At 52.8% G+C, this 269,916-nt stretch overlaps 20 protein-coding genes across 51 annotated transcripts in view; 11 read left to right on the forward strand and 9 right to left on the reverse strand.

Annotated features, from left to right (window-relative positions):
* The first annotated feature begins 12,018 nt into the window (after positions 1-12,018).
* Positions 12,019-43,014, forward strand: LDLRAP1 (low density lipoprotein receptor adaptor protein 1). 9 transcript variants are annotated; one of them, XM_063355702.1, is made up of 14 exons: positions 12,019-12,166; positions 12,419-12,546; positions 13,018-13,126; positions 13,815-15,405; positions 16,012-16,142; positions 20,285-20,474; positions 26,796-26,938; positions 28,537-28,649; positions 31,317-31,431; positions 34,789-34,861; positions 35,301-35,384; positions 36,736-36,866; positions 38,532-38,566; positions 40,342-42,458. In XM_063355702.1, the coding sequence occupies exons 7-14, from the start codon at positions 26,843-26,845 to the stop codon at positions 40,484-40,486; spliced, it is 792 nt and encodes a 263-aa protein (XP_063211772.1). In that variant the 5' UTR covers positions 12,019-12,166; positions 12,419-12,546; positions 13,018-13,126; positions 13,815-15,405; positions 16,012-16,142; positions 20,285-20,474; positions 26,796-26,842; the 3' UTR covers positions 40,487-42,458. The 9 variants fall into 9 exon arrangements, 6 of the variants coding, with proteins under 6 accessions (XP_063211772.1, XP_063211775.1, XP_063211776.1 ...); XM_063355705.1 differs by lacking the exon at positions 12,019-12,166 and having other exon boundaries at positions 16,012-16,102; XM_063355706.1 differs by lacking the exons at positions 12,019-12,166; positions 16,012-16,142.
* Positions 43,015-61,098: 18,084 nt separating this feature from the next.
* On the forward strand, positions 61,099-129,630 carry MAN1C1 (mannosidase alpha class 1C member 1). Its single transcript, XM_063355707.1, has 13 exons — positions 61,099-61,433; positions 62,159-63,176; positions 83,938-84,034; positions 106,906-107,021; positions 109,240-109,320; positions 111,498-111,592; positions 115,938-116,061; positions 118,543-118,636; positions 122,213-122,328; positions 122,522-122,741; positions 124,894-125,066; positions 125,904-126,019; positions 126,694-129,630. The coding sequence occupies exons 2-13, from the start codon at positions 62,604-62,606 to the stop codon at positions 126,809-126,811; spliced, it is 1,923 nt and encodes a 640-aa protein (XP_063211777.1). The 5' UTR covers positions 61,099-61,433; positions 62,159-62,603; the 3' UTR covers positions 126,812-129,630.
* A 5,346-nt stretch (positions 129,631-134,976) lies between these two features.
* SELENON (selenoprotein N) lies at positions 134,977-150,728 on the forward strand. Its single transcript, XM_063356082.1, has 12 exons — positions 134,977-135,169; positions 139,902-140,019; positions 140,832-140,962; positions 141,457-141,669; positions 142,509-142,633; positions 143,456-143,593; positions 145,261-145,342; positions 146,334-146,522; positions 147,579-147,684; positions 148,491-148,603; positions 149,287-149,388; positions 150,555-150,728. Exons 1-12 carry the CDS (start codon positions 135,062-135,064, stop codon positions 150,723-150,725), a joined length of 1,596 nt encoding a protein of 531 aa, XP_063212152.1. The 5' UTR covers positions 134,977-135,061; the 3' UTR covers positions 150,726-150,728.
* Positions 150,729-151,361: 633 nt separating this feature from the next.
* MTFR1L (mitochondrial fission regulator 1 like) lies at positions 151,362-165,385 on the forward strand. 5 transcript variants are annotated; one of them, XM_063356094.1, is made up of 8 exons: positions 151,362-151,501; positions 153,857-153,982; positions 154,911-155,015; positions 155,693-155,802; positions 156,537-156,748; positions 159,770-160,082; positions 162,707-162,899; positions 164,319-165,385. In XM_063356094.1, the coding sequence occupies exons 2-7, from the start codon at positions 153,968-153,970 to the stop codon at positions 162,882-162,884; spliced, it is 933 nt and encodes a 310-aa protein (XP_063212164.1). In that variant the 5' UTR covers positions 151,362-151,501; positions 153,857-153,967; the 3' UTR covers positions 162,885-162,899; positions 164,319-165,385. The 5 variants fall into 5 exon arrangements, with proteins under 5 accessions (XP_063212164.1, XP_063212168.1, XP_063212167.1 ...); XM_063356098.1 differs by having other exon boundaries at positions 162,707-162,786; XM_063356097.1 differs by lacking the exon at positions 162,707-162,899 and having other exon boundaries at positions 164,319-164,444; positions 165,203-165,385.
* Positions 165,386-167,061: 1,676 nt separating this feature from the next.
* AUNIP (aurora kinase A and ninein interacting protein) lies at positions 167,062-170,773 on the reverse strand. The gene is made up of 3 exons (XM_063356083.1): positions 170,531-170,773; positions 169,733-169,868; positions 167,062-167,990 (listed from the first exon to the last, which is right to left on the reverse strand). Exons 1-3 carry the CDS (start codon positions 170,621-170,623, stop codon positions 167,062-167,064), a joined length of 1,158 nt encoding a protein of 385 aa, XP_063212153.1. The 5' UTR covers positions 170,624-170,773.
* Positions 170,774-171,732: 959 nt separating this feature from the next.
* PAQR7 (progestin and adipoQ receptor family member 7) lies at positions 171,733-176,877 on the reverse strand. 9 transcript variants are annotated; one of them, XM_063356092.1, is made up of 3 exons: positions 175,364-175,433; positions 173,867-173,982; positions 171,736-172,995 (listed from the first exon to the last, which is right to left on the reverse strand). In XM_063356092.1, exon 3 carries the CDS (start codon positions 172,971-172,973, stop codon positions 171,933-171,935), a length of 1,041 nt encoding a protein of 346 aa, XP_063212162.1. In that variant the 5' UTR covers positions 172,974-172,995; positions 173,867-173,982; positions 175,364-175,433; the 3' UTR covers positions 171,736-171,932. The 9 variants fall into 9 exon arrangements, with proteins under 9 accessions (XP_063212154.1, XP_063212162.1, XP_063212161.1 ...); XM_063356091.1 differs by having other exon boundaries at positions 173,867-174,783; positions 175,364-175,419; XM_063356086.1 differs by having other exon boundaries at positions 171,741-173,012; positions 175,364-175,439.
* Positions 176,878-177,809: 932 nt separating this feature from the next.
* On the reverse strand, positions 177,810-182,210 carry STMN1 (stathmin 1). Its single transcript, XM_063356100.1, has 5 exons — positions 182,089-182,210; positions 180,592-180,662; positions 179,699-179,871; positions 178,700-178,891; positions 177,810-178,312 (listed from the first exon to the last, which is right to left on the reverse strand). Exons 2-5 carry the CDS (start codon positions 180,602-180,604, stop codon positions 178,244-178,246), a joined length of 447 nt encoding a protein of 148 aa, XP_063212170.1. The 5' UTR covers positions 180,605-180,662; positions 182,089-182,210; the 3' UTR covers positions 177,810-178,243.
* Positions 182,211-193,327: 11,117 nt separating this feature from the next.
* On the reverse strand, positions 193,328-198,495 carry PAFAH2 (platelet activating factor acetylhydrolase 2). 3 transcript variants are annotated; one of them, XM_063356074.1, is made up of 11 exons: positions 198,366-198,495; positions 197,257-197,362; positions 196,956-197,106; positions 196,649-196,745; positions 196,423-196,491; positions 196,198-196,312; positions 194,882-194,995; positions 194,429-194,520; positions 194,144-194,314; positions 193,874-194,022; positions 193,328-193,649 (listed from the first exon to the last, which is right to left on the reverse strand). In XM_063356074.1, exons 2-11 carry the CDS (start codon positions 197,344-197,346, stop codon positions 193,555-193,557), a joined length of 1,143 nt encoding a protein of 380 aa, XP_063212144.1. In that variant the 5' UTR covers positions 197,347-197,362; positions 198,366-198,495; the 3' UTR covers positions 193,328-193,554. The 3 variants fall into 3 exon arrangements, with proteins under 3 accessions (XP_063212144.1, XP_063212145.1, XP_063212146.1); XM_063356075.1 differs by lacking the exon at positions 198,366-198,495 and adding an exon at positions 198,204-198,310; XM_063356076.1 differs by lacking the exon at positions 197,257-197,362 and having other exon boundaries at positions 196,649-196,843; positions 198,366-198,400.
* Positions 198,496-200,992: 2,497 nt separating this feature from the next.
* On the forward strand, positions 200,993-209,101 carry EXTL1 (exostosin like glycosyltransferase 1). 2 transcript variants are annotated; one of them, XM_063356102.1, is made up of 12 exons: positions 200,993-201,535; positions 201,728-203,013; positions 206,045-206,138; positions 206,222-206,329; positions 206,753-206,872; positions 206,964-207,096; positions 207,177-207,295; positions 207,667-207,762; positions 207,866-207,952; positions 208,156-208,316; positions 208,390-208,561; positions 208,643-209,088. In XM_063356102.1, exons 2-12 carry the CDS (start codon positions 202,079-202,081, stop codon positions 208,826-208,828), a joined length of 2,211 nt encoding a protein of 736 aa, XP_063212172.1. In that variant the 5' UTR covers positions 200,993-201,535; positions 201,728-202,078; the 3' UTR covers positions 208,829-209,088. The 2 variants fall into 2 exon arrangements, with proteins under 2 accessions (XP_063212172.1, XP_063212171.1); XM_063356101.1 differs by having other exon boundaries at positions 208,390-209,101.
* A 491-nt stretch (positions 209,102-209,592) lies between these two features.
* On the reverse strand, positions 209,593-212,590 carry SLC30A2 (solute carrier family 30 member 2). Of its 2 annotated transcripts, XM_063355880.1 has the most exons (8): positions 211,792-211,950; positions 211,422-211,651; positions 211,060-211,206; positions 210,601-210,754; positions 210,346-210,502; positions 210,058-210,163; positions 209,836-209,970; positions 209,593-209,743 (listed from the first exon to the last, which is right to left on the reverse strand). In XM_063355880.1, exons 1-8 carry the CDS (start codon positions 211,839-211,841, stop codon positions 209,598-209,600), a joined length of 1,125 nt encoding a protein of 374 aa, XP_063211950.1. In that variant the 5' UTR covers positions 211,842-211,950; the 3' UTR covers positions 209,593-209,597. The 2 variants fall into 2 exon arrangements, with proteins under 2 accessions (XP_063211950.1, XP_063211949.1); XM_063355879.1 differs by lacking the exon at positions 211,792-211,950 and adding an exon at positions 212,463-212,590 and having other exon boundaries at positions 210,346-210,754.
* Positions 212,591-212,929: 339 nt separating this feature from the next.
* On the reverse strand, positions 212,930-216,547 carry TRIM63 (tripartite motif containing 63). 2 transcript variants are annotated; one of them, XM_063356120.1, is made up of 9 exons: positions 216,339-216,547; positions 216,052-216,218; positions 214,700-214,865; positions 214,296-214,391; positions 213,923-214,156; positions 213,783-213,805; positions 213,487-213,611; positions 213,296-213,373; positions 212,930-213,186 (listed from the first exon to the last, which is right to left on the reverse strand). In XM_063356120.1, exons 1-9 carry the CDS (start codon positions 216,495-216,497, stop codon positions 213,176-213,178), a joined length of 1,059 nt encoding a protein of 352 aa, XP_063212190.1. In that variant the 5' UTR covers positions 216,498-216,547; the 3' UTR covers positions 212,930-213,175. The 2 variants fall into 2 exon arrangements, with proteins under 2 accessions (XP_063212190.1, XP_063212189.1); XM_063356119.1 differs by having other exon boundaries at positions 214,700-214,868.
* A 3,792-nt stretch (positions 216,548-220,339) lies between these two features.
* On the forward strand, positions 220,340-229,379 carry PDIK1L (PDLIM1 interacting kinase 1 like). 2 transcript variants are annotated; one of them, XM_063355681.1, is made up of 3 exons: positions 220,340-220,410; positions 221,529-222,983; positions 225,697-229,379. In XM_063355681.1, the coding sequence occupies exons 2-3, from the start codon at positions 222,699-222,701 to the stop codon at positions 226,435-226,437; spliced, it is 1,026 nt and encodes a 341-aa protein (XP_063211751.1). In that variant the 5' UTR covers positions 220,340-220,410; positions 221,529-222,698; the 3' UTR covers positions 226,438-229,379. The 2 variants fall into 2 exon arrangements, with proteins under 2 accessions (XP_063211751.1, XP_063211752.1); XM_063355682.1 differs by having other exon boundaries at positions 220,345-220,410; positions 222,682-222,983.
* FAM110D (family with sequence similarity 110 member D) lies at positions 220,353-238,046 on the forward strand. Of its 4 annotated transcripts, XM_063355687.1 has the most exons (3): positions 235,150-235,262; positions 236,517-236,941; positions 237,050-238,046. In XM_063355687.1, exons 2-3 carry the CDS (start codon positions 236,627-236,629, stop codon positions 237,611-237,613), a joined length of 879 nt encoding a protein of 292 aa, XP_063211757.1. In that variant the 5' UTR covers positions 235,150-235,262; positions 236,517-236,626; the 3' UTR covers positions 237,614-238,046. The 4 variants fall into 4 exon arrangements, with proteins under 4 accessions (XP_063211755.1, XP_063211754.1, XP_063211757.1 ...); XM_063355685.1 differs by lacking the exon at positions 235,150-235,262 and adding an exon at positions 220,353-220,410 and having other exon boundaries at positions 236,517-238,046; XM_063355684.1 differs by lacking the exon at positions 235,150-235,262 and adding an exon at positions 234,828-234,958 and having other exon boundaries at positions 236,517-238,046.
* Positions 238,047-238,346: 300 nt separating this feature from the next.
* C19H1orf232 (chromosome 19 C1orf232 homolog) lies at positions 238,347-239,273 on the reverse strand. Its single transcript, XM_063356250.1, has 4 exons — positions 239,187-239,273; positions 238,992-239,078; positions 238,805-238,902; positions 238,347-238,605 (listed from the first exon to the last, which is right to left on the reverse strand). The coding sequence occupies exons 1-4, from the start codon at positions 239,271-239,273 to the stop codon at positions 238,347-238,349; spliced, it is 531 nt and encodes a 176-aa protein (XP_063212320.1).
* Positions 239,274-240,003: 730 nt separating this feature from the next.
* On the forward strand, positions 240,004-241,684 carry ZNF593 (zinc finger protein 593). The gene is made up of 3 exons (XM_063356179.1): positions 240,004-240,264; positions 240,964-241,026; positions 241,212-241,684. The coding sequence occupies exons 1-3, from the start codon at positions 240,068-240,070 to the stop codon at positions 241,351-241,353; spliced, it is 402 nt and encodes a 133-aa protein (XP_063212249.1). The 5' UTR covers positions 240,004-240,067; the 3' UTR covers positions 241,354-241,684.
* Positions 241,685-241,782: 98 nt separating this feature from the next.
* Positions 241,783-244,268, reverse strand: LOC134525394 (collagen alpha-1(I) chain-like). Its single transcript, XM_063356228.1, has 2 exons — positions 243,695-244,268; positions 241,783-243,364 (listed from the first exon to the last, which is right to left on the reverse strand). The coding sequence occupies exons 1-2, from the start codon at positions 244,266-244,268 to the stop codon at positions 242,940-242,942; spliced, it is 999 nt and encodes a 332-aa protein (XP_063212298.1). The 3' UTR covers positions 241,783-242,939.
* Positions 244,269-244,604: 336 nt separating this feature from the next.
* CNKSR1 (connector enhancer of kinase suppressor of Ras 1) lies at positions 244,605-252,304 on the forward strand. Its single transcript, XM_063356160.1, has 21 exons — positions 244,605-244,681; positions 245,077-245,234; positions 245,985-246,175; positions 246,260-246,344; positions 246,610-246,651; positions 246,749-247,048; positions 247,134-247,193; positions 247,609-247,671; positions 248,225-248,344; positions 248,509-248,594; positions 248,966-249,099; positions 249,186-249,349; positions 249,626-249,656; positions 249,776-249,948; positions 250,031-250,104; positions 250,495-250,566; positions 250,664-250,737; positions 251,014-251,078; positions 251,155-251,269; positions 251,508-251,689; positions 251,776-252,304. Exons 1-21 carry the CDS (start codon positions 244,630-244,632, stop codon positions 251,974-251,976), a joined length of 2,442 nt encoding a protein of 813 aa, XP_063212230.1. The 5' UTR covers positions 244,605-244,629; the 3' UTR covers positions 251,977-252,304.
* A 639-nt stretch (positions 252,305-252,943) lies between these two features.
* On the reverse strand, positions 252,944-253,501 carry LOC134525395 (claudin-7-like). Its single transcript, XM_063356229.1, has one exon. It carries the CDS (start codon positions 253,499-253,501, stop codon positions 252,944-252,946), a length of 558 nt encoding a protein of 185 aa, XP_063212299.1.
* Positions 253,502-254,179: 678 nt separating this feature from the next.
* Positions 254,180-267,469, forward strand: CEP85 (centrosomal protein 85). Of its 3 annotated transcripts, XM_063355639.1 has the most exons (14): positions 254,180-254,241; positions 255,914-255,985; positions 256,591-256,743; positions 258,987-259,702; positions 260,326-260,459; positions 261,295-261,412; positions 261,796-261,981; positions 262,345-262,497; positions 262,756-262,910; positions 263,430-263,550; positions 264,013-264,063; positions 264,149-264,256; positions 265,285-265,513; positions 265,791-267,469. In XM_063355639.1, exons 2-14 carry the CDS (start codon positions 255,931-255,933, stop codon positions 265,952-265,954), a joined length of 2,343 nt encoding a protein of 780 aa, XP_063211709.1. In that variant the 5' UTR covers positions 254,180-254,241; positions 255,914-255,930; the 3' UTR covers positions 265,955-267,469. The 3 variants fall into 3 exon arrangements, with proteins under 3 accessions (XP_063211709.1, XP_063211708.1, XP_063211710.1); XM_063355638.1 differs by lacking the exon at positions 254,180-254,241 and having other exon boundaries at positions 255,874-255,985; XM_063355640.1 differs by lacking the exons at positions 254,180-254,241; positions 255,914-255,985; positions 256,591-256,743 and adding an exon at positions 258,446-258,625.
* Positions 266,070-269,916, forward strand: part of SH3BGRL3 (SH3 domain binding glutamate rich protein like 3) — a 4,245-nt gene continuing 398 nt past the window's right edge. Inside the window, exons 1-3 of the mRNA XM_063355641.1 lie at positions 266,070-268,449; positions 268,822-268,989; positions 269,380-269,916. The exon at positions 269,380-269,916 is cut by the window's right edge and continues 398 nt beyond it. Of these exons, the coding sequence (XP_063211711.1) occupies positions 267,838-268,449; positions 268,822-268,989; positions 269,380-269,445 (846 nt within the window). The 5' untranslated portion in view covers positions 266,070-267,837 and the 3' untranslated portion in view covers positions 269,446-269,916. The remainder of the gene's footprint in view (positions 268,450-268,821; positions 268,990-269,379) is intronic.

Below are 269,916 nucleotides of genomic sequence, written 5' to 3' on the forward strand. Positions count from 1 at the left end.
GGGCAGTTCCTGCTCGTAGCTGTGACTACACGAGCGCGGGGTGAAGCAGCCTGTCCGTGCTCTGCCAGAGCCTACAATTAAGCCTCTCAAGCCTGTTTAAATGATACCGAGGCACGGCTCCAGTGAGAGGTCTCTCCCTTTCGCTACCCTAATTTACGCGTGCTGTTGATCACTTAATATCCCCCATTCGAGCATTTCACTCAGCAGAAGAAGGGTCAACAAGGGAGAGCAGAGTTCTTGGCTCACACGGCTGCGATGCCAGGCTCCTTGGGAAGTGTCCGAAGCTTGTGGATCTCTGCGGTGTCTGGTGAAAGGTGTCAGGATTCCAGCCGTGGAGTAGGTCAGTGTTTGTAAGCTCTCTGTGGCAGAGCCTCTCGTTTATGGAAGGATGTGCAAGGTCCTACACTTGAATCAGGACAACCCTCGTTATCGATACAGCCTGGGGGATGATGTGATAGAGAGCAGCCCTGTGGAAAGGGACTTGGGGGTACTCGTGGATGAAAAGCTGGACATGAGCCAACAATGTGTGCTTGCAGCCCACAGAGCGAACCACATCCTGGGCTGCATCAAAAGCGGCTGCTGGACCCCAGGATACAAGTGTGCTCTCAGACACCGGGAAGCAATCCTGACATGGTAGGCAGCAGCCGGAGGTGCAGATATCCTGGGGATACTTTCCAGCTCCACCTCATCGGTGGCTGAGCACCATCTCAGGAGCGGTCCCTTCCTGCCCAGGCAGACACATCTCCAGGGTTACAAGCTGGACAAGAGCCAACAATGTGTGCTTGCAGCCCAGAAGGCCAGTCGCATCCTGGGCTGCATCAAAAGAACCGTGGCCAGCAGATCCAGAGAGGTGATTCTGCCCCTCTGCTCTGCTCCGCTCTGGTGAGACCCCACCTGGAGTCCTGCGTCCAGCCCTGGAGCCCTCAGCACAAGAAGGACACGGAGCCGTTGGAGTGGGGCCAGAGGAGGCCACGAAGATGATCCGAGGACTGGAGCCCCTCTGCTGTGGGGACAGGCTGAGAGAGCTGGGGGGGTTCAGCCTGGAGAAGAGAAGGCTCCGGGGAGACCTTCCAGCCCCTGAAGGGGGCTCCAGGAAAGCTGGGGAGGGGCTGTTTGCAAGGGCCTGTAGCGACAGGACGAGGGGCAATGGTTTAAACTAGAGCAGGGCAGGTTCAGATCAGACATGAGGAAGAAGTTCTGTACACTGAGGGTGGTGAGACACTGGCCCAGGTTGCCCAGAGAGGGGGTGGAGGCCCCATCCCTGGAGACATTCAAGGCCAGGCTGGATGAGGCTCTGAGCAGCCTGATCTAGTTACAGATGTCCCTGCTGACTGCAGGGGGTTGGACGAGATGGCCTTTAGAGGTCCCTTCCAACCCAACACATCCTGTGATTCTATGTGGACAGCAAAGTGACAGAGAGGGACCCAGACTTCATAAGCGAGTGCATTTCAGAGCCTATGAAGGTGACAATGTCTTCCCAGATTGATGCTCGTGGGGTACAGGCCAGGCTGAAGGGTTGGTGGGGTTTTGTTGGGTGTTTTGGTTTTGTGTTTTTTTTTTTTTTTTTAAGAGTCTAGTCGGCAGGCAAAAGGGCCAGAAATACATCTCAGCAGAGAAAAGCCTCCAAATCCTGTATCCAATTGAAGCTGCAGAAAGAACGAAGGTTGGCAGAACATAATTATCTAAATTGGAATTCAGTCAGGACCCTGGGGCTCACCCTCCTCCTCCTGTGAAAGTGCCATTGGATATTTGATAGCTATATTGGGTCCAGCTGCTTGGTTTTATGTATCCCTTGAAAGGCTGGAGTTGCTGGAGCAGGAAACCCCCTTGGCTTCCTGCTGGAGCTAAGACTATGTAGTAGCACCTACCAAATCTTTCCTAGCTACAGCTTGCAGCACCTGCGTTTTCTTTGGCAATCCCTCTCCGGGTTCTGCCGGCTGAGAGCCTGCTCCTTCGTGTGTGGGATCAGGCAGGATGGCAGCCCAGAGGCGATACACTGCAGGCTCCGCTCGCAGCTTTGTCTTTATTACCGCTGTGGTAGGCGACCGCATCTTTGATCCGCTTCTCCCCCGCGCCCTCCCACGTTCAGCTGAACACTCCCCCGGAGCCTGCAGCAGGGAGAAGGCGGTGAGATATGCAAGTTCTCTCTGCCTAAGCGTTTTGTTGGTGCGAATCCCCTCGCTTTTGGCCGCGTCTAGGCACGTCAACACAGCGTGGCAAGGTAGGGCAGCTCGTGTTTGCCAGTGCGTGAAGAGGAGAGTCCTGGATTCCCTGCTGTGACTGTAAAAGCCCTGCCTTGTTCCATCCTGGTGTGATCAACTGGACCGGGGCTTCTCTGGCTGCCCTGTCATCGCGTGGGAGGGATGTCATTTATGGGAGGGATGTCATTTATGGGAGGGATGTCATTACGGGCTCTGCCCAGCTACTGTCAGCAAATGTGCTCCCGCCAGCTGGGTTAGCAAAGGGGTGATGGAGTCTCTGTGTATCACGGCTTTGTCCCAGCGGCCAGAATGCACCAGAAAAGTTCGTTCTTCTGGTTCTTTGGTGTAAATATTTCGTGCAACCCAGGAAAGCCCCAGTAGGGGCTGTGCCGTGCGCTCTGAACACGGGCCACGTGAATAGAAGTGGTGTATTAATTATTATGAAACGGCTCTGAGAAACAAATGCAGGTTGCCATGGAAGCACCGGCAGTGACAATGTCACCTCATTTTTAAGATGCTTTCAATGTTCCAAACACAATTTCCCTTCTTTTTTTTTTTTTCAAAACAGACAATGGCAAAATTTCCCAGCGGAGGGGAGATGGGGCTGTTGGCCACAGGCGGTGCAAAAACTTGACTCCTTTTTATAAAGAACAGAGAGATCAACTTCGTGCCTAAGCCATGGGGAAAGGGCACAGGCGGAGCAGGTGATCCAGGAGGCGAAGGGAGGTGGGGGAATCGGCCGTTCCTTCCCCGTGCAGAGTTGTGAGGGCTGGGGAGCCACAGGGCAGCAAATCTTGTGACCCCTGCTCCTTGGGAGGTTTGGGGGGTACCAGGAGAAGAGTTAAACATTAAAAAAGGGTGAGAACAGGGACACGGGAAGCTGCCTCTGAGGATTTGAGTGGAATAAATCGAGATCTTGTATGAGAGAGGAAATGAGGCGAGCGGTAACGTTGAGAATTGATAATACTGATTTAATGAATGCAAAAATTCAAATTATTGGAGAGCAATGAAAAATACAATAGTAAGTGCCTGGAAGCTGGGTTCTCCCTGCCCTTTTCAGTCATCTATGCGAAGCAAAAAGGTGACCTTTTAACCCACTTTATTTTAATCAACCTTCTGTTGCCTGACTTGGCCCAGGAACTTGTAGTTTTAGTGCGTGTAGCCAGGACGGGTAAATCGAAAGGAACGATCGCTTGTAGCCGAGTCTTGGCTTGCCTGCTCTCAGGTAGTCCCATCTGCAGGCTACAAGCACGCCCTTGGAGGCAATGGTGTTTAACTGGTGGTGTGGTGCCGCCTGGCAGCCAAGCCACCCTGAGCGATGGCAGGCGGGGTCTGCCCTGGCTGAGCAATGGCTCCTCGCTGCCCACGGCCTGGCAAATGGTTCCCGGTGAGCTCGGGCTGCTGGGCGTCAGCCGGTGGATTTACTGAGCCACTGAAATGTGATCACAAGCCAGTACCCTGCACACTCAACGGCTGTTAATCGCAGAGGTGCACACGTTTCTCCTATTCCGGCTGCGCTTGTCCTGTAGCGTCAACTGGTTCTGCCTTCAGAGCTGTGCTCGGTTTGATCCTGCAGTTAGTCTCTCACTTCACGTTTCTTCTTTTGCAATTACCTGATTTCTTGGTTCTGTGGTCCCTGCCTCTCTCTTTTGGGTTGTTCTTGCTGTAGTAGCACGTGTGTTTAGGAGCCTGCACTGTTAGCCACCTGGACAAGGGCCTTATGGATATTTCGGCGGTGCTCAAAGCATGAGTAGAAATAGATTTACTGGACCCACGCCATTCAAAACTGGTGGAAAAAAACCCCAAACATTAAAACTTCATAGATTGCTAAGACCCAGCCTCTCTGCTCTCTTGAAACCTTTCAGTGGGAGGATTTCTGCTGCCTTAAAAGATCTTTATGGAGACGCCAATTGCTAACACTGAGGGCAGCAAGTTCCATCCAGGAAGGCTGGAATCACGGCTGGGGGGTCTGGCTCCGGACAGTCCATCTTTGTATGAAGGGGATTGTTTCCTTGCGTTTTTCACCCAAACCTGGAGAGGGGCTACTCCACCATTCGTGGTTGGCCTTAAAATCTCTCTTGGACTGAAAAGGAACACTGCAACCCGCTGTGTGTTTGAAAAAAATCTCACTTGCTCAAATAGACTTACTAAAAAAAAATGCATTTTAACCGAATAACTAATGACATAACTTAGCTCAGCCTGCGTTTGGTGTCGTTTACTTCTGAGATAAAGAGGTTTTATTCTCGGCCAAAAGAAAAATCAAAACGTAAAACCTTGCAATGTTTTTCAGTGACCTTGGCTGACCACGTGCAGAAAGAAGACTGCAATATTCCAGCTGTTAAATCAAGCGATTGTGGATTTGGGTTCTTTGCTGACAGGCAGCGGTATCTCCCTGCAGTAACAGCCTGAGCCAGAGCCAAGCCAGCGGGCAGCAGGCGGGCAGGGATGAAAAGTAAGTACTCTACTTAGAGTCGTTTTAATTCCCTCTGTATCTTATGATAACTGTTAAATCATCAGCACCAAGAATAGCATTTGCGGTTATTAAAAGCATCCGTCAGTCCACTTAGCCGCTGTAGCTGGTGCTAACCCCAATCCGTCTGGTTTATGCTCCTGCTGTGTTGACTCTGCACCTCTGCGATGATAACGGGTGCTGATTTAAAGGGGAGGATGGCAGGCGGCCTCGGCTATGCCGGAAAGCAGAGGAAGATGCACAGAGACTTCGAAATTCTCTTCGTAAAGGAAAAAAAAAAAAAAAAAAGAACAGAAAATTGATTTCTCAAAGGTTTGGCCCTGTCAAGCCTTAGCTCTTACCCAAAAGCGAGCTGTGATGCTGCTCGCTGGACTTTAGCTGCAAACGCGTCTCGTTTTTGTCCGTGGCTGGCTGGTTAGCGGGGTGGAATCAAGGAGACCCCGGCGCATGGGCTGGAGTGTGTGGAAAGTGGGCTTCACAGCTGGGTCCCTGACTGTTCTTGGTTGTCTGGTCCCTGCCTGGCACATCCCATCAACCGCAGTGAGACTCGAAAGCTCCCAGCATCCCTTCACGAGCAATTCTAATGCCTTGGCAGCTGGGCTTGGGCACGCGGGTGAAAACCCCTTCTCCCAGAGTGGTGAAGATGGCGACCTCCTAATCCTAGAAAGCAAATGTCAGGCTGAAGCTCAGGAAAGGGAGGAGAAAAAAAAAAAAAACCAACCCCAAAGCATCACAGGGGACACAGATGGTCGAAAATTGACGGAGAGCACAGGTCCCTGGCAGGGAGCCTGGAGGCATTAGTATGAGAGCAATTGTTCTACAGATGCGCAGTTCTTCTGATAAACCAAGTTCTAGCAGCTCATGACAAGACCGGCGGAACCATTTAACTAAACAGCAGGCAATACGGATTTTCCAGTACGTTTCTGATGGATTTTTTTTTTAAATAGCAAGGTTTATGCAGTTTGGGTATGTTTTGTAGGTTGGTTTGTTGTTTTTTCTTTTAAAAAGCCTCCTTTCGTTTGAGTTTAAAAAGGGTTCCTGTATTTCCTATCCCTTCCATCCCCAACCTTAATGTACAGCAGCTGCTGAGAGGTTCAGCTCCCTGTCTGGATGCCACGCAAGTTTGCTGTGCCAGCAGCGAGCGGTTTTGAACAGCCGGAGTAGTCAATGCCTTTTGTGTCTGGTCCTCGGTCGCTGGCGGTGCCTGTGCTGCTGTAATGGAGCCTGCTCACAAAGCCAGGCCGGGTTCCGCGCACGGATGGGTGAGCTGGATGGGAAACTGGCTCCAGCACCGAGCCACTGGCAGCGGGAGGAGGTTTGGGGCTTGCTCCTCACCCAGCCCTCCAGCATGCGGCGAGGAGAGCACGGTGGCCTGAGAGAAAATGTCCTGAAAGTCTGTACCTTGAACCCTTGCCATTGGTAATGAACCGCATAATCTCCCTCTCTGATGCAGCGCGCTTCATCAGTTCGTTTGTCTTGTTCTCCTCGCTTGGCGGATGGGGAAGCTCAAACACAGAGGACCAGCGTTGTGGCCAATTGTCACCCATCGAGCCCATCCGCAGAAGCCAAAATAAACCAAAGCTCCCCAAATGCCAGACCAGCGCGCTAACCGCAAGGTAACACTGCTTCCATCCTCTTCTCCCGATAAAATTTGATAAAATTAGTCTTATTTATCTCTTTGATTCCTCTTGAAGTGCTGGAGTGCTACACTCAGCTGATTCCCAAATGGTTCCCAACCTGCCTCAAAACTTTGTGCCTCTCGCTCTGTGAAAGAGCATGTCACTTGATGTCCCGTAAGTGACGCAGGACGAGCAGAGCCACAGCGACTGGAGCGCGGGGTCGGGGGATTTGATGCTCCTTTTTCAAGAGTGGGCAACAGGGGCTGTAGCAGTTAGCCCCCGTGTCAAGCTTGTTGGTGCCAACAGCATCCTTGGGGAGGAAGGTCTGCCCTCGCCACGGCAACGCTCTAAATTTCTGCTTGCTAATACCCAGGCACGGACCAAAGATGGAATTCTCACTGGGCAGACAGTGGGCTGGAGGAGAAGCAAAATATCCCTTCTCATGCCCTGCACGGCAGCTGGGGATGTTTCTTCTAGCGTGGCACCCTCCGCCCGCCTCCTGGAGACTGCAGCAGAGCGCTGTACCCAAAATGGGAGGGTGATGCAATAGGAGCCCGGCACAGCCCCTCTTCAGCAACTGGAGAAAACTAACAATGACAAAAGGTGCCCTTAAGGGTGTTTGCTTCCCAGAGGAATGCACTTAAGGGCTCTGTGAAGCACACTGACGTTGCGCGCGGGGGAGCGCTTGTCAGCCCTAAGTGAGATTGATAAAAAGATGTTTTATGCAACAGGCTGTATTTAAATCTAAGGGACAATTTCAGCTGCTTTGTGGGTAATAGCAGCTCTTTGATTGAGAAGCCGTGTTTTAAATATGGAATTAGTGAACGTGAGCGTGTTGGTGACCCTGTTTTCGGGGAAGGCACTGTTATGCATGTTGCAGCAAAGGGACTTGAGGCACAGTGGAGTGACTTTAACCCTTTCGTGGCTTTCACCTGGTTAAGGACAAGCCCCTCGGCTCTTTCCTGGCATGTCAGAAGTCTGGGTTTGGTCCCTGGCCACTGTGCAGTGACTGCTCTTGGTTGGGAGCACCAGATTTGAGAGGAGAAGTGCAAATGCCCAGCTGCAGGCTTTTAAAGGGCTGACAGCAGAGAGGCATCTACGCCAGCCCGGATCTGAAACCCTCTCCTGCTTAATTGCCTTCTGCCTGTGCAAGATCAGCCGCTGTTTCAGACGACTATCACATTCATTATCGTTCCCTTTCTGAGCTGTCATCCAACGTTACTGTTCCCCGCCGCACTCCACCCCAGATCTGGCTCCTTTTCAGTGCTCCCTTGATGCAGTTTGGCATCTCTCTTGGTGAGAAGTGCTATTGCTGCCACCTTCCCCTATCAATATCCCTTTCTTGTAGTGCCCTTCTGCCTTGGCGCTCAATACCATCAACTCGGTAATTAGCATTGCATTGTAATTGAATTGTCAAAAGGAGCTTGCATCAGAGCTGAGTAAGTCAGCAGGGTTACTGCTGTCTCCTTTGGTCTTTCCTCATCTTTTTAACATCTTTTCTTCATCGCTTTGTCATTTATTAGTCATGATCACGTCTGAGGATTAGATGGGGAGCCTTTTGGGGCAGGCTCTGTGTCTTCATGCTCCTCCTGCAGTGTTCCTGCAGCGTTCCTGCAGCTCTGCAAGCAGCTCTGCAAGCAGCTAGAAAGCTGTCTCAAGGACTGCCGTTTGGTCCCTACCCCGTCACCGGCTCGCATCCTCTCTCCTCCTGCAAGCTAAATCTCCAAAGGAACTGAGGGGGGACTGTTTCTAGAGGAGCTTCAAGTGGCAGCAGATGTGCAGGGGCTTCTCCTGCCCAGCCAGGTAGAACCAGCTGCTAAAACAACAGCTGGTAAATGCTGGGAAGCAGCTGAAGTGGCTGCTAAAAAGGGATAAGAAAGAGTGCGCACGCTCTTGCTGCGTGCTGGTGCCCCTCTTGGGAGCTGCCCCCATCCTCCTCCACCCAGTCCCACTCACCCCAGACTCCGCTTCTGTCTCAGCCTGCCTGCCCTGCTCCTGCTTTCGGCACTGGCAGCGCGTCCAGGAGAGGGCTGGGTGCTGAGCAGCTCTGCATCTCTGCCAGGACAACTCTCCCGGCTGCTTGGGGCAGCACAGGGGCATCTACGAGCCCCCGATGTAGCAAGGGGGGAAAAAGCCCACGGCCTGGCACAGCTGCGTGCCGCAGTTAAATACAAAACAACTTCCCTGCCGCTGCAGCTCATCCTCTTGGCCACGAGTTTTGGGTTTCCCTTTTGGCAGCGGCATCAGAGGGTTTGCGGATGAAAAGCTGCGGAGCAGAGGAGTGGGGCTGGAGCAGGAAGAAACACCCCGCTGCGGATTTGTCTGGCCCCCACTGAACCCGCTCTCCTCTTGTCTCGCTGCCACCTCCTGCAAGATTAATGCAGAGAGCACGTAGAAAACGCCTTGGCAGAAATAAACACGTCTTCCATCCATCTGGGAATCCCGGCAATCTCTGTTGATGCTCCTGCTCGTAGCCAAGCCACGAGCTTTCAAAACACCGTTGGGACCCGTTTTCCAGTAGCATTTCCAAATAAAGAAGGCAGTTCTTATGCAGCGGTTTGCGGGGCTGAGACAGGAAGCAAACCCATGTGTTGTCTCATTTGCAGGTGCTTTGACCTCTTTTTCCTGAAACTGTTTTGCAGCAATACTTCTGTTCTCCTCTCCCTTCATCTCCTCATTCTGGGATGCTCCACAATTCCCCAGGGAGATACTGTCGCGTGAATAAAGGCTGCGGAGAAGAGCCTACATCAGGACCCACAGGCTGGTGAGACTCGGGCACACGGCTGCAAAGACAGCTCGGGTGCGGTTCCTTTGCACGCCAGCAAAGTTTGCCAGCAAAGCTGGGCTCTTCCAAAAAGGTTAGGCTGACTTCCTAGCCAATTTACGTGCTGATTAAGGGTGGATCTGCGGAAAAGCAGCTGGGAAGGTAGAAACACCCAAGGGCTAGAGCAGGAGTTGTGATCCAGGAGATACTTTCTGTGCTGGCGGCTGGCAGGCCAGGACAAGTCCCATCAGTGCTCCTGTCTACACAAGCAGATGTCGAACGCCCCGGGGAACCTGTGAGGAGCGGGATACAGTCACTCACGTCATGGCAAGGGAGGCTGGAGAAGCATCGCTCCAAGAAACTGCACGTACACTGGATGTCAGCGGTGACCCCAGTGCTCTCGTTGGGTGGCTCTGGCCGGAGAGGGCTGTACGACCCTTCCCTTGTTGTTGGTGGCTATCAGCTTGAAGAAAGGCCTCATGTTCTCTTGCAAATGGGGCTAACGTGGGGCCATCAGAGCCTGGTGGCACCCACGGCTGGGCTCTGCGCAGCCCTTGCTTTGCGCGCAGAGCAGCGATTCCGCAATCAGTGCCAGCAGCGTTATTGCAAAGGCCACGTGGGTGGGGGTTAGCGCGTCAGGATGGCGGCACTTCATCTGGTCCCGCTTTCAAGCGGACGAGGTACTTTGCTGATCTGTGGATTCTACATCCCCCCGCACACGCATCAACTGGCCAGTGCCCCTACAAGCTTCTCAGCTGCTGTATTTCTTTCCTCATTAAAATTAAAACGCCCAGGCCTGCATGTTTCAAAGTCCTTTCCTGTTCTTGCATTCACCGAGCTTACCTGTCCCTGCCCTTCCGTTCACCCAGCAAGGATTCGCTCAGGAGCCGGGGCCTCTTGCTTTGCTGTTGACTGCAGGAAGAGTGAGCCGATAAACTTCTGGAGGACAAGAGTGTGCTGAGAATAATCAATATTTTATGATACCTTCCCAGGCAGGCCGGGGGTTCGCAGCCCGGAGGGAGCTGTGCTGCCTGACCTGCAGCTCCCGGCACGTGGAGATGCTACACCCAGAGATAACCAAACACCGCAGGACTTGGGCAAAAGGGAGTCAAGCGCTCCCATCGCCTGCTGCGCAGCCCCGGCTTTCTCCGGGATCGCTGAATGAATGGGAAAGACATTTCTCCCTGCGACGGTGGGACCTGCTTTCATTTTGTGCAGCAGCAGTAAAAGGAGCTCCCTCCTCCCGGATGGATGGATGGATGGATGGATGGATGGATGGATGGATGGAAAGTCTGCTGGGCTCCTGCCTGCCGGACCCTGCATCCCTTTCCCCGAGGTCAGCAGAGAAACCTCCCAGCATGGTTTTGGGGGTGTCCCCAGTGTTTGGGGGCACCAGGGTATGGCTCAGGGTCGGCACTTTTGCCACTGTAGCTGTGGGACAAATGCCCGCGTCCTGCTGCTGCTGAGGGACTGGTTCCCCGCGGGCTTGTGCCTTGCGGACTCTGGCATCCGAGAAGAGGTGAATCCACCCAACTTCCGTGGGTGTGTGAAACTTGTAGGAAATGAGTAACTTTGGGACCTCATTGCTCTGCCGAGCAGGGGTGAAACCCGCTGCTGGATCCGGGAGCTGCTGGGATGGACACGCTGGCACAGAGAGTGGCTGTGTACGTCTTCCTCAGAACAACCACCTCATCCCTGAGGACTGGCGTGCAGGTATTTTTTGTATTCCTGAACTAAGGTGCCACGTTGCCTTTTTCACTGAAGAAATTCTTTGCTGTGAGGGGGGTGAGCCCCTGGCCCAGGTTGCCCAGAGAAGCTGTGGCTGCCCCATCCCTGGAGGGGTTCAAGGCCAGGCTGGACGGGGCTTGGAGCAACCTGGGCTGGTGGGAGGTGTCCCTGCCCAGGGCAGGGGGGTGGAATGAGGTGATCTTTAAGGTCCCTTCCAACCCGAACCATTCCGTGATTCTGTGACAGACCATCCAGTCAGCTCTGCCCTTTAACTAGAAGCAGCACCTGATGTAGCAACGTCTTTTGGGGCTGAAGGGTGGCCGGTGACCCCCTGTAACCCAGAGCTGGTGGCCAGAGAGAGGAGAGCCAGGGCACAGCTCGCGCACCGCTTCTTTCCTCTCCAGCCAGAACCTCTTAGCCGAGCACACAGCTGAGGACTGGCTGCCAGCACCCTGCCAAATGTATTTCCCGATTTACGCTGCATCTCAATTTACATGTGATTAATTGAAACCTCTTGTTGCTATGGGGCTGCCATCTCCCTGCCTCACCTTGGCTTTCACTTTTTTTTTTTTTTTTTGGTTTGGTTTTTCTTCTGTTTGTTTCTTTGTTTTGCAGGTAACTGCTCTTTGTTCTTTTATTTTCCTGCTGAGATGCGGTGGAAAAACTGGGACTGGGGAGAGAGGTGGGAAGAGGGAGCTGTAGGTTGTAATATGATATAATGGACTTTTGTAAATACGTAGACGGCTTTTGCGTACAGCACAGCAGAAATAATCTGCTTTTCGGGGATCAGGAGACACGCAATCGGACTGAGGCTGCCGGAGGGACATCCCAGAAGAGAGGCAGCAGAAGGGACCTGGAATGTTGGGCAGGGGGGCCGGGGAGGACCAGAGGGTGCACGTTAGTCCCTCCTTGTTCTCACGTGCTCTGCTACATCCCCAAACATCTGAGTTGTTTCGGGCAGCCCGAGCATACCGTAAGGTGAAAAGCCAGCTTTTGGCACCAGCCAGTTTCAAATTAAAGCTGTTGGGGTGGTCACGCATTTGTCGCGTGATGTTATTATTATTATTATTATTATTATTATTATTATTACTATCTTTCCTGGAAACAGCACCATAAATAGCAGCAGGGCTTAACACACGCCTTCACTGCCCCAAACCACTTACAGCGTGGCAGATCCTCCCTTCCCTGCCGGAGAGCAGGAAGGGACCTCCCGGGAGATGGGGGCTGGGGTCTCCAGGGCCTGTGCCAGGGTGGCCGATGCCCCAGGGCTGCCGGTAGCCAGGGGACCGGCTTTCCCAGGCCGGGACTCACATAGGGTGGCTGCTGTGTCAGCGTGGTGGCAGAGCGAACAGCTGCAGCGGGGACCATTCCGCCTTCCCTTGGGGTTAGTAAAGCTCCTGTTGGTCTCCGTGCTGGAGGAACGACCCAGAGTCTGGCCCCATCGCTTGCCGTGGCAGAGGCAGGACAGGGTCCGCGCCTCTGTGCCAAAGACGTTCATGAGAAACGTGATAATCCCTGCCCTGGGGAGGTCGTTATTCTAACATCTTCTGTCTTTGCTCAAGGACAGTTTTCTTTCTTCTTTTAAGTTATTAACATGGAATTATCAATACCCATATTCTGTTATACCTCCTAGCAGGGTTCAAAGCAGATGGATTTCCAAAAAGCTGCAGTTGATTCAGTACAAACGGGAGCAGAATGACATCCAGCATCGAGACGGAGTACGAATCGGCGCTATCCGAGGCACGGGATGGAAAAACGACGCAGGTACCAGCAGCCTTCGGAGGAGCAGTTCAGGGGCACGGGCAGATGTGTAGCTCTGCCATATGGCCAGGAGACCAGCAGCCGCAGGAAAAGGAAGCTGGATTCAGGGCAAACTGATTTATCAGATGTACCTGGCGTGAAACAACCTGAAACCCAGCGTGCAGCCAGTTTAGCGAATAAAAGGTCAGAGGGGAAGGCTGGGATTGCCACTGTGAATTCCTGATTAGTAGAAGCCACAGGACTTAATTCTCCCTTTCAGCAGGACACCCAGGCTTAGCTTAAGTTTTTCCACTGCTAGAGGATCCAACCCAGTTCTTGATAAACTGTTTCAATGGCCAATTATCCTCACTTTAAAAAAAAAATAAATAAAAACACACTCAAAACACCAACCAACAACAAAAAAAAACCTCAGACAATCTGTTCTGTCAAATTTATCCAGCTTCGATAATTGGATATGATCTCTTTGTCTCCCAGGTTTTGGTGAAGCTGCTGCTCCCTGTAACGCTGCGCTGCAGATACAGGGGATGGATTTGCCCTCGGCCGAGTCCGTGGTGCCGCTTCCCATCGCCGGCTCGGCTTGCGGGTGAGAGAAAAGGGAACCAGGCTCCTTATCGCTGCTGAGCGCTGCACCTCTCACACAGGGATCGCAAACCACTTTAAAATCAGGAAACGATTTTGCTTTGCGACGGTGGGGAGAAAAAAAAGAGAAACCAGTAGAGGCCAAGACTGTTTTCCAGAAGAGGATTCGGTGACTTTTTAGAGCAGTCAGTGCCTGCCCTTGCCTTTGCGGTCAGCTGAGACCCGAGCGCTCAGCCTCCGGAGGGCCAAGCTCATCAGCCCCGTGGCCAGATTCCAGTATTACTATTAAAAGCTCAAAAACCCAGAGTCAGCGCCTCCCAGTCTAAAGATTTAAAAAAAAAAAAAAAAAAAAAAAAAAAAGTAGTCCAACTTCTCTGCTTGCTGTCTGGGTTTTTGAACTTCTGTTCTTCATATTTTCAATATTTTTGACCACAAAAATCTAGAAAGCTCATGTTTTAATGGAAGGGAAGGCTTGTAATCCGATAACATAACCCCAGGGGCAGCCTGTAAAACGAGAAGGCTGGTAAGAGCTGGCCACTCCAAAACCTCCAAAGCGCATCCCGAGCAAAACCGGGAATAAAATGTGACCCCTGTTCTCTGGATGCACTCATCATGAAATGTTTATTTCTTTTTTTAACTTGCTGAAAACTTTCAAACTGCCACGGCTCTGCCTGCCCCTTTGTCATGGGAAGGATGAAGGACCTTTTGTTGGGAAAGAAATTCCTAACGGAGTCTTCGTCTGGATGGTTGGGTGCGGGTCTGGCAGAGATGTCCCGGCTACAAGGAACGATCTCAGCACACGAAGAAAACACCACTCTGGACTGGAGGGTAAGGAGATTATAAGGATTAAACAAGATGGAGAGAGACGCTTACAATTATTATTAGCTTCCAAATCTGCCCAACCAGAGCAGCAAGGCGCTGCCCATCTGTTGTTTTACGTCCGCGCGGCCCTGATGGTTTTGTTCCTGTCTGCACCTTAAACGTGATGTTCTGGTACAACCTGACCGTAAAGCAACGCCACCAACAGCAAAACCCGAGACGGGCGATGCAGCGGTGAAGCTGGCTGGGTGGAAGCAGCTGGGGGAGAAGAGCCCTGCGAAAACAGCTTGGAGAGAGCGAGCGAAATGGCACCTGAAAGGCAGTGCTGTAACGGGAGAGAGGGCAGAGCCCGCGCCGCTGGGCAGAGACGAAAGGCAACACAGAGTTTTCTTAAGGAAAATCTCAAAAATGGTTATGATTAAGAACACATTAAATTGAGCTGAGCGGTAATATCACATGAAGTGGTCGTGGCTTTTCGCACCGTTCAGATCGACTCCCTTGGCATTTGTGTTACAAATTCCCTTACCCACCTCTGCCGTCACCTGACGGAGAGATGTTGCTCAGGGCTGCCCCAGCAGCACAGGGCGTGAGATGAGGGGGATGGAGAGTCTGCCAGGAGCTTGCTTTAGGGGATGGGAAGAGGATGAAACCTTTTTCAAAGGAAATGCATAAGGATGGATTTTGCAGACTTTTTCCTAAGAAATCCTCATCTGAGCAATGGGGCTATTTTCTAGGGGAAGATTTGCCTCTGAAAGGGAAGGATGCTGGAGGCAGCGCAGTCTTGGAGGGTTGTATGTAGGGGAGGGGGTGTATGTGCAGGGGAATATGTGTGTAAACCATTCCCGAGACAGGAATTCGTCGCTGTTCTTCAGCTCACGATATTCAACTCTCTCACAACACATAAACACGTCCACATGGGTGCAAGGTGTGTCCATCTAAGGCGCATCGTCAGGGTGCCAAGCCCTAACGGTTAATCCCAAGAGCCACGACACTAACAGCGGCAGCCAGCCTTCGGGGGAGCAGAGCAAGGGCAGCCCGAAATCCCCGCGATCCGGGATGTGCCTGCAAACATCCTCCATCCTTTGGGTCGAACAAGGGGAAAAGTTTCAGCTGGAAAGGAAGGGGGACTTTCAGTGCCTGGATGGTTTTTTTGGATGCTGGGTTTTTTTAGGCAGGGCAGTTCAAAGTGTTGTCTCAAAATGGAATTTTGTGTTTTGTTTTGTTCCTGGTGAATAATTTAGAAGGTTTTTAAAAGCCCTAAGAAAAGACCATTCTGAAATGACCTTTGTCTTTTTCTTTCTCCCCAACGTTGCGGAAAACCTGAGTGAGCCTTGATTGCGTTTGGGAGCTGTGTTTTGGCTCAGCCTGACGTGGAAACCTGCTCCTGGTGCATTCGTATCCATGGGCTCGACAGGCAGAAGCAAAACGAGCAGCTCAAGTGACTGGAGCAAGAACCCCATGCAGGTAAGGGGCAGAGCTGGAAATATATCCCCTGTCGTCTATCCCCGCTCTCTGCCGAGCTCTTTCTGTCTTTAATCAAACAATCACAAAGGTTGTTTCTGTGGCGAGACCGTGATCGGCCTCGCCGCTGATTGGGGTGAGTTTTCCCCACCTGGTAGCACCAGGGAAGGGAGACGCTTTCAGCCGCTGTAAATCAGCGCAGCATCGCTTTCCCTTCCAGGGAACCGCGCTGATTTATGTTGGCCTCACGGAGGTCCCCGGCAGACGTGTGCCGCTGGATGAAAATCAGGCTGTCGGGTGCCCCGGTCCCACTGATGGATGTGACCACCCAGAGGCAGGGACGTTTAATTTAGGGTGGCTCAGGAGCCGTTGCACCAGGGGATGCGGTGGGTTTGCCGGGGTGGCAGTGCCTGGCAGAGGGACAGGGCTGCCTGCGGTGGCTCCGGGTGCCTGATTTTAATCTGCTGCCACGTGCCAGTGAGAACCTGAGTCACATTTTACAGCCTTTTAATCTCACAAAATTCTTAAGAGCGAGCACCTGATGCTGGGGGACCACCTTGGGATGCTCTCCCCAGCATCGATGGGAGCACCGGGCTTTTTATTTGGCAGGGGAATAGAGAGAGCTGAGCTGTAATCCCGGTGAACAGAAGCCACAAGAGCATCAGGGAATGAGAAGACCGAAAAGAAACACTTAGCGAAGGTCAGCCACGACTGTTTACGTGGGATATACACATGACATGGTAAACTTTGTGCTGAAATACAACCTTTCCCCGCATATTGACTGCACAAAATCCCATTTTGATGCTGAAGTGCTTTGAAATTGTTCTGTCAAAAACTTTCTCGACATCAATATGCTCCAGCAAAATGCTTCAATCTTGGTGAAACAGCCTTTCCTGCTGGAAAACTCTTTAGTTTAAATATTTCCTTGGCTCTGCTGCTGCTTCCTGGGTTCATGCCCTGCTTCCAGCATTGTTCTCTTCTGTGACCAGCATGTGACAAGGCTTAAATAAGTAATGATTTGTAAAGTGCTTTGATATCCTCTGATAAAAGATGCCCCGGAACACACTGCATTACGGTACTGTGACTTCTCTCCCCATTTCTTCAGAACGCATTAAATGTGTGGGCGCTCCGGTTATTTCCTCTAACGGTTGATATTTTACCCTGATGTATTTTTATCTTTGCTGTATTATATAACTAAGTTTTATGTTGGTGTCAATCTGAGAGCTCCAGCACTGTCAGTAAATCTCATCCAGTTTAACACAAGCCTAAGACGAGGATTCCTGGTGATAAAAAGTAGAATTAACCCAAATAAGGGACAAAGCTCCTCAAAGAGGGCCTGGTCCCACTGTCCTTACCCTGAGAAAAGTTAATTAAAATCAACACAAGCTGACTTTCACTCTCAGGTACATCCTTGGCATACACCAGGAGAATTTGTAGCCCATAGTTTTAGCCTCCTGAAAGCTTTGAACCTGGTGAAGCCCCCAGAGAAGTCGCACAAGGGGTAACTCCTCCTCTCCACCTGCATTAAAGCTGAGCAATCTTCTTGGTGAATAATAAATTCACCATGAAATAAGTCGTTTCCTGGGGAACTAAACTATTCATGAATGAGATGCTCATTTGGCAAATCGCTTTGGCCAAACAAACTGTGAAGAAGAGAAAGCGCGAGGAGGGGGGCGGTGAGGAGGCTCCCCGGCACGGAGCCGGCGTGCACCTCGTCGCTTCGGTCAATACACAAAATGCGTGGCCTGGGTGGAAAATCAACCGGAGAAGATCGACCCCTCCGAGGAGCATTCATCTCCTCCGAGGTTTGGTTTGCCCTCTGGAAAAAAAAAAAGGTCCTCTGGGACACCTTATAGCAGCCTTCCAGTCCCTAAAGGGGGCCTACAGGAAGGAGGGGGAGGGACTCTGGATCGGGGAGTGTAATGATAGGATGAGGGGTAACGGTTTCAAACTGAAAGAGGGGAGATTTAGATGAGATATCAAAGAGAAAATTTTCACTCTGAGGGTGGTGAGCCCCTGGCCCAGGTTGCCCAGAGAAGCTGTGGCTGCCCCATCCCTGGAGGGGTTCAAGGCCAGGTTGGCCGGGGCTTGGAGCAACCTGGGCTGGTGGGAGGTGTCCCTGCCCAGGGCAGGGGGGTGGAACGGGATGATCTTTAAGGTCCCTTCCAACCCGAACCATTCTGTGAAATGACACTTTTTCCTTAACTACGGAGGGAGAGCAGATAATTAGCTCCAACCAGACATCTCACTCCCAGGCAGCAAAAATGAGCTGAATCCTTCTGCGGTGGCTACAGCCGCTGCTGCCGCTCGGTATTTTTTGAGCCAAAGTCTCTGAGCGCTGGATGCCAGCTCTGACCTTCCCAGCACATCAACATCTGCAGGGGTCAGATGGGCGGCAGCTGGTGCTGGCAGCCGGGCAGCCCCCTCTGCCCTGCGTGCTGGTGGCCCGTGTGCGTGACAGGGGCTTATCCCCAACACCACGATGCCAGAGCAGCCCATGGCTGGGGACCAGTGTCTGCGGTGTGCTCCTTGCCCAGCTCCCCATTGCCCTCCATGGGGCCGTGCTCAGTCCCCCCGTACATCAGCTGCTGCCTGCTGAAATCTGGGGGAGCTCACACGGGGCTGTCCCCTGGGAGGACGTGGCATGCAGGAGCTGATGTAGAATCACAGGTTGTGTTGGGTTGGAAGGGACCTCTAAAGGCCATCTCGTCCAACCCCCTGCAGTCAGCAGGGACATCTGTAACTAGATGAGGCTGCTCAGAGCCTCATCCAGCCTGGCCTTGAATGTCTCCAGGGATGGGGCCTCCACCCCCTCTCTGGGCAACCTGGGCCAGTGTCTCACCACCCTCAGTGTACAGAACTTCTTCCTCATGTCTGATCTGAACCTGCCCTGCTCTAGTTTAAACCATTGCCCCTCGTCCTGTCGCTACAGGCCCTTGCAAACAGCCCCTCCCCAGCTTTCCTGGAGCCCCTTTAGGGACTGGAAGGGGCTGTAAGGTCTCCCCAGAGCCTTCTCTTCTCCAGGCTGAACCCCCCCAGCTCTCTCAGCCTGTCCCCACAGCAGAGGGGCTCCAGTCCTCGGATCATCTTCGTGGCCTCCTCTGGCCCCACTCCAACAGCTCCATGTCCTTCTTGTGCTGAGGGCTCCAGAGCTGGACGCAGGACTCCAGGTGGGGTCTCACCAGAGCGGAGCAGAGGGGCAGAATCACCTCTCTGGATCTGCTGGCCACGGTTCTTTTGATGCAGCCCAGGATGTGACTGGCCTTCTGGGCTGCAAGCACACATTGTTGGCTCTTGTCCAGCTTGCAACCCTGGAGATGTGTCTGCCTGGGCAGGAAGGGACCGCTCCTGAGATGGTGCTCAGCCACCGATGAGGTGGAGCTGGAAAGTATCCCCAGGATATCTGCGCCTCCAGCCGCTGCCTACCATGTCAGGATTGCTTCCCGGTGTCTGAGAGCACACTTGTATCCTGGGGTCCAGCAGCCGGGGCTGTGCCGTGCCACCCCAAGGAAGCCAGGGACGATGTGCTGGGTGCGCAAACGCTTGTTTGCACAGGGAAGAGAAGCGAGTCTGCAGGGGAGGAAACCACAAACACACACTGCGAACAAGCGCAGCTTCCAATTTCCCTGGGCGGCATCGATGCTGATGTGGATTTTCCATCCCTCACCCCTCCCGCCACGCTCAGCTCCCCAGCTCGGCTTCCTCCGCGGTCACAGGAGCCTTTCTTCCTCCTGAAGGAGGGGATATGTCTCGGTGACAGGGCGTACAAGGCACCTACTGCCTCCGCCAGCAGCGGGGCGGCGAGGGACGCTGCCTTTCTCATGAGCTCCTGCCTCATTTGGCAGTTGCTGTCAGGGCAAAGGACGAGAGCTCCTTCAGCGTCACGTTTTTTGAGGACCAGCCCTGGCCATAGAGAGGAGCAAGGCTGTGAGGTTTCCTGTACAGGACGTTGTTCAGACCAAAACGCGTGCAGAGCTTCAAAAAAGAGTGAGATTTTACTTCTTGGTACGCAAAAGCCTGCAGAGCCGGGCTGATTAACATACGAAATTTGGTAAGAGACGTTAAGTCTTATGCTTTAAATTTTAAGCCAGCCTCCAATTACTAGGGATTAGGAGACTTCCTGAACCATCCTCTGCAGCGCCTGGCGCTGAGCATCCCTGGAAGCGCGATGCTGGTGTGCGCTCTGCAGCCTTCTCAAACGCAGCTCCCGGCCCTGGCCTGTCAGCTGCAGCTCGTCGGGCACGCTGACGAGGCTGACAGGCCTTGATTGCAATTAAGTTGCTGCTGCTCATTGCCCTGGGCCCATTTTCCATCAGCAGGGGCAGTCCGGCGCGCGCAGCCGGATTTTATGGGTGACGCAGGCGGACGCAGCCAGGCTAGGGAGATGTGAGGATAGCTTGCGAGCGCGGTGCGAAAAAAAAGGTCGCAAAAACTGGAATATTCAGGTCATGGTGTTTAGGAGGGGAGCACGTGAGGATGGTGCTAGCAGTGGGGATGGTAATTAGTATGTTAATTGGGCATCGCTTAGGGGTGAGCCCACCTGGTGCCCCTCTGCCTTGCGGGGGGTGTAAGGGCGGGGGCGGCAGCTGGGGCTTTGTCCCCCGGGTTTGTGCAGTTGTGCAAAGCAGAGTGAGAAGCACCGCGAGCCAGACCGGGGGTCTGGGAGGGGGAGACCCAGTATCCCTCGCTCCAGGAGAGGAGGAGCCTCTCGGTTCTGGCCTGGATGCAGCTCCAGGCTTCTTAAGGATGCCTAAAACCTTACTTTTTGGGTGGCAAAAACTTCAGGATAGAAGCACACCCCCCCACCGTGCTGTGTTTAACAGATGCCATTTGGCTGCTCGTAAATGAGTGTCTGACGCCAGACTTTGTTTCCCCTCTCCAGCCTGGTGCTGCGTTCCGACCGACGCTGATCCCGGGCATCCTGGTGTCGTGGTGATGCTGGAGCCGGTCCCATCTGCGCTCTCCGGGGAGCCCTTTGCACGGGTGACACCACGACTGCTGTGACCGATCCCCCGGGGCCGAGCAGGTCCATACACTCGTCGCAATCAGCAGCAGCTCCTGGCTGAATCCTGGTACAGTCACATACTTATTTCTGCAATATTTCATACTATGCATATTTATAATGCCCTTTCTCCATAGATCCTAAAACATAGGATGAGGGGGAGCGGTTTTAAACCAAAAGAGGGAGATTTAGATGAGATCTGAGGAAGAAATTCTTGGCTGTGAGGGTGGTGAGCCCCTGGCCCAGGTTGCCCAGAGAAGCTGTGGCTGCCCCATCCCTGGAGGGGTTCAAGGCCAGGTTGGACGGGGCTTGGAGCAGCCTGGGCTGGTGGGAGGTGTCCCTGCCCAGGGCAGGGGGTGGCACTGGGTGGGCTTTAAGGTCCCTTCCAACCCAAACGTTCTGTGATTCTACATTAGTTGACTCATTAACAAAGTGGTAACGACTGTGGTAATTTAAGACCTAAGCACGCCTATGAATTAGAAGTTTTACCGAGGGACTGAAGTGATGACGTGAGGTGTGGGTTGGTTACGGCTCAGCCTCCGGGCCGTGGGGTGATTTTTGGTGATTCCCTGCCCGGGGGAGCTGACGGGGGTGGGTGGGGGCTGCGGCTCAGCCTTTTCTGCAAAGCCCCAAGACGCTGCACGGCCGTGGGAGGACTACGGGGAGTTTTGTCATCCTGGTACGTCCCCCCCGCCAGCTACTCATTTAATCAGGGCGGCACACGACATTATGGCCAACAAACGCCAATGAGAGCACATTTGTAGTTGCTGGTGTTATTTTCTCCTTAATGAAATGTCAAAGGAAGGGAAAACAGCAGCAAATGTCAGCAATTGGTCTTTTATCCCATAGACGGTTAGACACGGGCCTTCTCAGCAAAGATGCCAATTTATTAGGAGGCAAACCTCGGATGGATTTGACAGAGTGGAAAGAGCTCAGATTTCCATTAGTGATCACCTTTTAATCAGCCCCAGCTCTGCTAATTTGCTATAAACACACTTTGCCATAAATATAAAGGCAGTAAAGTGAAGGAGCACAGCCTCGGGGCGCGCACTGTCCCTGGCCGGGGGGGACGCCACGGCTTTGCTGACTTGATTAATAATGGCAGGGAGCAAATGAACACCCACCCTTGCGGTAAAGCAGAATGACGGTCACTGAACTTACGTCCGCGCCGCAAAGATTGCTCCAAAGAAATCAGGGACGGCTCGCTCGGCTGTGGCCCCGCCAGCTGGGAAAACACATCAGCGTTATAAAAAAAATGCAGAAGTTTCACTGAAAAATTGCGGTTTATTTCGTTGTGATTCGTGGATGCAAACAGCGTGGCAGGGAGGAACAGGGGCGAGGATTTCTTTGTATTTTCCGTAGAGAAAAAATGATGCTGGATGTTAGAAACGGCGGAGAGGAGCAGCCCCGCTGCTGCAATCCTGGAGACGCAAACTTGTGTGTTTTGGTGACGCTGCAGAGCTGAAAATAACCTTGAAGAGAGTACGTGCGGAAAGGGCCGGTGGCTCGTCAGGAGAGACGACAATTAACGGGGAGATGGACGGGCGGCGATGGGCCGAGCACGGCGGGGGCTGCAGAGGTCAGGCACGCGGTGCTCGCAGCGAGCGAGAAAGCGAGAAGGTTTCCAAAAAAAATCGCTGCTGTGCCTGTGCCATGCTCAGCACTCAGAAATAAATAAATAGGTTTGACTTTGCTTGTCTGACCCGCAGGACGCATCCGCCCCTGGGCTCCTCTTGCGGGGAGCGAAGCCCGGGCTGCCCAGCACGGTGGCAGGTCGATGGGTGCGGAGCTGCAAATTTTTACTGCCTGATGCTCTCCCCTCCTGGGGGTAGATGACACTAGTAGTTTTTTACCATTACAGGGATATTTTAAACTCAAATTATGACTTTCAGGGAGCCTACCTTGGATGGCGCAGCCACGTTTGAGCCCTTGATTTGATGACTCCTCTCTCCCAGGCTGCTGTCACGGTCCTTCACTCCCTGACTCGAGTGGTGACACTCGAAGAAACGCGTTCTGCCGCTCTCACGATGCAACGCCCACCTGAGAGGGCGCAGGCAGCAAAGCGAGGGGCAAACGCCGACACCAGTGGGGGAAACTCAACTGGGGAAGGCAGCGCTGCAGCTGGGGGTCTCTTCCCCTTTGCAATAACAGAGGAACAGGGACCTCGTGCCCCTGGAAAGCAGCTGGAAAGGTCGGTGTGGGAGCGGCTGACCGGGATTGTGGCCGGTAACTGCCCTGTGAAATTGCCGCGATGGGGAGGCAGCAGCAGAGCAGCGCGCAAGGGCAGAAGCTGCTGCCCAAGTGAACCCGAGTGCGGCGTGATATATTTAGCCCAGCGGTGGTGCAAAATACAGAAATAGGAAAATGAATCACGGCCGTGTCTGATACCTGCCGGGTGGCTTTCTCGGGCTAGTTTGTCAATGAATTAATTGCAGTGGTGTCGGCCTTAACTCATCAGATATTGGCAAGCGGGAAGTCCTCCGGTGAAATGCAGGCTGCTGAGTTCGTTGCCGATTTAGTGAAACATTTAAGCGTGTGCTTAAAACCCCCGACTTCGGTTAGGTCTGAGCATGTGCTCAGATGCTTAAGTGAGTTGCTGCAGGGAGATGGATCTGTCTATATGCTTAAATTTGTTCCCGAGGCGGTGATTTTTCAGGTTTTTTGGTATTTTGCGTGCTGCTGCCCTTAGAGAGCAGCTCCGGTGTGGTTAGCCCTGGGGGGGAAGTTTCTTCGTTCAAGTTTCGGTCACGGGCCCCAGCTCTCCCCCCGCCTGCTCAGATTCAAACCAGGCGGTAAAAGCAGGCGTACCCGTGGCACCGTCCTATTTTAGGCTGGGCTTTTTGGAAGAGAAATTCTCCTCAACCCTTCCACCACCCGCTCGTGTCCCGTGGAGGGAAACTGGCCACCGCAACCTCCTTCCCCGCGGCTTGGCTTCGTGACTCCTGCGCCTTGGCTCCTGGCTACCAATGCGAGAGGGGAATGTTAAAATTTAACTAAAAAGGGATTTTCAATTACACAAATGTTTCTGTGAATAGTAGGCTTTGCAAGGCATTATTCCACAAATCCTAAATATGGGGTTTAACCTCCTCGTTATTATCCCTTTAATTTCGGAAAGCCTTTGAGGGCCTTAATCTGCCACACAATTATGTTCAGGCTGAGTTAAAAGCCCGCTGGCAGCCGCGGTGACACGGAGGGGGCGGCTCAGCCTCACCTTTATCAAACGCAATATTAAAATATCACGTTTCCCCTTCCCAGGGTGGGGGCAACCAAACACCTTTGGGGGCAAAAGCAACTTGTTTTCGGTGTCACCCGAGTTATGCCGAAGCGGGGAGATGGGGGGCGTGCTACCGTGGAGCCCCGGGAGGGGATTCCTGCCGGGAATCTGGGCGGGGAACCCCCGTGGGAAAAGCGGGAACCCCCGTGGGAAAAGCGGGAACCCCGTGGGAAAGGTGGGACCCCCGTGGGAAAGGTGGGACCCCGCGTGGAGCTGCTGTTTGCGGAGTGGGCGTGGCTTGTAGGCGTGGTCTGTCTGACGTCACTGATTTGCATACGGGCCCCGCCCCCGGACGCGGTCAGCGCTGGCGCCGCAGGAAAGTTTGCGGCGGGGCCGGGGCCGGGAGCGGGGCGCAGGGCGGGGGGCGCCGGCGGGATGGACGCGCTGAAGTCGGCGGGTCGAGCCCTCCTGCGGAGCCCCAGCGTCCACAAACCCTCCTGGGCCGGCGGCCGACACAAGAGTGAGACCCCCCCCGCCCCGCTTCCCGCACCCCCCCCCCCCCCCACCCCGCTTCCCCGCACCCCCCCCTCCCGCCTTGTCCTGCACCCCCCGCTTCTTCCTTCCCGGCTTTATCCCGCTTCTCACCCCCCCTGCACCCACTTTTCTCCTTCCTTGAGTTTCCCTTTCTCCCTGCTTTACCCCTTTTTCACTCTGCTTTACTCCGTCCGCTCTCCCCCCCCGCCCTGTTTTCCTGTCCCCCCTTTCTGCTTTACTCCTCTCCCACCCCCCTTTTAGCCCCCTTTTTGCCCCTCCCGTTTCTCCCCCCCGTTACACCCACCTTCCCCTGCACCCCTTCCCCTGTGCAGCGGTGGGATGGGGCGGGGGGGGGGGTCTGTCCCCGTCATCCAGTGGGTGGGTGGGTGGGTGGGGGCCTGTCCCCGTCACCCGGTGGGTGGTGGTGGTGGGAGGGGGGGGATGTCCCTGTCCCCCGTTGGGGGCGAGGGACAGAGAAGCCCAGCGGGCTCTTTCTGGCCTCGTCCCACCGCTGGCTCCGTCACACGATCGATAGCCCCGTGGCAAGCGGCTGCTCGGCCCCTGCCGGGCGCCCTCCCGCTGTGGCCGGGGAAGGGGGGGACCAGCCCGGCCGACCCCTGCCCTGCCACGGAGCCCCGAGCATCCCGGCGGGCAGCAGGAGGGTGCCTTGCCCTGCCTGCACCCCTTGGCACCCGCGGGCGAGATCAGACTTCTAGATTGTACTAATCTGATGAGATTGACCCGGCATCATTCCACCTTTTTGCTAGAGTTAAGGGCCAAGAGCTGCGGGACGTGAAGGGGCAGCTCCGGGGCTTGGGGGCTGCACGGCAGGTGGGGGGTGCTGCCCCAGTTTGGCCTGGCGGGACGTGCCGGGCAGAGAGGCCCTTGAGACGCAGCAGCCCTCGGACTTGCCATGACCTTGCAGACCACCCCCGTGCCCTTCGCTGGGTGGGGGGCATCACAGGTGCACCCCAGGCATGGGCGCAATCGTTTGCGTTAACGGGAGGGTGGGTGAGGTGGTGGTGAGTGGTGCAGAGCAGGGTGCGTGGCGTGTGGAGGAGCGTTTGTCTGTCTGTCTGTGCTGCTTCAGCTGCTCCTTCCTTTCTGAAAGCACTTCAGTGGCTGCATTTAAACCACCCGTTTCCGTCCCAGCCTGGCACGAGCTGTAGCATCGTCCCAGGCAGTGTGGGGTGCTCGGGGGGGTTCCCATCCTTGGTGAGGCTCTGAGCAGGGTACAGGACCGGGGGGCATGTGTGATGCCTTGCGAGCGAGGCCGGGAGCGTGGGGTGGCCAGCTGCCCACCCATCACACGCGAACTGCCTTCACCCCAGCATGCGCGCCCGGCTTTGGCCGCTGAGGATGGGAGAACAGTGGCAGCACCCTTGGCTTTTGAGGAACACAGGGTCTTCACTGGCACCCCCTGTTCCTAGCTGGGACACGAGGTAAATGCAGCATCTCTCCTGTCCTTGGTTTTTCCTTTTCCTCTTCAGGGTTGGGACCTGCTGCCGTCTGTCGGGCGCGGAGTCCCTGCCCTCCTGGAAGCTCTTGTCTCCCCAGGAGACTGCTTCCACCCGCCTTCCGTCACTTCCACCTCAGCCAGCGCCGGGATGGTTGACCGCGCAGCACCCACACCCGGCGCGGGGAGTGGTGCCGGGGTTTATGGCTTATCTCCCATCTCGCCTTTGCAGGGAGGTTGAGTCACCGGGGGTTACCCCAGGGCCGCCTCTCGCCATCCCCCGTCTCCCGGCAGCCCTTGCAGGGAGCTGCAAAGTTTGTCCCCGCTGCTTCGGAGGCAGCCGAAGGAGGCTGAATACAAGGCAGCGAAGCCTTCAGGGATATGTTTTGTTTGCAGCGAGTGGAGACTCCTCTCCAGGAGCCCTGTTGCTCCCAGGGCCATGGGACGCCTCGGGAGGGCTTTGGTTTGTTGCCTCCTGCTCAAAGCAAAATCTTTAAGTGTAAGAGCTGCAGGTCCTGGGTTACCAGCTCCATGTCTGGAGGTTGGATCCTGCGGTGCAATTTCAGGCTTAGAAATACCCACACGACTTCCAGTTTGGTCCTAAGTTTATCTCTGTATTTAGGACCCTCCTTCCCACCCCCCAGCATGCCAGGGAAGAGGCTGGTGGCCTCCTTGGCGATTGCAAGGGAGAGCAGAGACCTCTCCCCGGCCAAGCTTCACCCGCGCGATGGGCTCCTCGGGGCTGCTGGTGGCCGATTTAGCGAGTCGCAGCCCATCACCTGAATCCCTGCAGCTGTGCGTGGGCTTAGCTAGCGGCAAATCCCGTCTTAGCCTCTGCGGAGAGGTGATGGTTGGCGCAGGGTAAGGTTATTGCCGTGCGCAGGGTGGCACCGAGCCCTCCCCTGCGGCTGATGCCCTTGGTTATGGTGTGGGCACTCACAATTAAACTGACAGGTCTTAGGGGGTCGCTACCACTTGCTGTGGCTCATGGAAAAAAATCTGGGGGGTTGTTTTTGTCTCTGCCGTGTCTCCTTCCCCCAGTACCTCGTGAGAGCTCCCAGCTGCTTGGGCACGGGGGCCCAAGCAGTAGCTAAATCAATACCCTGCTCATACCCAAACGCTCCCTCAGGGCTTGACGGGGGTATCCTTGTGCATTTGGGAATTCAGGAACCTCTTTGTCTCTCTAGAGCTCCCGGAGAACTGGACGGACACCCGTGAGACGCTGCTGGAGGGGATGCTCTTCAGCCTCAAGTACATGGGCATGACGCTGGTGGAGCAGCCCAAGGGAGAGGAGCTTTCCGCGGCCGCCGTCAAAAGGATTGTTGCCACCGTGAGTGTCCGTGCTGGAGCAGAGCCCTGGCTCCTGCTGGCCAAACAAGTCTGTCACCAGGGAGAGTTTCAAAAGCCGCCGGTCTGGAGGCAGTGCTCTCCGTCTGCAGGCTGGGGGGTGTCCGGATTGCAGGTCCGGCCCTGCCAGGGGTGAGCAGGCATCTGGTGGTGCAGGTAGGAATGCATACGGCGGCACTGGGAAGCCCTTGAGACCAGCCCTGGCCCGCGGATGGGGCAGGCTGCGGAAAGCTGGTGTGACGTGTCTGAGCTCTGGCTCCCCTTGATAAGCTTGGGTGACCCTGGGTGTGGAAGAACCCTCTGACCTGGTGAAATCAGCCTTCCCCAGGGCCATCTCTCCTCTTGCAAGGCAAGGAAAGCGGTTTGAGTGCAGCCAGCACGTGACTAGGAGCTGGCGTACAACTCTGGCTTCTCCTTCCCGGGATTGGGAGGGTTAAGAGGAGAAGGGAGCAGGAAAGCTTGCTCCGGTTCCCAGCCAATACAGCCGCCGTCCTGCTGTAACCTCTGTTACAAGAGGGACTCATTTTCAGCCATCCTCTTGCACCAAGCCTCCCTGGAGCCCCTGCTCACCAGGCTCCGAGTAAAATTAACGCTCTTTAAGCCCTTATAAAACTGAATGAGGCAAAGACCCAATCGTACAGTTAACCGTCATAAAACTCAATGGGGTGGCGAACTGCGTCGGGTAATGACGGATCCATTCCTGGCATGTGCTGAGCAAGATGGGAGGGGAGCGCTGGCATGAAACGGGAGCCGCTGGCAGAGCCCTTCACGTCTGCTCCGATCGGCCCCGAACGGAGCCTTTAAATAAAAGCCCCAGGGCTGAGGCCAACCTCGGAGGGGCAGGACCGACCGCCCGCCGCCCGCCCTGGATGTGGCTCAAGTGAGTTCCCCGGGGAGCAGGGCTGAGGATCCAGGGCTGCAGCTAGCTACCTCTGTATTTTTTATTTTTTTTTTTTTTTTTTTGGAGAGAAGCTAGGCAGTGAGCTGAACGTAACCTGAAGGCTGAAAGCACAAGACGAGTAAATAAGAGAAAGTGGCCCCTAAAAAGTCTAGTTGGTTTTTAAGCCGGTGTCCTGACCTTGGTGCGGGGGATGCTTTGCGGCTGGAGCCGGGTTTGGCAGCACAGCTCCGATCCAGCTGCCTGGGAGCCCACATCCCGCAGCAACGTCCTCCTCCCATGTTGGTGCTGGTGTCCCCCTCTCTCCGGAGCTGGCCCTAAAGACAAAACTCCCCGGGGTTTCACCCGAGTTTCTGCTCGGCCAGAGCAACCGCTGCTCCATGCTGGTGGCCGGGGGGAAATCCTCATGGAAGTGCTGGGCTGGAAATACCTCCAGGTGGGGTGGGGTGGAGCGTGTGTGTCCTTGTCCCCTTAATGCCAGCAAAAATCACTGCTTCAGGGAAGGAAAAGTTTTAACAAGTGCCTTATCGCACCTGGTAGTAAATTCAGTTTCTAGCACTAACGAGTGCTATTAATATGCTTATTAGGTAGCGTGTACCTGGAGTCTCTGCTCCACTTACGTACCTTTGGACGTATCGGTGTTAAAAGCCTGTAACTTTCCTCTCCCCCTTTTCCGTCCAAAGGCAAAAGCAAGTGGAAAGAAACTGCAGAAAGTGACTCTGAAAGTCTCGCCCAGAGGGATTGTGTTAAACGACAGTGGAACAAATGAGCTGATAGAGAACGTCTCCATATACAGGTGGGTTATGGGATGCGCTTCGGCGAGTGCCTGCCCCGAGGGTCCCCGATGGCTCCTGCCGGGGTGTCGCAGCCCCTCGCCTGGGCGGGCTCCGGTCCCCCCCTGGGCTGAGCTGACTCTCGCTGGCCACCACGTCTTGCAGAGGGGCGGGGAAGGAGGTGGTTGCTCAATTTAAGGTAAACTTACGTCTGGTGCACTAAGTGTTCAGCTGGGGGTAAGGAAAGACGTGACGAGCCTGGAGGCGTCGTGCGTGTGCAGACTGCAGCCGAGTGCTCCATGGCCACGCGTGGCTTTACCGCCTGTTCTTGGCAATAGAAACGCCAAAGCATCCGGGGCGGTAACACGAGTTGAATACGGAGGGTGGTCAGAGCAGCTCCGAGCGGGTGAGGACGCCGGAGCCGGGGCTGCCCTCCCCTCGCTGGCCGCTCTGCGCCTCTGATGTGTTTAAATAGCTCTGACGAAGAGCCGGGCTGGGCCAGCTGCTGAGACCCAGTACCGGTGTGGGGAGGGCGAGGAGGGGTTATGCCATATCCGCTCCTTGGGCTTTGGCAAGTATTTCTTCCAAAGAGGCTGGAAGCAGGCGCTCACCTCAGATCTGGCCCTTTCCATCTCCTCCTTCCCTTCTCCCTCTACATCCCCCACACTCTGCTTCTGTCCTTCGCCTGCTGCTCTCTCCCCCTTTGCTAAATGTGGGGTGGGGAGCGCTGGGTTGGGGCACGCTCTCTAACCAGATGACTAACCCGCTCGCTTTTCTCCAGTTCAAACTAAGCAGCCGCGTACGGCCAGGGGTGCTGAGCCCCGGGAGATAAACCCGCTGCTAAAGAGCAGAGCTGGTGGGATCACTGCGCTGGTGTGGAAGAGGCAGAGCCGTGGGGCCGGGGCTTTTAGATCCTGCCTTAAATTCTGCCCGGATGCTTTAACAGCGGGGGATAAAGCTGTTCCTCCCGGTCAGTGCTTGTGTACGAGCATCCCCTCGATTCAGTTGACTGAAGTCAGCGTATCCTGTTGATGTGGGGACCGATGCCGCTCCCCGGAGATGCTGGTGCTGTGGGGTCACGGCGAAAGCCGTCTGTGTGCATGGGGGGGTCATCTCGCCGCTCTGCGAGCATGGTGCTCCCAGGGCTTTCCTCTAACACCTCTGCTGCCTTCTCTTTGGCTCTTCTGCTCACCGGGGAGATGCCAGCTCTGAGCTCTTGCCCCGGATCAGGTGCTTGGGCAGGACGGGGTGGTCACGGCTAAAATGCAGCCACCGTCCCCAAACGTGCCGCGGCAAAGGCCTCGGTCCTAAACACGCTTCAGAGGCGGGTGAGAGTTGTCCTTTCCCTGGAAATTCGTGGCCATCATATATCGAGCTGAGCCTGCGCAGGTGACCTCCCGTGGCTTTGTCACGGTCGTTAGAAGAGTGGCCATGGCGCTTTGGGAACAAATGGGAGAAAGGAGTGAGCATCCAAACGCCTCTTTAATCCAGAGCGTGGCTCAGCTCTGGAAAACAAAATATAGGCCATTGAGCAGAGGCACCCTCACACACAACAAACCATTAATGCGGTGTAAATAAATTTTGAATGTGGCTTTTTAAGTCCCAGCATCTGCTGGGAACTGGGACCTTCCCGTCCCCTCCCTGCAAACTCTCAGGGGCAGCGAGAGCAGGAGCTGAAGGGGCAACGTGGGGTTACGGGAAAACTTTTACTGAAGTGTCCCACTTTTTCCTTGGGTTTTCTCTTTCCTTAACACCTGTGTGATCTATCGTGTGCCCCGGGAAGGAGCTTTGCTCGCTGCTAGCGCCTGACACCTTGCACTAAACCTCCAGGGCTGCCCCGATCCGTGCTGGCTGGCTTCAGACAAGACGCTGAGTCCTGCAGCTCCCGGCGTGGACCGAGCCCTGGGAGGTGGCAGTGGCCGATGCTGAGGGACCCGCTGCCCTGCAGAAGGGAGCTGAGCCCTCGGCCGCAGCCTGGTTGCCCCAGGCAGGTCAGCCCGTTGCTCCTCCAGAGCCTTTTTGGGCATTCTGGAGTCAGCTCTGCCCTGCCCGGGGCTGGGAGAGACGCAGCCACCCTGGGGGTGCTCTGCTGAGGAGGCTGAGCCTCCTTCCCCACGTCCCGTGTGCTCAGGGGTCTCGGAGCATCCCGTGCATCCTCTGCATCTGCTACTGCGGATCTCAGAGCCTGAATTTCAGCCTTTCTGCCGCTTTTCTTGGGCACCCCTGCCTCAATTTCTTTCCCTAGTTTAAACCTCGGGATTAAATCATAGGCTGGGAACAAGTCTTTCTCTCTCCTTGTGAGCTTATTCTCCGAGGAAGATCTTCCAGTGTCTCTCTTTGTCAGGCGTAGTCCCAGGCTGGCCCTCTGCAGAGCCTTTACCTCTTCTAACCTGTCCTTTCCCACAAGGTGAAACGTTTTCTCTTCTCTCCTGCCTCTGTGTGTGATGCACGTGGTTCACGCCATGGCTGCTCTGGGCTTCTCTTAGCGCTCAAGCCAGTGGCATCGACTCCTCTGCTTTGGGAAGGAGTCGGATTGAAGCCTTTTAACGCTCCTGTGCTCCCTCTGCCTTCCCTGCTTGGCCCCGGAGCTGGAAGCCCAGGGGCAGGCGCTTGCTGCAGGTCAGAGGAGGGTTTGGTTGACCTCCCTTATGCACAGTGCCCCGGACAAGACGTTTCGTTCTGTCTTTCAGGATATCCTACTGCACGGCAGACAAGATCCACGATAAAGTGTTTGCCTACATTGCCCAGAACCAGCTCAATGAGAACCTGGAGTGCCATGCCTTCCTCTGTACCAAACGGAAAATGGTCAGTCCAGAGGAAGAAATGGGGATGTGGTTGTAGGAGGAGGAAGCAGAGAGGGGCCGTGCCAGGGAGAAGACACCCTAGTTAGAGCGAGGGGGTTCCCTGCCCCTGCGGACGGCCGCGGGAGAGCACCCACCCTCCTGCCGCCGTCACCGCAGGCCGTTTAATCCCGGCAAACGCTGCCCGGTGCCTGGCCATCGCTCTCGAGCAGGCACGACTCCGGGCTGGATTCAGCCCATTGTTTTGCAGGTAAAAGCCTTTCTGCCCCAAGGTTTGGGGCGGGGGGTGAGAGGACCTGGCCCTGCACTGGCACCTGAAAACCCCCACCGTGCTGCGTCCTGGCTGCTGGGATTCTTCCCTGCTCGGCATCCGCTTTCCCGGGCTGAGCCCGGCGTGGAGAGAGGCTTTGGCAGGCGGGGGAGGTCTCCGGGGAGGCTGGCAGCGAGATGCCTGGGGGCAGCCTCATTGATGGGAGGCATTTAGCCAGTGGTTCTGGGCTCCCCGCCCTGGCTTCCATCCATTTCTTGCCGTTTGAAGCTCCCTGTCCAATTCTTAGTGGCCTCTTTGCAGATGGGGCTGTGTTCTCCCCGCGGGAGCAGCACAGGAGACCCCGCTGCGTGCCGAGGATGGGGCTTGGAGCAGAGACCTGCGTGTAGAAAACGGTCGCTGGCTCTTGCTTTCAACCCGCTCGTGGGACTTTTTTCCTGCTGATTCGGTGCATCAGGATGGGCAGGACCAGGAGAGAAATGGGTCGCTGGGCACCAGCTGTAAATGGGGCAAGGAGAGCCCTGGGGGTCTCTCCAGTGGAGCCAGAGCTGGGGCTGAGCCCCCTCCCCGCAGCAGGAAGGGGATTTAGGGATGAGGAAGGGCAGGTCAGATCCCTCTGCCCCCCAGAATCCTTCTCCTGGATCCTGATAGCGGGATATCCTGGATCTGCAGGGAAACAACCTCCCAAGAGCCATTCCCACCCGGTGCATCCCGGCGCGGCAATTCCTGGGTCCTTATGAGCATCCCTGTGCCCGGAGCGCGGCCACCGCAGCTCTCTTAATATTCTGCACTTCTCCCGGCTTGGTCTTTTTTTCTGGGGAGAGAATAATGGAAGCTACAAGTTGTCTCTCCTTTTCTCAGCGTGCGCTCCCATCCTTGCACGGCGAAGATAAGCCTCGCTCTGCAAATTAAAATTTAAATCTCTCCAGTGCTAAAAGAATTATCTCAGTGGTACATCAGCTCAGTGCGTCTCCCTCCAAAGAAACTTCTCCGAGGCCTTTTGTGGCAAAAACTAGACTTTTTTTTTCTTTTTTTTTTTTTTTTTCCTTTGTCTTTAAAACTCATGAACATCGTGCTGGTGAGGTGATGCCCCGCTCCCAGGCCAGGGGCCATCCCTGCCCCAGGGCAGGGTCGTGGATGTGCGCACAGCTACCAGTCACGGGCATATAATTAGTCCATATTTTTAGTTCATGGGTAATTCTCAACGGTAGCTGGGTCTATTAAACTTGATTCAGATGTGACAGCTTAAATTGTAAACAGCTGTGAGGAGTTTCATACTTAATTACCATATTTAAGTTTTTGCCATAAAGCGTTTGCACTTCCATCAAAGATGTAAATAGCTCCGACATTCAAATGAGCTCTCCTGCTTTGCGAGCCTTAATTAGCAGCGGTAGCTTTGCCGGGTCCCCTCGCCCCTCCCTGGCTTTTGGGGGACGCCTGTGCTCCCTTCGCGCTCCCCCCACGTCTCCATCCTCCTGGCTATGGGGCGGGGGGGGGTGCTGCGGGTTACGGACCTGGATCTGGGGTTTGTTTAGTTTTGCAACTTCGTAAAACAAACCCAGGCCTCCAGGATCCTGCGGCGCCCCAGCCTTGCGGAGTGTTACTCGTTATCTCCTCGCACTTAAACTGCTCGTGAGCTCTGCCTTCTCCTAATGAAGCTGGCATTTATGTCACTATTTATACATCTCCAGCAACTCGGGCTATTTAAGGCGGTGGGGTTTGTTTTTTTTTTTTAATGCTGCACGAGCTCTTGGCTTGGGAAGGTGTCCCTGCTCCTGCTGTGTCCCTGGCTGCTGCAGAGCAAACCCAGGCTGTTGGTCCAAGCCAGCGAGACCCCAGTTTAGCATCAGGGGAGACAGGGGAAGACCCTGGCTCTCTTGTCCTACCTCTAAGATCATTCCCTGTTCCAGAGGGAGCATCCTCCCAGAGGAGGCATCCTCCCCTTCCAGAGCGAGCCAGCAGGGCGAGGGAGGTGATTCTCCCCCTCTACTCCACTCTCGTGAGACCCCACCTGGAGTCCTGCGTCCAGTTCTGGAGCCCCTACTACGAGAGAGATATGGACGTGCTGGAGCATGTCCGGAGAAGGGCCACGAGGATGATCCGAGGGCTGGAGCACCTCTCCTATGGGGACAGACTGAGAGAGAGAGTTGGGGTTGTTCAGTCTGGAGAAAAGAAGGCTCCGAGGAGACCTTATAGTGGCCTACCAGGATCTTAAGGGGGGCTACAGGAAAGCTGGGGAGGGACTTTTTAGAATGTCGGGTAATGGTAGGACTAGAGGGAATGGATTAAAACTAGAGCTGGGTCGATTCAGACTGGGCGTTAGGAAGAAGTTCTTCATCGTGAAGGTGGTGAGCCCCTGGCCCAGGTTGCCCAGAGAAGCTGTGGCTGCCCCATCCCTGGAGGGGTTCAAGGCCAGGCTGGACGGGGCTCTGAGCAGCTTGGTCCAGTGGGAGGTGTCCCTGCCCATGGCCGGGGGGTTGGAACTAGATGATCTTTAAGGTCCCTTCCAACCCTAACGATTCTATGATTCTATGATCCTTGTGCCTGCCGTTGTGCGCGGTGCCGGGGGGATGGACCGTAGCTCTGCGCATCCCTCCCCAGCGCTGCTGCGGCCGACAGTGGGGTGGTCCAGGGCTCGGCCCGGGCGCTGGTTCCCTTTGAGATGTCGCTTGCTCTGGTGGGTGATGCTGAGCCCAGCCCTGGAGCCGCGTTCCCCGGGGAGCCGTGAGGATGAGCCTGGGACCGTGCAGCACTTGCGCTTGTTATTTTAGACTGTGCTTAGGTGTGGGGTGCAGGAAGAGCTGCTCTTCTCCCCCCATCCATCAGCGCGATGGCTGTGACAGCTGTGTCCCTGCCTCCCCTGTCTTCCCGTTACCCCTAAAGACGGATCTACAACGAGCTGCGTGTCCAACACGGAGCTGGTCTCTGCTTCCATCAATATTTGATTACCCCTCCCCAGCCCGGTGGGGAGCGTGCGGAGCAGGGGACTGGTTGGATCCAGGTTAATGTGAATCTGCAAAGCAAAACCTCCAAATGATTTAAATCTACACGAGGACCCGTCAATAAGGTGCTGCCTCATCACTGTCTTTCCAGGCGCAAGCAGTCACCCTCACCGTGGCCCAGGCCTTCAAAATCGCGTTTGAGCTCTGGCAAGCAGCTAAGGAAGGTGAGTGGTTTTCCCTTCTTGCCGCTCTTCATGTGAAAGCTCAAGGGATGACCTTGGGTTTTTTCCAGCTTTCAAGTGCCTTTTCCTCTCGCCCTCCGAGTTTCCAGGCTGCCGTTAAAGTTGGTCCAACCTCTGGTGCGATTTAAGGCATCTCCCAGGTTTCTCTCAACAGCCTTGTAAATCCTGCCGAGTTCTGGCTGCGCTCCTGTCTCGCAGGCGGGGTGTGAAGGACCTGCTGCTTGTTCTGTGGTACCTCAGCTCTGCCGCTGTCGGGATTTCAGCGTTCACCTTCCACGAGATAATAAAACACACCCAGAGCCTGGGCTGCTGTGGGCAGAGGAGACCTGGTGGCCCGTCCTAGCTGTCCCCCTGTCCCTCCTCCCTAAAAGCTTGCAGGGGAGTGTTCTGCGGGCAGTGATGGGCTCTCCTCCTTTTGCAGAGAAGGAGAAGCGGGAACGGTCCATGTTGGAAGGAGAAGGGCCAAGCAGCCCCAGCTCGGAAGCCACTGCCCGCCCCGATGCACGTAAGTCACCACCAGCGGAGCTTGGCTTGGGTTTGGGGAACAGCCCGAGGGCTGCGGGGCTCTCCCTGCCCGGGGCAGGCTCCTGGCAGGGCTTTGAGGAGCAAAGATTTTGGTCATGGTGGAGATGTTGCCCTCAGCAGAGCGCTTGGGACGCGGTGGCCGCCTGCCGAGTCCTTCCATCTCCCCCTTCAATACCTTGTGCAGCCCCTCGTACGCAGCCCCTGCCACCCCGAATCTGTTTGGGGCAAATTGGCCATAACGTCCTTACGGGCTTAGCGTGGACCCACACCCCCCGACTTTGATTTTGGGTTTGTCTCAGACCCAATAAGACTTGCCATCCCATCGGCTGAAGGAGGTGGACATCCAGGTGCCGCTCTGCCTCCGGCTCCCCGAAGGAAGGAGAGGTGCCTGAAAATAAAACAATTAAATAGTAAAACCCCTCATAATTCAGTGCTTGGCCATGGGTCCTCTGCTGCCTCTGAAACGCAGGACGCGTAGCCAGGGAGAAGTGGGACAAAAGGCTAATCTCTCTTCCCTGCTGGCCATGGAGATAAGAGGATTTGGCATGGAGCAAAACAGCGTTAAACTGGGCTGCCTTCCAGGCTGGCACATCTCGTTTCTTCATGTGAAGGCCCAGGACTGGAGGAATCTGTCACAAGCGGCGGCACATGGGGATAAAGGAGGCCCGGGGCTGCCACGGGTGTAGGAAGGGGCTCCGGCGTCTGCCTGGGGGATGCTCCGCGGCGGGGGCTCTTCTGCGTCTGCCCTTACTGCGGGGTGATGGGGAGGATTTGAGGCTTCCCTGAAACAACCCAGCCGGCGGCGTACCAGCGGCCCCCAGGCTGTAAGCTGGTCTTCACCCAGTGCGGGATTTGCCCTCGGTCCTATAAAAATAGCGATGCAGCTTTGTAAGGTGCCGAATCGATGCCGTGGGCTGAGCTGAGGGTATCGTCAGGGGTCTGTTCCCACCCCGGGGGCTGGGATGTCCTGGGGTGGGATGCGTCCGCTTTGCTCGGGGCAGATCCTGACTCACTCTGAACGTAAGTGGGTACCCGGGAGCTCCCCCCTGATGCCCACTCCAGGGATGAGCCGGCCGATCCTCCCCCGTGTCCTTGTCGGGAGTGTTTTGAGTGCCTGATCCGAGCATCCTGAATTATATAGGCTGAAACCACATCCCCGGCTGGGGTGAACGCAGCTCCTCCATGCTAAAATTTGGGACCATCCTGAAGGAATTTGATGGAACCTTTTGATTCCCACCTCTTGAGGGGAAGCGATTGCTGCAAAAAGGCTTGCTTTCGTGTCATCTCTCTCTTCCCTCCCCTGCTTCATTCCCTCTCCTCTCTGTCCACAGCAGCAGCCACGGGGAACTTGCTGGATTTAGAAGATCCTGCCAAATCGCCCCTGACCAGCAGCGCGAACTCCCCGCGCTTAGATAACAGCATGTTTGGGCCCAGCTCCTCTGTAAATAACAACGTGGTGTGGGTAAGTGCGTGCCCGGGGCACCGCGGTGGCTGCCGCGAGTGATGCCACCTCCATTTCATGTGCTCCAGGTCCCATCGCGGGGCTTTTTTCTTGGATAACCCCCGCCCCGGGAGCTCTGGGGTGACTGAGCCCTTCAGGCGGGGTTTCGGAGGCGCCCAGGCGAGCTGGGTTTCCGTGTCCTACTTGAAAGGATCGATTAGCGTTCGAGTGCCTGCTGCCCTTTTTGGGCTCCGTAAATAAATGAAGGAGATTGCGAGGCACTCCGAGAGACGCCGCTGCCAGATAATTGAATATTACTTATTCTCGAGCAGCGTTTCTCAGCGGTTTGTCACTTAATTGAGAGACCCCCTAACTGCTCTGTTCGGGGGGGGAAAAATCATTACGTTGGTGGCTTTTGTTTACCGTTCACTAAAACCAGGTTATATTTATGTTCGTTATCACTCTTAGTTTTCCCTTGTTCGTGATTGCGGCTGTATCTTGCTTGTGCGAGCGGGGATGGCTTCTCTAAAATATCCTCAGTCATCTGGCTTAATTGTTTCATGGACTGCTAATAGAAAAATAACGCCCCGGACCATCTGCCTGGGTGCGCAGCCGTCGGGGAGCCTCCTCCGGGCCCCAGTGCTCCGTCACCGACTGGGCTGGGGCTGGTGTTTGAACCCCTGCCTGACTTGGGACCTTCTCCCCGCCACGTGGAAACACGCCTTCTGCTAAATTTTGGAGGATTGAACGATAAAGGCCTTTGCCTGGAGCCTGTTTCTTGAGTCTGCCGGGTCTGAGCCTGAGGCTTTTCAGGTTAAACCTGAAGATCAGCTCTAAGTCATACCAAATCCTGGAGGCTTATCGGCAGCCTCCGATCCCTCCCTTCTTGCAGAGTTTTTATGCTTTACATATTACATTAAGTCTGTGAGTACATCACAAGATTTTGGGAATAGTCGAGTCTGTCCGTAGCGAAGCCCTCGCGCAGAGCCCGTCTTCCTGCACGGCAAACCTTTCTCCCCCCAGCACCTCAGGTGCTTTCCCTGGGAAACGGTGAGAGCAGAGCAGAGATGAAGGATCCCAGAGCTGCTTCCAAGCGGCGCAGGTTCCCCCTGTGCTGCTGCAGAGTTGCTTTCCGGGTTCCTGATCCCAAAAGAGCCCCGAGGGATGCCTGGAGCATCTTCCCGAGCTCTGTCCTGGTCCCTCCTCTTAGCGGGAACCCGCAGCACGTGCCAGTCTCGTGGCGGGACCTGGAAGACCTGAGGGCTGTGGTTAACCCCAGAGAGGGATGACATCCAGCTGATGGGCCCGATCCGGCCCGTGCAGGCGGCGGGGCAGGATTAGGCTGGTTTGGGGATGGTGGGAAAGGGCCAAGCCCAGGGGCAGTGAGGGGAGCGTGGCATCCCTACCCCGAGCCCGCGGACCTGCTCCGAGGAATCCCGTGCCACCGGAGTTACGCCTCTTACCCTGGGGTTTGTGCAGAGAGTGAGATAAAACCTGCCCAAGGAGGCCACGTGCTGAGAGGAGTGTTGCTTTAGGCACTCATAAGTGTGTGTATATATATATATATATAAATTTTTTATTTTTTTTTTTCGTCTGCTGCGCTCAAGTGCAGAGCCTGGTCTCTAAATACGCTTTTGTGCGTTCTCTTAGCAACTACTTCTCTCTCTTTTTATCTCTTTAACAAAGGAAATGGATGATGGTCTCGACGAGGCATTTTCAAGGTAATTCTAATCGCTCCCTTTACAAGTTCACGCCACCGGGGACCAGCCCGGGAGACTTGACTAGCGACTGGCTTTTAATAATGCTTCTGATCTAATCAGCCGCCGTCATCTGACCTAGGCAGCTGCCCCATCACTGCCTCAGCTGTTAATTGAAAGATAGGCTTTGAGGCTGGCTGATAAGCCAAATATTTTGACAACCTTTTAAGGATGGAGAGAGGCTGTATGTAATAGGGAATTTAATTCCCCAAGCAGTCAGCCCGTCCGCTCCCTCTTGCCGGGGTGGTTTGAGGCTGCCTGTTTCCAGCCCCCATGCTAGCTGTGGCGATGCTGGTCCCAGCTTCTGGCACGGGGGACTTTACGCTTCCTCGTCCCTCCGTGAGGTTTGGATGATCCCTGGGACTTGGTTCCCATCTGTCCCCAGACCAGCAGGGACTGGGGAGAGCAGCCTCCCTGCTCCGCGGGTCCCTGCCGCAGCGTGGCTGCGTCGGGGCGACTCTGTTTGGAATTTGCATTTGGAATTCGTGCACCCGGGCGCGTTCCGAGTTCGTGGCTGGAGCTTCACGTGGCTTAGTTCCCTTCCCAGTCCAAATTACGAGCTTTCCTGTACGTGCACACCGAGCGCTCCAGCAATGTTAAGCAAAACCAGTTTGTTTCAGGTGAGTTTTCCTGTCTGTCCTCATGCGGGCCAGGCCCCTGTGGGGTGATGGGAATCGTAGAATGGTTTGGGTGGGAAGGGACCTTAAAGCCCACCCAGTGGCACCCCCTGCCCTGGGCAGGGACACCTCCCACCAGCCCAGGTTGCTCCAAGCCCCGTCCAACCTGGCCTTGAACCCCTCCAGGGATGGGGCAGCCACAGCTTCTCTGGGCAACCTGGGCCAGGGGCTCACCACCCTCGCAGCAAAGAGTTTCTTCCTGAGATCCAATCTAAATCTCCCCTCTTTCAGTTTGAAGCTGTTCCCCCTGGTCCCATGGCTCCCCTCCCTGATCCAGAGTCCCTCCCCAGCTTTCCTGGAGCCCCTTTAGGGACTGGAAGGGGCTGGAAGGTCTCCCCGGAGCCTTCTCTTCTCCAGGCTGAACCCCCCCAGCTCTCTCAGCCTGTCCCCACAGCAGAGGGGCTCCAGCCCTCCCAGCATCTCCGAGGGGCTCCACTGGACCCACTCCCAACAGCTCCGTGTCCTTCTTGTGCTGAGGGCTCCAGGGCTGGACACAGGACTCCAGGTGGGGTCTCCCCAGAGCGGAGCAGAGGGGCAGAATCCCCCCCCTCGTCCTGCTGGCCATAGTTGTTTTGATGCAGCCCAGGATGCGGTTGGCTCTCCGGGCTGCCAGTGCACGTTGCCGGCTCGTGTTGAGCTTCTCGTCCACCAACACCCCCAAGTCCTTCTCCTCAGGGCTGCTCTCCAGCCATTCCCATTGCACTGGGGCTGCTCCTTCCCTCAGTGGAGCCTTTACGCTGAGGTGAGATCCCAGCTAACGATGCACCCGCCATCGGGAGGGGGAGGAAAACTGTTTTGCCAGACCGTTAATATGTCCAGACTGCAAATTCCCTGGATGCCTGTAGGGGAAACGTTAGGATAAAGCAGCAGCAAAGCTGCAACGAACTTGAGGGAGCTGCAAATGCTGTGTGCCAGCTCGCCCCTCGCTGAATTATTTTATTCCGCTGGAGGATTTCGAAAGGTGGAACTGCAGCAAGGGTTCGGCACTGCGGATGCGTCGAGCATCCAGGCTATGAACTGCGGGGATCCGCGTTCTTATTTTCTGTTTCTCTCCCCTCTCAGACTGGCTCAGTCGAGGACAAACCCCCACGTCCTCGACACGGGACTGACGGCGCAGGACATCCAGAGCGCAGAAACGCTCTCGCCTGTGGACTGGAACAAAATAGATCCCACCACAGGCGAGAAAGATGATCTCTTCATGTTTTGAGGTCAAACGCGTCTAACGGCTGACAAGAGAATAACCACTAGAAGTCCATGGACTGAATCGCGCTGTGCCGGGTGCTGTACGCAAGGGGCCCTTCCGAGGGCTCTTCACCAAGTCGGACGACGTTACGGCACAGTTTAGACCAAAGCTTTAGAAATCTAATGCAGATTTTTGTACCGTGCTTTTATCTAAACCACGAGATGCTCTTGAACATATTTATTCATAGCCGTTACAGTTTACATTTATTATTGGAAGGTGTGTAGAGCATCTACAGTATTAGGTGGCAATATACCGTCGAAGAACCTTCAGCAGTGCCTGTTCCTCTCTGAAAAAAGCCTATGCAACGCCAAAGTCTCTCTGTTATATACTTTTCTAGACAAAGGTCTGCAGATGCAAATGCGATGGCGAGCACAACTGTTCCTAATCCGCTGTTTCTTGAACACCCCATCCCCTGCCGAGGCAGGGCGAGGAGATTCGCGGCAGCTGCCGACGGCGTTAAAATCAAAGGGGTGGCAGAGATCTTGCTTTTGTCATGGATGTCGGTGATACTCTCACAGTTGTCAATCACCCCGACGTGTTCTGGCTCTTCCTTCGCCGCCTTCGTATGGGAATTGACGCTTTTTTACCCAAAGACTCTATGAAGTTTTGCACTTTAAAACTCGAGCTGAAAGCAATGGTCCGGATTGTCAAGGTAAGCAGTGCCTGTAACTTCTCTTCCGAAGCTATTTACCCAAAAAACCCAACACCAACCCGGCAGGGCTGCAGATCTGTTTCAAAACTGACTTCTCAACGTGCGCCGCTTCTCATGCGCCTCCAAATGCGAAGGCTCCGTTGGCGCTGTTGGCTTTAAAAGCAAAAACCACCGGGGAGGAACAATCTGTTTCGCTAACACGGGTTGGAAGTTGCGGGGCGGGTGAACCCGGGGGCGCGATGGATCCGTGTTCCCGGCCCCGCGGAGCGGGTTGGGCTCTGCGTGCCCTTTCCCTGTCTCAGAACCGTTTGGTTGTTGCTCGCTCGATGGACTCACGCGGAATCGGATTAGGCAAGACCAATACCTGGATGTTCAATTAGCAAGAGGGGCCCCTTCCCGCAGCGTTCCCATCCTTTCCCCCCCCACCCCCCGCCGACAGCCCATCTCCCGGGAGCTGGGGAAGTGTCTTTATCTGCTCCTGGAATTGGAAATAAGTAATGGAGGTATAAAGCTTATGCTAATTAAAAGATTAAGTTTAATGATCCTAAATAGGCGCACTGACAGTTTGCCGTGTTTGTGGCCTTACGTGAAGTATACTAATCTGTTTTATAGATTTGTAACTTCGTTTTGAAACACTAATTCATTCCCCAGGTAGCTCTTTATAACTCTCTTCAAACTGCTTGCAGGAAAAAAAAAAATAAAGGCCTCTTTGTCAGCTGTAAAGAATTTATTAGGAAACAGCTGAGTGACTCTAACTTAGATTTGATTTCCCCCCCCCCCCCCCAAGTGTTATCGTGGTAAGGTGTCGAGGGCTTGTGAAGCTGAGTCATCGTGTCTCTTAACAAAACGTCTGCTCTGTTTATCCTGCAAAAGTGTGTTTAAAGCGATTTTACATCTCGAAACTACCGTGCCCGTGCCTTATTTGATCATAGGGGTAGCATCAGTCTCGCGATTGAAGGAGTTATTCAAAGTTTGTCGGTGCTACAGAGGCACGCGGCGGAGACGTGACCCTATGGCATAAATAATGCCAAAACGGGGCAGAAATGGTTGCGGCGAGTGCCGCGTCCCGGCCCCGGCGAGGGGTGACTTTCCTTGGAAAGAGCTTGGGCTGCAGGAACGGACCGTGAGGATTTCTCTGTCCGTCGACCTTCCTCCTTTTCTAGAAACTCCAGGAGCATATACTGAAATGCACAATACTATATATGTATGTATATAGTTTTTTAAGAAAACCTGCTGTAAAGAGGACCTGTACTGAGGAAAATAAAACTTCTACCATTTTTTGGAGTGTCTGTGCTGGGTGACTTGATTTTTACTGCAGTCCTTTTACCGCGTAGAAGCCTTTCTGTTTCTAACCGGTTGAATTCTCCATCTCCCTTGACGCCTTAGCAGGGAGCGCTCAGAAACATCCGCGGGAGGTCTGTGTCCATGGGAAGACTCTTTCCAGCGCCATCCAGGTGGGAAGACGGCGGCAGTTAGACATCACCCTGCTGTGCCGCCTCCGGGCAATGGTTATGGAACTGGATGCGGCCATGCGGGATGCACGGAGGGATGTGCCGCAGCCACCTTCCCTCCTGCTCCGGACTGGGAGGTGACCATCGCAGCCGGATCAGTAAAGCCATCCCTTCCCGAGCCCCCGCGTTGCTGGATCAGCCTCCGGGGACGGTTGTGACAAGGGACGAGAAGAGGGAGGTTGGTGCTTCGGGTAAACGTGGTGCTGGTAACGTCAAAACCCAAAATCTCTTAATTGATAGAGTTCCTGAGTCGCTGTGCAAAGTGCTTCTCCCTCGGGGGGGGGAGTTTTAATTCGTACAGCTGCCTTTAAATAAAAACAGCCCGGAGAGGCCGGCACTGCCCTGGGTACTCGGCCTCCCGCTACGATTCCTGCCTTCCCTGGCTGCCAGCTTGGAGCCAGCGGCTCCTGCAGGAACCGGCTCCTCACGCTGCTGCCGCTCCCCTGGGAATCACAGGGAGAAACTCATCCGGGGATGCTGACGAAGAGATTGAACCTTTGGGATACCGGAGCTGGGCTGAGGGCAGAGCGGAGGGGCTTTGCAGAGATGCCTCTCTTCCCACAGTGCTGCACTAACAAAGCAAACAATTCAGTCAAACTTCATTTTTCCTGTTTAAATTGTCAGTTCTGGCGTGAGACGTCCCCGATTACGAGTGCTGAGTGCCGGCAGCCGGCGCCTTCGTGCATCTTGCACTTACACTGCGTCCTGCGCTTGGGCCACAACAACCCCACGCAGCGCCACAGGCTGGGGGCAGCAGAAAAGGACCTGGGGGTTCTAATTGCCAAGCGGCGGAACGTGAGCCAGCAGTGTGCCCAGGTGGCCAAGAGGGCCAATGGCATCCTGGCTTGTAGTAGAAATAGTGAGACCGGCAGAAGGAGGGAGGTGATTGTCCCCCTGTGCTCAGCGCCGGCGAGGCCACCCCTTGAGTCTTGCGTCCAGTTCTGGGCACCTCAATACGAGAGAGATCTCGAGGTGCTGGAGCGAGCGCAGAGGAGGGCAACGAAGCTGGTGAAGGGCCTGGGGAATAAATCTTACGAGGAGCGATTGAAGGAGCTGGGTCTGTTCAGTTTGAGGAAGAGGAGGCTGAGGAGAGACCTCATCGCTCTCTACAACTACTTGACAGGAGATTGTAGGGAGGTTGGTGCTGGTCTCTTCTCACAGGTCATTAGCGATAGAACAAGAGGGAATGGCTTCAAGCTGCAGCAGGGGAGGTTTAGGCTGGACATTAGGAGAAAATTCTTCCGAGAAAGAGTGGTCGGACACTGGAACAGGCTGCCCAGGGAGGTGGTGGAGTCACCATCCCTGGATGTGTTTAAGAGTCGTTTGGATGTGGGGTTGGGGGATATGGTGTAAGGGAGAACTTTGTAGAGTGGCGTTGATGGTTGGACTCGATGATCCCAAGGGTCTTTTCCAACCTAAATGATTCTGATTCTATGATAACTGATGGCGACACCGAGGAACAAACTGATCTTTCGGTTTTGATGTGACCCTTTTTCTAAGTGCCGGTTAAGAAACTTTCGGCATCCGTTTCCTTCACCTGCGGGAGGGAGGGAGGACGGGGCTCACCCCGAGGAGACGGGGCTCTGCCGTGGGAAGGCGGCCGCGGGATCGGGGGCTGCAGCATCAACCGTGAGTCGGGGGAGCCGGTGGCTTTTCCCACCCCTGACCGTGTTTCCCTGGGGGGGGGACGGGACGTGGTGCGACTTCGCTGCCCCTTTTCCTCCCTTCGAGCAGCCTCAGCGGCGGCGGCCGTTGTGCCGTGAAATGCTGCTCTGTCACCCCACGGTGGCACAGGGGGGTGTTGGACGTAACGACTCCATCCATCCTACGGATGGTAGCCAGCGTGGGCGAGGAAGCTCTAACTTGGAGCCCGGCTTCAATCTCCCTCCTGAAAGCACCTGGTGAAGAAACAAAACCCACAGCTAGTGCAAGCCATGGGCTTGGGAGCTCATTTCTTTAACTGCTGGTGCCGCAACTCGTTAAACTCCTTTAATGCATCCCCCAAAACCGCGTCCCGTTGCTGCCAAGACACAGCCTGGCTTTACGTGCAGACGTTAAGTTTGTCAAGCATTTCCTCCCTATTCCACGAATGCTCTTGAGTGCTGCCGCGGCCACCCCCCCCGGGCCACACGGACAGCGAGGGCACGGGACCATTCTGCCAAATCCCTCCTGCGCGTGGAAGTGTCTCCGTCTGAAAAAGCTGTCATTTCCATGCCAAAAATCCATAAGCTTGTCAAAAAGTTAACTTTTTTATGTCCCCCCCCCACCCTTCAGAGGAAATCCGTCCGACCGCCTTTCCCTGAAAGCCGGGGCCTCGAGCCATCGGGTGGGTGCCGACGTGGGGTTGGCGGTGCCCGTTTGCGCCCCTGTTCTGCTGCATTAAATAAAATCTGCCGGAGCGGCTCCTGCGGAGGCAGCACCAGCCCCGTCGGGCGCCTGGAGCCCAGCAAGATGCAACGTGGGCTTGGGAGGACGCAGAAGCTTTTCCCATCCCCAGCATGGGGGGACCCGGGAGCCCACACCAGCGGCCGCGGGGCCAGGAGCGGATGAAATTACCCATCGCGAGCGAGTGGGGCCTCAGCTTTCAGCCCTCGGCTCTAAAGTCCTTTTAGCAAGAAAAGCCGGCATCCGACTGCGAGCAATTTATCAGGAACGAGTGGATCCTGCTTATGACAGAGGGAGTCTTAATATTGCATTACTTCATTTATTTAGCACCTCTCCTCTAAAGCCCAGGGGAAGGATAATGGGAAACAGCGTTGTGGGTTGCTGGGGGTTGGTTGTTATTTTTCTTCCCTGCTAAAAGCAAACATCTCCAGCTGGTTCTTGGCTCGGAGGGGAAATATTGGCTTTACAAAAAGAAGGGATGTCAAGTCATTAGGAGCTGCAGGAAGAGGAAGCCGCCTGAGATAGGAGTGGAAACGGGGCCAGAGAGCCGGAGCCAGAAAGCAGATGCAGGCAGCGCGGGAAGAACGGAGGCAGTTGCGCAGCGAATGTGCAGGTAGAAGGTAATTAGTGACCGAGTGCTGGTTAATTTACTGTCACCGGCCTCTCAGGCTGGGCACACGCTCAGTCCCTCCTCTGCTGGGCTCTGATCTTCCTTAGCAGCGATTGCTTCTCACTCCTGGCTCCGCAGCAGCTCCCTGGGCCGGCAGAGCCAGAGGGACCCTCTGCTCTGCCCGGAAAGCGGATTAGCGCTCGGCTATCGGGGCCACGTGCCACCGTCGGCTGGTGCTGGTCCCCAGCCAGGCGCCGGGAGCCGGAGCCTGGGGCTTCTCCATCCCGGCTGGCGCCGCGCACCCTTGGCAGCACCGAGCATCTCCTGGGGCACGAACCCGTCGGAAAGCTGTCGGCCCCGTCTGGGAGCGCAGAAATGTGTCGTTGCGATTGAGCGCTCATGCCTTATTCCCCGCGGCGCAGTCTTGGATGCGGCAGGAGCCGGGTCGTGCCAGCAAACCCAGCGTGGGAGCGCCGGGAAAAGCAGCGCCGGCTGCGCTGGCAGGGACCCGGCCACCTTCCAGCCTCTTCGCTTTTCCTTCCCGCAGCCAGGCGCGATCGTCACCAACGTCACCGTTCCCACGTCAGGGCCGCGGGGTCGCTTCTCTCCCTCCGAAAGGAAATATGGGGAGAGGCAGGTTGTGAAACGTCAACCCTGTCAAGTTCTGGCTCCAAAATCCCTGCCGACTCCTGTGATTTATCACTCGCCCGGCTGCTACTTGCAGCTTGGGAAAGATAAGCGAGGGGGGAAAATATGGATTTGAAAAGCTTGGCTTTAAAGCCCACAAACTCAGGCCAAGACTCCTGTCCTGGCCGAGGGAACGGAGTAGGAACAACGTTACCGGTCACGGCTGAAATAATACAGCCATTCGCGTCATGCTGCAGAACAAGACGGTAACTCTGACGCCTTCTCCTCCCTGAGAGGCGTCTTTTGAACCACGATGTGAGAAAACCAGTATTTAGATACCAAAACCCTTGCTGCCTTCTTTGTCTTTTCAATTTATTCCGCAGGCACCTTGTTTGCCCCAAACTTTTCCCATCTCGGTTTCCATTTCGGGCGAGCAGCTGCAAACGCACGCCCGGGGCGTCACAGAGCCGTCGTCTCTCCGGGCAGAGGGGCTGATGCCGCGGGAATTCTCCTTCCCCTCCTTTCAAACCCGCCACTCTGCAAACTGGGATCGAGATCACCCACTTTCTGCCTCCAAGGGTTTTTTTTTTTCACTTTTCCAGCCATCGCCGTCAGCGATTTCTTCCCCGGCGCGAGCTCCAGCCTCCGTGCAAGAGGAAAACGGTCCCCGGGCCGAGTTTCCCCGACGCTCTCGCTGCCAACCACGGCGGCAGTGTCTGTCTCGCCTGTTCACAGTCCCACGGAAGGTAACACCACTCCAGGCAAAGTTTTGGCTTAAAAAGCTTTGATGAAGATACTTTGCAGGCAGTTATCCGGCTTGTACCTTTGTGTTTCCATCTCCCGACCCAAATCTCGCCGTAACAGCCCCCAAACTTGTCAGGTCTCGTATTAGCTACAGCCCTCCTCCCCCCCCCGCAGCTTGGCGGCGTGAATTTTAACGTGACGTCCCAGCACCAGGCCTGTCACTCGGCTATTGCCTGTATCACGCGCTGGTACCTGTGAGCCCCAGGTCTAATTAATGTAATAAAACGTGTAAAAGTCCTAAATCTCCTTAGACGTGGCAATTTTATCACTTCTATATACTGTCACAGCACAAGTAAAACTGACAGTAAAGAATAAAACAGTTATGTCTCTGGCATTTTTTATTACTTTTAATATGCTACCTTTTTTTTTTTTTTTTTGTTACTGGAAATTTAAATTACAATGGTATGCTTCACTTAAAAAAAAAAAAGAAGAAAGTATCCATAGCAACAGGAACATCTAAATTATTACAGGCTGATCACTTCTCTCCTGGAGTCACATCACATGCCTTTCAAAGGCAGTCCCAGAGGTGCAGGATTTTAATAGAATCTTTTTTTTTCCCCTACCTTTTTTGCAAATAAACAACTGTATACACAGCACTTTCTCCATCAATATGCTGCCTACAGAAAGATCTAAACCTAATAACTGCCAGCATGCTTCATTACCCGGAGAGGGAGGGTTTCAGGCTTGTTCTTGCAATCTTTACTTCATACGAGGCTTTTTCATCCCAGTCGGTGCCTCCTGGTTATCCCGTGTGGAACCGGAGAATTTCCGTCGAGTTCAGCCGATGTGAATTCCGGCTTGAATCGGGGGAAAGTAGGAGGGGAAGGGGAAAAGGAAGGGGAAAGGGAAGGGGAAAGGGAAGGGGAAAGGGAAGGGGAAAAGGAAGACAATGGCATCCTGGGGTGCATCACGAGGAGCATGGCCAGCAGGTGGAGGGAGGTCACCCTCCCCCTCTGCTCTGCCCTGGGGAGGCCACATCTGGAGCGCTGGGTCCAGTTCTGGGCTCCCCGGGTCAAGAAGGACAGGGACCTGCTGGAGAGGGGACAGCAAAGGGCTGCCAAGATGCTGAGGGGACTGGAACACCTCTCTGATGAAGAAAGGCTGAGGGATTTGGGTCTCTTCAGGCTGGAAAAAAGACGACTGAGGGGGGATCTCATCAACACTTCTAAATACTGAAAGGGGGGGTGTCAGGAGGATGGGGCCAGGCTCTTCTCAGTGGTGCCCGGGGACAGGACAAGGGGTAACGGGCACAAACTGGAACATGGGAAGTTCCACCTCAACACGAGGAGGAACTTCTTTGCTGTGAGGGTGGCAGAGCCCTGGCACAGGCTGCCCAGAGAGGTGGGGGAGTCTCCGTCTCCGGAGACATCCCAACCCCGCCTGGAGGCGTTCCTGTGCCACCTGCTGTGGGTGACCCTGCTCTGGCCGGGGGTGGGACGGGATGATCTCCAGAGGGCCCTTCCAGCCCCTCCGTTCTGTGATTCTGTGACCCTGCAGCATCGGGAACCTGCTTGTTAGATGACAAGCTGGAGTCAGCCTTATTCACATGTTATTCTTTCAAAATTCCTAGTTGTCACCCCCTGAAAACAACTTCAGCAGCTGCTGATCGGTGGGGAAATACCCAGATATTTTACAGCCACCATCCCTCCATCCGAGCCTCCTCCGTGACTTTTGGTAGGAAGCAGTTATAGCTTTCCACTCTTGAAAAATTCCTTCACCTTACCATGAAAAAAGCCCTGCCGATAGACACGGAGCTGTCAAATGTAAGAAACAAACGTGCTGGAAGAAATAGAATGGCATTTTTTTCCTCTCCAATCTCAATTATAGGAATCATATGCGTCATCTGGACCAACAGTAGGTCAAAATTGCTCAGCCAGGAAGATTTTATATATAAAAAAGCAGCAGCTGATAGCCTTCCTCTAAGCTCATGTATTATTATGTTATAACAGAAATTATGGTAGTAAACCATGTTTATGGGCTCTCTTGGAAAGCTCAGGTTAAGAACAAAGGCTTAATAAATGTACTCGTACATAGTAACACGATCTTAAACCAAGCCTGTGTGTATCTGGGATCTTATCGTGTTCAGTAATAGCAGAGATTGGCTTTTTATCTCCTTTGTTTCCCATTGCCGTGTGGTACCTTCCTGGGTCATCATTTCCTGCATTTTCCCCCAGAGGTGGCTGCAATTCCAGCAGGATACATTTCCAGAGCAGAACATGCAAATTACAGAGGAACGAGGCAGTCTTTAACGATATAAAATATTACTTGTCACTTAACCTTTGCAGAATAAGAGCCGACGTGCGGGCAAGCGGCTGTGGTTCGCCGGGGCCAGCGTTCGGTTAAAAACCAAGAAAATGTGTCGGGGTTCTTTGGTTTGGTTTGTTTGTAAGGAAAGGTCGGGGAAGCTCCGCATCCGTGGAAAAAGAGGGGCCTCCAAGGAGAGAGGCTGCAGGCTTTGAACAGGGTTGTGATCGGGGCGACGCCGGCAAACACCGTGACAGCAACCGGGGGGTGTCGTCTGTCAGTGACTTTCAGATCGACTCGGTTTCGTTACATGAGTTAAAAAAAAAGCCAGAGCGAGAGAAGGTGGGTGGTTAAAGAGGTCTGAGAATGATGCAGAAAACTCTGTCGGACCTGCAGATCCGGCTCGCATTTGAAAATCACCCTCCTTACGGCTCCCGTGAAATCACCTTTTAATTAAGAGTCTATAACAGGAACCTGTAATTTTGTGGTTGCTGCGTGAGCCACAGACAATCCAGTTCACTCTGGCAGAGCTTTATTAAAGCCATGGCTCCGGCTGGAGTCAGAAATATTTACTTGATGACCACAGAGAAACCCTGGGCACCGACCTTGGACGCCAGGCAGCAAGTTCAAGCCGTCACTCCCGGGCCTCACCTCCCTCCCAGCTGCACGGCATCAGGTCGAGCAGGAACCCGCAGGTGGAGGTCTTTGACTCACAGCGTCCCCAAACCCACCCGCTCGCCTCCCGGAGTAATTAAATAAATCCCAGAAGCCCCAGCCCCAGGTACTTGGGAGTATTTGTCATCTGATGGTATGTCTGTGGGCAGGGAGATGGGTTGGTGCTGGTCTGTCTGGGGTTTGCTTCTTAAATTGGGCTGGATTTGATGCTCAAGGTTCACGTTTGAGGCTTTGGTGCGTCCGTAAATGTTCTGGGGCTGGGTGGGGGGGTCAGAGCTCATCAGCAAAGTGTGATTGTGTCTGAAAACAGCTGGTGTTGGGTGGGTGAGACCTTTGCTTTTAAGGGTGAGAAGAGGGTGGGTCTTGTTTTTACGTGTTGGTTGAAACACTGTGATCCAGCGGATGGACGGTGCTGGGTGAGTCAAGCCTCAGTTCTGGGGGAAGACTGGCGGAATCTGGGTTACTCGCTCCTTTGTGGTCTCCCATTTATGTATTGAGCTGACCCGACTCAAGTCTGTGGAATGTGATGGGAGAACAAGAAAAGCTTCTGGTGAAGTTATTTAAGGACTTCAGACAGGTACGAGCACACAATCATTTTACAACTATGACAGGAGAAACTTGGCTAGCGTGCCTGTTGTATTTCATAGCCGCTTTCCCCCGCCCTTGATGCGATGTGCCTTTCCAGTTCTGCTTTTTATGTCCTCAAAACGAGAGCAGGGTCTCTCGAGGCCGGGGTAAGACAGAGCCGGCACAGGCTGGAGCAGATCTTTTCAGTTACAGGTGTTCCCTCGTCTCGTTAACCAGATTGCACAAGGAAGGTGCAATACCGCTGAGCTCAAAATTACATCTCTCTATTTGCTACCTGACGCAGCAGCAGCAGAGAGAGACAGCTGCAAACAAGTTTAAAAGTATTGCTTCCTCAGAGTGAAACCCAGGAGATGAGACGTTTTGGGTTTCATCTGGCCGACCGAAAGCCCCTGGGGAGCTGCAGGTGCTCCTGTGACTGCCATGGCCGTGTGAGATTGGCTCCGGGCTGGCCCCCAGCACCGCAGAGCTTCGGAGGGCACCCACCCGTGATTTTTCCAACAAGCTGTGATTTATGGGATGCCTGTGGAGCGGCTGGTCTCTTTGCGATGACGAAGGAGAGTCTGTGACACAACTCCTCTGAGAGCAGGGAACGGACTCTCAGCCCTGGAGGCTCTTCGTAGCCTGTGTCCCCACGCCACCTCTGCATCCCAGCTGACTATGTGACCCCACGTGTCGTCCCCTCTCTGGTTCATGATCAACAGATCGTAGAATGGTTCAAGTTAGAAGGGACCTTAAAGCCCATCCAGTGCCACCCCCTGCCCTGGGCAGGGACACCTCCCACCAGCCCAGGTTGCTCCAAGCCCCGTCCAACCTGGCCTTGAACCCCTCCAGGGATGGGGCAGCCACAGCTTCTCTGGGCAACCTGGGCCAGGGGCTCACCACCCTCGCAGCCAAGAATTTCTTCCTGATATCTAAATTTACCCTCTTCCAGTTTAAAACTGTTCCCCCTCGTCCCATGGCTCCCCTCCCTGCTCCAGAGTCCCTTCCCAGCTTTCCCGTAGGCCCCCTTTAGGGACTGGAAGGGGCTCTAAGGTTTCTCCAGAGCCTTCTCCAGGGTCACCAGATCAGGTCTGATGGCTGCAAGCTGATCTCATTTTACTGGGAGGGAGGGCAGGTGTGGTCCTGCCCTTGTGTTGTCAACACTTCTCCCCTTGTGCTGCTCCTGCCAACTTTAGCTAAATGGCATTGAATCAGTCTCTTCTGAGGGATTAAATTGCTCCCAAACCCTCGGTATGAACCACTGAGCCAGGAATGATGGAGCTGGGAGATGAGATTTGTGGCCAGAATCTGGGAAACGTTCAGTCTGGAGCAAGATGAGCCTAATCCTAACCTGCCTCTTGCTGCGGCTGCTCCGAGTTCGAAGCAGGGGGTGATAAAGCCTCCTTTAAATGCTGCCTCCTGCCCTGAGGAGCTCAGGCTTTATCCGCTTTGGGACCTAGCAAGGCCGTTTCAGGAAGGTGCCGAAGTGATAACACAATGCAGTATCTGGAAAGGTGGTTTCTGGCTGTGTGCTGAGAATAAGCGCAATAGATTGTGAAGCGCAGGGGAAACCATTATCAGTATCTTGTCTGATTTTATATAGAAACACATGGTTCAAAAATGTCACTTAGTAACATCTGTGCTGAACTCCAAGCTTCCATCTGAGCTGACAGATCTCTTTAAAACCACACACAGTCTTCAAACTTGGTTTTTTAAAAAAAAAAAAGAATCTCTCCTATATCTGAAAGACCTTTCAGCCCTGATACAATACCGTATTCCCTCTCCTCAAAAGCTTGATCCACCAGCTGCAAAAGTGCTTTCAAAGAGCAAGAAGGCGGACAACCAGCTCAAGAGGAGAGCCCCTTCCATGGGAAGCAGCATTCTGCAATCAACCATTTGATCATCCATCCCTGGGTTTTTCCTCTTGTCTCCAGGACGGCTCTCAGCAATGGCTATTTGAGGGCTGAAGTTCCTCCTCTTTTATCTCTGTGAGCTTCTGACGCCAGCGCCTGGAGGATTTTCGAGGCTGAAATGGAAAGAGTCCGGAGCAAGTTGAGGGAAGGGCTTTGGAAGGTGCCCATTAACAAAGCATTAAAGGCTGAGCTGAATTTGCCTTTGGCAAGTGCGCGCCACCTTCCCTGCTTTCTGCAGGCTTCTTTCCAGCCCTGGTTTGAGATGCTGCTGGGTGACGATGCTCCTCCGATCCCGCAGGTGAGGAGTCCCAGCACTCGGGGTGCACGTGTACGGCTGCCCTCCTCCACAGCGCAGAGCCCACGGGCCACCCTTGGGGCCACCAGGGACTCGGTGGCTGGTGTCAGAGTGATGTCTGGAAAAACCACCTGGCGAATTGAAGCAGACGCAGAGCAACAGCCTTCCAAGATCAGCATAGGTGACATTGCTTTTCCCCTGCCAACTAGCGAGAAAATGAGCCATTACAACCTCCCTGCAGTGGTAGCTCACTCCTACAAAGGCACTTGGAAGGAGGTGGCCTCGGCACTGGCTGCGCTAACTCCATACCCCATACAGCATTTACAGTCCATGGGCTTCTATTCCAAGGAAGCTCAGCCTGTCCTGGGTGTCTCTGGCTTCAAAGAGCCGCAAAACCTGGGGGAATATCAGCAACATGAAGACTATCACTATTGCCCACCAGAAGCCCACCAACCAGGCGAGAGGACACCGTGTCCCCACAGGTCACACCCTTCACATCTTGACGAAGAATTCTTTGGGATTTATTTCCTTTCCGAAGCAGGGACGGGAGGACACTGCCCTGAAACACTAATTTCCTTATCCCTCCCTTTCCCCAGAACGACTTGATTTCCCCCCTCCCCTGCACGTCTGATACCTGGCAGGTATTTTTATACTCCCATATTTGTTATTTACTCCAGTTCTCATTTTCTATTTTACAGCCTGGCCACCTGGTCTGAGCCTTTTTAATCTGTATGCAGCGTGCACGGCTGGTGCAGCCCATGGGAGACCGGTATTTAAAAATGTGTGCTAATATACAACAGCTTGAGGCACAAAAACATAAATGCTTTTTTTAACTCCCTCTTTTGGGCCGGCCACAGTGTGAGTCGCTCACACAGACACACGTACTGGGAGAGGGACAAAGCATCAACCTGTAAAAGGTTTTTAGGAGCCTTGAAGAGGATCTGTTGAGCCTGGACAAGGATCCAAGGAAGATTTTTCTTGTTCCCTTGTGCGGATTAGGCATTGCCCTACCTACACACTGAAGGTAGGAAAAGGGAAGACTAATGTCCCCTGAAATGTAATTGGATCTATGGATCCAAGCAGGACATTTGTCATTCCATGGGATCTCTTAGATAACAGACGGAGAATGATGGGACAGTGAGTCTGGGCTGGTACCACCCAGAGACACCAGGTAAAGAAGAGCATTTTCCTGTTTCGTAGGGCTTCAGCACATAAAATCTGTTTTGTACAGACCCAGGAAAAACTGAAAGGCAGCCGAGGAGGGCACTTCTCATATGCCACAAGTCAGACAGGAGATCTCTATTCCCCAGACTTAAACTGGCAAAATGTCAACAGTTTGGTGTAGACCATCCCAGGCTCCCGTATAAATACAGTGGAGTGAGTGATTCATCTGCGCGACGGTAGGAGTGACCTGTTTCTCAGGTTGGGACAGGTGAACTCCAGCCTGAAGGTGACTCAAAAGTTATTCAGGGCTACACGGAGCCCTCTCCGTATTTCAGTGTTTACAGGAAACATGGCAAAGTACGCAGCCGAAAGAAGGCAACCGACCAAGGTGCATTTGGCCTTACAGGGGAATATTGGTACTTGGGGGGAAAAATGGATTATTTCTTTCTTAAATAGAGCAACAACCCTGCCTTTCAGGGGGAAAAAATAACCTGCAAAATAGGACTGTGACACCAGCATATCTGCAAAGTGCAGATTCTTCTTTTATGGCTTTAGCTTATGACTTTCCCGTGATCGTTTAAAATCTGAACTCATATTTCTTGTCTGGATACTAACGATCTGACACGGGAACTCCCACCCTGGAAACGTGAACTGCACAGTGTCTCTGTTTTTCTGTATTGGTTAATGTCTGGATAGGGAAAAGGGTAATTCTATAATTTGGCAAAGCAATGCATAGCAAAGCGCTTCAACAACTTTTATTCCTCTCTACAGGGAATAGAAATATATTTAGCTGCCGGAACATCTGCCCCATTAACCTTAGATTTTCTTTTCTTTTTCTTTTCTTTTTTTTCCCTACGCGCTATTGACCTCTTTGAAAGAGGTTTAAATTCCGCTTACCTTGAAAGTCCCTGGGGAGGGACTTTACCTGCCAGGCACCAGGATCCGTGCAAAACACGAGGCATTTATCCCGATCGATAACCTGGCAGCTTCGGATCACTGCAGGAAAAGGCTGGTAACATCTGGGTAGTGCCAATAAAATACCCTGGAACGTGTGTATTAATCTCAATACAATTGCCCAAAGGGCATCTGCTGACCTACTTTACCCTCCAGTGTAAGTTACCGCACAGTTGACAAATGATTTTAACAGAGCCTTAGTGGTCACCTGAGGATGGCCAATATATAGCGCCATAAGCTGGAATTTTCATTGCGGCACATAGTTTAAATGACTTTTAACTCTTTGGAAATGCTTCTTTTTCCCTATAATGGAAATATTTACGTTATCCCATCCAAATGCTCGAAGGTGTCTTTATTTCTCTTGGCCTGGCTCATAATGGCCTAGTTCAAAAGCATTAAAGTTTAAGGGAAATGAGCTTGGCACCAAGGGAAGGAGGAAAATATTTTGGGTTTTTTTTTTTTCCTCTGTAAGATGGATCTGTTTGCCTTAGGAAGGTGCTCGTTCCGTAATGGCGCAGGCTTCTCGCTTACCCTGTGCAGGGGAGCGTCTCCGCAGCAGGTTCAGGGTCTCTCTACATCACTTCAGTAGCGCAGGAAAATAATCAGGAGGGGTTGAAGGTTTGATCCGATGAGTTCATCAAGGATTTCACAGTGTCAGAGAGAATCCAATCTAAAGACAGAATCATCGGACAGTGACTTACCGATTTGTCTGCAGTTCTAGTTAGCCTGAACTGCATTTTTTATTGACAAGTCAACTCTTTTTCTGAAACTTATTCTTAGATGTTTTCCACTTGGGATCTTATTTCTGAAGCCATCTAAAATAGGATGTTGCTCCACATTCACAACAGCAAATTCATTGCATTCTTGTGGGCCTTATCTCACTGACGTAGGGGAAAATGGAATACAGTCGTTCTGATGATGCCAAGTTTAATGAAAAAAACCAACTTGTGCAGCCTGATACATTAGCCACAGGGTGTTACAAGAAAGTAACAAACTAGAACTGTTTCTGCTCTTTCCTCCATGCACCTTATGCTGTGTTTCTCTTGTTTTCATCTTGTTTTATATTTTCTCTGATGCAGAAGAGGTGGGATTGTTGAGACGTAGACCTTTACCATAATTAAGCAAGATTCTCCCTCTTGTGAAAGCTCATTCCTACCCAATTCTGGTTTAAGAGACACAGAACGGATTGTTATTGATGTGAATAGCTTCCCCCCCTGCTTTTTTTTTTTTTTTAAAAAAAAAAAAAAAACAAAAAAACTGGTAATTCTGGCTGAGGTGGTGGTAGGTTTTATGTTGTGCGGATGTCTCTCTTTCTCCTGCCAGCGAAGAATTGCCATTTGAATTCTCGGTGAGGCTTCTGTGCATCCCTGAATGCGAGTCTTAATTCAGATAATTAATATCTCGTATGTATGAATGTGGAGTTAAAAGAAAATCAGTCAAACCTGCAGATCGGTGCATGATGATGCTTCTCAATTCAGAGGTTTGGGGGCTAAATATGCTATTTGCTGTATTCTGAATTTGGCTGTCGCTGCATTTGAACCGCTTCACAGGGAGAAGGTAGCTGCCTTCTCTGCATCTGCCATTCACTCCTCACTGGTAAAAAGATGAGGGGGCTTAACAGACCCTTACTGTGCAGGTTTAGCACATGAAAATTATCACGTGAAAACTGCCCGCACAGCACAAACTCAATGAAACCAGGGCAAAACCCACTACTAGTTTATCTGTTCTTGTTCCTCGCAGCCTGTAAACCGCTTCCCTGGCAGCACAAGGTGGTCAATAGATGCCGATGGGATCGTCTGGAAGAGAAGGACAATGGCTGCTCCAAAGAGTCATGCCTTAAATATGTCTTTCTACACCTTTATCGCCCAGTTCACACATTAGTTTTCTCACACCATGTATAGGTTGGTACTCCAGGCTGCAGCTGGAGGGAACTTACTCTGTTGGCTGAAGTCATTTGGGCTATATATCCTCCCTCTCTAGGTGACATTGCCATGGTTGCCATACAATTTAGCCTTTCAAGTGTCTTAGAATACCTCCTACCAACCCCAGTAATCCATCAGCACACGGTCTAATCTAACAAGCAATCATGCTTTTCACTCCCTGTTCCTTAAGTAACGCAAGGCAGCAGCACACTCTCCTAGGCTAAAAGCAAGCTACTACCTATGCTGGCAAACTGCAACCCACTTTCACATAGCAGATAACGAAGTTCCTAATTATCTAGGCTTCTCAGGAGCCTCGTGTCCTCTGCTTGTATTTCTAAAACCGTAAAATAATCAATATCAGACAGATCTCTTCTGTCCTGAGTCATTACAGGCCATCAGGGATTGTTTCGCTCATTCTCACTGCGTGTAGATGAGCCCCGCTTCGCCAAAGTTTAGGGCGGCTGTTTGCATAATGTATCAGCCGGTTTAAATGTATGGATTTCCCTGTATCTGATCACAAAATGACGGTTGCTGCAGTGGGCCTGACAGCCCACGCACATCTAAGCCTTTAAACAGACGTTAGACATTGCTTCTTGCAGATGAGGAAAAGCAGCCTTGGGGCTGTACGGAGAGGGAAGATGCCTCAGAAGCTTTGTCCTCCCCAAAAACGTGTCACGCGTGGGTAAGAGCCCGGGGTGGGAGCAGCCAGTGTCCCACTCAGCGTGAGCCCTGCGGTCCCAGCGGGCGGCTCGGCAGCTCCGAAGATGAGGCCTCGGAAAGCCAAGCTACAAATGAGGCTCCACGCCACAGTAGAAGCGTCAGAAATCTTGTAACTGCGCGCCGAAAAGACGGCACCTTGTTCTGTCAACTGTCGGGCTTGTTCTTGCGGAGGTAAAGGATTCCGTCCTTTTTAAAGCTGGCAATTTCACCAGGTTTTGTTGTCACTATCTATACTTTGTAGTAGCTATCAACAAAGCTTAGGCATGTGGTTTACATGCTGAGGCTGCCCTGTTTTAAGGATGCATTTAAATGTACTATCCCTTTCCACTTCAATGAAACAAAACTGGGATGTTGGGTTGGTTGTCTTTTCTTCTTTTTTTTTTTTTTTTTTTTTTTACCCTAAACTAACTCTGTTAACTCCGAAGCTGTCTGCCAGCAATACAGAGACTTTCTTCCATCTGCCTGCTCCATCCTTTCATGGCCGCGATGCCTAAAAATCACAGGTTTGAGTGGTTCTGAGAGTCAGAGAGGGCTTTCTGGCTAAAAACTTGAGCGCTATTCCAGCAGGAGAGACATCCCAGCCACTCCGGCAGCCAGAATGGGAGCATTTTCTACAGTGAGAGGTGGGGGGAGAAAAAAATCAAGCTTCCTCTAAAAGACAGGCTGGAGGCTTGAGCATAATTATCTTGCCAAACTCTTTTGCCTCGAGTATTATCTATCACTCTGTAGTTTTCTTCCTCACAGAAAGGTAGATATTAAATCCTATTTTTCTTATGGCCATAAAAAAAGTAATTTTCTCCAAATTATTTCTTGCAGTCCTGCTAAAAATAAGAATCATAATGCAGTAGGACCCCCATCTTTCCAGTAATTACACTCTGCCTCCTAACTCCTTCAACACCAATTTCTCAATTTATTTGGCTTATGTCTGGAAATGCAGTCATACACAGAGACTGGGCTCTCAGTCTTATTATTACACAGACTAAATGGCTTTAAAAATTTAATTAAACATTTACCTTGAAGACAATGCTTTGTCTTCTTTAAGAAGAATGATATCTTAATTTAACCTAATTTAGAAAACCTTTAATTTCTAAGCATTTACCTTCAAGACAATGTTATGCTAAACACAAAGCAAAACAAAAAGATTTCTTAATTTAACTTAATTAAAAGATAAGCCTTCAACTTTTCTATCACTGCTGTAGAAAACGAGGAGCTAGGCATAGCCTTTCGGTTTGTTCAGAACTGTCTATTTTATTATCCCTTTGGTTTGTTCTCAGCTGTAGATTTTATTATCCTCCTTGATGCCCCCAAATCCTCTCAGAAAGCAGAGCTACCTAACCTTTTTGGTCCTGGGGCCGTCCGTAAGAAGATCAAGGGACCACCACTGCAACAGCGGAGGTTTTCGGTTTGTTGGGGCTTTTTGTTTGTTGGTTGGTTTGTTTTTCTTATAAGGCTGAGAGAAAATGCAGCCTGCTGCTTGAGGTCTCCCCAGGGACCAGGAGATGGGAGGAGGGGTGAAGGATTATTTCCATTCAGTTGGAGGCCAAGGCAGGGTGTGAGGTGTTGGGATGATGGAAGCCCATGGAGCGATGGCCTCTTGCTGGCCCCTGGGGGACCACTGATAAATGCGCAAGGCAGGGCAGCAGTAAAAGCCCTCCCAAATGCATCGATGCTCCAAATAATGGAGCTGGCAGCTGGCTTTTAGGCTTTTCCCCCTTCCAAGCTGCCCTGCGAAGGCGTGCAAAGCAGCAAAACTAAACCATCCTTTGTAAGGAGCTCCCCTGGGCTCCAAGGAGCTTGCAGAGCATCTGCTGTGCTCAGTGAGGCTCCAGCGTGACCTGCCAAAACGGAGCGGCCAAATCTATTCCCCTCTCCCTGGTGGGGCAGCTCCAGGGCCAGGAAGGGAGAGCAGATGTGTGGAGGGCTCGGAGATCCTCGAGCAGATGCTCCGGAGGAAACCCAACCCCACGTGGCGGCTGGGAGATGGTGCCCGCATCTCCATCTCCCTCTGCCTGCAAAACCAGGGGGGGACGGTTCAGAGGACGCATTTCAAAAAAACAAATAATCAAGATGCAAATTCGCCTCCGAGGGTGGTTGCCTTCAAGGTCCACCGGGCAGCCACCAGACAGCTAAAAGCACAAGGCTTGCTTTTGAGTTTTATTTTGACTCGATGAAAACCTGCAGTGGGTGTAAGGAAGGGTAAGGCGGGACGATGGCCAGCCTTGGGCACAGCCGGATCAATAGTGGCTCCCGAGCCCGGCTCCTCTGCTGCCTGCTTTGTACCACTTATAGCACTTTTCACAGGAAAACGACAACACGACTGATTCTCAGCTGTACAGTCCAAAATGTGGGGCCTGGCAATGTTCAGACCCTGCAACAGGAGCAGGTATTTCTTTCCTGTGGTGTTCAGTTATTTACGACGAAGGAGCTCACTGAGCACAGGAAGACGCAAACAGCAGATGATTCCTTTCCTCGCAGCTCCAGCTCCTTTCCAGCCTACAAAATGTTCTCTTTTAGCTCTTCCAAGTTTAGTCACAGCAATGCTTCGGTGGCGGCAGTTCACCCTTTCCTGTGAGCCTCTTCCTGCTGTCACTCTTTGCCCTCACAGCACCCAGAAACCAGCTCTGATCACCTCCTCCGCCTATCCAGCCCCATTTCTGAGCAGTTTCAGATGCCTTTGGTTTTGGGTGGTGCCCCTTTTTTCCTCTTTTGTTGCTAATTCTGTAGATTTTTGGTTGTTTTTTTTTTTTAACGTTTATGAGTAGAAACACTTTGGTTCCTCATCTTCACCTCTGCTATGGCATTACCTCACAGGGTGACTGTCATATTTGGTTCGTTCTTGTACGGTACATGGAAGGTTAAGGTATGTGATGAGATTAAGTATTTGGGATTCCGATGTGTTTCAGTTGACTTCGGGCTTGTAAAACCCAGGAAGGACAGTTTTATGTGCAGGAAGGTGGTTCCCAAACCATCTCCGGCCTTCCTCTGAGGCCCCAGCTCCTGGTCAGGGATGAGCCACCACAACCGGCCTCCGGGACATGGTCCTTCCTGGGGGTTTTGACCCCACAGCACATGCCAGCTCTCAAGGGGCAGGCTATGGGGGCTGCGTGGTTAAATCCAACCCCTCAAGAGTCCTCACAGTAGCTGAGGTTAAGCAAAGCAACAACCACCCCACCATCCACCGACAAGCCCTCACAACACTCTGAACCCACTTGCTCCCACAGCCCCTATTTAAAGGAGCGGGGCCCCCCCGTCCGCCAATCGCAGCGGGGATGGGGCATGCCTCGCAGCCAATGGAAGGCCGGCTGGAGGAAAGGGGCGGGGCGAAGCACTCCCCCGGCTCGAGACGGGCAAGTGTGGTAAACAAGCGGGCGGCTCTCCCGGTTTTCCTGGCGTTTGGAAGAGCCAACGGGCGCGGCCCGGCTCCACCAGTTAGCCAATAGCGAGCGAGGGCGGAGCGCGTCCCGAGGGCTGATTGGCTGGCGCGGCGCCTCGAGTGACCGTTGGCAGGAGGAGGGGCGGGGCGAGGGGCGGGGCTGGCGGCGCTGTCGCAGTGAGCGGCAGCGGCGGGCGGTGCGGGCAGCGCATCCCGGCGGGTCCCCTTCGGCGGGGAGGAGCGGTGGTGAAAAGCAGAGGCCTCTAAGTAGCTTGGTGCAGTTAGGTACTTCCCTCCTGGATGCTCGGATGGGCAGGAGAGAGGAGCCGCTCCCTGGAGAGCCCGGCAGGCAGGCAGCCTCTTCCTCCTCGTGATTTAACGGGGGCTTTGCGAGCGCTGACAGCAGCGAGGGGCTCTCGCTTGTGAGGTGCGCAGGCAGGACTGAGAAGATTTGTGTCACTGTAGGACCCAGAGTGGCTTGGATTTGTCAGAGGGGTGAGTAAACAGGGCTGGGGGTAGGCAAGCGTCCGCTGAACGGGTGCGACGGCGTGTCTGGGAGGCAGCGCCGAGCCTGCCCGAAGGAATAGGGGTGATTTGGGGCTCGTAGGTAGGTCTTTAAAAACGCCTGGTGCTTTTTGAAAGTGGTTCTGCGTGCTTTCTTCGTGGTCTGAAAGTTGAGCTCTGTCTCTTCCAGCGCACGTAAGGTGTGAGGGGAATGAATAACTCTTAACAGCGAAGTAGCGATTTGGAAGAAAGGGTGAATTCGCCGCGATCCGTTTAGCAAAAACAAAATTCGTAGATTTTTTTCCTCAAGAAACTTAGCCCTAGCCGAGCTTTCCGCTTGGCTTGTTTGCAGCCCCGTCGCCTCCAGCCCTCTGCGGGCGCAGGCAGCCCCTGGCAGCCTGGTGAGGAGCGGAGCAGCCCCGTCCCTTCCACCCTGCGCTCTGTCCCTGGGCACCCTGCGCCTCCCGGAGCCTCCTCTCGGCCCCAGGGCTGCCCCGCCAGAAGAGCCCGGAGCTGTAGGGGATGGTGTCGAGCTGGGAGCTGCTCGCAGGGCAGAGAGTTGATGGCAAGTCCGGATAGAGGGAAACGACCTAGTGTGGCTGGAGGGAGGGGGAACGGCTGGGGAGGCGGCAGACACTCCGGGACAAAGGCTTACAATGCCGGCTGCATTCGTCTTGGTATTGAATGAAGGCGTTCTTATCTCCCCCGCCTCGCAGGAATGCTGCAGCATGAACCCACCGCCTAGAGAGAAGGGATCGCACCTCCTCGGTGCCGCTCCCTGAGCCAGCCCGACAGCATCCGTCCGGTGGGGAGCCAGCCCCGGGGGACCGTCGTCGGGAGCAGCCCAGCCAAGCCCTGCCGCTCCGCCGCACGGCTCCGGCGGGATGCGCTCGCCGCCGCCTTCATGCCGGAACGGGGGACACTGAACGGCCGCTCCGCGCCCTGCGAGCCACACGGGCAAGGACCCCGGGCAGCGGCGGGGCCCCGCGGCTCAGCCCGCTCCGGAGCCATCCACGTGTCACCCGCCGGCGGTGCCCGCTGAAGGCGTCCGCTCCAGCCGGTGCTGCGGGGGGGCACCCCTGAGCCTTTCGCTGCAGAAGCCAGGCGGTACTCCCCGGGGGTGGCGGCGGAGCCCGCCCGGCCGCCGCGATCCGGTGCCCCATGGTGGTGCTGCGGAAGCTGCCGGGCATGCCGGGCTGGCCGGCGGCGCTGGGGCTGCGGCTGCCGCAGAAGTTCCTGTTCCTGCTCTTCCTCTCGGGCCTGCTCACGCTGTGCTTCGGGGCCCTCTTCCTCCTGCCCGATTCCTCCCGCTTCAAGCGCCTCTTCTTGCCCCGCCGGGCCACCGCCTCCGCCGCCTCCTCCTCTTCTTCCTCCGCCTCCTCCTCCTCCGCCTCCTCATCTTCCACCCGCGACACCGACCTGCCCCGCAGCCCCCCCGCCGCCGCCGAGCCCCGCCACGCTAGCCCCGCCGCCCCCCGCCGCCTCCGGGAGAAGCTCCGCACCGCCGCCCGCATGGCCGGCCCTCCGGCGCACACCGCGCCGGGCTCCCGGCAGCAGGTGCAGGGCGGCGAAGGGCGAGCCGAGCCCGCCACCGGGGCTCCCTCCGCCCGGGAGACGCGAGCTCCGTTCCGCTTCGACTACCAGCGGTTCTGCCGGAGCCTCCGACACCCGGTGCGGGGCAGGCGGCCCAGCGAGGACCCCGAGACCCGTGCCCGCAGGATGAAGATTAAAGAGGTGAGGAGCCCCCGCGCCTCACGGCCGTGTTCCCCCCCCTTAGCTCTCAGCATCCCCTCACAGCTGTGTCCCCCCTCAGTCACTCCTCACTGTCCCTTCAAGGCCATGTCCCCCCTCAGTGTGCCTTCGGTGTCCCCTCACAGCCGTGTCCCCCCTCAGTCAGACCTCACCATCCCCTCATGGCCGTGTCACCCCTCAGTCAGACCTCACCATCCCCTCATGGCCGTGTCACCCCCCCAGTCAGCCCTCACTGTTCTGTCACGGCCATGTGCCCCCTCAGTCAGCCCTCACCATCCCCTCACAGCTGTGTTCCCCCTCAGTCAGCCCTCACCATCCCCTCACGGCCGTGTCCCCCCTCAGTCAGACCTCACCATCCCCTCACAGCTGTGTTCCCCCTCAGTCAGCCCTCACTGTTCCCTCATGGCCATGTTCCCCCTCAGTCAGCCTTTGCCATCCCCTTAAAGCGGTGTCCCCCCTGAGTCAGACCTCACCATCCCCTCACGGCCATGTTCCCCCTCAGTCAGCCCTCACCGTCCCCTCACGGCCATGTTCCCCCTCAGTCAGCCCTCACCGTCCCCTCACGGCCATGTTCCCCCTCAGTCAGCCCTCACCGTCCCCTCACGGCCATGTTCCCCCTCAGTCAGCCCTCACCGTCCCCTCACGGCCATGTTCCCCCTCAGTCAGCCCTCACCGTCCCCTCACAACCTCGTCCTCTCCTCGTTGCCCCCACTCTCCTCACACACCCCTCACTTCCCCAGCCTTGCCCCCATTTCCCACACAGGCCCCTCGTGCCCCTTTCTCCCTCCTTTTCCCAAGGGAGGGGACAGAAATTGGGGGGTGTCCCTTTCCGTGGGGGTGTCCTGCAGCGTGGCCCCGCGCCTGCCAAGTGTCGGCGGGCGCACACGGCTGTCGGCGCCTGCACACACCTCCTCTCACCGGAGAGGAAACGCTAGGGCAGCCTGACAGGGTGTGACTGGAAATGAAAGAGCTGAAATTAGGCAAAGGGAAATTTCAGTCTGGTTATTAGGGGAAAAAAACAAAACTTGCTTGGCGGGAGGTGCCTGCCTTTGTGCAGGAGGCTGCCTCCCGGGGTATGGCTGTAAACCTGGCCGCTTTGCACAAAAGCTGCTGGATGATGAAACTTGCGCTGGTCCGTGGGGATGGAGGGGCGGCCGGGACGTGGCCCTGCGGGCGTCGGGGAGGAGGCGTGAGGCTGCCTGTCCCTGTAAATCGTGTTGTCGCTCCGGGTGGAGCTGTCTGGGGACTTGTTACCTGCTAACAGCGACCTGAAGCTGCCCTCGCATAGACCCCGCCGAGCCTGGGTAACCTCCTCGCGGGGTTACAGGGGCGGAACGGGGCAAAATTTGGCCTGTTGCCTCCAGTTCCTGCATAAAAGCCTGGCAGCCTCGCGAATGTTGCAGAGCAATCTGTGACCTAGTTAACCGAGAGCTATAGATTCCGGTGTAGTATCCGATTGTGTTTGTCGTATCTTTTGCTATGATGGATAACCAACTTGGAGCGAATTTTGGTCTAGCAAGAGGTGCCAACAAGTAAAATGCAGGGATTTAATTAAGCAGAGTATAAATTTGCGGGGTTGGTTCTCTCACAGAAGTGAAGGCATTCAGCAACGATGCTGCCCCAAGTTGAACGGAGAATGAAGTCAAAGAATAACACGCTGAGGGCTTTCATCTGCTGTAACCTGTGTTTTAAAAACAGGTTTTTTAAACCTCCCCTCCTGATATCTCTGTCAGTCATTAAAACAAAGGCTGCACCGCTGGTAACATTCCAACTTCTTTGCCAGGCAACCAGACACAGCACACCCAGGGGTGCTGGGTTTCTTTAGGATCCCCGGTGTGGTTGAGCCATCCTTTCGTTCTGCATCTCGGCTGCAGGGGGTTCAGAATATTCCAGTACCCAGCCCTCTCGTGTGCTTGGGAGTTGCGGAGCGTGTGCTTGAAAACGCCACAGGCTCCCGCTTTTCAAGGTATGCTAGGATAGCCCCACAGCCCTGAATAACCCAGCTTCCACTCCGTACAAACAAATCAAATTGGAAAACAAATTTATGAAAGCTAGTGGAATTCAGTCCTTTATTTGTAGTTAATTATTTTTTAAATATGAGATTATTGCAAGTTGTATGGATTCAGCCCCATCTGTTTATAACAGCCATAATCAGTGCCGTGTAGCAGAGTTAGATTTTTTTCAAGGATGAGAATCCATAAATACTAGTTTTATGCTGACGGCTAATTACTTTTCAAACAGAGCCCTTATTCCTTAAAAGTGCCTGCACTTCTATTTATTCAGAAAGAGAGAGAGAAACAAATATGGTGCTGAGATATGAGACTGAATGTGCAAAACAAGGGATGGTGGTGCAGCCTGTGGAAGAGATAAGGTGTGTCCTTTTTTTGCGAATCAAAAGGACATGAAGAAAACAAATCGAGAGAGGTTAGAAGACAAACACTGCAGAGAAAGAAACAGATGGGTGAGAAAATTTGCAAGGCAGAAATAAGTCAAGTCATGATACAGCATTTGGGTTAGCAAATACTCTTCACATGATGTGAGAGACGCCAGCAGGGGTTTGCTGGCCGTTTTAAGGTGGTGTGTGCAGTAGCAGCAAGTAGCTTTTCTCTCCTTTTTATTCCAGGCTTTAAGCTCTGTAATTTGTTAAATGTGTTCCAAGCTGTCCTGGGACTTAAAGTTTTGGTTGTTTTTTTTTTCTCCCCTTAGGCCGTTCTTACAGGTCAGCACCTCTATAACAGGGAGGATGGGTATGGGTGAGACTTGTTGATTTTATTTTTTTTCCCCCATCTGCCAAAGCCTAGATGAAAGCCAGGAGAAGGAACGGGTGCATGATCAAAGACTAGGGCTGGTGCCCAACCTAGAGACTTGGAACCTTCTATTTTTCCGTAGGACCCTTCAGTCTGAGCGGAAGGTTTGAGCGAGTGTCTGCTCTTTCCCACCCAGCCTCTAAGCCACTTGATGCTTCAGCCAAAGAAGAGGGTGTGTCATTAATTTCTTGACTGTTATATGTGGAAAGCGTCGACTAATGTAGCCCTGCTAGACATTTTCTGCTTAAAAGACAGTGTTGTCCTGAGTGTGAAACCCACCACTGTGGTGTCTCCCACTTTACTGGTGTTTGGGAAAGCTCTGAGCCGCGCTAGGGGCACTGGAGCTGTTTGCAGATTTAAGGATTCTGGCTCGACTTGCATGCTTTGAGTGCCGCGTTTCCTAGTAGTGCTGAAAGGGGAAGAGGTGGATTAGCAAGTTGAAATGGCATGTAGAAGTCTGTTAAAAGAAATAAGCGCTGCAGTGAGCTGAGCTGATGTGTGTATGCAGGTATGCTGCTTTGCACTGGGGGGTAACTTGGCAGAGTGGCAGGCTTCTTAGGTTCAACTTACCTTTCTAAAGACCAGCCCGGAGTCAATAAGCAGTTGTTTTCCTGAGAAGGAAAAAAAGAGAGCACCTGCGCTGCACAGACTGCTTGCTGCAAAAGGTCATCGGTCATCTGGAGGATTGCCTAGGATATACTGCTGTGCGTTACTGTGGGCAGCTGAGGATTGGGGGCACTCTGACCTTTTAAAGAAAACTGCAATAAAACCAAGTAACAATCTCCCCATGCTACAGGTTGGGAAATTTAAAAGGGCCTGGGATTATTCATCTCTTAAACTGACCTCTGAAAAACGTATTAGTTCTGCAATTGATCAGTCATGCATGGTTTCAGGGAATAACTAATTTTTTTACATGTGCCAAATACTAATCGCTAATGTTGAAAAAAAAAAAAAAAGTGGTTGTAGTCGGAAAGTGACTGTAGAAATGCCACAGTGGGATTCCATATTTATTCACTCTCAACAATTTCCAGATCAAATTGGCTCAGTGCAAAGTCAAAATGATTTCCCCTCCAACTGCCGATACTGCAAACTCAGCCTCAGATCTGGGGAAATCAGACCGTGTGGTTTCTGCCTTTTGCATCATAACCAGTAATAAAGATTTTGCTGTTGGAGCTGAGCTGACAGTTTTGCTGATGATGGATGAAGCAAAACAGACTGCTTCTTGCTGTACTGTTGCTGTGTTGGCTTCATGGGTCTTATAGGTAGGGGAGTGGTGGGGAGAGAGAACAGCATTCCTCTAAAGTATTTTTATACCAACCCTACTAATGCCATCCAGTGCTTAAGGACAAGCACTGTAACCAGCTGGACCAGAAAGTGTCCATCAAGGCAATTAAGCTAGTGAGTTACTTGCAGTCATGAGATGTGAGAAAAATATGAACAGTGGAAGAGATTTACTGGTTTTTCTTTTCCTCTTTGGGTGCAAAAGGCAAGTTTCTATGCCTAATGTCTGAGAATACCTCATACCTTAACCTGACGGTGTCCTTTGTCCCGTTCAAATAAGGGAATATGTCAAATTCAGGCAGGCTTTTAGTCCTCTGCTGGGATTGTACCCTTGGGTTTGACACATGCATTCATTTCCTCTGGATTAGTAATACTGAAGCCTATTTATTTTACAGTGCAGTTCTCTTCATCCTGGCTTTCCTTCCTGTCTCCACCTTCATTTGCCTCACCTTTCTGTCTGCTGTCCTCTTTTAACACAGCTCTAAAGATGTATTTGCTTTCGAAAATCAGACCCCAGGGGGAAGAAGGCCGTCAGAGTCCGTGCACACAGTTGTACACTGCATCACTCTGCAGATTAGCAGGCACCTATTAAGGTAGATCAGTCTTTTAAACACAAATATCTTGACAGTTTGTCACTAAAAGATAATTGTGAAGAAACAGAAATGTTATCAGGAGCTCAGTTTTTGTGGAGGGTTACTTGTTGGTTGCCGAGTTCCCTTTGTGTGGTTTTGACAGTCCTGACCGCGATGAGAAAGCGGGTGTTTTGGGGAAGTGCTGCTCATTTTCCTTCTGAATTTGTGCCGCAGCCCTGACCCCTGGTGGGAGAAGTGTCTGGTCGTTCCATCTCGCACACCTTCCTGGAGGCGAGCAGCGGTTATTCTCGGGGGATTTTACAGGGGTGCATAAGCACCTGGAGCTGGATTGTGATCACCAATTAATATAAAGCAGGGCTGAAAACAGTTCTCAGTTTGAGTTACAATTGCCCTGTTGGCACAATGCTGTGAATCACATTTACTGGTCGTCCCTGAGCCATCTCATTTCTGAAACCAGCAGTAAAAAGGTTTCAGACATCTTCCGTTCCCTACGCTGTGCAACTTCTATTCTTCCATTTGGAATAAATGCCTTTTCTTTGTGCAATTTGGGGATGAACAGTACTACAAGCAAATAATCTAATCTGTCAGTGGTTTCAGTACATGAGTTGCACCACGCGCAGTTCTAGATGGAATTGCAGCTCCCTGTGCACATCTTTCACTGAGACCCGTGGAAAACATCTAATCCTTTGTGCTGGTCAGAGGTAAATCCAGTGACTTCCATCAGACTTACTTTGGACACTGAGGGTAAAGAAAACTGTTCTCAGTAAAATACTTATTATGATGGACTATCTGATGATCTCAAACCAGTCAGGTATACTGTGATCGGATCATAATTCTTTCTCTGGGGTAGAAATACCTTTGCAACGAGAGAATTTCTCTGCAGTTTGAAGCGCTGGCTGGCTCCAGGCTTGCTGTAATTTTCCTTTGCTCCATGTTCCTTCTCATGCATTTATTTACTGAACCTGTGAAAAAGGATACTATACTGTAGATACCACAAATGGTGCATACAGTGTGGCTTTTTTGCTTCACTAGGCTCTGGTGGATTCACGCAAACAAAATTTAGACCTAACCTGTCTCAGCCTCTTTCGGCTGTAGGGTATACAGTTAATTGACTAAAAATATACTTGTTCTGTTGGCATAATGCATGAGTATAGAAAATGCTTCACATGCCGTGACCTGTGCTACAGTGCTGCTTGCCTTAGAGATGCCAATGACACCTTAGTGCACGCTATTACTGATATTACTGGAGCTGAGGGCATTCTGAAGTATGGTGCAGTTTGAAAACATTTGTTCTTACCTGCAAAATCTAGCACTGAAAGCACTTGTTCCACAACAACTAAATTTCGTGTGAGACTGGTTTATAAACTGCCACTTAAAGACAATGCACTATTCGCACAACAGAAAAACTGTTGGCGTGTGTACCTCTCCGGGCAGATTACAGATAACGACTGAATGCAAGTGCTGGACATGGGGAAATGAGTTTCCAGGACACACAGCAGCCTGTTGTGCAGGACCTACACCTTGCTGAATTACTTCAGTAAATACGCATAAGCTCTTTGAAAAGCCTCGAATGTAAAGAGAAGGGCTGGTACCAGAGGTGTGCTGAGCTCCTGTCACCCCCCGGTTCTGCCATCAGTCTGTGGAATGAGTATATGCAGTTGTGCAAATATTTACTAAAAAGCAGTCACCTAGGTTAAGATTCCATCTTTCCAGACAAAACATTTATAGACTCCTGATTAACTTCTTAATCAACAATTAAATCTGCCCCTTAATGGGAGAAGGATTTTTGTGTCGTGTTCTTTCCTTTGGATCTGTATGCAAGGCTTTACCAGATGATGTTAATCAATCGTGTTTGTTTTACTCTTAGTCTATTATTGTTTAGATTGTTTATCATTTTGTTTTGATGTTTTCAAATATGTTTTTCAGTATTTAAAACAATTCAGTTTTTAGGTAGGAGGCTGGGGGGGAGGAGAATGTATCTTAGATCAGTCTGTCATTTAGTTCTGAATATAAAACTGACATGACGCTGTCAAAAGGAGAAAGCAGGAAAGAGTATTCACTTCATGGGTGGGAAGAGGAAATCTTGTGCTTGGAGCATTCTAATTTTTAAACTTAGGAAAGAGACTAAATTTACATTCCCCAAAAAAGTACTTTTCACTGAGCACTATGAATGGATTTGGCATGAGGAGTGAACACACTCCCATGATTTCTGTCTTTACTGTGTATCCCCTTGGTGCTTCAGTTCATCATATGACACAATATTTTGGAAGGGCTCCAGAGAAGCTGTCATGGGCAGTGGTGTCAGTGATCCGTGCGTAATGCGAGTGTGTTGTGCATGATGGACCCAAACCACTGTAGGAAAGAGAGCACAGTGGGAACATTGAAGGACTGGATAATAAACATCCTCTATTTATGGGCCAGGGGTGTTACTCATTTGTACTCTTACTAAAGAGGGCAGAGCATCTACTGTTAATTAGAACAGGACACTTGGTCCTGGATTCTGTTCCTGATGGCAGATTCATCATGTCACTGTATGGATTCAATATGCATCTCTGTAAAATGGGCACAATTGTTTTTATCCCTGATCCGGCAAGCTAATATGCAGTCAAACTGGTCCCTCTTGGGCGATTCAGCATTCCCTGGGAGGACACTGGAGCGTAAGTAATGGCTAGAGATTGCACTAAACTGAAGCGACTTCAGTGTTTCTCTTTTGCATCTACTTATCTTGACAGCAAAGATGCAGAATTCCTTGTGTGTGTGTGTATCTATCTGCTGCGTACTAGAATCAAAGGAGAGATCTCGATGGCCTTTGAAAAGGGAAAGTGTGCTCTTAAGACTTACTTCTTCCCTTAGCAGAAAGGTAACAGAGCCTGGCTTTCTAGGAATTGGAGTCCTGCATGCAGAAACCCACACCCATCCTTAGATCCTCCTCATGCAGTTTGTGGCTTTCCCCATCCCTCTGTTTGTGGTCTCTTTTGTGTTATCTGCCCCTGCCCAGTGGTGTCTGTCGCCCTTCCCAGCGTCCCCCCTCAGCTGTGTGGGCCAGGGGTAAGGATCCAGCTCCAGGTGCGTGGTACCCACGGCTGCCCGCTGCTCAGCGAGCTGTGGTTGAACAGAGCAGGAGCTGGTGCAGCTCCCCTACCTTTAGCAGGGCACTCTGTGGGTCTCTCCTCCACTCCGCTGGCAATTTACACTGAACTTCAGTTTCTTTGTGACCTTTACCCTCTGTCAAACCCGATTGAAGTTTTCCAGCTCAGAAGTTACTGGGGAGGATGGGCAGACAACAGCCGAGCAGAAAACAGTTCTCAGGCTTATTTGAGCTAATTGTTCTGATGGTTGTGATTGAATGGGAGCCAGGAACTCATTAGTTCTAATCTGTCCTCCAACACTTCTATTGCATGGCCATAGAGCTGTTGTTTTTTTGGTTTTTTGTTTTTTTTCTCTCTCTCTTAGTTTGTTAGTGAGTGGAACGATATCCTAAGAGTAAGGCTGCAAAAAATAATAAATGCAAGAGATTTAGAAATTCTACAGCATCTCATCGTGCCAACAGCACTTGCACAGGGTGATGATATACAGTGAAGCTGTATGTTCGGTGCATCCTAGAGAATGTCTCTTCCCTAAGAGCTGGTACTCACTTCAGAGAAGTCGGTGACAGAACTCCCACTGACTTATGGAGCAAGATGGCTCTGAACACTGTCTGTACGGAGAATTGGAACCATGTTAGTAACATCCGAGCAAACCGTGTTTAAAACGGGGTTCTTGCTCTAATTGTGTTAACATGATTTCCCTGGACAGTAAAGAAAGTGCATAACCATGTACTTTGCAAAGTAACAAAAGATAATTATAATGTAATCACATTTCATCCATCCTGAAACCCTTCTGCTGTCAGGGTTAGCCAGCACAGCTCACAAATAAAATGCTTCCAGTGGAAATGTGGATGCTTCTGGCTCCTCTTCCCTCTGAGCCTCCATTTTCCTCTGGAATTATCTAGGAAGGACACATATTTATGTTGGTAGTTCAGCATTGTGCTATATCAACCCAAACAAATCCTTGGATGATTTCTGGTGCTGTTTTGGCTTTCTTGAAGATCTTCGTCCGATACTGATACCATATTAGGATTCCTCAGTCCTGAAACATCATAGTTGTATTTGATTATCTTATCCACCAGACATTTGTTCTGTGTGTCAGTGAGCCCTCTAACAACCAGAACATTGTCGCTGCTGGGTGTGGATCTGCCCACTCTCATCAGTGGCTGCACAGTAGAATAATTCCAAAGATTGATTTTTGAAAGGCAGCTCCTTGGCTGCTGTAGGATAAAGCAGTAGACAGCTGTCTTCTGGTTCTCAAAGACCTAAAGAAATAAGATTTTGAGTTGAATATTAGGTTGAAATTCGGTAAGTGAAACAGAGTGGAAGCTTGTTCTTTAGGTCCTGAAAGGAAGCGTGGCCAGAGCAGTACCATGGGAGCCACTTCTACACTGGCAGGGCCATGGAGTCTGTGACCTAGGAGGTGCCTTCTGTCTCCTAATTTTGATGAATCTCTATGTTTCTTTTCTTTAGTTTATTACCCAGATCTCCTAACTTTCCATTTCTTCCTTTATTCTTTCAGCAGTTCATTAATCATTGTTGGATGATGATTGTCCAGTGCGGTGCTGGAATGATGCCCGGGCCAAGCCCTGATCCCTCTCGTGATGGGAGGTCAGGCTAAATGAGAGCGAGTCCCCTTCGCCCTGCCAGCTGAATTCTAACCTTGTTGTAACATCCACTACACCAACTTCATTTTTATTAAAGATCCAGCGTTTGCAACCTGATTTGTATGATTTATTGTTGACTGAGGGACTCTTGGAAGAGTTTATCAGCCTCTGGCTAATAAATTTGCTACAGTGATCCAAGAATTTCTTATAACACTTTTGTAAGGTGACAACTCTGACATGAGGCTCTAGGAAGGCTGTGAGCAAGTTTCTTGTGTCTGTTATTAGCTATTACCTTTGATAAATTATTGGGCTAATCTCTGCTGACTACTTAATGCTTGAGAATTGCTCTGTTCCTCTCTTCAGAAGTTCAAATCACAAGTAACTCTTGAACAAGGAGAGGACAGCAATGCTCCAATCTGTCCCTCCGAGCAAGGACTACAAAGACAGATGGGCAGCAGGTGAACCAGCAAGAAATCATTAAACTAAACTCATCCTCCCAGATCTCTCCTGTTAAGCCATCCAAGTGTGAGACAAAGCACGAGGTGTGCTGGCAGTTCTCGACTTCCCTCTTTTCTCCTCTTCCAGCATTTGGACTGAGACAAAGACAGTTTCCAAACAGATGTTTCTTCTGCTCCCTAAGTCTGTTCTCACGGTGCAAAACAGGAGCGATGCAGGGTAACTCTTGGCCTGTATTTACTTTTTTTTCTTTCTTTACTTCCTTCAGTTACCCCATCTGCTTATGACTGCTTTTTGGGCCCTTGAGCTATCCATGTGTCAAAAGCAATTCACGCTTTGCCGGTGCTGGGAGGAAAGAAGCAGATCAGATGCATAGTCCTGAAATGGAAAGAGTGACACGTGTATATTGAGTCGCTGAGTGAACCTGTGACCGTGCTAAGTTTTTCTTCCAATGTGAAAGGACTCTTTTTGCATCTTACAGTGTGGGTCCTATTCAGAGCTGTGATTCCCTTTTCCAGATTTAAGGGCCTAACAGAGGCCTATTCAACCTGTTCAGGTTGTCTCTAGCCAAGATTGTACCTTGAGCCGTGGTGTGAATCAGTTCAGTTTATTCACCTGGCTCCTTATGCTGACTTAGCAGCTCCAAGTCGCTCCTGTTCCAAAGCATTTCGCTGTGTCCCAGGCTGAGAAATCTTCCCAAAAGGTGATGTGGCCGATTGTGAGGATGGTCTTCACTTTTCATATCTGAAAATGCTTTGGAAACCTTTTTTTGGTTGAATTAGAGCTCCTCAGCTGTCCAACTTGGGCTGCTGGCTTCAGAGCCTTACGCAGAACCCCAACCTTCTGGCGCATCATAATTTCCATAACCGTGCTTCATGGTGGCTGTCGGGATATTTCTGCTCTGGGTGAGGAAGACTTTATTTACTTGCCTCAGACGGCTCTGTGGCAGATTTACACACAGAGACTATGGCCCCTGTTTAGTCTTTCACTTCTACACCCACAGAGTGTTCCTGCCGTGATCCCACATCCAAGGCTCAGGAGTACAAAGCCTCATATCTTCTCTGTTTTGTTTCTTTTCATAATTGATCTGTTTGATGTCTGTCCCACAGGCTGTCAAACAGGTAGGCCTAATAGGTTCTAAAGACATTTTTTCTTTTCTTTTTATTATTTTCCTTGAAAAAGAAAAGAAAAATGTCCCCACACTTTTTTTTTTTCCTTGCAGTCTGCCCATTTTTGGTTAGTTATCGCTACAGCTTCTTTTAGAGCATCCCCCTGGGCTCTGGCTCTCCAGAAATTAGAATCCTGTGCAGATGGTATCTTTAGGGGAAGAGAAAATTACTTACCTTGTCATAATGCAGGTCTGGAAAAGCAGTCTTGCTCAGTGTTTGTTTTTCCACCCACCTTCCCTTTGAACGTGGGGATATTATGGTGAGGAGCTGATGGATTCTGGCCTGGGTGTTTAACTGATCGTTGTATGGAATGTTGGTCACTTTTAAGGAGAATTTGTCATCTGTGTGTAATTAGGGATTTATGAAGACCGTGTGCTGTACATGCTTGAAGGGACGTAGTTGAAATGTAGGAGCCCTCAAGGCAGCCCATAGGTATGTCAACGGTGCCCAAAATCTTAAGAGCTAGGGGAATTTCCTGCATGATTTATGCTGCAGGCACAAAACTCAGGAGGGGGACTCTGCGGTGACATTTGAAGAAGCACAATTACTAGATAAGTAATTTTTGTCGGCTTTCTTTCCTCAAAGCATGCTGGAATAAAATAGTGGTCGCTAAGACAAGCCATTACCAGAGTGTCCAACCTAGAGTTAAAAGGACTTGAAAAATCCAAATAATAGTGTCATGCAAAGTGTATTGCCTGCTTCCTGGGTCCACCTGCTCTCCTTTGTGCATGCAACCCCTGCCAGGAGCCCTAGAAAAAGTTGTTGTGTGTTTGACAGACATCTCCTAATATGCAACTTTATTAGCAAAAGTAATCTTGTGAAGTGAACCATTACATTAGAGTGTAAAGGTAATGATTTGTGACATCGCAGTAGTGTCGAGGAGAATATTTGCTTGATATGCCTCTTTGTGCGTGAAAGTCTGTGTATATGTCTTAAGATATGTGGCACCTTTTCACTTCCAAAGTGCAGCACATACAATGATTCCTGAAACTAGCATCATGGTAAAGCATAGCACTGAGATGTCTTCATAGGTATATTTTAATACTTCTAAATATCTAGTATTCTACTGTTAGAATATTATTATCTAGTATTCTAATATTTTACAAAAAGAGATTGGTTTTCTATCTTCCATTGTTACTGGAACACATTCTGATATCTTCCACCTTTGAAAGCACTTTTTAATGCTGCAGATATATACTCACAACTTAAATTTCCATTTAAGAAATCTGTTTTGGGTGGGAAATCTGCATGGAAATAGTAAACCAGAGCTAAGTTCAAATTCTACACAGTATCAAAAAAAAACCCAACACAATGTTTTATAATGACCTTAAATTTCTTTCCTGATTTCCTCATAGTTAACGGATGTTGCTCAAAGAGCTACTTCTGCCTTCATTCTGTAGTAGTAATTCCTATGGTTTTAAGCTCATCTTGCTTGAAGTGTCCTCTCTACAATTTTTAATCTTCCTTTACATCTCTGTGTCACTTTCTGTATGTTTGCTGGCACAACATCTTCACTTCCATCTGCATCACACAAGCTATAGTTAGATTTGCTCTTCAACGCTGACCCCAGTTTTTTTGCAGCATGCCGAGTTACCTTTTGAGTATCCATCTATGGAAGAAATCATCCCTCAAATTTAATAGGGTCAGTTCTTCTGGCTAAGAATGCCAGGTGCAAACTGGACATCATGGGTTACCTTTTCGTGCAAGTTCTCTAAATCTCATGACAGCAAGTGCCTGAATAGCAGTTAGAGGTAACAAGCTTAGGACCAGAAGCATCTCCATCGTTTTTATTGCTGGCCTTGTACAGCGTCGGCTTCGGTCGTGCTCTGGAATATCATATGTTTGATCAGTTATAGAGGCTCGGAGGAAATACAAAGCTGACAGCATTAGGGTGAGCAAGAACACAAATAGCTTTTATTTCTGTGAGAATTTTCCACAAGCTTTGATTCTGGGAAGCGAAGGAGATGAGACTACAGCTTTTCTCGTCTCTCTACTAAATCACCCTGTGCTTTGGTCTAGACTTGCAAATTTGTTCTCAAAACCATTGTCGTCCTCTTACAGTCTAGCATCTCATTAGGAAACTAACTGCAAAATCAACTGCTCTTGCTGACATGTTTCCTGATTTAGATGCAGCTGGATCCAGCTGGGTCTTAATGCCTGAGAATAGTCCTATCGAAGGATTCTTATTTTTTTTTCTTCCCCTCTTGACACAGTTAAATCTAGTTGCATTAGGAATTTAATTAGGAGTTAGTTTAATTGTGTTTTGAGCTGTTCTTTCTCCCATTCAGCTTTCCTAGCAGGGGCTGTGAGTCAGGAAGACTCTTGAGTTCTATTTCTGTCCTTGTCACTAACACTAACGACCTTGGACTACTCTCTGCTGTTTTTTTTTTTCTGTTCCCCCAGTGCAAATCAGGCTTCTAGTCTTGCCTTTTTCCTGATTGTGGTGGGGAGAGAGTGCTTACCTCTGCAGATCTGAGCTGAATAGCTCTCCCTTACTCAGCTGGCCCCTCTGTCTGGGAACAACAAGCAAAAGTTGAAACTTTTTTTTTATTACAACTTGCTGGAAGGTGCCTTGTGGCTGTGTGATGGAAGATGATTTCTTGTAACTTCATAAAGAATTCCTCCATTGCTTCCAGTGATGGAGATCAGTTCTCTGAGCAATGGTTTGCTGTGTCTTTGGCTGTTGTGCAAGAGAGGGTGAGCTGTGATAGTAACTGATGTAATAAAAAACCACCCATGCGAGTTTGAAAACAAGCTGCCAAGACTTTGCCAGAAAAATCTGAAGCAAAGCCCCACTCACCCGTTGCTTGAATTACTGTTATATTTACTTCTAGATAAAGTGACACGTAGCAAGTAATTCACAGTATCTATCTACCATCTAACACTAAACAATCAGCTGATGTATTTACAGTCGGTAGGCTGACAAGGTTTGAAATTTTGTTTTAGAATCCGTTATAAAGAGGCAGAGCACAATGGAGGAGTTATGTACTCGGCTTGGTGCTTTGGGTGTGGAAACATGAGCCTTTATCTTGTGTTTAAGGAAAAATTGAGTAGAGCGGTGTCAAAGGCACCTGTCAAAGAGCTGAGGCTTTCCTGAGCTTTGGGCATCATTCCAAAGGGTGAATTTACAGAAATTTGCTTTTGAGGAAGTGGGTTTGTGACAGGAGTCAGTCCTTGGTTATCTGGGAGGCTCATCAACCTCCTGCCCTGGTTGTACGTCTAATCCCGGTGTTCGCTTGCACGGATCACCTCGTTGGCTAAGGGGTGCGTTACTGTCTTGATGCGGCTGCAGCAGAATAATTTCTGCTCTCCTGAGTCGGGGACCTTGCCCTGGTACTGGCACTTTTCCCTGCCATAGGAATTCATGGACAACACCAAGAGCGTGTAGACAGGCGATAAGTTTTGACCCTGAATCTGCCATTGCCATCTTGTGCAAAATGATTCTGGGTCTGCAAGGTCACTGGGCGAAAGAATATTGAGCAGGAATTCACCAAGCGAACTCAGTCCCACGCCGTTTAATATAATTTGGTTGTTTCTCTTTATTATGCCTAGTGCTCTTGGAAGAAGAGGAGGAGGTCTGTGTTGTAGATGGATCAGCTGAGGCACACAGGAGTGGAAGTTGCCCGGCAGGTGTATGAGAAGGGTCGGGAATGGAAAGCAGTTGAAGTCGAAGAGATTGTGTTCACTTGATTTTCCCAGGGCTTTCATTTGGCAGTAGCAGACTGGGGTTTTACTGGCAGTCACCCCTTTACCATCAGTTAAAAGAAGAATGCAGTTAAAGAAATGAGGTGATGTTAGATTAACGCTTACCAAGGTGAGACTCTGTAGTGGTTATCAGCTGTTTGAAGGCCTATTAAAGGAAAATCTCCGCGATACATTTAATGTTTTGTTCAAAGACGGGATCTAACATGGATGCTATAAAACAGGCAGGTTAGCTAGCATGTCTCTAAATTGCTCAAGTTCCTGTTGGGATCTATTGGATTTACTGTAATCTTTAATTATAAAATGTAATTACTTTAGAATGGATTGTCAATGTTGGTGTCCATTTCTGTGGGTTGCTTGGTAACGTCTTTCATGTGCTGAAGCAGTATCTGTTCTGCGAGTTACAGGCTTTTAAACCCACGAAGTAAAAGCCTGTGGATATTAGTGTCTGCCTAAATGGAACCTTTCAATCAAATGGCGTTAACATGCAGCTTTTTTGTTATTATTTTGCTATTACATAAAAACATTTCTGAGGACAATGTCCCAAAGAAGCAGTCTGCGAAGTTGCTCAACTTTAATATAAAGATTTTCAAATAAATTCTAGCCTTTTTATAACATTCTGCCATGGTGTTTGGATGGATATTTATATCTCCATGTGATAATATTAAAAATGGCAACAGATAATAAACATGCTACTGTTTCATTACCTTTCCTGCAGTCAATCCTGAATTATACAAGTATATGCAAGTCTGATTAGAAAAAAACCCATCCATTATTCCATATATAAATGGCTTATCCTGATGTGTTCAGGCAGAATTTTTCTTCTGTCTGCAAGACTGACAGTCGGTTCCTTTATTTCTCTGCATCTTGTCATGTGGCAAATTATTTTATTACACAGCTGGGGAAAATATATGGCGTTATATTGCAGGTTAAAAATTCAAACTAAAACAGAGCTATTTTGGGGTAGCAAGAGGGTTAGAGATGGGAAAGTACAGGTCCTAGTTTTGAAACTGATATGACAACTAATCTTCCTCCAACTGCAGAGAAAGGAATTTCTGTCTGGTAATTTGAGGTGGGAAAAACCAAGTAAGAAATACAATCGGGAAAGAAATATTTCAAATTACACACACACCCCCTTTTTTTTGTTTTCGTTTGTTTGGGGTGTTTTTTGGAAAACCCAAACCATGAATTTCTTAGGCAGCTTAATGGTTAAATATTTGAAGGGGAGTTGAAGAAAGAGGGCTAAAGAGCCACAGAAGTGGTTATCTTGTAAAGATAATGGCTTTGTGTAATGTTCCTTGGAAGTTCTTGAAAGGGGCCGATTGGTTGGTATATTTAGATTTCATCTTTTAAGCATTTACTAATTATCCCAGCCTAGATGGATAAAACTAATCAAATAGCTGTTTGGGAATGCTCTGCATTTTTAAATCTTTCCTGGTAACAAAAGGAGGGCAAGTGATAGTGTGGGTTTTTTTTTTCTTTTTTTCTCTCATTTCTCTGCTTTTTGCAAGTACATAAACCCAGGGATTTTCAGTGGTTTAGTTATTACATATATTAAAGAACGTCAGATTTGCATCTTTTCAGAGTGAAAGCTCTCCCTTGGTCAAGTTTTTATCCCGAGCCCTGTTTCTTCATTATCTTGGATCACAGAACTCGCTAGGTGCCTTTTAGTTCTGAATTCTTCTTGACTGCCTTTTCACTGGAGTCTGATGTTCCATAACTTCAGGTTCCCTGAAAATCAGTAAGGTGGTGGCACTCTGAAAATCAAGACTGTAGTACATGTGGGCAGAAAATGTAAATCCCAACTGTTCGGTGTCTCCCGTGTTACAGCCTGGGTGGCATCATAAAGCACTACGGGACCGAGGGACAGTGGTATGTCATGTAGTGTGTGCGGAGAGGGAGTGTCATCAACTTTCCTTTTTATTTACTGAGTCTGGAGTGGTGATTTTTATGGTGTGATTTGGCATATTTGATCTGAGGAAATGTGAGAGTTCTTGCTGAGTTAAGACATGTCAAGAGCAAAGAGAAATGAGAGAATGGGCAAAGCTGTGGTAGCGGTGTGGGTGCTGTTGTGGTGTTCTTGTTTAGGTGGAGAAGTTTGGGGTATCAGTGAAAATATTAAATACTTATACGATTTCCTGCTGCAGTATTTGAAGGGAGACGAGCACCTAGTGATTGGCACAGTATTCTAAAGGAGAGTACTCGTAAAGCTGCCTTCTAAATAAAGAAATGTCCATACATTAAATAAAAAAAAAATGCTCCGAACGCAATTTTAACCCAGCCTTGTTCTGCAGTGTTTTTGTGCGATCTAAACATTGCGGTGTTGGGAACCTGCAAAGTTGTAGAAGATGATCCCGAACCAGCAAATATCTCAGGGCAGGACTCTGCACTCAGCGCCTGGCTCTGTGCGAGGCTGCTGCCCATATGAAATACCTATGGGCTTGAGAGCAAGGTCTTTTTTGGGTTTAGATGGAGCAAAAAGCACAAAAAAAGGTAGTGGCCTAAATGAAGAAAGTGATAGTGCGGGTTTTCAGAATTCAGTTTGGTTACTTGTGGTTGATTTGGATATATAATCCTCTAGTTGGGGAGCTGAAGCTCTCAAAAGTAAAATGTGATTTACAGATTATAGAAAAGAAAGAGCAATCTGACAAACTCCATTATAAGTTTGGAAGTCTCTGCTATAAATCAACTGAAAGTTAGGGTGATTAGAATTTCAGGGCCAAATAGATAATTGTCTATTAGATGGCAGATGGCATACTGGTAAGAACAAAATCTAAAATTATGGATCTATTTCCATAATTTTTGTGGTTCTGATGCCATTTTTCAAATCTAAAATGGCACGATGTTAATGCTGACGTATTGTGATTTGTCATGACTAGAATGGCATAAAATATTCACTTCTAACCTTGGCGTCTCATCAGAAAGTGGACTTAAATCCTCACTATGCAAATTTCCATTTTGTACCTCTCGGCTCCATCCCCTTCCCTTTCAGCCTGGCATTTGGAACCTCTGTCAGAGGAAGCTTCTGAAAGCTCCATCTCAGTCCTCCGTACGGTATTTAAATGTGGAGTCCCCGCTTTTAGAAACTTGATGAATCTTTTTAGTGGTTTGGAAGTTGTACTGCTAAATTTGGATTGGAAAGACAGCTGCAGAAAGCCAGAATGGGCAGAGTGGCACAGATGCTTTTGGCTTTTCAGCTTTTCCAGTTGCTGCTTTTGGACCCATCGTTAGAGACAGGGAAAGCTTGATCTTGGAAAATGAAAGGGTACCACATTATGCATTTTGCCTCCAAAAAATATGGGGTTTAAAAACAGCGAGCAAAATTTTACTCACATAAAGGAAAACTGACAACCCTTTAGTATGAGGAGGCAGCATATCCAATCTCATCCATCCTCTGTCTGCCTGATTATCAGCTCAGGACAGAACAGAGGAGGAGAGTTTAAGGCACTGCAGCCAGCACAGCCCGAGAAGTCATTTTGTATTGAACCTTTTTGCAACACCATGACAAATGCAGCTTAAATGGTTGAATAGGCAAATTAAGAATAAACTTATCTATTCAAATAGCACTTAGGAGTCTTGTGCAAAGGAAGTCACTTTGGGGTGTTTCTCAGCAAGGCCTCGTGTAGTCCCTCCATGTGAGAGAAGATGGAAGGAAAGGAGGAGATTTCCCTTGCAGGGTAGAGGCGACGGTTGAAGGGAAACCCGGGGCGTTTTTCTTGCCTGTGCTGGAGGTGTCAGCGAACCCTGGATCCCAGGAGCCATCTGCACCAGCGTGGCAGAGATGCCTAGATTTCTTGCATGCTTTGAAGAAGTGACTTTGGATGTTCTGGAATGGAGGCGTTAAAAAAGTTGAGGGAAGGAGATAACTTTAAATTTCATACTCAGCTTAAAATGAGGCTGATTCAGAATTACAACGTTAGGAGTTTTGTGCAACAAAATAGAGTCATTTCCACATCCTCTCCGTGTCCAGGCTCTCTGTGCCAGAAGGGTGGGTCCTCTTTCCTCAGCTCTCATTTAGAAGAGAAATGAACGGAATAGATTGCCTAGCTGTTTCCTTTCTGGTGCACCAGCCCTATCGCTCGCTGAGGGAAAGTTGTCTATATGGAAACACCGTCTTTCCTGCAATAAGTTTCAGGATCAGGCTCTGAGAAATAACAGCATTCACTCCCATGTCAGAGGGAGTCCAGACTTCCTCAAAGATTTGCCCTGTTACGTTGATGAAGAATGAGAACTTCCCGTTTAGAATAAAGCTGTCACTGCAAAAATCCCCCCAGAGATCTAGTGAAAATAAAATGAACACCCCAAGTCATATGATTGAGGCATGTTTGAGTGGATTCTTCTCCCCCCCAGTCGTTATTTAGTTTCCTCGGAGCAGAGCGCTCCAGTGACTAATTCATCCCACACTGAGTTTTTAAAACCCGAGTTGACTTTATTTGTTTGTCTGACATTCCTTCTCCTGGTGGTGTTGGAGTCCGAATGTTATCAATCAGTTCAGCAAATGTTTATCTTCGTCGGTATGACCAGCTCTGTGAAACTTTACTTTGGAAGCTTGATGTTTAAAAAGGCGGGGAGAAATGTGGTGATGTGGCTTTTTGTGTATGTGTGCTAATCAAGGAGGATACTGCCAGAGGCCTGCAATGTTGGGTTTGTGAAACACACAGCTGGAGGGAAGGACAAAAGTAAGAACTGAAATGACAGTAGGAATTTCAGACCAAAGTAACCTGCATATTCTGCTCCTGAAATAGAGCAGTAAGTGCTGTTGCAGACACTAGACGGGGGCACTCTGTGGAGGAATGATTTGTTTTAAACTGTCCTTTTCTCTTAACTGTCTTGTTTGAGTGAAGCATTTTAGAAGGCCCTTGTTTTTGTTGAGCGACGGTGGAGAATATTGTCGATTCTTTGAAGCTGCCTTCTTTCCCTTTGTTATCTGACTTTTTTCCAGGGATTGAATCAAAGAATGTACAGGTCACTGCGATGGTGGGGCTGAAACTGCTCAGACCCAGGCTGTGTGGATTATGAAAGGGAGCTTTATTTAAGGCACTCCTTAGAAGCTTGACAAGTCCTCGTCTCTCCTGGCTGCAGAGAGGATACTTGTAGGTTTAATTTTTCCTACGAGCTGGAGCCAAAGGGGCAGGAGGACAGAAGAAGCAGTGCTGATGTGTGTGTGTGTTGGAACTTGCACAAACCCACTGCCTTGCAGTCCTCAGGGAAAGGTTAATGTGCTGACCCCGGGCAGGACAGTTCAAATGTCCCAAAAGGAATTGTTTGAATTGGAAGGATTTTCTCAGAAATCACCCAGCCCATCTGCAGGACTCTCTTAAGAAAGCACTTTTGAGTTTTGATAGGAACATATCAAAATGTCATGCATCTCCCCTTTCTCCTTTCTGAAGCTAGTCTGTTAATTAACAGAAAGAAAACTTCTGTGCAGTCCTTAAACAAAGACCAGTTTCTTCCTTTGCTCACCACAGTATTAAGCACGTTGTGTACCTCAGTGGTGCGGCTTTGCCAAAGTTGCATGTGTAACTGCTGCAAGGTGGGCAGATGGGGGGTGGTTTTGCAGTTTGATCAAGTTTCGTTATCACTGTCGTAAACAAATGTGAAAACTCAGAAGGTAACATCCCTATACTTAGGGATATATCAGCTTTGGCCTTACTTTTTTAGCCCATTTCAATTACCATTTCGAAATACTGATACTCCTCGGAAAGAGGTCAGAAATTCAGAGATGGAGGCATCTTTCTAAAATCACCACTTGGTTTGCACAGCCCAGGGGAAAAGCAGACTCTCATTGTGTTGGATACTGTGGCGCTTCTGAAATGTGCCAGTTCCAAGTTCCGCACCAGGAGCCATGAGTTTGAGACTTCCACAAACTGCTGAATGCAGCCCCATTTATCAGTGTTCAGTGCAAATTAAGATTTTTATAATTAAAGGGCCATTAGTTGCCAGGTTTAGTAGTGGATGGGAAACTCCTTTTTGTTTCCAGAGCTGAAGTTCAGAAAACTTTCAGTTCTGTTAAGCACTTTCATTCAACTTTTCTTTTTACAGATGATGAAATTTGCTTGGGATAACTACAAACAATATGCACTTGGAAAAAATGAACTGCGACCACTGACTAAGAACGGCCACATCGGTAACATGTTTGGTGAGTTCTGAATTTAATTTTAGTGCAATTCCATTGCATTTTTTTAAGGTCACATGTCCATGCGAGTTCCTTTCTCTGCAATGCAGCGAGGTATCTAGAACAGCTTTGATCTCTTTCCTCTTTTCATTTTTATAAAGTGAGACTTTCAATACAGCTCCTAGGGGTTACCTACCCATAGCCCATTGCTGGGAATCTCATTCCTACTAACATCTCTCAGTGCCCAGCCTGTATCATCTCTGTGTACAGCTTTAGCACTAAACATGTCTGAGAACTGTGCTAAAACCAACCGGTGTCTTTATTAAAACATGAAGTCAGTCCAAACCTGACAGTGCTGCTGTTTGTCTAAGCTTGTCCACGTCAGGACCTGACCAAACTGAGCATTTTCTCTCTCATTTCTCCACCGTTGCGCAAGATGTGAATTACATGAAATATTGAGTGAGTTAATCAATATTAAAGGCTCTTTATACTATGTGCTTACTGGCTTGTATAATTTGACTCTTTAGCAGATTACCCTTTCTTATGTGAGCCACTTACATAATTCCAGTGCTATTCCCCTGCTCATTCTGATGGGATACTTGTTGACTTTCTGGGATATAAATTGTCTTTCTCCTCATTTGCACTCAAAGCGTTTCCCTGCTCTGCCCTAGCTTGGCCTTGGCTGCCCAGGTTGTGCCATGGTGAGAAGACCAGCAGAATCTGCTTTAGCAGCCCTTCCCCACCCCTCTGTACAGAGGTCTTTTGGCTTTTTTCTGCAGGACTGGGCTTTGCAGAGGTTATCTCCCAGCGTCCCTTACCCAGATTAGTGTGGAATAGAGTTCTTCAGTGGGCAAATTATCTGTGAGCTTTATTTCCTCATGGCAGAGGAATTGGACTAAAACAGTATGAAGAAACACTCCCATTCCTGTTTTTCCACTCTCTAAGTGTCCGAGTCCTTCCCTACATCAGGTGGACGACATGGGTGTGATCTCTCAGGCTGTAGATGTACATTGTGTGGAGGCTGACTACAGCCTCCTGCTCAGGACTCATGAGCTTTGGGGAGCTGCGAGATGTGTGTGAAAGTGAAGATTTGAAGGTGGCAATAGCAGCACGTGTCTTGTAGGATGGCCTTGTGGCAGCCCTGGACTGCAAGTATGGATGGCCCTGATGGAGGTGGCAGAAGAAGGCCTGGCTTTCAGGTTAGCCACAGCCACGGAGAGAAACCTCGGTGTTCTGCTTGTGGTGCCACCATCAAGTCCTTTTATTGCCTCAGATGAGGCACTCGTCTCTCTAGTTCCTGCAGAAGTACCAGGAGAGTTAATTCACATCTGGTTGTGCAATACTGTAAGTTGCATGGAAGCTGCGTTAACGACTGCTGGGGTATCTGGAGGAAGCAGTTTTGGCAGTGTGCCTTGTACTAGCACGGGCTGTGGATGCCCAGCTGCTGCTCTTGCCCAATCTCATTTTGTCGGGAGCAGTGATTGGGGTTTGTTTGTCCTTTGCCTTCCTCTTTCAGTGCCCCAAGAATACCCAGGTTTCTTGCTTGAGAAGAATACCCAGGTTTCTTACTTTGCATTAACTTCACCACTGAGTTAAGCATTTTGCAACTTTTCCATCCTGGCAAGCTTGTCAAAATTCCTTAAGGAGTGTGCCTGTAAACAGACAAAAATATTGAAAGCTTTTAAATGCATTTATCATGCTAAAACAATTGGCAGTACTCACGCTTGTTTGTAGCGTGCCTAGGAGCACTCTCAAGGAAAATGCTTTGGAGCATGAGGATTTGCAGACAATTGCAGAAAAGAAGCTACATAGTATGTTTCAGCCTCCTAATAGGCTTTTCCTCCTTTTAACTGTGGCTGGTAAAGAACGGAAGCATTAAGCAGCCCGTTGCTGCAGCCGTCTGTCTCCCTTGTCTTCAGAGGCTTTTAGAAATTAGGACAGGGCACTGTTCGCCGCCTTTGTTGTTGCCCATTCCCCCTCCTGTCACGTCATGCATCTTTTTATTCCAAACTACAGATGTAATGGAGGCAAATTGGGTGCACTCCAGGTTGTAGGTGTCAATATTAAGCTGAGATTTCTCTGCAGCTGCTTCCACGTGGGAGGGAAGGAACCTCTTTTGGGCTATTTTGAAGTATGTTTGGGTGCATGAGAAGCAGTTGAGTTCTTGGAGGGTGATATATTTTCCTGTTGTGGATGTGATGCTCACTTGTAGCTTGCCTTCAGTTTAGCAGCCTCGCCCCGAGGGAAGCAGGGGAGCTGCTCTTTATCAAATATTCTTTCTAATCAAAGTAGAAATACAAAATAAACACTCACCTTCTGCTCTGATATAGCATCCTGCTTTTCTTAACAGCCATGAGCTAGCATCCCTCCACAGTGTCTACCCCGATGGCAGCAAAATCACAGACAGAAAAAGTCTTGTATCCCCACCCTAGTTCATCTCCTTTCTCCTCTGCCTTGGAAGGTGGCAGCTCGCATCTGGGAGAGTCTGTACAGCTTCCATCCTTCGTCATACCCGGAGATCAGACTTGCCCATTACCCAAGTAAGTGCTAGGCTGGTACATACACTGGAAGGCAGCGTTCCCACTCACTTGGACTTTGATCTGGTGATTGGTCTTACGTTCCTACTTGTGACTGATGCTCTCCAGATCCTATTCCTAGGGCGTCAATTTCATCAAGAGTCTCCCGTGTTCTGGAGGTAGCTTATTTGTACAGAAGTCTTCCGATTGCTGCAATTTATAATCATTGCAACTTGAAAGCCCTTTCCTTAAACCCACTAGCTGTGGTTCTTTCATAAGCATTATTTATTCATCTGTGATCCTTGTGATGAGATGTGCCATGCTAAACATCCCATCCCATGCCCTCCAGTGGTGTAAACAGGTTTTAGACTTGCAGCCATCACAGATGTGTGATGATTTCCCTGGAAATTATGCCATGGAAACGGGCAAAGCATACCACTAGGGTGGAGGGATGATCTCTGCTAGAATAAAAACCACACCACAAGGTTCCAATGTGAATGATTGCACAACTGTGGGCTTTTCAGAATTATCTGCAAAATTTCTCCACGCACTTCAGCTAACTCAAGAAGACCTGCAGAGTATCTGGCCAGTGTTAGAATCAGGCCCAAAACATGCTTGTTTAGTACTATTTAAGAAAAATGACACAACTGGGCTTGTGGCTAAGGATGAAGGCTAGAGATCCACAGGTATGTATTCTGTTTCCAGTGCTGATCTAGTTGTTTTAACCCTTCTTACCCCGGCATTTCAGCATTCCTGTCTTCAGTGTTGTGAGCATTAAATTAATATTTACAAAGCATGTTGAATTCCTTGGAGTGAGGCTGCTGGAGAGGGCAACCCTATTATGTAGCGCAGCACTTGAAATGCACCTGTCACTGTGATATCCAGCATTAGATAGCTGAATTATTATTCTGCCCGCTCCCCGGGTCTGTCATAGCCACTTATTTTTCTGACAAAATGTTTTTAAAATCCCGTTAGCTTTACAGAGTTTCTCTAGCTATGGGAGAGTGAGCTGGCATCTATTTCTGCTCATGCATCAGCTGAATTGTCAGTTACGTTTTGATTGCACAGTCTTAACAATGATAAGGTAAGAAGCCTGATTTTCAGATATCTCTTGAAGTGTGCAGTACTGGCAGCAGCAGAATCCTCCTTTGACTTATAACCTGAGCCAATTTGCTCTGAAATCAGTGACAGTAAGTAAATACGGAGCCTTGCTGTGCTGTTAGACAGTTATTTTTCACCACCTACCTGCACATTAGTATATTAATTTTGGTATAAAAATAGCAATCCTTAACTAGGTTTCCCCCTGTTTTTCCTCTCTCGCCACTTGAAATCACGCTTGAAATTATGAATTGCCTTGTCACAGCCATTGCTTCTCTCAGCATATGCCAAATTTGTGCATCGTTGTGAGGCTCTGTAGCTTTGTCTGATGTGAATCCGTGTGACAACTGTCGCATCTAGGCCACAGCCAGGTCACCAGAACTGGAAGGCAAAGATCTGACAGCAGCTGGATCTGAAGGATGTAAGGCGTTTTAGAGTTCATCCTCGTGTAGGGCTCTCCATGTTGTTCCACGTTTGATTGCTTGGTGACAGAGTACACAGGGCGATCTGCACAGGATGGATAACAGTTCTTGGAAAATCAGTGGCTGTTTAGGCTGTGTTTGTGTACTCAGCTCAGACTTTGGCCTAAACTGTCCTGACAGTTTGTTTTGAAGACAGGAGGTCATTGGCCTCTGTTGCCTGGAAATAGTGCTATTTTGGCTCTCCAGGATAAAAAGAGATTGAAGTGGCTGGGGAAGAAAAGTAGTGGCCGCTTGAATGTATACAAAAAGGCCTCTAGAAAGTACCAAATTGATTGTCCTGAGATTCAGAAACCTTCAGGTTTTGTCTCCCTGGTAAATGCAGTGCAGTCCTACTGGACTTTCTCACTGCACTGTGACCTGCCCAGTCTTTGATCTGGATGGAGATTCAAGTAACATCTCTCCACTGGATTTATGCCACCAAGCTCCTTTCACAGGCACTTTTGACAGCAGCTAGAGTGCTCTTTGACCACCACCTCAGGTGCTGGGCCCAATCGGACACAAAAAGGTCCACGTCCCAGAGCAAGTCCCTTCAACCACCCAGTCTTGCCTCTTGAGCCAAACACTTTCCAAATAGCTGCTTCTTTCATCAGTCGCTTAGCTGGGAAACCATGAAGCAGGCAGGAAACGTGCCCGCCTCAATTAGAAGCAACAGGAGCTGATGTATGAATATTTAACGTGGGAAAGGTAATTGGATGAAAATATTAATTTAGCAACATTCTAACTACCAGAAGAGAAATGGTAACTTCCAATTGTGCAATCAGTTGGTGCAGCTTTTCTGTTCAGCCTAGGAGTCTCTTTCCCTGTGATCACAAAATTACAAAACCCTGGAGTGTCCTTTTATGTGATTAAAATAATAATAATCATAATAATTGCTCTCTGAATTTGTATGCTGGATTATTCCTGCTGCCTATTGCACATGACATTACACAGTTGGCACCATGGACTCTTTAAAGAGAAAAATATCTTGTAATGAAGATGTTGCTGTAACTCTGTTGCTCCCTGGCATCATCTTGGGTTTTTTTATGTGCGATGTTACCCCCGTTGACTATTATTTTCAGGAAGGGCATTCTGAGTTGACGTTGGCTTTTGCTGTCACTGAAATCTGTAGCAGCAAACTTATTTGCTGTCAGCAGGAAGCAGTGAATCAGGATTCCTCCAAATATCAAACTCGTTGGAGGTTGGTTGCATGATTCATGTTAGAGCTAACATTTATCCGTTACGGGTTTTTTTTTCCCCTGCTTTCCACCTGCCAAAGATTGCTCCTTCCAGACACCAAGGTTGTCATTAATACTGCAGGAGATCCGTTCCCTCTCCGCTCTCACCTTGGGTCCTGCTGAGAAAGGTGCCTTCCTTCAAATGTGCTGTTTCCAGCATCAGCTCAAACATCAGGGCTCCACTGAACCCTAAACCTCACACAGCGAGATTTAAGCTTGTTACGGTGGCCCATATGACAGGTACTAACCCATTAGCTTGAAATACTTATTTATAAAGTTTAAACAGAAAAAAAAAAAAACTATTAAAGTCACATAGAGTGGCCTAGGGCCTTCTTCAAACACCTTTGCTATCAAAGCCCTCTGCGGCTGAGCTAGACCTGATCAGATCCATTGTGGCAGCAATTCTTGAAGAAAAAAAAAAAAAAAAAATCTGATTTGAACCAAATAGATTCATCTCCCCTCAGCTGAGATTTACATCTTGGAAAACAAAAAAACAAACTTGGAAAATTCAGTGGAGAACAGCCTTGGCCTGAGATGCACAGCACAGATGCACGTTCCAGCGTCTCGCTGTTTGTGTTCAGCCCTTTAGATACGAGGACAGCTGCAAAGATTGGACAGCAAGGCTTCGCTCTGGGCCTCTCTTTAGCAGGAAACCGGGCAAACTTCACATTATCTTCAGCGTAAAACCATTAATCATCCCCGGCTTCCTCACGAGTTTTCATGAACTTTCCATTGACCCTGAACAGAGTTTTGAGTTTAATGAGGCCTAAAAGTAGGAGAGTGGCTTGGGATTTGCCAGAACTGCTTTGCACAGCAACATGGAGGAGAAGGAAACAACAAAAAATTAGAAAAACAGCCATTAAAGTAGCAAACGAAAGCAGAAAGAGAAGGGAAATTGTGTTGAGGTGTTGTGATGAGAGAGTGTTCTTTGGGCCCTCTTTTCAAGATGCTGGGGAGCAGAACGCACAGCGGTGTGGAGGAACCAAGCCACACAAGAGCAGCCCCGTTACCATGTAGACAGGGGAACAATCCAGGCTGTAACTATTTTTTTTTTCCTTTTTTTCAGACTCTGGGGGCTGTATTTCAAAACACAGTGAGCTTGTCTTTAAGCATTTTTCTTTTTTTTTTATTTTTTAAAATTTTTTTTAATCGCCCCTTTATGGATGTTGTTTGTGCCTCATTCCGGACACTAATTATGCGGAAATAATTGTCTAATCTTCAGAGATATTGAGCGTGTGATTAAAAGGCAGCCAACTGAGAGTGGGTGTAGTTGGACTGCTCACCGATTCTTCTCTGGATTACGGAGGCGTTGGTGGCAACTCCGCAGCAAAAGCTGAGTTGGAGGTTTGGCGCTTCCAACTGGCTTGAACTAGCATCCAGCATCCACTCCAAGGATCCTAATGGCACCCCTCTGTGTCGACTTGATAATAACACAGAGTGTACGGAGTTGGATACCAGATGTGAAGCTCTTGACTACACGGATGCCTCTGCTGTGGTCAGAATATCTCTTTCGGAAATGCTGAGGGCCGTTTGTCTCCTAGCCACAATTTGCAATTGGATGCTTCACGTAACTTCTGCTGCAGACGCAAACCCACCTGCTGACAAGCGCTGACAGAAACTACGTAAAAAAAGCGGAGCAAGTTAAGAATATTTAAAAGATACACTTTTAGCCATGCCTTTTTATGTTGGAAATATCTTGATACCTCTGGGTTTCTTATCTTTATCCCTCTGTGTTTAGCTTTTTCTTGTTTGTTCAGAGGAGATGGGTAGCTATAAACTGTAGCAAAACCCCCAGTTATCTTCTTTGTTTTTAATTCACTCCTTTTCCACTCTTGAAACTTCTGAAGAGATTAGGCAGGTTCAGAACTAGCTTTGCTGTGTTAGATTTCACATTTAGAACTTAACTGCTTTATCATACCTTTTTTTGTGCTACTGCTGAAGTTTCTTGCCACCTTCATTATGTGTCTCATTGGATATTCATCTGGATTAGTGTTAGATTTTGACGTTTTTCTATTTGCCTTCAGGAGATCTCATTTCAAATGGCTCCTACAGAGTTTCCTTTTCTATAATTTCTCCATGTACTTGTTTCCGATTTATTTTTTTTTTCATCTCTGCTGCCTTTTGGGATGAGAGAAGTCTCTTCTCTCGCTTAATCAGTAGGTTTAACGTCATCCCATAGGACGTCAACTTTCAGATTTGTCACTGGTTTCAAGGTTGGATCTATGTGCTCAGAATATTGTGGTAGGCATTTATCATTTGAAGACCTTTATACTTTTAAAAAATACTCTCTTTTAGCCTCTCAGGATTGTTCTTGTCTCTAGAGAGAATCTTTTGGAAGTTCAAGACGATCCCGTAGCCTTTGCTTGAGGCATTAGTGTGAAAAACGGGGAGGATTTTTTTGGACTTACTAAAATTGTTCATCTTTCTTCTGATGTTTTCTTCTCAAAAAATCTACTGTACCCTAACACACTTTATATGCAGTTCCTAAAAGAAAAAAGGAGTGAAAATCAGTGCAGGAAAATGAAGGTGTTTCAAGAGAAAGTTCTAAAGGCAGAGGTTGTTTCTGTACCAATTTCAATATACCCATAATATCCTTGCTCTGATACAAACATGCAATTAAGAACACCTAAGTTACGCCTATTTCTCTCCACAGTGCTTTTATCTGAATATGTGATTACATAGGGATATCGTTTCTTCACAGAGCTGGAGGATGGGAAAGCACAAATTATGTGAATACCAAAGTACAGTGTGGTCCAAGATCATAGCATTCCCGGTGATGGTCTTCACAGCAGCCTTGTCTCACATCTTTGTTTCCAAACTCAGGTCTGTGCTGTGTTCTGCAGGCAAGAGAAGATGATTCAGGAATGAAGAAACTGAGGATCAAGGTTTTCCCGTACATGAGAACAGAGAGCTTTCATTGACTTCACTGAGGCCTTCTTCAGGCATCTGGAAGTGGAAGTCGCCTTCAGGCATTAAAATTAACACCTTTTGACTAGGCTAGAACATTCCTTCTCTCTTGGCAGGCTGCATCCTGGTTGCTGTGGGAACCAGCATTTTTAATTTCCTGACTTCTGTGTACATCCAAAATTGTAACTGTGATGTATTCTGTCACTAAGGTAGCTTTGGGGGTTTGCAGGGAATCGAGCCATCAGAAAGCATTTTATGTAGCGCTTCCTTCCCTCACAATCTCTTTGGTGCATTTCCAAGGGGCATCTTCTTGAGGCTTTTTGGAGACCTGCAATTCTCATTCATCTTGGTGAGTAATCACAGAATAAAAAAGGAACAGTGAGAGGTCATTTAGTCCTTCCCTTCTTAAGCCATCCCTAAGCTACCCCATGTTGGAAAGTCACTGCAGGCGTTCCGCTTCACTGCTTTACAGTTTTCAGGCTTGTAGTGCTTTCTGACCTCGCTCTTCTGTAGAAAGTTAAGCTGTGACTTCTTGGCCTCTCCCCGTTGATGTGGAGAATGGTTTACCATCTTATTCTTTGCAGCATCTCTCTGTGTCTTTGCAAAACGTTGCCAAGTTCCCTTTGGTCTTCTCCCCTCAAGGCTGAGCAACCCCAGACCTTTCCAGCTTTAATTGCAGGTCACGTTCTGTGGCCTCCTCCTCGGCACCGTTGCTCCCCTCTGAAGTCTCCAGGTGTTTCTTGAAGCGGACTCTGTGTCCTGGCTGAGGCTTTGCCAGTGTGAAGAGGAGTACAGGAGCCTTTTCGTGTCTTGCATGTGACATACTATTTACCCATCTCGGGTAAGGTTTGCTTCTTTTTCCAACATTCCAACATTGTTGATTTGAGCTGAATTTGTGATCTGCTGGAGCCTTGGTATCATTTTCTGCAGAGTGCTGTCTAGCCGTTTATTCCTTATGCTTCGTGGTTCATTGTTCTTCCCTCAGGGTGAAATACGTTGTAGGTCGTTATTGAATTGCATCCTGGTTGTTTCAGACTATTTTCCCCATTTGCTAAGATTATTTTGATATCTAATCCTGTCAAGCAACATACTGGAGAGCATTTGGAGTCTTCCAGCCGGGATCTTGTTGGTGTGACTTTAACAATATAGGAGAGAACAGGAAGAATATGGACAGATGGTTCCAAGCGACGGAGTTACTGCGGCTTAATGTGTTCCTGCTCATCAGCTGAGACATGGTAATGGACCATTTGCATTCTCCTGACCTATTGCATTCACAAATAAAATGTATTTAGATTCTTTCGTCGTTGATTATTAGGGACCTTAGCTCAGGTCCTGAGCAGTGACTTGAGTGCTTAGCAGCATCTGGGTTGATAGCAGGTGTCCAGGCCCAGCACCTCCCATTCTGTTGCACACTGAACAGCATAGTTAATCCTTTTAGCTTTATTTTGAGGCAAAGGACAGTTTCATCTCAGAATTCTGCTCTCACACCTGGGCTTGCGTTAAGGACCAGGTCATTTCTCTGAACACGCTATGGGAGGTGATGTTTGCTTGTCTGGGCTATAGATAAAACCATGTCAGGGATGAGCAGTTTTATAACCCAAACTAGAAAGCACTGTCTATTCTGCAAAGCCCCTCCAGAGTGTATCTTATCTGCTGAGGGAAAAATGCCGTCTAGGGTTACAAGCTGCATCTCTCTCCTGTGCTGTCATAATACATCTGCCACAGCCACTTTTTGGGAATTGTGTTTGGAAGATAGAAGGGCACCTTCTTCCTGATTATTATAACAAAGTGTCCCTCCTTTGAATTCGAAGATGAATTAGCAGTCTCTGCTCATTAGCTGCTACCTATATGTCTTGAAGTCCATGGATAATAGTTGCAGGTGGGACACATGTTTGTTTTAATAGGCCTGTTGGGACCCCTCACATTAAATGATGCAAGTCCTCGAGGAGATGAAGGAGCAATAAATAGTATATAATCAGATTACCTTTAACCAGTCTAAAATTAATTTGAAACATCCAGAGGAGGAGAGACCAGCAGTATTTTGCCCCACCAGTATTGCTGCTGTTGTCTTCTCCTTAACCTTCTGGAACAGCTTCTCCCAGAATTACTCCTTGCTTGTCAAATTACCAGTCTTTGCCAGAAGTAATCACCTCTGCTTCAGTGACATCTGAGCCCTGTTACCCAAACGAAGGAGAAAACCTCTTTCCCGAAGGAGCGTTTGAATGATTATTACTTTCAATTTTCTGCTGAGCTCTCCATAGCCAACATAGTCTGCCTGCAATGGAACCTGTGTGTCATGGGAAACGGATTGGATACACGTGGAGAGTGGATTTGCAGTATCTCTCCTGTATCAAGGATTGTGTTCCTGAGGCTCAGTCAAATCACTGCTTCCTCTATGACACTTTCAAATAGAAACAGTTTGATTTGAGCTCCAGGAGGTTTGGCGTCATGCAGTGACGGGACAGTGCCTGTTGTTGGAGGATCGCTAAATGATGAAAGGTGGTTGGAGAAACTGGGGAAAAGAGGATTAAACTGGGGAGCTGCTGCCAAGTACTATGATTCTATGATTCTATGATTAAATACTTAAGAGTCAGTTGGCAATAGGTGCTTATCATATATCTTCCCTTCCACTGAAGGAAGTAACTATCTGAAGGGCTGTTCCTGTGTCAAGAAATTCATTTTTATGCTGAACACCTTTCTTTTTGTTGTTGGGTTGGTTTTTTTTTTTTCCGAGTGCATAATAAGGATACTGCTAACCTGTTCCCACCAGCCTGATCTCCTCCAGTCACAGTCTACTGTGCCACGTTCCTAAATGAGTATGAGCTCTGTTTTTCTCTCTCTCACCCATCACTTGTTCGGGGGAGAGCTGCCACTGCTAGTTCAGTTTGAATGATAGACTTAATTCTTTAGGGGAAATTGATATTTGAAAAACATGAGTGGTTTGTAATCCAAAAAAGCTATTTCTTCCCCAGCTGGAACACATTCTGTATTAAATTTGATCATAGCAACCTAAAAGCCAACACTTCAAGATGCTTCCCTGTGATGCCAGATTTACCTAGAAACTGTGCAGCACATATGCTTAACACCCATTGTGTAGTGCAGGTGGAATTGTGATTCATTATCACATCCCATGAACTTGGAAGATCGCTCCTGTTGACAATGAAAAACAGACTGAGCTATCTTATGGGCCAGATGTTTGGGCAATCTCCTTAATGCCAGTCTCCAAAATTCCTTGCCTTTAGGTGGGAGGTGGGTCATCCTTGTTTGGCAGATAACTCTTTCGAGGTAGTGTTGCCTTTTAGTCTCTTTGCACAGGCTGTGCTTCTTCCAAGCCACATGCTCCAGGATTAGTTGCTCTCCTGTTTCTAAGCATCATTTCAGGGAATGATCAGCACTTTGACCTTTCCTTAACAGGGGCAAGTGTGACATTATCCACCCTACAGTGTATAGGACTAGGTTTTCGGTTGATTTAGGTATGAAGCTTACAGAGTGGTGGTAACCTCTTAAATGGTGCACTGCATCTAGTAAAATGTATGGGTTTCTGATGGATCCACTAAGTATTTCTTCCAGAACTGCAAGAAAATGAGCTTTACATTGACTTCAGGAAGGCTTTTGACAAGTCTTTGTCAAGACTTTTGACAGTCTCCCATAACATCCTTGTAGGTAAGCTTAGGAAGTGTGGGTTAGATAAGTGGACAACGAGGTGGATTGGCTTATAGCAGAGCTCAGAGGGTTGTGATCAGCGGTGCAGAGTCCAGTTGGAGGCCTGTGGCTAGTGGTGTTCCTCAGGGGTCAGTAGTGGGTCCGGTCTTGTTCAACATATTCATCAACGACCTGGATGAGGGGACAGAGTGTACCCTCAGCAAGTTTGCTGATGATACAAAACTGAGAGGAGTGGCTGGTACACCAGAAGGCTGTGCTGTCACTCAGCGAGACCTGGACAGGCTGGATACTTGGGTGGAAAGGAACCTAATGAAGTTCAACAGGGGCAAGTGTGGGGTCCTGCACCTGGGGAGGAATAATCCCATGCACTGGTACAGGTCAGGGGTTGTTCTGCTGGAAAGCAGCTCTGCAGAGAGGGACCTGGGAGTCCTGGTGGACAACAAGTTGCCCATGAGCCAGCAACGTGCCCTTGTGAACAAGAAGGACAATGGCCTCCTGGGGGGCATTAAAAAGAGCGTGGCCAGCAGGTGGAGGGAGGTCATCCTCCCCCTCTGCTCTGCCCTGGGGAGGCCACATCTGGAGTGCTGGGTCCAGTTGTGGGCTCCCCAGTTCAAGAAAGACAAGGAACTACTGGGGAGAGTCCAGCAGGGGCTACGAAGATGCTGAGAGGACTGGAGCACCTCTCTGCTGAGGAAAGGCAGAGAGACCTAGGGCTGTTTAGCCTGGAGAAGAGCAGGCTGAGAGGGGATCCCATCAATGCTGATCAATATCTAAAGGGCAGGTGGCAAGAGGATGGGTCCAGACTCTTCTCAGTGGTGCCCAGCAACAGGACAAGGGGCAGTGGGCACAAACTGGAACACAGGAAGTTCCATCTGAACATGAGGAAAAAAATTCTTTACTTTGAGGGTGCCAGAGCACTGGAACAGGCTGCCCAGAGAGGGTTTGGAGTCTTCTTCTCTAGAGATATTCAAAACTCCATGGATGACACAGCTGAGGGTGGCAGGGGAGCGGAGGACAGAGCTGCCCGTGGCATGTTGCTCAGTAGAGCTGCCTGTGAGCTGCTGGAGGCCAAGGGCTCTCTAAGGTGAGTTCTGCTCTTCTGCGTAGTCACCCCCTGCTCTGTATGTCAGAGGAACATGCGTGGGGTGGAGAGCATTTGGGGTGTGACCTTTTGACTGATATCTGGAGAGGAAGGTGAGGAAGATTAAGAAGAAGACAGGAAAATAGCCTTGGGTATGAAGTGTTTTCTGATGAAGTCCCTGAAATGTAGGTGCAGTGGTTTATTTGGAAAGAAAAGAAAAATGAGGTTGCTCAAAAGCTAATGGACTTTTTTTTTTTTTCAGTCTGCGGGAGAATGTGCTGTTAAGAAAAGAAATAGATCTTTTCTAATTCTTGGACTACTTTTTTGTCCCCTTTATCTCTCTCTATTGCTACCTTGTTGCTCAGATGTAATTTGTTTAGTTTACCTTAAATAAAGGGAATAAAGTTACTCCGTGTTACAGCTATCAGGTTCACAGACAAAAGCCTCAATAAATAAGACACAGTGGCAAGGCTGTAACTCAGGGCTGGTGGGGTTGGCGTTGCAGGCTTCATCTGCAGGATGGAGGTACCGTTGACAGGCAGCTGAAGGACCGGGTTGCAATGAGACAATTGTGACGACTTAATTGAGTTGTTTTCTTTCTTTCTGGAAAGGCCTATAACCCATTTCCTAGTTTCATTTGGATTTTCTGTTTAATTTATGTCAGATGAACAAATAGTACCAGCCCTGTCCTAGAGATCACTGACAACTAATTGATCCTGCTCGTAATGTGAGCAGATTGTGTTCCTGCTTCTTGAGAGTATCTTCTAGAACTGGATTGGACCTTCCAGTGGATGATGCCTAGTGCAAGGTTTCCATGCTAGAGGACAATTACGAAAGGAAAGGATAAAAAATAAACTGGTGGGAGTGTTTTTGCATGGCCAGCAATGCCATTCCAGAGGGAAGATGAATGGCTAGTGCAAGGTGCTTAGGATGAACAGAGACGGAAACGCCAGGTCAGATGGTGGTGGATAAATTAATGTGCTCAACGGAGATGGTGAGAAAGCAGCTGACAGGGACCAGGCCAGTACACAAGGGGCTGTTTGCTCAGCGTCAGAGGGGTAGCGTGTGCCTTGCTGTCTATTCACTCTTGTTTCTTGTCTTGCTGTAGCTGGTACTGAGTGGAGCAGGCTAAAGCTTTGGCCAGCATGCTGCATCACTTTCCCTGAATTGTGGATTTAAAAATCTTTTTATTTCTCTAATCAGCATGTTATCTTATTTAAACTCTTTGTCTATTTAAACTCGGAGGAAAATGCCTCCTGCTGGTTTTGCTGGCAGCAGAAACTTGGGCCCAGAGCGAGCAGGGAGCTCTGGCCTAAACCCAGATCCTATCTCAGGAGTTCCAGGCTCCCAACCACTTGTTCTGCCTGACCCAGAACGCTCTACAGAGAGGACTGGCAAATCTTCACTGCAAAGCAGATTTTTCAAGAAGCTGTGCAGTGATTTTCACAGTTTACTTTGTTGCCAAGATAATCCTGAGCTGTGTAAAAGTCTCTGTGTAGATTTCCCCCGGAATTCAACAGGGTGCCACCACCCAGAAGCTGTCTGGTGACGTGGTCTCAGCCAGCTCTCAGGCTTCTCACACAAATCTCTGGATAAATGTCAAAAGTTCAGTCTGGTCTCCAAGCTTTATCAATGAGAAAAAGGACCAAAAAGAACAAGAAAAGCAGCACTCGGAGATGGTCGCTTTTCCAACTCCTGTTTTAACAAGGCACTGATTTTAATCAAAGCCAGTTCAACCCTTTGAAGCCTTCAATACCAGCATAACCAGAAGAAGGGATCTCAGTGTTCTCAGTTCTTGTTTTGCCCTGTGTCGCCTGTACCCCAAGAGGTGAAGATAAATAACCGGTAACAACTGGAGTCTTTTGTGCCTCAACAGTTAACAAGTTCATCATGTTTCATAGAAACTGCATCCTAATTTTTATTCCAAACAAGATTTCAGCACTAATTTTTGTTTTGACAAATATGATTTGACATAAGAACAGTGGGAGTCAAGACCTTTCATTTTTGATCTGGGTTTACATTGCGCTGATCTAAATTCCTCCCCCTTTCACTCTTGCCTTTCAATTGTAAACTCGGTTATTAAAGTTAGCAAAAAGCTATTTGAAACTCTCTGTTCTGTAGCATTTAAACAGTCCTGCTATATGCAAGATTAAGTATGATAGCTTCCTAATGATTTGTGCTGTTCATTTTAAGCATTGGCACAATGCATTACTGTACAGATTTTTTAAAATGGCTTTGTTGAAGATGAAGGATTCGGTTTCTGTTCACGGGGAAACTTCATAAAGGATTGTTTGCCAGATGGCAGGGCCAGGCCCCCTGGGTCTTATCTTCGTGACATTAGAGATGATATTCCTTAACCTCTTTGCTTGCTCTAGTGCTTTGGCTCTGTGTGCTGAATAGGTGTGTTGGTGGGGTTAGTTTGGGCGTCCATCCATCTCTGTGACAGACGATTCATAACAGCAGCATAACAGCAAGAGCAGGGGGACGTGGCTCTCTAAACGCAGGTGATAGGGCACAAAGAAGAATTTTGTTCAAGCTAAACTTTGACATCAGGGAGATAGTGTTTGAAGCGCCGATGGAGATACTTCCATCTCCTCCTACTTGGGAATCCTTGCACTGTTGCCAGCCTTGCAAAGGCAGTGTGTCTAGGCACACACTAAATTCCTCACTATTCCTTGCACCTAGATAGCAAAGCTGGTGAGAGTTGAGAGAGGGAGATTGCCTCGTTGCATGTGATGTGTGTGATGCTTTGGCTTTGAGCAGGGCAGCCACTCTTTAGATCGCACACCTGCAAGCCATTGTGCTTAGTGGCTCCCCAGACACAGAGTGGCTGTGGGAGTAAGGCAGAGCCGTTGGTGAAAGGCATTTCTCCTTCCTGAGGAAGAGGGCTATTGAAGACCCAACTCTTAGCTACTCATTTGCTGAAGCATCGCTTTTACAGCTTTTCTAAAGACTCTCAAGGGACAGACTTGCAGCTGGGAGCCCTTCAAGTCTCTTATCTGGCCTGTGGTACTCCAAGTTGGCTATTTTGGGAAAAGGGGAGTGAGGGAAGGCGACTCTCTCTGTCCCTCCCATCACAGCTGCTCCACTTTGTCTAGAAAATCAAACATGTGCTGAGCTGTGGAGGCTGAATATGACCTGGGGTTAGGCCACTCGTTTGGCCGTTGGGAGAAGCAGGTGTGGGTCTGTGTACCAAGTCTGGTAGCAAAAGGACTTGAACAGGTCGATCTCCAGCCTGTAAATATCTCACTCCGAGGAGGTATTTCATTTTGGCCAAAATTTCTTCCTAGAGCCTGACTAACTTCCAACACAAAATAAAACCACCAAACCCCAAAGCAAAAACCCCCCCCAAAACCACACAAAACTGATTTTGACAAAGGGACACTTTTTGATCTCCGAAAGTGTAACTGGAAGGTGATACCATCAGGTAGGAGAATCGGTTGGACTTTGTAGGAATGGAGCTGGAAAAGCCAGAAGGAAGAGCGAGGCCTTGTTTCACCTGTGCATGCACGTGAGGGTGTTTTTTAAGATTCTGGAGCTTGATCCTGAAATGCAAGCTGCTGCACTGGCTGACCCTTTCTCTTTGGGCCTGTTATTCTGCATCCTGCTTAATATAAACCCTCTGAGGTAGGATGAAGGTAAATTAATTGTGCTTTGTTACCAGTGAGTCACTCTGTTGCCTAACTATTGTCTCTTCTCTTGTCGGTGAGTCACTGACACCTTATTAGAGTAGCTGACAGACCCCAGGCCCTGTTCCCGCTGGAAGGAGTGTGATGGGGTTTTGTTTCGATGGCAGCTGGGTAGGCTGAAAAGATGGCATGAGTTCTGGCTCCATGGCCCAGAAGGCTGATAGATTTCCTCAGTTATGGGCAGCGCTTTAGCAGTTTGAACTGATAGAGCAGGAGCAGAGCAGGGGAAGACAAACCCTTTTCTGAGCACAGCAAAAACCACAATCTATTTTTTGGTGCCAGGGGAACGCGCTGAAGCTATCCTGGATGCTCTTGCAAGTGCTCTGCAGTCTCTTTGATTTTCATTTTTCTTTCTTCATAGTCTGGTTCCGTCCATCTTCCCTTTCCTTTCCTAATTTTTGTCCTTTCCTTCAGTCCCTGCTCACTCCTCAGTCATGTAGTTGCTGTTAAGAGAAATCTATCTGCTACTGTGCGTCTCAGCTTGCTATTGTCTGCCTGCAGGGTGCAGAGGGTGGAGGCAAAGGCTCTTTCAAGCTGAAGGTTTTGACCTTGGCTGCAAGAAGCTGTATGAAAAGTTGTGGCTTTCTTTGATGAAACTGTCTTCTGTTCTGTGTAGCTCCCACAGAGACTGAAGGAGAGCTAAACCCAGGATAACATCACGGTCTCCTGATAAAAGGCAATTCCTTGTTGTGAAGGCTTGTGTCTCCTGCTCAGTAGATTATCTTACTCCCTAAAAAATGTAATCCTGTCCTTTGGGCCCTTTGTAATGGGGGAGCTCAACTGTGCTGTGTGAGCAATGCCTGGATCAATGTTCTAGCCCGATACAACCTGTGGCTGTTCCCAGGCCACAAAGGTTGTAAACCTGAGCAGATGCAATGTGTTCACATTAGTTGAATTACATATGTGGATTTGATGGCTCCTGAAAGCTTCAGCAGGTCAGATGTAAACTCTTATTCCTCTAGGAATGATCAAACGTGGAGTTTCTGTTGTGTGCGTGATGCTGGTATGTTTGATTGGCCTGTTTCTGCCTAAATTGGTGGGTTTGATTTGCAGATAATGGGTAGCTAAAAGGAAGTTCACAGATGTGGCAGCAGTTGTGATTGTTACCACAGTTATACTTAGTCCCTGCTTGGTGCTTTGCAGTGCTTTTCAAGCCTTAATTAGCCCTTACATGTTTGGCAGGTGGTAGGGTAGATATTCTCCACCTTTGATCAGCTCTCATGGCCTCCCTTTAAACTATACATTGAGAAGAAAGCTGTTCCCTTTTCTCCTCCATGCGCTGGCTTGCTGGGACGCTGAAGGAGAGCAGGGCCATGGGACATGTGTAAATGGGTGACTCTTTGGTATGTGTCGGGGGGGTCCATCTGTTAGTCGTAGGTTCCCCACTCACCTGACTTGGAGCTTTTCACCCTTTACAGTCCTCGTTCAGCTTGTGATCGGGACCACACATCTGTCACCTCTTGGCCATAGTCTGTGGGCTCACAGTTGATCCAGATCTTCGTGTTGGGGTCAGAGGAGCCCCAGGCTATGGTGGCAGCTCTTCTCTTCTGCCCCGTGCTCTGCAGTGGGTCAAGAGGGGGCTCTCCCTCGCCTGGCCAGGGGAGCCATGGTGGCAGCTCCCCGGGTAGCCTGATAGGCTTCTGTACCTGTTAGTTCTTTGGTTGTTGAAATTGGCATGTGTCTTCCAGAGTGTTTCCCTTCTGGCCCAGACACATTAAACCTCCTAATGAGCCTTTGGAATTGGGTTTTGTCTTATAAACTCTTGCTGCAAATGGCTTTAACGAACCCCTAAGCTTGCAGGCAGCAGGGATGAGTCAGGGACAGGAGAAGAGGATGAGCCCTTCTATTCAGATTATCTACCCCAGACTAGAACAAGCTGCCACGGGCTTTATCTGTGGATTTTAGAGACAGCACTACCTTTAATTCCCATGAAGGCCCGTCTGAGATTGTATTGCTTGAATGGTCTTGTTCCTCCAGACTGGCATTAAAGCACATTCCCACTGAGGCTGTGGGGGTACGGTGTGCATACAATGCCATCTCTTCTCCGTGAAGTGCTCTGTTCAGCACCTTTCACAAGAATTATGTTAATTAATGTAACGTTTGTTAGTGATTTCTGTAGCAGTGTTCACAAGGGAGCGGGTGGATGCTCGTTCCTCTGGGTGGGTGGAAGAAGGAACAGAGCAGCCTTGTTGCCTACATGGATGTCTCCATTCTTCTCGTGCACAAAGAGCAAATGCACTTGTGGCTTGGGACGGGGTGGTACAGACCCTCCTTCAGCTCAAGAAGAGATGAACCTTTGTATTGCTACCACGAGCTGCTGCTTCTGGTGTGCTGCTGTTCTCTCGCAGATGAAACTCGGGGCAGAGACCCTGCCACTTGCTGTCACAAGAGCTGCCATGAAGTCCTTCAATTAGAAACGTCTCTAGACAAGCATCCCCGAGTTCTGCCTCAGGTCCTGGTTCTTCCCGCTGGTGCCAGTGGAGGGTTCCTCTTTCCCATTCAGAAGGGCCATGGGCTCCCTCTGGGCGGTGCAGGAGCTGGTGTGGATCCCAGAACTGTGTCCAATAGACACATCTTCCCTTTTGGCCATCAGCAAAGTGACCTTGCTCTCCCAAGCGAGGTCTATCTCCACTCCAAGCCAGATTTCCAGCAGGATCCGGGGGGGCTTTTCATAGCACACAGGGCCTTAGATTTGTGGAGACAGGTAGAATCTCAGACGTGGAGTCCTGCTTAAAAGTCATTGCTACTTTTTGTGGATACCTTCAGAAGTGTTTCTTTTGAGGGTTTCTTGGTTTCTACTTTGAAACTCCCTCAGAGAGAACACAATGAGGCTGAAACCAGTAATTTAGAGAGGGGAGTGTCAGCAAGAGTCAAAAGTGACAGAGTGGGTTTTGATTCCTTTTCCTTTTGAAGCTGCTTCCCCTTTGATTATATCCCTCACATTATAATGTGTAGATCTGGAAAGGTGATTATTTTTTCACTTTTATAAATGGGTACGTATATATTGCAATAAACATGCTGGGATATGTATAGCACCATCTTTTGACAGCTGAGTATAATCAGAGCTATTGGACATTGTATCACATCGTGGTCTGATGAAGCAAAGTCTGAGCAGGAAGGAACGAAGATGCTCCTGTAGCAAAGAGGTAACATGTCAGTGTGCACAGGGGGATCAGGGTCCTTCCTCGATGTCCTCTCTGTCCTGTCAAGTGACAGAGACGCAACAGCAAAGTCCTGACGCCTGGTTTGCTCCTGGTTGTGGAGGGGAAGGAGGTTCTTTTTTGGTCATTCTCATGAGACAACTGAAGCTGACACGGTATCTCTTGGTATTGCGTTAGACTTCGTTAGCTGCAGGAGAAAAAGACAGCCATGCATTTTGCGATTGCTTCAAAGCTGGTGCAGAAGAAAGGAAACATCAACAAGACCCTTGTACAAAACACACAGCCTGCGGTTCTTTGGATACAGAGTGTTTAGGGGAATATTTAAAACAAATGTTTAAAATGACACAAAGACGAACCATCGGGGAAGCAAGGTTTGCCCTCCACTTTGCCAAATACTGGGGAGGAAAGCTAAGCAACTCCAAGCTATGCTTTAGCGAAGATCCGAGCATGTTCCTAATCCCCGATGCATTTCATGTATTTAAAGGCCTTACTTGCTAAAAACATAAAAGGCTCTGTCAATTCAAGCAATATTTTTTACTTCAATTAATCATCCCAGAAAGTTGTGACTTTATTGTCTCTTTGTCTCTGTTTAGTTTGAGCAAATCCAACTTTTCTCATTGTCTCTCTGCAGATTATGAAAGGCTTTGTGGATTATAACATCAAATTAAACTGAGCCTGTTAGTGTTACTCTCAGAATATCACAGTAATGGGCTGTGCCTCAGGCAGCATTGCCCTCCCTTCCCTTTTTAAAATGTTTTGCCTGAGTCCGTGTTGCTCTGAGCTGGTGTGTCTCTCCTTGCTAATAGGAAAGTGTATAAAAATCACATAATCATTAATATTGAAGAATCATTAAGGCTGATAAAAGCAGCTCAGACTGCAATGATGTTGTTTTTCATGGTCACTGCTTTTGGAAAACATGCCATACAAACATCAGCTCAGTTCTTTTTTAGAACCCACCAGTTGATCTAGTGGCAGTTTGACTCCATCTATTGCACTCTCAGAGATAGCTCCAGTTAGATGATCATTTCGTGAGCCTGCAGGAATAAATGGATTTCTAGAGGCTGTCTCTCCCGCCTTCATCCCTTTTCCACAGCCCCTGTTTTTGATGCAGACAGCATCCAAAAGCCAGCAATCTGTAGTTGAGCAGTAAAGTCTTGGTTGGGTTTTTATTAAAGCAATGATGTGCTGACTGGCTGAAAAGTGTCAAAACTGCAATCTTGTAACATCAACAAAATAAGGCAGGATGCCTTTCTTACGGAGAGGAATGCTGAAAGCATAAATGAGCCCTGCATGAAATTGGTGGATCTGAGCACTTCTCCTCTGGGGAAAGGGTATGATGTACATCAGGCAGGGTTGCTTTTTTTTCCTTAATAAGAAAAGACCGAAGTCTTAAGGTTCATGACACATAATTCACCTTTGCCTTCCTCTCCCCTCTGCAGTAGTTCCTCAACAGTGCATCCAGCTGGGTTTTCCGCTCTTAAGCAGAACTAGAATTGAAGTAACACTGAAGGTATAACAAAAGTGCCAAGCCAATCTGAGCGTGCAATAAAAGGCTGGGTGAGCTGGGGGAATTTGGACTAGTATTTTAAAGTCCGTTAGTGAGAAGAAGGAACTGACCTGAGCCAAATAGAAATAACGTCTCAGGGAAAACCCCTGGGCATAAGCAGCGTGTGTGAGTCTTTGTGGTTACCCTGGAAAGGGAGATGATAGGGACAGAGCTGGTACAAGCAGTTTCTCCTGCAGAAACAAAACCTGAACCTCATCCAAGCGTCATTTCTGCCAAAGAGACTCAAAGAGGTCTGACTGTCAGGGGGTGGGTAGGAATGTGGCTGCAGCTGAGCAGTGTGTCTGTGTGGGCCTGCACGTGCAGCTTGCTGACGGCGGTACGGAGGCAGCTTCACGCCTATGGCCCTGGTGCGTTACATCTGCGGAGGGATGACTGATGATGATTCCAAACTAGAATCTTCCACGTGAGAATTTGTCTTTGCTGATTTACCCAGGAAAGTGATGGCCTTTGTAATTAAAGCACAAAGGGTTTTGAGTCGCAGTGTGCTTCATACCCTTTGCTTTCCCATGCTAGGAATAATTTTAGGGAGCCCTAACAGAAATAAAACTCCAGCACTGAGATGTCCCAAAACCAAGGTTGTTAACATCTCTAGTTTCATTTAATCTCAACTGCTACAAGATTGTCTGTCTACACACTCTGGATAGTTTTCTTGGCATGGCATGCCAAATCATTCTGTCTCACTGGAAGCTCTCCTGTAGTCCATTTGTGTATGACAACACTTGGCATGCAGTTTTTTTACATGGATGACAGGGTTGGTCCAAGTAGTTGGTTGGCATTTGCTTCATCTGCGTGTGTCCCATTGCCATCTGCTGGAGAACGGTGAGCATGCTCACAGGGGCTGTTCTGCTAGCCAAAGGAAGGGAGCTGTCTCCAAAGTCACCTACTCTGTGTTGAAGATTCATCCAGATTAGTTTCTGGTCTCTCCGCTGCCAGATGAGGCTGCGTTTTGTATATAGGCTGGTAGTGGGAAACCCTGGGTCATGGTATGGTGCAAAAGTACTTTGTGCCCCAGATACCAAACACTGCGTCGGGGCAGAATGATCAGCGTCCTGTCTGGGATGCTCTTGCATAAGAAAAGTAAAATTCTTTCACTTGGAAGAGGGTTATGCTTGTAATTGGGTAAGAAAGAGGCTGAATTTTGATTTGGAGCTGAACAAAGATAAGGGATGGAATTGCCTGACTGCTTTGGCCAAGACAAGACTGGAAAACAAGGGCAAGGCTTGCAGTCATGACTGGTGGCTTAAATTGCGGACCTAGAGCTGTTCCTTGGGGATATTCTTTCAGAAGTCTCAGGCTTTTGAAAATTAGGCCTCTACAAAGCAGCCCATTTTGGGTAGCAGAGCTCACTAGTCATGTTAGAAGTTCTTGGCCTAGACCACGGCCAGTCTGGATCCCATCCAGACATCCCCAGTATTGGGACTGGAAGCTGCTGCCTGCCCCAACTCCAGCAGATTGATTTAGAGCTAAAGACGACTGCATCAATGGGGCTTCATCACACTCTTCTGTTTGCAATGCAGGAGGCCTTCGAGGAGCTACGGTGGTAGATGCCTTAGATACTCTGTACATCATGGAACTTGAGGAGGAATTCCAAGAAGCAAAGAAGTGGGTGGAGAAGAGCTTTGACTTGAATGTGGTGAGTCAGTTACTGGGAATGCCTGTCTGTGTCACAGAAATGCTATGGGTTTGGCCAGTTCTGATCACAATCTTCTCTAAGAATCGTTTGGGGAGGGGAGCTATGAAGTCCGTGGGGGAAGAAACCCTCAACTCTGATTTTATTTTTTTTTTTTAAGGCCAAAGGGACTACTGTGATGATTCACACCATCTTCTGCCTACACGTGGCACAGGGTTCCAGCCAGGGTCTGCCAGATCAGTCTCAGAGTGTCTGGCTGAAAATGAGATTCAGTCTTTAATATTTTTTGTGTTTTGGTCTGGGTTATAAAAACAGCTTTAATTATTATTCTAAGGAAGTTTTGTTCACCAAAGAACAAGTTCTGTTCCATCTCAGTTAAATGTCTGCCTGTGATAAGACAAACTTTCTTTTTACATGCTATAAATTAAGATTGAAAACGCTGATCTCCTTGACTGGGCCCTTTGTTGCTTTGTCATCGCTGGAACTTTTGCAGGGGGAGCGCAGCACCTTGGCAGCGAAGTGGGAGCACATAGTGAGCCTAGTTTTGGAAGGAAGGGCGTCATCTCTAAAAATGGCTGGAGATTCTCACTCTCTGTGGCCCCTGAAGCTTTCCTAGCCACTTCTTCATAGAGCTAGTATTAGACTTGCTGGGACTCCGGGTGAACACGCGCCTTGCAGTGCCGTCAAATAAAGGATGCTGTCCTTTATCTCACTTTGTGGCTGGGGCCACTTGCCATAGCTCGGACTATTGGTCTCCAAGCCAGCTCTTGTATTTCTCGTGGGAGAGCTGATGGGATCACATCAGTGGCATACGGAGAATGTTAAAACCAGAGTGCAGTTCAAACTTCTATTTTTTTAATGCCATCGTAGTTGTTTGTTGTGAAAAATGGTTCTCCCCCTGGGAACAATGCATGCAGCTGCCTTTATAGAAAAGCATCATTTGGGAGGGCATGACTGGCATTCATATATTCATAAAAGGAAGACCACATCTGATAAATTTGGTGAATGCTCTCAGTGCGTTACTGAATCGATAAACAAGGGACAGAATCAGCTGGGAGATAATTTATCTGGATTTCATAAAAGCTTTTAATCTTGGCCTGCAGAATAGATTGATCTGCAAAGACAAGAATGAATGCTATGGATTGATCGGTGGAGTCAGAAAGCACAGCAGAGGGAGAGAAGGAGGGAAATTAATTAAAAATTGGCTCTGTACAAGGAACTCTGGTAGTCCAGAAAAGCGAGGCAGGGACTCCAAGGCCCACAAGCTCTGTTTGAAACTGGGTGCTGTGATCTGTCTCATGCAATTTCAGTCATCATCTCAAGAAAGCACTTGCTCTGATTTGTAACCTGCAGGTATTTGGAAAGGGCAGGCCAGTGCAGAGGTTCGAGTGCCCCTTTGCTTTGCCCTCCTCATTGAAAGTGCTGCGTTGGTGAAAGATCTTTCTGGGTTTTGGCTTTATGCATTTGCGTGAGGGCAGGAATCATTTATGATGCAGATTCAATGGCCAGAAGCATGTATTTTTTAAAGGCACATTTTGAATGCAATCGTTTTGACATTTGCTGATCATCAGCTGAGTAGGTAGAGCAAAACTTGTTCCAGGTGAGTGGTTTCTTGAGTGATTCAGTGAACCGTATCCATCTGTGTCTGCTGTCTGTGGTGATGGGGCACACGGACATCACGCAGTTTGCCCCTCTGTCAGCGTGTCCATGACAGGCACCCCATAGGCTGTGGTCCTCTCTGAGCCTGCAGACTGGGGTGAGTCCCTGAATGGCAGAAAATATCTACCTAATGCAGGAAGTGCAATACATCTATCTAACGCAGTGCCCTCTTCACAAGAAAATGGAGAAAGTGATTTTTCCGTGTGGCTGTACAATTTGTTGTTTAAATAAAATATTTCAAGGGGCAAATTTTCCCCCTAAACTTAACTCACAGCTTTTTGCAAGGCACAACCCAGGACGAGGTTGGATGGATGGACAATACATCTGCCCTGATTTACGTATTGTCAGCTGGTGATAAATGGGTAGTTTGGGTATTTCTCTTCCCTTCAGGCTCCACCTGTCACTGTAGAGCAAATAAAGTGCTGTGAGATCTTAGATAAAAAGCTATGTTACACTGTGGGTGAGGACTGGGAGACTTAAGTATCTGCCTACAATCTGTTCCCCTTAGCTGCCATTTGTGCGTGCAGGCTTTGCAGTCAAGTATATCATTATGTATTTTCAGAACGGAGAAGCATCCTTGTTTGAGGTGAACATCCGCTATATTGGAGGACTGTTGGCCGCATACTACTTAACTGGAGAAGAGGTTTGTTTCAGCAGCTCTGCATGTCTCACACAGTCACCAATAATGAATTGAAGGGGTTCTCCAGCAGCTTTTCTCTGAGCATCAGATAATCTCTCCATAACAACAGGCTAAACCTATCGTTTTTATGAATATCGAAATGCCGCTAATGTTCTTTTAATTAAGTCTCGCATAATTACCTTGCACACACCGTGCATGCCTCATTTGCAAAGATCGTTTCTCCTGTGGGCAATTCTAGCAAGACATGTTTTCAGTTGGACACATTGCTCCCCAGTGAAATGCCATTTGCAGTGATCTTTGTCTTTGTACTTGTTCCTTGGTATTCTAAACATAGGCAATATTTCATCAAACATCATTCCAGATTCTCCCTCGGACTAAGGAAGGCAACTGATCAGTGGCAAGCGCTCCAAAAGTCTATCTGGACAGTCTCCCTGTAGCAGTAGTTTCTAAGATAAAGTGCCCTGGGTTACAGGGAAGGAGGGTGGCAAACTGCCAGGGCAGGGTACCTCCGTGCTGCCAACTCATGTGACAAAGTGATACAGCTCCACAAAATGTCCCCTTGCCCAGTAGGTGTGGGCTAAGCATCACGGTCCCTCCTGGGGCGTGGTGGAGCAGCCCTTCAGTCCTGGCTAAAGCAGGAGGCTCTCACTTCCACTTTCCTTCTTTCTCTCCAGCCCAGCAGGGCCCAGGGCTTAATGCCATAATCTGTTTTATAATGTGACTGGACTGGAATTTTACAGCTGGCTGTAGAGAGACGAAGAGATTATTCCAGCCCTGGAAGTCTTAGGCAAGCAGAAACTCTGATGCAGGGAGGAGTTTTGTGAGTGAAGGAACTGGAAGACTGGCTCTTAAATGAGAGCTCAGCTCTCACACCATACACTGACCGTGACTGGGTGCCGTCCACCATAATAGGATAGGATGGCTCATCACTGCCTAGTGGCACCATTGATCCGTGGAGTCACAGGAGCAGCTCTGTTACTTTACTTGCATTTTAAATGAGTTGCAGGAATGACTTCTCTCTGTGATTTCCCTCCAGGGAAAACTCTCAAAGTCTCAGTGCCCCAACTCAGGGTCTGTCTCAGTCACAACTTCAACAGGCTTCAGATCAACAGAGCAAAAAGAAACCACATTAAACCATTAAGACTCCAGCAGTGACCTCTTGAAGTGCAGTCAGCAGTGATGCTCAGCAGCCAGGGCAGTGCCTGTCATGTTACCCAGTCAGCGCCACCAGGCTGAAAGGCAAAAATCAAGTCCTTTTCTCTTGCTTTCCCTTCTGAACCAAACCCCTATCTCCTTGTGAGTGTATCAAAGGTCTGCAAGCCCACAGGAGAGCTCAGGTTGCCTCAGTGCTGTATTTTTAGAGCAATAAATTCCTGCTTTCTGAGAACTACTCTGACAGCTTGGGCTGGTATAGGGGGGCTAGAGGTAAAAGGCTTGTGCTTTATCTTCTAAGTCACTTACAGGCTTCCCTTGATCAGGACTAATCTCTGCAGCAAAGATTAGTGCTTGTATCAGTTTGTCCCAAAATAATTGTGTATGGTGGCTTTGTGCTGCAAGCCACCATAAGCTATAATTTGATTTGAAAGCCCAAAACTGAGGCATTACAAATGGAAAAGGAGCAGCTTAGCCATGAAATCATGAATCCTTCCTGGAAAAGAGTTGCAAGTAAAAGATTGTTCGTTGGAAATCATGTTCTTTACAACAGGAGATGACACAAGCTAGGCAAACACATGTTGTAAATCTAACAGTGCTTCACCCTGGGAAGATTTCTTTTGATTTTCATTCTGTCATTTCATCTTCCTGTGTCCTGTGCCACCCTGGAAAAAGGGAAGAATTTGTCCCCAAAGAGTACTCTTTGGCTCAGTTTTGATCACGGAAATTTGCTACCGCTCTGGCTGCTCTCATCCAGGCTGATGGTTTTGCAGGGGACTTGGGACTGGTTTAGAGTAGATTTTTATAGGACCTTCAGATAGATACTGAAGTTCAGCATGGCTTTTGGTTCAGATCTGTCGTGCAGTGGAACGAGGGCAGCAGCATACCTGAACCAGTAAATTCTTACAGTGCAGCACTTTTAGTTTTTTATAATGGCGTGTTTGGAAAAGGGGCTTTGAAAGAATCCAGCGTGACTGGTATTCACAAGCAGGCCATCAAATATTTATCCTCTCTTCTTCTTTTAACAGGTGTTCAAGAGTAAAGCTCTGGAACTTGGAGAGAAACTTTTGCCAGCTTTTAACACCCCCACTGGTATCCCACGTGGCGTCATAAATCTGGGCAGGCAAGACACACGTCCTTACAAGCATGTCATTTTGTTACTGAATGTTTGTAAAAGACCAGGATTCAAGCAGGAACAGCAGCAGTTCCTCAGAGGTGCCCCCCTCTAGTGCAGATTCTTCGAGGTCATTTGTTTTGCCAACTCAAAACCAAGAGGTGCCTTGGCAGAGATTGCAGGTGACTCAAGTTAAACCCAGCTGTGTTTTATTAATTTTGGGCTATCCGCAGTTTCTTCCTCTACCTCTTGGCAGGGCTCCCTGCTGCAATAGCATTTTCCTCGCTCTCATTTTCTTTGAAAGGTTATTTGTAGTCTGCACGTAGCATGCGGTGCTCTCCGTATTTTTGCAGTGTGCCCAACTAGATGCATGTGAATTTATCCAGGTTCCGTGTTTGGAAAAATGGGAAAGGAACTGGATGGGACTGGCTGACGGTTTTGCTGCTAGAAAGGGGGGAGTGTACAGATGCTCTAGTTTTCTCCTTGCTGCAGCACTCAGCCAGGTGTGTATCCTTCCCTTAGAGCCACATTTCATGTCAGGTAAGTGGTGTCCTCATGCTGGAGGGGAGCGTTGAGGCAGCTGAGTTAAATACCTTGCTGAAGGTCTCTCAGCAAACAGAGGCAGACGTGGAGGCTGGACTCCCAGCCTCTGATTCTTGCTAGTAGACAGTGTTCTCTGCCAACAGGGGCTCATTGGCTCGTTCTGATGCCTACAAACAAATCCCCCAGGGTAAAAGCTGCATGCCGGATGGAACAGAGACAGCAGGAAATATGGGTTAAGAAAAGCCTTTCATCCTCACCTCTTGCAAAACTGGGAGAAGCAGCCATGAAATTCATTAGTCAGTCATCTCTTAGCCCAAATCTCCTGTTTGGTTCATGTCTCTGTGAAGTGAAAGACTTCTGAATGTTTGGCTCACGCTGATCCATTGCTCAAATATCACTGTCACCCTTCAGTTGTCTTATCTGCACGTGATCCCAGTGAAAATTTGAGCCACCACCATGACTTTAATTGTCTCTTTATACAGAAGAGACATCTGCTTCCTCTGTGGCTGATAAAGATTCGGCATAGACTAACCTTTCACAGAAATGCCAAACCCTCCCCTGCCCTTTGTGAAGACAATTGAAACAGACTCTGTCTGCCTAGACATTCCCAAAATGTTTTGCTTATGACCTTGAGTAACAGCAAAGAAAATCAAAATAACACTGAGCAATCTAGAACGCATATTATTGGCTTGAGCTCTTGCTTCAGGGCCATGAAGCTGCTGTGGGGGCTCAGAGTATCCATTTAGGAGCAAGGATGAAGCAAGCTAAATCTGTAGTCCGACTACCGCAGGAACGTGATGAACAGCCAAAGGCTGTAAACAGAAAAGGGAAGGTAGTTATTCCGTGTAAGGTAGTGTGTGGAAGTGGAAGCAGGGGAGAGTGAGATGATGCTGTGAGAGCACGCTGACCGAAATGTCAGGGCCAAACCAAAGCCCAGAAAAGTTTTGCAAGAAGGAATTCTCTCTTGCAAAAGGAATACTTGTGCAAGGATGTGCTAATTCCAGAGAGACCTCATCATCTGAAAAGGAGGAGAGTCTTACAACATGTGTAGGCTTTTGGTCATGGTAGCTTTGGGGGTGGGTTAAGAGTGACATTGGGAAATTTGAAACGAACAAAAACTGGCATTAAGTCAATTCTGTGTATACATTTTTGAGGACCGAAGTACAAAGACACCCAAGCCTCCCAGCTCTTCCCATAGCCAGCTGACTTTCTCTCGTTCTATCACCTCACACCACCTTTTCCTCTTGTGTCGCCTCTCTGCTGATGTGCTTCCCTGTGGCCTTCTGTTTTCACACAGGCGCTGTATCATATCTCACACAGGCTTGTTTTCCATCCTGCTGGTCCAACTGCCACGTTGGCTGCCAGGTCCTAGAGTACATTGTCTTCTCAAGCTGCTGCTCTGTGCTCTCTGCCTGTGTGTTGCACTGCGATTTCTCTCCCAATGCCTCGTGTTCCAAGTCCCTGGCTCCTGCTGTCCTTCACACCTCCCCTAAACCCTCTGCACCTCCAGATTTTTCATCATCATCCTCTTCTGTTGTCTCTCTTGACTTGGCACCGTTTTGCTGCTTTGGATCTCTGTGAGGGAAGAAGATGATACAGACATTTTCAGTCCATGCTTGCACTGGGTGGTGTTTAAGGAAGGCCCACTTATCTGGGGGATAAAAAGAGCTTTGGGCATTTCCTTTTGTCTTGAAGACAAAGGTCCTTTAAACTGTAATTTCCTCTGAGATGTTATAAAACAGGACAGCTGTGAAGACCCAGTTTGTCCAGTCTGTAATGCTGACAAAATGTTTTCCTGCAGGGGGGTCATTTCAGGCTGCTCTTTAACCCAGGGACACATTGCAGACGTACTTCGTTTCCTACAGACCACCTCTCCTAGAGTTTTCCTGTGGTTTGTAACCCAGGGCTTGGGTTCCCAGCTGCACAGTCCATGCAGGCAGTGCCTGGCTGCGTGTTTGGGACAGAAATTCCCGGGGGAGGGTTGTGTCAGCCACTGTGACCCCACATAGCGGCTGTCACAACAAACACGGCCCCATTCGGCTGCTTCCAAGCACTTCTCATCTGAACTAGCTCAGAAAGCAGTTTCTTTTTGTGAGATCGTATTTGTTACAACGTCCCTTCAGTGCAGTAAATAAAGAAAAAGTCATTGACTCTTTATAGATATGAGAACACGGTGGGATTGTTCCGCACGCCCATCCCAGGGCCAGCTGCTGCCAGGTTCAGCAGGTGTGTCCAACGCGGTATTAAAACCAACATTAACCTGGTCAGACTGGAGGACCTTTCTGCCTGCACAGGGAGATTTCTGCCATTAACACTCGATGCTGTTGGGGTACCCATTTTAGCTGCACACAGTGTTTTCGAATGAAAGCTGGTGATACAGCCTCCTGACAGTCTGCAGGGAAGGCTGACGGTTGGCAGTGACTGAGCAATTTGAAACAGCGTGAACATATTGCTTATCTAATGGCTCTTTTTGTCTGGGGGCGAAACAAACGGCTCTGGACCTGAAATGGTTTTCCGTACATCACATGGAGGGGAAACTTTTTTTTCCCTGCTCAGAAAGATCATTAGTTTTAGCCTCCTGTAAACAACAGAAACCTTTTTCTTCTAATAGCCAAGCTTTCAGGCGCCATCTAGTGTTACCCCCACTCCCCCATCACTGGAAACCTGTTGCCTCATCCATATCAACTGCAGACAGCGCTGGCAGAGACGTGAAAAGCAAAGCCACGCCACTTCTGAGATGGGTTAGCCAAGCTTCCCTCAGCCAGCACCTGCAGAGGCTATTTTGGGACCAAGGCTTGAGGATATAGGTCATTTTTATGTCTGTGTAGATTTCCTAGAGGCTGGAGCTGTGATCTGTAGCAGTGGGATACAAGAAGGAAATGATCAAATGTAAAAGCAACTCCAAGAGTGAGGCTGTTAGTGCTTGGAGGAGCCTCTGCCATCCCATGTCCTATGGTTAGTTTTCTTTCAGATTTAAGGGGGAAGTGATGCCCTCCTCATTCCCAGAACTGACTCCTTCCTTTGCTTCGGTGCTGATTTCTCCCTTTGCATGGATTTGGCAGGGTGAGGGGAAACAAACAGAAATTGAGAAGGGATCCCGGTACGTCAAAAGTAGGAGCGGAGGCACTTTGTATAACTGGCTTCTTGAGACAGTGTTTGCCAGCTTCTGCAGGTTTATGCTGACCCTCCTGTTCTTGCAAGGCACAAGATTCCCAATGGCTTTTCATTAGTCAGGTTTGCCCAGTGCTGTCTTTTCCCTAGCGTTGATGTCGCTGTATGCTTTATCCCCCTGCACGCAAGCATACGCTGGGAATGTCAGTGTCACAAACATAAAGAGTGTGAGATCTTGTTTAAACAAGGTGGTCAGGGACAGTCTGGATTCTCCATAAAATAGCAGCCTTGCTGGACTTGTGGGACATTTGAGATGCAAGAGTTCAGCCCAAGCCACTTAGAGACACATTTTATCCCAAAATGTCTTGTGTAGGGCAGGTTCTCAGTGTTCATCCAAAGTTTGCTCTAAGCTGATCTGTTTGGGAGGGATTACTCTCCCATAAAAGCTGCAGTTTCCCAGTATGTGCAGTCTGGGTGTTTGCCCTGTCGTAAACAATCCTTTGTGAAACTATTGCACCATCCCACTAGAAATGTGAGAGAGTCCTAAAAATCTATGTATGTCCTTTACATGGCCCCTGTTGACACCTGGTGTGCACTGCATGCACATAGCGAGGGCAGGATCTGCACTGGGGCGGTGGGGGGACCTCGGGCGTTGCCTGTGTTTTCCTGGCAATGAAGGCTCCCTTCTCTCTCCTTGCAGCGGCATGAGCTGGAGTTGGGGTTGGGCGTCTGCCGGAAGCAGCATCTTAGCAGAATTTGGTACCTTGCACTTGGAATTCCTGCACCTCTCGGAGCTCTCTGGCAACCCGGTGTTTGCAGAAAAGGCAAGTACTTCCCAACCTGGTGTTTAGTCAACTGGTCTCTTCGTACTCCTGGGGTCAGTGCGGGAGCAGAGCAGCGCTGTGCTCTGCCTGCAGCAGAGAACATGGCAGCAAAGTGTTCCTTCCCCCCAGCACCAGTAGAACTCGCCAGAGGAGGAACCTTCCACTGTGGGACACGGGTTCAGAAACCCGTGCCTTGCAGGCTGCAAATGTTGCCAGGCCTCAGAGCATCCTCTGCAGCAGCTCACTGAAAAGGTCACAGAGCTCCTCTTGGAGATCCCGTCACACCAGTAGGCCTTGGAAGGCAGCTCTCCCAGTGTTTCCTTTGGCCGTTTACGTTTGCCGTAGCCCCTTCGTCTGCCTCTTGGCAGACACTGGGGAGATGGGGATGTTGTTCCCAATGTCTCAGTTGTGTGAAGTTGTAGCAAAAACTTACTCAGACAAGGGCACAGCCAAAATTAAACCATCTGTTGGGTGCAGACTGCAAAGATAATTGTTAATTCTGATATCCTAATGGTAGTGCCTTGTACTTGCAGACCTTTTTTTACTTTAAGCAGCATTAAATGTTATGCTCCAGCCAGCAAGATTTCTGCTGAGGTTTCTTCTGTAGGAAAGGCCTGACAGTTGACATATTGGATTCCTTTTGTGTAACTTGTAACTGAAAATCTATTAATATTATACATTACCTTGAGCTTTTTTTTTCCACAAGTGATCTTGTAGTGCATGTGAGAGCAACTTAATAAATATGCTGTTGGATACCAGCAAGTCATTAGCTTTTGCTGCACGTCCCTGAGGAACCAGCTTTGAGGGAGACAAATTGTTCCAGTTAGAATCCAGACTGCCCCCATGAGCCCAAAGGAAATGGGGCCTGACCAGAGTCCCACGGTGGGGTGAAAACAGACAGTGGTTCTGGGATTGCCAGTGATAAGCTCAAAATGGTATTTTTCCAGGATATTTGCAGTGCAGGTCTGTCAGTTATGAAACAAGAAGAGAATTTGCAGAAGAGACAGGAGGAAAGAAAGAAGAAGCTAGGAGAGCAAAATGGAGAATAGGATGGAGTGTATGGCAAGCAATAAGGGGTGGTGAGCAGGAGGGAAAAGCAGAAGGTGAAGGGAAACTAGAAACCCAGGAAGCTGTAGGGAAGATAAAGACAGACTGCTGATTTGAAATAAAGGAGACAAGCTAAAGATTCCTTAGGACAGTGATAATAAGAAATTGCTCAGAGGAGAGGGGGAGCTGAGAAAAGACCAGCAAAGGGAACAGTGGCATGGAAAGAAAATGTGTGTGAAGGAAGTGAAGGAGGTGGAAAGAGAGATGAGCACTGAAAACACAAGGGCAAGAAGACGCACCGTTAAAAGCTAGAATTGCTTCCATATTCCAGGTTCAAGCTGTGGCGTTTTGAGCCAGGATCAAGCCTGTGTCCCCAGCCCAACACGTTTCCCTCTTTTGCTCCTAAGCCCATAGAGGGATAAGGGCAGAACCTTTCTCAAGGACTCTCCTGAGCCGAGCGTGCCTGGTGTGTGCCACAGAAAATTTACTGCATTCGTCCTAACACCCTCTGAGAGAAAAAATGTAGGATGATGTGGGCTCAAACAGCCAGTCCTGTGGGAAATTACTTCAGAGGAACAGATCAACTCATTAACTTGCAGCTTGGGACTTGTGTGATTTTAGCAAGAATAAAGTCCATCTGTGTCTTTTATTCAAACATGTCATTAATATGCCATGCTACTAAACTTCAGTAAATATTATCCAGCCTGACGACTTACTTGGAAGCATCGACTTAAGTCTGTAGCCAGCTTTTGGCGTACAAATTGTCTAATTTTATAAAAGGTTTAGAGTGTATTAGCTGCTCTGTAGGTTATAATAGAATATTTATGCTGCATACCATTTAATTTTGTCCCTTATGGGAAAGGCCTATTGGATTTAATGGGGGTGAAACCAAGGGAGGTTTTAGAAAATAAGTACGTCTGTTCTAGCATATGAAAGGAGCTGTCTGTTGTTGAAATTAAAGGCCCCAATTCGTCATGTTAAGTGACCACACGATGAATTTAAGTACTGTGTGAGTCACTCATCCCTGCCACTCCTTTCCCTCTGGATCATGGAAAAAATCACTCTCCGCGTCTCATACGTTTCCACCCAGATCCCAAATCCTCAGGATTGCTTCTGGACCACTGTTAGCAAACTGCTTCCACTGCTTGCTGAACTGCGGCCTTGCAGGGTTTTTAGAATCATTTCTAAAATCCCACAGCGCTGGATAAAGATTGTGCTGAGGAGTCCAGCAGGAAAGTTTCTCCATCACAGCCCTCTCACCGTGGAGCCGTGTCACTGGGTTCTGCTTGCATGATGATTCCCAGCGTTACAGACTGCCGTGCTTGTTCAGCCAGGGATCAGCACTGACGAATTACAGAGCTCTCAGTGACAGTGCAAAACCGTCGGCTTTTTCAGCAGAGAAATAACATAGTTCTTGTCTCTCATCTCTCCTAGGTGATGAACATCCGCAAAGTCCTGAACAGAGTTGAGAAGCCACAGGGCCTTTATCCCAACTTTCTCAGCCCGGTGACAGGGAACTGGGTGCAGCGTAGGTATCACTCTGCATTCACAGTCCTGCCTGGAGCATTTCCGTCTTTCCATTATTTTTAGGAAGCAATAGCAACTGTCAGAGCAGCAAGCCAAGGCAGTGTCATGTCAGGCAGCCTGTTATACATGTGATTAGATAATGCAACCCGATTTGTAAGATGCAATATAGTAATTGTACACTTATTCCATCAGCCTTGTTTCCAGCTGAGTGTCTCACCTCCAGAGAGAATTAGAGCCTCTCTTGCAGAGGGGAGGATAATGGTACATGGTTCATCACACAGATATTAGAAATCAGTACATCTCTTTAAGACCTCATCCTGCAGTCATCACACAGCCCACAGATCTACTTGGGAGTTGCACGTGAAGGCTGTGAGCAGAAGCGTTATGAGATTTGCTTCCTGAGGGTGGTGCAGCAAGTAAGGAACCACCTGGAGAGGCAGAGGGCTTACAGAGTCTCAGATCCCCCTAGGATCTAGGGCTGCGGTCTCTTGTGTGCATTTGTGTACCTGTCACCATGGTGCCTACGCACAGTGCAACTTTGTGCAAGGGGGGTGAGACAAGTACGTGTTCTTTTTTCTTGTTGGGAACCCAGCACTACGCAGCACCAAAGACGTGGGCAATAAATAGATACTGCTCTGATATAAAAGAGAAGCAATAACCAGGAAAGGGCTTGAAAAGAGCAAGGAAATATTAGAAGCAGTGTACCCAGGGAAAGATTATTTACTTTCCTGCTTTACGCACACAGCCCCTTCCTTACCTGGAGAAGAGACGTACCCCTCTTTTTGAGCCACCAAAGGGCAGAAGCTTGCCTTCTGCTAGGAACATGAGAGGCTACTTCTGCCGCTGTGCCCCAGATCTCTGGCCTCAACTTTCCTCTCTGTTAAGGACTGGCAAGGGAGGGTTGGCAGATTTTGTGTTTCTCTGTCAAAGGAAAGAAAAGTCTTTTTTTACACAAGCTGTTTTTAACCTGTCGGTGGATTACATTTATATTGTTTAAGCGGTTTTCTTTGAGTCATTGCATTACCTGGTGTCCCTGTGTCTCGTTGCACTGTTTGCTCTGCTCGATCGCTCCAGACCTTTCTAACTACTGCATTAATAGCTCTGATTGTAACTGGCGGGCAGCTGCGTGGCTGCCATCATCTGAGACAGGGAGCGAGCCCTAGCTGGGAGTGATCCCTGACCTTTAGCTGCCACATCAGCACCTCTAATGGCAATTGCCAGGGCTTGGCTTGAAAGGTGTTCCAACAGAGCATCTTGGATGGTTGCAGTTGTCCCATTAAACCAGAGCTGTCCTTTGGTGCCATGAGGAAAGAAAATGGGCTTCTGTGTTTGTCCCATTAATTGATCTTCAGAGTTATCCAATCTCTTTGTAAGCAGTTTGGCTTCCCTTCCACATTTGTCTCTGCAGAGTTGTTGCGATATGTTCCACTTGAAAAGCTAATCTCCCATCCCCTACTGCACCCCTGAGATGCCATTTTCTTTAGGTTATTCTCAACTGGCAGCCACACTGCACATTTTCCCAGACACAAGCATTAATTCTGCCTATTCATTGGTGCTGAGAGGAGAAGTGGTGCCTGTCTGTTGCTGTAACTGATTGTTACAGAATCTTTAGGAAACCGAAGAGCTGTGCTCTTAATTCAGATGGTTAAAATACTCAGCTTGATACTCAGTATTCATCTCTTCTGCCACTAATTTAATTCTATTTATGTCTGCAAATTTTACTTCATTGTACTGACCTGCTCCCACCCCTTGCTGACATGTAGAGGGGCCTGTTGCTGGTTCTTGCAGCTCATTAAAAGTAGCCTCTGATTACTCGTTCTGGGATAGGCTGATTTATGCAAAAGGACTAGAGGTAACCTCTCTCCTAGACTGCCGTGTCAAGAGAGCAACTCATGGCATGGGCTGTTTGTGGCAGTTGCTCATAATGTGACCTTGTGGTCAGAATCCATATTCCAGTGAGGGAAAAGGCTCATCAGCCTCTTCTGCATCTCCAGTATTACTGGTGAGAAATAGATTAGGACCAAAGCAGGGAGGCAGCTGCAGCCTGCCACAGAGATGTTCCCTGTAGGTGCCAAGCTCTCATTTTCTCTCGTCATTAAAGCTCTTTGCGGGAAGCTGTTTTTCTTGGAATTGCTGTGATTTTCTTAAAAGGTGTATCTTTGACCTGGCTGAATGAGCAGATCTTCTAAATGAAGAGGCAGTGCTGTACCTCTTCTGAGTGCAGTTGTTACCTTTAGAAAATTAAAGCATGGTCCCCTGCTGAAATAAGAGATTTGTTTATGCAAAGTGCCTAGGAGGCAAACGCTGGCAAAGCTGATGCCATATGGAAAGCAATTATGTACCAGAGCTCCTGCTTTGGTGATTTTATGAATGACACACTTAGGATCACAGAGCTTCTCTTTAAAGACAGGCTGTGCAGCCGGTGTTTGCAAATAGTCTGTCCTCTTTTTTTTTTTTTTTAATTCATGCGTCTAATCTCATTGTTTTGCTATGGATTATTCCATGGATCATTGGACACACTGTATCAGGGATATTTGCTCTTCAGGTCAGGAAAATGCATGGCTGTTGATCTCTTCCGTTGGTAGGATTTAGCATTTAGAATAAGCCTCGGGACTTTATGTATGTATAGTGAAAGGAAAAACCAAAATCTGAACAGCTAACTCCGAAAACCCTGCTCATCTGTTTACATTTAAAATGAGGATGCGTGCAGACACAGAGGTGGACACTGTTAATTAACAGGGATGGTTCAGTCCGTGGTGGGTCATTGGTCTTGCTCGTCTGAAAAGGGGAGTACTTGGCTGCTTGAAAGAATGAATGCTGCTTTTCCCCCTGTGGTATAGTTGAAAGATATAAATCCATCCAGGAGTTCCCCCCCAGGCAGAAACCTGCAGCTGTCATGCCCATTTCACAGTGCAATTCTTTAGCATCCTCCTCTCCAGTAAGGTCAGAGCATTGTGTACTCTGAACAGATAGCCTTGAAAATCCGATTTCTGCAGAAGAAAATATTCAGTGCACATCCTTGTACCTGACTTTATCATTTTAATACGCCAACAACCCCAGCCTTCCCCAGGCCACAGAGTCCTGCCATGAGGCAGGAATACAAATGGCACGATGGAGAGGTCCCTACAGCAGCCCCTTGCTGGCACCTCTGTGTGATCCAACATGCGTCCTCCCTTTCCTGAGGCAGGGAGGCAGCACCCAGTGGCTTCTTGTAGGTAGAGATCTGTCAATACCTGCCATTGCTTTTGGTTTATGAGGCTGGGATTTATGATGATTGCTTCATAAACAGGAAGCATCTTCAAGTTGCAGTATAAATAACTGTTGCAAAATAAGACCTCTGAATAGTTTTGGTAAGGGATACTAATGCTTTTTAAAATGACAGAACATTTTTCTTCTGATTGCACTTTCCACCTTTCTTCCTTTTTGAAAAAGAAATGCTGCAAGCTCTCCCCAGGAACCTGGAAAGAGAGAGGAGAGAACAAGGGCATTAAATAGGACATGGTTGTTTGCTCTTTGTAAAGCAACTGCTCATTGTATATCATGAACCTGAAGTTCTTTTCTGGCTCTCCCACTACAGACCATGTCTCCATTGGGGGGCTTGGGGACAGCTTTTATGAGTATCTCATCAAATCCTGGCTGATGTCAGACAAGAAAGACTCTGAAGCTAAAAAGATGTACGACGATGCGCTAGAGGTAAGGAGCAGGTTGCTGCTCTGTATTTTTTGTGTGGGGCATCGTTCATCAGAATGTTTCAGGCAAAAATGTCTTAGATTTTTGGGTTTCCTTGGTTTTCACTCCTGTCCACTAAGTATCTTGAAATACTTAGTAAGTAAGTTATACTTACTGTCCACTAAGTATCTTAAAATCCTGATTTTCATCTCTTTAGGCAATAGAAAAGCATTTGGTCAAAAAGTCCGCTGGAGGATTGACCTACATTGCTGAATGGAGGGGTGGCATCTTGGATCACAAAATGGGCCACTTGGCTTGCTTCTCTGGGGGCATGATAGCGCTTGGAGCTGAACACGCTGGAGAAGAGAGGAAACAACATTATATGGACCTTGCTGCAGAAATAACGAACACGTGTCACGAGTCTTATGCACGCTCAGGTAAACCTGTGGGCTGCCTAGGAAATGTTAGTAAGGGGTAGCATTAGGAGACTCGGCTTTTGTGTGGCAGAGGTTTGCAGGAGGGTGTTTTGTGCATCTACATCCCGGTGTATGATTTTTGTTTGTCTTTTCTGGGCTATCTAGAAGAGAAAGCAATACATTTTAGATAGCGGACAGCTGGAGCAGAGGGACGGGCAGATGTCAGCTCCTGTGGCAGAGTTGGGAAATGAACCCGGAGCTGAATACCCAGTCCTGCCTCCCGCTCCCAGAACTAGCCTTCTCCCAGTAAGGCTGTAGTTTAAGTCAGTCCTTCCACATCCCTTTGCAGACAAGAAGGGGAGATTAACAGTGATTAATTGTAGGATGTCCCACTATAGGAAGCAGAGCAGCTGAGAAGCCCAACAGGAGAGTGTTGGAGACCTGCAGCTGCTGGTAGGAGCCAAAAAAATGAAGTTACTCAGGCTCTCTCGGCTCCTCAGCAGAGGCTGGCCAAGTCTTTCTATTTCACAAGTCCAGTAAAATTTGTTTCACCACCCAGTGTGCTTATCAGTGCTTCGAGAGAGCAGTGACTGGTGATGAATGAGAGACTGGGTTAGTTCTCTGCCTGCAGAGCTTTCAGCACGATAAGTTTGTGTTGGACTCTGCTCTTTTCTTTGTAGGCATGTCTGTTGCTCTTCTGAGATTGCAGGCAGCGAAGCAGCAGTCTGCTTTCCGGGACCTTGTCAAGCACAGGTCTGTCTGCACTGTTCCCAAAGATTTTTTTCACACCTTCACCACATCAGCAAGCCCATATTGGCAGCTGGTGTCCAGCATGTTTGCCCAATAAACTTCAAGCTAACTTGAAATGATATTTGCAAATAACTCTTCCCCCGCCCCTACCCCAGCACTTACAGAACTAAAACAAGCCACCCGTACTAATAACCCTCTGGTTCTGAGTGCCTGGAGCCAATTTTCACCTTCAGCAGTATCCATCAGCATAGAAAGGACAATAGCAAGCCTGCCCACACTGGTTATGGTGCTGTCATTTCAGCAAGCTCATTGTTTTGCAGAGGATGTCTGTGCACGTCACGCTGGCTCTCAGCACATAGTCCATGCCACGAACACTGTTAGATCCCCACGCAGACAGGAGGGCCCAGGGAAAGTGTGCAAAATATTTAGCGAAATAAAATGACTCCCTGAAATACAGCCTTGTGGTAGACACGTGGGTGCAGCAAGAGAAACCTTGTTGCATGATCATGAACAACCTCTATGCTCAGTTTCCCTGGTTTTTGACTAGGAAGAGGGTTGGTGTTGAAAGCAGGGATCCGAGTGCTAGCTAATGCTTGCAAGAGATTGAGATTCTCATGGAAGGGACACTCAAAAAGACCAAGGTACTCTTAATGTTTTATTTATAAAATACCAGTGAAATTGATGAAGCCTTCCCCACCATCCTGATGTTTTCTTTTCAAAGAGGCTGCTAGTGGACCAGGAGGAAAGGCAGAAGTGATTGAAGGCCCCAGGTACCACTTCTTACAGCCTCCCTGCCGTAGTGCAGGGGAAATGGCTGGGTCTGGTGGACTGAGAACTGTGAAACAAGCCCCTGCCCGGGAGCAGCGTATCAATATCTCTGTTACAGCCGGGTCAGCTCATGGCTGGATTTTCCTTTGAATGTGTTTTCTCTTTGAGGCTTTACAACAGGATCTGTCTCTCTGTTCTTTCTCACCTGGGTTCTGAGCTTGTCTTCAATGCCAAACTCTGCTCTCAGGGTCAGGGGCAGCGCAATTCCTAGGGGCAAATAGCAGCCCAGCAAAAGTGCTAGGACATGAGGGAGATTTGTACCTGCCCTCTCCATGCTCAAATCTGGTCCAAGTTTCTGTTGGTTGTATCCACCCTCAGGAAGACTTTATCCTCACCTAGATAGTACCCAGACATACCACAGAATAAGCAACAGCCGGAGCGGCAGTGGGCACAGCTCGTGCGTTCTGCGGAGTTGCCCCTGTTTTGACATCAGCTGTGAGGTTGTTGTGATTCACAGACATGACTGATCTGCTCATCTGACCTCCTGCAAGCCTTAGTTAAACGTTGGCAGCCTGAGCAGCATAAAAGCACCTGGACGGTCTGTTTACTTGCTTTCTCGTCAAATTGACCATTGCATGTGTGTGATTTTATCTAGATACCAAACTTGGCCCCGAAGCCTTTCGCTTTGATGCTGGAAGTGAAGCCATGGCAACCAGACTCAGCGAGCGCTACTACATCCTACGCCCAGAAGTGGTAGAAAGCTACATGTACATGTGGCGGCTGACACACGACCCCAAGTACAGGCAGTGGGGCTGGGAGGTTGTGAAGGTATGGTTGGAAAGGTCACAATAATAACTCTTACAGGCTGCTGGATTCTTACAAAAATCTTTCCTTCAGTTAATAAAAAGAGCAGAAATTATCTACATTATGTTAGACACTAAGACACATTAGCAAAGGGGCAGGAATACACAGAATAGCTCAATTTAGTGCGGTGTCTCTGTTGATCATTTTGACTGTTTTTCTTCTCCCTTTTGGGCTATGCTAAAATCAATCAGTCAGTCAAAACAGTGGAGGTTTATGGAGACGAGTGCTGCAGACAGCAAAACCTGCTATTAACGTAACAGCCCTCTGCAAAAAGGAGTCAGCCTTCTATTTGAAATGTCTGGACTGCTCAGAACCACTGGTTCATAGCTCGCCAGGGAAAATCAGCGAACCTGCCTTTGCCCTTTGTCTTGTCTTCTTCCCACAAAGACCTCCCAGCCAGAAAGTCCCTCACCTCTTTCTAGCTCATGCAGTAGCCTGTTGGCTGCCGTCCCACATCCTAGCAGGGGCTGCGTTTCAGTGGCAGAACTGTCATTTGTCTGCTGCCCTGCAAAAGAGGCTCTGCAAACAGCCAGAGTTGCCACTTGAGATCTGGTTTTGCTGTGTGTGTAACGTCAAGGTCAATCAATCAACTAACTTAGGCGGTTTATATTTCTCTTGCTATTTCCTTAGAACCAGCTTTATTCCCAGAGTCTGGAGTAATCACCATGCTCTTCAGTAAGAGACAGAGGCTACTATAAACCTGGAATTAGATTTGTAAAGCTGACTTGTAATGCAGCTGATGATGATTAATGAGTTACTCCGTGCTATTGTATGTTACTAAGATTTCTTTTCTTTTCTCAGGCCCTGGAAAAACATTGTAGAGTAGAAGCTGGTTTTTCTGGCATCCGAGACGTTTACACCACAACCCCAACCCATGACAACATGCAACAGAGTTTTTTCCTCGCAGAGACTCTGAAGTAAGTCTAGTATCACAGAGGCCTTTCAGAGTACCGTAATTCCTGCAGCATCAACACTCTTGTCTGCTTAATAAGTCTCTAATAATAAGGGGGAAGTCTTGTCCTCTGTGGGAAAAACCAGGCAAGGCTATGGCTGCTGCAAAAGCTTTGGTAGTTTCCTCCTGCAGCACCAGTGCTGTCATTGGCATTCTCGAGGCTTCTGCTCATGTGCTGGATTTAAAGGACTCTTCCTGTCACTTAGAGCTGCTCTAAGTGGGAGGCTCTGACTGCTGAGCTCCCTTGAATTTAGCTCTGACGGTTTAAGAGACAGCTGTCTCCTCTGCCAGGTTAATGTCCTGCATACAGAGGAGGCGTGACTGTGGCCTGAATTTGCTGCCCCTTGCTGCAGATCTGCCTTTGCTTGTGGCATGAGCTGATGTTTGTGGGGTGGCTGGGCGCAGATGTGCATCCCGTTTTGCTGCCTTTGCCCCAGGGGTGGTAGTTTCCAGCAGGAGAGTGAGGCAGGGAGTCGGGAAATGTGTCACCGTAAACCGTGGCAGCTGAGGCCAATGGCAGCCCCCATCGCAGTCCAGCTGACGGTGTTTGCTCGTGCGTGCTTGGAGCCCCACTTGAATTTCCTTTAATCTCCCTTTGTGTCCATCTTCTTCCCACCCACCCTCGCCTTATGGCTCCAGGTACCTCTATCTTCTGTTCTGTGAAGATGACGTGCTGTCCCTGGACGACTGGGTGTTCAACACAGAGGCTCACCCCCTGCCAATCAACCACACGAACTTTAAAGCAAGCGCGCAGTAGTGAGGCCGTTGCCCAGCGCCCTGCTGCTGCAGCGTCAGCGGGTTGCTGCATTTCCTTTCCATTAAAGGAATTCGCGTTGTTCCTAAAATGGTATTTTGGGGCACTAGTCCAATTCCGGACAGTATTATATTGGGGAGACGAAACCGTGACATAAGCACCTTCTTTTCCTCTGTGAGGAGCTTTATTAGCCTGATAATGAGATGTTTATTCTGGGCCATATTGTACACAGTTCATAGACATTCCTTTATACAGAGAATTTATATGAAATCCACTGACTTTGCTTTATAGTGGCCAAAGGACCGGAAGTTTGCCATAAAATAGACTTCACACACACACATCCTCCTTTCGTTTTTCTGTTTCATTTTTGCCTTTTGTATACTCTTGGATTTATCACCTTTCTAATTAACAGTTTTCAATATACAGTGCTTTCTAGATGGTAGGCTTTCCAGGCTCTTTAGGGAGAACAGGGTAGGAGAAGGAGGAAGGGGAGTTGCCCTTTATGTGAGAGAGCAGTGGAGTGCCTGGAGCCCTGCCTGGGGGTGGATGAGGAGCTAAGAGCTTATGGGTTAGGCCTAAAGAGAGGACAGGTAAAGGTGACATTATAGTGGCTGTCTGCTATAGGCCACCTGACCAGGAAGAAGAGGAAGATCGGGTCCTCTACAGACAGATAGGAGCAGACTCAGGTTTGAATTTGCAGGCCCTGGTCCTCATGGGGGACTTCAGCCACCCTGATATCTGCTGCAGGGACAGCGCAGCAGGACGTAAGCAATGCAGGAGGTTCCTTGACTGGATTGATGATAACTTCCTCCTCCAAGTGACAGAGGAGCCAACAAAGAGAAGTGCTTTGCTGGACCTCATACTTTGCCAAGAAGGGGCTTGTTGGGAGTGTGAAGATCCAAGGCAGCTTTGGCTGCAGTGACCATGAGATTGTGGCGTTCAGGATCCTGAGGGCAGGAAGGAGGGTGAAAAGCAAGCTCACAACCCTGGCCTTCAGGAGAGCAGACTTTGGTCTCTTCAAAGATCTGCTTGGAAGAGTCCTGTGGGATAAGATCCTGGAGGGAAGAGGGGCCTGAGAAAGCCAGTTAATATTCAAGAATCATGTCATCCAAGCTCAAGAAGTTCCATTCCAATGAGCAGAAAGTCAGTCAAAAATGCCAGGAGGCCTGTGTGGATGGAGACCTCCTAGCCAAGCTCAAACACAAAAAGGGTGGAAACAAAGATGGGTAAGCTGGGAGGACTACAGAAACATTGTCTGAGCATCCAGGGCTGACATTAGGAAAGGTAAAGCCCAAATGGAATTGAATTCATCCAGGAACATCTAAGACAACAAGAAGGGCTTCTACTAGAACATAGGCAACAAAAGGAAGACTAGAAAATGTGGGCCCACTGCTCAACAAGACAGGGGACCTGGTTACACAGGACATGGAAAAGGTTGAAATACCAAATATTTCCTTTGCCTCAGTCTTTACTAGCAAGACTAGCCTTCAGGAGTCCCAGGTTCCAGAGACCAGGGGGAAAGGCTGGAGCAAGGAAGATGTACCCTTGGTGGAAGAGGATCAGGTCAGGGTATACTTCAGCAAACTGGACGTAGATAAGTCCACAGGCCCTGGCCAGTAACTAGCAGAGTGCCCCAGGGGCCAGTACTGAGTCCAGTCCTGTTTAATGTCTTCATTAATGATCTCTCAGCAAGTTTTCTGATGACACAAAACTAGGAGGGGTGCCTGATGCACCAGAGCATGGTGCTGCCATCCAGAGGGACCTCGACAGGCTGGAGAAGTGGGCTGCTAAGAACCTAGTGAAGTTCAGCAAGCAGAATTGTGAAGTCCTGCGCCTGGGAAGGAACAAGCCCGTGCACCAGTATGTGCTGGGGCACCTGGCTGGAAAGCAGCTTGGCAGAAAAGGACCTGGGGGTCCTGTGGACACCAAATGGACCATGAGCCAGCAATGGGCCCTTGCTGCAAAGGCAGCTCGTGGTATCCTGGGCTGCCTTAGACAAAGTATTGCCAGCAAGGCAAGGGAGGTGATCCTTCTCCTCTACTCAGCGCTGGTGAGGCCACACCTGGAGCACTGTGTCCAGTTCTGGGCTCCCCAGTACAGGAGAGACATAGACATACTGGAGAGAGTCCAACAAAAGGCCACAAAGATCATTAAGGGACTGGAACATCTCTCCTGTGACGAAAGGCTGAGAGGGCTGGGACTCTGGAGAAGAGAAGGCTCAGGTATTTATACACATCAAATATATAAGTGTATATAAATATATTAATGTATATAAATACCTGAAGGGAGGGTGCAAAGAGGACAGAGCCAGGCTCTTTCCAGTGGTGCCCAGTGACAGGACCAGAGACACTGGGCACAAACTGAAACACAGGAGGGTCCCTCTGAACACGAGGAAACACTTCTTTACCCTGAGGGTGACCGAGCACTGGCACAGGTTGTCCAGCGAGGCCGTGGAGTCTCCGTCCTTGGAAATACTCAAAAGCCGCCTGGGCAGCCGGCTCTGGGTGGCCCTGCTTGTGCAGCGGGGTTGGTCCACTTGATCTCCAGCCTCAACCATCCCGTGATTCTGTGATTCTGTGGTGTCAAAACTGTAACTAAATCAAAACCTGTCTGCAAAATTCTTGATCCTAATGTATTTTTATATACTTCTTCTGTGCTCTTAAAACACATGTACCACACATCACATCTCATTTAACTTTCCTTTATCGTTTTTGTGTTTTTCTACTTTTATTTGGAACTAAATGTTATGAGTCACTTGTAATAATTTCACTGCTGTAATAGTCAAATCTGTGAAACAGAATAAAAGTCTTGTAAAATAAAAAGCATGTTTGGGTTGATCCTTTTTAAAGCCATCTGTCAAAGGCCTGTTACATCATGCTTGGAATAACTAGGTGACAATACTGGTTGATTTCAAGAATATTTCACAATAGATGTTGATTTCTAGAGCAATCTAGCCAGTGTATGGACGGCAATTCCCATCTGCACCAGCTCTCTTAAATTGCTTGTTCACCATCTGATATGGGTTAGCAGGAGTTCTACTAAACATCTTATTTTTCTAGCGAAAAATAAGTAATCCCCAGCCAAGTTTGCTCTTTGATATACATCGTTTCTGGACTGAAGTAACAGAAGAAAAAGAAAGGAAAAAAATTGAAGCCAGATTCTTCCATGCGTCCTGCCGCTGAACTAGCAGTTTAGCCTGCGTGTCCTCTGTGACTCCGAGCAGGAGGACGGTGCAGAGATGTCCACACACCGCCCCTGATCTCCCTCTGGCAGTTGTGAGTATCTTAACAAATCTTGCACCAAGGGCTGGATCTGGGATCAGCATCCTTTCTCCCGGCAGTCTTTCCTCTGGTCACTGCAAAGCCGCGGAGCCCTTGGTGATGGAACATTTTTGTTCGTTCTTGTGACATTCTCTTGATAACTGGTTCATTCAGCAACTTGGGAAGACGAAGTTGCTTTGAGCAAGTTGTGAAAACAAAAAATGTGCTTGTAAATTCATGGCTTTATGACTCCCCAAGAGAAATAAGGTTGTCAGATGGGGACTTAGCATTATCCTGGGGATAAAGATACGGGCTGGTAAGCTTGGCCTGCAGGAATGGTTATTGGTAAATAAACATCTTGGGAGTGAGTCGTGTTATCCGGGAGATTTGGATACCAGGAAGCTGGTTTAGCTCAGAGGGGTTTTATAATGGATTAAGGGAATTCCATAAATAAAAATGCCCTGCTCTTGGAGTAACTGAAGACACTTTAACTGGCAAAATTTAAACCCCCAAAATAAATAATATGGTTCTAGTTTCCTTTAGAAATAGATCCTTGGTGTTACGTTAAAACTCAGCTCTTGTTTTCTCTTCCGTACAAGTGAGCAAGAACGGGATTAGTGAAGTCACACATCTAGAGGGGAGCTGCTGCTTTCCTGCAGTTCGGAGGCTGCATCGCAAATAGGGAGGATTTTTAGTTGCCCAGCATGCCTGACGATACAAAGCTTACTGATAAGTTTGCTTACCAAGACACTGGCATGGAGTTCAGCACCCGTCACAACAAAAGCTTTTTGTTGCAAACAGCCATGCTTGAAAATTGCCGCTCTCCTAGACCACAATTCTGCAAATACTTCTGCCTGTGCTCACAGATATCCGTGGTTAAATCCCTGAGGCCAGTGGATTCATGACAGGCATCAAGTTAAGCATGCATGTATTTAGCAGGAGTAAAGACGCATTCCAAGGATCAGCTTTGTTCCAAGGCCTGGCCCTGAGCCACGACTGGGATTTCTCTGTCCTACGGCAATGCAGGTGACAGAAGCGTTTGCCCCACTGCTGTCTTGAAACGTTCTGCTCTTCCCTCGCTCCTCTGCACACCTGGAGCCTTGGCTGGATGCTCTTGCTCGAGCAGAGCCCTCCCCTCGGGGAGCCCTGGGTGCTCTGGGATTTCACCTCTCTTATCCTGCACCCGCCCTGTATGGTTCCTGCGAGGTGGGGGTGGCGGGACTTCTGTTTGTCCGGTTGGGAACTTGGAGCAGATAAATGGGGGGTTACGTTTGAACCAGAGGGTTGGTTTTAAATGTCCAATGGAAAGGATCTGGGAAGATGTGTGTCTGAGCTGCTGTCTTGCCTTTCAGTCTCAGGCATGTGGGACACCAGTGTGAATTCTGTTGTTGATTTATGATGGGTTTTTTTCTATTTTTGAGTCATGTTAACAGGAAATGTGACCAGCCCAGGTTATTTCCCGTTTCCCCTGTTACATTCAAATTCAGAAGCTGTGATTACCACGTTAATTTTCACCATCAGAACAGGCCCTATTTTATGTCAGAAGAACTTTCCTGTAAATTAAGTTCTGATGAAAGAAAGTTGCGTTAGTGGTAGAGATGAAAACTAATAACTATTGCTTGTAGAACAGCCGGCTGTTGTTACCTGACCATACAAGGAGATAAGACAAAACTACCCAGAAAACAAATGCATCTTTCTGTAACCCACACTTCATTTTTTACGGCGTTATTAAATTCCCTTGTAAGGCTTTCAGCAGAATTGGTTATTGAATTCAAAAGCCTGGCAGTCGTAGTATTTTTCCACATACATTTTGATCTGATCTACTTATCTGATTGTTTCAGATGTGATGCATCGAGCGCTGGCTCCCAGCGCAAGCGGTTTCAAAGTTTCAGCAGTTACTTCTGATCACGTTTGGGTCTTTGGCTTCATTCCCTGTGGAGCCTCAAACAGGTAGCGGGCTGTAATTAGGAATCTTCTCACTAAAACACCCCTGCATTGTAAATATTTTCAGTTAGTGAGAGCTGGCAAGTGTCAGAACTGTAAGTGAACCCACTCGCTTCCTACTGCATACGAAAGGTCAAGGGGGAGTTAGGAATGCGAGCCCTTGGGAATCGGGTAGGCTTTGGCTCTTGCTTTTCAACTCAATGGTCGACTTTGAAACGTCTCAATCAAAGGTCATTTCACTCCGCAGCCTTTGCTGGCGGTTCTTTTTCTGGGATGAACTCTATGTTTTCCATGGCTGTGAAGCTTTGTCACAATGCAGCCCCTCTTCTGCAGTAAACGCACCTCTGGTTTTCGTGTCCCCTTCCAAAAGCCCCATGAAACCAGACTTGGATACTCCTTGCTTCTTACTATTTTTCAGAGGATTAATATTTTTGGGCCTCAGTCTGGTCGGGACTTGCTTCCTCAGGGGTTTTCTGTTTCCAGGTGCTTTCTCCATTTGTGCACAGAGCTCAGATTTTAATGCCGCCTTCCATTACATCATGATGGCTTTGGCTTTAAAATGGGCCAGGGTTTTAGGCTGTGGGAATGGGGCCATCAATTTAAACAAGGACAGGGTTTCTCTGCTCTCGCAACGTGCCGCCCTGGAACGTGGAGTTACTGCGTGTACTCTCACATATGGGAAACCCATCCCTCTACTGCGAAAAAGATCGCTCCAAGCTTTTCATCCCTGCTATCAATTTCTCACTATTTGCCTTATTTTCAGACAGATTCTCTCCCTGCTGGCAACAGGAGATGGTTTTTCCTGCTGTGTGAGTTTTCTTGGTGGAAATCTTCCTTGTTATTTCTCTGTCACGACGATTTCCTTCGATACAAGTGTGCCTGGGTGGGCCATGCAGCAGATGTCTGGATATTTAAAATTCTTCCTGAGCACTGTAATCTGTAATCTCAAGAACCAGCAGCGTAGAGCCCGGAGCTGTTGGTTTTGTTCTCCTTTGAGGAGGATTAGTTCCCAGCAGATGCCCTGAATTATTTCACCTTTTGTCTTCCATTCTTTTTCCCATCAAATAATTCATCCATTTGTCATCTTTATATGGTCGCTGGTGACACTGGAAATGGTTCAGATGTAAAATGAGCCCCTCTGCTTCTCGTCTAAATGGTATCCTCTTGGCTCTGCCTGCCACCCTGTCAGGTCGCCTTCTCCATCTGGGTGTCTGCAGGCTTTGTCATCTCATATCACCTCTTGCTCTTGCTCGTTTCCCCGACGCCCAGGTAGATTGATCCTGTTTCAGAGCTATCTCGTCCTGTTACATTTTGTGCTCTAAAGGTACTTGGTAGGTTATTTGAGGTAAGCAAAAGCTCTCCGCACCTCGCTGCCCAACCTAATGAGTCTGGGAAATTTTAAAGCACATCTGCTTAAAAGTGCTTGAGTGCTTAACTCATTCACACCTGCCTCTGGGAGCAGACATTATTTCAGTGCTCTGTGAATTCATTTCCTCTCATCTCCTCCCTGTGGCCCAAGCACCAGTTCTTTGAGGGATGGGGAGGTGGAGAGCAAAGAGCAGTGGCAGAGCTTCATGCATGTTTTCTTCTGTGGTGGACCTGGCAGAAGGAATCTTCTCCTTTCTCCCTTGGCCATGCAGATGATCTGAGTTACAAATAACCCAGTGTTTATTCTATTGCTGGGCTTCTCAGCCTGGTTCACCGTGTTGCCCAAGCTTGCGCCATTGCTGCAAAAGAAATATCCGCAGGGATCTATGGCAGAGAGAGGGACGGTGCCCAGGTCCCAGGGAGAAGGCCCCTCTTCACCAACCGAGTCTTGCTCCCTCCGGTCTCGCTTGCTGTGGTCTACAAGAAAATGCACGGTGGGATTTTTACATCTTGTCCCAGGAATTGCTCAAAACTCCACGCGCTCCCAGCCTGCTCCGCCCAGGATTACCATCCTCTTCCTTCTTCCTTGGTGCAGCCACCACCACTCTCTTAACGGCCTGGTCATGCTCTCCTCGTCTCCAACCAAAACGCTCTTTAAACCTAAAACAAAAAATGATTAGGCAGGCTTAGGAAACCGCAAAAGCTTCAAAGGATTAAATGCTAACGCTTCCCTTAGAGAGATCAAACATTCTACGCTGTTAGCCCTGCAGCAGCAGAAAATGGTACTAAATCTTCCCCGGCAATCAGGGAATTTCAGTGGCGGTGCAGGATTGCATGTAAGGAGGAGCAGGAGACTGATTTATGAGGAAAGATTAAAATGACTAAATATATATCTCTTGGCCGAGCCACTGCTAAGGAGTGATGTGACAACCGTGCAGAAGAACCTGAAGGACACGAAGGCGGTGGGGGGGGGTGTGTGGAGGGGTGGAAAAGTTTGGGGGGATGGCGTAAAGGGTAGCAGAAATGACTCAAAAATGTGGGGTGATGGTAGCAATGGCTCAAAATTTGGGGATCGTGGTGGCTGAGGCTCGGTGATGGCTGCGAAGTCATTCCTGTCCCTGCAATCCCAGGGCTTAAACCCTGCTGAAATCAAGTAAAACTGTAGTATCTGGGGGGTTAAAAAAAAATTAAAAGCCCATTTTGCTGAGCTGAAACCAAGTAGAAGAGCTGGATACGGCTCTTCTTTTTTTTTTTTTGAGGGGGGGAACACTGAATTAAGGACTAATGACCACTTTGGAAACGACGGGGGAGGGAGGACGCGCCGCTCTCCCATCGATAATTAAAAGCACAACCGACGGAAAGCTGAAGAGGAAGGTGATGAATCTCCTCTAAAAGTCCCCCCTCAGCGGATAATCTGGAGGATAAAAAGTGTTTTTTCCTCAGGATCGCGTGAAGGTCCCTGCGGGGAGCGGAGGGGGGGAGAGGGGCCGGACGGGGGCCGCAGGCCTGAGGCCTGCGGCCCCCGTCCGGCCCCTCTCCCCCACTCCGCTCCCCGCGAGGCGGACACCGGCCCCGGCCCCGGCCCCGGCCCCTCCTCGCCGGGCCCTGCCCGCCTGACGCCTCCTCCCCCGGCCGGCGCGGCCATGGCGGCGGCGGGGCGGCGGCGCTGAACGACGCGAGTATGGCGGGTCCCGGCGCGGCCCCTCCGCGCCTGGCTCTGGCCCTGGCCGCTTTGGCAGCGTTGGTGGCCGTGAAGTATTACCGGGACGGTGAAGCAGCCCGACAGCAGGTAACGGGGAAAGGGGGCGGGGGGGAGAGGGGGCCGGGGGAGAGGCGGTCCTGAGGCCGCGCTGCCCCTTCACGGAGGGGAGGGAGGGAGGGAGGAAATGGCGGGCGGACTCTTTCGCGCCGCTGTGGGGGTCGGGGCGATGGCGGCCGCGGCGCTGAGGGGGCGTTGAGGTGGCCGCTGATGGTCTGAGGGGACTGCCACCCATCGGTGGGCGCCGGGGGTTGAGGTGGCCACCGCTGGGCTAAGGGGAGCACCAGGCGTTGGTGGCCACCGGGCTTGAGGTGGCTACTGGGGATGTGGTGGCCGTGGACAGGCTGAGGTGACTGCCCAGCAGTAGGGGCCACCGGGGTTGAGGTGACCGCCAGGCATCAGTGGCGACTGGCGTTGGAATGGCCACTGGGGGTGAGGTGGCTGCTGCTTGGCTGAGGTGACCACTAGACGGTGGTAGCTACGGGGGTTTTACATGGCTACTGGGGGTTGAGGTGGCTACCTCTGGACTGAGGGGACCACCAGGCATCAGTGGGCATGGGGGTTGAGGTGGCCATTACTGGGTTGAGGTGACCGTCACACATCGGTGGCCACTGGGGTTGAGGTGACCACCAGGCATTGGTGGCCAGTGGGCTTGAGGTGGTCACAGGGACTGAGGTAGCTGCCACCAGGATGAGGTGACTGCCACACACCAGTGGCTACTGGGTTGAGGTGCCTACCAGGGTTGAGGTGGCTGTCACTAGGCTGAGGGGACCACAGAGCTGTGGTGGCTGCCACTGGGTTCTGGTGGTTGCAGGGCACTGGTGGCTGCAGTCCTGAGGTGGCTGCTGTGGTTGAGGTGGCCACTGCCAGGCTGTGGGGACCACAAAGCTCTGACAGCTACTGGCCAGGCTGTAGGGATCACCAGGCATCAGCGGCAGTGGAGCTTGAGGTGGCCACTGCCAGGCTGTGGTGGCCACCACCAGACTGAGGTGACCATTGAGCTGTGATGCTCACCACACACCAGTGGGTATGGGCTTGAGGGAGCCACTGCCAGGTTGAGGTTTTGTAGAGCTGTGGCAGACGCCAGGCTTGAGGTGGCTACAGTGGTTGTGGTGGCCACCACCAGGCTGAAACAACCGCAGAGCTGCGGTGGCCACCAGGCAGCAGCAGTGACTGTGCTGTTGAGGCCCGTTGCTCCAGCCAGAAGATGGAGGAAGAGTGGGAGCACTAGAGCCTGGCCCTGCTCTCGGCGTCAGGCTTCACACCTCCTCCGATGATGGCTCCAGAAGGTGTCTCCTTCCCGCTTTATTCCCTGGAAAAAAGGGAATTTTTGTGGATTTTTTTCACGTTAGAAATGCAGGTCTTGGGTGGCCTTGAGCAGCTCTGACTGTAGAAGCAGCAAAAGAATGAGCTGAAAAATGGGAAGGGTTTTTTTAGGGGCTTTATTGTGTTGGGTTTTTTTAAAAAATTAGGCTGATTGACACTGTTTTTGATTGTAATCTGTATGATTCAAATGACGCCTGCGTGCTCTGGAGGTAGCATACCTTTGGTAAAGATCCTGCTCCCCCGGCTCTTCGCTTCGGCGTGCATCCCTCAACATCTAAAAAGGTTCGCGGAAAAGAGCAGACTTCCTGGTATTTCTATAGTAAAAAGACAAGTGTTTTTCAAGGATGCCTCCTTTCTTTGTCTCTTGCATTGCAAAAAAAGGGGAACTGGCTCAAACCGGTTGATTAGAAGAATTCTTCTGACGGGGACAGAAAGGTGGCTGAGGAGATCTCGGCTGTGCCTGACAAAAAGCCAGGTCTCCTGGAGGTTTGGTTTTTGCGAGGGGACAGGTGGGGGCTGTGACTGGGCACTGCTGGAGAGGAGAACGCCATGTGAACAGCCCAAGGTTTTTATTTTTCCTTCGTCTGGCTTAAAACATATGTCTTGTCTCTTTCTATGGAAATGTTTATTTAGCTAAACAACCCACAAGCAGGTGGGAGAAGAAAACTCTTTGTGAAAACCACAAGTCTCCTCCTCTACAAAAAGGCTGAAAAAGCTCAGTCTTATTCCTCTGGCACAAACAGGGGAAACTTTTTTTATTTCTTATAATCGCAGGTTAGAAAGGGAAAAAAAAAAAAAAAAGAAAAACCACAAACTCTGGAGAGCTTTCTCTAACGTGAATGTTATCAGAAAGCAAAAGGCCAAGCCCTAACATCTCTCTCCCATTTTAAACACAATTTTTATGATCCCTTTTGCTGCGGCATACTGCATGCGGCAGGACCGGTAGAAGTCTTTCTTCCTCCGTGCCTGGGGTCTTATCTCCGGCCGGGTCGGTCCCTGCAGTGCCGAGGGGCTCGCGCAATGCTGCCGCCGAGCTGCCGTGCTTTGTGAGCGTGGAAATGAATGTTTCCGGAGGGAGCGATCTGTCCCTGTGCCGGTACTGCCTGGAGCACGCCTTTGCCGGAGCAGCGGCTCTGGTAGCTGGTTCTGGGGAGGGCAGCATTCCCTGGAGCCCGCAGGAGCCCGGTACCGATCCCATTAGCTGGGAGGCTGCGTTCAGCCAGCTGCTGGGACGCACGTGAGATGTGTGCACACGCCTAAGTCTTTATAATAACACTCGTAATACTTTTCCTGACCGCAAAGCTACCGTATCTCTGCTAGCTGTGGTTGTAGGAATAATTATCTGATGGTTCTGCAGCTGATGGTTTTTCATTGGTTAACCTGTGTGAAAGCGCAGGCTGAGGGGATGGAGGCGTGCCCGCAATTCAGATTGATTTTTGGAGGCTAACGTCCAACACCAGGCACCCATATTCCCCCCCACTTCACCTTCTGCTGTCTTAGACGCAGTCAGAGATGTTCTTCTGTATGCGTGGGGTATAACTGGTTCTCTTTCCGCCTTTAGCCCTGTTAAGTAAATGATCATGAGTTTTTCCTAATAGTACAGCAGCAGGCGGTCTAGCCAACTAAAAACTTTGTCACTCATTTGCCTCCCATCCCTTGAGGTCCGTGTCTGTAAAGTGCAAAAAGAAGAAAGGCTCTAAAAGATTCATCAGCAGGGAGTTGCTGATGCGCTGTGGAGAGGACTAGGAAATGGACCGTCTCTTCAGAGCTCGGTGCACATCCAGGACGGCCCCCTCTGCAGAGGAGGAAGCCGTTGCGTGCTCCCTGCACGCTTCCCTGCGCCATGACCCGGCTGCCAGACACTGAGCGATTGCACGGGCCCTTACGAGGTTAATGCATTACGTGCCAAGCACAAGCAGGGTCTAGAGCCGAGAGGGGCTCTGAAGCCTGACCCAAGGCTTCATGACATGACCCTGGCTGTCAGGGAACAGGGCAGTTGCTCAGGAAGGTATTGTTATCTGTTTGCAGGGCCAAGTATGTACCTCCCCATTCATTTGGGGAACGAAGGCACAGTTTTGGCCCCAAAAACTTGGACAGTTCGTAGCAGGTTGTTCCTGTGCGTAGATAAATAACCATCTTGTTCCTTCACTCCTTTTCAGCTGTGCAGTTCCTGCACGCCCCCCTCCTTGTCTTTTCTCAGCCATGTCTGCGTCCAGATCTCTGGTTTGTATTCCAGGGTCTTTATTTCTGTCTGTCTCGGTCCTGAAACTGCCCTGGAAAGCTCTTAAGTGCTTTTGTTGCTGCAGTTGACGGGAGCAAAGCCTTCCAGGCTGCATTAGTGCTGCTTCAGGCTGGCAGGCAACAGATGGAAAATAAAGTAGTTCAGGAGCTCTGGGGATGGTAACGGTGCTGCAGGCAGTAGAGAATAAACACGGTTAAACAGCAGAATACAGAGTATTTATCCTTGCAGCTTCAGGCTTTTACGGGGGTGGCAGGAGAAGCTGCCCCAGATGATGGGTCACAGGGGATGTGCTGCAGGCTGTGGCTTGTCTGACTTGCTCGATGTCTCTTTCTTCCTCTCACACCAACGTGGAGCTGTCTTCTGCCTCAAAGTTGTCCCCTCCCCTTCAGTGCTGCGGAGTGGAAATGACCAGAAGCATCTAGAGCCTTTCTGGGGCTGCTCCAAGGGAGACATTGCGTTTCAGTGGTGTTTTCCACCGGATGACCTCCGTCTGGGCCTTGCAGAGGGAGAAACTGAGGCTCAGGGTGGCTGGGATCTTGCAGAAGTTTCTGGAGAAGACCCTGGGATTTGTGGCTCCCTGATGTAGGGCCAAACGAGCAAGCAGTGCTCCCCTCCTGTGGAGCAAGGGGCCAAAATGTTCCATCCAGTCCTGAGGCTGGAGACTTGGAGGGGAACTTGACCAGAGCAGGGCGGTTGTGTGCAGTAATGCTGGCCTGGATCTCAGCACCGCTGTAAGTGAAGTCGCTTTCTCCAGAGTTACAAGGGCTTGGTTCATTTCCTTTGTGTTTTTGTAATGTGGATAGTCATGTATTTGACAGCCTTTATTTCACTGCGCATCAGTTAATTACAGAAATCATGGTCTCCAGGTGCTCTCTATATCTGCAGGTTTAGGACTAACTATCTGGAAAAAGTTGGAAATTTTTCTGACGAAAGACTTTGAGGCCGACTAAGCAAATGATTCAGTTTGAATTACTCAGCCAGATGTAGTTTTAATATGCTCATGCCAACAGTTCCTGGACACCGATCCCTATTGTAAATAGCACAAAATCCTGCCAAGGGGCATTAATCTTTCAATTTGATGGCTGTGTTTGTGTGCTGGAAAGAATGCAAATAAACTCTGAAGCTGAGAGGGGCTGGAGTGAATTTTGTAAGAGGTTGGAATGAAATCTCACTTGCATCTTCTTCCCAAACTAGGAGCTGGCACTGAAGTCTTTGGGAAGCGAGGGGCTGTTTCTCTTTTCTTCTCTGGACACAAACAACGATCTGTACCTCAGTCCGGAAGAGTTCAAGCCGATAGCTGAGAAGCTGACGGGTAGGTATCTGTCTGCCTCACAGAGCGCTCTCTGCACAGACCGAGTAAACACCAAAAATACTACACTCAACAGTTTTTATTCATGTCTTTATTTTTTTCCGAGTGCTGTTTTGGGTCTTATTTACATGAAGAGAGGCTGCTAAGCTTTACATGTTTCTGAAAAGGCTTGAGCACTAGACATCACTTTCACAAAGTAGAGTTTTTATAAGACGGAACATCCCATTGCTGGACTAGCAAAGTACATAAGTTACTTTGTCTAGAGCTTAAAGGGGATTTGGGATGGGTGAATGCAACAAATACAGTTCAGCCCAGGCTAGGCCAAATCTATTAGTGAGTTGCAGCGCTTTGTTGATACCCTCCTCCGGCTGTAGCGGTCTCTCTTAGATAGCAGTTGTGAGAGATCATGTTTGGAGACTAGCGGCATGTAACAAATGTCTCTTGGTGGTGCCAAGCAGGAAGAAGTGTGATGATAATGCGCAGGAGAGCTTACAGTACAGTCGAAATACAGACAGTTGTTTGTTTGTGCGGTAATTAATTGGCTAAAGCATGTGTTCTGATCCCTCCTGGGTGAAATGAGACTGCTTAACTGAGCCATGGGGTTTAGAGAGCCGTCCGCCAAAAGGAGGGCTCCCCTTTAACCCATGCAGCCAAAGCTGGTCTCTGGGGTGGGTCTGAGTTTTGCCACAGCGTAGGGACAGCTGGGAAGCTCCCAGTGCTCCTGGATTTGCCAGGATAAATGTGTAATCACTTCACAATTGCTTAAAAGGGAAGGGAGAGGAAACAGCTGCTTTAATGCCTGTCCCTTTGTCTAGGGGTTGCTCCCATCTCAGAATTTGAAGAGGAGGAGACACCTGATCCAAGCGGGGAGACGTTGTCCATTGTGGCTAAATTCCAGCCTTTGGTCATGGAAACAATGACGAAGAGCAAAGACGGTTTCTTGGGAGTACGTATAATGCAGGATGTGTATGGCTGGGAATTCTGGTATAAACATGTCCAATGGGCTGGTAACATCACCAGGAATAAGTGCTAGCATGTTCAGAGGGGGAGGTGGTCTTGCTCAAGCCGGTGGGATTTGCTTTGACGATCAAGCTCACCGCTTTCTGCAGCGTTTCATTGTTTTCAGTGCACTCAGCAGCGCTGTGCCCCAATTAACACACCTTTCCTGGGAAGCTTGAAGCAGACATTAGAGATGGCTTTCCTGGAGCTAAGTCCAAAAGCAGTGGTGTTACGTGGTGTGTTCCCCTCTCTCCCATTTTCTATTACTCACATCATTGAAAGTTGACAGAACTATTTGGTGGTGTTTGGGGTGGTAGGAAGAATTTAAAACGTGTTTAGTTGGGGTTTTTTCGCCCTTCTCCAGAGCCTAGTTACATCCATCAGCATTACTGCACGTTTGAAGAGTCTGGTCTAGGCTCTGATAGTGTCTTTTGTTCACAGATTTCTCACGTCGCTCTGTCTGGGCTGAGGAATTGGACTGCCCCAGCAGCCCCCATGAGCGTGATGCTTGCCAGGCAGTTTAAAGCTTTTCTTCCTCCGAAGAATAAACTGGATCTTGGGGATCCGTGGTGGATAATTCCTAGTGAATTGAACATCTTCACTGGGTATCTTTCCAACAACAGATTTTACCCTCCTCCTCCCAAGGGCAAAGAGGTGAGATATGAAAGTCAGTTTCTGTGTACCTGAGAGGTAGTTTGTATAAACGTTCTGCCTTATAGCCCAGACGAATCAGGAATCCCTAGAGCGACGAGGCTATTGCATTATGTCTCCCTGGACTTTCTAAGGGAGCAAAAAGGCTGCAGCGTACAGCCAGGAGCACCATCTCCTAAATTGGAGGTAAAACTGAGAGCAGGCAAAAGCTTTGGGTGTCTGAGGCTACCCTGAGCATCTTCATCTTGTTTAAGCTTTTGGGTTTTTAGGCTAGTCTTTCCCAGACAGGGAGGGGAGAGGGTTATTCAGAAAGCACTTGTATGAAGTGATGGTGCCTTGTGGAACAGTTGCCAGGTGCCATCCCAGAGGCGAGCGTTTCATTGACAAGTGAAACGACGTGTATACATAGTTTGTAAAGCTAAGCGTGTATATCACTCTCCCCTGGGGTGCCTGGGTAGGTGTTAGTGATCGCATAGTTGATATCCTTTCCCAGCCTGGTGTGTTTATTGATTGCATACCCACTCTTTCAAAGTCTTTAAGTAGTATTGATGGAGGCAGCCTCGTAGATCAGTTTACCGTACTTAGACATTCAACCGACTGGGATGATGGAAACTTGCAAACAATGAGAGTAGCATAAAAAGCGCGGAAGATGGATTTATTTTTAAAAGTACTCTCTTGCTTTATCTCCTTGTTTTGTCATTAGGTAGGTCTCTGAGCTAATTTTTAAGTCATAGCAATTCACTTGCCTTCCTGCTCTGGTGGAGAGAGTTACTCTGGAGCTGCAGCTGACCTGCAGTGGAGGAACTGTTCTCATTTTTGCTCTCTTACAATTATTTCTCTAGATCATAATCCACAGGCTTTTGAGCATGTTCCACCCACGCCCCTTCGTAAAAACCCGCTTTGCTCCCCAAGGAGCTGTGGCCTGCATCCAAGCCATCAGCGCCTTCTACTACACCATAGCATTCAGGTAAGGCCATGGGTCTGGGGTGTTAGAGGAGCGCCTGGGGGCTCCTCTGAGTTTGTTCCATATCTCAGGGGAGTGGGGAAGGCTGCTGTGAGCCCGTGGCAGAGAGCGCACGTGTCATTGCATGTGCTGTCGTGTTCCCAAGCAAGATCAGATGTGTCCTCGCTGGGAGGGAGGCGAAGCAGTTGGAGGAAGAGGGTGATTCACAGCCCGCTCTTGCCCGGGTGTGATGCTTTGCTGGTGCCCGAAGAGGGCACCCGTGTTCCCAGTGTCGCCCAGTCCCTGCTGAGGCAGGGACTGCTGCCCAGATGCAGGGCAGCAGCCGTTCTCCATCACCCTTGGTTTGGAGCTATTCCTGGCTGAAAGGGGCGAGTCTGATTAGCGAGAAATTCCTTAGATTTTGGTTAATCGGGGGGTGGAGTGCATTTCCAAGGGGGATAGTCTGGGGAATTGTTCTCTTGTTTTACTGGGAGTGTTGCACACAGCTTTTATTTGCCTGATCAAGCTGGAAGGGAGGCTGAAAGGGTCTTAGTCTGTTCCTGCAGTTCAAGGAACGATAATGTAATTCATCCTTCCTGGATGGACACTTATTGCCCAATTCCAAAAGGCATTGATCGTGGAGATGATCCTGACCCAGGGGATCTGCTCCAGTCTTTTACTCTTTTCATTGTGTGAAATGAAAAGCTTTTTGAACTGAACCTCTGTGCCCCAATTTAGCTTCATAATTTCTGGTGCCTGGAGATAACTTTTCCCTGCTGTCATCTGCAGCGCGTGATGCATTCTCTCGTCCCGACACTGCAGCTGATGGCTCCTTTCTCATTTCAGGATCCATGCTGAGTTCCAGCTGAATGAGCCACCAGACTTCCCCTTCTGGTTTTCCCCAGGCCAGTTCACAGGTCACATCATCCTCTCCAAGGATTCTTCCCATGTCCGAGAGTTCAAGCTCTTTGTCCCTAACAGCAGGTACAGCCCTTTCTTTCTCTTCCTGGGGGCTAAAGAGACTTGAGGGTTGTTATAAATGAGGCCCAGTGGAACCCAGGAGCTTTGGGATCCTGTCCTGTGCTGCACTCGGGGCTGTGCGTGGGGGGAGGCTAGTGGGCTCTTTTTATATGAAGATATGAGTGCAGTAACAGCCCTGTCCCCTGTGGTACGTGGGTGCCCAGGCCTGTGCGGGGAAGGCAGATCTGCAGTCTGAGCTTTGGGCAGGCTAGTTCTGCTGTTTGCTTATCTGTTTTCCCCATACGTCCTTCTCTGCCAGCGGTCATCACAGTCATCGTGTCCTCAATTCTCTAGTTACAGTTGCTCCCTAAACTGGTTCTGATGCAATTTTTCAGGAATAGCTCTGTTTATCAACAGGTCTGGGGGGCGTCTGGCTTAGAGGAGGCAGGGAAGGACAAGGGCAGAGGAAGGACAGGGGAGAAGCAGGGCAGAGGTTGCTGGGGACATGGAGCATGGGGTTGGGGACAGATGTCCTTGCACAACCTGGCTGCAACTGGCACATGCTTCAACTGAGCATCCAAGCCTGAGCTGTCCTGTGCCAAACCACTGTAGAGGGAGGTACCTGCAGGCACGTGGGAGGACACACGGGGATGGGGAATCTAAGTTGTCCTGATATCACCCTAGAGGCAGGCAGTAGCCTCTTCTGCAAGCACTGCTGCAAGCACTGCTCCCCCTGACCTGTCCCAGCAGCCCTGGCTGTGGCAGGGGCTCTTGCAGATGTCAGATACCTGTTGCAAGCTGCAGAAGGCTCCTTGGGTGTCTGTGATGGATGAGCTCATGCTTTTCAGCCAAGTCCCTGGAAAATCTGAGTGAATTGAGCTCTGCAGTTGCCTGTAAAACTGGTAAATGCATCTCTAACAAGTCGCTGAGGATCCCTGACCCATTTCAGGGTCTGATTCACTCACCAGTAGCTGTCCCTTTGTACTTGGAGGATGGGGAGGGATGGGAAGGGTGTGGAGAGTGGCCCCTGGCAATCCCAGTGCCTGGCTTAAAGCACCGACGTTCATCAAAGCCTGATGCTCTTGCTTCAATATATTCTTTGCTTGGTGTTTTGCAAGTTAAGGCTTTGTGTGCATAGCTTTGCACTAGCTCATTCCAGCTCTCTGGCAAGCAGCTGGAAGCGTTTCAGGGGAAAGACGTTCCAAATCTCTTTGCCCATGACGCCTGGAGTGAAAATTCTATTATAACATTACCCTGGCGACTCAATCCCTATGGCTCTGTCAGCACATTTGTTACAGCAAGCATACACTTACCGCTCTGCCAGCAACTCCTTACAAAAGCCTTTTGGTTCCAAAAAAACACTTTTAAAAGTTCAGCAGGATCAGAATGTGCAAGTTAAGTGCTGGAAATGAAGGGGGAGCAAAGACACCTCTCTCTTCCGTACTTTGACAGTACTCAAAGGTGTGAGCGCGTTTGCCTTAAGTGTTGGGTGGGTGCCTGGGCCCTGATCCACCAGGGATACTGGTGTTGCTGGTCTTGTGCAGGGAGAACGCTGATCTCCAAGGAGCCAGAGGCTCTGGGCTTCAGCGCTGACCCTGCAAGAGGAGCATTGGGTGTTCTCATTTGTTTGGGGTTTCCCATACAGAGTTTTAGCCTTGGATGACTTTGAACATACCGGGTTTGTCTTGCAGGTCTCTGAACGTTGATATGGAGTGGCTGTACGGGGCGAGTGAAAGCAGCAACATGGAAGTGGATATCGGTTACCTGCCTCAGGTCTGTAGTCACTCTCAGTCCTCTGAGTGCGTGCAGCATCCCAGCAGGGATTTATGCTGCCATGCCCCTAAGCTGTATAACCTCACTTATCCCTGTTCTTTAGAGCTTTCTCTTGAACATTTCAATATAACAATATAATCTCTGTTGATCTGTGTATGTCCTCTGCAGCAATATGGCTCCCTGTTGCCAGTTCTTGTGATATTTTATTTTTTCCCTCTGTGTGGGTTTTATCCTAAGCTCCTGGACTCATGTGACTTCTTCCATTTCTGAGAAGTTGTCTTGACAAGCAAGGGGGGAAGATTAGGAGCTGAACCCAGGCCCTGAGCCCAGATGGGTGTATGAACAACAGTGTGTCTGAATTTAGAAACTGCATGAGGTTATTCCTCTATTCTGTGGTAATCCCAGCTCTTGGGACAGGAAACATAAGGCAGGATTTTGAATGCCTGAATTTTTAACAGTCCCATTTTCTCCTGAACTAGATCCATGTTTCTTTTTAATTACCAAAAGTCAGGAAAATAGACTTACAAAATAATTTCAGATGTACTACAACACTGAACCGCAGGGAAGCTCCTGAACAGCTTTCCCTGTTGCACCCTCTTGTGGCCAGCCAGGGGTCGCGTAAGGGCTGTGCTGGTGGTAGGAACAAGAGCTTCAAACTAGCCCTGCAGATCCCAGTGATTTTAAGGATGTGGTGTGCCACAGTCAAAAATCCCCATTGGGATGGTGGGAACATGGAGTGAACGGGTCTCATGCGTTCCCAATCTAGCGAGCGCAGTCAGACAATAACTGAAGGAAATAAAGTTGCTTTCCTGTTACTCCCCAGTAAAACACGTCTGCAACTGGTAAAGTGCAGCTCCAGGAGACAGTAGTTCAAGCTGTATCTTAATTAGAAGCTGCACAGTCTTATTTTGCATCTTTATCCTGTCCTGGAGTACAGAAAAACCAAGAGTGGGATATCTGCAATGCTCAACTCTCAGCTGTTCTCCTGCAGATGGAGCTGGAATCGACAGGGCCTTCAATCCCCTCTGTGATCCATGACGAGGACGGGAATGTGATTGACAGCAGGGATCCCTCAGGGGAGCCCATCCAGTTTGTGTTTGAAGAGATAACTTGGCAGCAGGAAATCCCCTGGGAAGAGGCAGCCCAGAAGCTGGAAGTAGCCATGTATCCATTTAAGAAGGTGAGGAAGGGGCCGGGCTCTTCCTTGGCACGTTTATTTGGGGCAGGTCATCTTCCAGTCACCTGGAGTACGAGCAGAAACCAGAGGCCACAACCTGATCAGCATTTAGAATAGTGTGAGGGTGTCCCAGCTCAGCGGGTGCCTCCCAGGCACTGCCTGTGTGGCTTGATGGACTTCCAGTTCCCAGATGAGGGAGGACAGCATCTCTGAAAGGCCGTTTGGGGTTGCACGGCAGCAGGAGCAGGAGCAAAGCCTAGATGTCATGTGTCCCAGGCTTGTATTGTAAATGTAGGCTCATCCTTCCTTCCTCTTATCAGTAGCTGCTGGCGCAATTTCTGAGTGAGGCAGGTAATCGCGCTGCTTACAAATGGTTTTCCTCTGGCGTTACTTTTGCAATGTTCAGCTACCTTTGGTCCAAGCTTTCCTTATCAGCAGAAAACACACAATCCGCCTGTGCCTCTGCATCCCGCAGTGAGACACAAATGTATAGCATTGGGTGACCAAAACTATTTAACATGCCAGCAGCCTGTGGAGCAGATGGCTACTGCCTGTCACCGCTTCCTTGGCTGAAAGGACACGTTTCAATGGCTGCCTCCTTGTGCCTGAGCTTACAAATGTCCCTTTGAGCTGCCAAGATGTTAATAAAGTTCCCTTCATTTGAGCGATTGGAACAATCTCTGCGCAGGGTCCCTCGCAGCCAGTTTTTAGGCTGTTTCAGTGAGGTTTTGTAATAAATATCTCAAGACCAGATTTCCCAGGCTGCTGAGGTGCGTTAGCCTGCCTGCGGTTGTGCAGATGCTTTCTGCAGTGTGTAAAGATGGGGCTCTGCAGGTGCTGGTAACGTCCCACAATGCCGTGATGGGCTCGCTGCGGTCTCACCGGGAGATGAAGTTGTCCCTGGGGAGGGCACCACAGTTGTTGTTTGCCTTAATCTGCAGGATCTAAACTCTGTGTGTCTCACCTGTGGGGTACAGCAGGTCTGGTTCCTTCAGACCCTGCTCATGTTGGAGATGGGCTGCTCTGTGTCTGTTTCTCAAGGTATCTCTCTGCCTTCAGGTCTCTTATCTTCCCTTCACACAAGCTTTTGAGAAAGCAAAAGCAGAAAAGAAGCTGGTGCACTCGATCCTGCTGTGGGGTGCCCTGGACGACCAGTCCTGCTGAGGTGAGGACAATCCCAGTGTGGCTGGAGGAATGAGGTGTCTCATTGAGGCTGTGAGAATGGCCAGGGGTCAGAGAGCTGGTCAGGAGCCAGCGGTAAATGTTGTGCTACTTGTTCTGGCACTGAAGATGCTGAATAGAAAGGAGCTGGAAGTGGGGAATTACTGATCAGAGCTTAGGCTCCCAGCAGCAGGATCAGATCTATTTGAGACAAGCCCTGCACCAACTCGCTAATTCAGGTGCCTTTGTCGAGGGGGAGGCACGGGTCTGGTCTTTCTCCTTTCTATTCCACCCTCAGTCTGCTTGGGTAGAGGCAGCATCTGCAGGGTGAAAGGGACACTGCTCTCTGCTTTGTCCCTGACACCTGCGCAGCAGAAGCCAGAGCCAGATGTGGGCTTGGGGTTGTCCTGATATGTAGCTATTTCCGTCCCCGGTGCCAAAGAACTTGTGTGCCACATTGAACAGGAGTGGTGGGTGGGAGAGGGGCAGGTATCTTTAGTCCTGTCTGCCCTTAAAAATTCTCCAGCACATATGGGCTCTGCTTGTCTTGAACAGCAAAGGCACTCAGGGTGGATTCGCAGGGCCTGATCCTTTCCCAAATGCACCAAACCTTGCAAGTGGCTGGGGTCTGCTCTGGTGAGTCTTCTCTGCCAGCAGCACACATGGGGAAACAGTAAGTGTGGAAAACTGCCAGGAAAGGAGAAAAAAAGACAATGGGGCTGGGATGGTGGCATCGCAGTGGCATCAAACATGGCAAGAGTCAGCTCTAGAAACACAGCAAACCACTGTCTGCCTCTCGTCCTGTGCCAGGTTCGGGGCGAACTCTCCGGGAGACCGTCCTGGAAAGTTCGCCCATCCTCGCCCTGCTGAACGAGAGCTTCATTAGCAGCTGGTCCCTGGTGAAGGAGCTGGAAGAGCTGCAGGTGAGTGTCGCAGCCACATCTGCCTTCTTTGCTTTTGGCACTGGTGAACGCAGATGGTGGTTGGCACGGGGGAGCTCACACCTGTGCCAGTGGGGGATTTGGGTTCCAAACCCTCCGTGTCCTAGCGGTTGCAGGGGCCAAGCAAACACCAGATGGAGGCAGGCTAAGAAAATGGCACAATGACCCCTTTCACTCTGTCATGGTGCCAATATTAAAAGCTAAACCAGATGCTTCACTGTGAGATAGCCCTGCCCAAGGCCATTTGTGCCATCAACAAACTGACTTGTCTGTAACCCAGGGAGCAACCAAATACTGTCTGAACCCTGAGTCTCCTGATTGCACCTTTCCCCACTTATCAGCCTGTCCCTGGGCCAATGCTGTCAGCTGGGGTCAGTCATGGAGCTGGAGACTCTGGGAAAAGCCGGGATCAGGCTGTTGGTGTGCCTGGGAACTGCCAGTGATGGGGTGATTTTATTGTTCAGGGAGAAATTCTACAGCTGAAAAGTGAGGGGGAGAATGACTGAAGGGGAGTAGTAAAGCAGATGGTGAGAATGGAGCCAGTTACTAGTGGCTGCAGAGTAGCGTTTTGGTGTCCCTCCTCCTCCTGTGTTCAGTGTGCTCTTGCTGCACTGCTCTGCTAGTTTTGGTGTGTGCAAACATATTTCTTTGGGGTCTTTTTACAGAGCAACAGAGAGAATGAGTTCTACAGCAAGCTGGCTGACCTGCACCTGGAGAAATACAACTTCCCCGTGGAGATGATCATCTGCCTCCCCAATGGCACAGTGGTACGTTCATTACCCTTTAGCTGGGCTTGGCTCGTCCCATCAGAATGTGCTCTTTTCAGGGTCGTCTGCAGACCCTGAAGCGAGTGTCCGCTCCCCCAGCCGTTCCCTGGCTCCTCGAGCCTTTGTGGGGCCATAGTCCCGTACGGTGCTGTGCTCCCAGGGATGCTGTGGCAGACAGACAGCAGCTCTCCCAAGAAATCTGAAACAAGTATCTTTTTATTCAGAAACAGAACAGCAGCAGCTCTGGGCAGGGAGGGGGGAAACAGTCAGACTTGAACCAAATGTCTGCCCGTGTTCCCTCATTGTCCCTGGTTGGAGTCAGTGACCTTTGGGAAGACATTGCAGCTTGTTTCCTGTCCCTTGTGCTCATGCTTTGGAGAAAATCTCTCCTTATCAGCACCTTCTGGCACATTTATCTTTCTCTCCATTCCCCAAGTTTGTCACAGCAAATCAGCCATTAGCAAGTCCACACGCTTCAGCTCTGCTGTTCCCCCCGACAACCCCCCCGCCTTGGATCTGAAGCACAACAGTTCCTGACACTTGACAGTGCGGCTCTTTGCTGTGTGTCGCCAGCGGGGCTGTCTGCGGTGGAGGATCCTGCCAGGGCTCATCCGATTGTGCCCCACACTCACAGAAATTAGCCAGTAACGCATGCAGTGACTCCTTGCTGGCTCCCCTCCCGATGGGCCTGGTGGGTGCCTTCAGGCCTGTCGAGGTTGCTGTGGTCAGTGGCCGCGTGTCCCCCTTCCCCACCTCCTCGGGGGAGCAGAAAGCACAGAGACATTTGAAGCTCAGGTGCTGGTTTTGCAGCTGGGCTGGGCTGAGAGCACCCCAGCAGTCGGCGTGGTTGGGCTGCCATCTCCCCAGCCCTGGCTCAGAGCTAGGTTTTATGCCTGTGTGATTTTTCCCAAATTGCCTTCATCTTCTTCTTAACCTAAGTGAAGGGTCAGGACTCTCAGGGAAAGAAAGAGGCCATTGTCTTTCACACATCTTCCTCTGACTGTAAAGTGCAGACCTGAATCCTGGATGCTGAATTAGCATTCACAAAGTGCTAGAGTTCTTTGAGTTGTTACAGTCTTGTCACCTGGGTCTTGGAGGCCAAGGCAGTGGCTGGGGAATTGTTCTGGCTTTTAAAGTCTCCTCTCCTCATCTGTTTTCCTTCCCAGATTCACCACATCAATGCCAACTACTTCCTGGATATTACTTCGATGAAGCCTGAAGATGTTGAAAGTAGCATCTTTAGTTTCTCCACCAATTTTGAAGACCCTTCAACTGCAACTTACCTCCAGTTCCTGAAGGAAGGACTGCAAAGAGCAAAACCATACCTGCAGACCTAAAAACAAAGGCACCTGAATGCCCCACAGAGATGGCCAAAGACTTCAGAGATCTATTTTGATTACAAAAATTCTTCCTTATCTTCATGCCAGATGTTGATGTTAAGACGCAGACAGCCCCAGCACTGGGGCTTTGCTCTGGATGTTGGTTTGAGGCTAAGTTTCAAGTGATACCAGTTTACAGATTACCAGTTGCCCTTTTGAGTTTAGGCAAATTTTTACAGGAGTGGAAATACTTGAATCTATGAACATTTTTGGTGCATACGCCTTCGTTTGCCACCCACCCCCATGTTTTTCCAGCTCCTGTTCAGACTCTGCCGTGAAACTCGTGTAACAGCTATACCAAGCGTCACCTGGAAACCCCAGATCTCAAGGACCGGACTGTGTTGAATCGTGGAGAACAGCATTGCCATTACGACCGAACACTCGTGGTGAGCGCCTGTGCCCTGTGGGGGAAGGCGCAGAATCCAGCGCAGCTGGGAAGCTCCTTCCTGGCAGCCGGTGTCCTCCACATCTCCTCGCTGGCTGCCCTGAGGCTGGGATGCCAGCTCTTCACCGGGGCGTTTATGGACAGCAATGGCATAACGGGACTGTGGCTGGTAACGTGTAGACAGGAAAGTAGGAGCTTCAAACTGGAGGCTTGAGCTCTGGTGTAGCCCCCGCCCAGCACCGGCGTGCCGTGGTGGGAGAGAGGTCTCACCGATTCAGGTTCTTTGCATCTGAGGGAGGTGCTGACGTTGACAGAGTGAAATTAGGAATGGAGACGAGGGCAGCAAGAGGTATGGTGCAGCTCAGAGTCATCAGGCGTGGATTAACTGGGGGGATTTAGGGGCCAGAGCCTCTGTTAGCTCCAGCGGTGCAGTACGTGCACTCCAGGTTACAGGACACGGTAGTGAGCAGTGCCCCCACCCCGTTCAGCCCAGGGCCGCTCCCACCCCTCCGGCTTTGAGAGCTTTGTTCTCCCAGTGTCTCCTCGGAGCTGGTGAAATGATCCGTCCTTGTTTGCTTTGAGCTTCTAAGTCACACTGAACGATGACCCATGACGAGGTTCCCTTTGGGAATGGGAGGTTCAGTGTTGTCCTGAGAGTAGGAACTGGCTGAGAACTGAGCAGTTTTAAAAGCCAGTGGTACTAAAAGAAATTTTCAGGAGATTTTTCCAAAGAAATTGTTCGGACAGAACGCCATTGTCTTACCTGTAACCACCCTGAGCAGTTGCTCCTACTCTGGACCAATGCCTGGCTACAGAGTGAGTGCAATTTGGAGCAGGAAAGGTCAAATGAAACGGGTTTTTAAGCATATTCCTATAGGTAGGTGAGGAGACAAAGCATCTTCAGTAGATGGCTGCAAACAGCCGCGGCTGGTGATGCTTTTTCTGCTCTCTGAAGCACAATTTTGTTGGACCAAATCAAACCGGGGAGAAAAGCTGGTTTTTTTGGAAGGGGTGTTTTCATTCCTGGGTTCCAGGACCTGGGAGGAACCCGGGGGTGGCGATCACCCTGTCCCCACCCTGCCCCAGCACTCCTGTCTGTGTCCATGGCTGGAGCTTAGATGGACCTCTGTGCTGAACCAGCGTAGCTTCACTAATTGCTCTAGTGAGATTAATTACCCCTGGGATGTTTCTCAGTATCGGCTTTCTAACTATGCATTAGCTCTGCACTTTTCTAGCACTCCACGGGGCCTGCAGTAAGGACAGGCTTGGATCTGGCAGCGCTTTCAGCTGCGGAAAGTGCCAAAGCCTCCAGGCAGTGTTTGAGACCCAGCTCCTGTCACACCGGCGGTCTCGTCCCTCCGGGGGACTCTGGTCTTGTCCCTTTGGGGGACTTTGTCCCAAGCAGAGAGCGGCAGAGGAGAGGGTGTGCCTGCCTCCCCACGGCTCCTCAGGAGGCACCACTGCAGCGTACACCGGCCCTTCTGGCTCTTACAAACCTTCACCTGAGGGAATTTTGCTGCACCTTTCCTGAGCCCCTCGGCCGGGTGTTGGAAGCGGTGTCTGTCAGTTGTGCTCGGGTGGAGAGACCATTCCGTTTGTTCCCCTTCCCCCTGGTTTTGCAGCAGAAGGCGCTGGCGAGGGCAGCGGCTGAGCAGGCAGGGATTGCCTTTGTCTTTTCAGGCTTAGAAAAACCAGGCAGGGCAGCGGTTCTGCAGGGCCCGGGGAGCCCCCGAGGGAGGCCGAGCTCAGACAGTGGCTGTGACAGTCCCAGGCACAAGCAGGGCATGTGCCCAAGCCCGCGGTGAGCCCGGGCGCCCACGGAGCTTTAGGGAGCCCTGGAAGCACCTCGGTTTTCCTCTGCGGGCTCCTGCAGCCCGGCCCAGAGACGCCTCTGGGGGAACGGGGGTACGCGGCTGTGTCCCCGTTAGCCTATTAACTGCCAACCTGCCTAATTGATCTCTCACTGACCCCCCTCTGCCAGGGGTGGGCTCCGGCAGAAGCTGTTGCCTGAGGCTTTTATTAATCCGTGCCAAGCTTTTTTTTTTGTCTCCTGTTTGTAAACATACTAAGGTTTATTTCGATAGGTTTGTGGTACCTCGGGGAGGGGAGGAGGAGCTGCTTTCCCCCACCTCCTGTGCTTCGTGACGCTCTGGCCTGAAACCCGCGGCGGGCCAGGGCCGATGTCTGCCAGCGAGGCCGGGGGGGAGCGGTTCGGTGCCGGTCGGCGGGACGGGCCGCCGGGCCCCGGCTGTAACAGCGCTTGTTAAATCCATCCCACCACCCTCCGCCTCCCGCAGTCCTTGCCTCCTCCGGGGGGGCGGGTTTGGGGCGGCGGGAGCGGCTCGGTGCGAGCGGGGGCGGCCCCTTGCTGGCACCGGCGCCCCGGGCGCCATTGGGGGGGGGGGGGGGCGTTTCCGGGTCACGGCGCATGCGCAGGCGGCGCCGGAAGTGCAGGGGGAGGGTTCTGCTTCCGGGTGATGGCGCCGGAGGGGCCGGCAGCGGGGCCGCGCTGCGCCGCCGCCCCTCAGGTACCGGCGGGGCCCCGGGACGGGGGGAGCGGGGCGGGGCGGGCGCCGGCCGAGGGACGAGGGGTCGCTGCCGCCCGCGGGTAGGGGGGTGCCGGGCTGGGCCCGTCCGCCGGGGTGCTCCGTGCGGGCCGGCGCGGCCCCGGGCAGCGCCCGCAGCCATCGGTTCTGTCCCGCAGTGAGAAGCGCCGGCGCGGCGGGGAGCGGGGGAAGATGAGCCCGGTCCGCGCCCGCGGGAGCCGCAGCACCCAGCGCTGAGTCCGCCCCGGTGACCACCGCCAGAGCCGGAGATGGCAGCGGAGTCGGTAAGCGGAACGGCGGCCGGGCCTCTTCCCTCCCCGGGCCCCTTCTTCCCCCGGCTCTCCCGTGGCCGGTAGCCAGAGGGCCGTCCCAGCAGTCAGTGCAGTCCCAGCTCGGAGATTCAATTTTAAAACACACATCAGGACTCGGGCATTGCAAACCTAATGCTCAGGCATTGCGTGTGCGCAACAAGCTCAGGTGATAAATAAAGAACTGAATTTGTGGTGGACTGAGCGAAATAACCTGTTTGGATTCCTCTTTGTCTTTGTGGTATTCGCTGTACAGTCTTGTGCTGCCTCCTGTCACGAGAGCCTGTGACGGCCATAAAACTGGCAGAGGGGAACGCGGTCAAAGGACAGAACTTCACCTTTTGAATCCGTTTCAGAAGTACCCACAGATCACTAAAACATTTGCCCCTTCTGAAAGCCCTCTGAGGCTGTTCTCCTTGGCCATGGGCTGGGATGGGCATTGGTACACTTGTCACTTTGCCATCATCCAAGAGATGTTCACAGTCTGTTCAACGCTGCTTGTGTTAAAGATCATGTGGAAGTGAGATTGTTTCTACAAATGAGACTTTCTTCTGATTTAACTCTTCTGAGGCCCTTATTTGATGCTGTTTTCCTCCTTTTGGCATGTTTTCATTTGGAGCTCAGTGTCTGTTACTGAGTACTTTTAGTTTTCAGTCCTGAAAGTACTACAGCCATGTTTAAAATGCTCCTTAGTAACTGACTTTATGTGTGTTCAGCTGAAACACAGTTGTATGCAGTGAGGACCTTAGTTATTACCAGGTTCTCAATTAAAAGTATCAATCAACAAATAAAAAGTCAGAGATCTGAGCCCTTAAGTAGATTGTATAGGACAGTTTCCAATTTAATAAATGTTAAGAAGGGCGACTGATTTGAAACATTAATTATATCACATGGCTTCTTGTAGACGATCCCCATCTGGCAGAACAAACCCCATGGCTCAGCACGCAGCGTCGTCAGGAGGATCGGGTCAAACCTCCCTCTAAAACCCTGTCCCAGAGCAACCTTTGAGGTAAGCGAACTCATAAGGGGTTTGGTGATCGCCTGTAGGAAGCTGTCGCTCTAGAGAAAGGCAAGACTGTTCTGTCAGCCACGTGTGTCTGCAGAGTTGTATTCACAAAGCTCACGTAGCAATATAATTAATTTTAAGATTTTTTTTTAAGTCTTTTTTTTTTTTTTTTTTTAATTTCTTGTAAAGTGATCATTGGCAACTGGAGGAAAATACCTCCTTGGGTAGTGTCTGTGGACTGGGTCAGCGAGCTGGAGGAGACAGAAACACGGAGTTGCGGAACCAGCGCTTCATTGCGTGACCTCCAGCAAGCCGCATGCCCTTTGGGCCTGTGTTTCCTAAACAGTAAAACAGGGTTTATGGAAACGCTTTCGTCACTGTTGAAGCTCAAGGGCAGCGCTGGGACTTGTAGTGGCAAAGTGTGGCACGTGGCCTTGGCAGCGCCCTAGGCTGTATCAGGTGTCCCTCCGCTCAGAGCACAGCAACGCGCCCGAGGACACGTGCAGAAGCTGACACACAGAAGCGCTATGTTTCCATCAGCCAAATGGTGTCACGCATTTGACAGATGCAGCTGCCGGCCTGGTGCTGAGGAGAAAGGCTCTGACAGCCCGTGCAGCACATCTGGGGCGGCTTCAGGAGACGGGACCGGCGTCTCCTCAACATAACTTTCTTCTTCTTAGGTTCTACCAAATGTTTCAGACCTCTACTTAAATGACGTCCCTCCAGTCCCCACCTTGGCAGACATCGTGTGGATAGCAGCAGATGATGAAGAAACATATGCCAGAGTCAGGTTTGTTTCCTCTTTTTCTCTGCTGCTCCTTGGTTTTATACACCGGTTTATTTTGCACAGCTTAGACATTGATCAGATGCTCACAGCTTCAGTCCCCGAGGTCTGATCTGGTGCCTGTTGACATTTTTCCCAAGAGACAGGAAAAAAAAAATTGAACAAAGGACCTTGGGAGGAATTCCTGTAGGAAGTGCTAAGAGCCTGTGCCATGATTTATTTTCCTCCCTGAAAGATGTGACCCCCCCTGATCCAGGGCGTTTTCTGGTTGAAGAGTTGATTCTCCTGGCATTGAAGTGCTCTGTCCCCAGGAGTTTGGTTCTGGTCAGTCGAACATTTGTCCTTAAGGCAGGGCGATAGTTATAGGTATCTTGTGAAAGATAAAATGGATTTTGCAATCAGAGGCAAAAGTTAATGGGTAAGTGACATTTCCCACGTGCACCCAGCCCGGCATGGAGACACAGTCACTGGGAGAGAAATGACTTGGCACCACGTGAGCACGCCCAGGGTTTTGTCCCTGCGTCCTCTCACCACATCTTGTGCCCTTGGGTCATGATTTCTGTGACACGTTTTCTGTTCCTTGTCATACAGACAGTGGCACATACAGACAGTGGTGCAGAGGCTTAATTCATGGTGTTAAAGTCTTCTGGTGTCCTGAGGTGGAGGCAGAGCATTGCTGAGTAGTGTTGTCACAGAGGGGTCTGGACCTTGTAAATGACTGACAGGTTTTTGTCCTGTAGAAGTGACACTCGCCCGCTGAAGCACAAGTGGAAGCCGAGTCCCTTCACTGTTATACAGCGAAACGCGTCAGTCCCCAACCTGAGGAAGCAGGAGGAGAAGCTGCTCGCCTTGAAGAAACCTGGTTTACCAGCACTGAGCCGAACGACAGAGCTGCAGGACGAGCTGAGTCACCTTCGGAGTCAGATAGCTAAAATAGTCGCTGCAGAGTCAGGTAGGAATATAATGAGCTTTTTTCTGTTGAACGAGAAGGGCTGAGTTAGTGAACCTGGTTATTTCCTCTGTACAAACCAGACTGGTGTGTTGTTTTTCCAGCAGAGCTGTGGCTCCCGTTGGTGGGATGCCATCTTTGGTGTCAGCTCAGGCTGGTTCTGTGTTTGCGTCTGTTTCGTTGGAGGATTCCAGCTTGTTTCTAAGAAATACCAAGTGCTGCTTTGTGACCGCGTTTGATCTGGAGGCCGACTCATCTCAAGTGCCTTGTTTCATGAAAACGTTGGTGAATTATTGCCATTCCTGCTCCAAGTCGACCATGAGCACGAGGGTTATGTCTGGATTTGAGTGAGAGTGAGATGTTAGTGTCTGTTTCTGGTGTGAAAATGACAGTGTCATTTCTGTAGCAAATGAGGTGTTTGGGGAGAAGCCTAGCTGAACCCATTTATTTATTTCCTTTAGTAAGTTTGTATGCAACTAAAAGCCATGTTTTATCTGCAAAACTGAACCGTGAGGAGAGACTTCTCCTCTTCCATTCATGGCTTTTTCTGTGTACTCAGCTCTGAAAATATGACAATATTTGGTAGGATCCAAATCCCAGTGGTTCTGCAAGTCTTGCTGCAACAGTGGCTGGTTTAGAGCGTGGAATCTACTAAGACAGAAATACCTTGGTATCTATTTGTGGAGTATTCAGAAGGCAGAGTGGAGAGTGGCTGATCTCCTAACTCAAACACTGACTAGTTTTGCAAACTAAAGGAAAAGCTGCATTTCTTTTATGCAGAACACTTTTGCTAATAACTAACGCGACAGCTGTGTTATGGCTGCTTTGCAGAGGAAAAGAAGGATCTATAATTCTTCCCATTACTGTTAAAAAAAAAAAAAAAAAAACAACCCACACCAAAAAACCAGGATTGTGCCACACTTGAGATGGTATCAGGCGGGTTAATTCCTGTCTATGATGGGTAATAGTGGCTGATGAAACCTTCCTTATCCTACATCTGAAAGCAAATCTTTTTTTAATTCCCAAATTGCTGCTTGGCGCTGCACTGCGTAGGGTGTGCACGAGACCAAATCTCTTGTCATCTGCGAAAGGTGACGTGGTTGTCTGATAATTGTAGCCCCAAGGGACTTGCGGCTTTAGTGACTGCTTGTGTTTAGTCCAGCTGTTTATCTGCGAGCTGTAAATGCATTTGAACATGAAACAGAGTTGAGGTGCTTGATTTAGTTGAAATGCTGGTTTCTGCGTGGGAGACTTGGGTTCTTTTCCAGTTCTGTGTGATGGTCAACGGACTCGTAAGAATCTGTTGGATATCAATAGTGTAAACGCCACCATGTGAGAATATATCTGATGGCTTTAGCATGTGAAGCTGTATTTAGGTGAGATGTTTCTTCACTTCCATGGTAAAGGGCTGTTGTGAGACAATGCACGCACGTGCTGGGGGTTCTTGTCACCTTTGGTCCTGTCCCAGTGCAGGGGATCCTGTGTGCCGCCGGCCTCGGCCCCTGCAGCAGCATGGTAAAATTAAGCTTCTCGGGGGGTGAGGGAGCCACATTACCCTCAACTCTGCAGGGAATAAGCGAAAAACAAGGCATCGCAGATGTCCCCTTCGGAGAGGCTGCGTGTGTCCTCTTTCTTCTTTATGCAAGATGAGAGGAACAACCAAATTGGAATAAAGAAAGGGGAATTTCTGTGATTTTTTTTTTTTTCCTTCTAAGTGTTGTCTCAGCTCTCGAGTTGCTCTAGAAGAGTCCGTTTTAATTCAAGGAGAGTAATAATGAGGAAAATTAGAGATACAGATGGGAGAAAAATGATTTAATCATTTAATACCTTTTTCTCTCCCTCTCTACTCAGCAGCGTGCCTGGCTGTTATCAGCTGGCATTTGAGAACTGCTCGTATTGACTTCACGGCCTCTGAGTCAATAACGGGGAGCTGTGATTTAGGGCCTGGCTGTAGCTCGGTAATCTGATGGAGGAGATAACTATTTAGCAGGCTTATTTTGGAAAGATTGATGTCAAAAAAGAAATATTGTGCAATCTGCTGTATTATATACTGTTAGAGAAATCCCTTAATTGGAAATTGATAACTATCTACAAGTTTACTCTGGAGGTCAAGGGCATTAGCGCTTTAAGGTACAGTTTGTTTCCAATACAGGAAGATTCTTTCAAGGAGACTTGCACTAAGCATTTTTCTGGATTTTTGGTTGTTTTCCCTTAGTGTTTTACCTTGGAAATATCTAACTCATTTTCACTTAATAACACCCGGAATTTATATAGCGGTTCTTACCCTCACCGCATGTTAAAGCGTGAACAGATAAATCCCATCTTCCCTGTGGAATAGGGGGATGCTATTCTCATTTTACAGACGGTGACGGGAAGCGAAACAGGTCAGGATTCTGCAGTCCCACAGGGAATCGCCGTGACCATCTGGTGTAAAATGCTGGAGCTGCTGAACCAGCTCTGCATTCTCACCAAGCGGGTGGGTAGCGGGGAAGGAGCCCGAAAGGAAAAGAAAGGCAAACAGGTCTCAAGGCGATGACGAAAAAGAAAAAGTTAAGACAATGAAGACCAACATTCTGACACAGGCTCCCTCTGTCACCCTGAGCAGCAGCTACATCTCTGTTCCTCCCTTTCTTATCTGTAAAAATGGAAAAAATAACCATTGCCCGAGTTCTGCAGGGCCGGGGCGCGGTGTGTGAGGTGGAGGGGTGATACGGTGACGGGCACGACAGGAACAGAGATACATTAGGTGGGATAAAAGGTACTGGAGAAGGTCTTGTGTTGCAGCGTGGTGTCACAGGAAGCAGAGTGGACATGGAGGGTAATGGAGAACATGAGGAACTTGTTTTCTTAGTGCATGGGTGAGACTGGCTGATGATGAGAGAGATATATATGTGTATATATATATGTATGTGTATATATATATGTATGTATATTTTGATTTCTATTCTGTTGTTTTGGGGGAAAAACATACCTACATGGTTTGCTATTAGCTTATCTATCTGCCTGTATTGTTTTCTTTTTCAGCTTCTGCTTCGTTAACACCAGATTTATTATCTCCAGGAAGTTCAAATGCATCTTCTCCTTTACCTTGTTTCGGACCCTCTTTCCAATCTACGACTTCCTTTGTCATTAGCGATATCACAGAGGAGGAGGCAGAACTCGAGAGCCCCGACCTCCCGTCAGTCTCCATGCTTTGTTCCACAACCTCCGAGTGTTGTAAACCGGAACCAAAGGATCCTGACGAGGAAGATTCTGTGTCTCTTTCAAAGGCCAGCAGTTTTGCGGACATGATGGGCATTCTTAAAGACATTCATAGGATGAAGCAGAGCAAAGACTTGTAAGTGCTTCCCAAACTCTCTTCATTTTATTTTATCTCTTTTTTTTGTTGTTGTTGTTCAAATCATTGTAGACACTGGACATTGCGTTCGCTGCTTGTTGATGCTGCTCTATAGTCATGATTCACAGGGGAAAGTCCCTATTTATAGCAAAGCTTGCTAACATTTAATGTTTCTGGGTGGGTTTTTTTAACGATGGCTTACCTGCCTGGATAGAATGCAATGGCGGGGCACTTAAACCAATTAGCACCACGTTTGGCTGCTTCAAATTGTTCATCTGAAAAAAAAAAAAAAAAGCTTGTGTTTGCCCAGATGAAAACCACAACCGTATGTATTGGCAACCATCAGTAAGGGCCGCGCTGCTTGCAGTGGTTCCAGGTGCTGGTGCGTAGACTGTCCTGCAGAGCCAAGTGGCCAGGAAGCTCAGGAGATTTTTCCGCATGGCACGTGCAGGAATTAACACACGGAGCTTTTCAGCTTCTCGGCTTTTGCATCTGGCCCGGCTCTGAGCGTGGGCAGAGTGAGTTTTCACTTGTCTCGTGACAAGTTTACACATTGATCATGAGCGGGCCTCGAGCTGCTGCCATGCCAGCTGCTGCCTGCCTGAGGCAGGGTTCTGCCCAGCTGATAAAATAGTTTCTTTAATTTTAGCTGTACTGCCTTAATTTTAGGTGTGAAATCACAGTGATAGAGTTCAGTTTCCACATTTTTCAACCCGGAGATCTCCCCAGCCATTATGTTGTGTGAGGAAGATTCCTGGCCAAAAAATAACATGTTGTGTGATGGCTGTTCACAATTTCTATGTCTAATTCAATTTAAAAGAAATTAAATTCTCAGCACTGAAAAAATTATATAGTCAAAGGAGAGAAATATGTTCAGCTTCCATCCAGAATGTCAGTATGGTATTACACATCCAGAATTCGCACAGCATACCCTTTTGCTCTTGTTTTCCTAAGTGTTAAATATTACTCAAAGCTTAAACACTTGCTTTGTGTAAATGCCTGGACTCTTTCTTGAGGGTGAGTAGAATTCACACACCACAGAAATGCCTGCTCCTCTTCTTTTTCCCTGTCTCTTGCAAAGCAGTGCTTTGGGCATCCAAAAATAATTCCAAATTATTGGTTAACGTGAGGGAGAATTCTCCATAAAAATACCTGCTGCTGGGCACGCCTCTTCTGTGTCGGCTCAACAGAGATTTGGGTTAGGCTTTAGGTAACTTCTCTGCGCCTTTCTAATGCTCGTTCGGCGGCTCTGTTAAATCCAGAAGAGCCTGCAGATGCTGCGTGTTGTGACATGGAACGTTTTATCAGAAACACGTGTACCTCTAGGACTAAGCACTCACATGTAACAGTGTAATTATGAATCTTCTAATTAGTGCAGACTGGTATGGCAGCCTCCTCTGGAAGCAGACTTCTCAGGGTAAGAAAACTCCCACCGTCTCTGCCAGATGAAGACAGCGAAATGCGCGTTATTCAGGGGGGAAAAAAAAAACTTGTACAAATACAGATTCTGGTAGGGAAAGCCGAGGCATTTCTCATCCACGCCTGGATACGCCAACAAGGCTCCTGCCAGCCCGGGCAGAGCCTCGAGGAGCCAGGTGCTGACGGGCGGGAGGCTGTTTGCAAAGTCCTTGAGGAGGCCTGGAGCAAATCCATCAGGCAGAAGCGAAAACGTGACTTGTAGCCGCAGCCCGGTTCGCGTGTGGTTGTTACACCAAAGTCGGTGTTACCCCTCTGCGTGTGGCAGTTGTGGGGCGCACGAGTGTGTCGTCAGCAGCCTGGGTGAAAAGCAGCGTGGGGGTGACAGGGAATGTTGCGATGTAATGGGTCGCAGTTTGACTTCGGTTTCCTTGACAGAATGTGTGAGGAGAGCTGAGGAGGGATGAAGGTGTCTGATCTTGCGGTTACCCGGGAGAGAAGCTGTGAGTGAGTGGGAGGGAGGGATGTGCACAAAAGTGGGATTTACTAACAGCGCTGGTTTGTAACATCATAGAAGATGGAGGAAAAGGATTTTGTACTGGGGAATACTGGGGCGGGGGGGGGGTGGGGTGGGGAATAGCTGCTGAATCCCTCCTCGCTGGGGTGCAGCGGGCGAAGGAACTCTATCACCCGGACCCTTTTCTCCCCTTGTGACAGCGCGACTGATTAGCCGGGAGCTGGGTCACACTCACTGCTGCTTCCATCAAGGCCGGGAACACTCACATAGAAAAGCTGGAGACTGTTCTTTTCCGGAGCTGAACCATTTTCCTTTCATCTCTTTCTCTATCTCAGCCTCTAACTTGCCTCCCACATGCAACAGTGACGTTTTAGGATACAGTTATTACAGCTTAATTAAGTGACAGGTAGTCGAAAGATCGCATTAAGTACATCACTGTGCATTACTTGATGAGCTTTTAACTCCTAGACACAATCCTCCAGCGTCGCTGCAGGTTCGTGAGCAGCCCCGTGCTCTAAGCTGTGCTCGCCTTGTGGGCGGGCTGTTGGGTTACGCGGAGCGGATTGTCTGGTGTAGGTGTTGCAGCACTTGTAACGCTTAAAAGGATCGTGTACTCTTTTAAGTGGATGAAGGTACCAAATGGCGCTTAACGAGATAACTACATAGATGCTTCTCTGATGCTCCTATTTAGGACTTGGTGCTTAAACGCAGCCTTGGAAGCTTCAGGAATGCATGAGAAACGCTTGCAGAAATGTGCATGTTTCACCAAATGTGAGTTAGAGCTGGTGGCAGTGCCTGTGGTGGCCTCTGCGCGGGGAGTGCCCGAGTGCTGGGCCTGTGGCGCTCAGCAGGGGGTACGGGTAGCGTGAGGAGCTGCTTGGACTGTGAGTACTCCTTTATTTGTAAGTACTACTGGTGTGGGACGGAAGAGCTTGCTTTTTCCATGATTATTTCCTTGGCCCTCGGAGCGGCTGTAAAGGGCTGAGACACTCCAGTGAGTGCTGGCGCCCCGCGGTCTGCTGCTGGCTGTAGGACGTTGTACCCTCTGGTAGGAGAGGTGGCTTTTCTCACCCCGGTGTGGGTTATCTGTCTCTTCATTCAGCCCGGGAGGGCTTTTCCCTGTGATCGGCACAGCTCGAGGCTATGTCAGGGCTGTCTCTCTTCCTGCTGTCACTGTCACCTCCTCCTCTGGCTGCCTCGGCTCCCCCCGTCCCTCTCCGGAGGCAGCTGATGGATACAGGGGTGACGCTGAATTCTCAGGTCGGCCCGTGTGGCAGGAAGGGTCTGGGGAGGGCTCCAGCCCCCGTGCTCTGCTCTTTCTCTGCACCCTTTTCTGGAGGGACGGTTCTGTCTGGATGAAATCAAAGGCGTGATTCTGGCTGCAAAGGCAGCTTTTCGTGATGCGTTTACGCAACTGGACATCAAGAACTTGCATCAGACAAATGTGACAGCGCTAAGGGTTACCCGTGGGCAGCTCAATGGCATCTTCCACAGCTTACTAAAAGCCTTCGCTGTTCATTTGAGAACGAGCCCCTCCTAAACACACAGGGAAATACTTCAGGGGGATTTTTTCATTTAGGAATGTTTAAAACACCCGTAATGTTTTCTGACCAAGGGAGGGAGGACTTCAGCTATTAAAAAAAAAAAGAAAAATTTAATCATCTCTGAAATTATTATTGCAGGTTCTAAACAAAACCTTAACTAAGCAATTCATGACACCTGAGGATAAAGAACTGGGTTTTGGCTTCTTGTAAAAGAAGCTCACTAACACTTCTGAAGTGAACTGCTTGTCTGAACTTGTGGAAGGAGACAGGGCGCTTTGATAACAGCAGTAGCTGAGCAGAGGGAAAAAGCCTTCCTTTAAACCACCTGTAATTCCCTGTGTTTAAATATGAAAGCGTATATCCATTGTACAGCAAAATTAATGAAAAAATAGTTCTAGGACTTCAACTCGAACACCACAGCGCTTGGAGATTGATACTGAGGGGACGTAGGCTGTAAATAACTTGTGAAGTTGTATTTTACTTACCTGTTATTAACACAGTTGAATAAAAATTATAAAGAGCTTTGATGCTGAGCTTTTCAGGATGCCCCTTGATGCACCAAATGAGCTCCAGGTTCTCTAAGCCAACATGAAAGAGGTGACTTTTTAGCTAATTTGTGTTGTTCTTGTACCTCCTCCACTTGCGACAAAAGCCAATTATGAAGGCTTCAGAAAGAACACACAGAACGTCACCATGCTGTAAGCCATCCACTGTGGCACGTCCCTGTACTAATTCCCTGGGCTTTTGTCTTCCATGTAGAAACCGAACGTCGATGAAGGAGGAAGACCCCGCCGTTCTTATAGCGGAAGTTCTGAGAAGAAAATTTGCCCTAAAGGACGAAGATCTGGCCATCAAGGAGAAATGATGTTACTGTCGTTAAACTCTGTAAGCAAAAGTGTTACGCTCCCAAAATTTCCTCCACAGTAGCTGCCTTCCTAAGGATTGAGCCTTTTGCCTCTTTTAATTAGAAATGGTTTCTGCACTGGACACTTACTTAGCAAAGACCCTATGGATTTGATGTGTTTTCCATGTATTGTTATATTTAAGGAAAAAAAAAAACCCCACAACTTTTTAAGAAGATGGAAATTGTTTTCCACCTGTATTTTGATGTTGATTATTGATAAGGATCTTCTGAAGAGTGCAATGAGTGTTGCTGGATGACGTTCTTTCTACCTACAATTTTCCTTAAGTTCAAATTAAGCATTAACTTATAACAGCCTTGTTACAATATAACTAGTTACCATTTCCAGTATAAACGGATGTCGGAACATCCAGTTCTTTCTCTGTTCCGAGTATGGTACAGAGCTACTGAGAATAAGCTAATTAATGCTTCCACATCGTCAGTATTTGGGAGGTTGTTGAATCACAGTGGTAAAAGAAGGCGTCTTCCCGATAATTCTGTCGGACCCGATGGGGGATGAAACTGCAGTCGATGATCAAAGCCCTCAGTCACGTCTGCGGGATGCTGGCTGCTTTTAGGATGCCCTGGGCATTTCTTAACTCACAAATTATCCCCACAGTTGCATGACACAATGGCCCTAATTTCTTGCCAGTAATTCAATGTTTCATTAATAGTCCTCGTATTCAGATAATGTATTTTATTTAGCATTCAAAAGGTCTATTTATTGAACCACCAATGCTAGGAACCGAGCACCCACCACAAGAGCCACCATCTGAGAAAAGGGAAGAAGGACCTTGGCATGGGCTGTGGCTGCAGTTCTCATGACTGAAGAGGTTTCCTTCAGCTACACGTTCTCTGCAATGTTCCTCATGGCTGTATTTAAAGTATGATTTTTTCCTTTATATAAAATGGAGCCTTAATAAGATGGTGATCGTTCTTGATATTATTAACGTGCAGATGTCCAAACATGTCAGCAGCGGTGCTTGTGTCTTGGGGCGGGGGGTGGCACGTGTGGCATTTCAGCTGCTGCAGCCGAGCGTACTCCAATGCTAAGGATTTTCTTAATCCTCCGGGCCCTCAGCCCTTGAAAAATTAAACCATCATCCCCACCTTAGAAGTGAGAGAAGAGGCTCATACTGCCTCTGGCCACCCAGTAAGGGGGAGCAGAAATAGCATTCACGACTTCATCAGCTTTACAGGGAGTTGCTGCAGCTCTTCCCCTCCTCAGATGCACACCAAGAGCCACTGGACGACGTGATCATTCTCTCTGTCCCAGTAAGGCTCCTCTGCATAACGATTTGTCAGGAATCCACCTGCCTGTGGAAGAGACGGAGCTGTAACCAGGAGTCCCTGTTGCTGGGAATGTGCTCCATGTGCAGCCTGGGTGTAAGAGCGTACCAGCAGTTCACCTCTGGACTACGACTTAACTCCAGTTTGGGCTATGGTACTGAAATTCTGGCCCAGTGGGAAAGTAAGAGAGCTTAAATGGCAACACCTGCACTGTTAAAGACATACTTAAAGTGAAAAACAGGGCAGTTGCTGCTGACAAAGCAGGCTGTTGTTCTGGACTGTGAGCGTGGTCACAGATGGACTCTGCTGAGCGTGACCCCGGTGTTTTTGAGCAGCTGGTCCCCACGCTTCAGGGACAGGGACAGATCCAAGCTAAAGCACGCCCAGCCCAAAGGCTGCGTATCCCAAAGCAGGGGATTATGTTGAACGAGCCGTACCAGCAGCATGCAAGAAGCTCCACTGCTGTTAGATGCAGCAGTTGCCACATGCAGATAAACCAATACTGACCAGTCCTTACTGGGGCCCGCAGCGCCCACTGCTCTGCTCTTCACCTCACCAGGGACAGACTGACGGACTCAGCCTGTGGCTGTGACCCCCCCCCAGGCACACCCGGCTCTAGCCAGGTGCCTCCGTGCCTGTGAGAGAGCTGCAAGTCCGGTGTAAGGATGGCAGTTCAAACTTACCCAGAACAGGTGCGCTGTGACAATTCCTCCTCTTTGTCACAGTCTTCCTCGCTTCAAACCTCTGGTAGGTCTGGCAACAGCCGTTAAGTGCTGTGATCCCACCTGCACCCAGCAGAGACGCAGCTTTCACAGTTACAGACGCGCAAGCCGAAAAACATGAACCTCCCCTTACGGCCACACAGGCCAGCTGTCACCTACAGGGGCTGGCACACCTGCAGCCCTGAACTAAGGAGAATGCAGCTGAGCCTGGAGCTTCCTCGAGGCAGTTGATGTGAAGTAGATGGTGCAGTTCCTGAGCCGAGCCTAGAAAACCTTTAAATTTGGACTTCCAGGATGGTAAGAAACACAGACGCGTCAGCAGTGGGCTTTAAGGCTGAACACCAGGCAGTACCAAAGCCAGGCCTTAGCCACAGGGGCTGTAATCATCACTGAAACACTCAAACTATTATGAACATTCCTTCAAAATTTTATTTTTATTAAAATCAACATTTCAGAGAACAAAGAGGTCCTATGTGGACCACACATATAGAAACAATGGGTACACTTACCTAATTCCGAGCACTTTCTTACAAAAAAGTGCTTTCCTGAGACTTCACAGGACATCGTTATGTGACCCATTCAAGGTCACTTACCAGTGTTTAATCACTTTGTTCCCTTCCGAATCCTGCGTGAACAGTAAATCGTAGCACACATCCAACTGCTGCTCCCCCGGTTTGCTCAAGCTCCCGTTTGCAGCGTCGCTGGAACGGCCCTTGCAGGGAGAGTCGGGCAGGTGCCTGCGAGAGCTGCCGCTGTCCTTGCGAGGAGACGGGAGGTTCCGGTGGTGGTGAGCGATCACCCTGTTCCCCTGGGAGTCCTGGGTGAAGAGCTGTCGGCAGGGACTGCCCCATCCCTCCTCGGCTGCACCAGCCCTGGTGTTCTGGCTGCGCTCTCTCAGGGGCTGCGCTCCAGCTGGTCTTTGGGGAGATGGATAAAAGCCAGCAGCCCAGGCACTGTGTCTCGTTAGAGGAGGATTTATATTCTCAGTGAAATCAATTAAAGAATTAACACTACTCAACGGGTGTGGTTTCTTACTCTGGTTTGCACCAAGTCTGGGTTGGAAATCAAGTCCGGTCTTTGACACCTCTGGGAGCAGCTGGCCCTGTCCTTTGTTCGTCCCACGGTCTGAAGTTACGCTGCCGCTCGCTGAAACCATTTCTCCAGCAAATAAATCGGAGACATTTCTGTGAGCGATGATCCGGTTGCCTTCCGAATCCTGGGTGAAGCTGAAGAAGCACAAATCCTCTCCCGCCCCACAGGAGGCCTCGCTCGTGCTGTGGGACTCCACTTGTAACACCGAAGAGTCCTGCGAAGGCGTCAGGGAGGCCGGTGCTGTCTCTGCACGATGCTGGGGTGTAGCCTGCGCTGTCCCCACCTCGGCACCGAGGGATTCTTCCTGGGCTTCCTCCATCTGCGGCAAAGCCAAGATCTTCACAGGGGAAGCAGCCAAAGAAATACCTGCTTCTTTACATTTTGGGATGAAAGGAGATGGCCTGGAGTTTTCTTTGTCTTTTTCATCTGAAAACAACACGGAACTGGTTAAAGCCAGAGCTGGCACACACAGTTCTCAGGGTTAATCACTACCCACAGCACCACTCCTTGGTGCTTGACTCAGAACTGCCCTTTCGCTGCTCCTTAGAGGAACAGCCGACAACCCGTTCTACACCAGACTGTGCTGCCGCCGCCTCAAAAATCTGTATGATTTTTGCCTCTGCTGCGGCCGCGATGGAATGGCAGTTGGAGCAGTTCAAAAGTACACTTCCCTCAAGGGAGGTGCAAGAGCTGCACCTTCAGCTGCGCCACTCTTCGGCTCCTCTCAGCTTTCCAGGCAGCTCACCCATGACATTTCCTTTAAAAGCAGCAGCTCAAGAGTTGCCAAAAAAAACCACAAAATCCCACAGTGAAACTTCTACAGCTTCATCAGGCGATGAAGGCAGCAAGTCCCACATTTGCTTCTGAAACCATTTAATATAAAAGCTAGTATAATTTCTCAATATAAGACTCATCCTCCATTCCGGATATGCTAAAAGAAAAAAATACAAATAAAAAATACTCCAGCATCTTAAATCCTACAGACAAACAGCAGCAGCATTCAGTGAATCCAAACACACACACTGACTAAGTGAATGCAATCAATCGAGGGAATCAAACGAAGAAAAGGAGAAAGCACACAATGCATTCAAAAGGAAGAGAAATAAGAAATCCACAGCAAAAACCATCAATGGCCCTGTCACAGCACTAAAATTGTCAAATTAAATTGTACAATTTATGTAATGCTTCCTCTCATCTGCTTATTGCTAAACTAGGTTAATGTTGATGAATTAGCCATTACACAACTCACAATATACAAACAAACAACTACACAATCCTACACTGCTGGTTCCTGCATTCATTTAATTTCTCTCCCTATTTGTTGAGACTCACAGACAAATCCCAGTTTCTTGTATTCCAGAGCACAAAAGCAGCCGCAGAAGCACAGGGATTCTGAGCTGACTTAAACAGCTTAAATATTCCTGTTCCCTTCATAGGTCCAGTGCGGATTAAACACTGCGTTCTTTAGAAAAGGCTTTGTCCAACCCTTCATAAAAAGCTTTGCTCGCACACCTCCCGCTGACTCCCCTTACAGGGAGGTTGTTTGAACCAAGTGACATTAATTTTCACTTCCAGCTATAATTCCAAAGGACATTTAACTGACAAGTTAGGGCTGCTACTGTTTGGAACCAACCTGGCACATAACGCCCTGGATGCTGCCCCTTCCCCGGGCAGGGGGAGCTGCCCGCAGGACACAGCTGGGCTTGGTGCTCCTGCCCAGACCCGGGCACCCTGTCCCGGCCCAAGCGGCGTTCCCAACTAGATTGTCCTTTATGTGATGCCATCGGGCAACCCAGAACTGGACATTTTGCCACCTGGACAGTTTGTATCAGTGCTTGGGCTGAGCCAGGCTTTCCAACGTCCCTCTGAAAACTCCAGTTTTGTAGGGAGTAAAGCCTGCTGTGTTATTTAGAGTTCAGATTGCTGCCCAGTGAAGCCTGGCTGCGACTGCTGTTACTTACGCTTTAGTCCAACACTGTAAACAGTACCTGCATTTAGAGTAACCATCACAATAAAATTATTTCTGGGACTTGAAGCCTTTAACCTTCACCCTCTTCACTAGAAAATATATTTTTCCACCTAGTAAAGCTGCCAAGAACTAAAGCAAGAAGATTTCCTATTAGAGCCCAAAACTACTTTCCTACAGGACATAGGCTGGTCCACAGTACCTGTCTGCGGGCTGAAGAAGGCGGAGATGGTGGTTTGCTTGGTGCGTGGCTGAGGGGCTCGTGTCTGCGTGAAAGTGACTGAGGCGTACTTCCTCTCCAGAACTCGACGAGATGCTTTTGACTTGGCTATGAGAGACTGGGTAGGGAAAGAAACAAGAAGAAAGTGAACATACACCATTAAAAACAATACTACCCTTCTTCCAGGGTCATGGCATAGTTCCCACCTTCGTTAAATGCTTCAACCCTCCCCGTGACACCACCACCGAATGGCCAAGGTGGGAAGGGGCCCATGGAGGTCACCTCGTCCGCCCCCTGCTCCGGCAGGGTGACCCAGAGCAGGACGCTCAGGACCAAGGCCACAGGCTGTCCCTGCCATGCTGCGGCCTCTGAGCTTTGCCACCCCCACCCCACTCCTCTTGAAACACTCCTGCATCGCATCCAGCCATAGAACCAGAGAATCGTCCAAGTTGGAAGGGACCTTTCAGATCACCGAGTCCAACCATCAACCCAACACTGCCCAGACCACCACTAAACCACGTCCCTCAGTAGCATGTCTGCCCGGCTTTTGAATACCCCCACGAACGGGGATCCCACCCCTTCCCTGGGCAGCCCGTTCCAATGCTTGACAACCCTTTCAAGGAAGAATTTTTTCCCAATATCCCTCCTAAACTTCCCAACCCACCGCCCTGCTCTGCCAACCCCTCCTGGCCCACACCACCGCGCTATCTCCCACCCCGGGGAGCCATAAGGCTACGGGGGCCTGGGCACACACACCCCCCCGCCGGCGCCAGGCCCCACCTCCACCGCGTTTTGCTTCAGCTTGGCGGTGTCCAGCCACACATCGCAGACTCCGTCCGGCCGGGACGCGCCGCCTCCGCGCCTGCGCTTCATCCCCGGCACCGGGCGGGCTCCAGGGCCGAGCGGGGCTGCTTCGCGGGGCAGGGGCCGCCGGCGGAGCGGCGCCCGGGGGGAACCGGAGCCTGGCCGTGCGCTCCCTCAGCCGGCGCCGCTCCCTCTTCCCGCCTCTCGCTCGCGCCGCCCCCGCCCAAACGGCCGCCAACGGCCAACGCGCGCGCTCGCGGTGGGGAGGGACCAATGGGAGCGGCGGGGCGGGATGAGCGGCAGGCGGAGACCCGCCCACCTCGAGCCCTGCGCTATATAAGGCACCAGGGCGGCGGGCCGCTGAGGAGAGGGCATGGCGGCGGGCGGGGTACCGGCAGAGGGTGGGCCCCGCCGTTGGGACCGGCTGCCTTGACCAGCGCAGGAGAGGGGCGCCCGGTGCCGGAGGCCCTCGGCAGTTGAGGGCTGAGCGCTGGCGGAGATGCCAACGCGGGGCAGGAAATAGGGGCTGCTGTGCAGGCGGGAGTGGGAGCAGCACAATGCTCTTTCCCTCTCTCCTGCCCCCAGCCCTGCTCTTTGCTGAACGCAGCCCAGCCCCATCCTCCCCCAGCCCTTCTCGTCTTGTCTTTACAAGCCACAGCTGCGGACCCGTCAGTCCCCTGCCCTGTGTTTGCCCCCTCTCTTCAGGTCAGGGTTGTGTGCTTCAAAGCAGCAGAGCTGTGCCTGGGTGCAGGGCCTCATCCACCACGGAGGGGGCCCTGGGGCTCCGTCTCTATCAAAATCAACCCCCACCATGCCCTCTCTGCCTCCCACAGCACTCTTAAGGACAGGGTCCCTGCCTTTCTCACCAGGTAAGGGACAGGGCCCTGCCACTGCCTGGATAGCTCTGTACAACTCCCTTGTCCATATAAGAGGGGCCTGAAATTATATTAAATAAATTTCCTACCCTTGTTTGTGGTTTATACAAGCTCACCTTGGTCTGTTTCCATGGGTTGTATTCTGTCACGGCTACCAGGGGGACAGATGGCATCTCCTTACCTTGTGCTGTGAGACCTGGTAGCTTCCAAGAACCTTTCCCAGCCCACAGGGCTGCCGTGCTAACAACATTTTGTTCCAACTGTTTATTCAGACACATGAATTAGTGTACCATTTTAAGAGCAAGCTGGAACTAATTCTGAATTTAAAAAGCATATAAAGCAGCTCTTACTTTCCCCTCCCTACAGAGAGTACCGCCAAGCAACAGTTCGCGAAGCATTTCATTCCTCTCCTCGAAATTTGTGGCCGGATTCATGCCAGCATCACCACAGCCGGGGTCAGATCAACCCTTGGGGTGATCTCACCTGCCTCTCCTGGATGGCTCTTACTCTTCTTTGAAGCTCAGCTTGTTCTTCACCTTGCGGGCCATGTAAGCAGCTGTGAGGACAGAGCAGGTGACAGTGAAAAGGCACAGGGCAGAGAAGTTGTGCGCCAAGTCACCCTGAAGAGCGGAATAGATGTGTCTCCTGGACTCATAGTCCAACACCACCGCCTCGATCTGCGCCAGCGTGCAGAGAAACAAGCACACGTGAAAAATCTGATGGCTCTGCCCAAAGAAGTGACATTTCCCCGGGAACCACTTCTCAGGGTAAGGGTGTGAGAAAAAAAAGGCACCGATGAGGAAAAACAGCACCTGGCATTTGTGATACAGAAGGGCCGGGTCCTCCCGCTCGGAGGGCGGCGTGGTGGAGATGCGGTGGATCACGGGGCTGATGTCCAGCATGTACGCCAGGCCGGAGGGCAGCTCCTGGCAGAGCCGGCTCAGAAGGCGAGCGGACTGGTGGTACCGGTACTTGGCGTAGCAGGAACCAGCGCAGGACAGCCACGCTAACAGGACAGCCACCGGCATGTAAAACCCCTTGATCTTCTCGTGCCAGCTTGGCTCGATGGCGTAGTAGTAGTGCCCCAGAGCGCTGCCGTACTGGTAAATGGCAACCCCCACATAGTCCATGAAGAAGAAGCTGTAGTGCCAGAACTCGGATTTGGCCTGCAGAAGGTGAGCGAGGGTGCTGAACGTCAGGTAGGTGATGGATGCCACGATGATGATGAGGAGGGGTTGGGCATGCAGGTCCTGCCCAAAATCCACCCGCTGCCAGAGCTGCTGGAACCGCAGCAGCAGGATCAGCGCTGCCACCAGATGGGTCCAGACGTTGATGGCCTCGTTGTGCTGCTGGAAGAGCGTCGAGAAGTAATAACGCCAGGTCTGCTGCACTGGCCGGTAGCCGGCGTGGATGTAGGGCTTCCAGAAGACCTTTGGCACCTCCGAACTGCTGACAGTGGAGGGAGAGAGGGGGGCCAGCAGCTGAGGGACCTGCCGCATGTTAATGAAGAGGCGGCTGAGCTTTTCAGTGACGACCGTTGCCATGATGCAGCCGAACTCTGTGTCCCTGCCACACAAAACAACCTTTGGGATGGAAAGAAAGTTTTGCTGCAGGGTTTAATAGTGACTTTACTGAAGAAAAAAAAAAAAACCTAAATAAAAAAAAAAAATCAACATGCAGGAGCTGTTTGAACGCTTTGGGTTTTTTTTCCAAAGATATGTAAAATCATGTGTGACTGGAGAATGGCCTCGTTATAGCTGAAATAAAAGAATCACCAAAAATAGTAATAGGAAGGAGACTGAAGGGAGATTTAAGATCCCCTGGAGTGCCCCGTGCTGCACAGGCGACAGACCGTCTAGAGGAGTACGGAGGTAGAGAACACGAGTATGGGGTTAATCGACACAATAATTAACACACCAGGATGCCTCAGTTCCTAGCTCACCCCTTCCCAGCAGAGTTTGGGAACGGCTAAACAAATGAAACATCCTAAACACACTCCCCGCTGCAGGAGCTGCCCAGATCCCCCCCCTTGTAAACTGTTTGCGGGATCATCTTCACAAACAAGCCGCGTTCCCCCCCCAGGCGCGAGATGACCTGCTCTGCCTCAGGAGGGGCACATTTGAGAACAAAAATAACTGTAATGCCACCAATAGAAGGTATAACTTCTGAGTTTAGGGGTTTTACCGTCTTTTTTCAACTCCCGATTTTCCACACGGCTTTGCACAAAAACAAGGCAGCTCAAGTGAGTTGATCCTGTTGCATCACCGCGGTCCAGCAGCGTAATCTTTGCGAGCAAGCGTTTCCATATTTACATGTTTAAGGCTGCTGTCCTTACCGAGATAAAGGCGGCCTCGCTGGCTTGTTCTGCCTTTTTATGGCAGCCTTAGAAATGTATTGAACAGAAACATGCTCAAAACGAGATTCCCTCCCCCTTTACCTGCTCAGACAAGCTCCGAACAAAACAGCCCGACTCCCGTCCAGCTCCGGTGCCGATTTATGCCTCAACTCCTGGCAAGTACAGTCATTGCAGGGACAGCTCAGACAGGAAAAGCTCTTCAAAGTTTGGGAACAGGAGGAGGAGGAGGGGATGAGACTGTTTATTTTCAAAGTCTCTGTAATTTCCCCATAAAAATGGAGTAGATGGGTCTGTAACTCATGCCTGCCTGAAGCAGGGGAGCACGGATGCAGATAAAACCAGGCTGTTTGCTGCTCAGCTTCCCTCTCGAATGCTCTTTTCCCACCTCGCCTGGTTGAAGAGGCCCCAGGTCGAAGGCAGAGCAGTCCTGACCCTGACTCGGCCTCCTAAACCCTCCTGTAACACCCACAGGCTGCCAGTGAAAAATTAACTTCATAAAACCTCTTCCGGACTTGCAGCTACTGCGCTGAACTGAAACAGCCTCGAGTCCTGCCGGGGAGATGCAGGCAAAAGCAGAACTTCCCAGGCTAAGCTATTTTCACCAAAAAGTTGATGGGTAGTTTGGAAGAAAACGCTGCCCTTTCTGTCACCGGAGAACTTGCCTCTGCACCAGGGCTGCCCGGGAGGATGCCTGGGGAGGGGGCTCAGCTCCAGACCGTGTCCGACCCCATCACAGCTGCCAGAAGACAAATTCCTACGGGAAAGGCTCAGGTTCTGCTCAGGGAAAAGCAGCGGAGAAAAGCTGCATCCAGGCACGAGGCAGGAAAGGGAGGATGTTTATTTCAAGTCCTCCAAAACTTGTTGGAGCAGGACTTAATTTGCAAAGCTCTTCCGAGCTACGAAGCCTTGAGCAACGCTCAGTTACAGAGGGAGCACATCCTGCGCGGCGCTGCAAATCATTAATCTGCCTTGCGCTGGGAATAACCACCTCCACGTACCTACGAGATGTCAATAACGTCGCCTCAAACGCCTGTTATTTCCTACGGAGCATTTCCTTTCTCCAGCAGCATCCACCCATCCTGCTGATTTTTTTTTCCCTCAGTGGTACAGACCCAGCCCCCAGCTGTTTACGCGCCTGTCTGCTCCCCGCACATACACCCATCTTTAGCCTTCTAAAGCACAAATATGGGGGGGGGGGGTTAAGTTATTGTCTGTTTCTTCCCAGCACAGACTCACCCAGCCCCCCTGGAAGGTACAAGCCAAGGGTGTTTTTGGTGGCTGGGCTCCAGGCCCCGTGCCCCGCCATCCTCTCCGTCCTCCCGGCACAGCCGCCCTGCCAAACCCCCTCTGGGGCTGCCAGGGATCGATCACCCCCCCCCCGCACCGAGCCCCGGGAATATTATTTCAGTATTTCAGGCCACGGCCGCAGCTGGAGGTCAGGGTCGGGGGTGGGGTGGGGGGCCTGGACCCTGCCCTCCCCTCCCGGAGCCCCGGCAGGACCCGCTGCCCCCCGGTGACCCCTCCACCCGACCCCGGGGACAACCCCCCCCCCACCACCCCAGTCCCTCCCGGAGGCACCTGCCGAGCCAGCGGCAGCTCCGATCCCCGCCGCAGGACGCCGAGCCCCGCCGGGGCCGCCCCCCTCCGCCCGAACCCGCCCCGCATCCATACCGGGCACGCCGCCCCGGCTCCCTCCTCCCGCCGCCGGAGCCCGCCCCGTGCCCGCTCACCCCCGCGGCTCCCCGGTTCGCCCCGGCGCTGCCCGCGGGCTCCTCTCCTTCCTGATTTACCTGGCACGGATCGGGAGATAAACAAACAAAGCTGCGGGTTCTCCGGCCCCCGCCATCGACGAGCGGGTTGGGATTGTCACTTCCCCAATTTCCCCACCCACGACACGGCCCGCAGCCGCTTTTGTGACTTGCTGCCGCACGGGGGGTGTCAGCCTGGGAAATACAGCTGCCCAGCTTTTGTCTTAGTTGTGTCTTTTTTTGTTGGGTTTTTTTTTTTTTAAAGCAGCCTATAGTCCAGCCATTATTTGTTTTCCTGCCCGAGCATCTCCTTTCATGCTAGGTTTTCCCCCCCTCCCATTAACTCCCTTCTCAGATCACCACCATCCTCTCACTATTTGCAGCCCCCCCATCTCATTCCCACCCCTCAAAACTTCCATTTTCCTCCAGCAGCTCCCGGAAGCCCAGGGTCTGAGCCCAGCTCATAAAGCTCTAGTTCAGTGTGAAGCAGAACTCAGACAAGGGAACAGAAGGCCCTAAGCTGAGAGATCTGACAGCTCTGTCAAGTCAAAAAAAAATTAAAAAAAAAAAATCACATTGAACATCTCTTCATGCTCTTAACACCATTTGGGGCTTGGCAGTGCTGTCATCGTCCTCCCCCACTCCTTGAAAAGCTGGGGGGAAAACCCACACAATTTGGGATGCTTGGTTTTGTCTCAGCAGGTAAAGAAATACGTTAAAATGAATACCTGATTTTTCTGATTGCTAGTTATGCCTGATCTCATATACGGGATTAAACCAGGGACCACTTAAACCTCCATCACGTAGTACTAGATATTCAGCTTTTCATAAGCACATCAATGGAGGGGCTCAAGCCCTTGTCTCCAAGTTCAGCTCCCTGCGCCCCGTCCTCCTCCCAGCTCACACAACATCGATGTGTGTCACTAACCCCCAAACCTGCACTCTGCCCCCACTGCAGAGGGGTGATTGCTCCCCAACACGTACAAGTACAGTCTCTCTTACCTTAAATTATGAAGTATCACAACACTTCTGAAATTCCTCCAGGGACAGGGTCTGATCCCAGCCTTCCAGCGCAGCAAACCTGGCTTTATCTCACTGTTCTTCTTCCATTCAGACAGTATAATATCAGCTTTTGGTCAAGTACAATTCTGGTGCAAAAGTGGTGTGACACACAAAAGCTTTCTAAACCAAGGTTTGTCCTTTAGCAAGCCCCAGAAGATAGGTCAAGTGGTCCAGGACTCAATTAGCCCCTTAGAAAATAACTCCCTACCAGCTTTTCCATCCTCAGAACATGTAAGCCTGTCCCCTGGGCAGTGCCGGATGCTCCAGGTGTGGAGTTAATCTGAAAACAAACCTGGCAGCCCAGCCTCAAAAAAAAAAAATCAAGGACACAACTAGGGGAAGGCAGGACCGAGCGTGCCTCACCGAGACCAGTGCCACCAAGCGTTTGGCATTAACAGCAGCTTCCCGCTCTGAGGGATCGTGCTTACTACAGCGGGTACTTCAGAACACGGTGTTCATACTGAAGTTCACACACACCGACTGCAACCTCGTCTTTACCACAGAGCAGCACGAGTACCTGTGGATGTCCTTAGAAGAAGGGGCTGGGGTTTTTTAAGGCACCTATACAATAGCACAACTCTGTACCCAATCCACCTAAAAACCATCTTTCCCCAGAGCACAAGCACCATTTCTCACAGGCCAGAAAAAAACCAAAGACAATGCACGTCTCTTTGTGGGCAGGAGTTAATCTTCGGACCAGCCCTGCGGCACCATGTACTATCCCAACACATCTGCAGCAGACACCAAAACACAAGAAATTCTTATCCCCAACAGCATTTTCAATTGGGGCAGGCTGAGGAGCCCAGCACAGAACAGGTTTCTGACTTTTATGCTCTGACACCGCACGGAACAGTACACAAATCATCATTCAACAGCACAAGTCATCTTCTAGAAACCCTTACCAAAAATAAAGGCTCAGATCAGTCATGTGGTAACAAGGGCTCATTTGTTGAAGTGTCAGCATCCAAAGGGAGGTGGCTCTGAACTCTTTTTAACAAAAACACACAACAGCTGACAACTGCTGAGGTGTCAAAACAAAGCTCCAATTGTAAAATTAAGACAATGAGAGTGCTCTAAGGGGAAAGGCAGCCACGCAGCCCGCCCAGGGACACGAGGAAAGTGCTGCTGCAGCCCTTTCCACCCAGCACGGGGCAACAACGCCTGTCGCAGCCCTTTGCCAACCCATTCCATTTCTCACATCAGTTTTGAAGTAATTCTCATGATAACAGCACTGTGCAGCTTTATTTAGTCACTCAGTTACAGCAGTATTTTAGCAGAGTGGGACAGTCAGATTTTTGCAGTGTAACAGATATTCAGCATGGAACAGTATACTACAGATTCCTTTCACAAACGTCTTACAGAGCTGATACAGTACTAGCCATCAACCCAGTAGCAAGCGCACTGGAGTAGAAAAGGATGCAACAAGAAGATAGCTACACTGGAAAGACAACACTTTAGAAAAAAGTGAAACATGTAAGGTCTCCCCTCTAGCCCCCAAAGAAAAGTGTACAGTTTGGATCTAATTTTACAGTTCTACATCAGTTTCTAGAAACTTAAAAAAAACAAACAAAACCAAAGATAAAACCACTGGCCAGTACAGTCTTTGGATATTTAGAGGTGGGGGAGAGAGTCAGTTTCCAGAATGAAATCAGTCGGTTTCAGCCTCACCAGGGTCTTTGCCTTCTTTGTTCTTTCGAACCTCTTCGATATGCTTGTCCTGAAAGACAGCAGCGGGAAGCAGTCAGCTGTGCGGGCCCCCGGCCGGCGCAGCCAGCCCCCCCTCGCTTCCCACCCCCAGGGACAGCAGGAACCCACGAGCGTGGGTTACTGGGGGGGCTACAGGATGAAGCTTTACAAGAGAAAGCGAGATGCTGCTCTAAATCCATCCATCCCCCCCTCCCCCTAGAGGAGGATTTCTGTAAAGTCTTCTGCAGATTTAATACTCTCAGTAATTTCAGATTAGACCACCACAGAACTCCAAGGATATCTGTCTGTTCATACCCCCTCCACGCTTGGCCAGTTACTGGGCTTTATTTAGTCAATTTTTAAAGTAAGGAGCATGGATAATCTCTCTCCCAGGGGGCCACTGGGACTCTACACCCACCTTCTCCCTCAAGCGTTCCAGTTTAGCAGCCATTTGTGCCTCGCGGTTTTCTTTGTTAGCTTCCATTTTGTGGGTCAGCTTCTCCTCTGCCATTTTGCTGAAGTTGTTGTTTTCTTCAATTGCTTTCTGAAGCACCTCTTTTTCATGCTCCCGCTTCTCAGCGAGCTGCTTCAAGACTTCTGCTTCATGAGACTAACAAAACAGAGGACACACGCTTTGAACGCAAACCAGGTGAGCTACACAGACGAACACAGTCCAGTTGCTCACGACTCCTGAGAGACAAGATTTTTCTGCTATTTTACTGGAGAACAGCATAATTCCACGATGCAGGACAGAGCTCCCTGGTGCTTCCCCCACCCACACAACCCAAATGTCACCATAACAAGCTACCAGGAAAGCTAAGTTTCTGTCATCACCTGCAAGTCTTGTTAAACGGGATTTTTCTGGAAAAAAGAACGTGGATTTTTTTTTTATGTTAACATTGATAAAACTTTCCTAGAGGATTCTTGGCTCTCAGAATGGTGAATCACTGAGATTCACATCACACAGGAGGCTGCACGTAAGTTAGAAACCCTCTGCACAGTCCAGGGTTCCAAGCTACACCTCAACAGCAAGAGCTTACATCGAGCCGTATGGATAAACCTTCTCATTACAGATACGCCACTACATTTTCTAACAGAAAAATGAATCTGTTATTATGTTAAAGACAAGAAAAACAGCTGCTTCATGGAAGAGCATCCCCTCTCAACTAAACATTTTCTCCCAGTTTTTCAAGTGGCCATTCCAGATCACTTTGGGAGCAAAGCTATGGCCTTGCAGACCACAACAAGGTTCATAAGAGCCCCACCGATTCCAGAGTAGTTCAATTAATATTTGATTTACCATAATACAAACTGCTAATCACTTGTCCCTAGCGACAACTTAAAAAAAAAAACCCCAAAACACCACAACTTGCACAGACTAGTTGAGCTGAGCTCACTTAACCTGTTTCAAATTTACCTTGCGTCTCTCTTCTGCTGCTTCCAACTTCTTTTGAATCTCTTCCAATGACACATCCTTCTTCTTTGGGGGAGAAAGAGGGAATTCTGGGACTGCTTCTTTTGAGCGAGGACTGAGTATCAGCTCAAAGGCCTGCCCAGAGGCACGCTTTTCCAGTTCCTTCACTTGAATATCTAGGAACATGGGAAAAAACACACAAACAGTATTTTAAGCCAGGAATGGGCTTAGGTAACTTGAATATTCAAAAAATTCAATGCCACAAAGCTCACTTCAGGACACAGCATCTGAGCTGATAGTTTTGATTTAAGCAGCAGCACCACCATTCAAATACATGGCAGGCAATTTAATTTGCAATTCTTCCTTGATGGGACAGCACACAAGCACCTGACATTTTATTTTAGCCTTTAATATCCAGGATCATGAAAAAAAGCTATCAGCACTTCAAGTCAAAAAAAAAAAAATCACCCTTTCTCCAATGACAAGTCTGAGGAAGAGTTCAAGGCGTTTGCCTAAGACCTGACATAGCCAAGAAGTGAAACATGTAAGCCAGTGTTCTCTCTTCAAACACCTCTGAACAGGCACGTCAGCCCTGCACGGTGTCAGCTGCACCAGCACACCAGTTTTGATCACCAAGACGTCTGGATGATAGTCAGTTCTGTTAACGGAGCAGATGGCATGCAGATGAGCTGAAGCCCATCTGCTAACAGCCTCGGCTGAGAGCGCTTTTGGTATGTTTTCACAAGCACCCAGTTTTAACAGCTTCTCCAAAGCAGCCTAGAGATGGGGGAAAAGCATGGTGGTGACAGTTTATTTTACTATATTAGATTTTTAGATTATTTCTGAGGAAGTTAAGAGGAAAGACCCGAGAGCATTTAGTACATAATACTACATACCAGAAGTAGCCATGACCAAGAAAATACAGCTCCAGAAGCCAACTCTAGGAAATTTTCAATCGGTTGGATTCCTAGATAACAAAGAGACATGCCTTTGAACAGGAAGTACATTAGTTTTATTTCTTCTAGCTCCTAATAAAAACTGCTATGTGTAATTAGACCTGCTGAACAAAAGACAGTCGGGTGGGTTCCTGCAGTCAGTAATTCCAGTCAGTCTGTGGGGCTGAGGCTGATGTACATTGTTAGGAACAGCAGAGATGCTCTCAATTATCGGTGTTGCAGGATCTCTATGTAGGACTGTACAGCCGGTCATTTTCAGTCCTGGTTTTACTCCACCGTCATTAAGGTATGCAAACAAAGAGGCCAGTTTTGCCATTAAGCAAATGCAGTGCTGTGGATATTTCATATTGGCAGATATAGCTCTCTGAATTAAAATACGGCACACAACAGGACAGTACAGCCAGGACACCTGCTGCTACCAAAGGATCTTAAATATGTGTGTCGAGTTCATTTAAAATTCGATTTTATTTGTGCAGCTGAAGCCAGATGCCGCACATCACAACGGACAGGGAGCACACACGCTGCCCAGCATGCTTCGTTATGAAGGGACGCAATTAAAAAAGCCATAAAGGGCTCCAAAAACCCCAAAAGGAGGCTTTTTTTCCCAGGTTTTAAGCTGACGATGAAGCGGGGTCCGGGTGGGCGCGGCTCCCGGACGGGCGCTAGGACCGCGCACCCACCCGGTCCCCAGCGGCACCGCCCCTTCCCGCCGACGACCAATAGGCGCCGAGGCGGAGGCCCCGCCCCCTTTCCAACCGCACCGAATTCAAACCGCCGGGGAGAGCGCGAGCGGGAGCGCGCGCGCGCCCGCCCGGCGGCGCGCGCGGGGGGCTCGAGGGAGGGCGGGGCCAACGGTAACATCCGGGCACCTGCCGCCCCCCGCCGCAGGTGCGGGCCCCCGCCTCCACCCCGGGGTGAAGGGGAACGGGGGGATCGGGGCGGGGGGGGGGGGACGACACCCCTCGCCCCGTCACCGCACGGGGCTCAACGGCGGGTCCCCCCAGCTCGATGGCGGCGGGGCGCGGCCGGGCGGGCGCCGCCCCTTCCCCACTAACAATGGCGGGGTCCTGTCAGGGAGGGGAGGGGGCGCCGTCGCCGCCAGAAGGGCGTCGCCCCTCGCAGCGCGGCTCCGGGGGACAATAGACACCCCCTTCCCCACCGGCAGACACCCCCCACCCCTCCACCCATTGTCTCCCGACGCCCCTTCCCTTTGTCACCGCGACGCCCCAGAAGCGGGCGGCGACGCGACGAACCCCACCGTGCGGAAAAGGGACAAAAGGGGCCACCTCCCCCCCACCCCTCGCCCTGACACCCATCCTCGGGCCACCGCCCCCCCGCCTTCCCCACACCCGCGGGGTCCGCCCCAGCCCACGGGAAGCCGGCGGGAGGTTGGTGTTGGGGGGGGGGCCCGCCAGCCCGGCGCCGCCGCGCACCCACCTGCCCGCTCGGCCGCTCCGGTCACACTCCGCTCGCGCCCGCCCCGCCGCGCACAAAAGCGCCAAACAATGGCACGTGACCCGCCCCGCCCCGCCCCTATTGGCCGAGCGCGGCGGCACGTGCCGCCCGCCGCGGGGGGGGGGGGTGGGAGGAAGGGAGAGCGAGGCGAGGGGCGCGCGACCACCCCTCCCGCACCCGCCGCCCGCTGCATGCCGGGAAACGTAGTCCGCCAAGGGCGGGCGGGGCGGAGGGGGGTGGCGGCCCCCGCGGCCCGGCGGCCACCGGGCGGAGGGTGCGGGACCCTGCCGCGACGGCTCTCGTCTCCGCGGGACGTCCCCCGGCCGGCCGGGCCCCCCGCCGCTCTCTCTGCCCGCGCCACGGCGGGCGGTGGGACTCCCTTTGTCTCCGACCCCCGTGGCGGTGGGGGGGGAGCGCTGCCCCCGGGCGGCCTCGTTTGGTCAGGGCCACCCGTCCCCCTCAGGGGCATTTGGCAGGAGCAGAGCCGTGGCGTGGATAGTCGCCGTTGGGCTGGCCCCTGACCTCAGGGCTACAGTCACCTCAGAGCTGTGGTCACCAACCTCAGGGCCACCATCACCTGCCTCTCGCCCTTGGTCACCTCAGGACTATGGTCACCTCGGGGCCATGGTCACCTGCCTCGGGGCCCTTGGTCATCTCACGGCCACGGTCACCTCACGGCCACGGCTACTCACCTCAGGGCTTTCAGTCACTTCAGGACTTTCAGTCACCTCACGGCCATGGCCACCTCATGGCCACGGCCACTTACCTCAGGGCTACAGTCACCTACTTCAGGGCCCTTGATCAGCTCAGGGCCATGGTTAGCTCAGGGCCATGGTCTTCTGAGGGCCATGGTCATCTGCCTCAGGACCACAGTCACCTCAGCATCATCGCCACTTACCTTGGGGCCATGGTCACCTCGGGGCCATGATCACCTACCTGAGGGCATGGTTACCTCAAGGCCAGTCAGTGATCTCAGGGCCACGATAACCTCAGGGCTCTTGGTCATCATCAAGAGGACCACCATGTTCCTTTGGTCACCTCAGGGTCACAGCCACCACGGGCCATCCCCAAAGAGGACCTGTGTGTCTGACAGTTCGTTGGCCCTGCAGCCCTTGGCAGTGTGTTTTGGGGGACAGCCACATGGCCTCCTTTGTGGGGGATTCTGGTTCCCAATGGAGGGTTCTCCTTTGGGGTGACACCAGCAAGTCAAAGCATGTCCAGAAAAGCCATCGTTCCTGCAGATTCCATAGCATGTACATAACGGCCGTGTAAAGACCATCTGTCCTTGTCCTACGGGCTGCACTGGGAGCAGTTCCTTCCCAAGATAACGCTATTGCCAAGTGTAGAGAAACGGTTTGCTCGCGAATGTGCTTTAAATGAACTGGCCGCGTTTTCACACGTTCCATACAAATGACTCCTGTACAATTCCCGGGGTAATTTCCACGCTACAGTCGCCGGAGCTACACCAAGAGTCAATACGCACAAAAGGCAGATGGCCGGAGAACAGCACAAATCTTCTGCTACAACGCAAGCCCAGCAGAGCAGTCTTCCTACCCTAAATACCGAAAAAAGGACTTTTCTGAGGGGATCCACCCTTGTTGCGCACACTCTTTAAAACCAAGGATTTTTGCACCAAAAAAAAATATAAAAAATCCTACCTTGAGGAAGGTTAATATTGTGACAGAAACGCACAAAGCTTTCAAAACAGAGATTATTTTAAACACTTGCCCTGTTTTTTTGCTGATCTGACGTCTATTTCCATGGAAACCACATCCAGCCGCCGAGCTGCTAGAATTGGGAGAGGTTTCTGCCGGAGTGGCTCGCTGGGCATGGGAAGAGCCATTTTCCAGCAGCACGGTAGAGCCTTTTTGTGGGACCGAAGGGATTTCCGATTCAAAATGGTTTGGCTGCTTGGCCCTTCAGGGTCACGCCTGGTACGTTCACGGGGTTCCTGGCTCGATACCAGCGGGTTATGCAGAGCTATCACATACAACACACGGGTCTTTAAATGGAACATCTTGAGTGCTTGGATTAAATGGCATCAAATGTTGCTGGAAGACAAAGCAGCCAAGAGACCATGCCACCAGCCTGTGTTTTACTTTATCATTTATTAATTATCATCCGTGTAGATCAACAGTGTGTTGGATGCTTTAATATTAATGCTTTTTAGTAAAATCAATGAGCTTATCCTGGGATAATCTCAGGATTTCCCAGAGGAAACAAGGCTTCCTGGGCTCGGGGCTTTCTGTTTGGTACCTGTGTGACTGCCTTTAGTCCATCCTCACCCCCTGGAGAGATGATGATGAAATATCATTTACTGCCTCCGAAGAAGGGATGCAGGCTGCGATAAAACTACAAGTCATGCAGGGGCTGTTCTCAGCGCTTTCCATCTTATTTCCTGGGCTTCTCACAGGTAAAAAAAAGAGAGAGAGAGAAAAAAAAAAAAGACCCGAATGTAACTTACCTTCCTTTGCAGATTGGTTTTAAAGGCAAAAATATTTATTTCAGGTAAGAACTCTCCTGTGTAAGAGGCGACGCGCTTTATTGACGAGAGGCACTGAGCTGGGAATCAGATTCGGGATCTGTTCTCAGCTCTGACGTTTTCCATGTCGTGTCACTGAGGTTGAGACTCTTCAGCAACCCCTTTGCAGCACCTGCCACAACTGGTTTCCGTTTAAACCAAAATCCTTGAGTATTATTGTGATACAAAGGGAAATAACAGCTCTTAGCAGCTGGAAAGGCACGCAGACGATCTCATTTTTGGCCTCGTTGCAAGAGTGGTTTTATTTTTGGAACATTTCATAAAACTCATTTGTTTATGCGGCATTTATTTTTGCCTGATCTCAAGGAGAATGGAGTATATGAAAAGCTTTTATTTAATTTGCATTTGATTTGTGTTTATCAACACATTTACTGCGATTCTAAGCAGACTCTTCTTTCGTCGAGCCCGGCCGCGTGTGGCTGCAGTAGTTTTTGTCTCCTGGATTCCTCATCACCAAGAAGAGCTTTTCACTATAATTCCAGGTTTTTCCAAAAAAAAAAGGGGCAAGCCCAAGCGGGCTCGTTCTCAGCACAGAAAAAACACGAGGCCCCTCGACGGCGGTTCAACGCTCTCAGTGAAACACGTAAGTCAAGGTCTCATCAGGAGGACTCCTTGTACGTGTGAATTTAGGACGTGACGTGATCAGATTTAGCATAAAGATTAAAGCGCCTCCTCTGATGTGCTTATCAAAATATCCCACAAAGAGACTGACATAATTAGGTGACAACTCAGCCCACGGCAGCTCTTTTAACTTGCAAAAATATTTAATCTCCAACAAGAAAATGTGCTTTCTGAGTATTAAATTGCCCCCCTTAAGCATCCACGGTGGATGGACTGACAGCTTATTTGTTAATCGGAGAATGTTTTAAGGCACCTTGGTAAGTAATATTAGCAAGCATTTGCTGAGACCGGTGACAGTCACTGCATTAGCAAAGTTCATTTTAAAACTAGAAATCCAATATACTATTAGACTTAAGTCAATCAGTTTAACCGATTTAATAAATAACCTGCTAGAGGAGACGGTAATTTAAAAGAAACTTGCACTCGGAGGTGGAAGGGCTAAAAGATTTCTTTCTACCCGTGTTTCTCAGCCTTTGTATTAACCTTTGGCAAATTTTTCTCCGCGCCGCGGCTTGCCCATCTTCACGCTGGCTGTACTGACGTGCTGCTGCCCGACAAAAGGTCTCGCAAGGAAAATTAGCGTCTGCAAAGGTCTCGCTCGTCTTCAGATAGAAATATGTTCTGACCTAAATGCAGCCGAGGAGCCCACGGAAATGAAGCCTAAACCAAGACTTTGAGGGAGTGTCTCCCTCACAATGAAAGCTCTTCCACAGGCAAGAAATGTTTAAGGTAACTGATATTTGCCTACTGGAGGTGTTTAGGCTGATGCTGTACTTATGCTGAAAAATGCCATTAAGAAAATGTTCCCTTCGGAGCAAATTTACACTTGCCGACGTGCTGTTGGAAACGATTCCGTTTTTTCGGATCAGGCAGGGCGCCTGGCTTCTATTTGCTAGTTTGGTTTTTTTTGGAAATTCACTCAAACTCACTTTCCTCCATCAAATGAGACGAGGGAAAGCACTCACCACAGATGGCGATTGCGCCTGCAGCAAGAGAGGTGAAAATATAAATTAATTGCTTCATTATTGGGGCAAGATAACCCTGAAATGCCATATCACCTCTTCAAACGCAGTCGTAGGACTGTATTGCATGATATCCAAACACCATGATGATGCGGGCTCTAAATAGAGTAGAAGAATAATGTAAGCTTCTAACGAACTAAAGACAAGCTCTCCGCTGTCCTTGCAAACAATTCTCCAACGCACTGACGTGGCGACGGAGCCTAAAGTCACGGCAGCGGCTGTGGTACCTACACACGAGCACCTTTGTCCCGGCTGCAACCAGGATGCTGAACGAGAGCCGGTCTTTCTCCTAAATAGCGAGCTCTGACTTCCATCCAGGGCAAAGGAAGAGCAGAATTCCCTTCCTAGCCTGCTGGTAGATCTGCCGGCATGTTTTTCATTCTTTGTTTCCTAAGAAAATGAGGTTTTACACGATCAAACTGCTTCTGTATCTCTTACTGTTCTTCTCCCCCAGCTTTTGGCTTTGTGAGCCAGTCTCTGCCCCTCCGATAAATATGGATAAGAGCTCGGTGACATGAATTCCACAAGTTTCTTGAAAACAGATGGCTGGGGAGAGGGAAGAGTGAGCAAAAGGCTTCAGCACAAGCCCGACTATTATTAGAGACCAGAGACTTCGCGCCGAGGAGAGCCACCGCAGACACTCCCAACAGCGGGTACAGTTTCAGGGCTGGTTGTTTTCTTCACGGCACCAGCAGATCCTCTAAGACACTAATGCAGAGTTGTGCTCTCCCGGCAGCTACCTGCCGAATATAAGGTCGGATCTATGTGGATGCTGCCTCCCACCTCCCCTATGTCCAGAAACACGCGGTGACAGCTGGCCTGGAGATCTCCTCGCATCTCTTTCCCCCCTCTCCTTGCTCCCAACCGAGCCGGGAGCCTCGACCCATTTCTCTGCATCCTCGCTGCTTTTCCCTTTCTGCTCCCAACCGGAGCCTACGAATTTGCATTTCCCATATGGAGCACCGAGAGCTTTGCTATTCAAGGAAGCCCGTAAACAAGTCGCTGCCGAGGGTTCAAAAATAACTGCGCTGCACAGGGCTGCATCACCCAGCGACAGCGAGCGGCTGGGAGAAAAGCACGAAGAAAGGGTTTATGGGGTTGGATTTTTTTTTTTTTTTTTGCGCGTGAGCCAACAGGAGATGCACTAATTAGATTTCCAAAGTGTCAGAGTCAGCCATTTCAGCTGGGATAGAGCAAAGGAGACTGCGTGATTTTGACAACCGTATGGAATAGCAATGCATAGGGAAGCCATCAAATATTCAACAGCCGTAGAAGATTCCAGTAAAGACATTTGCTTTGGCTCTTTGAAAATGAAGTGGGGGGGCGGGGAAGAAGAAAAGCTGGGTATAGCACTAGTTATTCCCCAGTTCCTAATTAGTTCCTTTAATTTAAAATATGGATTCAGCTCTACCAGCAGCTCAGCAAGCCTATTGTGCTATTAATACTTGCCTGGCATGATATAGTTAAAAATACTCCCACCCTTTCAAGACAAAATGTAGCTTGGAAGTGTCACGATGGGAGGAGTTCAGGGATGGAAATCCTCTTAAAGGAATATGACTTCCCCCATGTCAAATAAACAATACGAATGAGCTTGTAACAGCCCCCAGGCTGAGCCTGTTCCCACTAAGAGCAAATTTGAAAATAACGCTGAATGCGGGGCCCTCGGGCCGCTTGCTGTCGGAGCTGTTTCACTGACAAAATCGGTGCCCAGCCAAATGGTAACAGGTTTTGCTGATTTTTCGCAGAGATCTGCCGCCCGGGGAGCAGGTGGGTTTGCAATTCTCAAGTGCCTGCCTTGCTCCAGACAGACAGCGCGAGGTCGAATTCAGACCAAAAGGCAGGATTCTGAAGCGTCCCCCGAGTCCTTGCGTCCAACCCCTCTCCTCGGGTGACGCAGGAGATCCCGACCTGCCCAGTGCAACAGCCACGGCTAATTTTTCCGTGGCAGTATCTACAGGGGCTCTTTATGGACGAGGTCCTCAAGACACCACGGGCAGAATAAAACGTGCCTCTTCCCACAGGATTTGTGAGCCAAGGAAACAAGTCTGGGTTGGTTTTTTTTTTTATGGCACCTTTCGACTTCAGTCCGACGAGGTGGTCCAGGTCCATGCTTTGGGACTTTGGATCCTCTCAGGACAATAAGCAGTTCCCCTCCCATCTCCACCGACAATTCTGCTTCGAAACGGGTTAATTCCTGCTCCTTCCCGCTGGCTCTTCGCTCGCTGCCTGTAATCGCTCAGCGATACCAGCCTGGAGACAATACCTGCACTTAACGTTTGCTCAGTGCTCTTTGATCCCTTTTTTTTCCCCACTAATGTGAGTTCATAATAGATCAATATATATGTTAAAAGAAAAAAAGACCAGACGCATCCACTGCAGCTGTGAGAAGAGGGAAACAAAGCCAGCCTTTCTGGAGGAAAAACACATCTCTCTCTTTTACGCAATAAACCCGCAAACTGCTGCCGTACGCTAAAATCAATACCCGGAGAGACACGCTTATGTTGCGATTGCCACCATAAGGGCTTCATTTTAATTAAAAAAAAGAAAACCACCCACAAAAAAAAAAGCCCCAATCCAGGCCCCGTGTGACACGTTGTCGGAGAGCTGCTGTCAGCGCGAGGAGACGAAGGCGTCCCGGTGGGTTGGGGGGGTCCAGTGCCACCGTGTCACTCGGGGAGGGGTACTGACAGCCTCAGCACGTCCCCGCACCCTGCTCTGGGGTGAAGATGTCAGCCAAGGGGTTAAAAAGAAGGATGGGACATTTGGGGTCCCTGCCTCGTGCAGCCCCCAGCTCTCCCCCCGCGCACTCGGGTGCAAAGCAGGAGCCGGCATCCACGGGGCTGAGCTCAGCCCGTCCTTCCTAAATGGGGGAAATCTGGATATTGACCAAAACCGACCCCTCCAAGCTGTTTCAGGGGCTTTTTTAGAGAAGCCTGGAAGTACAGAGACCTCACGCAGCCCCTTCTCTCCTCCAGCACCTCACTTTCCCTTCTCACTCCTTTTTCCCCCCCTGTTTATCCAGGAATCATCTCAGCAAGAGACCACTCCAGCCTGAAATGGGGCTTCTGCTGCAGAGTGAAAACTGTCGAAAAACCAGTTGTGCCCTCAAAATACCCTCGATGCTGCTGGCTGAGGGAACAGGAGTGCCCTTGGCCCGCGGCATTGCATTTTGAAGGCCAGGGAACTCAGCAAGCATCATTCCCGCAGCCCAGCCCTGCAGCATCGCACCTCGAAGCCGACAAACACGTGCCCTGTGCCAGATCCCAAGGGTCTGCCCGCCCGGCACAGCCCCGATCCCGCCCTGTAACCCAGCGCCGGAGGAACTGGTGCTTGGGAAGATGGCAAAGTTGAGCTGAATCCCTCGTGACTGTGAGCATCCGGGGTTTCCAGCTCAAAGCAGCCTGGAAGCCGACGCGTTAGATGATAACAATTCGCTTCGGAGATTAAGAACCTCGATTTTTCTTCGGAACTTCACCCAGAGCAAAGTTTTGATTTGTCAATAGGAGAATCAACATGAAAACAAGCCCATACTCACCAATCAAAGGGATCTAAGGAATTCTGCTCAAGAGGGCGCTGCCCGGGTTTGGGTTGGGAGGGGGGTCAGTACTGTACCTGCATCCGCGCTGGTCTTCGGGGCTGGTATCGCAGCCCACGGCCGGACACCGAGCTCCTCTACCAGCGCTTGTGCCATTCTCACGGCACGCCCTGGGCTCAGCTTGCAGGGCCGCGGACCTTCATAAGCTATTGTGAATCCAGGCCTTACTATTTTCCTTAAAAACGCAAGGAAAAGGAAAAAAAAAACCAAACCCCAACCCCACAACAGCAAGTGTTAGGGTAATTACAAGGAGGTTTTAACACGTCTCAATTTGCATTAATTAAATCAACGGGGAAGCTTCAATGGAGTAAATGAGGGTTGTTTTTTTTTTTTCTCCTAAGCGGCAGCAAATGCTGCGGCAGGCTGGAGCTGGGAACTCCAGTTTGCTGCATGTGCGGTGGGATGGGGAGGGATCCGCCGGCTGGAAGGGGCTTCCCAAGAGGGAGGGAGCCGCAGGCAGGATGGGCTGGGGGTGGGGAGGATGAGGGGAAGACTCTCAGCTCGAAGATCCCAGGGGCTCCAAGCTGGGTCTGTGCTGACACCGTCGGATTCCAGCCCGGAGAGCGGAAAGCTTTGAAGCCGGAGCCGGTCGGCGAGCGGAGGTTGCTCTGCGGAGATAAGCCGTGGGTAAGAGGAATGCGTCCATTCATACCCCAGCCATGCTGCAAGCACAGCTGTGAGGGGAATATAAATGGGCAACATTTTTATTTATTTATTTATTTATTTATTTATTTATTTTTAAAGCCACCGGTTTGAATAGTAAAGCAGCTCAGACACATCGACATGCCTGGCTGGAAGCGAACCCTCTCCAAGGCACAAGCCTCCGGGGCAGGGGAGGGCTGCGCTGCCCACCTGCAGGTGGGTGCCCCGGTTGCCAACCCCCCAAGGTAGCGGAGCCCGTGTTTCCTTCCCACGTCCCTGAGAAGCAAAAATCCCTCCGTGGATAAAACACAGGGGATTTGCGGATAGAAAACCTGCCTAGTTCACGTTCAAACCCGCACCCCTGCGTTGTAAGGACATGGGGACCAGGAGCTGGTGCCGGCGGGCGGCGGTGGCGGATCGCAAACCAGGCTAACCCTTAACTCCTGCTTTTTGCCAGAAAATCTCCCAGTTTTCCAGGAAGCCTGGAGCACCCTGGGCCACCTCAAAGACCGGAGGGCTCTCCCCCTTGGTTGCTGGCCCGGGCGGATGGCCGGGAAGGATGCTCTGTCCCTGCCCATGGCCTGGGGAACGCTGGCTCAGGCTGAGCTCTCCCAGCCCCTTTCTTTCCGACCTTTTGTGCCCAGCGGAGCAATCCAGGCAAGCTGGGAAATGGGGAAAACACCTTCCTCATGTGCTACGCCGGGGATTTGTGCCGCATCTTTCATGCACGCTGCCTGCGGCCTCCAGGCTGGAGCATGTAACAGGGATCTGGAGGAGAGCGCTGCTCGCAAGGGGAGCCCGGCTGAGGAGGTGGCTCCGGGCTGGATTTTAAAGCAGATGCAGCAAGTCAGTGAAGTAGGAAAATACTCGGAAAATGACGACCACATCCCACAGAGAGCAGAGAGGGGCTGATGGAGCGGAGGAAAGAGGGTATTTGCTCTGCTCCAGTGGCCCTGGGGGCTTTTCTGAACTCTCCTTTTCTTCTGGTGGGGTTTTCCTTCCAGAGGCACAAGGACAATTGGGAATGGGGTGCTCAGGCCGGCTCCGGAGCGGGGAGCAAAGGGCTGCAGGGTCAGGCAGAAGGACATCTGCCCGCTTCCCCGCTCCCCCAGCCCCACGGGCTCTGGGGATGGGAATTAGCTGCTTTCTGTGAACCGAAGGGTTAACCAATATCACAGTCACTCTCCCGGCAGGGTTGGTTTCTGCCACCCCCTTCCCGAAAGCCTTTACATAAGAGTCTTGCAGAATTTATAGCCTGCCTCAGCTGTGCCCCCCCCGGGCTGCTGCCAGCGCAGATCCCCGGCCGTGCTAATTCGGGGAGGAAAATGGGATTTGATTCCTGCACCAGTCACTGTCTCTCACTGTTAAAACGGGACCTGACGGGCTCTGCCTGCCCCCCCCCCTCCCCGCCCCGTCTCCCCCACACAATTCATCACATACATCGACCTTGAATGTCCCCTCGGCGTCTCAGCAGAGCTGTCCTGAGGCTCCCTGGGTTGTCACACCCCAGCCTGCTCCCAGGGCTAGAAATGGTGGTTTAAGTGTAAAACAATTAAAATATAGATATATATCTGGAAGCCTCAAAAGCACCGGGGGCTTGTGGTGCTGTTCACAGCAGTCCTTTGTGTCACTGGAGAGTAGAGAAGACATTGAGAGATGTCCTCCCCGCCGCTGCACAGCCCTGCGCCTTCCCCCCGAGGCCATCCTGGAGCATCCGCGGCCCTAGGACTCGCCCTCCACTAAGAGGGGCCGGGGGCCACCAGCGAGGCGAGGACGTGGCCGTCACGGTGACACAAATAACTCAGACACCGGAGGAGCGAGATGCTGCTTTTCCACTCCTTCTTCCCCGCCCTGGGAGAAGGGCTTTGCCGGCCCCCGTGTCACCTGCCGTCACTGGGTGAGGAATGGCAAGTGCCACCCAAACCCCGTCTCCTCCAGCCTCCGCACCCCGGGAAACCCTGTCGTCTGCAGCAGCTTCTCTCTGCGACGGCAGGAGGCAAAGCAAAGCCAGGGCTGCCGTCCCCCTGCCTGTCCCCCAGCAGGAATGCCGTGCCGGTGGCAGCGGGGACAATGCAAAAGCAGATGGTGTGGGCCAGGAGCCCGGACGTCCCCCGCAGCTGCCCGGGCGCCGTGTCCAGGATTGCCTGCCGCTTCTCCGGCCGCAATGCCAGCGAGGACCCTGGGGAGGGTCTCCGGTGGGGTAAATCCGTGCTGCTCCGCTGGCTTCAGCCCTGCTGCGGGATGGCTGAGGATCAGACCCCCCCTTTAAAAGCACCCCTTGGTCTGTTGTTACCCAGGAATGTGCCGTAGCTTCTTCCGAAGTGGCTCATTCCCACCTCCGGCGGGTGCCTGTTTGCAGCAGTGTTGCTCTTTGTGCTGCAGAACCAGGCTGGGCTCTTTTCCCTCCGTCCCCGGGGCCGCTCTCAGTCCCCGTCTCACATCCCTGCGCTGCTGGGGTGCTCAGCGATGCTTCCAGCCAACCCCTTGTTTAAAACTTTCCTCTTTCTTTCCCCCCCCGCCCCAGATTTTAGGTGTGGAGTCAGCAAGCCGGCCGGCTTTCCAGGATGACGGTAAGATTTTCGTTACTTTTGTGCTTGGAGCCCTGATGCCGCATCAATTTGGGCTCATCCCTTTGGCCGTGGTTGAACTACCCCCAGCCCACGGAGACCCCCCCGCCTGCTCCTGCCAGATGTGCCCCAGCTGCAGCAGATCCAGCCAGGCCCAGCGAGGGATCGACGCCCACCTACCCCCTGTGTGCAAGAAGGGTGTCACCTAGGGCCCAAGTGACAGCCAACTCAGTCATTGTCCCCAGGGATTTTATTCCCTTAGCCCCACAGCCCTCACTGCAGGCGGTGGTGGGTTCTCCTGGAACACTTGCTGAGCACCCTGGCCACCAGACGTCCTCCAAGCATGGTCCCCAGGCCCTGCTCTCCCCGTGCGTCCTCCTGCCCTTGTTGTCTCCTGATTTTGGACAAGAAGCAGCCGCTTTCCCGGTGGCCGGCTCCCACCAGCGACCTCGGAGCCGGCTACAGGTTGGGGCGGCAGAATGGGGCTTCTGGAACAACCGAATCTCCGATGCCTTCGAGGAGGTCGTCCCATTGATGGAACTCCTCTTCCAGGTCTGCATGGGGCAGAGATGGTGAGGGGGTTACTACAGCGATGATCAGCCCGGCTCCAGGCGTGAAGGAGGAGCAGCCACCGGACCCCTTTGCTTTGTGCAACGGGATGGGAAGCCCCAAACCCAAGCCCAGAGAGGCAGCGACCGCCCCGCAGCCCCCTGAAATCGGGGGACCTCTCGTGCCCTCCCGAGCCCCCGGCCAATGCACCCCCAACCCCACGCCGTACTGAGATGCCTTTGCAGGAAGGCCAGAGCCGCCCGGCTGGTGATGTCCAGACCCTTGTAGGGGTCGAGGGTCCCCCTCGCGCCGAAGATGCGGCTGAGGAGCTTCCCGGTGAGAAAGGTGAAGTCAGTCTGGCTCTGGTGCACAGATCCCCTGGGACAGAGAAGGGATCTGCTTCGGTGGGAGCTGGGGAGAGGTCCCTCCTGCTGGGACACAGCTCATCGGTGCTCCCAGGAGTGTGCCGGTGGGTGGGTGTCCCCAGCCCCTGACTCACAGGACGGTGATAATCTTTGTCTGGCTGTTTCTGGAGCTCAGCCTCTTCATTTTGGCAACGCTTTCCGGCGTCTGGAACTTCTCGGTGTTGATGAAGAGCACGGGCTTGGGCACCTCCGGGTACAGCGCGTTCTCCAGGGGGAACATCCAGGCGTCGAGAGCCACCGCGCACCTGCAGCAGGACGGACGTCCCGCGCTGCCGCCTGCGCCACGGCTTCCCTTCCCACCGGGATGAGCCACGTGTCCCCGGAGCTCCCCACGGCTCCTTGTCCCTGCTGCAGCTTACCTGAAGCTGGGCTCTTTCACCAAGGCCAGCACTGCCGTCACCCCGCCGAAGGAATGGCCCATGACGGCGACTTTGGTCAGATCGATGCTGTCCTGCAAAGAGGAGAGGGATGAGGAGCCTGTGCCCAAACCTCGCTGCAGAAGGTCCTTAATTAGGGAAGAAAAAGCCAAGCGAAGATCAGCAAAGCCCTCTGCAAGGCATGCTGTATCCCATTTTCACCGCCGGTGCAATGGGACCCGGCTTCCCTGGCATGCACGGGGGAGAAAAAGGAGGAGAGAGGCACCAAGAGGCCGAGACGGGGGAGGCTGTGGCTCTGCACAGACCCTGCTTGTCCCAGGAGGAAAAGTCTGACTCAAGAAGGACTGATCCTGCCAGCAAAGGGCACCCGGACCGCCCCCCCATCAGCCAAACGATCCCCCCGGCCGGTCCTTCAGCACAGACAGACCCGGGTACCTTCAGCACGGAGAGATCGAAGTCCTGGTGAAGGACGTTCAGGACAGATTTACCGCTGTCAATGTCCTCGAAGAGCCGGAGCGCTCGCACGCATTCCTCCGCTCTCTGATGAACCTGGGAGCGAGAGTTGCCCCTTCCCCGGTTAACCCAGCCCCTCCACCCCACAAGTTTGGGGTCGGGTCCATCCCCCCCAACCCCCGACCTCCACCCACGGCCATCCCTCCAAAACCGCGGCGCTCAGACCCGACGGGGCTTTTCCCTGGATTACAGCAAACGTAAAAGCAAGCAAGAGGCTGCACCGCAGCGGCTCCCGCGGGGACGCAGTGAATTTATTGGAAGCGTTTCTCGTTTGGTTTGGTTTTAATTCAGTTAATCCGATAGCACAGACGGCTGGAGATGAGCAAAAGGAGGGAGTGGGGTGTGCAGGGGAGGGAGAGCCCGGGTTCCTCGCCACCCGCCCCTGCCGGCCAAGCCTGCCGATGCCATCCACCGGTGCAAGCCCCCGCGGAGAGCCCAGACCGCCCGTCCCACCCCAAAAAGTGACAAAAAAACTCCGACGAAAACCTCTCCCTGCTCCCTCTAACACAGAAGACGCCGTAACTGAGGCTGACCTGCCAGCCATTTCCCTCTATTTAAAATTTATTTCTCATTCACCCTCAACTTTTATGCTCACGGGTTCGTCTTTATAGGAAAACTGTTTCCCTTGTTTGTGCAATGCGCCACGAGACAGAGCGTACACAAAAATAAGAGGCTGGGAGGTGACTTAAGACTGCCAAAAGCACCTCCAACCGCTAAGTTTCCTAGAGAGCTTTTCTACGACAAATCCCGACCCGCCGTTGTCCTTTTAAACGAAGCAGAAACGAGCAGGGGGGGCACTCGGCTCAGCGGGAAACCTTCCCGCTCCCCAGCAAGCAGCTGTCCCGGGTAATCCCGGAGAGACAAAAATCAGAGCGTGAACAAAACCCAGCAGCCGGTCCGGAGCCTCGCCAGCCGGCGGCGCTGGGCCGGGCACAAAGCCCGTCTCTCCCCGGGCTGTGGGTGACATTAAGCATCCGGAGGGGGGGGACGTGGCAAAGCCCAACCCGGCTCCTGCCAGGGTCAGCTGGAGCCAGGCAGAGAGACCCCATGAAACAGAGATAAACAGGGTGAACAGATCTTTTGCAGCTCGCATGGAGAAAGCTCAGCCCCGGCACCACGGCGGTACGGGTTTGGGAAGGGCAGGAGATGAAGACCCCAGGGATGCGGGAGCCAGCTCGGCTTGCAGGAGGGATTTTATGCCTCCTGGGTCGCCCACCCTGAGCCCCCCACCCTGGTACCTGCTTGTTTCGGAAATAAAACTCCTTCTGTCCTTGAGGCACGCGTTGGTAGGGAATCCACTCCTCGCTCCCGGCCTCCGCCGGGCAGAAATACGTCGCGGAGGCAGAATGGTCCCTGCAGCGGCAGAAGGGTGGGCAGCCACGTCGCCGGGGCACCGGCAGCTCCTCAGTGTCCCGTCAGCCCCGTCACCGCTGCCGAATTCGGCGGGGACCGAGGACACACACCTGTGCTCCAGCGCTGCCACCGCGAAGCCCCAGGACGCCAGCTCCGAGCAGACCGAGGAGTAGAGGGTCCTGCAGGGAACCGGGGCCGGGGAGCGGGGTCAGGGCTGCCCCACCGACGCAAGGCAGGTCCGAGAGGGGACACGGGGGGGGCCCAGGACACCCGCGTCCCCCTCCCGGCTCTGCCCCTGAGCTCAGCACCCCCAGCCCCGCTTGGGGCTCATCCTACCGAAAGGCTCCCAGGCCGTGGGAGAAGATGATCAGTGGGTACCTCCTGCTGCAGGGCTTGAAAGGTCCATTCCAGCTCACCGGCACCCTGCAGGAGCCTGCGGGGGGAGAAACCCCCCCAGAAAAAGGGGGGGACATGGAAAACAGGGTGCTGCTGCTGCTGCTGCGGGGGGTCCCTGCTCAGCTCCATCCCTGCCTGCAGCACAGAAGATGGGCTTGGTGTCCTTGAACCCCGCTAAGGAAGCGCGTCCCCAGGGGACAGGGGGGGCACCCGGGATGGGGGACGGGGTGCTGGCTGCCCCCTTTACCGATGGTGGCGTTGAGCAGGGGCGCGCACCAGCGCCGGCTGCGGTGGGCGAAGTCGGCCAGGCCACCGCAGTACTCGTAGCGCGGGATCCAGAGCGGCCGCTCGGCCCCTGCCCGGGGCAGGCAGGGGTAGAAGAGGCGGAGGAAGAGCCCCTGGGGGACAGAGGGGAAGGGGGGGACGCGGTGGGGACAGCACAGAGCGTCGGTGGCCCATGTCCACGTCCTTGGCGAGCTCGGCTCTTGCAAAACCCGGCTGTCTGCGGCCACCCCTGCCGTGCATGGAACCCTGTCCCCATCCCGTACCTGCCGCGTGTGGCCCACCATGACATCCGCGCAGCCCACCTGGTGGGGGCCCTTCCCCAGGGGCAGCGCCAGCGACTGCATCCCCCCCATGCTGCCACGGCCGAGCCTAGGTAAAGGCATGGGGTCAGGGTCTGTCCCCCACCCAGGGGACCCCGACTCGGTCCCTCCTCCTTCCTGCACCCCTCTCCCATTGCCGGGACCCCAGGAATCCCCCCAACACCCACCAGTAAACGCCCTGGTAGCCAAAGGAGAAAGGAGGCTCCCGATTCCCTCCCCTCCGAATTCCCACGAGGCAGGTGGGGCTCAGCAGAACCTGTCCCACGGCCACCCTGCTACGGGGTCCCTGTCCCGGTCCCTGTCCCCATCCCTGTCCCCATCCCCATCCCCGTCCCCCCCTGCGCCGGGGCATGCTGAGGGCTGGGGGGAGGCAGCGTGGCCAGACACTGCGGCGCTGGGGTGGCCCAGGGGATGTGCGAGCGAGGGGCCAGTGTGGGGCTGACATGGCTGATAGCCCTGAGCACCCACGGGAGCCATGAGGACACGGGGGGACGGAGCCCTGCACACACACCCCCCCCCCCCCCGCCCAGTGCGGAACTACAGCTCCCAGCAGCTCCCGGGGCTGGGGAACCACAACTCCCAGTATAGCCCTGGGCTGGGACTACACCTCCCAGTATGCGCTGGGTCCCCGGACTGCACCTCCCAGTGTCCCTGAACTACAGATCCCAGTGCTTCCCAGTGCCCGTCTCCCAGAGCCCTCCCCGCAGCCCCCAGTGCTCCCCCCAGCGCCCCCAGTTGCCATCGCAGCTCCCAGTACTCCCCCCAGCTCCCAGTACTCCCCCCAGCTCCAGCCACAGCTCCCAGTGCCCCCCCCCCCAGCTCCCACTGACCCCCAGCTCCAGCCACAGCTCCCAGTGCCCCCCCACCCAGCTCCCAGTGCCCTCATTTACCCCTGCAGCTCCCAGTGTCGTCCCCCTGCGACTCCCAGTGCCCCTCCCAAGGTCCCAGGGCTCCGCCAGCTCCCAGTTTCCCTCTGTGCCCCCCAGCTCCCAGCACACCCCCCCTCACCACCCAGTATCCCCCAGTTCGCCCCCACCCCCCCCCGCACTCACCAGTGCGCTGGGTCACAGCTCCCAGCACGCACCAGTGCGCCCTGCACTACAGCTCCCAGTGTCACCCCTGACCGTGGACTACAGCTCCCAGTAGCCACCAGGACAGGACACAGCTCCCAGTGCCACCAGTGCAAAATCACAGCTCCCAGTAGCCACCAGTGCAAAGTCACAGCTCCCAGTAGCCACCAGGACAGGACACAGCTCCCAGTGCCACCAGTGCAAAGTCACAGCTCCCAGTGCCCCCAGTGCAAAACCACAGCTCCCAGTAGCCACCAGGACAGGACACAGCTCCCAGTGCCACCAGTGCAAAGTCACAGCTCCCAGTAGCCACCAGAACAGGACACAGTTCCCAGTGCCACCAGGACAGGACACAGCTCCCAGTAGCCCCCAGCGCAAAACCACAGCTCCCAGTAGCCACCAGGACAGGACACAGCTCCCAGTGCCACCAGTGCAAAGTCACAGCTCCCAGTAGCCCCCAGTGCAAACCACAGCTCCCAGTAGCCACCAGGACAGGACACAGCTCCCAGTGCCACCAGTGCAAAATCTCAGCTCCCAGTGCCCCCAGTGCGGAACACAACCCCGGTCCCCCCACCGTGTCCCCTCCGCTGGGTGCTGTGGGGGGGCCATGCCCATCAGCAGCACCCCAACCTCGGGGCTGCCCTGTCCCTGTCCGCACCCCAGCCGGGTTCCTGCCCCTCCGGGGCTGGGGAGTGGGGACTGTCCCCACGTGTCACCCCCCTCCCCGAGTCCCTTAGAGCCCCCAGAGGTGCCCTGGGGCTCCCGCTGTCCGTCCCCACGTTCCCTGTCCTTTGGTTAATCCGCTTTCTGCAGCTAAAGCGGCCCCAGGCCCGTGGTAATCCCCTCGGCGGCCGGGGATTAACTCCCCACAGGGCCACGCCATCCCCTCGCCCGGGCCCGGCAAATAAATATCCCCGGATTTGGTAAAAAACGTCCCTACCGAGCTGCTGCGCATGCGACCCCACGGCGGGCTCCCCAGCGTGGTCCCCTGGGTGCACGGGGAAACTGAGGCACGGGATGGGCACCGAATGGGGCGCTGGGGGCTGTTCTAGCGTCACTGTGTGTATGTCCCCCAGGTCCCAGCCTGGAGCAGGGAGAGGGGACCCCAGCCCAAACCCACCGGCACAGCCACCCCGGGGTGCCGAGCACCCCCATGCCGAGGCTGGTCTCCCTGCAGGCTGAGGCCGGCCAGGTTGTTACACCCCTGGACGGGATCCAGCATGGCATCACGTCCCGGCTTGCCCGGCCGGCGGGGCCGGGGATGCCGGGGCAGGGTGGGAGAGGCGAGCCCCGACATGCCGGTGCTGCCCGCTCCAGCCCACGCCTGGCTCCCCACGGCAGGGCTCAGCCCCCCCCCCCCGCACCCCCACATGGCAGAAGGAATGGGATGGAGACGGGGAGGCTGCTCCAGTCCCGCTGCTCGGGGCCATCCCGCTCTCACCTCCGATCCAGCCCTGCGGGACCGGGATGTGGGGGTCCCGCTGGTGACCCCCTGGGTTCCCGGTTAGGCGGGTGACACTGGGGGAGCGCTGGGGGCCGGCTGGGTTTGCTGCTGACCACGACCCCCCCACGCTGGGCTCACGCGGGGTTTACAGGGGTTTTCTTTAAAGGGATTAACTCGGCCCACGCTGCCGCCCGGCTCCCATTCCAGCCACCCCATCGAGAGCTTTCACAGCCGTGAGCTGTGGATTTGTGATCTGGGGGGGGGGGGTCAGGCCAGGCTGGGACCCCCATCTCTGCCCCGTGGGGGGGTGAACCCCCCAGTCCACCACTGGCTCTGCGCCGTGGCCCCGGCTGCCGCGCGTGGATGGGTTTGGAGCTGGATTTGATTTAGGGAAGAGCTGTCAGGGTGCAGAAGGACTTGTCCTCGCCACCCCATGCTGGGAGTCCGGGGGTGTCACTGAAGCCCGGGGGTCGCTGGAGCCTGGGGGTGCCATTGGAGCCCAGGGGTGTCGCTGGTGGAGGTGGCCCCAGCTGTTTTTCTGTCCCTGCTCCCTATCGCTGCCCTATAACTGTTCCTCTGGGGGTTCCCAGGGGGTCTCCGGTGCGCAGAGGGGCTGGGGGGGGTGAAGCCAGCCCCACCCGAGGGCTGAGACCAGCGGGACGGGCCGGTCCCCTCGGGGGTCCCCGAGCGGGGACGCGGGGCGGGGGATGGCCCTCGCCTGGGGGTCCCGCCGCGGGCGGGCGGCGCAGGGACCCCGCGGAGCCCCCCGGGGCCCCCACCGCCGGCGCGCGGGGAACCCCCGTCCCACGTGGGCGTTCTGCGGGCGGCGGGGCGCGGCCAATGGGAAGGCGCCGCGGGGGGCGGGGGGTGTTCCGCGGCCGGCGGTGGCCACGCCCACGGGGGCGCGGGCGGCCAATGGGAGGGCTGGTGGGCGGGGCCAAGGGGGAATGTTGTGACGGTGGGAATAGGACGCGGTGTAACAGATGCGGGGGGGGACCGGAGCGGGGGGGACCGGAGCGGGGGGGACCGGAGCCAGGGGGGGGACGGACCGGGGGGGTGATGGACTACGGCGGGGGGTGATGGTGGACCACGGCGGGGACCTGCCGGGCAGCGGGGCCGGGCACTGACCGGGGAAGAGGCGGGCAGGAGAGGGGACAGGGGGACAGCCAGCCCCGGGGTGGAGGGACACACGGACAGGGGACAGCCAGCCCCGGGGGGGACGCGGACAGACGGACAGGGGACAGCCCGCCCCGGGGGTGGGGGGGACAGGCGGCCTGACACGGGGGCAGGAGGACGGGCAGCCACCGGGGGCGCAGGCAGCCGGGGACACACGGACACACGGGGACAGACAGCCCAACGCGGGGACAGACGGACAAGGTGACAAGGCGCGGGGGGGGGCACCTCCAGCCCCCCCCATCCTCAGCCAGGCGCACCCCGCCGGGGGCACCCCCGGGGGAGGCGAGCGGAGGGGGAGACCCCCCCCAGTGTCCCCCCTTCCCCGGCACCGGGAGCGGGGCTGCGTGGAGCCTCCCGCAGCGGCTCCTCCGTGCGGCCGCGCACCGGGAACGGCGGGCGGGGAGAGCCCGGCACGGCGGCTGCTCCGCCGCCTTCCCTGGCCGGGGATGCAGCCCGGAGCCGCGGGGAGCCGTGTACCGACACTCCAGGGCACAGCGACCCGAAACCCAACTGGGGCCGCGTGTCCCCAAAGGTAACGGGGGGACCGGGCTCGGAGACGGGGAAGGAGCAGGTTGGCGAGAGCCGAGGGCTCCGGAGGGAGCGGGAGGTTTTATTCCCAGGAGGGGTCTGGGAAAAGGGGGGGTGTCCCATCACGGGGAGCCATTTCTGGTGACACGGGTGGCGGCAGCAGGACGGCGACGGCGCGACCTCTCCCCTTCTCCAGGGATTTGAAGCTGGGCCAAGCGGCGATGGGAATGTCATTGTCGTGGCACGGGGGCCCGGCGAAGTGAAGGCTGCGCCGCAGGGACGGGAGTGGGACGCTGCTGCGCCCGGCTTTGCCCTGCAGCCGGAGAGGGGGACAGCCCCGAAAAACCAGTGCAGCCCTGGTCGGAGGGGACAGCGAGAGGACGGTGGGGTTCATCCACGCTCCCACGGGCAGTGAGGGCCACGGGACAATACTTCCTGGGGACCGGGAGCCGTCCCACCGCCTGCTTGGGGTTCGGGACATCGGCCTTTTGACCGGACTCTGGTGTCCATCCAAGCCCGATGAGGAGCCGGGGCTGCACATGAACCTATGCAGACCAGGAAGAAATACATTTTCCTGACTTTCCTTGCCTCTTGGCTCCTGCTTTTCTTCTTTGGAGGAGACCAGCTGCGCCGTTTCGCTTTCTTTTCCGGGAGGAAAGCCGAAGCCCAGAGGAACTGGCCCCACTGGACGGATCGGTCCCTCCTCAAAAGCTTTGCAGACCCCGAGTTGCTCCAGAGCGATGGGGACCCCTCGCTGCCATCACCCCGGGAGCGGCGGGCGGCACGGCTGAGCGTCTACAAGAACAGCGGATGCCGGATGGAAACCTGCTTCGACTTCTCCAGGTGCGAGAAGAACGGCTTCAAAGTCTTCACCTACCCCCGGGAGAGGGACCAGCCCCTCTCGGAGAGTTACAGCAAAATCCTCACCTCCATCGAGCGCTCTCGCTACTACACCCCGAACCCCGCGGAAGCCTGCCTCTTCATCCTCAGCATCGACACGCTGGACCGCGACCATCTCTCGGGTCAATACGTCCGTAACGTCGATGAGAAAATCCGTGGTTTCCCGCTCTGGAATGGCGGCCGTAACCACCTCATCTTCAACCTCTACTCGGGCACCTGGCCCAATTACACCGAGGACCTGGGTTTTGACATCGGCCAGGCCATCCTGGCCAAAGCCAGCTTCTACACTGAGAACTTCAGGCCCGGCTTTGACATCTCCATCCCTCTCTTCTCCAAGGACCACCCACAGCGCGGCGGGGAGAGGGGGTGGTTGTACCAGGACTCCATCCCCCCAAAAAAGAAATACTTGTTGGTGTTCAAGGGGAAGCGGTACCTGACCGGCATCGGCTCCGGCACCAGGAACGCGCTGCACCACATCCACAACGGAAAGGACATCGTCTCCCTCACCACCTGCAAGCATGGCAAGGACTGGGAGAAGCACAAGGACACGCGCTGTGACAAGGATAACGTCGACTACGAAAAGTGAGTCAGAGACGGGGTGGGAAAAGGGGGTCTGGCGGCAGGGGGACACCCCACAAATGTTCCTGCCCCTCTGCGGGTCGCAGCCGTGCCCGTCTGTGGTGGCTGGACCTCCAGAGGTGGGGAGAGAGGAAGGTTTTGGGCTCTGCCGCAATGGATGAGGGTTTCATTTCCCTAGTGGGGAGCGAGGCACTGGTTGTTCAGGGCTTTCCTGTTCTGTATTAAAGTTCGAGTAATCTGGCGAGAGCGGCTCTTATCTGCAATCACCGCGGCCGCCTCTAATACGATTTCCCTTTTTCCTAACGCTGATGAATGATGCTTTTCTTCTCCCCCCTCCTGCCCTCCCCTAACATAAACGTTTCTCTTGGAGATGAGCCCAAAAAACACCCCCCGCCCTTGCCGGCTCTGCTAAAAGTCCCGCAAAACTGGCGGGTCCTTGGGCATCCCAGTGTGGGCGGCCCCGAGCTCACCCAGACGTGCTGGGGTGGGGGGTGTCCCCCTGCGTCCCCCCCTCGCAAACAGGGATGGCGGCAGCAGTGTGATGGACCTGGGTGGAAAAACCGGGGGGACAAAGTTCCGTGGGTTTGGGGCGCTCTGTGCTGCGGGGACACACGCCAGCTCCTCGCCCCCCCCCCACATCCAGCTGCTTGGGACCCGTCACCAGCTCCAGGGCTGAAAAGCACACTCTGTCCCGCCGGTGATGGGCAGGTCCCCGTCCTGCTGCTTGGGGACGTCCCGCAGCCGGCCGGCCGGAGAGCAGATGGGGAGAGGCCACGTTGGGCATCATCCTCAAAGCGTCTTAGGAGGTGCCGGGAGGTAAAAGTGGAGCTGGGGTGCCGCAGGCACCGGGATTAGCCGGGGCTTCGGGGTGGCTCGGCCACCGCGTGGCCCCATCCGGCGAGTGCCACCAGCCTGGCAGGGTCAGCCCCTGTGGCGGAGCCTTTTTTGGGGACGGGGCATGGCAGGACAGTGAGAGACGTCACAGGCTGGTGGGACAGGGGGCCCAAGGTCAGCCCCAAGGGGTGGTGGGATGGGAAATCCCCCTTCCCCCCGGCCCAGGTAATCCCCTAATGCTGTTTGCAAGTACAGGGAGATTTACACCTCGCCCGGGACGGCTTTAGGCAGCAGAGAGACGGGGGACACGTGGCGCAGGGCAGCATGCTTGCGCGTGACCGCGAGCCTGCTTGTGCCCATGGGACACCCAGGCAAAAAGTCATCGGCGTCTCCATCGCTCTGCCGTCCCCTTCCCGGGGATTTGTGACCTCCTGCCCCAGGAGAAGGTGTCCCTAGACCCCGGGATGGTGACCAGATGATGGGGACAGGCTGGTGGGGAGGGGACACGCCACGGTTGACAAAGTGAGACCCCAGCTTCCCCCTTTGCCTGGTGCGCTGGGGACATCCCCATTTGCTTGGGGTGGTGGTGGGCAGCACCGGGAGCAGAGGAAGGCCTTGCTGGGGGCTCCATCACCCTCCTCACTCCCCGTGGAGGCGGGGGCTGCCTAAAACAAACCAGTTCTGTGCCCAGATAAAGGGTGGCTTGTAGCAGCGCTGCGGTCCGGCCCCGCCACGGGCTGCCCCAGGTTTAACGCAATCAAAGCGGATTGGGAAAGGCTCTCTGGAGCCGATGGGTCCCACTGGCGGCACCGTGCCTGGCCGGAGCCATGGAGGGGCCAGGCGGAGGGAGCGCGGCGGGCTCCCGTCCCGGCTCCTAACAAAACAAGGAAGCCCTGACGGCGTGATTACCCGGAAACCGCAGCGCGTCAGGAGCGAAGTATTTCCATCAGGAGGTTTTGGCCCCGCAGCCCGGCCGGCGCCAGCCTCCCCACGACGGCTGCCTGCGAGGGGAGGCTGCCTGCGGCCGCTCTGTCCCCCAGGACCCGTCCTGCTGCCAGCGGGAACAGCCCCACAGAGGTGCTGGGGGTCACGGCCGGGCTGGGGTCCCCCAGAAGCGGGTGACAGTGGCGTTGCCATCAGGGCGAGCGCTGGTAGCATCCAGCTCTGGGGATGTGGCCGTCACTGCTGCGGTGTCACGGTGGGGGGGGTCTGGGCTCTGTTTGAGCCACCCTCGTCCCTCTGGCGGGACGCTCAGCCAGGAGCTGGGGTGTTAACGGAGCAGGGTGCACCCATGGGGCTTGCAGCATCCATTGGAGATGTCGGGATGGTTCCTCCGGAGCTGGGTCTTGGTCATAAAACTTTGTGCCTTGGCACTGGCGACAGTTTCCCACGTCCCAGGTTGCCGGGATGCTCCAGGGTGCTCCAGCACCCATGGAGGGGGCATGTCCTCAACCCCCACGTTGTTACCATCTCCACGTCCCTGTCCCCTTTGGGGACCGGCACATTTCAAGCAGCCCTTTGGCCTCATGCCCCCCCCTCCGCTGGACGACGTGTGTCCCCCCTGGGCCATCCAGGACTCGGCTGCCCCATCCCTCCCTCATTGCGGGCAGGAACAGACGGGGTCTGTCCCGACCTAATGTCAATATTGGATTTTCCGGCGCGGTCGCAGGGACCCGGCAGTGGACGCACCTCTCCCCACCGGCCGCACAGAAGGGGCTTTCATAGCCCCACAGCGCAAGCCCTGCCTGGGAGGGGGGGGGGGGACAGGCAGGCAGCCGGCCCTCTGCCCCCGCCAAAACGCTGCCAGGGCAGGCAGAGCCCGTCCTGCCCAGCAAGTCTGGGCACGGCAGAGGAGTCGCCACAGTTTCGGGCTCGGGGGTTTGGGCGCTGGCTTTACACAGGGTTTCATTGCAGGCAGGAGGAGGGAGCTGGGTAATGCCTTTGAAGGGTCCTATCCTTACCCCCCCCCTCTTTAAGTGATGCCCGGGCACATCCTTCCATCCCCCAGGGTGTCCCTGCTCCACCGGCCCCATGGAGCTGGGGCTATTCGGGGCCAAAATCAGCCCAACGCTGCCCTGGGCTGGCCCTGTGCCCCGCGGGAGGGATGCTCAGCTTTGCCATGTGCCAGTGAGACCCCCCCCAGGATGTCCATTGGGCTGGGGGGGGCTGTGCCTGACCCCCACCCCATCTCCCATCCCAGGTTCGACTACCAGGAGCTGCTGCACAATTCCACCTTCTGCATCGTGCCCCGGGGCAGGCGCTTGGGCTCCTTCCGCTTCCTGGAAGCACTGCAGGTACAAGGCGGGTGGGGGGGACGGGGGACCCCCATCCCGGGGTCTGGGGGCTCTGTCCCAGCCTGTGTGGGGTCCCACCGCAGGCCGCCTGCATCCCGGTGCTGCTGAGCGACGGCTGGGAGCTGCCCTTCGCCGAAGCCATCGACTGGAGCAAAGCTGCCGTCGTGGGCAATGAGCGGCTGCTGCTGCAGGTACCGCGGCCGGATCCTGCCCCACACAAGGGACCCCCCCCCAAGATGTTGATGCCAGTGGTGGCGGAGCCCCCCAGTCAAGCTTGGGGGTGAAACCTCCACAGCTGAGCATGGTTACTCTGCCACGGCTGGATGCAGGGGGGTCTCATCCAGCCCGGAGTGGGGGTCCCATCCCAGCTGCAGTCCTGGGGCATCAATTATCTCACTGGGGGGGCTGTTGAGCATCTCCCCAAACCCCAAGGATCCTGGGGCCGGATCCTGCTCCAGGGAGGGGAGGTGACAGAGCTGCGGTGGGACGGTGGCACAACATCCTTGGCCGCGGGGTGTCCCTCGGGATGGTGTGGAGGTGGCAGAGGCAAGGCAGCCCTGCCGGGGGGCTGGGGGGAGGACAGTGGGAAGCCAGCTCCCCCCCTGCTGCCGCAGATCCCCTCCGCCGTCCGCTGCATCCACCCGGAGCGGGTGCTGGCTTTCCAGCAGCAGACCCAGTTCCTCTGGGACGCGTACTTCTCCTCCGTCGACAAGATCGTGCACACCACGCTGGAGGTGAGCCCCCCCTCAACCTCAACTGCCCCCCCCGCCCCGGACCTCGGGGTCACAACCGGGGTACTGAGAGCGTCTCCCCGGCCTCTGGCAGATCATCAAGGACCGGCTGCTCCCACACCATTCCCGCTCCCGCTTCCTCTGGAACACGCTGCCTGGGGGGCTCCTGGCCCTGCCTGACTTCTCCACCCACCTCGGGGACTTTCCCTTCTACTACTTGCAGCACGGTAGGACCCCGCCTGCCCCCGCTGAGCACGGCCAACTCAGTGCATGCCACAACACCTCTCCTCTCCCCCTCCTTTTTCAGGCTCAAGCCCCTCGGAGAAATTCACAGCTTTCATCCGGGCCGTCTCGCCAGCCGACTCCCTCTCCCAGCCCATCCTCAGGCTCATCCAGGCCGTCTCCGGATCCCAGTACTGCGCCCAGGTCGGGGGAGCTGAGCCCCGCGCCACTCGGTGCAGCTCCCGGGGATGCAGCGGGAGGGACGGGGCAGGGTCCTGTGTGCTGGGAAGGGCGAGGGTGGGGTTGGGGTGGGATGGGGTGGCTGGTGGTGTCACCCCTGGGTGGGCAGAGCTGTCTCCCCAGCCCGCCGGGGTGGAGGTGGGACCCACCTGTGGGTTTATTGTAGTCCAAACCGCCGTGAGATGGTTTTGGGGTGAGCTGGGTTAAAGCAGGTCCCGCTGCGGGGCTGGGGAGGGTTCAGCTCTGGCCACCCTGCAAACACCCATCTGCCAATGCACCCCAACGGGTCAGCCCGGCCAAACGCCCCCGGACACGCTGGTCCTCCCCCGCTGCAGATCCTGGTGCTGTGGAGCTGCGAGAAGCCACCGCCGCCCAGCGGGAAATGGCCCCAGACCACCGTGCCTCTGACCATCATCCAGGGCAGGGGGAAGGTGAGAGGAGCCAGGACGTGGGCAGGGAGCCGGGATGCGGGCAGGGAGCTGGAGCATCCACCCCATGGCACATCCCAACCCAATTTTTTCCCCCCTCCCATAGCTCAGCGACCGCTTCTTCCCCTACGCGGCCATCCAGACGGACGCCGTGCTCAGCTTGGATGAGCACACCAGCCTCTCGACCAGCGAGGTGAGGCCATGGATGCCACGGTCCCCAGCCCCGTGGAGCTGGGGCAAGTCCCGTGCTGAGCCAGGAAGGATGCTCAGTGGTCACCGTGGGGCTGGCAGGGAGCGGTGTCCGCTGTCCCCATGTCACCCACGCCCAGCGGCGACGGCGAGCCCCTTCCTGCAGGTCCCCGCAGACGGGTGACACCGTCCCCCGTCCCGTGCTAGGTGGACTTTGCCTTTGTGGTGTGGCGCAGCTTCCCTGAGCGCATCGTGGGCTTCCCCACGCGCAGCCACTTCTGGGACCCCGAGCAGAGGCGCTGGGGCTACACCTCCAAGTGGACCAACGAGATCTCCATCGTCCTCACCGCTGCCGCCTTCTACCACAGGTACCCAGCCGGGGAGAGGCTGGTGGGGTGGGGTCTCGGACGCATCCTGCATCCCCCATCGGTCCCTCCCCAGGTATTATCACAGCCTCTTCACGGAGTTCCTGCCGGTGGGGCTGCGGGAGCTGGTGGATGGCCTGGCCACCTGCGAGGACATCCTGATGAACGTCCTTGTGGCCGCTGTCACCAAGCTGCCGCCCATCAAGGTCACCCAGCGGAAGCAGCACAAGGAGACGGTGTCCCAGCAGGTAGGGTGCAAGGATGGGGATGCGGGGACCCCCCCGGTTGGGGAGCGGAGCCCCTCACCCCCACGCTCCCCTCCTGCCAAGGTGAAGGGCACGGCGGGGACGGCCGGCGGCCGGCGTTTCTCCCAGCAGCAGGACTGCCTCAACCAGCTGGCGGACTGGTTCGGCTACATGCCCCTCATGTCCTCCCAGTTGCGCCTCGACCCCGTCCTCTTCAAGGACCAGGTCTCCGTCCTGCGCAAAAAATACCCGCGCTTGGAGAAACCCTGAGGGCTGCCGGGGAGCAGGGTCGGGGCCGGCTCCGGGTGCCCTATTCCCGGTGCACGGAGCCCTCCCGGAGCAGACGGTCGCTGCTGACGGGATTTTACTCGTTATTGGGTTTTACTTGTTATTGGGTTTTACCAGTGCAATAAAGGTGGGTGGAGAGGCAGAGTCTGGCCAGCGGATGTAGGATGCGGGGAGCGGGATGTGCCCGGCAGGGAGCACCGGGAGCACCAGCGGTTTGGTACACCGGTGCTTCTGCCATCGGCGGCCACCCGGGCACTCTTGGGAATAACCCGTGCAGCACCCGGCCGCACACGCAGCCCCCCCCAGCCCCCAGCCCCGCGGGGAGGGCGAGTCCTTTGGCTTCCCAAGGGCAAACAGAGGAGCGATAAGCGGTGAGAGCGGGGCCAGCGTGTCCTCCCGGCCCCCAGCTGGGATGGGTCCCCCTGCAGCCCCCGGGCACCCCAGCACTCCCTTGCTTCTCAGCGCTCCCTGAAGAAGGGAAATGGGTTGTTTCAGCTGTTTTTTCCCCAGCTGAATAGAAATAGTGGCAATTAAGGCAATCGCTGGCCTCCAGCAGCCGTGCTCCTCTGGCTGCCACGGCCATGGGTCTGTCCTTGCTGCCTTCGCTCCCAGCCGACACCCGAGATAACGCCCCGGCGCCACCAGACCCAACATCCCCCCCCCACGCAACCAGCCCTTTGCTCCGCTTTATTTTCCACGTATGAAAAGTCCCCCCTTGGGATGCAAGGGGGCTGCTGGGGGGGGGGGTGTCTCAGTCGCGGGGGGGCTGGCATTCCCGGCAGTCCCGCATCTCCTCGGAGTAGCTCTCCACCTGGATGGTGGTGGTGTGGAAGCGGAAGGTGCCCTGCAGCCGGGAGCTGGCCTCCTCCAGCACCTCCTGCGCGCTGGCGCCCGCGTCTGCAAGGAGCAAGGGAGGGGACGTCGGGGTGCGGGTGAACCCCGAATCCCACCCCCACCCCTTCCATCGCTTCCCGGGGAGTGACACTCACTGATGGCGATGTGCACCGAGAGCAGGGGCTGCGCCGCCGTCAGCGCCCAGATGTGGAGGCTGTGCACGGCCTCCACCCCCTGCACCGCCAGCAGCGTCTCCCGCACGGCGTTGAAGTCCATCCCTTTGGGGGTGCCTGGGGAGGGAGAGCCGCAGGCGCTGGAGGGACGGGGGCCGCGGCACCCATGGGTGGCCCAGACACCCCCCCCCGGTGAGTCCCTACCCTCCATGAGGACGAGGAGGACGTCGCGGAGGATGGTCAGCGTCGTCCCCAGCACCAGCGCGGAGAAGAGGAAGGTGCAGATGGGATCCACGTATTTGTACTCAGGCTGGGGGGGGGTGGGAGAGGGTGATGTCCCTCCGGCGCTGTCACCTCACCCCAAATCCCCATCGGCACCAGCAGAGAGGGGACATGATCCCCTCCACCTCACCCCAGTGCCTGGCCAGGGCTGGCTGAAGCCGCTGTCCCTGTGTCCGCAGCATCCCTTTTGCCCCCGTGACCCCCCCAGACCTTAAAGAAGATGATGTAGGACGCGACGAGGACGCCGACGCTCTGTAGCAGGTCCCCCACGACGTGGACGAAGGCGGCGCGGACGCTGGCGTTGGGCTGCTCGCCGCCTGCCCCGTGGCTGTGCCCGTGCCCCGTCTGGTGCAGGGCCACCCCCATCCTGCAGAGCAGGGCAGCGGTGACATCCCTGGGGCCAGCGGGCACAGGGTGGGGGACACTCGGCGGGGTGGAGGGATGGGGAGAGCCGGCTGTACGTACACGATGTTGACGGCCACGGCGCAGGCGGAGGTGATGAGCATGACGCTGCCCTCGATGTCGTAGTCGGCCGAGATCAGGCGCTGGGCAGCCAGGTAGACCAGGACGCCCGTCACCACCCAGATGGAGAGCACGGACAGCAGGGCCCCCAGAATCTCTGCGGAGAGCCATCCCCCCCCCCCGAGCCCCACATTGCTGTTTCACTGCTGCACCAAGCCTGAGCACCCCCCCCCCGGCAGCACCGGGGCGCGGCGTGGGCACCCAGCACCCATCCCCGCGGTCGCTCGGTGCCTCTGCCCAGCCCATGGACACGGTGCTGGGGCTTTTTCAGGGCTCCCCATGCCCCCCCATGCTCCCCGAGGCTCCTGGTCCCCGTGGGGAGGGGACCCTGGGATGCTCCGAGTCCTCCCTGGGGACCCCGGTACCCGGACGGCAGCCCCGGGGGTGAAACCACCCCGTTACCTGCCCGGTGCCAGCCGAAGTTCATGGTTTTGGTGGGGGGACGTGAGGACACCCAGAGCGCAAAGAGGCTGATCATGATGCTGGCAAAATCCGTCAGGAGGTGGGCTGCGTCCGTCAGGATGGCCAGGCTGTGCGCCAGGTACCCGCCTGCGGAGAGGGGACATCGGGGACATCGGGGTGGCATCGGGAAGGCGGGGGGTCACCCTCAAGCCAGGCATAGACCAGGTCACCCCGTGCCGCAGTGGGGGTTCCGCTGGGTGCTTTGACCCCACTGAAAAGCGACGGGGAGCCCTGCCTGCACCCTGTGGGCAGCCGCTTGGGGTGTCCCACCCGTCCCCGCCGGACCCTGTCCCACCACTCACCCACAGCTTCCCCCACCATGAAGACAAGGCAGATGCTGGCGGCCAGGTAGAGCTTCCTGCGTGCCCGCTGCTGCTGGCCGGGGTGGCCGTCGCCCCCCTGCGTGTGGCAGTGCCGGCTGCTCCGTGCCCCCAGCTCCAGGGCGGGCGCCTGTCCCTGCACCGAGTTGTGCCCGTTCTTTTGCACAGTCCCCAGGTAGGACCTGTCGGGGAGAGGGGCCGTAGCGGGGGTCCTGGGAGGATTACAGGGAGCAGATCAGACCCTGAACGCTCCCCCCCCTCCAGCCCCTTCCCTGGCCGGGTGCCTCCAGGGGACCCCACCTGGGAGGAAGAGGGGACACCACATCCCCAGCCCCCCCGGGCACCCCCCTACCCGCCTGCGCCCTCGCTCAGCAGGTGCCGTTTCTCCTCGACGGGTGCCATCCTCCTCCAGGGCCGGGGGCTGGGGCTGGTGACCCGGGTGTGTGGCCGGTGCGGTGACCCTGGTGCGTGGCCGGCGCTGGTGGCAGCCGGTGGCCTCGTCCCGTGTGAAGCTCCGGGGACTCGTGTGCAAAGCCCGGCCGGGGAGGGGGGGCCAGGCCGGCTGCAAAGCACCCACGGCCGCCTGCCCCACTCACCCGGCACCCGGGGGGCTGCTGATGCTGGGGTGGTGGTGGGGGTTGCTCTGGGAGGACCCCCCCATGGGCACCCCCCAGGAACCGCGCACCAGGGCACGGACTCAGCCCCCCGAGGCGGGGGGAGGATGGAGCCCTGTCCCCCGCGTAAAGGCACCCGGTGACCCCCCCTAAAGGCACCCGGTGACCCCCCTCGCCACCTTGGGGACCCGTCGCCCTCCCTCCCCCCCCCAGTTTAGGTGCAGCCACGGAGCAGCCATGTGACAGATAAGCCTGGGGCCGGATCCCCACCACGGCAGTGACCCCTGCCCACCCCCCTGGGAGAGCAGTGCTAATTGCCCTGGGGCTAATTGCAATCACAGCCCAGCCCAGAGCACTGCTGCGGGTGCTGCCTCAGTTTCCCCTCAGCCAGGCACCGAGCTGGGCTTACATTTTTGCAGGAGAAAAGCATCAGTGGTATATTTTTGCAGTCCTGGTATATTTTTGCAGTCGCGTGAGCTCAGCCAGCAGCAAACCGGCAGCTTGATGCCGAATCTGTCCCTGTCTCAGGGACTGGCATAGCCCGGAGCATCCTCTCCCACCCTCCCACCGCATTCCCAAGCCCAGGCGAACACTGTCCCCGGGCTCCCCATAGCCAGGAGATAAATCCTGATGGGTGCCAATCTGTTACACCCCCGGGCAGGTGGCCAGGCACAGGGTGCCAGCACTGCCGGAGGTGCTAATGAGGCCAAAAATTAAGTGTTGTGCCAGGAGGCATCTCTCTGCCGCGCTGGCCACCGAGCCAGGACACTGGCGACGGCACGGGCCTGGCAAAGCCACCCGCATCCCCACCGCCCATCACGGGGCTGACGAGCTGAAACCGAGAAGCGAGGGAAAAAAAACCACTCAAAACACCAGTTTTCTTTACAAAATACACAAAATTCAAATCTGTGACAATTATATACAAAAGAAGGCAGAATACAAAACGTGCGGAATTGTCCTGTTTGCACCCGTATAGAAAAGTGTCCCCTGCTGGAGCAGGCGCTGGCTCGCGAGGCCACCGGCCCCCACGGCGTGTGTGTTTGTCGCCCACCCTATCCCGAGTCCCGTCGCCGGACATCCTGCGCCCGCGGCGTTTCTCCTGCGCCGGCAACGTCGCTGCGGCTACTGGGGAGCTGCCGGGGGGAGAGGATGGAGGGGTTGAGGGGGGCGTCCAAACCCCCAAAGCTCCCCCAAAGGTTGAGGGTCCCGGGGAGGTGGGGTTGGCCGTGCCGCCCCTCTTACCCGTCACTGCCCTCTCGGGCGCCACATCCTCCTCCACCTCTTCTTCCTCCCCATCAAAGTACTCCTCATCTTCCTCGGCTGCAAACAGGCAACCAAACATCACCGCGGGGCCACCGGGAAAGGCGGCGGGTGCCACCGGGTGAGTGGGAGTTGGTAAAGAGGCATGGGGGGGATGTTGGGGGCTGAATTACCAGGGTCGAAGTCCAAGGCACGGACCGCCTCGGCGAGGTGCTCCAGGCTCACCGAGAAGGCGTCCATGTTCTCGTAGCCGTGCTCGATCTTCTCCAGCCTGCCACCCTTGGAGGCCTCCACGATCCTGGGCAAGGAGACAGCCATGTCCCCTCCCTGTCCCCTCGCTGGGCTGGGGGACCATGGGGCGCGGGGGCGGGGGGTTTGGGCACCCCCACGCTCACCGCCTGGGCACCCCATGGCTATCTGCAGGGCAGGGGCTGGGGGTCACCGAATTTTCCGCAATTTGTGCACTTACGTTTTAATGAGCTGCTTGGCGTTCTGTGGGGAGGAAGAGGAGAGGTGAGTGAAGCCAGACGGCAGCCACCGGGATGTCCCCGAGCTGGTGGGACCCCACGTGGGCACCGGTGGGGAAGGGTGGAGGTTTGGGGGTCTCACCATGAGGAAGGCGGCCCCCCCGGTCTCCTCCATGGCTTGGATGGCCGTCTCCACCAGCCGACTTGACTTCTCCAGCTGCTCCTTGTAGCGGCAGATGAGGCCCTGGACAAAGCTTGTCTTGTCGCCCTGCTCATGGGTGATGCGCTCCAGCAGCTCCGACTTCTTCTCCTCCAGCACCGCTGCCAAGGCGTCGAAGCGAGCGCACAGCTCCCGCTTGGCCGCCTCGCTGTTCTCCTGCGGGGACCAAGGGCAAGGGATGCCACCTGCGTGTCCCCCAGCACCAGCAGCATCCCTCCTGGCCATCCCAAATGCCCCCCCGGCCGAGCTTTCACTCCTCCGGGTTTCAATGGGCTCCTTTTCCCCCTTTCCTCACCTCGGTGCTCCGGCACGAGTCCTCCAGCTGGGAGATGATGGTCTGGATCCGGTCGTTTCCCGCCACCAGCATGGAGATGCAGTTGTTCAGCTCGGTCTGGGCAGGGGGGATGGATGGAAACAGCTTGAACCCCAGCGGGGAACGGGATGGGGACGTATCCCATCCCGACACGGGGACAGGCTGGGCATTGCCCGGCCCCAGGTCCGCTCCCCCCACGTCCCCCTGAGCCACGGCCACTCTAAATATAGGCTGTCTCCTGGGCGATGTCACCCGGGGGCTATTAATACCCCGTGAGCGGGTCCCTGTGCTATTTGAGGCTGTCACAGCTCAGCACATCGCCCCGAGACTGGTTGTGTCACCCGCGGCATCGCCCCCCACCACCCCCCATTCCTCCTGCACGGCACCTTCTGGCCCTGGAAGACGGTTTGCAGGGGGGCGACCTCGCAGTCCTTGTGGGCACCGAAGACTTTGCACATGGAGCAGGTGGGGACCTCGCAGGTGACGCAGTAGATGTTGATCCGCTCGTCCTCGTGCTCCTTGCACATGGGGTGCTCCCCCTTCTTCAGTGGCCTGCTGGAGAGAGCGGCACGGCCGCAGTGACGTCCCCGTCAGGGTGACATCCCCATCGGAGTGACGTCCCCATCGCGGTGACATCCCTGCCGCCATGATGTCCCCATTGCAGCATCATCCCCACCGTGGCGACATCCCCCTCGCAGTGCCATCCCCACTGCGGTGACATCCCCACTGATGCTGCACAGCCACCCCAAAATCAGGTCCCCAGGAAAGAGGCCAGATCCTGGCGTAACCTCACACTTGCTCCTTCGGGAGCCACGAACCCCTGTGCTTCCCTAAGCCCTAAGCCCAGTAAGCACCAGTTTAAACCAGTGCAGCACTGGACGCGGCAGGTGGGCGAGTGGCCCCCGGGGCCGCGCTCCAGGGACACTGCACAAGCGCCTAATTTTAGCCTTGGTCTGTCGGGATTTATTGTTGTCACCCAACGCGTGACTGGGGCGGGGGCACCCAGAAACCCCTGAGGGGTCCCAGCCAGGGGCTGCAGCTGAATCATCCCCTCTGCAGCCAGGGGGGACATGGGGACAAGCCAACCCACTGAGGCGAAGACAGGGCTGGCCCCCCCAAGGCCCCCCCGCAGCAGCCGCAGACACCTGCCACGTGCCATCGTCTCCGTCCCCATGGCTCTCAAACAATATTTACAGCGCTTCGGGGAATTTGGCCGGGGCCACCGCTCCGCCTCAAGAACCTCTGCCCCCTCGGTCCCCCCCCACCAGCTGAATGCTTTTACAGAGCGGTGTCCTGCCCAAACTGTCCCCCTGCCCCTTATCAGCCAGCAGTGCCACTGTCACAGGCAGAGCCTGGATTTGTCCCCCACACCTCTTATCTCCCACCCAACGCTCCAGCTGCGGAGCGTGGGGGGGACAGGACCTGCCTTGCTGCCACCACCCCCCGGGGACCCATCATCCCCTTAAGCCACCCAGAGACCCAAACTGCTGTGGGTGGGTGGGATTTGGGTTCGGCGAGGAGGTTTTGGGTTTGGGGAGGAAGTTTTGGGTCAGGGGAGGAAGATTTGGGTCAGGGACCGTTAAGGCAGAGAAGCCCCCCAGTTTCTCGCCCAACCACAGTCTCCTGTGGTCTCAATGATGGTGCTGGGGCTCGAGAGATGGGCATCCCCACATCCCCGCATCCCGTGTCCCCGCCGGGGACAAGGCACAAGCAATCAGCCACGGCCCTCCGAGCCTACCTGGAGCACTCCTGCTTGTAGATGTCGATGATGTTCTCCACCAGCAGGTTCCTCTGCAGCCCGTAGACGCCGTGACGGTCCAGCAGCACCTCATGGCGACACGATGGGCACCGGAACCGGCCCCCCGAAATCACGCTGCCCCGGCTCTGCCAGTAGGGGTTGGCGGCCTGGGAGGAGGAGATGAACATCGGGGGGGTCCATGAGCATTCCCACAGCACCATGAGCATCCCGGTGACCTCCAGCCAGGGCAAGGGAGGGGAACAGGCGTGGGGACCCCCCCCTCTTACCTGGAAGACGTCGTTGGCACATTTGCGGCAGAGGTTGTGTTGGCAGGGCAGGATCACCACCGGCTTGCTGAACATCTCCAAGCAGATGGGGCAGATGAGCTGCTTCTCCAGGCTCTCCATGGGGCTGCCATCCTGCAGGATGCCGGCTTGGAAATCCATCGGAACAACAGCGCACTCCTCTCACCCGCTCTCGGCTGCCGGCAGCACCCCTCATCCCGCTATTTATAAGTCGCTCCCTGGTCACGAGGAGCCAAATCCTGAGCAGGGTCGGGTGTCCTGGTGTCCTGTCACACGGGACTGAGCCATCGGGATGCCGCCGGCGGCGGTAAACAAGCCAGGGACAGGCTGTCCGGGAGGCCCTGCCCGCTCGTGCTGCGGCTGCGGGCACGCCGAAAATGGAGCTGGGGGGTAAACAGGGCCGGAGTTTCACCCCAGGGCCAAATGGCTGCTCACCCCCGGGGGCAGTGTGGCCAGATTCTGGGGCTGGACCCCACAACGCCATCGGGCTGGGGGCGTGGAGGGGCAAATAAACAGCCCCGCCGTCATTTGGACAGTGTGGCGGTGCCAGGAATGGGGCAGAACTGGGCTAGCAGCAGCAGGGGGTGGCTTACACAGAGCATCTCCCTTTCCACCCTCAAAATGTGGCCACTGCTGGGGTGCAAATACATGCCGCACCAGTGGGTCCCCAGGCCGTGCTTGGAGAACTGGGGAGGTACAGCCACCAGACCTGGCACGTGTACCGGGGGCTGGGGGGCTCTTCTGTACCCTCAGCCACAGGGAGGGTGGCGAGGGCTGCTCCCCATGCTGGCATGCACGGCCATGACCCGGCCAGCCCCTCCGCTCGCTTGCAAAACCTGACCCAGAAACATCCTGGGGGGGAAGCAACCGAGCATGGCCCCTCAGGACCCGCACCCGCCGGGGAAAACAGCCCCGGCACACGGTGCCCAGCTGGTGCGGCGATAAACAGGGTGTCGTGCCAAATGCCAGCACCCATCCACAGCCGGAGCTGCAAATACTGGCAGCGGCACAAGGAGAGAGGGGTAATTATAGCGCGGCCGCCTGTGGGTCACGCTGGCGGGGGGACAGGGTGGGGTGGGGTGGTGGCTGCTGCTGCGGCCACAGCAACTGCGGGCAGGAGGGGATGGATGGCGATGGGGTGCAGGGGTGCATGGGGTGCACAAATACGGGGGTACGTGGGTGCAGGGGTACACAGGTGGATGGGTGCCTGGGCGCAGGGATGCATGGGTGCGGGGATGCATGTGTACAGGGGTACACAGGTGCAGGGGTACATGGGTGCAGGGATACAGGAGTGCAGGGGTACATGGGTGCAGGGATACAGGAGTACATGGGTGCAGGCGTACACGGGTGCAGGGGTACATGGGTGCAGGGATGCATGTGTACATGGGTGCAGGGATGCAGGAGTACATGGGTGCAGGGATACACAGGTGCAGGGGTACATGGGTGCAGGGATGCAGGAGTACATGGGTGCAGGGATACACAGGTGCAGGGATACAGGGGTGCAGGGATACACAGGTGCAGGGGTACATGGGTGCAGGGATACAGGAGTACATGGGTACAGGGATACACAGGTGCAGGGGTACATGGGTGCAGGGATACAGGAGTACATGGGTACAGGGATACACAGGTGCAGGAGTACATGGGTGCAGGGATACAGGAGTACATGGGTACAGGGATACACAGGTGCAGGGGTACATGGGTGCAGGGATACATGTGTACATGGGTACACAGGGATACAGGAGGACATGGGTATAGGGATACACAGGTGCAGGGGTACATGGGTGCAGGGATACAGGAGTACATGGGTGCAGGGATACAGGAGTACATGGGTACAGGGATACACGGGTGCAGCGGTACATGGGTGCAGGGATACAGGAGTACATGGGTGCAGGCGTACACAGGTGGATAGGTACATGGGTGCATGTGTGCACAAGTACATGAGTACATGGGTGCAGGGACGCATGGTCCACGAGTACATGGATGTAAGGGTACACGGGTGAACGGGTACCAGGGGTACATGGGTGCATGTGTGAAGAAGTGCAGGGGTAGATGGGTGCAGGGGTAGGTGGATGCAGGGGTACATGGATGCAGGGATGCATGGGTACAGGGGTACACAGATTCATTGGTACATGGGTGCAGGGATGCATGGGTGCAGGGGTACACAGGTGCATAGGTAGATGGGTGCATGTGTGCACGAGTATATGGGTACACGGCTGCAGGGGTACACGGGTCTGTGAGTACATGTGTTTAAGGGTACATGGGTGCACGTGTGTAGAAGTGCAGGGGTAGATGGGTGCAGGGGTAAGCGGGTGCATGGGTACACGGGTGGATAGGCACAGGGGTGCAGGGGTACACGGGTGCACAATTTCAGGGGTACATGCGTGCATGGATAAATGGGTGCACAAGTGCCGGGGTACATGGTTGCAGGGATATGCAGGTGGATAGGTACAGGGGTGCAGGGGTCCATGAGTACATGGGCACAAGGGTGCAGGGATGTATGGGTACAGGGGTACATGGATGTATGGATAGAGAGGTACACAGGTGCATGGGTACATGGGTGTAAGGGTGCAGGGGTACATGGGTAGAGGGGCACAGGGGTGCATGGGTATAAAGGCGCAGGGGTACAGGGGTACACAGCTCCATGAATACATGAGTACAGGGGTGCATGGGTCCATGAATACATGGGTATAAGGGTGCAAGGGGGCGTGGGTAGAGGGGTACAGGGGTGCCTGGGTACATGGGTGCAGGGGTACATGGGTATAAGGGTGCAGAGACACACAGGTCCACAGGTACATGGGTCCATGAATACATGCGTATAAGGGTGCAGGGGTCCACGGGTAGAGGGGTACATGGGCGCAGGGTTGCACAGGCCCCATTTTTGCCACAGCCAGCCCCCGCCGGGGCAGGGCAGCCCCACAGCTGTTTGGAGTGCTCCTTCCAGGCCGGCTCACATGTCGACCAAATGACTGCGCTGGGACTGGCCAAGCACATCTTGCAAAATTGTCCCCATTTCAGCACTTGGGGCTCTGCCAGGGAGGTGCTGGCAGGGAAGCAGGGCTGTCCGGGCACTCAGAAGGGCAGTGCAGGGGTCAGCCACCGACCGGAGCCAGAACTGGGGCACCCAGATGGGCACCCATCCCCACACCCATGAGCTGGCCCTGCCCGGGAGGGTGGCATTGATTAACTAATTGCTTCTGGACTCGATTAAGGGGATTCGTGGGAACAGGCAGGCTGTAATGCCCTAATCAGCTTTCAAACCTGCAAGGGGCTCGTTGGTCCCTAATTCGCTTGGGGTAGCTTAGGCACGGCCCTGGGGTGCTAATCACCATCGAGCTCATTCCAATTAATGGGGGAGACGTGTGAGAGCATGTTGCTCTGGCGGGAGCATGCCTGAACGGCCTCTGCAGGGCTCTGAGAAGCAGCAGGCCCTGGCTTCTCCCAAAATGGCTGTGCCGGCCCTATGGGTGGAGGGAACAGCGGGGACCATGGCGGGAGCCCCGCGCCCCTCAGCTCCTGTGCAGGGGACACCGCCTGCCCTGCAGCGTGCAGGGGGGAAGGGGGCAACAGTGGAGAGCAGGACATGGAGGGGGGGACGACGACGACAGCTCTGTGCTGCCGTGACACAATGCCAGAGCGCAACCAAAGGCATGAAGGACTCCACTTCATGGCGTTTCCTACTGCCAAGAAATAAAATTTAAAAAAAAAAAAACCACCAAAACCAACACAAAACACCCCATAAAAAGGAGGAGGGCCGTGATTGCAAAGCGAGGTGAGCACAGCGCTGGGGGGGTGAAGGCACAGGGAGCACCCGGGGGGGGGAAGGAGAAGAGGATGCACCGGGGGATGCTCCGAGCCCCGGGGCACCGGCCGCGCGCGCCGCCGCGGAGGGGCGCGCGCTCCCGGCTCCGCCCCCTTCGCCGTCGGCCAATCAGAGAGCTCAGCGGATGGGGGGGCGTGTCCCTGACGGGGGCGTGGCCGCGGCGGCGCAGGGGAAGGGGGGGGCAGCACTATAATGGCGGCCGGGCGGAGGCAGCGCGGTGGCGGCGGTGCTGAGGTAACGCAGCGCCCGGCCCGGCCTGGTCCGGCTCGGGGGCAGCGGGTCCGGGCGGGCAGCTAGCCAGCCAGCCGCCCGGGCTCGTCATAATGGGGGGAGGAGGGAGCCGCGCCATAGTGGGGGCCCTACACGGGCAGGGGCCTCCGCCTCAGGCGTGAGGGCGCCGGGTACCCGCTGAGGCGGGCAGGGCCCGGCCGGCCGCGCTTTCCCCTCAGGCCGCGGCTGACGGGGTGAGGCCCCGCTCCTGGCCTCGGTGCCTGATTTCCCTCTGGAGTGACGCCCCCCCATCGGTGCAGGTGGTGTCCCGCTGCGACAGCTGCTTGTCGGGCTCCGTGGAGGAGGAGGGCGAAGAGGAGGGGGGGGAAATAATTTATTTTATTCCCTAATTATTGCCGCTAACGAGGCGGCCGGGGAGGGAAGGTGCTTTCCCTGTGAGGCTGCAGGTCCCCAGGCCTTTGTGGGGGGGGGGAGCGGGGAGCAGGCCCAGCCTGTTTGCTTTGCACTGCCGGGCCTGTGCCCGTCCCCGCGGCCTCTTGGCATGGGCTGCCCCGGGGAGCAGGTGACACTGCTCGGCGGGTTGGGCAATAAACCCGGGTGGCATTCCCGGACCAGACCAGCCTGCTCTGGGCGCGCAGGAAGGCAGGTAACAGCCCTGAGGCTCGGCAGAATGGCAGCCTCTCTGGTGACAGCCCCCAGCTGAGTGTCCCTCAGCACAGGGCGGGCACGTTTTCTGCTCGTTTTGAACTTGATGTGTCAGTAACGCGGTCTTTTCCCCAGGGGTTACTTGGCCGCCGGCGAGGTTACAGGCCCTGCTCTTCTCCCCCCTGCCTGGGAGGGGCTATTGGCCCATCAGATATCAATGTCCAGGCTGTAATCTTAATTTATTCCTCACAGTCCCGCTACAGGTGTGGGCTCAATGCATCTTGTGAGCAGAACTTCATGATAACGCGTTGCTTGGGCACATCGTGTTTCAGTTCAAAACGTTCACATAAACGTGCATCACAAACTTTGCTGAAAGGTTAAAATGCCTGTGCACTATTGCCCTGAGACTGATGATACCTTTTTTCTCTCTCTTTTTCTTTTTTTTTTTCCCTTTTTTCTAAAAAAAAAAAAAAAAGTACCTAAAGCAGTGGATATACTTGAAAGCTTCCTACTAATAACAGGCTGTTTCAGTGTGGTCCTTATTGCCTGGTTTACTGACAAAGAAAATTACATTTATTTACACTGGCAATCTTACAAACTATTTTAGTTCTGATACACTAGCTGTGACTTTTATTTAATTTTTTAATTTTGTTTTTGTGTTTCGTTGTGTTTGATAAGTGATAATTGGCTAGCCAAGCTTTTTTTTTTTTTTTTCCCCTTTCTATAGTCAGTGTCCCATTTTTGGTTTGGTTGTGTGAAGGTGGTGCTGGTGTGTTTTGGTTTGTAATCTTGCAGGGAAGCGTGCAGGGAGGTTCATGAATATGTAGCAGTGTTTGGTGGCTTTTTTTTTTTGTGTGTGTGTGTCCCTTGTTTTAGTTATAGAGCAATATTTTAACTTTTGTCCTTACCCTGTTGAGCAAAAGTGAAAGTCAGATACTGGGTACAAGCTTCTGCCATCAGTTGCCCTTTTTAACTTTTTGTTACCATAGACTTCTTGTTCAGAGGGGACTAGCTGAAAAATCATACTAACGTTAAAAAACAAATTGGAAGCGATCAAAGCATCCTCTTGTCTTAGTATCAATAAAAGAATTTCATGATTAAATTATAGCAGAAACATTTACTTATGCAGTCACCTCCGTAAAAGGCAGTGTTAATTAAATCTGGTGCTGCCCAACCACAGGCTTCAACTAGAACCTGCCCTCCGCTATCCCAGGCGTGGATGGAGAGCATGATGCCATACTATTATTCCCACAGATGTTCACGGAAGACGCTGAGAGAAAGGAGCAGGAGCATACGTGATAGTCCTGTCTCGGCACAGTACAAGTCTAGGTTTGAATTGTTGCCACCTTGAAAAACTGGGCTGTATTTGAAATCTTAATAGTCCCATCAAAATGGTGTAATTTCACTTTTAACTAGTCCGTGGCAACAGGTACAGGTTTACGGAATAGCTTCTGGAATATTCTAGCACTCAAATGCAGCGTTGCATTCAGTGTAACGCTCGGAGGCACTGCCCTGTTAATTGCAGGGTATTGGTAGGCCTAATATTGCCGCACCAAGCCCTATGGGGGAAAATACAGCCCAGTTCTTGCTCATGAGTTTTAGTTCTGTGGGTTTTTCCCCCTTCCCCAGAACCCTTGATCTTGAAGATGGTGAGTAGCCAGCCTAAGTACGATCTAATACGAGAGGTTGGTCGTGGCAGTTATGGTGTGGTGTACGAAGCAGTCGTCAGGAAGACCTCTGCACGGGTCGCGGTGAAAAAGATTCGGTGCCATGCTCCAGAGAACGTGGAACTAGCTCTGCGTGAGTTCTGGGCACTTAGCAGTATCAAGAGCCAGCATCCCAACGTCATTCACCTGGAGGAGTGCATCTTGCAGAAAGATGGTATGGTGCAGAAGATGTCTCATGGCTCCAGTTCCTCCCTTTATTTACAGGTACATGAAGCTGAGGTAATGGGGTGGAAGTAATTAATATGGATGTGTAGCTGGGAGGGGAGGAGGTGGGTAGCTAAATCACTTTTTTTGAGGTACGCTTAGTTAGGAGAGGGTGTTGTTTGCATCGTTGACACCCAAAAATTATTTGATATCTTTAAAAGAGCATATCTGTCGAACAGTCACCTGCATCTTGTAATTTGAAGCCATGCCGCTGTAAAGGACTCCAGGATTTTTTAAATGCGAATCCGCTTTGATGATTAGAGGAAGCAGCAGAGGTAAAGCAGAAGGGAGGTGCAGGCCCTTGTATTGGTTGGCAGAAGCTCTACTGCAGGGTTAATGAGCAGACATGTACTAATGTCTTGGGGCAGAGCTCTGAAGAATTTCTTAATCTCGGATGTCCTTAGAAGAGGAAGTAACCGTCTTGATTTAGGAAGCCAGCACTTAAAATTCTTTGAGAAATAATAAGTAATTGGTAGCATGTGGTAAGCCGTTTTCTTTTTTGATAAATAACTATTAGTCCCTTCAAAGAGAGGTAAAGGTATGATAAATAAGGGAATAAATATCACTCCCCCATGTGGCTACTGAAAGCATCCTTTAAGCTGCCTTTTAGTTTGAAGATGCATATTTTTGAAGAATAAGTGTTTCTGGAAAGACCTTGAAAGATAATCTGATTCGTTCCCTTGTCAAGAAGCTGCCCCAGCTATGAATCATCCCCTGGCAGAAATTTGTGTCTCTGGTTTAAAAAGTCAGTAGCCTGCTCCATGTTTGTTGTGTTATCCCTAGTCAGCTTTTAACATTTCAGGTTTTATTGTTGTCATTCTTGCATGTCTAATGTCGGACCTCTTGTTACTTGAACATTCATTTGACAGCCCTTCGCCGCTGTGCTGTGTGCTGTACGAGCCTGGGAAAGAGGATTTGTGCCTTCGTTAACTTGCTGTAGCTTGGTAGTTGTTACTGACCTGCTTTCATGAAGGGATTAGGGTAAAATAGTAGTGGCCAGCTTGTGTGGGAGAAATGAGCGCTTTACCTTCCTAGTTGTTAGTGGATCTGTGAGATATTGCATCAAACTTGTGGAAAGCTGTACAGGGAGGAGTTCATAAAAATAACCAGGGTGGAACTGCAAGGTGGGGGAGAGCTTCCAGACGACGTGCAGGATTGGTTTTTCATGGTAGTGTCTGTTAAACAACGCAGATCTCACCCGTGTCAGGCGCAAGCACTACAAATTGTCTTCCTGCTCCAGAGAGCAGAGAAGAGCAAAGGGCAGAGCTGAGCTGACTCTGGGGAGGCTGGGATCACTTTATAAATGTGTACATACGCTAAAATAGAGGAAAATCAGATCTCCCTTGGCTTGCCCTCTCCTCTCCCCAGCCCAGGCAATATTACGTTACAGAGCTGAACTGGTGCAGTGTGAGCGGGCTGGCCGGGGAGGGGGGTGTTAGTGTCTCCTGAAAGGTTTTGGGGCAGATGGTTAACTGGTGTCAGCCGAACTAAGTCAGTAGCGTCCTAAAGTAGCCTGGTCCTGTGGGGCTTTGCCACTGTCACAGACAGGGTAGTGGATTTTGTTGCCTTCAGGCTGTGAACTGGGATGCAAGTACAGCTTCTGGAGAGGCGTGTGGTGGTGCTCACTTGGCAAAGGAGACTCCCCTGCTGTCTTCAGATACCTTAATCTCACTGTTACTGACTGTAAACCCTAAATATGTAGTTTTCTAGTTCTAACATGGATTTACTGTTTTAAGTTGGTCTGTTTTGACTACTAGTTGGGCTCACAATGAAAGATAGCTATAAATTGCTAGTAATTTTGCTCTTGCATGGAAAAGGTCACTTTTTAAAAGCATTTTAAAATGCCTCTTTAAATATTAATAGCTACCTTCATTTTTGAAAGCCTGTAGGAGCTACATTTGGTTTAGTATATGATGGTTTACTACTAACAATTAATTGTGAGACTTACCTTCCAGAGCATAACAGCAGCCTCAGAGGAGCTGAAGAGGCAAATGTGTAGTTGTGTAAGCATGATTAGTAAAACTGATTCCTGGTTTTACTTTGCGTTTGGTATGAAGCAGCTATTAGAACCTGCTGCTCGAGCTACTCACTGCTTATATTGTAGAAAATAGCTGGTGGATCATGATGGTGGGAAAGGTGTTAGGTGCAGCAGCTGTTTGTAAATTAGCATTCTCCTGAGCTAAGGGATCCTGTGTTAACACTTGCTGGAAGACATTCACGCGTAAGGAATGGAGAATAGGCTTTAAAAATACTGTGGCGCCGCTTCATCAGCGGAGGACAAATACATCCCCCCCCCCGGCACTGTACTGAGTTACTTGTTGGGACTTTGTTTGTACGTGGAAGTTGTTAGTAAAATGGGTGGGACAGGCTTTGTTGGGGTGGGACACTGTCCAGCTGAACCAGATGGGAGTGCAGTGGCCACTTACTATCTCTCAAAATGCTGTTATCTGGGTCTAGCTCTACCTTCTGGGGAGGAGTGTGAGCTTGATACGCTTCTCACGCACGAAAACAAGGAGGCTGTCAAACACATTGTGATTTTTATTTATTTTTATTTTTTATTTTGGCATCAGAAATTTTGCATAATTTTCACCGGTTGCAACATCTTGCTCTCTGGATTGTCGAGAGGAAGATCAAAACTTCATGCGTTTTTCCATCATGTCATTATATACTTATGATTGTCAGGTAGTTATGACATTTCTTTTCCTTGTTGCAGCTTGTAGAGACCTCATTAAAAGGAGAAATAGTCTTTGACCCCAGAAGTGCTTATTACCTCTGGTTTGTAATGGATTTCTGTGATGGTGGAGATATGAATGAGTATCTGCTGTCCCGAAAGCCAAACCGCAAGACCAACACCAGTTTCATGCTCCAGCTCAGCAGCGCACTGGCATTCCTGCACAAAAATCAGATTATTCATCGTGATCTCAAACCTGACAATATCCTGATATCTCGGAGCAGGATGGATGCTAGTGACTTGGAGCCTACCCTGAAAGTAGCTGATTTTGGGCTGAGTAAAGTATGTTCGGCCTCAGGACAGAATCCTGAGGAACCAGTTAATGTCAATAAGTGTTTTCTATCGACTGCGTGTGGGACTGACTTCTACATGGCCCCCGAAGTCTGGGAAGGACACTACACTGCCAAAGCAGACATCTTTGCCTTGGGGATTATAATCTGGGCGATGTTGGAAAGAATGACATTCATAGATACGGAAACAAAGAAAGAACTTCTGGGGAGTTATGTCAAGCAGGGAACGGCAATCGTGCCCGTTGGAGAGGCGCTTCTAGAAAACCCTAAAATGGAACTGCTCATCCCCGTAAAGAAAAAATCCATGAATGCTCGAATGAAACAGCTGATCAAGGAAATGCTGGCTGCCAACCCGCAGGACCGACCCGATGCTTTTGAGCTGGAACTGCGATTAGTCAACATAGCTTTTAAAGACAGCAGCTGGGACACGTGATCTGCCGAGCCTGGTCTCCCCTTAGAGCTGCTTCTCACCTAACTGATGCTGCAACTTAATGGCAGTAAAAGAAACGAGCCTAAACTCCAACCTGCAGGGTGTGGTTTCTCCCAAACGAATCTCTTTGGAGTTTCATAAACAATACGAATGTTGAGTTGGCCGTTGTGTTAACGGTGGTGTTGATGTGTATAATACCGGGATGTTACACGCAGGTGTAAGATGTGACGATGTTCGTTTGTGTATGCTGGCAGCGGGGTGTCTTAAGAGCTGAGACTTGATTTCCAGCGCTATGACATGGAGTATTTCTTACATTCCAGTTTCCTATGTCAGTATTAGGAACTCTCATGGCGGGGGGGAAAAGATTTGCATGCTGGTAGTGCAGATCTTCAGGCTTTGTAAAGTAATTATGTGTATATATTTATGTATACGAGTGACTAGGAGTGTATGCCACTTTTAAATTGTTTGCTATGGGTCTGAATGATTGGGGTCTGCTAGAAAACTCGGTGAAGAAGACAAATGAGAAGCATTCCTTCTTCTCCAGGCCTGAATAACTTCGTTATTTATTTTTGTTATCTAATGTCAAAGATAGGGTCTGAGACTTGACTTTGTAGACAAAAAAAATAAAAGCAATGCAAGCGGATCAGCAGTTTTTAAAGTGCTGTTGTGACCAAGCTTAGCACTTACAGCTTAGTGATCTCATCACCGAGGGAGTCAAATTCCAAATGTATGCAATCAGGTGCTAGCAGGTTGGCTAGTTCATTAATAATCCGATTTTGCTTTCTTCTAGTAATCCAGTACTTTATTAATCAGTTAACCTACAGTTTCACAACATGCTCTCTACCCTTGTATCTATAATCCGGTAGCACCGTGAGGATTTATAAGCGCAGAGTACTGTGGGCTTAGTTTATGGAAGCGTGGGTGAGGGAATCCAGCAGGATAGAGCGTTATTTTTAAGATTCTTCAAAATATGGTTGCAGCACATTTTCCCTGTTAACTGAATCTAATCATACCGGTTGTGGTCTCTCCCTTTCTGGCACTGACTCTAACCTGGTAGTGATGAGGAGATAAAGGGGTGGCTGTTTGCCTTGTAGGACGCACCTATTCTCAAATATGGGAGAAAACTCAGTAACCGGTACGAGAAAGGTATCTCCGATCTGTGTGGCAACCTTGGCCAATCTTTTTTTTTATTCGTTTTTCTCCTTTTAAAGAAGTAATATTTATTTAAAAGCACGGATGGTAGGATGGAAAACTTTGAAGTCGTCGAAAGGCTGCTTCTCCCCAGCTCTTATTCCACAGAAGCAGGTTGATATGCTGAGAGAGGTTTCGCGGAGGTCACCCGATGCTGCACAGCAGACAGAACCTGCTTTGTAATAGTATAATGCTTTGTTCCTTTGGGTGCAGGACTGTGACCTTTCTCATCAATTTGACCTTTTGGAAAAAGCAGAGTCTTAAAAAATTGCCTTTAAAGCTGCAACAAGGGCCAGTTTTCTTAGTAAAATCAATTTATTGGTTTTTTTTTCCTCCCAAACCTTACCTGAAACTGCTGTAGGTGTTTCCTTGTATGATTTGCTTCTCGGATATTCTTCACTCTTAGTGCTGTGAGAGCAGTTCTGATCAAACAGTGTTTGTTCTGCCCGAGCGTGAATAAACAGCACAACAAAAATGTAATTTTTTTGTTCTTCCAAAAGCAAAGGATTCTGTTTCTTCCAAACTGCTGGTTCTTACTTGGTGCTGTGCAGAGCAGGTGGCAGTTACCCACAGGGCCTTAGTCCGTAATTCTTGTTGGTTTACTTCACTTTATTGTTTAAGGCAAGTTGTCTAAACAGTGATTTTTTTTTCAGACAAATACACTTTGATGCCTCTAAATAATGTTTATTGTTTAGAAGACACTATAGTGTTCCTGACTAGAGCAGAGCAGCCTTCGCTTCAGTGTAAATTGGCAGGGACAGAGGTGACTGCGTCGTTCCGAGGACGCAGCCTGTTGCCTGTGTAGATGTCCCGTTGTTGTCCCGTCGTTGCCCCTTCCCTGCAGGGAGCTCAGTCTATAAAAGAAGACTTGGAGCCTGTGAGTAAAGACAAGGAGAGATCTGTTTATCCTTACGTTCTGGCAGTGATCTGCCTGTTCTCGTGTTTTAACTGAGTTCGGTACAACTGGAGCCTCAGCTTGTTACTGAAAGGAGGAAAACAAACCTCTCGCTGTTTCACAGTACTTGCGTTTCAGCGTGGTCATTCCATGAGTAATGTTTTAAGAGGGCATATAATTTTTCCGTGTTAAACTTGAGAGCGTTTCAAAATACCTTGCTAACTTCCTCTTATCTCTTGCCTACCTAAAAGTCAGAGTCAGTTATGTTAGCTTCAAGTAGGAATCTACTACAGAATAATACTAATTACCTTTAAGGCGCTTTGCAAATCATCTGATTCTCCTCTGAAGTATATTTGAAAGGATGAACACCGAATGTGCCGCCGGCCTGCCCTGCTAGTGAATGGCACAGGAAAGGTGGATTTTGGATATTTTTTTTTTGACTCCCTAAGCGTTTCTTTGCACTGATTTGCCACTTTAAAGGGTGGGGGGTACCTGAAATCCCTCTCATGGTGCTTAGCCTTGCTGTTGGGTGACACTGAGTGTTTCCTCGGTTGACACTGAATGGTAGTCCTCGACGTCTGTGTTCTGTTTGATTTTTTTTTTTGTTGTTGTTGTCCGAGGTCTTTGTTTTAAAGCCTTTGATAAATCAAATTGTTGTAGCAGCTACAGAGTTATTCACCAGCGTGACACAAAGTCAAGATACTTTTCAACACTCAGAAAAGACTTTTTTTTTTTTTCTTTCGAATCTTTCTTTAAAAACTGTAAAATATATTTTATGGAGGATTTATATTGAGGAAAATTATTGTGTAATTTATTAAGTTGATGACTGTTTTTGAAATAAAATCTGAATTTCGATGAAGCTTTTGAACTTTCTACAGAGAACTGCTTTCTTCTCTCTCAGCGCGATGTCTTCTAGCTGTCAGCAAAGCTGCGGCAGGGGGGGTTTATTTGCTGTGCTAGGACAGAAGTAAGCTGTAGTAGTTCATCACAGTCACATTGCAGGCGATCCTGGGCTTGTAAAAGATGCTGGGCTGGCTAATAGCTGTGCCGCGCATCTTCTGTGGGTAGCAGCCGTCCTGGCCTTCCACGGATGTGTAACGTGCTGCTGGGGGACTCGGCAGAGCGAGGCCACGCTGGGTGTGACAGAGCTGTCCCTTGGACTGGTCGAGGTGAGCCGTGACTGTGCGGACCCTGCGGCTTCTGCCGAGCCCTTTAGGAATGAAAACAGCGCTCTTCTGGGCGTACTTCATTTTCAAAGAAGGGATTAAAGGCTAAAAAAAAAAAAAAAACCCCTAAAAACATTCTTGCATCCAGTACGTACGTGAAGTTGTTACTACAAGCAGAGTGAGTACCACCCTGGGCTGCAAGGAAATCTCTGCCTACCCTGCTACTGGTACTACTGGATTTTTGAGGCTGTAAATAGCTGCTCCTCTCGCTGAAGCGAGCCTTTCCCCTCTAGTTCTTGCGTCTGCTGGAATAAGATTTCACCCAGAAAGCTGCCAGCCCTCCTTCTGCGGCTGAGCCTTGCGTCCCAGCTGGGCAGAGGGCTGACGGCAGCCCAGTGAACCCAGCCTCCGCTGCGTTTGGCTCCTCGGGGCGCTGCCGGTTTATCGGGAGCTGGAGCGGGGCACAGGCTCTGGGGGCAGCTCCGGGGGCTCAACCAGCTGTAAACGCTCCGGAGGTTTGTGAGAAACAGTGTCCTGCTGGTCTCGCATGCCCCGAGAAACCTTAGAAATAAAGGTGAGGAAACACCATTACTTATACATGATGCCGAAGTCTAGCAGTCATTTGCATGTTTTAATTAACAGTGCTCCAGAACAAAGGGCTGTGCAGGCTGGGAGCGGGAATAGCGTGAACTGGAAATGCCGTAGATTGTTTTTCCTGCCATTTCTTACCCCCGCAACAAACCCAAGCCCAGTTATCTCCCGTGTGCCGTGTCCTTCCATCGTTGCCTGTGGATTCCTGTGTATCCTGGCGCCGGAGACGGGCGGACTCCCCCCCCCTCCCGCCCCCGCCAGGAGCTGTGTGGTTAAATCAGTAAGTCAATGCAGCCGTTGCAAGAGAGAAAGGGATTGAAATTTAATTATTTTTTATTAAAGGATCCAAGCACCTTAATTAAAGAGAAAGTCACACCTCTTGGATTACTTGTAAGGGTGGTGATTTTAAATATAGACACAGGCGAAGGTTCCTCCCCCACAAAACGAAGCAAACTAAGCCTATGTACTTGAAATATATCTAGTCCATGGCGGGGGGTGGGAAATCTCCAAGGAAATGCCCTGGTGCAGGAATTAGGTGTAATTAAGGCTGCATCTCGGCTCAAATAACCCAACCCCTGCTCTGTTTCCCTTGTTTTGCAGAATGCCGAGGCCTCGGGCTCCAGCGTGCCTGTCCCCTTGGCTCGGGATCCCGGCTCTGCAGCGCTGGGTTTGGGGGGAACTCGCCTCGTTTGTATTTGGGTTCTGCTTTGGGTTAAACGGAGTTTTTTGTTGGGTTTTTTTTTTTTTGGTTTGGTTTGTTGTTTTTTTTTCCCTTCCCGCTGCCCAATCGAGGCCCCTGCGCAAACTGCAGCGTAATGGTGGGCGTTGCTTTGCGGTGGAGATAAAGTCCTGGCTCGGGGAGCTGGCAGCCGCCTGCCCCCCCTCCTTGGCAGGGTGCCCTCGCTTCAGAGAAACAACTTTTTTGCCCCCCCCCCCCACCCCGCGCGGTGGCTGGCCAGCAGACGCCTTCTGGTGGCCTTTGGACCGCGGGCAGCGCAAAGGGCCGGCGTTTTTTGCATTGTTTTTTCCCTTTGCTCCACCGACGTCCCGCGAATCCTCCCGCGGGCTATCGATCGGCGAGAGGTTTTTATCTTTACGGGCGGTTTGCGTGGTGAACGCAAGGAGTTGTCCCACGGAGAACTCGGTAGGAGTATTTAAACACAAAACTCTTATTCAATTGGGCACTGCTGAGCACTGGCTGTTTCGTTTCCCTGTCGGTCCAAGGAGCCGGGCAGCCGTTGATGCAAAGTGCAATTTCTATTCTTAAGTGCAACGGAGAAAGAGGGACGTATCTGAGCTGCCGCAAACCGCCCAGAGCGACCGCGTTGTTCGGGGAGGTGGAAATCCAAGACTGAGCCGCTGCGGATCTCTGTTCGCTAGCTCCGTAAGCATTTTTGGGGAGTCTGAGACCCCACACTCTCATAAGCCAAGCAGTTGAGTGACCCGAAAGATGAGCTGGCGCCACCTCTGCGTCCCTGCCAGAGGCCGCGTTCCTGTTAAATCCCTTTGTTCCCAGAAGAATTTCCAGGTTATTTGGGTGCCTGAAGCAGAAAGCAATTGCCTAAGGGCTGGGGTTTGCAAGGAGCGGCTCGGGCTGAGCCGGCAGGCGGTGGTTGGAGCTGTGGCCACTGTCTTTGGGGCAGCCCCACGTCCCCAGCTCCCATCCCGCTCGCCACCAGGTCCAGCGTGCCGGAGGACGCAGCTGACTTGCTTTGGGTTTCCCCAAAGAGGACGAAGGACTGAGAGCACTGCAGGTGCTCGGAGGCCTCTTTAAATCTCTGGGGTTTGAGATGAAAATAGACGCAACTCAAAAACCTTTGCTGGTCCCTCGCGGCAGGTGGGGGGTTCAGCTCAGACGCTCGACTTTGACGCTGGGGAGGCTTCCCCCAATCCCAGCAGCTCCTTCCACCTCTCCGTATGGTCCCAGTGCTGCCCTGTTTTGCTTTGCAGACACTGGGCAGCCGTCGGCAAGGCCAGATGTCGCCTGCCATGGCTTTTGCAGCCCCCGCTGGGGGGTATGACCACCCACGGGAGCCGCGGTGTCTTCTCCTGGGCCCAGCAGCCGTCTCGTTCCTACTTGCACCGACTTGTGGGCGGCTGCCCCAGATTAGGTGGCGGTTTCAGATTTATTCATGCCCATTTTAAGCCCTTGGTATTTTTAAACTCGTACAACGAGCCTTCCAACGCCTGCCCTCTCCCGAAGGAAGGCGGCTGCACCCTGGGGCCCTTCTCTGGCTTGCAGCCGCCCAGCTCCCGCGGGCACCTCTCCAGGCGGTGGCATTTGCATGGACCTCGGACCAGAAGGAGCTTTTTGCGGGTTGTGAAAGTGAACCAGCGAGTAGAAACAGATGGCTGTGTTATCAGGAGCTGCAGGACTGGCCGCATCTGGCCGTGGCGGAGTTAAAGTGATATTTATGTTTGTGTTTTTTGTTTTTTTTTGGTTTTTTTTGTTTTTTTTTTTTAATTTTTAAAGGGCTGCAAAGGGCTCGGTGGGACGTGGCTGGCTTCAGTCCTGCTGCCTGTGGGCATGGCAGCCTTGGGCTTCCCCTGCCCGCTCGCCGGGATCCGTGGGAGCCCTGCGCCGCTGTGCTGCTCCTCCTCCAGCCCGGCGTGGGGGCTGTGGGGGTGCGGGTGCAATTAGCATCCCTCCCCCTTACCGCGAGCTGGGAGGGAGGAGGGCTGGCGGGGAGCGGTTTGATCGGGAGCTGGACGCGCTTCGAAAAAATGGTGTTGGAAAAGAGGGATCTGCGCTCTGGGACTCGTGAGCTTCGAGGACTTGTCGCAGACTTTTCTCGCCCACCGCAAAGGCTGGAAGTTTCCCTGCCTGGCCCCAGCTGTGGTTGGGTTTTACCCCGGGGTTGCTTTGCTTGCCTGGCACCGCGCTCGCTTCCCGCTGAGCCGGGGTGGGAGGGGAGGGAGGCAGAGCCCCGCGGAAGAACAGGGAGCGCCTTGTGAGAGCCCTGAGTAACCTGAAATAAAACCAAGGGACTTTGAGCATCCACCCGACTAGGAAAAGCCGCCCGGTGCGTTCACAGGAGGCTGATTAATTGGGCAAATCCCTTCCTAGAAGTCGATGTGACAAATCCCCCGTCGCCTCCCCAGGGGAAGCGGAAGCTGCCTGGGATGCTGGTGCCAGGAAGGGCTCCTCACGCCATCCCTTTTTGTATCCCGGAGGGAATCTGCCTTGTCCAAACATAACGGTTCAACGGTAAGTGCCTGGCGGGTGCTCCGAGGAGGAGCCGGAGAGGAGGACAGCCGCTCCGTCTGCCCCGCTCCGGGGTAGGAGCATCCCCTGGGAACACCCCGCATCAGCCGGAGAAAGGTGAACCCAAGGCTGCTCTTACTCACTTGTGGCTTTACCGGAATGGCTGCCGGGATTCCAGCTTGGAAAATAAAACCTGTCCTAATAAACAGTGATTCACGTTGCCTGGAATTAAAAATAAGGTCCTGTCAGCTCCCGTGTGGGAGCGCAGGCACTCTCTTCCCCAGGGCGGATCCCAGGGCTGCCGTGGGTTTCACCATCGCTCATCCCCATCTTTTTCCCCATCTTCCTCTGGAGACGGTGGCGTTTGCTCCGGCGCGGCCACATCCTGCACACAGAGCCCGAGCGCTGCTGCGAGCATCGCTGCGTGCGCCACTCGCTCCTCTCCAGGTTTATTAGAACGAAATAGGTGGTTTGTCCCTTCCTTGCTTTCACTGGGGATTTTTTCCGGTGCCGGCAGAGCTCGGACAAGCCCTGGCCGCTCTCATCCTGCTCAGCCTCCATTTTTGTCAGCCCAGGAGTCCTGGCTCCGGCCCCTTCCCGGCACTGGTGCCGTCGTGCCGGGACGTGCTGGATGCCGACCCGGCTCCGGTTCCCGGCACTGCCTGCCCATCAGCGGCACCATAGGAAGGAACCGGGGTGGGAGCCAGCAGCGCTCGTGGATGGGCCCCCTCTTGTCTAGGGACAGAGTGCCCTGGCCTGGGCATCCCGAACCAAATGCCACAACTCTGTCCCCGTTGGAGTCCCCTGAGTCCCCGCAGGCAGCCTGGGCTGGGCTGTACCCCCACTCTCCATCCATACCCGCTGCCAGAGGGATGGAGGGAGCTGGCGGGCTCTCCGACCCCGCTCCAAGGGGCTGGGAGACGAATTAGGCTGCAGCATGTCCTTCTCCCACCTTTGCAGCCCCCCCAGGCAGGCACTGGGGATGGAGGGGGGCCGGGGGCTGCCCCTGCGGGAGGGCTCAGCCCTCAGGAAGGGCAGAGGGCAGGGATAAAAATAACCCCTGGACCATCTCCAGCCCATTGTGGCTTCCTGCGATTTACAGCCCTTCCCGGGGGGAAGAGGAGGCAGGAACCGTCCTGGCTCCGGGCTGGCTTTGACCCTTTCACCGCCAGCGGAGAAGGTGCCAGAAGGACCCTTCCTCCCTCCTTCTCCCTTGTCGGCCGGGGCGGGATCCTGGGGAAGGGGGTCGGGGTGGGCTCCTGCTCCTGAGCTGCGCCCAGCGTCCTGGGGGGGATGTAGAAGGAGAAGCTGATGGAGCGGACGTGGTTTTCCCGTCCCATTCCTGATGCGCCTTGTGCTGGGGGGACAGAGAGACTCAGTCCTGCCTGGGAGGAGGCAGAGATCTCTGCTGTGGATCCCGAAATGCCAGCCAGGCTCCCGTAAGGAGGAGGAGGAGGAGGAGGAGAGCTGGCAGAGGTGAGCTGGAGCTGCTGGAGAAGGAGGGTTAATTCTGGCTGGGCAGGGGCAGGGCTCCGGGGTGTGAAGGCTGCGGCTGGGGCAGGGGGGTCGTGCTGGGGCAAAGGGCGGGCTCCTGCTGACGGAGCTGGGCTGGCAGGGGTTAATGGGGTGGCTCTTCCTCTTCCTCACCCTCTATATGAGGCTCCTACCGGCTCTGGGCTCAGTTTGCTGCTGGCGGCCAGAGGGGCAGGAGCTGAGTGAGACCAGAGCATCCCTGCATCCCATCCCTGCATCCCATCCCTGCATCCCTGTGTGGGCTCAGGTGAGCAAGAGCATCCTTGGCAGGGATCCTGGGAGCGGGGCTGGGCTGGGGAGCGTGCAGGCACACCGGCGTGGGCAGTCGCATCCCGGGCACACTGGCTCTGCCAGGGCAAAGCCAGCAGGTGATGGGACCGTGTGTCGGGGCCACCTTCCCTTGGACCACCGCGAAGCTCTGCCCTGCACTGGGGAGGCTGGGGGGCTCAGCCCTTGGGAGCGCAGGACGAGACAAACCGCGTGCCTCAGTTTCCCCATCACACCAGGGGTGGATGCGGGGGGTGGATGCGGTGCGGGAGCCCACGGGCTGTGTGTGTGGAGGTGTGTGGGCAGAGGGCTCCCGCGCTGTTTGCTCTCTAGCAAGCCCTGCTCTGCCCGGCCCCGTGCCCCTGCTGTCACCTGGGGAGGCCACGGGGCTGGGTCAGCCGCTGGTGATGGGACGGCTCTTCACAGCCATTCGGGCCTCTCCTGCTCAGTGAAACCATCTGCTTTGGGCATTTGCAGCCCCCGGGTCAGGCTCCAGACCCCCTTTCCCCGGCACCCACCTCCACCACTGGTCCCACACGGATGCTCGGGTGCAGCTGGGCAAGAGCCATCGCAGCCCAGGGCTAATAAAAGCCCCGTTGCTCCATGCCCTGCACGCATTTGGCGGGAGAGGAACCTTGAGCCCCTGGCCCAGGTTGCCCAGAGAAGCTGTGGCTGCCCCATCCCTGGAGGGGTTCAAGGCCAGGTTGGACGGGGCTTGGAGCAACCTGGGCTGGTGGGAGGTGTCCCTGCCCAGGGCAGGGGGTGGCACTGGGTGGGCTTTAAGGTCCCTTCCAACCCAAACCGTTCTGTGGTTCTATGATTCCCCCGCAGGCAGCCGAGCTCAGCCTGGCTGTGGGGAGCACAGCATGGAGACCCCGAAACCTCCCCCTGCCCCGCTGCCACCACGCGTGGTCCCAGCCGGGGCAGCTCGCCAGCTCTCCTGCGCACGGGCTTTGTTCTGCCCTCCCTGCGCTCGGAAAGATAAGGCGTCCGACTCCGGTATTTTTTCCTGTTGGAAGCCGCTCCTGGGATGCGGGTGAAGCCGGCGGATGCTCGGCGCTTCTCTCTTCCTGCCCACGGCTTGTTCCTGCCGGGGCTGGCAGCGCTCGCTGCCTGCTGCCTGCCTGCTTGTCCGAGGGATCGAGGGGACCCCCCCGGCCCCGCTTCACCTCCATCCTCCTTTTGCTGATGCCTCGTCCTCGGTGCTAACCCCGGCTCTCCTCTCCCCCCCCAGGGCCAAATCTAGGAGCTGAGAAGAGATTCGGGACCCTCCCCAGCCACAGCATTTGACCCGCCCAGGGGGGAGCAGAGCGACTAAGGGTGCCATTTTGGGGCTGGGGGGTGATGGTGCCCCTGGGCAGCCCCTCTCTCACCGTCTGCGCCTCCAGCAACCTGCGCCTCGTGGCCCCTGGCCGCGGCTCCCCCCTGGCCTGGCTGAATCGGGGCCCCGAGTGCCCACGGGAGCCGGGGGGCAGCGGGGGCCGGGTGCCCAGTGCCGTGGAGCGGTTGGAAGCCGACAAGGCCAAATACGTCAAATCGCAGCAGGTCATCAACAGCCGGCAGGAGCCGGCGCTGCGGGGCTGCTCCCCCCGGTTCTCCCCCCGCGGCCGGCGCCTCCTGGCCCGCCAGCAGTGTAATGAGTTGTGTCAGGGCTCGGAGGTGAGCCGGGAGGGTCCCAGGAAGCTGCCATGCCCCCAGTCCCCTGTGTCACGCCGGACCGGTGGCAGGCGCCTGCTGAGACCCGACTCGCTCATCATCTACCGGCAGAAACGGGACTGCCCGGGGGGAAACAAGGAGAACGCCAAGGGCTCCGGGCTGGTGCGACGCCTCTTCCAGGGACCCCTCAGAGACAAGCCCCCCAGCTCCCCCCCAGCCAGGGGGCTAGGCGAGGGGTCACCGGCCCCCCCGAGCCCTGAGACCCCCATGCTGTGGGTGCCGACGGAGAAGGAGGAGGTGAGGACGCCAGGTGCCAGCAGCGGCGGTGGCAGCGGCAGCAAGCAGGCGCTGGCTCTGCGTGTCTCCCTGCCGCTCTCGGAGCAGGAGCGGTTCTTCAACTACTGCGGGCTGGACCGGGCGCTGGTGGAGCTGCTGGGGCAGGAGCGGTTCGGGCCGGCGGGCTGGGACAACGCCTCGGCTCGGCTCCCCGCGTCCTGCGAGTCGGAGTCCGGGCAGGCCTCGGGGGCCAGTGAGGGGGATGCGGGGCTGGGCGAGGAAGAGCCGGACGCCCGGCTGGGCTCTGCCGTCTCGGTGGTGGAGCGCAACGCCCGCGTCATCAAGTGGCTCTATGGCTGCCAGAGAGCCTGGGCGGCCACCAAGGAGTCCACCGTCTGAGTGGAGGCAGCCCGGCTGGGGATGAGGACGGTGGTGTGGGTCTCACTGGCTGGATGTGGCCCTTCACCCTCGCTGGATGTGGCCGATGGGCTGGTGGCATCCACGGTTCTGGTGCCACAGGGTTGCTGCTGGCCGGGAGGGCCACCGGGTCTACCCTACCCACCCCCAGAGCCACCAGGTCTACCTGCAGTGGGGGCACCCAAGGGACAGATGGGGAAGGGGCTCCCCTGGGTGAGTTTCTCCCTGTCCCCAGGCTCTAACTGGCTGCAGTCCCCTTCCTGTGACCCATCTTCATCCTCCCTGTCTCCAGCCCTGCAACATCTGCAGGCTGGGGGGGTGGGTAGAGCCTGAGCCCCACATCGCGAGCAGTGCCCACCCTACAGCCCCCTCCTCCCCAGAAAAGGGGCTGCTGGGGCCAGAGCTGCATTCAATAAACCTGCTATTTGTTTTTCTAGCCTGGCAGCGTGTGTGGTTTGTGCGGGCAGAGCCCAGGCTGGGCCGGGGGATGCTTTGGGGCTGGGGGGTGGCAGCTCCCCACCATGGCAGCCATGCGATGGGGCTGCTGGGGGGGGCGGGGGGGTGGCAAGGGCGAAGAAAGCAGCAGGCAAGGCTCAGGGAAAAGGGGCACCTGGGGGTCTTTAGTGCAGACAAGTTGCCAAAACCCACCGCAGAGCCCTCGGGCGCAGGCAGGGGCTGCCCACACTGCTGGAGAGTCCGACCAGCGCGTCCTCCTCTAGTTACCCTTGGGGGCACTTTTATTCCGGATTTCAGCCAGTTTGCCGGCCAGGAAGCCCCAGTGGAAGGCCCCTTCCTCCGGCTCCCGCAGGTCGCTGCCATCGTCGCCCGGCGGCTCCCCGGGGCTCTCGTCTGGCTCTGCGGGGGACACCCCCTTGTCCAGCCCTGACGCCTGCTGCCACTTCGTAGCAAAGAGATCCCAAAAGCCGGGCGATTTCTCCGAGGGGGGTGGCTCAGGCGGCGAGGCAGCCAGTGGGCTGGGGAGAGAGCGGGGTTGCGGACATTGGTGTGGGGACACTTCTTGCTGGGACTGCCCCCCACCGAGTCCCCCGTGTCCCCCTGCCAGCCCCATGGGTATAGGCAGGGGAGAGGGATGTAGGCGATGGGGTGGGGGGGATGAGGGGGCTTGGACAGATCCAGGCTTCGGGGTCCCCCCTCCACTGAGCTGCAACTTACTGGTCTGCGCAGGGCTCTGGGCTGAGCAGCTGGTGCTCGTCCTCGCGGGTGAAGAGGGACGAAAGCGTCCGCCAGCCCCGGGCACCCACCCCCTGCACCTGCAGGGGAGGCAGCACCGGGTTCACCAGGGATATCCAGGTCCCAGCAGGCCCCCCCAGCCCCCCGCTTCCCCCAGCCTCCTCCTCACCTTCCTCGCCAGCTGGGACACGGGGCTGGGTCCCTCCTCCATCAGTGTGGGGGGCTCGTCCACCTCCATCAGCTCAGGGGGGTCTCCCTGCAACGAAGCCCCCAAGTGAGGGGGGGGGTGCAGGCAGGGGGAGGGCAGGGAGGTTCGTCACCCCGCTGCGGGGGTACCCAGGTGTGACAGTACCCCCTACCCTACCTCCTCCTGCAGCACCCCATCCTCCCGTGCCCCCCCCAGGGTCTGCAACACTTTGGCCTTGTAGAGCCGCCAGAAGCCCTGGGTCATGGTGAGGGGCTCCGTGGGGCCAGGAGGCAGGAGCCGTGGGGAACGAGAGGGGTGCGGGGCTGGGCCCCGCCGCGCTGCCCCGGCGATCCTGTGGCTTCATTAAAGTTTCAGGGGCTGCTTTTTATGCACAAAGGGGAACCTGAGCCCGGGCTGAGCCGGGGGCAGCGCGGGGGCGGCTGCTCTGGTCACCCACAACCCCCCCCTTGCCCCCCTGCCCCAACACCCCAGTGCCCTCGCCTACAGGGGACCCCCAGGGCTGGGGTTGCCCCAAGCCCACAGTGCGGAGCGGGCGCTGGGGCTCGGCGCTGCCCCCGCCATGGGTCCCCACGTGTAATTGATCACCCAGAGGGGAAGGAAACACGATCAGTGCCGGGACGCGCTGCTCTGAGCCCTCCCCAGCTCATCGCAGCAGTTGACCGGGGCAGCACGGGCCACCGTCACCCCCTTCCCGGAGGCCAGGCCCTGTGCTCCACCGCGGGGGCAGCCTGGGGACGGTTGCCACCGGGTGCCAGGGACCCTTGGGGACGCGGTGGTCCCCCGGTGCCGTTCACGGCCGCGGGGCAGAGGGAGGGGGCCGGGCCGGGGGGCGTGGCCTGACGCGGCGGGGGCGTGGCCTATCGGGGTGTGGGCGTGGTCTGCCATTGACGGGACACGGTGTGCTGCGGTGTGGGCGTGACCTCGCGCCTCGTGGGCGGAGCCTGTAATTTCGTGGGCGGGGCGTAGCGGGGCGGGGCGTGGCCTGCGTCCGGCCGCGCCTGCGCAGTCGGGGTGCGCGGTGCCGGCGTGCGTCCGCCATGTCGCCGCGCAATGGCCGCCGCACCGGCGCCCACCGGGCGCACTCGCTGGCCCGGCAGTTGAAGACGAAGCGGCGCCGCCGCGACCTGGACGAGATCCACGGCGACCTGCAGCCCGAGAACGCCGCCCGGCTGCTGCGCCAGGAGCCCGACCCCGACCTGCCGGGCTGTGCCCAGTTCTACTGCCTGCACTGCGCGTGCGTGGGCCGGGGGGGGCCTGACAGGCCCGGGGGTGGGGGTCCGGGGGGGGCCTGGTCGTGGGGGGGGCTGGGGAGGGAGGGCTTTAACCCTTGGGGGCTTGCCCTGGGGTTGGGGGTTGCCGTGGTCCTGTGGGGGTGGTGGTCGGGGTTGTTTGTCCTGATCCTGGGGGGGTCCCGGGCGGGGTTGTCCTGGTTCTAAGGGGTCCGTGGAACCTGGGAGGGGGTTGTCCCGGTCCTGGGGGGGCCCTGGTTCCCTGGGTGGGGGTGCTAGTCCCGGCGAGGAGGGCTGTGATGCTTGGGGGAGGCTTGCCCTGATGCTGGGGAGTTTCCTGGTCCTGGGGGGTCCCTGGAACCTTGGAGGGGGTTGCCCTGGTCCTGGGGGGGGGTCCTTGGAACCTCAGAGGGGGTTGCCCTGGTCCTGGGGGGGTCCCTGGAACCTGGGAAGGGGCTTGTCCTGGTAGTGAGGGGTTGCATGGCCTCTGGGAGGGGATTGTTCTGGTCTGGGGGGGGGGGTGGGGGTGGTCCCGGTGAGGAGGGCTCTGATGTGGGGCAGGATCTTCTCCTGGTCTCGAGAGGGATTCTAGCCCTTGGGGGGAGCTTATTCTGGTCTGAGGGACCCTGGACCCTTGGTAGGGCGCTCCCCAGCCCTGCTGCCCCCTCAGAGCCCCCTGACCCCCAGCCTCTTGTCCCCCCCAGGCGTTACTTCGTGGACCTGAACAGCATGAAGGAGCACTTCAGGTCCAAGGTGCACAAGAAGAGGTAAGGGGGGGCCCTGAGCAGGGCCCTGAGCTGCCCTATGGCTCTGTGTCCTGCCCCAGAGCAGGCTCCGGCCCCCCAGCCCCACGTCGTCAGGGTGAGGCGGCTGATGGTGTCATTTCTGGGCCGCTCTTGTTTCGAGGGGCTGGGGTGGAAGGCTTCAGCCCTCCTCTCTGCCTTCCCCGCAGGCTGAAGCAGCTGCGGGAGGCACCGTACACGCAGGAGGAGGCCGAGCGCGCCGCCGGGATGGGCTCCTACATCCCCCCCAAGAAAGTGGAAGTGCAGACCCAGCCGCTGGAGGAAGTCAGCGAGATGGAGGCGTCCAGCTGAGCTTGGACTCAGGGGCCGGACGGCTCCGTGAGGGCGTCTTTGTCCTCAGCTTTGTGAGAAAAACACGCCCCAGCGCAGCCTGCCAGCAGGCAAACGCACCGCTCCTCCCGACAGCCCTCCCGGCCGGAGCACTAACGAGGAGAAGGAGCCAACGAGACCCTGGGTGCCCTGGCTGTGTGTCCTCCTTTTCGGGAAAGGGGCAAGCCGCTTCGTCCCTGAGCACTGGCGTGACTGTATGCTCGTCTCTTTGCTTTTAGAGCGGTTTTAGGTCTCTTTCCTTGGGTCGGAGGTTCACCCCGGTGAGTCACCCATTAAAATATGTCAACCAACAGGCCGGCGGTGTTGAGAGCTCTCTGTGAGCGTGACCCAGGCCCTCTGGAAGGTGGCAGCTGCCCCTTGGGGTGACAGACAACCTCTCGGTGTTGTGTTCTTCCCAATTACACAAAGGGAAATAAGTGCCAGCCCGGAGGAATGGCCTCATCCCGGTGCTTCTGCCCTGGCAGGGTGATGAAGGTCCCTCTTGCATTGCCCTCCTGGCAGGGGGGTCCCAGCCTCCTGGAAGCAGACATGGGGCTGCTTTTTGGGGGGGAATATGTGCTTGGGTGAACTCTTCAGGCACTTGGGTCTGTAGCGAGCAGCTCGTTGCGGTGCTGGCCCTGTCCGAGCCTTGAGGGGGGAGTGATGGTGTCTCCCCCGGCAGGGACCCTTCTAGGCTCCTGTCCCTTAAAACCCAGCGCCTGCAAGTGATTTCATCGTCCCGGAGGGCTGGGGCTGCGTGTGCGGCGTGATCAGCCTCCCCCCGCCATGTCCACCAGCCTGATGCTGCTGTGATCCCGCTGGTCACCCTGCCTCCGCCTGCCCAGCTCTCGGGGGACTTGGTGTGACAGTGTCACCACCCGCTGCCGCCGGTTCCCGCAGGGTGGGTCTCTGCGATGCAGCAAAACCCTCAGCCTCGAGGTTCGTCCCTCCTGATGAGCTGGGGACGGGGCAGCAGAAAAGGCAGGATGACAACGCAGCTGGTGCTCGTCAGGAAAGGGTTTATTTCCAGGAAAGGGTTTATTTCCATGCAGCCGGCCTGGATTTGTGAGCCCCCCACCCTGGCCCCGGGGGAATGGAGGAGACTAAATCACTACATCTAGCTGTTGGCATCTCGCTAGCGGCAGCTCCGGGCTGCGGCTCCGTGCGGGTTCGGTGGGTGCGAGGGGACCGGGAAGGTTACAGACGCCATCCCAGCGGGATGCGCCTGCTCGGGGGACACATCGCTGACCCTGTGGCCCCATCTCCACCCCCAGCCATCGTTGCAGAGGTCGGTCTGGTCCCAGCCCTCCCCGCCGCGTTACCTAACGGCGCTCGGCGCTGACCTCCTTTCCGTGGGACCGGGCTGGCTGCGGCCACAGCAGGGTCCCTGTGGGAACGAGGGGGCTGATGCTGCTATTGGGGTGCAAGGGGCCCCCTCGGACCCCTCTGTTAGGGGGGGAGATGGAGGTGGACGCGGCACCGGGCTCCACCGTCCGTCAGTCTGTCCGTTTAGCCTCTGGTTGTCTTGTGGCCAGATCCTGGTGTGTGGCAGCGACTCCGTCAGGGGCTCAGCCGGCAGCTCTGGAGCTGGGAGGTGGCTTCTCCATTCTCCATCCCGGTCGTTGAACCAGCTCCCAAAAGCGGGGACAGACAAGGAGACAGAGGCGCGTGTCCCCGAGCCCCAGGGTATCACACCGCCCGGGGAACGGAGGGAAGGGCTGGATGTGGCGCAGATCAGCCGGAAAGGATCCACATCCGGCAGCTCTGCTCAGGGGGGGACCAGCGAGTGGAGGAGGACCCCAGCACCCTGCTGGGGACCGTCCCCACGGTCCCACCGGCCCTCTCCTCACGCCTCCGGGGGGGCTTTGGTGGGGCCGGCCATCCTCCGGGCGCTGTAGATGGAGAGGCAGAGCCCGGCGGCCGCCAGCAGCAGGGCCAGGGGGGTCAGCAGCCGCCCCCCCGGCTCGGCCCCCCGCCCCGCCGCCAGCTGCATCTGCAGGGGGAGAGAGGAGAGGAGAGGAGAGGGGAGCACTGCGAGACCCGAAACCCCGGGGACAGGGGACCAGAGGCTGTGCCCTGAACGTCCCCATCACACCCAGCTGTAAGAGTGCTGGGGGCAGCTTTGTGGCCCCCCCGGGGCATCCAGGGGTGTTTTTGGGGTGCCCCACGCAGCGTTTGTGGGGTTCCACCGGCAGCACCATCTCTGCCAGCCGGGAGCCGGGATACGGCCGGGCATGGCCCCCGTGGCCAGCAGGCACGGTGTGCAGCGCAGGCAGGGTCCCAGGGGTCCCCACGGGTTCCCCCCACCCTGCTTGCCCCTTACCTGGAGCAGTCGGAAGTACCCCGGGGTTAAGCGTCGGGGGCGAATGATCATGTTCGCGGTGGCGAGTGGCAGGATCAGGCCCTGTGGGGCAGCAGCAGCGGCGGGGCTGGGTCCCCCTCCAACCCCAGGACCCCCGCCCCGACCACCGCGAGAGGGGTCTGCGTCCGTCGGCCGCCTGCCGTCCCCGCGGCCCCCTCGGGAAGGGCGGCACACACCCGGCGAGCGCTGAGCAGCTGTCAGCCCCGATCAGCGCCCGCTGCTCCCCCAAGCGCACACGCCGGGGCGGGGGGAGACGGGCGCCGAGGCGCAGGCGGGGGGGCCAGCGCCAGCCCAGGGCGGATCCGGGGGGGCAGGAGAACTGGTCTTGGTGGGGGCAGCCCCTCTGCAGGCCTGCACGTGGGGTCCACCCTGCCTCAGTTTCCCCACCTGCAAAGGAAAGGGTGGGAATTGTGCCTGGGGGGGAGTGTGTGACCTCCCCCGAAATCCCCCAGCGGTGAGGAGGGGGCTGAGCAGGGACTCCCCCCGGCTCGCCCAGGGGGTCTGTGGGGCCAAAGCTGGCTCCGGGGGGGGACATGCATTAGTGTAATGAGTTCCGTTGGGACTCAGCCCTCACTGCCTGCAGTGGTTGGGGGCGAGGGGAAACACCTCTCACAGCTGGGGGGAAACTGAGGCTTGGGGGGGGTTCCCTGGGTGGGTGCTGTTTCCCCAGGGGGAGGTTTCGGCAGCCATGTGTCATCGTCCGGCCCGTGACTCACTGGGGCGCGTCGTGGGGCCTCGCCCCGCGGGGTCGTACTGGGCTGTACTGGGCCGTACTGGGCGGGCGGCCCCGGGCGCGGCGGAGGCCGCGGTGAGCGGCACACGGTTGCGCCAATGGGGCCGCCCGTCCCTGGCGCAGGTGAGCGGCCGCTCCCGCCGCCGGTTCCGGCCTGGCCGCCATGGAGCCCGTGGGTGCCTGGGGCCCCGCACAGGCGGCCGCCTGGCTCCGAGGTGAGCCCCCCCCCCCCCCCCCGCCATGCCCCGGCTGCCCCCCACCCCAGAGGGGGACCCCGCTGCTGTCCCTGGGGTGGGGGTCTGGGGTGGCTTGTCCCTGGGTTGAGGACACACGGGTGGGCTGGTGTGGCTGGGGGGGCGGCAGACGTTTCCTGTCCTTCACCCCTTGTCCCTGGGGGTGGTGGTGGGGGGGTTTGTCCCTGGATCTGGGGGGTGGGGGGGTCCGGCCATCGCTGCCATCTGGGCTGAGGCCGGGCGAACTCATTGCATGGAGAGGGCCCTCCCGGCAGCCAGGGGTCACCCGGCCAGGGGCCAGCGGGGACATCAGTGGGGGGGTGCTGTGTGTCCCCCCCCTCCGGTGTCCGGCTGGTGCTAGGGCAGGGCTGTGGCAGGGCTGGACGCGGCGGTGCAGGGGTACCCCTTCGAGGCCTGGGGGCTGTCGGGGCCCGACCTGCTGGGGCTGTCGGCGGGGACCCTGGAGGCGCTGGGCGTGCAGCGCCTGGGGCACCAGGAGCTGCTGCTGGAGGCCGTGGAGCAGCTCCGCGCCCTGGTGAGTGCCGGCGCCCATGGGTGCTGCGGGGCTGCCGTGGCGGAAGGGGGGGACGTGGGGGGTCCCTGGGCTGGGTGGAGGGGGGAGACATGGGGACACCCTGGGCTGGAGGTGGGGGAATGCAGGGGCACCCTGGGCTGGTGGAGGAGGATGTGGGGACCACCTTGGAGTGGGTGAAGGTGGGGACACAGGGACACCCTGGATTGGGTGGAGGGGGGACGTGGGGAAACCCTGGGCTGGGGGGAAGGGGGACATGGGGAAACCTTTGGCTGGAGGTGGGGGGGACACAGAGGGGCCCTCTGGGCTGGGTGGAGGTGGGAACGTGGGGCTGGAGGAGGCGGATGTGGGGGACACCTTGGGGTGGGTGAAGGTGGGGACGCAGGGACACCCTGGGCTGGGTGGAGGGGGGGACATGGGGACACCGTGGCTGGAGGGGGAGGATGTTGGGGGCATCTTGGGGTGAGTGAAGGTGGGGACAACAGGGACACCCTGGAATGGGTGGAGGGGGGGACACGGGGACACCCTGGGCTGGAGGAGGAGGATGTGGGGGGCATCTTGGGGTGGGTGGAGGTGGGGGCACGGGGGCACCCTGGATTGGGTGGAGGGGGATGCAGGAGGACCCTGGGCTGGGTGAAGGGGGGGGCATGGGGGCACGTTGGGCTGGGTGCAGGTGGGGATGTGGAAGAAGCCTGTAGACCCTCACTGCCCTCCCGTCCCCCGGTGTCCCTGTGTCCGTCCCCCCCTGCCAAGGACGTGGGGCTGACGAGCACCAGCCTGCGGACGCTGACGGAGAGGCTGCGGGAGCTGGCGCAGGACATCCAGGGCCTGGTTCTGGGGGGGCCGCCAGCGGGGGCTACCCCCCGGCCACCCCCCCTTGCCCTCCTGGCCCGCGTCGTCGACCTGGTCGAGGCCGCCAAGGGGCTTTTCTCCTGGCTCAACAGGTCCGGGGCGCGAGTGGGGGCACCCATGGGTGCTGGGGGCACCCTGTGCCCAGGGCTGAGCTCTCTGCACTCCCCCCCACCCAGGTACCTCTTCTCCACCCTCAACGACTTTTCGGCCAGCCGGGACATCATCCTGCTCTGCGCCCAGCTGGCAGAGACGCTGCAGTCGGTGGGTGTCTGGGTGGGTGGGTGGGGGGCATGCTGCCCCGAGGCCACGGTGATGGGCACCATGTCAGGGTTGGGGGGGGGGGGAACCAGGCATCTACTCTCCTGCCCCCCAGAGCTCTGCCTGCTGGAGCGGGGGGAGAGCTGGGGTGAGGGGGGATGTGGTACAAGGGGGGGTTCCCCGCAAGGCCCCCCCAGCTGGGATGAAGGTGGGGGGGCCACCCTGAGCCATCCTGTCCCGCTCAGCCCCACGTCTTGTCCCCCCACAGGACCGCCCCGCGGCTGAGAGGGACAGCCAGATCCTGCGGATTGTAAGTGCTGGGTGAAGAGGGGGTGGTGGGCATGGGGGGCCCGCCGCTGCCAGGGCCCCCCCTCAGCCCCCCCGCCTTCCTCTGCTGTCACCCCCAGTGCCAGCACATCGTGGGCATCTGCGAGAGCATCGTGGGCTGCAGCCCCCCGGCGCTGCTGGACCGCAGGGCTGTGCTGCAGCGCGTGGGGCTGGCGCTGCCCCCCGGCCCGCGGGGCAGCCCCCCGCTGTCCCCCAACACCCCGGTGCTGCCCCCTGGCCTGTGGGGGAGCCCCCCAACATCCCCTGACACCCCGACACTGCCCCACAGCCCCTGGGGGAGCCCCCCGATGTCCCCTGACACTCCGACGCTGCCCTCTGATCCCCTGGAGAGCCCCCCGCCGCTCCCCACCGCCCCGCTGGTGAGTCCCCAGTGCCCCCCACTGCCCCAGGACCCCCCCAGGACCCCCCCGCACCCTACTGACGCTTCCCTCCTGTCCCCCCCAGGGCCTTGAGATCACCTCCACCAGCTCCTGCCTGCACTTCGTGTCTGCGACCACCTCAGAGGTGAGTGAGGGGCCACCCCTCCCAGTCTGTCACCCCCCCCAGGTGCCACCCTGTCCTTCAGTCACCCCCTTTTAGTGCCTGCCCTGGGGAATACCACCCGTCCCAGCTACAACGCATCCGGCCGGATCCTGTGAGACTCTTAGGGCCCTAATCTGCCCCCCCAGCCCCCCCAGCCCAGGGCACGGTCTTGGCTGCCTGCAAGCCGAGACCGTGCAACTCATCTCATGAGTGAGCACAGCCTGGGCCATGGTGGGAGCCACCAGCCGCTCCAGCCGGTGCTGTGCAAGGTCAGGCTGCCGGTTAATGGTTAACCCCCCTCCCGGGATCTCCCCAGCCGGGAGAACTGTGTGGATTAGCTGGGGGGGGCGAGCACCCTGGGGCCGGGTACCCCACTCCTACCCTGCCTCTGCCCCAGGCTGCGCACGGGGGCCGCATCCTGCCCGGAGACGAGATCGTGCAGGTCAATGAGCAGGTCGTGGTGAGTCGGGGAGGGGGACGGGGGCTCAGGCGCTGGCTCCGGCAATGAAGTTGTGGCCGGGGGAGCCCTGGCATGGTGGGGGGCTGCGGGGCTGGGAGGATTCGGGGGACGTGGGACCTGCAGCTGGGGGGGCTTGGGGGGACAACAGGAGGTGTGATGTGCAGAATGCAGGAGCTGTGGCTGGGAAAGGTCCGGGGGACACAGGAGCTGCTGCTTGCGGGGGGGGTTGAGGGATGCGGGAGCTGCAGCAGGACAGGACGTGGGGGATGCAGCAGCTGGGGGGGATGGTTTGGGGGATGCAGGAGCTGCTGCAGAGGAGGATTTGGGGGACGTGGGAGCTGTGGCCGGGGAATTGTGCAGGACGCAGGGACCGTGGCTGGGGAGATCTGTGGGATCTGCAGCCATCTGGGGAGATCTGCAGGATGTGGGGTGCAAAGGAGCGGCAGCTGGGGAGGGTTTGGGGGATGCGGGAGCCGTGGGGCTGGGAGGGTGCACGGGGCTGGGGCTGGGCAGCGTGGGGCCGGGGGCCACGGGTCACCAGAGGGGTGTGCAGGTGGGTTGGACACGCATCAACCTGGAAAAGAAGCTGCTGGAGAAGACGAGCGGGGTGACACTGGTGCTGAAGAAGATCCCCCTCAACCTGCCCGGCTCGCCCCCCTCTCCCAGGCAGCAGGTGAGCGATCCCAGTGCTCCCAGTACAGCACCAGCGCCGCACTGGGCTGTGCTGGGAACCAGGCAGGGGTGCTCAGAGCTGGGCATCTCCCATCACGTAGGTGGTCCCTAAAGCTCTGGGGGACCACGGTGGGATAAGGGCTGGTCCTGACGCTCCATCCGCAGCTCCCGGGAACAGTTTCAGACGCTGCGGATCCCCCCGGCACCAGGAACGGCGAGTGCCGGGTCAGCCCCGTGTCCCTGACCTCCAGGTGAGCGCTGTCCCCTGCCGCCCCAACGCCCCCAGCCCGGAGGTGTTTGGGTGCCCCTTCCCAGCTCTTTTTTGGGGGGAGAGGTGCCGGCAGCGTGGCAGCTGCCTGTGAGCTGCCAGTAGTCTTAAGGAATGAGAAAAAAAAAAAAGTGTCTGTGTTTGTAATTCATTCACTTGGTAACGTTTTAATGGGGTTGCAACTATATTTAGACATGACCCTTCTCCTCTCCCGGAATGGAAAGGCGTGCGCGGAGCCGGCGGCAGGGAAAACCGAGGGTGCCCCAAGGGAGTGTGGGGCCAAACGGAGCCCAACAGTGGGACCCCCGCAGCCATCGAGGGGGTTTTTGGCTCAGGGATCCCTTCTCCCCCCAGCGCTGCTGCTGACTTGGACTCGGGGCCAGACTCGGCGCCGGACCCCGTCACCGACGGAGAGGACGGAGAGGAGGAGTGGGACTCAGGGCTGCCCGGGGGGGCCGTGGGGCAGCTGCCGGGGCTGCCTGGCTGCGGTAGGAGGGGAGCGGAGGGGGCGACTGGGGATGGGGTTGTTTCTTCCCCCAGGACGGGAGGCTGGAGCCCCGCTTGCTGTTTGCAGGTGCTGCAGAGGAGGAGGCGGCGTGGGAGGGGGGCACCCCGCCGGGCACCCCCTGCTCCCTGGGTGTCCTCGCTGCCGCCGGACCCTGCGTGGCAGAGCTCAGCCTCACGGCAGCCGCTGCCACGGGGGCTGGGGGTGCAGAGCCCGGCCAGCTCCACGAGGAGGTGAGAATTGGTGGGAGAGGAGCGCTGAGCTTCAGGGGGGACCCTGGGGACACATCACAGGGGGACATGTGGGACTTCACATCCTCCCTGAGCTGGGAGGCAAAACACCCATCCCTGGCGGGGGGGGGTGTCCCCTCTGAGCTCACTGCCGTGGGGTGTGCGAGTTGGGGGTCCCTAAGGCGTTGTGGGTGCTGCTGGGGGGGGCTCAGATAACGCTGTCCTGCCCTCACCCCCCCCGTATGATCCCTAACCCCTCATCTCTGCCTCCCCATCCAGGGCAGCCCCCAGCCGGGACGGAGACCGAAAGGTGAGCGGGATCCTGCCGGGGCTGAGGGGAACGGGGCTGGGGGCTCTCCTGGGCTTCTCCCCCCTCTCCCCCTTCCCCGCTTTTGACCCTCCCACCACCACCACTGCTGTGGCCGGCAGGAGTGGCGACCAGGCTGAGCCGCCGGCGGGTCTCGTGCCGGGACCTGGGCCGGGTGGACTGCGATGGCTGGCTCCTGAAGAAGAAAGACCACGTGGGCTTCATGGCCCAGAAGTGGAAGCGGTGCTGGTTTGTGCTGAAGGGCCACACGCTCTACTGGTACCACCACCCCAACGTGAGTGGGGATGCTGGGGGTCCTCGCTCCCCGCCTGGGGCCGCCGAGGCGGACGGTGAACGTGGCTGTGTCTCCCTCGCAGGATGAGAAGGCTGCAGGTCTCATCAACGTGGCCACCTACGACCTGGAGAGCACGAGGGAGCAGAAGAAGAAATAGTGAGTGGGGTCTGTCTCACCCTGGACCTCCCAGCTGGCGGAGGAGGGGAGGATGCTGTCCCAAGGGCACCTGCCGATGAGCCCTGCTGGCTGCCACCACCTGCACGTCCCTGCGGTGATGGCGGGGTCCCCACGGGGATGTGGGGGATCTGGATTGTAAGATCCCATCTTACAGTACAGGAGCCCACGCTTTGAGCAAGATGTGCATTGCGTTACTGGTGTTATCCGGGCCATCTCCGATGGCAGGGAAAAGCCCAGACCCCTGCGCTGGATCAGGATGGGGGGGCTGCGGCGTGGGGGAGGCTGGATGGGGGCTCGGGGCTGGCTCGGGTGCCCAGGGCTGGCTCGGGTGCCGGGTAGCCCCACCAGCAAGGGCTTGTCCTCCTCCAGCGTGTTCCAGCTCTCCCATCAGAGGTACAAGCCCTTCGTCTTCGCCGCAGAAACGCTGGCTGATTTGAGCATGTGAGTAACGCGCCGGTCGGTGACAGCCCATCCTGGTCCCAACCGCACCGGGCTGGCCATGGCCCTCCGTCTGTCTGTCCATCCTTTCCTTCCCCAGGTGGGTCAGTCACCTGGTAACAGCCAAAACGAAGTACACGCTGGCCTACCAGTCCGTCCCAGACAGGGAGGAAGGTAACGGGCCCTTCCCCAGGGTGGGAGACGGGGTCGGTTCCCCTGTGGGAGTTGGGGACCCCACGGGGAGCTGCGGGCTGGGGGTCCCAGTGGGACAGCCGTGCCCGGCACTATGGCCCCTGCTTGGGACCGCTGGGAGCTTTGCCGGTGATTTGGGGGATATGTGAGAAATTCTCCCTGAGAGGAGGGCGGGGGTGATGCTCAGCCCTGGGGAGGGTGGGGCGGGGGGGCAGCCTGAGGCTTCCCACTCCCACCATCCTCCCCCATGGCCTCCAGACTGCTACAGCGAGACAGAAGCCGAGGACCCCGATGACGAGTCCCCCAGGCAGGGATGCGACTCGGTGAGTGGCCCTAGGGGAGATGCTGGGGAGGGGATGGGAGATCCGTGTCTCAGCTCCTGCCCTGTCTCTCCCCCAGCCAAAGAAGAGGCTGCAAAACGCCCCGGAGAAAGCCCAGCTCTTCCCGGCCAGCGGGGAGCCCAGCAGCGCAGCCAGCAGCCCCCAGGGCAGCCCCCGGCCCTCCTCGCCCTTGGGTAAGTGCTGGGGGGTGACATCTGTCACCCTGTCGCCTTGTGTGCACCCCTTAATCGAAGTTAGGGCCACCCTTTTGCGGGTGAGTGTGCGTGCTGGGGGGTAACTCGAGTTGTGATGTATTTGAGTGAGAACCATGTAGTGCCCTGGGGATGCTCTCGGGGCAGGCTCAGGTGTGGGGGCAGCCCCATGGGGTTTTGGGGCTGCCCCCCAGCTATGGTGCCCCTTCTCCTTGCCCAGAGCCCGCCGGGGAGGATCTCGAGTGCCTGATGCGGTGCCTAAAGCAGGGGGGGGTTTCCCTCATTGGGCGGCAGCGGTTCCTGACACAGGAGCAGTGCCGCAAGTCCTTCATCCGGCGCAACAAGAACCCCCACATCAACGAGAAGGTGCATGCGGTGCGGGCCCTGCAGAGCACGCTCAAGGTGGGAACCCACAGCCCCTATGCCCCTTCCCCCAAAACCCCCTGCCGAGGGGCAGCCGCCCCAAAACGTGCCCTTTCTTCTGGCAGGCGAAGCTGGAGGAGCTGCAGGCCCTGGAGCAGCTGCTCAGCGACGCTGCACTCACCTCGGAGAAGTTCACGCGCTGGAAAGAAGAGCACCAGGAGCTGTACCAGGAGCTGCGGGAGTGGTGGGCACGGCACGAGGGCCAGGACCCCGACGGGGGGCTCAGAGCTGAGCACAGCCCCCCCGAAGAGGCGGCTGAACCCTGACATAACCTCTCTGGCACAAATCATTGCTGATAAAAATCACGATGCTGCAGGAGCAAAGCGGGCGCTCTGCTAGGGGGCTGTATGGGGGAATTGGCGACATTTTTGAAGGCTCAGCACCCAGCATGGACTTGCGGCAGGAGAAGTGCCTTCTGCTACATCCCCCCTCCCTGGGGCGGGACATCGCAGTGACAGTCTTGCTTTTTTCAAGGACGTTTTGCCTTGGCTGTATGTTGGCAATGAGGGCCTTTTCCTGGAAGAACTTGCCCCCACCGTGCACTCTGGCCCAGCCAGGGTCTTTTCTGCTGTAAATAAAACTGTGTTGACGTGGGCTGATGGTATTTCTTGGCGCTGAAACGTCCCAGCCAGTGACACCCATGCCATGAGCCACCATCCTCAAGGGGCAGCGGCATCCCTCTGTGCTCTGCTCCCCTCTCCCCAGCCCAGCTCGGGGGGTGATGGCATCCACCCATGGGTTAGGTGGACAGGGACGGGCTCCAATGGCTCTGTGAGGCCAGGAAGGGTGATGAAGCATGGACGGTGTCCCGGGAAGGACAGGGGTGCTCTGGGGGAGCTCACAAGGGCCAAGGGGAGAGCGCGGGGCAGGATGGGGAAGGAGATGTGGTCACCCTGGAAATGGCAGAGGGGTCCCACTCCTCCCTGTACCACCCAGCCCCTTACAGACGTGCTACAGCTGTGTATGGGGATGCTCTTTATTTAACAGCAGCTGCAGAGGCTCAAACCTGCATCAGGATTAAAGCACAATCAAGTAACAGGCAAGTGAGTGAAAAATTAAGAGTGAAAAGAGGTAAAGATGGGGAACGGACCAACCTCTTCTGCCCAGTGATGGTCCAAGGGGTGTCCAGGGGTGCAGGACGGCCATGGCAGGAGGCTGAGGAGCCGCTGTTACCCCACAGCAAGCAGGATCATCCTGTGATGCTCATGGCAGGAACCAGTCTGTCCCAGTGCCTCAATAATCCACCTCGTAAGGCGCAGCGGCCGGCCTCACGACGAACCCCCTCTTCCTGCAGAAGCTGGTGGCCAGGCAGACACCAGCCAGCACCTCTGCCCCTCCGCCGCTCCAGCCCAGGTAGAGACACGTCCCCAGGTGGAAGCGGTCTGCCGGAGGGGTCTGTGGGCTGGCCAAGTCCTGCAGCACCCGATGAGCCATGTAGGAAGTGGCACCAAGGTACATACCACCCGCCAGCATCAGCAGGAGCCCGGCAGTGGCTACCAGGTTGGGCCGTGGCGGGGGGGCCCACCACCGTGCCCCCAGCATGGCCAGGGCATAAGCCAGGGCCCCCAGCAGCAGCGAGCCCACAGCAGCCGCTCTCAGCACCCACATGGGCCAGAAATGGGCTGTGTCCTCCGGGAGGGCGCGACAGGCTGGGCCCAGCTGGGTGAATGCCTCCACGCAGCTCTCCCAGAGGCCGTCGCTGAAGAAGAGGTCGCGGGGGTAGCCGGGCCGCTCGGGCAGCTCCCGCCACCGTGGGGTGGCCGTGGCTGCCAGCAGCAGCACCCAGCCCATGGGGGCCAGCGCCAGACCCCACACCAGGGAAAGGGTCCCCATCGCCAGCGAGGCCTCGCTGCTGGCAGTGCCGCTGCTCCAGCCGGGGCCGGCCCTGCCTGGGGAGGGAAGGTGACCCCACCCCGCACGTGAGAAGCCCCAACGTGGCCAGGCATAAAGAAGGGCCCAGCTCCATGGCCTCTCTGCCACCGCCACCCAGAGCGGTGCTGACCTTTCCAGCCGAGTGGGCAGAGAGGGCTGAGCTGGGCCTCAGCCTGGCGGCCTGGGATGGCCGGAGGGGCCCTGAGGGGGCGGTGGAGCCTGTACCGTGGGGCTGGGGCCGACTGGGGAGCGGGCAGGGCAGGCCCCGCTGCCTTATACAAGCTTGGGCTTGGGCCTGGGCCTGGGCCTGGGCCTGGCCTAGACTGGGGCGGGCGCCGAAGGCCCACCCGGCCCCGCCGCTCTTTACCACTGCGCATGCGCAGAGCAAGCCCCGGGGCTGCTCTTTCAGGCTCCGCCCTACGGGTGTTGGCTGCGGACAATCTTCATCCGCCAGAAGCCGTCGAACCTGCGGGGCGGGGGGGGAAATCAGCGTCCCGCTGAGCCAATGAGAGCAGGGCATGGGCGGGGCCGGCGCGCCCGATAGGCTGCGGGGTGGGGAAGGGCGGGCTGGGCCCTGCCCACTTTTCCTCTGCCACTCCCCCCTCGCGCCTGTAACGGTCGCGGCGCGCGGGGCAGCGCGAGCGCCGCGGCGGAGCCAGGTGAGGGGGTCGGGCCCGCCCCGCCCGGGAGCCGTTCCGCCACCGGGTCCCTCCTGTGCTCCCCCCTCGGTGAAACCGTCCCTTCTTCTCCGGCCCGGGTTGCTCGGCGCCCCCCTTCCCCTCAGGGACCGGCTTCCCCCGCTCCGCTCCCCTCAGGGACCGCTGCTCCCCTCAGGGACCGCTGCTCCCCTCAGGGGCTAGCCCATACCCTTTCCCCTCACCGGCCCCCCTTCCTCTCAGAGACCGGCCCCCGACGCCCCCCTTCCCCTCAGAGACAGGCTCCCACCGCCTTTCTTTCAGAGACCGGTCCCCCCGTTCCTCTCAGGGACCAGCCCCTCGGGGTCAGGCTGTGCCTTCCAGGCAGTTACCCCCCCGCCCCCTCCGGGATCACCGCATTCCCCTTTTCTCACCCAAATCAATCTTCTCCCCATCCCTTTCCGAGGGGCGAGGGGCTGCCCCCTGCACCCAGGCTTGACATCACTCCATGTACGCGCCAAGCTCTCCCCCTCCATCGAGTGAAGCGCTGCTCCCTCTCTCTTCGTGACCCACTGCTCCCCTTCCTCTTTCTCATTCCATTTTTCCTTAGTTTGGAACATGTTCCTTCCCACCACCTCTTCAGGGTCTGCCCTGTCCCCGCTGCTGGAAGGGGGTGGTTTGTAGGGTGGTGTGGGTGCTCACTGGTGGTGCTGAGTGAGGTGGGAATGCTTTGGTTGCTTTGTCTATTTTATTTCAAGTGAGCATGATTGAATTTCTCGGTTACAACTGTCAGTAGTGATGGAGACTGAGGTTTAAACTCAGGATTCTGAAACATCCCTGAATTAAACATAATAAGCACTATGTTTAGCTAGAAATGTTTTATTTCTTTGCTGAGTAAAATGCTACTTCTCATTCACTATCTATCCTATTATATTCTCAATGTCTCTCTTCTGTTGCAAAATCTGTGTATATACGTTTTCTAAGAATTAATGGTTTCCCTGAGCTCTTTGAATCAGTTAAGCAAAAATCTGTATGAGCTGGTAGTTGAGGATTTAGTATTTTACTGGTGGAGAGGAGAGCGGCCTTGAATTTCCACGTGAAGCCCAAGAGCTGTAAATCATACTCCCGTCATCAGAGGCAGGAAATTCACTGCCTGAAGTACTCAGATAAGCGGATAAATTAAACCAAAGCTCTGGACAGATAATGAACAGCAATGCTAAGTTTTGAATGACTGCATTTCTGCGTGTAGTTGCTCAGTGACCTCTACAGAGGGCAGAAATGAACTGGTTTAGAGTTAAGACTTTTAAAAGGAATTTTTTAGTCTCTGTAGACATAACGCCGGCGTGTAGGGTACCATGGTGACTGATGCTCTATAAATAACTACGATGGGGATAACATATGCCCCAGTTGAAAGGCGCTGCTGAACTGCTGTGTACCTGGAGAATGTTGCAAACAGGAACTCTCCTCATTTTTCAGGCATGAGGAAAGCCTACAATAACTGCAAGGGGTTTTTAAGTATAGCCTCTGTTGCTGCGGGGATGAAACAGAGATACCCTTGGGAGGAGATGCTAATTAAATATTAAGTACTATGTTACTCTGAAAAGTAGCTGATCTACATGTACCCTTCACTTGGTTAGTGAGAACAGGGTTTGATTTATGCTGATTTAAAATATGATTTTTATTTATTGCCCTGTAGCTCACTGGATAGATAAGATGGCTGCTCTTGAGAAACATCCAGACCTGAGGCTCGAGCAGAGCAATCCATCGGGTAAGGACAGTCGTTTCTTTAAAGCCCTGCTGCTGTCGGATCCTGTTTCAGTTTCTCTGAGGAGACATATGGCCCTAAGAAGAGCTCCTTACCAAAAGCTTTTTATTAAAAAAAAAAAAAAAAAAGTTTCATTGCTTCAAAATAAAACAATTGCACAGGTATGCAACGGTAGAGAATCATTTGGTAATGAACCGATCTCTTGAGTGATAATGGATAAATTGGGAAGTGTTTTTAACAGTTAATGCAAAAATTTATCTTTATGGGTATTGCTGTGTGCCAACATTGCTGCTCTTCTTTTTAGTTTGAGAGCATCAGCTGGGTGTAATATTACCAAATTTAGCAATGGGAATATAATTTACTGCTTTTGCATTCTGACTTCCATAACAAGATTGATTTTCAGTCTCCTGTTGATATTCTTTGACTTCCCTGTGCTTGCTGTCATTTCCTTTTGCAAAAGAGATTTCTTTAGCAACAATACAGGGAGTCAAGCAAGGATCAGTTTGGGTTTTGGTAGCACAGGTGTTTAGATGTGGCTAATTAGTTGTATTTAAAGGCTTTTCAGTCTGTTGGCTAAAACATAAATATCCCTGGCTTTTTCTCTCCAGATCCAAGCACCAGTCAGAAGAGTCATTTCTTGGAGACTGACTGGAAAACACCTATGTTGTCTGCGAAGTTCCAGAGCCATGTCAGTCGCTGTTCAAGCGTGGCTGACAGCGGGGATGGGGGCATTGGGACCTCCTGCTCAGACAGCACAGAAGGTGATGGCCAGCATGGGATCACACAGTAGCAGCCAAAGACTTCTAAGTTTTCTTAGACCGAGAAGCGTTAAATAGCCCAATATTACTGAAACCTAGAGTGTAAGAGCTGGGGAAGAGCAGTCTGTAACGATGTCTGGAGACTATTTCAAAACCAGTGCCTTAGTACATAGATATGCTGCCTGAAATATAAACAAGTGATCGAGGGACTTGCTGTTTCTCTAAGCTAGTTTGGTTATCTTCTAACTTTAGTAAGGTTTTTTAACTGACCAAAAGAGACACGTTGGTGATTTGCTGGTTCATATTGACCAACAACTGATTTATTAGCAAGTCTGCTGTGTGATTTATCTGTTTTTTTTTTAAGAAATAATTTGTAGGTGCCTCTAGAGACTTCAGATGAGTGCACCTTTGTGCTTAAGTCTCCTCAGTGTTAGAGCTGTGTACTTCTCACTGAAGAATGCTGCAGCCTTGCCCTCAGCTGAGGCAAGTTCTGTGAAATTGCTTGTCCTAGCAATCCTTTCCACTTTTATTTTCATCTTCATCCATGAAAGTGACATAAACCACTATTGATTCACTGATTTTTCTTTCAGCAGCAAGGAATTTTGCATTTTCTTTTAAAAGAATGCACTTCACACACTCATGTGTTTCACAAGCTGCCCTGAGCCTTTTGAATGAGCCATAGATCTTAATAATGTGCGAGTTGAAATGAAGGCTTTTTAGAAAGTCTGGATTGTGGAAATACTGCTAGAAATATTACCAGAGCACATGTTTAAATGTCCCAATTGGCCTCTCTCAGGATAATAAAACATACAGTTGCGTGCTGAGGACAGGGGAGATAATGATGGCCTTCTTGGAAATTGCCCTTCTGAACGTTTGTAATGTAGTCTTGTTTGTAAGAGCTGAGGCTGAATTGTGGCACTGACAGCTGGCTGAAGCACACTGACTTTCAGGTCAGTACGTTATTCAGAAATGTTGTTGTGACAACCCTTAGCACACTCAAGGAACTGATTGCAGCATCTGCACGTGGCTGGTCAGGGAACTCGAGTTCCTGATAGTGATACTGGGGTGTAAATTTAGGGGCTGTAAAAGGAAACAGTACTGTCTTCTGTTTGCCAAGGTGAACGTGCTTGTGACGGCTTGGTAGCATGGTGTTCTCTGGAGCTCCTAGGCACAGCCAAGTAATGTCTGAGAGATTTTCTCCCCTTCCTGCTCATTTTTGAGGAGAGGGTGTTGTGCCTTTATTGTGGTAGTTTTCCTGCAGTTTGATGGTCTTTGCAGAATCTGGTTTTGGTCATATTCAGATTGTAACCTTTTATTTCTTCTTGTAATAATACTTTGAGGTTCCAAGCAGGTGGAGGGTGACCTCGCAGCCCTGATGTTGGGTTAAAGAAACACCATGTGGGGATGGGCCTTCAGCCAAAGCCTTGAAGAAAACAAGTTTGTGTATCTGGGATAAATCTGGAATTACTGTGATACACAACGTATCGGGATGAGGAGTGAGAACAGGCACTTTGCTGTTTGCCTTTCTCAGCTCTTGCTGTTGCTGTATTGAAATCTGAGAGTTGCTAAGAATAACCCTGTATTTCCATGTAGCCAGGTTTGGTGCCCGTCTGACAGGACAGGCTCACGTTGGGGTGCGTGCGCTGAGCTTTATCTCATTTCCTGTGGCAATAAGGTGAGAGCCATTACTCTAGCCTCTAGAAAAAGCTCTTTTGCTGCAGCGTCCTGGAGTAGTTCGAAGGTCAACTGCTTGGTGATCTAGCGTTCAGCTACGTTTGGAGCTCATCATGGGCTTAGTGAAGGCTACAGTTAGCTTTGGTTACGGTTCAGAGTCGCTGAGCTGTGGGACGGGCAGAACAGAATCAAGGTCTCAGTGTTCAGCTGAGTAAGTTTCAGCCTTTTTATTCAATTTAAAGGACTTGATTTCTAAACCTATAGAAAGATAACCTTATTGATTTAAGATTTTTACTAGAGCAGCTTAAAAGCAAGGGATTAAAAATGTGTACTGAACTAAACTTGAATTCTGCCTGTGGCTTACGGTGGTAGGAAAATGTCATAGGCTCCTGAAAGTCAGTAGTGAGGGGGAACATAGGTGTGCCTTAGTCTTGCTGCTGCTGCTTAGGAGAACGTGTTCAGAGGGAAAAGAACTGGTTTTTAAAATTTGTTCGGAAAGTTCAGCAGAAGAGTGGCTGTGTCAGAATATTTTCAGCGTTGTAATTAGACCATCACTCTTCTTCTCTCCCTAGACTTTTGCAATTCCAGTAACAGTTCCTCATTCCAGCCCATCAAAACCCAAGTGACCATCCCAACAGCCCATGTTATGCCTTCTACATTGGGTGCCTCACCCTCCAAGCTGTGTGCTGCGGGAGACCAGAGCTATTCGCAGAGTACTTCAAAAACTGCTATGCCAGGATCTGCTTCTGAACACACAGGGCTTGGAGATTTTAATGCCGGGAAGTCTTCTCAGGTGCCTCCCAGGGATCTCCTGCGTCTCTACGGGACTTCAGGGGAAAAAGATTTTGAGCAATCCTGGCATCCCGTTTCTGATCACATGAGAACAGAAGATACTTGGAAGTTTGACACCCCTGCCATTGAGCGCACCCTTAACCAGTCTCTCTTTCTGGATAGTTTGTGCACTGACCCTCTCCACAGGTTCCAGAAGTTCAATCCAAACGCTGGGGCAGCTGAGGCAGGAAAGGACCAGTATAAGGTGCTGCCAGAGAGTAAGCACGCAGCGGGAGCTGATGGAGTCTGTGAACCCCAGGATGGAACATGGATGAGCGGAAACAGACTGATGCCAACAGGACTCCAAGCCAACAATTTCTTTTCAAAACCTGTAGCTCCTCCATCTCGAGCATGGATGCAAGAAACCTGCACACTACATCCACATGAGAGAGTCTGCGAGCTCAATGCTTGGAAACAACAGCTGGAGAAAGTGCGATTGCAAGTAGAGCAAATGCAGGTAGGCAGCTGTTTGTGTGAATGTATGAGTTTGAGAGTCATGAATCTTTGACCCATATTTATGAAGCAAGGGGGAAAACGTCTTGTGCTTCTCCCTGTCTTACACTGAAAGTCTCTTAATGATCTGTTTTTACAACATGTAGTGTCACAGGTATCGTTTGACATGCTGCTTATGTAGAGCAGCACTGTATTATGTTACAGCACTGCACAATGGTTCAGATCAAGAGGTGAAACACCCTGTCTGCTAGAAACTGCAAAAAAAAAAAGCGTGTCAAGAAGTTCTCAAGTTTCTAGAATAATTCTATTCTGTATCTAGAGTTAGAAAACAGACTTTTTAAAAGATGCATAAAACTAACTGCAGTTCATTAGATGGAGTCACCTCCCACCAGTTGTACCCTAATGGAGACAATTTGTTTCCAGTGAGCTAGCACAGTGATCTAAAATTATTTGTTAATCTCCAGTTGTGCTTGGGCAAAGTTACTTGTTCTTGGACATCGACAGAGACTGAAATAGCTATGTCCTGGCATGCAGATGAGCACACAGCGTGCAAAATAGCTCTAGCAATGTTGCAATTACCTCTGTGGAGCACAAACCTCTCCCTCCTCGTTTTGTCTCCTCTTTCAGTTACAAAATGGAGGCGCCTGCCACCATCCCTCAATGTATTCTCCTTCACTGCCTACACCTGATCCAGCTCAGTGGATCAATATCCTGAACTCCAATGAAAACCTACTCAAAGAGAAAGAGCTCCTCATTGACAGGTGAGAGTTTGGTACTGATGTGCGGCTTAAGGACTCCAGTGCATTTCCTTTTGGAAAGGGAGGGTTTTGAAAGTACCAAGGAATGCTCGTATCTCAGAGTCCCTTTTACCTGACGGAGCTTTTTCGTTGTAAAGAACAATATAATGAACTTCGAGAACAGCCTTTTTTTTTTTTTCATGAGCTCGCCTTCCTCTTGGTATTAGTATGGTTATCCTGAAGGGTCCAAATAAATGCATTTTGGTTACAGTTTTCTGTCTTTTATAAGGGATACAGATTTCTGTTCACATCATGATTATCTGGAATGTCAAAGCTACTGCCTTTTTGCTCGAGGACTTTCTGGGAGCTCTTTGAGGTCTTTATTTAAAATTTGTTCTTTGTGAGTTTGGTCTGGCAAGCAACATTTCTCATAGCTAATGCTATGGTCCATAAGCTCTTTGAAAACTACCTTCAGCATTTGGACTGTAAATATTTTTTCTGCTTGCTCACTTTGAGTCCTCTGATGTCTGTTCATTTTACTCATAAGCTCCGCAGCCAACTTGGATCTTCCAAAGCATGCAAGGCTTGTGAGTTTTATGTATAATCATTGCTGGAGGGGAGAGCCTTTGAAAAGAGGGGAGGGAACAAAAGTTAATACCAATTGCAAAAGGCAGAACGGTTATCTTTCAGATTATTTCTCTGCGGATCAGTTCTGAGTTGCAGAGTTGTCTTTCTGTTCTGCTTGTCACTGTATGGAGCATTAGAGTTGTGGTGGCACTGTTCATGTTGTATTGCTCTCTACTGTATGTTTGAGAACAGTGTATTATTGCTTGTTGGTTATTTTCTTTTTTTTCTACAGACAAAGACAACACATATCCCAGCTGGAGCAGAAGGTCCGGGAAAGTGAACTGCAGGTTCACAGTGCCCTGCTTGGCTGTCAGGCACCCTATGGAGATGTCTACATGCTGAGAATGCAGGTAATTGGGTCCAACAGGGTGTCAGTAAGAAATATGTATTGAATCCAATGGGCCTATCGCTTCTCATTAGGTGTTTCCTGAGCAGAAGGGCCATGCAGAATAAAATTATGCTTTGTATGGGGTCCCAGTTACCTGTCATCTCTGACATCTTTTGTGACTTTTGAGATTTCAAGCCCTCAAGTACCATGGTTTGTTTAGAAGCTGTGCTAGTGATGCAAATGCCTGACACCACTGACAAGTGCCATTTCAGATACTGCAGCATATAAGATGGGCTGAATGATGTTTGGGAATTAAGAGGGCTAAGAACATGGCTCTGAGAGACAGCGCAGCTGCTTAGTGCCAATTTGTAAGGAAGCGAATTCATTGGCTGTCTCTGTTTGCAGGAGCTGCAGCGGGAGAACACGTTTCTTCGAGCACAGTTCACAGAGAAGACTGAATCCCTCAGTAAGGAAAAGATTGAATTGGAGAGAAAACTGGCTGCTGCAGAGGTGGATGCAAAGCTGATCCGGGAGTCACTGAAGGAAACTATGCAGAAACATGCGGAGGAGTTGAAGAAACAGGAAGAAAGGGTATGAGCCCATTGCTCTAGAGATGGGAAGGTGCTTTGTCTTTGAGAAGCCAAAAGTCAATATATTGCCTAGAGGAAAGTTTTCTGTAGCAGTGTGTTATTGCAGGTATTTTCTGATGTCCTTGTAAAGCACTTTGGTTTATAAGCAAAAGCCCTTTCTCTTGCGGTTAGAAGTATTTCAGTACCTCCTCTTTTAACCAGAGAAGGTGCCTATCTTTAAGTGAGCAGAAGCGCGGTTGAGTTAAGGTGATACTGTATTTTGGCATTGAGTGCTGTACAAAAAGGTGAATGAGTGGGCTTACAGAGGACTGAAGAATGGACAAGAAATTATATGAACTAAACTTGTATATAACTGTCCCTGCAGGTAAAGGGAAGAGACAAACACATTACTAACCTTAAAAAGAAATGCCAGAAGGAATCTGAACAAAACAGAGAGAGACAACAGAGAATCGAGACTCTGGAACGATACCTGGCTGACCTACCAACCCTTGAGGACCACCAGAAACAGAGTCAGAAGGTAAAACTTCCTCTGATTTGTGATGATGGCTCTTCACGTACTTGCTCAGATAATTTTTCTACAGCTGCAGATAATCATCTGCACAGCTGCCCAAGTAAAGTTGTGGTCTGGCCTTTTCAGAGGAGGAATGTTCTGAGCTATAGCTGAGAAATTGCCGCATAGTTAATAAAAATCTGCCTTGCAAATGTGGTTGAAACATGGTGTGTGTGGTGAAACCCCTGGGAGGTCTTTAGCGTCTTGTGATGGTCTTTGTTGCAGCTGAAGGAGTCTGAACTGAAGAGTACTGCTATGCAGGAAACAGTGCTGGCACTGGAAACAGAGCTTGGAGATGTCCGGGCTGCTTTCAGGGAGCAAGAGGTGCAGCTAGAAACCCAAAAGCACAAGGAGCTGGAGCTTCTTTCCACTGTGCGCAGGTAAAAATCGGGAGGATTAGAATAAGGTTCATCTTAGCACAGAAGTAATTGCTGCACAAGAGCAGTGATGATTCAGCAAACCACTGTCCCACCTGTCAGAACCAGGTTACCATGGATTTGTGATGATTATGTGAATTCTCGCTAGAATGCCGTGTTCAAATTCTGTGTGCCAACAGCGGAGCATGGGAGCAGAACCAGATGGCTGAAAGAAAGGGGGCCCCTGTTTTGTCACCTGGGTCTGTCTGTGTCCTCAGTTTATCACTCTCAACTGTAAGTCCTTGTGAAATGGACCTACGTAATCTGCAATTGTTGTATCTCTGCAAATGTGCCAATATCACGGGTAGAGCGGTGTCCAGGGAGAGGGACTCCCTCCTTCACAGCCCTTGCAGTTTGCAAGCTGGGATGCAAATAGGGCAACACTGAGACCTGATATGAAGACCATTTGCCTCCTCGTATTGTTTAGTGAGGGAGGCACCTTAAGTAAAAGCTGGCTTTCCCATGGTGTTCTGTTAATTTCAGCTTGCAGGACAAGGTGCAGCAGTGTGTAAAGAATGCAGAGAGAGGACCTCCTGCCCAGGACGGTGAGAGACAGAAAATAGAAAATGACTCTCTGAAGAAAGAATGCGACCGCCTCAGGAAGGTAACAGGCTGTCCCAGCTGAGAATCACACATTTTTCCTTCCACTGAATCACACAGGGCGCTAAAATGAAATCAGGGACTTCTGCAGTCATAGGCAGTCACAATTGTACTGAAGCAGCAGTTCCTGGAATTCCAAATGGAGGGGTTTTAAAAGCCGTTCTTGGTGTGATAACTGTGCACTCCTACAGTAACACTGGAGAGAAGTTGCAGAATGCAGAAGAGGGCAGAGGAAAACCACAAGAATGCAACTTCTCTGGTCTGTTTTAGCTGATAATTCTAATGGTGCCTCTTATCAGGTACCTTTCGTCAGGGAATCTAAGTCCACTACTAACAGAGGTAGTGCTTAAAGCTGTAAGTGGACAGGGAAGAGAAGGAGAGGGGATGCTGTCCTACTGAAGGAGAAGTGCTGGTGGTATTACTGAGTCTGTGTAGCCAGTTCTGATGCCTCTGCTTGTGATTCCAGATTGTAGACAAGCAGCAGAAGAAGATGGAGCAGTTGTCCTTGCAAGTAAAGGTGAGAGGTGACTGCAGAGGGACCTAGAACTGGGAATCTGCTGTGAAGTGAGTTAGACTTACTGCTTTCCCATGGTCTGTTCCAGAACCTGGAAGAACAGGTGGCCCAGGAAGAGGGGACAAGCCAAGCTGTGAAAGAGGAGGCGATGAGAAGAGAAAATGCACTGCAGCAGCTCCGCACTGCTGTGAAAGAGGTCAGAGCAAGAGCGGTTAGAGTGCCCAAGCATAGCAGTTGAATGAACAATGGATTGTCTTTTAGCAAGGCCCTTAATTTGCAGTCAGCAGCACAACCTCTCCTGCTTCTTGCTAGTCAGTTGATCTGAAGGGAGCTCTTCTCTGTTCAAAAGCAGGAGGAGAGAGGCAGTTTCTGCCCTGGGAACTTCAGCTGAGGCTGTGGGTTAGTGGTGGAGGACGCTGAGCTTGCCAGCTGGGGGCAGCAAGGTGGTGAGCTGGAGTCCAAACTCGGCTGCAGCCCTGGCTGAAAGGCAGGGCTGAACCCTATTCTCAAGCCCAAAGGAAGCCAAGCACAATGGCAGACCTTGAGGGAAGGGATGGCCGGTGTTGGGGTGAGCAGCTGGTGCACAACCTCCTGAAAGCTTATTTTGTTGCATCATGCCTCAGCAGGGACAGTGTAGTGTCATGGGGTGCTTCCTGGCTCAGCTTGGAGAAGAGAAGGCTCCAGGGAGACCTTATAGCCCATTCCAGAACTTAAAGGGGCCTACAGGAAAGATGGAGAGGGACTCTTTATCAGGGAATGGAGGGATAGGACAAGGGGGAACAGTTTTAAACTGAAAGAGGGTCGATTTAGATTAGATATTAGGAATAAAATCTTTACTGTGAGGGTGGTGAGCCCTGGCCCAGGTTGCCCAGAGAAGCTGTGGCTGCCCCATCCCTGGAGGGGTTCAAGGCCAGGTTGGACGGGGCTTGGAGCAGCCTGGGCTGGTGGGAGGTGTCCCTGCCCAGGGCAGAGGGTTGGAACTAGATGATCATTAAGGTCCTTTCTAACTCTAAGCATTCTGTGATTCTTGCCTGAGCCAGGAAAGCCAAATGCTCATACCCTGCAGGACTGACACTCGCTCATCTGGCAAGAGTCTGGAGGACTTGATGTAAACCTGCTGCTCCTGCCCTTGGTGTTCCCATCATCATCATGGAGGAGCAGTTGTGTTAAGTTGCTTTAAGTGTGCTAGTTCTGACCACTCATCTGCGGTGTCCATTTGTTCAGCTTTCAGTGCAGAACCAGGATCTCATTGAGAAGAACCTGACCCTTCAGGAACGACTCCGGCAGGCAGAGCTAACAACCCAGCCGCTGCCTGCTGAGACAGCCCACCTGGCCCAGGAATTGCACAGTGAGCTGGCCAGTTGTCTGCAGGATTTGCAGTCTGTCTACAGCATTGTCACTCACAGGGCTCAGGGCAAGGATCCCAACCTCTCTCTGCTCCTGGGCATTCGCTGTAAGTATGCTGAGTGACGGCAGAGCGAACCCTTTTGTTCCTGTGCTGCGACAGAATTAAATAACTCACACATAATGTAGCATGGAAGATTCTCATCTCTCTGGGATTCTGAACCTTCCTTCTGTTTTAGCTAGCTCTAAAGGTGCATGCTGTAATAACTAAATGTTAAGTAGTACCTCTCTCGCAAATGTGCATTGGTTTTTCTGTCTCACTTGCAAATGTCTGTGATCCTTGGTCAGAACTGCACGCACGGTAACACCCTTCTCTGACTCCACAGTTGTGCAGCACTCTGCTAAGGAGAAGGATGACTTGCTGAGCCCTGATGGACTTGCAAAGAAACTGGCGGAGGTGAAACAGCTTCACAAAGAGGTGGAGGACTTAAGGACAGCAATATCTGACAGATATGCTCAGGACATGGGAGACAACTGCATCACCCAGTAAAGAACACTGCCCAAAGTAAGACAGGAAATGAAGACTTGAAAACCTCAGGAGTCTAGCGCTCCTATGACCCAAAACCTATTCAGCACTTTGCCATCCCTTTGCTCGGGTACAAGATGTGTGACTTATCCAATCCATGAGAAATCAGGGGGTTTGTTGCCAGAATTGTTTAGTTGCTGACTGGCTAACTGGAATCGTTCAGGGCTTCGGTGTCGGGCTTTGCCGTAGCTTTGATCTTGTGGAATGTGTTTATGCTGTGTTTGCTGGAGCCGGTGTGGTCTCTGATGCTGGGAGATGAATTCTGAATTGCCTTCCAGGCACGTCAAATGCTGAACATGCAAATGTGACAGTTAAAATCATCACTAAAAGGAAATGTATGCCCTGGTCTTTCTGATAAATTCTCTGTGCAGATCCTGTGTGACTAGTAAGACCAGAGGATTATCAGAGTGTTCAGGGGATATCTGTGGACTTCATAGGTGAGCAGGTGTGCCAGTTATACCAGTGCTAATTACACCAAGGTGCTGCAGGCTCGTCAGATCCTGTGTGCACAGCTCTGGCTTGGATGCTTGCGTAGCTGTTCATGGAGCAGGACCTGCTTTGCCCAGGTAAATCCAGCCAGACTCTTGCAGTCTCCAATGGAGTTGGGGAGTAAAGCAGCACTAAAAGAAGGCTCTGAAAACACTCCCCTGGGCACTTTTACCTCAGAAGCCTTAAGCCTTTTATCCCCCCTGAAACAGCACTCTGAGCATGGGTATGATTCAGACTGCAGAGGAAGTGGATTGATGCTGAAGTGCCTTAATGTACTAGAGAAACCTCCTGTCCCCATGCTGCTTCATGCCTAATGCGTCTGCTGGCAGGGTGAGGAACTGCTGTTTCTTGTCGCAGCCTTTAGAGCCATCACGAACAGTTCTGGGGAGCCTCAAATATGTGTAGCCCCTGCCAGAGCCGCAGAGAGCTTCTGCGCCCCCAGGGGACCCTGCTGCAGGCCAGCAGGGAGACACCGCTGCCTGGCTCTCTGCTTGCTAGGGTGAAAGCCATTCTGGTCCTAACACGGCAGGATGCATCCGAGGGCTCTCCCTGATGCCTGCAAGGCAGTGACCACTCGGGCTTTGTTGTAGACCTGCTCCTCGTTCTCTGGGAGCTCCCTTCTAAATAATGGGATTTCTAAATAAATCAGCACGGGATGCGGTTCACTTTGTCACAACCCTCCTTAACCTTAGCGGCAACTCGTCCTGGTACTGAGTGCTTGCTTGCAACAGCGCTGTGGTGCTGAGGGTGGAACTTTTTTCATTTTCAGCTTGAATTAAGAGCAAGATAAGTCGGTTATGTCACGGGGGGGGAAAATACTGCTGAAGTTTCTGTCTGTTTGGTTGTTCTTGGTTCATGTTGGGGCTGTGAGCCCTGTGTTTGTGAGAAATGCTTTTGTTATTCCTTTGTGTTAAAATTTAAGACCAAATATGTTTTGTTCTTAGTGTTTGGCCACCACGGGTGATGGTGGCAATAAATTGTTTAGCTTGCTGTCCCGAGCTGCCCCCTGCATGGCACGGGGAGGGAGCGCAGCAGCATCTGTGGGGCAGCCAGCTGTCTGCTCCGTTCTTGCCACATCTGGTGTATTATATTTCTGGCTGTTTCTGTTCCCAGGCTGCTGATGCCATGTACTGAGCTAAATGTAGGCCAAGGCTATTTCTTGAACTCACTTGTCCTGGCTGCTGGGAGCTCTCTAAGCACTGGGGTGCAGAGCGTCACCAGCCGTGACAGTTGCGCTCTCCTGCAGGGTGCTGTTTAGCACCATCCCCGTTCTCTGCAATCTTTGGGGTGCAAGATCTAGTTCCCAGGTGCTGTGCGGGGATGCGTTTGCCCTCTGCCCCTGCAGAGCTGGCTGTGAAATGGGATCGTGGCTGAAACCTCATCTTGGCGGATGCCTGGAGCCTGGCGCCTGGCCCGGTACCAGCAGCTGGGCTGCCGGTGCGGAGGGGAGGGAAGAGAAACACCCCCGTGTCATCCCCCTGCAAAACTGGACCCGTCTGGCTCAGATGGTGATCCCATTTGCTATATGTGACTGCTGCTCTCCATGCAGGGGAGATCTTGGGCCTTTCCTTACAGAGCATCCCAGACAGGGGTGGCAGGACCATGTTCTGGCTCTGTCTTTTTGTGCTGCGTGTCCCCGCGTCGCGTTGCGTGTAGCATATTTATACCAGCCTTTGTCTCACCCGTTTGTTTGTACTGAGTGTTTCGAGTATAAAATAAAGCTGCTCTGCTCCACTCCTGCGAAGCGGCTCGCTACCGGGGCGGGGGGGGGCCGGGGCCGGGCCCCACCGAGGCCGCATGCCCGGGCCCGCCGGCCCCATTGGTCCCCGCAGTCACATGCCGGGCGGCGGCGGGGCCGCCCGCTCCCTCCCTCCGAGCCTCCCTCCGCCGGGCTGAGCGCAGGGAACGGCCGCGATCGCAGCATGAGCACCCTCAAGGTCTACAGCACCTCGGTGACCGGATCCCGGGAGGTGAGCGGCGGCGGGGGGTGCTCCGGCGGGGCAGGGCTGGGCGCCCCGGGGTCCCTTTTCCCTGGGGTGGGCGTCTCTAATCCGTGGAGTTGCGAAGCCCCCCCACCCTATCCCAGGTGTCCCCTCCCCTGCTCAGGCTGCACCGTTTCCTTTTTTTCCCTTTTTCCCCCGAATTCATCCCGCTGTGTTGGGTGACCCCCCCCTCCCATGCAGGACCGCGCCCAGTGGCCAGGTGGGGACTGGACTGTGGCCCGTAAGGAGCGGTCACTCTGTGAGTGCTGTGCTGAGTGTGGCTAGCACGCTGGGGTGCCTGCCCACCCATCGGGCTCCTCTCCAGCTCCCCATAACCTGCCTTTCTCACCCGGATTCCAGATCAAATCCCAACAGAGCGAAGTAACCAGAATCCTCGATGGGAAAAACATCAAGTATGAGCTGGTGGATATCTCCCAGGACAACGCTCTCCGGGAGGAGATGAGGGCGAAGGCAGGCAACCCCAAAGCCATCCCGCCCCAGATCGTCAACGGAGACCACTACTGTGGGGTAAGGCTTGTGCTCTGCGCTGGGGATAACCACCATGGGGACTGGGTGGTGGGCAATAATTCTGTCCCCTTGGTTTTGGTACAAATGGTGTCAAGCCTTTCAGAAGGCATCATGAGGTGCGCCTTGTCTCTGCTGCCAGGGCTAACGGGTGTTTGGAGCATGGTGGCTTGTGAAAAACGGGACTGAGGCGGGGGGACTCTGGGTGACCATGGGCAGGGGGGCTGTGTTGTGCGGGGCTGTCCCTGCTTCGCCCTGTCATGCTCCATGTGACTGTCACCCGCGCTGTGAACCAGTTTGTGCTGCGTGCTTAGGGGACCCTGTGCTGCCTGACCTTTGGGAACATGCAGCTCCCTCTTGCCTTGTGAGCGACCGTGTGGCTTTTCCCTGCAGGATTACGAGCTTTTTGTGGAAGCCGTGGAGCAAAACACCCTGCAGGAGTTCCTGAAGCTGGCCTGAGCCCCAGGCTCCCCTCCCGTCCTGGACTCTACCTGCATTCCTGAGCACCCTCATTTCCGACCACCTTCACTTCCAGGTTGTCAGCGCTGTCCTGGCACCATGACCTGTATCCCAGCATAGGGAAACCCATGACCAAAACTACTCATTGCAGCTGCCTACAATTCCCTCCTGCCTAACCCTGATAATCATTTCAGAGGGATCCAAAGAAAGTCTGACGCTCGCTGCGCATGGCCTTTCAACAAAGCTGGGCCTGGCTCACACCGCAGCTTCCAGTGCCTCTGTAAACAGCAAAGCCTCTGGGGCTGTGCGAAGTGCAGCCGTCCGTCAGCCCTCTCCTCTGCAGGGAGAGCTTCTGCTTCAGGAGGGAAGGGCTTAGGGTTGCATGTTACTTCCCACTTCTCCCAGTTGCTGTTAAAATTGTAAATCCTGCTGCCTCACTTCCTTTTTCTTTTTCTTTTTTTTTTTTTTTCA

The sequence above is a fragment of the Chroicocephalus ridibundus genome, chromosome 19, assembly GCF_963924245.1.
Source record: "Chroicocephalus ridibundus chromosome 19, bChrRid1.1, whole genome shotgun sequence".
In the NCBI taxonomy this organism is placed as follows: domain Eukaryota; kingdom Metazoa; phylum Chordata; class Aves; order Charadriiformes; family Laridae; genus Chroicocephalus; species Chroicocephalus ridibundus.

Excerpts from the sequence above, each read along its gene's own strand:
- C19H1orf232 (XM_063356250.1), bottom strand. The coding sequence starts at position 239,273 with ATGACCCAGGGCTTCTGGCGGCTCTACAAGGCCAAAGTGTTGCAGACC. Across the intron at positions 239,079-239,186 it reads ATGGGGTGCTGCAGGAGGAG|GGAGACCCCCCTGAGCTGAT; the intron begins GTAGGGTAGGGG and ends GCTTCGTTGCAG. Across the intron at positions 238,606-238,804 it reads CCAGAGCCCTGCGCAGACCA|CCCACTGGCTGCCTCGCCGC; the intron begins GTAAGTTGCAGC and ends CTCTCTCCCCAG.
- SLC30A2 (XM_063355879.1), bottom strand. The coding sequence starts at position 212,483 with ATGCTTTTCTCCTGCAAAAAT. Across the intron at positions 211,207-211,421 it reads CATGGTGGGGGAAGCTGTGG|GCGGGTACCTGGCGCACAGC; the intron begins GTGAGTGGTGGG and ends CCCTCTCCGCAG. Across the intron at positions 210,164-210,345 it reads CCTACATCATCTTCTTTAAG|CCTGAGTACAAATACGTGGA; the intron begins GTCTGGGGGGGT and ends ACCCCCCCCCAG.
- ZNF593 (XM_063356179.1), top strand. The coding sequence starts at position 240,068 with ATGTCGCCGCGCAATGGCCGCCGCACCGGCGCCCACCGGGCGCACTCG. Across the intron at positions 240,265-240,963 it reads TTCTACTGCCTGCACTGCGC|GCGTTACTTCGTGGACCTGA; the intron begins GTGCGTGGGCCG and ends TGTCCCCCCCAG. Across the intron at positions 241,027-241,211 it reads TCCAAGGTGCACAAGAAGAG|GCTGAAGCAGCTGCGGGAGG; the intron begins GTAAGGGGGGGC and ends CCTTCCCCGCAG.
- EXTL1 (XM_063356101.1), top strand. The coding sequence starts at position 202,079 with ATGCAGACCAGGAAGAAATACATTTTCCTGACTTTCCTTGCCTCTTGG. Across the intron at positions 206,139-206,221 it reads GCTTCCTGGAAGCACTGCAG|GCCGCCTGCATCCCGGTGCT; the intron begins GTACAAGGCGGG and ends GTCCCACCGCAG. Across the intron at positions 207,296-207,666 it reads GATCCCAGTACTGCGCCCAG|ATCCTGGTGCTGTGGAGCTG; the intron begins GTCGGGGGAGCT and ends CCCCCGCTGCAG.
- LOC134525394 (XM_063356228.1), bottom strand. The coding sequence starts at position 244,268 with ATGTCCCCCCCCGGAGCCAGCTTTGGCCCCACAGACCCCCTGGGCGAG. Across the intron at positions 243,365-243,694 it reads GGTACTTCCGACTGCTCCAG|ATGCAGCTGGCGGCGGGGCG; the intron begins GTAAGGGGCAAG and ends CTCCCCCTGCAG.
- FAM110D (XM_063355685.1), top strand. The coding sequence starts at position 236,627 with ATGGTGCCCCTGGGCAGCCCCTCTCTCACCGTCTGCGCCTCCAGCAAC.
- STMN1 (XM_063356100.1), bottom strand. Across the intron at positions 178,892-179,698 it reads CAGCAGAAGAGAGACGCAAG|TCTCATGAAGCAGAAGTCTT; the intron begins GTAAATTTGAAA and ends CTGTTTTGTTAG. Across the intron at positions 178,313-178,699 it reads TGGAACGCTTGAGGGAGAAG|GACAAGCATATCGAAGAGGT; the intron begins GTGGGTGTAGAG and ends GCTGTCTTTCAG.
- PDIK1L (XM_063355681.1), top strand. The coding sequence starts at position 222,699 with ATGGTGAGTAGCCAGCCTAAGTACGATCTAATACGAGAGGTTGGTCGT. Across the intron at positions 222,984-225,696 it reads GTTCCTCCCTTTATTTACAG|CTTGTAGAGACCTCATTAAA; the intron begins GTACATGAAGCT and ends TCCTTGTTGCAG.
- LDLRAP1 (XM_063355700.1), top strand. The coding sequence starts at position 24,054 with ATGGACGCGCTGAAGTCGGCGGGTCGAGCCCTCCTGCGGAGCCCCAGC. Across the intron at positions 26,939-28,536 it reads TCAAAAGGATTGTTGCCACC|GCAAAAGCAAGTGGAAAGAA; the intron begins GTGAGTGTCCGT and ends TTCCGTCCAAAG. Across the intron at positions 38,567-40,341 it reads CTCGACGAGGCATTTTCAAG|ACTGGCTCAGTCGAGGACAA; the intron begins GTAATTCTAATC and ends CTCCCCTCTCAG.
- PAFAH2 (XM_063356074.1), bottom strand. The coding sequence starts at position 197,346 with ATGGGGGGGATGCAGTCGCTGGCGCTGCCCCTGGGGAAGGGCCCCCAC. Across the intron at positions 197,107-197,256 it reads TGGTGGGCCACACGCGGCAG|GGGCTCTTCCTCCGCCTCTT; the intron begins GTACGGGATGGG and ends TCTGTCCCCCAG. Across the intron at positions 196,492-196,648 it reads CACGGCCTGGGAGCCTTTCG|GACCCTCTACTCCTCGGTCT; the intron begins GTAGGATGAGCC and ends GGTTCCCTGCAG.
- CNKSR1 (XM_063356160.1), top strand. The coding sequence starts at position 244,630 with ATGGAGCCCGTGGGTGCCTGGGGCCCCGCACAGGCGGCCGCCTGGCTC. Across the intron at positions 247,194-247,608 it reads TGTCTGCGACCACCTCAGAG|GCTGCGCACGGGGGCCGCAT; the intron begins GTGAGTGAGGGG and ends CCTCTGCCCCAG. Across the intron at positions 247,672-248,224 it reads AGGTCAATGAGCAGGTCGTG|GTGGGTTGGACACGCATCAA; the intron begins GTGAGTCGGGGA and ends AGGGGTGTGCAG.
- LOC134525395 (XM_063356229.1), bottom strand. The coding sequence starts at position 253,501 with ATGGGCTGGGTGCTGCTGCTGGCAGCCACGGCCACCCCACGGTGGCGG.
- AUNIP (XM_063356083.1), bottom strand. The coding sequence starts at position 170,623 with ATGAAGCGCAGGCGCGGAGGCGGCGCGTCCCGGCCGGACGGAGTCTGC. Across the intron at positions 169,869-170,530 it reads TGAAGCAAAACGCGGTGGAG|TCTCTCATAGCCAAGTCAAA; the intron begins GTGGGGCCTGGC and ends TTCCCTACCCAG. Across the intron at positions 167,991-169,732 it reads CTTCTTCAGCCCGCAGACAG|ATGAAAAAGACAAAGAAAAC; the intron begins GTACTGTGGACC and ends TGTTGTTTTCAG.
- MAN1C1 (XM_063355707.1), top strand. The coding sequence starts at position 62,604 with ATGGTGGTGCTGCGGAAGCTGCCGGGCATGCCGGGCTGGCCGGCGGCG. Across the intron at positions 63,177-83,937 it reads GCAGGATGAAGATTAAAGAG|ATGATGAAATTTGCTTGGGA; the intron begins GTGAGGAGCCCC and ends TTCTTTTTACAG. Across the intron at positions 125,067-125,903 it reads GGGGCTGGGAGGTTGTGAAG|GCCCTGGAAAAACATTGTAG; the intron begins GTATGGTTGGAA and ends TTCTTTTCTCAG.
- CEP85 (XM_063355638.1), top strand. The coding sequence starts at position 255,889 with ATGATTTTTATTTATTGCCCTGTAGCTCACTGGATAGATAAGATGGCT. Across the intron at positions 262,911-263,429 it reads CTTCTTTCCACTGTGCGCAG|CTTGCAGGACAAGGTGCAGC; the intron begins GTAAAAATCGGG and ends TGTTAATTTCAG. Across the intron at positions 263,551-264,012 it reads AATGCGACCGCCTCAGGAAG|ATTGTAGACAAGCAGCAGAA; the intron begins GTAACAGGCTGT and ends TTGTGATTCCAG.
- MTFR1L (XM_063356094.1), top strand. Across the intron at positions 155,016-155,692 it reads GTCCCAGAGCAACCTTTGAG|GTTCTACCAAATGTTTCAGA; the intron begins GTAAGCGAACTC and ends TCTTCTTCTTAG. Across the intron at positions 155,803-156,536 it reads GAAACATATGCCAGAGTCAG|AAGTGACACTCGCCCGCTGA; the intron begins GTTTGTTTCCTC and ends TTTGTCCTGTAG.
- TRIM63 (XM_063356119.1), bottom strand. The coding sequence starts at position 216,497 with ATGGATTTCCAAGCCGGCATCCTGCAGGATGGCAGCCCCATGGAGAGC. Across the intron at positions 214,392-214,699 it reads CCGTCTTCCAGGGCCAGAAG|ACCGAGCTGAACAACTGCAT; the intron begins GTGCCGTGCAGG and ends CCCCCTGCCCAG. Across the intron at positions 213,806-213,922 it reads GGGGGGCCGCCTTCCTCATG|AACGCCAAGCAGCTCATTAA; the intron begins GTGAGACCCCCA and ends TCCTCCCCACAG.
- PAQR7 (XM_063356084.1), bottom strand. The coding sequence starts at position 175,631 with ATGGCGGGGGCCGGAGAACCCGCAGCTTTGTTTGTTTATCTCCCGATC. Across the intron at positions 172,996-175,575 it reads TATCTCCCGATCCGTGCCAG|GGACACAGAGTTCGGCTGCA; the intron begins GTAAATCAGGAA and ends TTTGTGTGGCAG.